General features: G+C 38.7%; 3 protein-coding genes and 1 long non-coding RNA gene across 12 annotated transcripts in view; 2 read left to right on the top strand and 2 right to left on the bottom strand.

Annotated features, from left to right (window-relative positions):
- The window catches only part of LOC124306086 (tRNA-uridine aminocarboxypropyltransferase 2), a 63,031-nt gene extending 4,071 nt beyond the window's left edge, over positions 1–58,960 (bottom strand). The window contains exons 1-4 of one of the 2 annotated variants that reach the window (XM_046766246.1): positions 58,777–58,960; positions 58,427–58,588; positions 2,820–3,000; positions 1–100 (exon numbers count right to left, since the gene is read on the bottom strand). The exon at positions 1–100 is cut by the window's left edge and continues 103 nt beyond it. In XM_046766246.1, the coding sequence (XP_046622202.1) occupies positions 1–100; positions 2,820–3,000; positions 58,427–58,588; positions 58,777–58,862 (529 nt within the window). In that variant the 5' untranslated portion in view covers positions 58,863–58,960. Of the gene's footprint in view, positions 101–2,819; positions 3,001–58,426; positions 58,589–58,767 lie in introns of both variants that reach the window. The other variant, XM_046766247.1, reaches the window with a different exon arrangement.
- A 7,003-nt stretch (positions 58,961–65,963) lies between these two features.
- Positions 65,964–77,346, top strand: LOC124306076 (protein arginine N-methyltransferase 7). 5 transcript variants are annotated; one of them, XM_046766218.1, is made up of 13 exons: positions 67,053–67,189; positions 67,365–67,430; positions 68,356–68,441; positions 69,640–69,820; positions 69,902–70,051; positions 70,865–71,086; positions 71,220–71,458; positions 71,530–71,659; positions 72,195–72,421; positions 73,640–73,850; positions 75,470–75,817; positions 75,901–76,061; positions 76,445–77,346. In XM_046766218.1, the coding sequence occupies exons 1-13, from the start codon at positions 67,148–67,150 to the stop codon at positions 76,698–76,700; spliced, it is 2,319 nt and encodes a 772-aa protein (XP_046622174.1). In that variant the 5' UTR covers positions 67,053–67,147; the 3' UTR covers positions 76,701–77,346. The 5 variants fall into 5 exon arrangements, with proteins under 5 accessions (XP_046622175.1, XP_046622177.1, XP_046622174.1 ...); XM_046766217.1 differs by having other exon boundaries at positions 75,886–76,061; XM_046766219.1 differs by lacking the exons at positions 67,053–67,189; positions 68,356–68,441 and adding an exon at positions 65,964–66,110 and having other exon boundaries at positions 75,886–76,061.
- On the bottom strand, positions 66,771–70,869 carry LOC124306091 (uncharacterized). The gene is made up of 4 exons (XR_006908524.1): positions 70,440–70,869; positions 69,975–70,125; positions 67,527–69,802; positions 66,771–67,418 (listed from the first exon to the last, which is right to left on the bottom strand). It is a non-coding gene; the product is annotated as an uncharacterized LOC124306091 (long non-coding RNA).
- Positions 77,347–101,480: 24,134 nt separating the features above from the next.
- Positions 101,481–241,459, top strand: LOC124306077 (zinc finger protein interacting with ribonucleoprotein K-like). Of its 4 annotated transcripts, XM_046766223.1 has the most exons (8): positions 101,481–102,016; positions 102,417–102,975; positions 162,597–162,864; positions 184,566–184,763; positions 208,189–208,356; positions 228,262–228,454; positions 232,671–232,904; positions 240,658–241,458. In XM_046766223.1, the coding sequence occupies exons 1-8, from the start codon at positions 101,894–101,896 to the stop codon at positions 240,904–240,906; spliced, it is 1,992 nt and encodes a 663-aa protein (XP_046622179.1). In that variant the 5' UTR covers positions 101,481–101,893; the 3' UTR covers positions 240,907–241,458. The 4 variants fall into 4 exon arrangements, with proteins under 4 accessions (XP_046622179.1, XP_046622180.1, XP_046622181.1 ...); XM_046766224.1 differs by lacking the exon at positions 208,189–208,356 and having other exon boundaries at positions 240,658–241,459; XM_046766225.1 differs by lacking the exon at positions 184,566–184,763.
- Positions 241,460–288,358: the final 46,899 nt, after the last annotated feature.

Below are 288,358 nucleotides of genomic sequence, written 5' to 3'. Positions count from 1 at the left end.
CTTCGGTTGGTTGAGTTCGTATTACATATTCGCTGGTGGGTAATCCAACGAGTTTGCAGGAGCGTATAGAGTAAAGCATTGGACTACCATGGAACATTGCCTAAAATCATTCAAAAGTATTCAAAGAAAACCGGACCCTCTGTTCAAAACTCAACACCTAGCTGTAATATTATGCGTGAGATCCTATTGCTGTAATATATTGAGTTCGATCGATGGTTACATTTTCTCCTTAAATTTTTGAGGTTGAAATTGGTAACATTACGTGACGAAACATTCATTAAAAATCACTTATTCGCTGCTTCAAATTGACTTTAGAGGTGTCAAGTTTTCAGAATGTCAGATATGATTTAGGTTGTTAACGTTCGCTCAGTTTCACAATGCTTCAGATACTCCTAAAATTGCGGAATAACGATTTTCCCTAAAAGTGCATTGTGAATGTTACGAATTTCAATCTCATATGAAAGCCAAAGGAGGACAAGTATAGTAAAAAGCCATTTGCGTATATCTTCACGATATTTTATAGATGACTAGGTATTGTTTAAAATACTCGGGTCAGGAAAGGAACAGACCTCACTCGCGATTCGTTTTCGATGAGAAAAAAAAAAAATAGAATCATATTTTCCTCAAGATTCACTTACCGCTTTGGTTAAACATATAATATATTATTGAGGGAGTCAACAGCTTTCATAGGCACAATGGACAGATTTTTAGTTCAATAAATTTATGAGAAAATTTTTTTTTCATATAGTGATTTTGTTTCTTTTTTTTACTGTAATACTTTTCGAGCAAAATTATGAAACTAGTATTTTAACATTCCTTACAGATTTCTGAAGAACTCGTACTTCTTCCCAAATTTTTGTGACTGTACGCCGTGGTTGAAAAAAAAATTATGGCCATTTTTTTTTCTAGAAAAAATAAATTATTAAACAAGATTTAGCCTTATTCTCGCTAATTGTACTTTCATTTTGATGTGAGTAATGTACTGAAATAATTCACTTACTTTAGAAGTACTGCTTACTTTTGTAGTTAGATTTATTTTCAGGATCTAACAATAAATATTCTAATAGTACCTACTTGTCCATAAAATATCATTAATATATTTGCAAAAGGCATTTTTACTCCACTTTTCTCTCTATGTCCATTGGCATTATTTGAATGAGTTTCTCGGTGTCCTCAGATCAATTGTTTGCGAAAAAAAACCCAAACATTACGTTTCGGCCCAAATTTAGGGGACCCTCCTCAGAACTATTTATTACCACTAAAAAAAATAAAATAAACAAAAATTGTACAGCTATAATTAAGATTGTAATTAATTAAGCAGTTAAACAGTGACCTTATTGTAGAATATCGGGACAGACCGAAGTACACAAAAAGAAAGGAAGCTAACAAAAGGAAAAGGAAAGAGAACTTACAATGAATTACATAGAAAACAGCAAAATAGCCGAAATTTGAGTCAATCCGTTACACAGTAGAAAAAAACCAAGGAATCGCTGAGTCGTCATCTATGATAAGGTAAAGCTATTAAGTGCTATGGTTCAGATAAAAGTGAAGAAAAACTTACCAAAAAAAGGAAGGAATTAAAAATTCATATGTTATCCGGTTCTTTCGGGACGATGATAATAAGTAAACCACGATCGCAAATGAGAAAAAACTAGTAGCAGTGACAGGAAATAGATGCTCACAGTGAGGAAAATGGCGAACAAAGAAGACCATGGAAAGATTACTAGGATGACGACACAGTAAGATGACAACTTACAAAGTAAAGCAAGACAATCAGTAACTAGGAGGAAGCATGGACTAGAGATGTCATGGCGCTGGCATCCACCTTTTGAAGTTAGGTACCTCTATCACGAAAAGAAGAGACTCACTACTTATTCATAATCAAACTGTAATAAATGTTACTAAGATTGTCAATATCAGATCTTAGATTGACGGTGTTGCAATTTCTGATAATACTACACATTTCTAAAATCAATCTTTTCCTATAATCATTTTCGCGGTGGAGGACACTAACTTCTGTAAAATTAAAATTATGATTATTATCTATTCTGTGCTTTTTCAGGGCTGTTTGTTTATCCGTATCCGAGAAAATGTTTCGTTTATGTTCATTAATCCTTGTTTTTAAATGTCTACTTGTTTGTTCTATAAAACATTTATTGCAATCAGCGCAAGGAATTCTGTAGACTAGTTTTGAACTTTTTTCAATCGGAATTTGATCTTTCGGTAGAACAAACAACCCTGACAAAGCATAGAATAGATATGTAGTCAAGGCGGCTAGGTGGTCTAGTGGAGTAAGGCTCCGGCAAAGCATCTCTAGACACCAGATTCGATTCCGGGCTCCGTCGTGAATTTGTCAAATCACCAAAAATTTCCGAATTTGCATTCTCTAGCATTTTTCTTCTCACTAAAATAGGTATCACGTATTTTCGTATCATTGCATAGATGGCCGGATCCGTCTTACGTGGCTTTTAACAAGTAGTGAAATATACTTGTAAACATGTCACATACATATAAAGATCTATACTTGTGCTTCTTGAGACGAATTTCATGATATATAGAATAGATAGTGATCATAATTTTGATTTTACAGTTCTGCGGAGGACCTCCCACACTAGGGCCGAAACGTAATGTTTGGATTTTTTTTGTCGTAAACAATTGATCTGAGAACACCGAGAAACTTTGTCATAAATCCCAACGGTCGAGAACTTTCTTCATTGTTTGAATGACTTCGAAGTGGCACCTATATGTTGACACCATAATTCTAGAATAGTTGGTAAATTCCTTTGTCGGACCAGAGTAAGCCAATGACGAAAAGTTACCTTAGCTTGCGGCCATGTTCCGTCAAGTATAACCAGATTGTAAGGTTTTTGACCATTGATTCCTACAGGATCCAGCGTGTCGAGGGCCACAGAGTCATTAGTTGGGTAGAGCATAACTGTATTTGGATCTTTCAAAATGTCTGCCAATCCTTCGTGATGAGGAAGTGGAAATTTTTTACCCCTAAATAATGAGAAATATGGCGATGATTCGTCGTCAATTTAATGATTATCTTAAACATCAATTTTGAACGCGACTGTATAATAGTTACTAACTTGAATTTAACGGAAGAATGAAACAAATAGCTATTTTGACATTTTAGGATTAGTTTAAACTAGGTGTGTTTAATAATATGAGTATAGGTGTTTTGCTTTGTTGTGGTTTACACAATTGCATACAATTCTGAAGTTTGGAAATAACGATCGCTGCTAAAATTTTATGGTTACTTTAATGGTACTAGCGCCAATTTCATTATTGAGTTGCGCTTTAGCGTAATTGAGAATTACAGACACGATTTAGTAAATCTGTATTCGAAAGGATGCATAGTCAGTCTTTATCAACTGTATTGAAGATCAACTATTTCAGCTGTTATAGGCACCTATGCATTAGACACGATAAAATAATAGCACGGAGGATTACAAAGGACTGAAATCTTTACCGGGGATCAAGTAAACCTACGATTCCAAAAAATTTGACAATTCACTGCGCTGTTGTAAGCGAAGACCCTCCATTTTCACCGACTTGGTATAGAATTCGAGCGCGAGTACAAGTAGAGCCGCAAGTAGCCAAATTTATCCCTATCAGCGGGACTTGGACTAACGTTGACGAGTGGTCTGGCGGTTATTTGTCATCATTCTTCCGACAAAACAAATATTTATACCGAAAAAATGTCTCCTTTCGGCGAATGCCTCATGTTTACGAGCTTTTAATCTTAAATACCAGAGCGCACTCAAGAAACCGCTTCTCTCAGATAAACATGTCGCAAAAAGAATCACTTGGGCGCATGAAAATTTTGATCGTGATTGGGAGGATGTAATTTTTTCCGATGAAGCCTCTTTTTGGGCACAAAGTACCATCAAAAGAGCTTGGTCTTCCCCCACAAACAGAATTCTCCAACGGACCGTAAAACACCCAATGAATCAAGCGAACTAATTATAGAAAATATACGCGATGCTACCTCTTTATTTCGATCTCCACGCATCATCAAACCCTTACTCTTTTGCGAACCTTCTAGGATTAAAATTAATGAACTTTCTCTATCTCTAAGCACGGTGTAAGAAAAGTGACGATTGATTGCTGCGCTATTAGTTGTTATAACAATCATCGCGGTATTCACGAATGTCCGTTATATGTTTAACAGGCGTAATTGTATAACGGCCCGTTATAATCTTTTGTTCATTGTATCATTGTTCATCTTATGAAACATGTAAACAGCGTAAGTTTGACGGTCAAAAACAATAAAAACAGAAAATTATAACGGGCTGTTATACAATTACGCCCGTTAAACGTGTAACGAACATTCGTGAATACCGCGGTCAAAAATACCGAGGAAACTGTTATTTACTGTCTCTACGCGACAGGCCGATTCAAAAAGATTGGTTAATTTGTCTAAAACCGTCGGTTGAGATAAATACGGTCGATTTGGAACTATTGTTTATTTTGCGCACGGTCTCTATAATGTGATATATATTCATGCATGCAAATCGAAGGATTGCGCGTCGCAACACTGTCAGTAAAACAATGGGAACCGTTTCAGTAACGGATGATTACATAAGTCGCTACTTTGTAAACCTCCATGAACCGTAGCTAGCGCCACTCTGCATGCAATTCAAATTGAAACATCCAAAGAAAGTCGTACGCAAAAATATTTCCAAGAAACGGATTCTTGTAATTTATAGACCACTAATGTTAGGAATACATTTTCTAGCATGATTCTCGCATAAAAAAGATAAGTTTTTAGGTAATTCCCTATTCGTTGCTTCTGATAATCTGAAAAATTGACTTTGTATAATTCCAATAAATCTGCACGTTTTCAGTCCGTTAGTATCCGAAAAACAGGGTTCTAGAAAAATTTCGGTTTGTCGGTATGTCAGTCTCTCCTGACAAACTTCCACGATGATCTCAAAAATGGCTGTATGAGAAACTCTAAAATTTATATGAGTTCATATGTAATGATGGGCACAAAAAATTGTTGTTCCATTTTTGAAATAAGAACTTCTTTGGCGGCGCTACCTCGAATGAGCAACAATTTTGTTGAACGTCGTACGTTCGTACGTCCGATAGCCCGCGGTGCGGTTTAGGGGAAGCGGCGTAGTGGAGGGACAGGAGAGAGGTAGTAGTTCAGCGAGAGCAGTACTGTGAGCACTGATTTTTCTAAACATCTGTACGTTCGTAGGTCCAAACAGCTCGCGGTGCGGAAGTGGCAGCGACGTGGAGAGGGGACGGGACAAAGGCAGCAGTGCAGCGAGAGCAGTACTGTAAGGCGAGAGATAGAGGCTCCCCCTCTCTCACCCGCTCTGTCTCTCTCTGCTATATCTTTCTTGTGGCCGTGAGAAAAAGAAATAAGGGATGTTAACCCCCCCATTTCAAAATTTTCGAATTTCGAGAGTTGCTCTGGTTTGCTCCGAAGTTGCTCTACATTGCTCCAGACAAGTATTTCGGCAAACCCAAAATTGAACAAATAAAAATAAAAAAACCATTTTTCACACTAGCCCCCCGTTTTTGAAAAATTGATTTTTTCGCGACTGCTCTAAGTTGCTGAAGTTGTTCCGAACATTGCTCCAGAACCACAACGCTGTCAAATGAATAGTACTCAGACAAAAACCAAAACTCGACGGGAAGCTTACCCTCCCATTTTTTAAAATAAAAATTTATAAAAATGATTTTGGACAGATGAAAACTTGCTCTGAGTTGCTCCAAAGCCGTAGGATTCTGAATCGAAAATTCGTCCCTGACGCGAGAGATCAACTTTTTATACTGGGAAATAATCGTGCGATCTGAGAATCGTTCCCGGGTCCACGAAAGCTTACCCGGGAACCAGAGTTGTGAATTACACATGACACTGCCTGATGTGAAATGGATGAGTGCTCAATTACAAATACAATAAGTAACGTGCAATGGTTGGGTATTCCATTACAAATACAAAAAGTAACGTATAGTGGATGAGTGCTACATTACAAATACAGGACGTAATGTGTAATGGATAAGTGCTCGATTACAAATAAAAAAGTAATGTTTAGTGAATGTTTTATCCATTACAAATAAATAAAGTAATGCGTAATGGACGCGTGATCCATTACAAATTTAAAAAAGTAATTTGCAATTGATAAGTGATCCGTTACAAATTACAAATAAGAAAAAAGTAATTTGTAATATAGAATATTCCGTTACAAATTGAATAATTGCTCCATCATCATTTCATTTCACTCACGAAAAGTATCTTCTGGGCAAATTCGTTTTTCTTCTGTTCAAAGATCAATACTTCACGCAGAAGAAGAACGTGCAAATTAGAAATTGAATTTGTAATGGAGCACTCATCCATTACACATTGAAAAAAGTGATGTGTAATTGACAAGAGAACCATGACATATTACAAATGAGAAAAAAAAGGTAATTTGTAAAGGAGAGTATTCAATACTTTTCTATGTAAACTTTTCCATCGCCTTGCTACCTCTTAACGGTTGAATTTTGGAAAATGCTGAAATATGTGTTTTATTAATAGTAATGCGTAGTGAGAAACTGGGTTTTCAAATGATAGCTTTCTCATATAGAAAACTGTGTCAGTTCAATAAAACAATGAAAATGCAATGCGCAAGTTTATAATTTGCACGTTATTAGTCTGCGTGAAGTATTGATCTGTGAACAGAATAAAAACGAATTTGCCCAGAAGAAACTTTTCGTGAACGAAATGAAATGATGGTGGAGCAATTATTCAATTTGTAACTGAATATTCTCCATTACAAATTACTTTTTCCTCATTTGTAATTTGCAATGGATCACTTATCAATTGCAAATAATTTTTTTCTCATTTGTAATTTATAATGGATCATTTATCAATTGCAAATAACTTTTTTCTCATTTGTAATTTGTAATGGATCACTTATCAATTACAAATTACTTTTTTAAATTGGTAATGGATCACGCTTTCATTACGCATTACTTTATTTATTTGTAATGGATAAAGCATTCATTAAACATTACTTTTTTATTTGTAATCGAGCACTTATCCATTACACATTACGTCCTGTATTTGTAATATAGCACTCATCCATTATACGTTACTTTTTGTATTTGTAATGGAGCACCCAGCCATTGCACGTTACTTGTTGTACTTGTAATTGAGCACTCATCCATTTCACATCAGGCAGTGTTATGTGTAATTCACAACTCTGGACCCCGGGTAGGCTTTCGTGGACCCCGGATTCCCGGATCACGCGATTATTTTTCTCAAAAACAAATTTCCCAGTATAAAAAGTTTTTTCGTCATTTCCATGACGAATTTTCGATTCAGAATCCTACGGCTTTGGAGCAATGCAGAGCAAGTTTTCACGAATCCAAGATCAGTTTGAGAAAGTTTTATGTAATAAAATGGGGAGCTAAGCGCCCCGTCGAGTTTTGATTTTCATTTGAGCACTGTTCATTTGACAGCATTGTGGTTCTGGAGCAATATTCGGAACAACTAGAGCAACTTAGAGCAGCGCGAAAAAATCACTTTTTCAAAAACGGCGGGCTGGTGTGAAAAATGGTTTTTTCATTTTAATTTGTTCAATTTTGGGTCTGCTGAAATACTTTTCTGGAGCAATGTAGCGCAACTTTGGAGCAAACCAGAGCAACTCTCGAAATTCGAAAATTTTGAAAATGGGGGGCTAACATCCCTTGTGAAAAGGAACGACGGCTCGCTGATTACTGTCGCGCTCTCGCTCCCTGCGGCTCTGCGTGGCTGGCTGGAGTTGCGTTGCGCGCACACGCAACGCCGAGTTATTATATATATACTAGCAGCCCATCCCGGCTTCGCACGGGCATATAATAATATTAAGTAATAATACAAATGTTATTTTTCTAGAAACTCACTGTAAACATTGTGTATTTTCTTTTATTATATTATTATATGCCCGTGCGAAGCCGGGATGGGTTGCTAGTTATGCTGTTAAAATGTAGCTTATATGACACGTTCGTAGATTTACCATAGCAGCGCCATCTATTGATTACTTACTCAACCCAGTCGAAAGGTATCGACATCTGTTAGAATCATTCGGAGTTAACAGATAATTGTGACTCTCAAATAATAACAGACAAATAATTAGCAATATATTATAATTGCGACTATAATTTGAGATTTAAACTATCCTATCTCTCAAGTTGGATCGAACTGCACATGGTGTGCGTATTTTATTATAATCGGTTAAGTGGTTTAGGAGTCCATTGAGGACAAACATCGTGACACGAGATTTATATATATTAAGATATGCTAGTGAGCGTAACGGTCACCGAAGCACACGTGAATATTTGTTTTTGATCGATATAAACAAGTTCCATGGGTATTTTTTGAATACGTCGCAAATAAGTTCTCACTTCTGCGGTACGTCCGCGATGGACCCATTTTTTTTAACGTACGCTTCTGTCGAAAGTCAATAATTTCAATTTTCGACAAACTCTCGCGATGGTCTCGTAAACATCTCAATGAAAACTCGGAAGTATACGTAACTTCATATTCAACGGATGAGCATAAAAAATTGCCATATCCTGTTTTCTTAGACCGTGTGCTTATATTGAAAAGAATTCTTAGAAGCATACTCGACGAACTTCGACACAGTCCATATGACGTTTATAGAAAATTTTATATGTGTTACTATAAACTGAATAAAATAATGCAATAAGTAAGGAAACCATTACATGAAAGAAGAGAGTTTTAACGACAAATGTAGTGGGAGAAACTTGACATTTAAGTGGGGAAAAAATACGAAATCAGTAAACTTTGACAAAAAGTATTCTTTTGTGTGTAAGGACAGGTAGTTACCTGCAAGAGTTTATTACTTATCGTTGTCTCCGACAAATGTTTAAACAATTTCGTTGGAAAATCACAGAAAAGTAGAGTTGCCAATAACTCGTTCAACTAGATTTTGATAAAAAACGTGTTGAAAGAAAAAAGAGAGCATTGGTAGTAATGTCAAATGAGAAAAGGTCCGTGAAATTTTAGATATGGTCAATACTGTAAGTGCTAGGGTTTTTTGATTTAATGATTGAAAACTCGGCTCTGAAGTAGTAGTGTAAAAATTCGTGATGCACGCGCACGCTTTTCGTCCAACTTGTTCTAACTTTTTTCCTATCTAACCGAATCGACAAAATCGACAGCAATATTGAAGATGAATATTAGAACTTGTACCAAAACCTGAAACAGACAGTAAAAGCCCGTTTTTTATATTGTTTACATATCTATATATGTACACGACATTTAAGATAATTTCCGGGGTGTAAATCCTGCTACCCTACGGCACAGATACTGATCTGAACAATAACGATAAGTAGAGATAAAGATATTGCTGTGGGGTGCCATACGCAGTAGCGTCAATTAGATAATTAGAGAAAAGAAAGGCAGAGAAATGGAAGGCAGAGAAAAGGCAAGGTCAGGTTTTACGACGGTTTTGCACAACTAACTCAGTTTAGATGAGATAATGGTAGAGGGGAAGGGTCGTACCCAGTAGATAAAACACAAGAAAATAGGTATCCAGTGCATTAATAAAAAGTGAGAAAATAGTTACACTCAAGCAATTCGAGAAATTTAGGTACAATCAGACAATTCAGGAAATTCAGTATAACCGGAAAGAATGGTAAGAGTGGAAATTAGCTAATTAACGAGAGGGATATGTGATAAGCGAGAGGTAGATGCGTGTGTTCGCGATACTATTACTCGGAGCAACAATCAGCAAAGTTTACAATATTCGGTTAAGATAAGCTAGCATGCAATCCACAATCTAAGATCCTTAAATTAAATGTTAACAATGCAAGTAAAGGCAGAATAATATAGCGAGAGAATAGTATTATGACAGTAAAGAAAGCAGTCAAGGTAATTCGAGAACTGTTAATAATGTTCGTAAATTCGCTACCCAGTTAGTAGACAATATTCTAGCAAAAGTAAATATTTCGTGTTTGAAAGTGAATTATTTAGCATTTTCATTAAATTTGCAATCAATTTTCTTAATTTTGCTTCAAGCTTAGAAAAACACAAAAGCGTATTTTGAATTTATTAAATTGTTGCGGTAAATTTGATATATTTGTAAATTTATTATTCTTTTACTGTGCGGCATTCGGAATTTAGTAAACATGCTGCTGAAATTACCAGACACATGTACAAAATAATTCGATTACCTAGAGTTGGTAAAAATTAAAAATATATTGTGGCATAAGGAATCAATGTATATTACTATTAATTTTGCTCTACAATTAGTTTGATTTCGAATTTCTTAAAACTGAATTGTAAAATATTGAACGTACTGCATTTAAAAAGTTTCGTAACAGGTTTTGGAAATTGAAATTTTTTTTTCTGAATCTACTCAACTTGTACAGGTATAAATTTTATGCGAAATCCGTAACAGTATCAGATGTAAGCAATGTCCAAAAAATTACCATGTAAACTTTGGAATTAGTAATCGAATTTTTAATTTGTGAAAATTTCACCGTAAGTTGACTGATACGTTCTGAAAATTGACTAAATTTAGCTAATAATTGGATTCGTAAATTCATTAAAAATTGTATTGTAAGGAGGAATTTGGAAAATATCTTATTCATAAGCTATCATTGACTGTATTACTTTTCATGCCCGTGTGGACCGGCGTCCATTGTATTATGAATCAAATGAAGTCATGATTTTCCATAAGGTAGTTTGGCGTAGTAGGTAGGGCGTATGACCAGTAATCGGAACATTGCGAGCGAACGGGGTTCGAACACGGGTAAGAAAAAATTATGTGCTAATGCTTCTATTCCATCTAAAATCCGTTTTCATCCAGTACAGCTACTGAGAAGTTGTTAAAATGATGTCTGTGCTCACAAAAAGTCAATGAAATCAATTATCGAACCGTTTTTTATCGACGTTTTTCACTTCACAATTTTAGTATCATTTACCATAAAGTTACTAAACTCGAACAGTAAATTTAACAAACTGTAATTCAAAATTCCTGTAGCCTGTATTGTAACAATGATATTATTATAAAATGTCAAAGTAAGCGCCTTATTTGCGTAGGTAAAATGAAGTAGGATAGAAGGTTATCTTATGCCAATGAAATAAGAAGTTCATGTTAGGTCTATTTTGCTCGAGCCAGTGTAAAAAGAAGAAAAAACGTCGCTGTCAGCCTCTGGTACTCTCGCCAAGATATATGTATTGTTATTATATTATTGTATAGATATATGTAATAGCTATAACAGTGTTTAATCAGATCGAGTAACCTTTTTTAATCCTTGCTTGTAACAACATGGCTGCTGCTGAAACGTGTGCAATAGCACTTCGGTTGTTCAACGATTCACGACACTTACATGCCACTGAAATCTATTTCACCCACAACAAAATAGCAACACGAAGAGGTCAATTACAACTCCGTTTAACATTTCACTTCCAGGATGGGGCTACGTTGAAGAACGGTTTGTTGCCGACGAATCGTGCACACTGCAATTTACTTCGTCAGAGCAAGGGGCAACCTGATAATGGTTGCTCCCATGGAGGGTGTCCCTATATACATGGATTCGTCAAATCCGGAACCAAACTACCAACATTCTACAGAATGCCAAAATCTCTAACCCAACTAGAATGCCAAGTCTTGAGAGAAATCAACAACAACTCAGGCATCATCGTACTTCCAGCGGACAAAGGCAATGGCACTGCGCTCCTCCGTAAAACCGATTACGAATCCAAGATCCGAGCACTCTTAGATGACTTGACCTACCGGAACATCCCGAAAGATCCTACGTCCAAATATGAAAGACACACTTCAGTACCGATCAAAGAAAGCAACCTTTCAAACCTTACTAAAAAAGCACTATTACCCGAAGAATCGTGCCATCCCAGACTGTATGGTCTACCCAAAATCCACAAGGCCAACGTACCCCTGAGATCCACAATCAATGCAACCCACTCACCTACTTATAAAGTAGTAGCTAGTATACCTAGCATCCGAACTCAAATGACTACTTACCAACCCCAGCTAACGCATTCTCAATTCAAAAGACTTTGTCGACAGAATCAAGCAGATTCAATTATTTCTAGAGGATATTGTAATCAGCTTTGACATAGAATCCCTATTCACCAAAGTCCCCATCCCCGACATCATGGACATCATAAAGACATCCGACAAGGTACCTCAACACCTACTTCCACTGATTGAACATTGCCTCACCAGCGCCTACTTCCTTTACCAGGAAGAATTCTATGAACAAATCCCCTCCGCCGCCATGGGATCTCCAGTCTTCCCCATCATAGCCGAGTTTCATGGACCACTTCAAAAAATAAGCCACCGCCATTAGTAAAACCAAACGAGAACTCTGACTCAGGTATGTAGATGATATATTCGTTATCTGGCGACATGGTAAAGAACACCTTCTTATCTTCCTGGCTCATATCAATTCGCGAAATCCCAACATATAGTTCACCATGGAAATGGAAAACAACAACCAACTCCTCTTGCTAGATGTATTGGTCACCAGGTAAGTAGATGGACGCCTAGGATATCAAGTATACTGGAAACCCACACACGCCAACAGATATCTTCACGCATCCTCACATCACCACCCACCACAAAAAGAATCAATCATCAGCTCACTCACCCACAGGGCTCTCACTGTCTTCGATTCAACCAGCCTAGACAAAGAACTTTTACACCTACGAAAAACCCTACAATCCAGTGGATACTTTTTCCAGACAATCAGACGGACCACTCGAAAACTCCAAAACAAAACGCTCTTGAAAACAAACTCACCCCCAGACGCACCAACAGAAAACACAAGGAGAACTGTCTTCCCTACGTCCAAGGATCAGCCGGACCATAGGAAGAATCCTATGGAAACACAACATCAGACCGATATTCAAACTACCACAACTGCACTGCAGCACCTCAGAAGTAGCGGTACATCAAATGGAAACAGGTCAAAAAATGCTCCTTAATCAAACCACCTCTCTGTCCAATACACCAAAGTACTTTCCACGAAAATACGGAGACGCTCTTGGAATCCGTAAACATCCCAACAACATCAACCGGAATAAGAGATATCAAACACATCCAATTTGTAATGCCACCTTCTCGGTTTTTAAACTGATTGGCCAATCAATTAAAAAGCACTCAATTGGTCAACTTCACCCAACTGGAACGTCACGCCCAGACGGATCCAGTCCAGGTATATATAGCGACACCCCCCAAGGGAGCAACCAGTGCCTAGGCTGCCCCTCGCCCCGCTGACGTGAATTGCAATTTTCACGAAATGTCGGCAACAAGCTCTTCTTCAACGCGGCTCCATCTCGGAAGCCAAGTCTTATTCAGATTCCGACTGCAAAAGCCTCAAAGACCTTGCAATTCCGTTGGGTAAGCACTATATATTGAGATCTTACATCGCGAAAATTCAGTGATACAAGATGGTGCCACCATGAAATTTTCGGCTCTAAGGTAATATTCACGGACTTATGGACGGAACGCAAAGTGGTAATGTAGGCGCGGGGGTTATCCCAAAAGACAGAAGGGCAATCAGAACGGGAGCCATATTAATAGGAGTCAACTGCGCGCTATGTTCGACCAGTTGAGTATTGAATAGGTGCTAAAAGATGTAGATGCAGTGCAACGTATCATTGGTTTAAGAACAACGCAAAAAGCAAAAGGAATGCCGTGATATTGACCAAGTGGTACAGTGGTGAATGTGATATATTAATATAAATTTATATACTTGGTAAGTATATGTATCTGTATATGTAATTATATGTTTTGTAGTATTATTCGTAAGCTATGAATAATACGTGCTTCACTCATATACTTATTATTTTAGTTTTTAGCTCTGGAAACAACAAAATAAGATGTTTTATCCATATTGCTGTTCATTTTGTCATATAGGTTTTTTATAACAGAATATTGTCTGTCAGAGATATGTAGTGGTTTTATATTATTATCCTTCATAACAAACAATTAAAATTGTGCACATACGTTCATTTCAATTGCTTTTCGCTGATTGCGGAGATTCCCTACAACCACGTTTATTTGCAGATACTTTGTACCGGATCGGTGTTAATTTCGCGATACCTGACTGGAAGACTTCATTAAGATCCAAAGTACTGTGGACAAGGCGTAACCAATTTGTTTATTAGTGTCATAGCATATTTTTATTTCGAATAGAGATATAAGTTTGGAGCTGTTTCTACTAAATCTAATCACAGAATGTATCTTTAATAATGTAAATTTATCTCACAGGCTGCTGACTGTTAGTAGTCCGGTTGTTCACAACCACCTTGTGAAGACCAACTTTCCTGTCGCGCGCCACAGCGGACAGCACCCACTACGTCACACGCGCCGCTGACGCCACCCACGCAGCCACGCGCATCCCGCAATCAGCTCGCGTGGTTTCCCGCTGTCAAAGTGGAGCCGCGGCTGGAATAAGAGACCACCGATCTCACCGATCGTCAGGACAACTTCGGTCTCATCCTCATTGAGCCACAATCAAGTTGCACCACCAGTACGTCACAGTCAATCGACAGCAGTCAAGCACTAGCCAGCACAACCAAAGGGACAGGCCCCTACAATCCTCCAGCTCCTTGGGTACTACCCCCTTGGACGTCTCGCCAAGGCCGCTGACTCAGCCACCAAGCATACTGCTCTCTCTCTCTGGGACGTCCGACGAGCCACTACACGCCGCCACCAAGCGCCGCACCAATCAGTCGCCCATCCTCCTCACTGCAGCCTCCACCGAGATTCCAGAGGACCACGACTACTCCTTCCATCACGTGGACTCCAAATATTAAATAACCTTGTTGTGTATATATATGTAATTTTGAATAAATCAGGAGTATTATAAACAACACAAAATCTCATTCTTGACTTCGAACGATCACACCTTCCAAGCGGCTCGGTCGAAAAAAAAGCTAGCAACAACTAGCGACCACCGGTCAATTTAGACATTTGGAAACACAAAAATTCCGACATAGCTGAATTTTAGTAGAGACATTGGGTTTACCATTATAAAGAAATCGCAATAAGTCCCCATCGATCCCATGTGTACTAAAAAATTATTCAAAGTCAAAGGTCAAAATTTTCGGTTTTTTCGATTTTTCTCGTTGAAGGTTGATTTTTCCAAAAAAAATTTTCAGACCAAAATTGTAGATCATAAAATTATCCGCAAAAACGGTCTGTATACTTTTTTTCCTAAGAATCATCATTTCTGAGATATCGCGATTCTAAAAGTCGAACGAGTTACATTCTATAAAATATGCACGCATATGATATGTCACGGATATACATAGTATATGTACAGTATATATAGTATATATACATAGTGTATACATAGTATATATTATGGTATGTATACTGATATACATAGTATACAACGATATATATAGTATATATATGTATAGTATATATTAGACTGCCTCAAAGAAGAAAATATTTTTTTTTCGATCTCCAGCTTCATGAAATCATAGTTTATAACATAATATTGAACCTCGTGACAGGAAATCGCCGTGCGACTTTTTCAAGAGGTGCCGCATCGAGATTTTGTGATTCCCATTTGTTTAACACGTAAGAAATCCAATTCTGACGGTTGGAGGGAGATAATAATTTTTCTCTGCAACGAACGGAACTCTATATGTATAGTAGCGCTTGACAGTTTATATGTTTTGAATAATAAATTTTTTCGGGAACTTGGACAGAATTGATCAGATTCAATTTATCAAAATTTGCAACGTTTCGTTGGTTTTATTTATTTTCCAACTTCATCAGGCAAGCTGTAACAGATGTACATAAACTTTAAAATTAAGTTGCATAAAACAATAGACATGATACATGTAAGTTACAAATTCAGAAATAATAAACTAAACAAAATTGCAAAATATTTACTTTTGAGGTTAAATCATCGTTAAAATCCTCTGGTCCATAACATCAAGTCAAAATTATGTTTAAATAAGACTAGACAGATATATACATTTTTGTTTTTTTAATAAAATTATAAATTCATTGTGCCAATAAATCAATTTAAATAAAATAAAATGGACAAATATAATGATGGACAAATACACATGTCAAACGTAGTGACTCTTAAATCACAGACTGTACTACTCTCACACAGTGTGATAGTACGTGTGGAGGTCGCATTATCTGTATTGTCAACATGACTCTGTTGTCCATGACTAGTACTGTTCGTATTGTGCGCGAAAGTTCAACCTCTAAGTAAAATAAAAATAATTACTATGACTTCACTAAATCCTTAACATCATTTATCAGGTCACTGTAAATTGTACTGAGATTTTGCGTGTCGGATCTAAAATTGACACAATTCATCGCCTTAATAAAAATCATTTCACTTAGGTTTCTCTTCATGTAATTTTTCTCCAGATCTAAAATCTCCACATCATCGAACTGAAAGTTATGACCATCTTCAACAAAGTGATGTTCCGCTAATGCTGTTTTGTTGTTTTTTATGGACTTCTCAGGTCTGCAGTCAAGTTTGTGTTGTCTCACTCTGGCTTTTAATTTTTGCCTGGTCTGTCCAACGTACCATTTCCCACACGAGCACGGAATCCTGTATACTAGGCCAGATCTATCTTCTTTCTCCACTTTGTCTTTTAGCCGGGAAAATAGATCCTTAACCTTGAATACATTATAGAATACCAACTTGCAGTTGGTGTGCCTGAATAAAGATCCCAGTCTTGGTGACAAGCCTTTTATGTAGGGAAATCTGCTAAACGACCAATTCCTGTTGACATTGTTGCTCCTGATGTTGTTTTTAATCCTCTCGGACACAATTTTCTCACACTTGCTGATGACCTTGTTTGGATAATTGTTAGATGACAGTAATCTTCTAACCATGCGAATACTTTCCTTGGTCTTGTTCACATGACTCAAGCGCATGGCTCTGTTCAAAAACCCTTTTGCAACCCCCAATTTTGCATCATTGCAGTAGATTATGTTGTTTCAATGGCGTTGACTCACCTTGACTTTGAAATTCCGATTATCAAGTCGTATGTTGATGATCTCTTCGCAGTGGTTCCAAAGGATAAAGTAGACAGCATCTTAGATGTGTTGAATAGTGTTGACAAGGACATCCAGTTTACCTTGGAAGTTGAGAATAACGGGAAGTTGCCTTTTTTGGACATACTAATAGAAAGATCAGAAGATGGTGATCTTATAACTTCTTGGTTCAAGAAACCGTACAGCTCAGGAAGAATTTTGAATTTTAATTCCAATTATCCATTGAGCCAGAAATTGGGGGTTGCAAAAGGGTTTTTGAACAGAGCCATGCGCTTGAGTCATGTGAACAAGACCAAGGAAAGTATTCGCATGGTTAGAAGATTACTGTCATCTAACAATTATCCAAACAAGGTCATCAGCAAGTGTGAGAAAATTGTGTCCGAGAGGATTAAAAACAACATCAGGAGCAACAATGTCAACAGGAATTGGTCGTTTAGCAGATTTCCCTACATAAAAGGCTTGTCACCAAGACTGGGATCTTTATTCAGGCACACCAACTGCAAGTTGGTATTCTATAATGTATTCAAGGTTAAGGATCTATTTTCCCGGCTAAAAGACAAAGTGGAGAAAGAAGATAGATCTGGCCTAGTATACAGGATTCCGTGCTCGTGTGGGAAATGGTACGTTGGACAGACCAGGCAAAAATTAAAAGCCAGAGTGAGACAACACAAACTTGACTGCAGACCTGAGAAGTCCATAAAAAACAACAAAACAGCATTAGCGGAACATCACTTTGTTGAAGATGGTCATAACTTTCAGTTCGATGATGTGGAGATTTTAGATCTGGAGAAAAATTACATGAAGAGAAACCTAAGTGAAATGATTTTTATTAAGGCGATGAATTGTGTCAATTTTAGATCCGACACGCAAAATCTCAGTACAATTTACAGTGACCTGATAAATGATGTTAAGGATTTAGTGAAGTCATAGTAATTATTTTTATTTTACTTAGAGGTTGAACTTTCGCGCACAATACGAACAGTACTAGTCATGGACAACAGAGTCATGTTGACAATACAGATAATGCGACCTCCACACGTACTATCACACTGTGTGAGAGTAGTACAGTCTGTGATTTAAGAGTCACTACGTTTGACATGTGTATTTGTCCATCATTATATTTGTCCATTTTATTTTATTTAAATTGATTTATTGGCACAATGAATTTATAATTTTATTAAAAAAACAAAAATGTATATATCTGTCTAGTCTTATTTAAACATAATTTTGACTTGATGTTATGGACCAGAGGATTTTAACGATGATTTAACCTCAAAAGTAAATATTTTGCAATTTTGTTTAGTTTATTATTTCTGAATTTGTAACTTACATGTATCATGTCTATTGTTTTATGCAACTTAATTTTAAAGTTTATGTACATCTGTTACAGCTTGCCTGATGAAGTTGGAAAATAAATAAAACCAACGAAACGTTGCAAATTTTGATAAATTGAATCTGATCAATTCTGTCCAAGTTCCCGAGAAAATTTATTATTCATTACATTTAACATGGATGAGAACCAAGATTTGGAGTTTATATGTTTTCTTCGAATGTATTTGACGGATATTATTCAACATTTTAATGTGACCCAGTCGAGGAAGCTGGGAGTTTATCCTAGGTACCCATTTTTCGAAAAGGCGAAAAACCACGTTTTACGCAATGTTGAATCACTCGAAGATCGTGCGATCAAAAAATTTCTCCAACACGGCGATTCGAAGAAAACATAAACTGTCAAGCGCTACTATACAGAGTTCCGTTCGTTACAGAGAAAAATTATTATCTCCCTCCAACCGTCAGAATTGGATTTCTTACGTGCTAATCAAATGGGAATTACAAAATCTCGATGCGGCACCTCTTAAAAAAATCGCACGGCGATTTCCTTTCACAAGGTTCAATATTATGTTATAAACTATGATTTCATGAAGCTGGAGATCGGATAGTCTAATATATACTATATATATACACTATGTATATCAGTATATATACTATAATATATACTATATATATACTATGTATATCAGTATATATATTATAATATATACTATATATACACTGTGTATATACTACACATATACTATGTATATCCGTGACACATATAATATGCGTGCATGTTAAATAGAATGTAACTCGTTCGACTTTTAGAATCGCGATATCTCAGAAATGATAATTCTTAGGAAAAAAAGTTTGGTGACCATTTTTGTGGATAATTTTATGATCTACAATTTTCGTCTGAAAAATTTTTTTGATAAAATCAACCGTTAATGAGAAAAATCGACAAAACCGAAAATTTTGACCTTTGACCTTGAATAACTTTTTTAGCACACATGGGATCGATGGGGACTTTTTGCGTTTTCTTTATAATGGTAAACCCAAGGTCTCTACCAAAATTCAGCTGTGTCGGAATTTTTGTGTTTCGATCACTATTTTTATAGCTAAATTGTTCGGACTATAGATCAAAATCATAAGTTCTTTGCCCCAAATAAATACTTTAGCGAGCCGTTACTTTATACAGTTAAAAGTTTTACTTGATTTAATATTCATATAATTATCAAAAAAGATGATTATTTCCAAATAAAACAACGTAAATTATCATCCGAGAAAATAAAACACTAAATTTAAGCTTATATTTATCAGTAAACTCCTTACATAGTAATCATAACATAGGGTGAACGGTTTGAACGTGGCGCGCAAATGACTCCTATCAAGATAGCTGATCGATTCGATTACCCTTCCGTCTTTTAGGATACCCCCGCAAGAGAAGGCTCCATCCATAAGTCCGTGGTAATATTTAAATATTACAGAAAGATGTCCTGCGCTGGGCGAAGGACTATGCGGCGGTCATAACTTAGAAGCAGCGACTACGGTACATCGATCTACCCGCTGCCTAGCCCGTCCATCCCTGTCGGGATCCTCACCTTCCGGTCACGATCATTCTTCAGTTTTCCGAGTGGTTAACACTCCATGACCCTAGAACCAATGCCCACGGACAGCAGGCCGACTACGAGGAAGAAAAACGCCGTCCTCGAAGCCACTAACACCATTCGAGTGGCCCCCCCCCCCCCCCCCCCCCCCACTGCCCCAAAACGTCTAGGCCGGCAAGCCAGGGCCGTCATCTTACCAAATAAACCCCTTTTGGCAGACCTCCCTTTCCCCATAGCCTGCATCACTTCTTACTATGAAGCTGAAGTTAGCGCACGTGAGAAACTTTCGACCGAACCTATACGTACAGAGCGTTTAGCGCTACAGTGGGTCTAGGGCCCGTATTCATAGTCAGTTCTTAAATTTAAGCACGGTCTTCAGACCCTGAAGTCCTATCTCAAGTCATGGTAAACGAGGACTTAAGACCGTGCTTAAATTTAAGAACTGACTATGAATACGGGCCTAGGATCAGTGTGGCCCAAGCGCGAGCCCCGTAATGATTGGCATCGCCATTTTTAGGAAATCGATCCCGCGAATTTCGAAATATTAGGCAAATTACGTACCAGCTTCAGAACGGTTCAGGCTGTGATACTTGAAACTCGCAGAAGAAAACTTAGCTTTTTTTCAGTATTTCTTTTTTAATTAATTCATTTCTGATCGACGTTTATTCAATGTCACTGTGTCGACTATTTTACAATATTTTTTATAATTGAGATTTATACAAAAACAAGTTTTTATACACGTAAATAATCGTATATTTATAGTTTACAATCTTTATCATAATTTTACACAATTTTATTTCTATACATTTTTCTACAATGTACGCAAATTTTTATTGTTTCTTGATATTTTTACTTTTATATATTACTAACGTTTGAACCACTTTTACGTATATGTCAGCGTAAGTAGCCGGCGGCCTCAGCACTTGACGCCCGTAACGCTCGTACTATTTTTGTTTTGATTTAGACCACATGAGTATCGACTTTAAGTTCCGATCTTTGTAATGTAGCAGAGGGTAAGGTACCAATGTAGCAATGGGTAAGGTACCCTACTTTAATCTTAGAGCAACAACAAAGAGTTTACCTTGCGGAAGTCGACACGAGAGAGCTCAGTGAGAGTCTGAGGCAGGGGGTCCGCACTCGAGTGTGGAGAGCTGAGATAGAATAGTTCCCAGCTGAGGGACCTTAGCCATGGTGGCGTTGTATGCGCGCTCGGCAATAAGTATAGTTTAGGCCAATCAGAATATACATGAATATACACCGGTGTACTTATATATATGTACTTATATATATACACCGGTGTATATTTATGTATATTCTGATTGGCCTAAACTATGCAGAGCCTAGGGCGATGACTGAATATGTAAGTGGATACACATTTCAAAATTATTGCTGTAAGCTTTTTATTATCACTTTAATTTCATTGTATAGAAAGAGTACAATTTCGAAAATTTCGTGACGACTTTCAAATATGTTTGATTGTATAATGTTTGTAACGGAATGCCCGTTTTCCATTACAATACAATAAATAAATTAAAATAATAAATAGTTTGGTGTATCACCTTCGCCGTATCTCCGCGTGATACGTTTAATAAAAGAACAATAAAAAAGATAGAATAGAATTGTTCACAACAACCTTGTGAAGTCAACTAGTCGGTCGCGCGCCTCATAACTCACGCACCGCAACAAGCGTTTCACGCTTTCTAGTTGCGCGACACAGAAGTATTACGTCACGCGCGCCGCTCACGCCACCCACGCAGCCGAGCGCGTCCCGCAATCAGCCAACGCGGTCTCCCGCTGTTGAAGACCAACCAAGGCTGTGATCAGAGACCACCGATCTCATCGGTCGGCAGGACACTTCGGTCTCGCCGAAACTGACCAGACGTACGAACTACACTGCTACGCTACGCTACGCTACACCACGCAACACCACGCTACGCTACGCTACGATCACAGACCAGCACGCAGACTTTTGACAACTGCATGACGGACTCTGTTCAACTGGCAACAGCCAGCCCAACCAAAAGGACAGGTTCCCACAACCCACCAGCTCCGTGGGTGCTTCACCGTGTGGACCTCCCATCAAGGCCTCTGACTAGGCCACCGGCGATTCTGCTTTCGCTGTGGGACGTCAGAAGAGCGAGAGTAACGTCTTCAAGTTACTACCGCAGCATCCCGGCAGCGGTCTCTCCGTTTGCAGAGTCTCAACCCACCTACGTGTCAACGGCCACTCAGACGACACCGTCTGACAGCGAGTGGGAGTCTCCACAACAAGCGACCGAGCCGGAGAATCGCCGCCCTCCAACACCGCCTAGCTCTCCGGAGAGCCGATACACGCCGCCACCAAGGACCGCACCAATTCATCGCTGCACTTCATCGCTGCAGCCTCCACCGCGGTGCAACAGGACTAGGATTACTCCTTCCCTCGCGTGGCAACCAATGAACTAACTGCCTTGTATCTATGTATATCAAAAAATGTAAATAAATAAGGTGTACATACAACAATAAATAAATAACTCATCTTTGAAACTACAGCGATCTACTCCTTCCACGCGGCTCGGTCGAATAGCTAACAACAAATAGCGAACAAGAATACATAACGAGTTAATAAAAATCGTCGAACTATTCCTGCTATGGTGTCGCTATAATAAAATTGTCGTTATTTGTATAAAATGTATAGAATATGGGTAAAAGGAATATAAATAAGTGTATATGGTAAACTTATCAATAGTAATCCAAGTCTGATTTTATCCTCGTGTTTATCCAGTTTCGTCCGTTAATTTATTCGACTGCGCTGTGTTGTCTTTCCGTATGTTCCTTTAATATATATGTTTTTCCTTTTTTTCTTTATAATTTAAGTGACTATTCAACTTTAAATTCAGTAACTCGTCAAATAAACAATTAGTTTTTTTTTTATAAGCTCACTCCATTTTGATAAGTATATCTATTTTTATGTTTTGACCCATGTTACTAGTTTGGTTGCCGTCAAGGGTGTGAGAGCGAGAAATGGTGAGGACGAAACTTATAGGCTACGACGGTCAACCTTTACATCCACATTAAAATTTTATTATCATTTAGGTGGGCTTATTCGACTGTTACATGTTTATTTTTCATCGAGACAGCGATGTGCTATTAGTAATGTAAGGTATGAATTCCGCATCATGTGAAACCACCAAAAGTGATATTTCTCAATTTTGAACCTCGCGCTTTATTTTTCCTGAATATGGCGTCTGCCACACTCAGGAAGTAAGAGGAAAGGAGACGTCACTCCGGCAAACAAAGTTGGGCTAGATTTCAGCGCACCGTTCCTTAGTACAACATTTCGCCGCACTGACGATCGATCTGCTATCGATGTTTGATCGTTCAACTATTATGATTATTGACCGGCTAGCAGTTGCTTGTTTACAACATTCGCATATTTCGAACGACCGTAAACACGAACGCGGCGAGTAGATGAAATCGGTACTACTAACTCTGCGCCGAAAACGTGCCTAATTTTTGCTGGCAAGCAGGCTTGAGTTAGATCTCCTTTCCCGTTTCTTCCCGGCCACACTGTTCGTAGACCACGGTGTAAGAATAATAGGTGGTCCGGCCACGGTCTTACATACAGGTCTGGGAACTCTGGTGGTGACGGTATGTCCTCTTATTGAAGCACCGGCCGTTTTGCCTAGTGACCACGAGTGTCCCTGCTATCGAGGAATTCAGGCTGTGCGAGAGAGATGGAAAAAGGTTGTTGACCGTCCGTGGTTTTGAAATCTGTTTCGTCTGTCTCACACAGCCTAAATCCCTCGATAGCAGCGACACTCGTGGTCACTACGCGCAACGTCGGTGCCTCAATAAGAGGACACCCCCGCCACTGAAATTTTGAGCGAGTTACCAGACCTGTATGTAAGACCATGAGTCTGGCTGCGGCTCGGCGGCTGTGATTATTTTCACATAATTCGGTACTTGTCCACCAGACCGCTACGGAGCTATAGAACCATTGTAAACAATAATGGCGGCATGTAGTATTCGAAAGAGAGGAGAGTAATTTTAGGTTAATCATGAGATGAGCGTGTCATATTTATAAAAATATGAGAAGTTGCAATTGAAAACATAAAATACCAAAAATAATAAAGAATTGTAAAATATATCAAACATGTAAAGTAATATAAAATAAATAGAAGTCATAATAATCCTATGAGGATGAGGTTCGTAATGTTGACGCAACAGAATAATTGAAAATAGTTTGAATTTTGAGGGGTCGAGCCTTTCAAAAACAGCAAACTACATTACGTAATTTTCGAATTTGGTTAAAAAATTGTGTCTCGCTTATTTTGCAATTCCAACAATATTTGAGTTACAAAATTGTGCTCTGACGACTATCCTATTGCGTCAACCTTATGGATATCAAGCTGCTAAAAGTTACGTACTCATCAATTTCGATAATTTTCTCTTTTCACGGCTCTGCTTTAGAACGTCACGAGTATGAATTCTCGGTCATTGTCGCATTCTTATAGTTATGTAGTAGTGCATGATATATGATACAATTTCATCCTTGTGTTGTTCGCAAGGAAATGAAAAACTGTAATTCTGTATCATATCAGACATAGTAGATTCATATACAGATTCATCCTCAGGTTCTATGTGCTTACAGAAGTATTTCTCGATCGCTGATAGAAAAAAGACCAAAAATATATTGCTATGACTTGAACCACCTTTGGTTTTCATGTGAATCAATTCTGTATCATTTTCTTTTACTGACTGAACGGCTTTCTGACATGCTTGACATTTATTTTGGTTCCTTAAATTGCGTTATAAAAAACCAGTCACATAATATATTATGCAATTGACCATAGAGGCTGACATAAAATCATGGTTAAACCTAATAACATGTTCGCATTCCCATCCCGTTGTTTGAGTAATAGAGTCCAACTTCGTTTTTAATTTTTGCAAGTGTTTTGAAATGTGTGTAGTATCCTTTCTAAAAATCATTGGGTAATCTGCCAATGAAACTAAAGCCTTATGCGTTTCTTCTTGCACTGTACAATTTCCAAATTTTGAGGGTTTGAACAGTTGATGTATTAATATTAATTTATGAAGTTGTAAAAATGAGGGAAGCGTAGGGTGGTCATTAGCAGCTCACGCTTACCGGATAATCCCAAAAAATTGCTGCATTGTAAATTAGATACTATTTCGTAGCTCAAACAGGCTTGACACAAGAAAATGTAATATCGAATACTACGATATTGACATGCTTAGTTTAAATTTCAATACAAATTGGGTTTACCCCAAGAGATAAAGTAGGAAGGCACAACAAATATAAAATGTGTAAGATTTTGAAGATACGTGTTTCGAACACTGCGTTACGCCATTATTGTTCACAATGGTCCTACAGATCCGTAGCCGTCTGCGAGCTTTGCGTTTTTGTGAAAACTGCGCAGAGCCGGTATGTGCCTTAATGATTATATCTTGGCTTCGCTATGCCGCATATGCTGAAAGTTGCCGCAAGGCATCGGACGTCGTCCGCACTGAACGCTCTGTACGTACAGGCTCTGTCGAAAGTTGCTCACGCGCGCCAGCTAGCACGCGTGCTAACTTCATCTTCATCTTCACACGCTCGCCAACCAAAATCCCCATCTACACCAACCTAACTTTCTCGCGGATAATCCTGATTGCCGTGCCAAAAAAAAACCTCATCGTCTTTGAACCGCCTTACCTTTCACTTCTATACACAGCTCTTTTTTTCTTTTTTTCTCCCCCCCCCCCCCCCCCCTCGCCCCTTCACCGTTACACCCTCTCATCCTAACACAACAGTTGGAGTTACCACATACGGTCACAACAGACACAACAGTAGCGTGCAACAATTATTCGAACAAAACACGTGAAATTATTTATATTTCTGCGGATTTGGTAGATCATCACAGTGGTCGTCACATATCATGGTACTACTTACGTGAAATACATATCAGTTTCGAATAATTTTTAAGGATAATAATATGAAATTTGCGGGTATAACCTAAAATTTGTCATTGTTTACCTCTTGTATTCTCAGGTGGGATTACGACATGAGAAATGAAAAATGTTGCACATTCATTACATACTTTCATATAATCATTTATCATGCGAAGTAAAGTAATACATATGGAAAATATTACAGCATGAACGTTTCCAAAAATGCATTAGCTTCGAATTTCAAGTACAAGCGATTTTTTTTTATTATCCTAATTATGATATGAATTGAAGTAACGCATAAAACTAAAAAAAGCTTAGATCACAGTTTATTTACATGTATTATATGTTATGAGTGAAAAATGTTATGCGCTTTGTAACAGTATACTATAGCGTGTAACATTCGTACTTCTTCGATAATGTAATGAAGATTTGTTTTTAACTTTGTAAATGAGGTAGGTACAACGCTACAACGTGAAGAAATTGCATTCTTTATCGCGAGGTTGTAACTCGCGTAATAATGAAGATAGCTTGTTGCCACTTGACAGAAGGATAGCTTTTTGAATGTTGAAAAATATATGAAATTTTTGCGATGATCCAAGATGGCATTTTTGAGAAAAGCTATTTCTCGTGGAATTGACTTCTTTTCAGTTTTCCTTCTTTACCTTGGAGACTTTCAACTGAACCACAGTTTACTAGACACGAACTGAAGGCTTATGAAATTCTATACCTAAAAAAAAAAAAAAAAAAAAAATCGTAAATAGATGATTGGGAACGAAATGGCGGCGATTTGTAAAAAACATCGATTTTTTGTTCTCAGAAAAACACAATTTTCTTGAAAATTTCAAAATTGAGAAAAAAATACTATAAGGTAGATCGTGTAGACTTCGATGAGCGGTTACCGGAGCCAACTCTACGCCCAACGAAGGTGTTATTTGGCTATTTGAGGGTTCGTACACGTCGATTATGCACTTACTTACTGCTTCCAATCCAGGAAGTCATAGAAGTGTTACGAACGGCCCTTTTTGACTTTCGCGACACGCGCTAGGCGTCAAGCTGCTTACTCGGCGTATTCCTCCGAGGGTCGCTGCCCCGCACACAACCAGATGAGTCAGGAAGTGCATCGACACCGAAAAGTGGCGCGATGGCTACTCTGCAGAATAACGCCCCGCCACCGACGAAACCGAGCTGTAATCGGTAATCCATCGACACCATCAAGTCAGTCGTAATTGAGGAGTGTGAGATCAACGAGATCTCAGCCTGGAGATAAGTTAGCGGTGCACCACATCGATCGAACCGGCCACTAGAAAGGACCTTCCATTACCCAGAAAAGGCAACGTGGAGACTCAGGATTTCCTGACGGAACGGCTCGGCAAATCGGTGGTGTGTCCTAAGAGTCACCCTCGCGCTACCCAAGGTGTCCCACTCCTTGACTCAACTATTCCTCAACTGTAACGTAGTACCTTAGTTATCCTACTTTCTTTCAATAATATTTGCAACAGTACATTTCATTTATCTTGTACAAATATAAACCATTGTGGACAAAACGAGTTTCATCTATTCGCCCTGTCCATACCACTGAGACCCTGTCACCCAGAATCCTGTACTCTCATCACAGCTGGTATGTTTAATCTATTTCTAAAGTAATCTATTTCTAACCGCTCGGGAATAGACTATATATATATATATATATTAGGGTGATTCAGAAAAAAAAAATTTTTTTTTTTTTTTTTCCAAACAGGTTCAAAAGTTTCATTTAGGTATACAAAGACACCAGTTAAAATTTTAGATTTTAATAATAATATTTAGGGGTGGCTCATCGCACTTTTCGATTTTCCATAAGAATAACATAGGAAAAATGTTGTTTGCTTCTTATAGTTTTTATAACTAGCTAAAGAAGCGTTGTAAAAAAAATCTAAAGACATATGTTTGTAGGAAATTGAATGCTCTACAAAAAAGGTCTCTTGTCAAAATTTCGTAAAACAAACTGTGTCAAAGTTACAGCCTGTCAAAAGTTGAGTTACTTATAATTTGACCTTTTTTGAATGTTATAGCGTAACTACCGGTCTTATAAAAAATTGTACATGAGTTTTTTTTGTGAAGCATACACTCGACTTTAAATAGATGATAAATGATAATTCATTTTTGCAACAATGAAAAAAAAACTATCTTTTACCATTAATAAAAAAAAAAAAATAATATAACGAGAAAAACAATTTTAGAGCAGATTTCTGCTAAAAATTTTTTTAAAGTGTACGGGTTTTTTCGTTGTTGCAAAAATTAATTATCAGTTATTTAAAATTTTTTTTTTCTGAATCACCCTGATATATATACATATATACATTATAGATAGTTTTTTTTTCATTGTTGCAAAAATGAATTATCATTTATCATCTATTTAAAGTCGAGTGTATGCTTCACAAAAAAAACTCATGTACAATTTTTTATAAGACCGGTAGTTACGCTATAACATTCAAAAAAGGTCAAATTATAAGTAACTCAACTTTTGACAGGCTGTAACTTTGACACAGTTTGTTTTACGAAATTTTGACAAGAGACCTTTTTTGTAGAGCATTCAATTTCCTACAAACATATGTCTTTAGATTTTTTTTACAACGCTTCTTTAGCTAGTTATAAAAACTATAAGAAGCAAACAACATTTTTCCTATGTTATTCTTATGGAAAATCGAAAAGTGCGATGAGCCACCCCTAAATATTATTATTAAAATCTAAAATTTTAACTGGTGTCTTTGTATACCTAAATGAAACTTTTGAACCTGTTTGGAAAAAAAAAAAAAAAAAATTTTTTTTTTCTGAATCACCCTAATATATATATATATATATATATATATATATATATATATATTTTTATTAAGTCACGTTGGACGAGATCCTTCAGATCATCGACTGCACGTAACAGAAGGAAGGAATCGGTTTTAAGAGAGGTTGACAATTTAATTGGTATAGTTGGTTTATTATAAAAGACCTAGTAATTGAGTTATAACAGTGGCCAATGTAAAAGAGTCGGCTTGGGGGAAGGCCTTGGATATGCATGGAGAGATATAATTAGAAGTGACTCGTGTGCAAGTTAGGATGCCAGTAACGAGTTTTGAGAATATAGGGGCCTCGCTAGTTGTTGTTTAGAGATGACCCTACTAACTCGGTGAAAATACGGAGAGGATGCACGGTGTAAAGTGACTATAAGACTGTGGGAAAGAAATATGAGATCTCGAGGACATAGCACAGAGATAGAAATTCGTTCTTCCTCAAAACGCAAAAATACGAGTCTCATGAAATCGCATGAAGATTAACTTTGACATGTTGTCAAAGTTATAAATCGATGCAAGCTGGTCGCCATAGAATGGTCGGTGAATCCATATAGATTTTGCCATATACATATGTATGTGGAAAGTGTCTGCAAGTTACGTGAGTAGATAAACAAGTTCTTGAGCAAAAAGAAGTGATTAAATGGACAAGAAATGAAGAAACGGGAAAAATGCTTTTATTAACGACACGTTTTTTTCGGTGTAAGTTGGAAACAAGATTGTATTTTTACAATAATCCCGGCTGACACAACAACCTTATTCATTTTATATCATTTAACAATCTGTGCGTCTTTTTTTATTGATGATGACTGCTATATCAGAAGGGGGGGGGGGGGGGGGGGGGGATAACGGGCGCCTTCGCCCTTTATAACAATATCATGAATATGTAGACCGGGAGATAGTGACAGATTTTGGCAAACCAATTGTTACAGTATGGCGACCCTTCAGGGGTCGAATTACGTAATGAAGGAAACGAAAAAATATGGTCATAGTGCTGGTCGTCGAGGCGTTATCACAAGACGATTAATCAAACTTGTCGGATTAATTAAGGGTTCTAAACAATTTGCTACACAAAAATTATTGCATTTTCCGGTAGTCCATAAAAAATAAATAAGGCGCTAGCACAATGCCAGACTTATCCGCTGGGGCTTATAGCCCGCCATACCAATGAAAACACGTTATTTATTTATTCATTTTTTAAACCATTTGTTACAGGCTATTTTTTTTTTCTTTAACTAATCATTTTCGAATAGTCATCCACGAAAATCACCATGCCATATCGCTTCTATGGTTACAAATAGCCGCCAAACTGCCGCAAAGAAGCAAATTTATTTGTTAATGCAAACGGGAAAACGGGAAGTTCAAAGACTGGCTCACAGTCAGCTCAAACCGGCTTGTTTTGTTTGAAGACTTTTAGAAGAAAGTCAAATTGAAACCGTTATGGGCCGAAAACTGTAATTTCACCACTAAATGTTTTAAACATTCGGCGGCGACAACCGTATGGTCGGAAACTTTCGCAGGTAGCTTTCTTACACACAAAAGAACAATTTTCATGAAAGTTCGCTGACTGCATTTTTTTCCGAGTTAGGCCTGTTTTTCAGCTAGATTTCCTCCACCACAGATTTTGAAAATATCTGATGGTATTTTCAATAATTGAATTGGTTTGTATAGTAATGAGAGGTATCATGGAAAATACAATTTTTAGGGATTATTTTCGTTTGGTAATGCCAGGCCCGTATTTACGTCTAGGCTAACAAGACTCTAGCCTAGGGCGGCACGTACTTAATTAAGGGCGGCGCGGCGCAGCGTTGAACAGACGTTTTTCTCCCTTTATTATTTTAATTTTATTTTTAATAACAAATTGATTCTTCGGTTTCATTCTTTTTTCCATAACTTTTCCTTCAATTATAAGAGCGAGTACCGTCTCCGATTTTTTCAAAATTTCTGCTATCCCGTTCATAAGTTCTTAAAAGTAAGAATTTGGTTATTTGCGGAATTCACGAATCTTTGATCAATGTTACCTTACAACTGGAAAGTCATATCAAAAAAATCAAGATAGTCAATCAATTCGGCTTGAATCATTGCGAAAAAAGTAAAGTTCAAATTTTACCAAATCGCCTCAGTTGCCCAAAATTGATTTGGAAGACAGAAACTACAATTCTATCGAATACTTCATTTTTTAAATGTAGACACGTTTCTTCAATTTTACACATTTTTTCACATTCAATGATATTTGATTCTAAATAGATAAATGCGACTTCCATTTATTACGCGAATAGATGTTTCTAACCGAGAGTTTGGAATACATCATTCTTTGGGGAATTGCTTATTCTTGATTGTTTGTAAAAATAACGGGCTTGACTGAAAAGTCGAAGAAAAATCATGATGTGGGCTAAAATTAGTAAAATCACGACTAATTCGGGTTTCAATTGTATGACTGTAAAGTAAATACAAACATGAAGTCAATGTTTTGAGTCGTGCGGATTATATTTGCGAATCTGTAAGCAAACCCCAAAATGATAATCCGCTTTTAATTATTTTAGCGATGTGTAATGTACGAAAATACGGCTGACAAAGTGGGTGAAGGGTCTAGCCAGATAAGAATAGTGAATCTGCCCCCACCGAATTTTTGAGGTGCCAATTTTTTCAAAAGTTTCTAGCCTGGAAAAAAATGCAGCAAAATTATGGCTTCCTACGTCGATTCTAAAGTCTTTGTGCTGAAGCAACATTTTTTTTTCTCTATTTTTGCAGCTTCACATACCAGGAGGCGATCGAAAAATCTGAAAAAATTCTGAAATCTTGGAAACATCTCGACATTCATGAGAGAAATTTCTCAAAATTTTTAATGCTAAACTCTATATTTAATTATCGAAACTGTCCTTTAAAAATTTGCTCTGCAGTGTATCCAATTTTTTGCTCTTATGAAAAAAAATGATCTGATTCTACTCATCATTTCCTGAAATTTAAAAAATAAAAGTTTCAAAATTCGACCTGCGACACATTAACCTTCATGTGCGCACCCAGCTTTGACCACATTAATGCGTACCCATGGTATCCGGGTTCCCATCATTAGTTTGTATTATTAATTGAGTACGGATGTGAACGGAACCATCCAAAATCGATTCATTTAATCAAATGAACACAAGTGAAAAGTATTTGAGCTATTTTCAAGTTTTGTAAGACAGTGCAGTTGCCGCAAAGGAAAAAAGGAGCAGGCGTTCCTAGCACTCCGCACGCAGCTCGCGGTTAGTTTTGATGTTTGGCGGCTCGCAAATTTTTGAAATCTTAGTCGTAGTGGTAGTAGCGTAGCATGGCTTTATTTATTTTTTTATCAACCTGTGTTATCTCATGAAGATATTGATCAATATTGATACTTATTTCCAGGTGACTAAACATTTTTCATCTATAAGTGGGTACCCTGGTACCTAGATACTAGATACTAGATACCATATTTTTATAGTAAAAAAACGTTATTTCAGCAGAAAGACCCATCGGAATCGACGTAGAAGGCTCTAATTTTGCACAATTATTTTTCCAGGTTAGAAACTTTTGAAAAATTCGGCCGGGGCAGATTCACCATTCTTATCCAGCTAGACCTTTTCGGGAATTCATGCTTCGACAACCAATCATTCCGTTTGTTTGAGGTTTGTTTTTTCAAAAGTATGTGAGTCGAGATACATTTCCATTACTATTTCTTTTTTTTTTTGGTTTTGTTAGAATCAATAGCAGGTAGCACTGATGTCGACAATAACGGCAACCATTTCCCTCGGTGGCATAGTATCCTGTTGAGTCCACGATATTCCGGAAACGGCTAATTATAAATATCGATCTGTTCAAAAATAAAACAAATCCGAATCGACTTGCATCATTGGCTGTCGAAATATGAATGACCGAAATTCATCTACTTTGTCAGTTGCCGACTGGTTCTTAATGCGTTAAAGATCGTAATGCTTCTTCCGAATTCGTGGTGATAATGAGTATGGCACATTTTCAGAATCGTATAGGATAAGAATCAGCTGAATGAAGTGTATTATGAGTCCATAAAAAATACAAAATTAAAATATAATTTGAAAGTATAGTTACACGTGGAGTTTCTTTATTTACCGATATTAGAACCCGAATAGAAATTTCGAATAAGAATCTGTTCACACATTCGTGAGCAAACACACACACACGCACGCATGCACGCACGCACGCACGCACGCACGTACGCGGACACACACACACATACAGTTTGGTAATGCATGTCAGATGCATAGGGAAAAAAATTAATCCGAATGAAACGTTCTATTGTTTGGAACCTGTATTTACGATTCGATTTTTCACCATTTGTTCCATTCGAATTGCAATCCAGTTCTAATTATATGAAATGCAGTTCCTTTGCTAACCATTCCTATTCGATCTTTTTGCACAGAATTAAATTCGTTTTCAACATTCCGTAGACAATAAAATTCTGCCTACAGCGAGAAAAAATTAAAGAAAACTGAAATCTAGTTTGATCCGTTTTCTGGATTCCAAAATTACAATTTATAATAACAGTACAGATGACAAGTTGAATCTGACTTTATACGAATAAGTGGCTAGCGATTACAATGAGTAAACAAGTATTGTTGAAATTTCTAGAATCAAGTCACTTTAATTAAAGTGTGATTCTGAAAGATTTTAGAATTATATTCTAAACTGCAAAAATATTTGGAATTATTCGTTACATACTGAACTTGATTGGAAGAGAAAAAAAAAGAAACGGATTTGGGCTGACTGTGAGCCAGCCTTTGAACTTCCCGTTATTTGTGCTCGAAACTAGTGTATTTCGATACAAGAGGCCAAACGAGCGTTTTGCGCACTGCGAGTCTGACGGCAGCACGAAGCCGAGGTAGAGCCTCAGTAGTATAACAAGGAGAGTTCTACACGCAGATTCCTGTTACCGACACTTACCGACACCCTCCCTAGACTCAAACCCTTTTTCCGCGATGACGTCACAGTTTGCCGTACCGACTTAAGGTCAAACACGTGCAACCTTACAGACAGTTGCATCGGTCGACGGTCAAAATATCACACTGCTTTACCAACAATTCTTATCGGTGGAATGTCAAAATCGTGCTGCTTTACCGACAATCTTACCGACCAAAAGTCAAAGTTTGTAGTGCTCGCCTGCCAACAGTAGAGGGCGTAAACTTTTTTACCGACCTGGATGTCGGTTACCGTCCCACATTCTTTTCCCACAATAGGACTGCTGATGTGTAATATCAACCACCTCACATTCCTTTCCCACGTTATCAACCACGCGACATTCCAAAATTAATGGTTCTGAGAATTGTTTTTTATCCACTCAGATGTCGATACGATATCATCGACGTGACATTCTTTCACCTCAAATTCTTTTCCCACGGTAGGATTGCTGATGTGTAACATCAACCACCCCGCATTCTTTGCCCACGTTATCGACCATGTGACATTCCAAAATTAATGGTTCTAAGAATTGTTTTTTATCCACTCGAATGTCGATACGTTATCATCGACGTGACATTCTTTTTGGCGTGTTACTGTCATGTGAACTCTACGATGATTTCGAACGGGTTCAGTCAAGGCCAGAGTGAAAGGTCGACCGACAGCTGCGGTAGTATACATTCAGAGCCAAGGATCTGCGATGTTGGGTTACTATCACTCTGGGAATGCAAAGCACAGCGCGCGCACACACAAACATACGTACAGCTGCCCTGTAAAAAGGACGCTTATCACTGCAAACGATCATTCAGTCTCAACCTGTCAAGTATAGGTGCGGAAAAAGCTCAAGATGGAATCCAAGAAGTGTTTGAGATTGATCGCTATTATGGAATCGGCGTACAAAATCTTGGACAAATCATCATCGACAGCAGAGATTCAGAAATGGATGAAATTCGGAAGTCAAAATATTCGGCTTCTGTTATCCTGGTTTGTAAATTTGAAGTTAGAAAAGATGATCACACGGTGAAAGAGATCAAATTTTTTAATATGAGAAATGAAATCATCCTCCAGACAACGGATATTAACGAATGGTTCATCGGAAACGCGACAGAGCGTTTGTTGAAAAAGGTAGAAGATTTCCAAGGAAAAGATTCAGGCTGGTCGCGGACTGAAATAATCAATTTGACTGTGAATATCAACAAGTAGGTGCCACTACGAGGCGGTGTGTTCACATACACCCCGTTACCTAAGCATATCAGTGATAAGAAGGTTGTGGTAAACATCAGAAACAACGACTCTTACTGCTTTCTCTGGTCGGTCACCGCAGCTCTGTTCCCAGTCGACAACAACCATCCCAACGCGACCAGCTTGTACCCGCATTTCAGCTCAGTGCTGCAGTATGATGGTATAAAGTTTTCTATGTCTCCAGACAAAAACACCATTTCAAAATTTGAGAAACGTAATGGACTTTCCATTAACGTTTATGGTATAGACCAAGGTGATCGGAAGAAAAGTGAAGAAGTACCGATTCACCTGGATCAGAATGAGTCTGATAAACCTGTAATTCATCTTTTAGCGATAGAAAAGTATGAGAAAAATAGAATCTTTCATTTTACTTGAATTTGAAATCTGTCTCGATTAACAAGTTCTCAAATTTCTAAACGTAATGGTCGTACTTGGTTATTTGATAGATGTTTGACTCACTTTCAATCTGAAAGGTGTTTGTTCAAGCACAATGTAGATTGCATGAATTTAAACAAAACCAAAGTTATCTTACCAGCGGGAGAGGACAAGATTCTCAAATTTAAAAATTTTCAACACAAAAAAACCGCTCTATTCTGCATTGACGCAGATCTAGAATGTTTACTGCAACCCTCTCTTAAAAGTTTTAGGGAAAATAGAACAATTTATCACAAGCATCTTCCGTATAGTATAGCTTACTATCTACATTGTGCGTTCAACGATTCAATTTCAAAATTCAAAATTAATCGTGGAAAGACTTGCATTCAATGGATTGTGAATGAGTTAGAGCAATTGGCACATTCGTTAGAAGCTTATTTCAAAACTGTTGTACCGATCGAACCGCTACAAAAATTCATTTATTTGATGTGACATGTCCGATTCATTTATCCAACTGTTGTGTCTATTGTCAAAACCTAACCATTTAACATATATTTTTCTTCCACGCTTCTTGAGCACCTTCTCCACCAGATAGATATCCGGATGTTCAACCTTGAGAAGCTCTTGTTCGTAGAAACCACCAGCGATGGGTTGATCTCAGTAGTCTTTGAGCTTGTACGTCACAGGATAAGTATTTTCCACTCGACTTATCGTGAATATCTCTGTCGTCCAATTGGAAGTGTAACCTTTCTCAAAGACGTTTTCGAATTTGCTGATTCGAACTTTGTGACCGGTTTTGAACTTTGCCAGTTTGGTAGGTTTCGCTCGCAGCCCCCCTGCGCCTGACGTAATAACAGCCTTTCGTTCTCAACGGTGACATCCGACGGTTTCATTCCTATGGTTCGGTGTTTGGCGTCGTTATAAGCCGAAACCAAATCAGATAAGATATCGAGCCACTTGCAGCTTTCTTGCATGCTGAACCGTTTCCACATTTGACTTTTGAGCGTGTGATTGAAGCGTTCGCAGATCGAAGCCTTCAAATTACTGTACGTGGAGTAAAGTTTGATCCCGTAGCGTGACATAAGAGATTCAAATTTCGAGTTGTAAAATTCCGTTCCTCTGTCGACGTAGAATTTTTTCGGTACCCGTCCTTGGACAAGCGCAGATTCCATTGCCTTCGTAACATCATCTCCAGACTTGCTCGTTATCGGTACAGCCCACGCGTACTTTGAAAAGATATCAATAACTGTGAGATCATATCAACAAGATCCGCCTGCCAGGTCTCGTCGATGCCGCGCACGTCTACACGTCAACGCGGGTAATTCTGGCGTGCAGGCTTATGCAGTTTCGTCACCAGTGCTTGCTTTTTCTCGTTCATATTCCAACGCTCTTAGTCTGGTGTTCAATTTGGAAATGATATCAGGGTTCCAAATCAACAGGTCTCTGCCTGTTTCAAAGTCTGTGTAGGAGGTATCCAAGGCTTTCTCCGTGGTGAGCTCCAAAGTTTTGATCATTTGATCGAGATTGTCGATTTGTTTTTGCAGCGCGTTGAATTTTCGTCTCAAGATTTTTAAAGTTACAGCATTGTTCGGCTCTGCGGGATCTGCGACATTGCAGAGTCTCTTGTTCTGTATATCGTAATGTCCGTCCGCTGTTATTTGAAATCCGACACCCGGAGGACCGTGAGTGCTCGCAGCCGTGTTTTTATCCAGATGCCGTCCAAATACGTCGACGCTCATCTCGGAAATAAATGCAAAACCGATGGGAGCTACTTAATAAGACATTCCTCCTTCGCGTAGTTCTTCGATAATGGAGATTATTTCGTTATTGTGATTCGGGTTTCCCGCTGCCTGAGATGCCAGGAGTAAACGAAGACGCTCCACTAACTCGTTTGGATCAGCCCAGAGAACGTATTTCGTTTCAACACCTTGTCGAGTGATCATAGCTTGCGGAAGTAGACCTTCACCCTTTCGGCGAGGTGATGGGGAATAATCCATCAATTCGGCAATGACATTTTTAAATTTGTAACTGTTTTCGTTTGGAACAGCCTCATCGGATGAGTAATACTTTTGATGCGTGTTGCTTGCGAGGATTATGTTTTAAAAATTGTCCCGATCTCCGGCGCTTACATAAGAACCGTCAGGCTTCTTTTTGAACAAAAGTTCCAGCAAAGCCTTCGTTTGTGGGTAAAACGTATCGCCAATACGGATGAAGTCACTCTCAAGAGATATCAACGAATCACCAATCATTAGTCCGTTTGCGAGGTTGCGTACACCATACACGTTGTCCAATTCCCTTTCTTCTTCGCATCTCTCATCAGTGCAAAATACTCATCCTCGATTTTCTCGACCGGTGTTTCTACGATTGTATCATCTCCTGCCGAAGCAAAGGAATCGTCCATATCCGAGACAGTTTAATTTTTCGTTTCCCTTTTCATCTGCTGTATTTCTTCTTTAATTTCTTCCACCTCTTGTTTTACAGGTTGAGTACCTTTTGTAATATTCACCCGTTCTTTTAACGGAGTCACTACTGGTTTGAAAACGTCACTCAATTTCTGAGCCGTAGATTCCTTGCCCGACTTGAGCAATCTGTGTTTTCGACGGATCGCTGCACTTGCATGAGCGATCTGATGTAGGACATCTTTTTGCTTGGAAATTTCAGAGCTCTGCATGTTGACGCAACTGAGTCTGCAACGCTACTGCGTCTCTCGCTCGAAAACGTTAGGTTTTATTTCTTTTCCATGCTAACAAAAGAATCGAATCCCTTCCTGTATCGTCCTTCGTTAAGTTCACTGTCTTTGTCGATCATCAGAAACCCGTACTTTACACCGTTCCAGCATGCGGAGCACACACTTTCAAACTCTGCGTAAGACATATCAGTGTTTGCATGGTCGCTGTATACGTGTCTCAGGTTCATGTCGTCTTGTTTGAATAACACGAGTAAGTTTACGTTGTCGCGCACGAGATGCTTGGGGATTCGAGCGTACGTCTGACAAAGATAGAAACAGTCAACGTCGTAATTTCTACCTATGCAAAAGTAGGCTCTAATATTGTCCTGCTTCTCGCACGCTACATCGTCAAATATGATCATTGAGTTGGGCCGTGCTTCTTACGGTGTATTCACTTGCTCATGCTCGGTGAACGCAGAGTACTCCATATTCTCAACATTGTCCAACAATTGCTTCAACAATTGGTATTTCGGCTGGTTGAGAGATTTTGAGTAGATATAGATATTTTCGAATCTGAGTCCGTTGGGATGGGTTATAAGTGTGAGCAACGCATTAGTTTTACCACAATTCGACGTTCCACAGAATATTGCACGTACACTATTCAGAAGTAATTCACCATGCCGTTTGTGCCTTTTGACATTTTGCTCAGAGAGTTTGTCAAAATTCATCAGGTGAAGCTTAGTAGCTTGTTTCTCAAACCGCATCTCGGACATAACATATCGGATTTGCTGTAAATATCCCGTTTTAAAGCACTTTTTTCAGTCAACGCACGAACATGATCGTGTACAGAGGTGATCGAAGCAGCAAGCGGCAACATCGTGGCTATGGTCTGATTATTAAAATCATCAACCGCCATCCAGTCAAATTGCATGTACCAGGTTATCAGTACTCTGGGCCTGGTACAAAATTAACGAAGAGACGCGCGCGGGGTGATCCAGGAATAAATCTGCTCGATGCAGCTTGCAAGGACCACGACATTGCTTACTCCCAGAATCGTGAAAATCTTGAAGTTAGAAACGAGGCTGATAGAGTGTTGGCTGAGAAAGCTTGGAAACGGGTTTTCGCGTCAGACGCCAATTTGGATAAATAAGCAGCGGCTTAGGCAATAGCTAATACAATGAAAGTAAAATCAAAACTTGGAATGCGAATTCAAAAATCAAAAAATGTGACCTTGAGAAAAAGTATGAATGCTGTGAAACGTTCTATGGTTCCCAGCAACGATACAAAAGTAGCTATCGAATCTGAGCTGAAGGAAGCTGAAAACGCCGTTAAAAAAGTGGGTGGTAAATGTAAAGTGCGAACACCTCGCGTCCTACCAGTAGCTTCAAAAGTCAGTGGTTTTCTACCGTTTCTGATTCCTATTTTCGCTGGACTTAGTGCTACAGGCGCGTCAGCCAGTGGTGCGGCAGGTATAGCGAGGGCTGTGAACGATGCAAGTGCTGCTAAACGAGAACTGGAAGAAAGCAAACGACACAACAAAACTATGGAAGCTATCGCGTTGGGCAAAGGGCTTCATATGGAACCGAACAAAACAGGTCTTGGCCTCCATTTTTCAAAACACTTGATGCGATGCTACCACGTCGAGCGTTGACTGATTGGGTCTTGTTGAAATATGGAAAAATCTTTAAGGTTCCGCTTTTCCGTGGTGTTTTCATGCGAGACGTAATGCCCAAAAACGGTCCACGAAAAAACGAGTCAGCTATAATCAACCTTAACGACAAAGACGGTCCGGGAACACACTGAGTTTCATACGAGAAACGCGACACTAATATCGATTATTTTGACGGTTTCGGCAACCTTCAACCACCCTCAGACCTCATAAAATACCTCGGCGTTGGTAACATTAAATACAATCACGAAAGGTACCAGGATTATGATACATTTGAATGCGGACACTTGTGTCTAAAATTTTTGGATGGTGAGCTATATAAACATGGTGCATGATTCATCAAAGTTGGTCTATCACTCGCAGTCATTGATGAGTCGTTAACGTTGACGATTTCGGGAACCTCTTCGATTCTCGAGGCACAATATTTCCCACCGATCGAACTTGCTCGTGATAAAAGTTATGCTTTTGGCTTGGTAGCATTGTTAACCTTTAATTCGATTCCCGACGTTGATGTTGGTCACAATAAAATTTACGTAGCTGATAGTGATCACCATATCAACCAGCAACTACAAGATCGAGCACATAGAGAAGTATCGTCAAAACGTGCTAAGAAATACAGATGTTAGGCTCAGCATTAAACCCAACAATAATACATCACGCAGCGAAATCACATGCAACCACACGATTGACTTTGAGTCGAATGATTCCATTGCTCAACGTTTGGGATTCAAGCCACGTGTATTGGAGGTTGATAAAACTCACGAATCAGACGTGCCTGTAACTACACTGAAGGTCAACGCGTTGCGAGTTGTGTGCAGTATTACAACGGGCGCCTACCTCAATGGATATAAAGTACACACTATTCACGAGGTTTTCCCCACTGTCCCACCAGGATATAAGATCGTGTAAGTACCGTCGCACCTCATTTACCTTCCGATCACCGTCAGGACCATGGATCACGTTCAGCTTCGGTTAGTGGATCAAGACGGAGACCAGGTTAATTTTCGTGGAGAAGTTATTACTGTGAGACTACATATCAAATCCCAATAAACGATGGGAATTGTATATAACAGACCGTCAAAGAGTGGGTATATCAGTAAGTCGGCATGCCCCGATCAAGTCAGTCATAGATCGATTCTCGAACCGTTAACACCTCGAAACGTGGAGTTCCTGACAGCTCTGAGTCTGAAACTGACACCTTTTGGAAGAGGAATTTCCGACAACTAAAAATCCGATTTTGCTGTTTTATCTGCTACGTACCATGGAGGAAGAAATCTTAAACATTCAAACACCAGACGTCTTTGACGAATCCGTTGCGCATTACGAGATTCACGCTCACAAACCTCACGCCTCATCAACTTTCAACAAGAGCGATGAAATTCGAATCACCCTTCAGCATCAGGATTTATGCATATCACCCAGCAAAAGTTCGGTACGTATCCATGGACGACTCCTCAAACCTGATGGTACAGCTACTGTGAACACACAGCTCGTAAACAACACGATCTGTCATTTTTTTGAAGGAATTCGCTACGAAATTAATGCAGTTGAGATTGATAGAAGCAAGAACTTTGGTTTGACAAGTCTCATGAAGGGTTACGCTTTCCTGCACCCTGGTCAGACTTGGCTGATGGAGAACGCAGGATGACTTGATGTAGAAGAGAAGAAAAAATTAACCGATGCCAAGGGTAATTTTGACGTACTGATACCGCTCAGCATGATATTGGGTTTCGCCTAAGGCTACCGCAAGATCGTTGTCAACGCTAAACACAAGTTAATTTTGATGAGATCAAAAACTGACGTCAACGCAATCATGCAGACTCAAGAGGAGGAATTCAAAATCACGATCAATGCAGTGAAATGGCTAATATCGTATTGGAAACTCGCGGATCAGAAAAAAGTTGACCTACTAAATTTCAATAAGAGAGATCCACCTGTTGCGATGAGCTTCCGCAGTTGGGAATTGTACGAATATCCCTTACTTCCCACAACATCGAAACACGTTTGAATTGTGAAAACTTTCACTCTGCTTGAAAAACCTTGGTACGTCATTTTGGGTTTCCAAACAAGTCGAAAGAACAAGACCGGCAAGAACGCAAGTCATTTCGCACGGTGAGTCTTAATATTTTTAAATGAAAAGTTCGAGGACCCCAAAGCTACGATTGGGAATTTGTTATAAATCGTCTCTATAATACATTTTTCATTAACTTGAAATAATCCCCTGGGCCGTTTTTTTTATTTCTTAAAAATTCGTTAAAATTGCTATTTAGATTTAGAGATTAAAGTTACTCCGAAAGTTCACGCCGTTTTTTTCCATATTAAAGATTTTTGCGAAAAAAACAAAAAAGTATTGGGATACTACTCAGAACAAGCTGTGGAATCAGCTCATGCAGACTTTAAAAAAATATGGATTAAGTATAAAGTGAAAAAGTCACATCCTAAGTATGCAGAAAATTTACTCAAAGCTGTTCGGGAATATAACAGCAGACATCTTTGATTTGCAAATACTTAAAGTTATAAATATTCAGATACATTTTTTTTAGTTTCTTGCTTGAATGAAATTTACTATGTTTTCTTTAAATTTTATGTAACTTTGAGTTTTTTTTAGTTCAAAACGTACTAACAACAAAATACATACACATTGTAAGTTCGTGTAACTTTTTTCAAATAAAAATTTCTTTTTCAAAAAAAAAAATTATTTTATTAATTTTATAAATATGGCTAGTTTTTAGTGATTGTTGAAAAATACTTGAATAAAATATTCATGTTACTATTACAATAATGATTTGCAAGTACTTTAACTTACTTAAATATTTATTCAAACTCGTATCATAAGAATGAACCAGCTTATTTAGCGTTTAAGTTATTATACATAGCAATTTTGACGAATTTTTAAGAAATAAAAAAACCGGCCCAGGGGATTATTTCAAGTTGATGAAAAATGTATTATAGAGACGATTTATAACAAATTCCCAATCGTAGTTTTGGGGTCCTCGAACTTTTCATTTAAAAATATTAAGACTCACCGTGTTCGATCATTGCAATATCACGGACGTCAAGCTATTTTCAAACTCTCAATCTTATCCATACGGTAACCTGAACCTGTAACAGTTGAATTTAGCCGCCAAAGCAGTGACTACGGGACTCAGTAATAGGTAGGTCCGTAGGGAGGGGGGCTTTCACCTAAGCGGTTATATGACAGATGTAGAGAATCGATCGAGAAGTGTAAGCGAGAGACGACGGGTTAGCAATCGATCGAGAAGTTTAAGCGGGAGACGACGAATGAGCGGGCGATCGTCATCAGAGTGCGCTCTAAAATAAAGAAATCATAACGAACGAATAAATAAAACCGACGAAAAATGAAGTAAAACGCATACGGATTCTATTGCGAGAACGAAGGACTCGTCGCAGCGACCCATCTTTTACGGATTCCCGATCAAGGAAAAACCACTGAGATATGACGGACGAGGGGATTCAAATTGGCCGGGCACGGAATTAGCGAGCGCAACTGAGGAAATGGAAACTGGGATTTGAAGAATATCCCCAAAGACACGCTTATGATAAGTTTTATATTCCGACCTCTACTATTTTATCTGTAATTTTACGAGTATGCCGTTTATGGAATTGTTATTGTCCTAGATGTCCGCCGTGCCCATTTTATTTATACAATTTATTTATTATTTTTTCTCATATTTATACTTTTCTTTTATTCGGTTTCCATATAGATGCATGTCATTCGGTCATACCGACATTTGAAATTCCGTTTTAAATGAAAACAATAAAAAGTAAATTGATAGCGGATGATTTTGGTTAATTGCGAGAGGCTCCGCAATTGGAGGTAATCCTGGTCGAAGCAAACCGCGAAAACGAAAAGACCGTTACAAACCTCAACATGAGTCATAATCTGTATGCACTCCTGTACGAGATGTACGTAAACTTCCAAGCTACCTCCTACGACAAGAACCCCGAGCCGTTGTTGACAAAGAGTGAATTTCTTCAAGACGTCTCCGTATTCGTTATCGACTGTTCAACACAAAACGAATCTTTGAAGTACGGACCTGTCGACATCCGTCTTGAATTTAAAGCTAGAGCCAACTTTCCCGTTGAAACATCGGCGTATTACTTGAATATTCACGATCATATTGTCGAATACAACCCAATCAGTGGTGGGATGAAAATGTTGGTATAAAAGCTGACCTGTTCCCACCATCTCGCACAATTCAAAGATGGAGCTTATCGTTGACATACAAGGCTTTCGTAGACCTTTCAACAATACCTTCACATTGAAAAAATTGGCTATAATTTCAATGTACTCGGAAGCATCTCCGTCAATGTTTTTCTTCCAGCCACCTTACGAATGGGATTGTGTGGACGTCAAATACGAAAGCCAAAATTCTCGGTTGGAACGCGATTTTCACGGTTTACCTTAGAGCTGTGCAACCATACTGTTTTAGGAATTTGAGTGGACTATTAAAGACAGGCTGTGCAAAGCTGAAACCGTGTACGTAAAAGGAGTAGAAAAACGAGATTGGTTGCTTAAAATTGTCCCCAAAGTTCAAATCATCGATTTGCTAGACTTTGGCTGTCCATCGCTTCAAACCTTGCAAAAAACTTCAGCTGTGTCTCTAAGATGTTACGTGCATACAATACCCAACGCAATCTGTGCAGCACAAAACGTTTTGTTACTCCAAAATTGGCTACAAAATCATCATACTGTTCAAACGGCAGGGTGTACGATTTGTGTTACTGCGCAGAAGCATCTGCAAGAACGGTCCCTCATTCCTGGCGAATATATTATTCTGGTTACGATACTGTTCAATACAATTATTGTACCATCATTGTGAAGTAATTGTCAACTGTAGCCTAAAAAATTGTACTCAATAAAACTGTTTCTTTAAAAATATACATGAATTAATTTTACACCTTCACCTTAGCTCTTAAGAGAGAATTGTATTTTTAATACGAAGCTTATGTGAGATTCAACCTTGCTCTCCATCCTTGACCGAGCTGTACTCAAACCGAGTAATGTTTTGTATTCCGAGAGCGATAGTAACCCAACACCGCAGATCCTTGGCTTTGAATGTATACTACCGCAGCTATCGGTCGACTTTGCACTTTGGTCTTGACTGAACCCGTTCAAAATTCATCGCAGAGTTCACATTACAGTTACAAGGCGCAAACGCAGCTTGCAACCCTGCATCGTTGCTTATTGGTGTTCGGAGTAACATTTTCTTGGATTTTAAGACTTAATTTTAGTTACAATTACAAGGTATAAAACGTATGTAGGGTTAAAGGTACACAGGATGGCTTGATGTAAAATAAAAAATACTCATAATTTCAATCTTTTTATATTGAACGTAAGACTACTACAAGATACTGGATATGTGCATGTGATACTTAGATTATACGTTAATGAATTCAAGTTGATTATACGGTCCACCAAGGTAGCGTAGACTCAACCGTGTGTCCTTACTGGCTGTCGTCAGCTTCTGGAACACATCATCATCATTTAGGAGGGCTTTGGTCAACCGGTTCGGTGGAAAAATCGTGAAAGAGTCCTCCAAGTCCACTACCACTTTATCACCGAACTACATCTTTACTCGACGAACGCCGCTGACTCGGTATTCAAAGTATAATTCGAGGTCCGACAGCTTTTCCAAGGGCAGAAGTGACTCGAGGCGAGCGACTTCGTTCAACTTTGAAAAATCCATCTTGGTCACTGTCGAGTTGTATGTGCTCAAATTTTGTTGTGAGTTGATTGTGGTCAGATCTGATTTTCAGCAGATGTTTTACTTCTCCAATGATCTTGATGAGCAGTTCTAGTCGTTTCTTTAATTCATGTTGTTGTTCCAGAGCATGTTTCATTTGCAAGAAGTACGGCTTCAGACTGATGCTGAAGTTTTCGGTTCTACATTTTATAATACCACTTTCCACTTGCATTTGAAATTTGGTGGTGGGGGGGGGGGTAAAGAATGTCACATGATTAATATCATGAAAGTGAATGAAACAATTCTCAGAACCATTAATTATCGAATGTCACGTGGATAATAACGTGGGAAAAGAATGTGTGTTGGTTGATGTTACACATCAGTATTCCCAGCGTGGAAAAAGAATTTGAGGTGAAAGAATGTCACGTCGAAGATAACGTATCGATATCCGAGTGGATAAAAAACAATTCTCAAAACCATTAATTTTGGAATGTCGCGTGGTTTATAACGTGGGAAAGGAATGTGAGGTGGTTGATGTTACACATCAGCAGTCCTACCGTGGGAAAAGAATTCGAAGTGATTAATGTTACACATCAGCAGTCCTATCGTGGGAAAAGAATGCGGGACGGTAACCGACATCCAGGTCGGTGAAAAAGTTCACGCCCTCTACCGTTGGCAGGCGAGCACTACAGACTTTGACCTTAGGTCGCTAAGATTGTCGGGAAAGCAGCACGATTTTGGCATTCGACCGATAATAACGGTCGGTAAAGCAGTGCGATTTTTTGAGCGTCGACCGGTACAACTGTCGGTAAGGTTGCACGTTTTTGACCTCAAGTCCGTACGGCAAACTGTGACGTCATCGCGGAAAAAGGGTTAGAGTCTGGGGAGGATGTCAGTAAGTGTCGGTAACAGAAATCTGCGTGTAGAACTCTCCTTGTTATACTACTAGCCCCGGCTTCATGCGGCCTTCAGACGAGTAGTGCGCAAGAAACGAGTTTGGCCTGGCGTATCAAACACTGTTTTTCTTTACGCTTGTATGAAATTCCGGTTTGTGTAGCGTTTGGGGGCAATGAAAGCCGGGCAGGTAATAATTCGTGATCAGCGACACAAAGAACATGAATTTTTCAATTTTCATCAAACTCAGAATGTTTTAATTTTTTTCGTGCATATTTACTACGTGAAATCTTTATTTTACAAATGTGACTTCAGATATGTGGTCAGCGACCCCAAATCCTTTCGGATACCAATTATCATGCAAATCCGTGTATCTGTTGCGAAGATAACACCATTTTTATTTTATTTTTGTGATTTTGGCTTTTTAAATTATTGAAAAACTACTAAACCAATCACAGCCAAAATCTAATCAGGTCTAAGTCTGAAAGAGGTGCGTCGATTAAGATGAAGTTCAACAAAATCTAAGTACCCGTTCTCGAAACGTTCACGTACATACATACATACTGTAACGCTAAATTCTGTTACCCTCACTATCAGATGCAGACTTATCGTTGACACTTTGGCGCGATTCTCCACTTATTAAGAACATTAAACTATAACAAAATCAATTATGTTGGGCGCCAGACGCGTTAGCGTCGATTTTCAAACAATAATACGAATCAACAAATATAACACGACACAGTGAGAAAAATAATTAGAGAACCCGTTGTATGGCTGGCTAGGCTCAGGTACCCACACGAACTGGTAGAGTGGCGGTATTCAAGGCAGCTAACAATAATTACAGAATTAAGGAAAATAATGAGATAAAGAATAACTCAAGTCAGGAAAAAATGAAGAGGTCAATCAGTCATATATTGTCGAGTAGGTTACAGGGTTAGGACAGGCAAATGAAATGGTATCGATAGCGGTAGTTAATAAAATAGGCAATAATTGTTTACAAAATTTTCGGTAGAATAGAATTAAACGGTAGCTTTGAAACGAGAGATGATAGTTCACAGAGAAAAATGAGCGTAGGTCGTGAGAAGCGATATAATGCAAGAATTTACTTAAAACTACACGTCACTGAGCAACGTGATCTTACCCAAGTTGCAAATGACGCTACGAAAATTATTATTCTGTTGATTAGAAACAAGAGTGAGAACTTTATTGCAATCGGTAGAAAACAAAGTAAAGATAGCTCGGTAGATAATAACGGGAGAATACGACGAATTTACCAAAGATTCCAATCAGTACGAAAGATTAACATTCATTAACAATTTATAAAATCGGTAGCGTAAACGATCAACTAGATATACGGTCAAGTACGATAGATAATTTTCGGTAGAGTTATTCATAAACGATAGAATCAATAATTTACAATAATTACGGATCTGAAGAATTAAACAATAAATTCTTAAACATAACTCTTGAGAGAATACAAAATTACCAGAGAATAAAAAATTATGAGAGAGTGAGAAATTCGGAGAGTTCACAAAATAAAGAAATACGCTAAATACGCCGCAGTACAAAAGAATCAAGAATATACGAAAATTATTAATCACTGAAATCATGCAGTCATATGGCGGCTTACCGCAACTTTAAGCCATGGACCATGATTCACACAAAATACGCAGAACTTAAAATATACAGAGAAAAGAATAACAAGAAAAAATAATATAGAATGGCCAATAGCAATAGAAAAAGGTGCAGTAGTATTTAGAGGCTGATTCTATGCTCGGTTATACTCCAAGGAACTCGATATACGATACAATAGGCAGGAAATAAATAAAAATATAATAAGCAATAACAGAAATAAAATATAAGGCACAGTATTACTACAAAAAATTAGGAAACGAAAGATAAAGCCAATAGGGCTCAAAATACGATAGAAAGTACAGAAGCAGACTAATGGAAATTCATAAATAATCAGGAAATTCGTAAATACAAAAGAATTGATTATTCGGCAGTTACGAGGTCGCTCAGACACGAAATTCATTAATTACTGAAATCATGCAGTCACACGGCGGCTTACCGCAACTCTAAGCCGTGGACCATGATTCACACAAAATCGGCATCACACGATGCAACCAAGAATCGATAGATACAATATTAACGACCGAAATCATGGAGATATCATGGAACCTCGTCTCCCATGATCTAGTATGTTAAATTACATTGGCTAAGTTTGATAGAAGTAGTAGAGCTACGCCGGTTCTGGACCACATAATGGTGGCGCTCCCCCCTCGGCCCGAGGGAGGCCGGTTCTGGACCACAAAATGGTGGTGCTCCCCCTGGTTCCCCCCTGAATCCGCAGCGCTAATCCCCTAGCTCCCCCCCCCTAAATCCGCGGCGCTACCCCCCCCCCCCCTTCCCGCCCGTTGATCATTCTCACGGTTTGTTGCAAGATGGCTATTTTCATAGGATAGGACATAGGCAATGGGGGTGGTCCCATAAAAATTCTTCGCACAAAATGCGTGTCGAGACTTGTCCAATGGAAAATTGTAGTGGGGGTGGGTGCTATCTAAAGCGTACGCCTATCGTGATCGACACTCTGTTCTCATCGTATTCTCATTGTGAATTGTTCTCGCTTGTAAAATAACCTCGAAACGCGATGGATCTAGCAAAAGTGCCAACCAAGAAGATGTCGGAACTCGAAATTGGGGGAGTGTATGATGTCATCGGGTTACGACTGGTCGAAACAAAATTCGGGGTACGTGTTCTAGCGACGATCGATGGAGAATACAACGTCTTCTCACCACCGAGAATCGTAAGAGTTCTACAAGAAAATTCCAGTCAGCTGACTGAAATGTGTAACATGGCCGGGGAAAATCGTCTACAAATGAAATACCTTGGTGGGGAATTCAACAAGTTTGAATTTTCATGCAGTTATGTGCCATAAATGAACTATGGGATCCCCCTCTACTTCGACAAAATTCATCCGCGAGGGGATAAAACCGGGTGTGCTGGAGATGGAATAGTCAGTCTTCCATATACCATCCGTCAGTATAATCGAGCGCAACATTCCCACTCCTCAACATGGCCATGATCCTAGACGTGCAATGTTCTATTGGTCATAACATGAAGTTTGTACCCAAGGAAGTTGCAGTCATCAATGTAAACGGGTCGGGTCTGGATTACATCATTTTCAAGCCACCCTATGATTTGGCAAGCTTACCACTTGAATGTAGAGCTACCAATGTATGGTTGACACAAAATCACCACGGAATATCATGGAATGCGGGCAACAAATTTCACGAGGATGTGACGAAGATTGTGAGAAAAATGCTTGGAAATGTATGTTACGTATACGTCAAAGGGGCGGAGAAGAAAGCATGGCTGACGGAGATTGTCGATGGTACAACGAGGGTTATTAATATGGAAGATTTGCATATCATACCCCCTGCACTGGAAAAATTGAGGTATATGGAAGCGGCACCGTGGCATGACTTGAACCATGGATAGGCTCCAGCGAATAACTTCCAGCAAGCAGCAGCGCCAGGCTCAATTTGGTATGATGACAACTCTGAATACATCTCGGCATACAACTGCGCCTTTGAAAATGTGCAGCGACTAAGGAGTTGGTATTCGAAGGAGTGTACCAACTCCCTCGAGAAATCCTTCCGTCTGTACAAAGAATTGGACGGTTTAAGGGCAATGATGTCCGAGGATATAGCTTTTTTACCAAAAGAATTCATCTACACGTTCGCATCAAACTCCATCAATAATGCGTGGGATAAACTACCAGAGAATATGAAAATGGACTACATCATCGCAAGTTTCCGCAGATGTAGCACACATTACACACCAGGACCCCATGGCTATATAGTGGATGGACCGAATCCTCTAATTAAAGACTGTCTAGGTTGCAATCGTGTATATAGATAATATGGACAATATTTGCCAAAATAGCAATAGAATTTATTACAATATATACAATTATATTCGGGTTTATATGTAGAATATTCAATAGAATTAATCTCAATTATATCATAGCTTATACATGAAATTAAAAAAATTTACTATTCGATAAAATTATAATCTAGAACTAGGATACATTACAAATATATATCTTTATCACTTTCGCCCATTCTTGTCATACAAAATGTAAATGTTATGAATTTTTACTTGTGAAAAACATAAAATCAATAATTGTGAATTTATCGTGGTTTATTCCTCAAAATAATCCATAATATCATTATCGTTATCCTGTTCGCTAACATTATCATCATCATCATCATCATCATCATCATCATCATCATCGGTATTTTCGACATCTATAATTATTATGATAGTTTCATTCGCCCATTTTTCAATAATTATTTCTATACATTTATCCCCGTAATTTATATAATGTTGGCCGTTTGGCCTCACTCGAGCAGCTCGCGCGTCCTCAACGAGTTCCCGAAGCTCCTCCAACGAGAACTCGCCTGTTGCTTCGGAAAAGCCTATAATTATCTCTTCCTCAGCCTCTTCATTCTCACACCAATCAACGGTTGCCCACTCATCACCATCATCATCATCACTTGAATCATACTCGTGATGGGAATGAGATGCCATTTTTTCAAAATTGATTCGTGATGAAAAATCTGTAAAAAGAGCGAACCGAAATAGAAAAGTTGATGCTGCTGCACTCACCATTTATATACATGATAAATCTCCAACCCAAAAAAGTTTCCACATATTCAAAATAAGTGATACGACGAAAGTATGGAAGATACTAAAATTTTATTTTAATGTGGTGCTACACACCAATCTTCGTCCGAATAATAGCCATCATCGTCAGCTCTATCGATGTCTCCCAGCATTTGATAGATTTGATCAATCTCGTCAAGAAGCAATCTGAATCTGACGTGTACATCTTCGCAAGAGTCAAAATCATTAGCAAACTCCACCCGCTCCTCATTGAGATCGTCGTCATTCCATACACCCTCCACCTCCGCCTCCGCCTCCCCCTCATCCTCCTCCTCCTCATCCTCCTCCTCCTCATCCTCCACATCAGTCGGTGATGGTGATGATTCTAAACGATGATGCTCGCCAACCAAATTTTGCTCAAACTCGCGATCATCATCACCAGCACTGTTGTCAATACATGGCTCGGTGTCGATAATCAACGTATCGGCATCACTATCGATCATTTCATCAGCATCCTCCTCCTCATCGTAAGCCACCTCTCTGCACACCCGCTTATAAGTCGGCGATCGTGGTGGTGAATTGGGTGGGGAGTCTGACGGTCTTCTTTTCCATCCTTTAATTTTTTTTTTTCATGAGTTTCTAAAATTTTTCCAGAATTTTTATGGATATGATGATAGGGAATACAGAAAAGTTGAAACAAATCGAAAAACTTTGTTAACATACTAATCAAATGCGATAATCATTACGGAATTCAAATCAACATTCAGAGTATCATAAGAGGATTAGCGTAGCACCATATACATATATATGTGTATTCTATAAAGTACTCACAAAAAATATAAACTCGTTGAAGTCTTAAGATTTTTCAAATGAACACCGTTTTTTTTTTTTTTCTTTCTCACAACTCACTTTATAAAAAACGCTTGTTTCCACACGAAGGATTTTCAAAATTACTAGAGAAGTTTCAAACCGCTGTTCGAATTTATACTAAAGGAGTCGCACCCGCCCTCCACCGAGCAAAAACCAGCCAGCCAATCATCCGTAGAGCATGCACCACGTGACATACAGACAAAAATGTGACGCGGGGGCAGTATAAGCTGGGAGAAAATTTTCTCAAGAGCTCACTACCTGCTTTTCGTTGACCAATTTTTTTCTCGTTGCATACCCCACGCTAATATGATTGGGGGTGTGTAGGCTCGGACTTGGTCGCTATAAAGAGTCATAAAACCCAAAAACTGTATGTACACAAACCATCCGGTCAAGAGTGGGCAAGACAAGATTCTTCTCACGCCAAACACTGCTCGCTACCTGTTTTTCGCTTATCGATTTTTCCCATCACATGTCCCCATGCTGTTTAGGGTTGGGGTGTGCAGACCTGTATACCATAAAAATTTTTGATTCTTTGATGGCGGGGGCGGTACAAAGCTTGGACCCCCCACCACCACACCCAAATTCTTGCGATCTATCGGCCTATATATAAGCTCAACGCATCCGATGCAGACTCATCAGTGTTACACGATACGTACAAGTCAAAAGTTATACAAAGTTCTGCTTATATCAACGTCAAAGTCATGGCCGTCGAAGCGTATATGGGACTTGCAGAGCAGATGGACGGGACGTACAATTTGCTTAGAGAGCAACCACCCGGAGAAGTGAATGACGCTGTCATCAATCATTGGACTGATATTGTAATTGCGAATATCCAAGTTCTACGTAATATTTCTATGCAACGAGGAACGACTGTTGGTGCGAAACTACGGATTCAACATACGATCACACTCCTACAATCTTGGATGACGAAGATCAAGCATTTGCAGGAATGCGTAGTGGTGACGGGTGGAAATATCGGTACTCCTGCGGGTATACAGTGGGACGACGTGGATAGTGCATTTGCCAGCCGAATCCGAACAGGGGTTGTCACAAATCTACGTCATAAAAATTTGGACGTCTTTCTGGACGATGTGCAGCGCGTCGTCACCGAGAAGTTGGAGCTGGTACTGCGCGAGGAGGGAAATGTAAAGGTCAACCTCATATTATCGTGCAAATTCGAAAATGCCAAGCACGAAGAGATCTCCACCGAAGTTGAAAGCTTCAACACCTCCAACGTGGCGATTCTTCTCCCATCGAGCGATATAGAGGGCTGGTTTACACGTTCACAGAATGATCTGCTATCAAAGGTGGAAGATTTCGAGCAACGCGATTCCGGCTGGAGTATGATTGAGATCCTCAACATCGCTGTAAATATCAACCGCTACCAGCCTCTCGCCGCGGGGGCTTCAACATTCATCGAGTTGCCCCAGGACATTCGACATGAGAAGGCTGTGATCAACGTGAGGAACGAGGATGAAAGATGTCTTCTCTGGTCCGGCACAGCAGCCCTCCACCCGGTCAACACCCACACCGATAGGACTCACAACTATCGTCGCTATATTTTCGAGTTGGACTGTACAGGTATCAAATTCCCTGCTACTCTACATGATGTAAGTGCGAACAATTGTCTGATCATGAACACAAAACGTTTTTATGTGACAATTGTTTGTCTCACTTTACCGTGAAACATGCACAATCATCGACAAGATTGTATTATGCTAAATAAGGTACGCATAGAATTTCCCGAGTGTAAAGATTTAGCATTTTCCAATTTTCAAAACATAGGCACCGTCCCGTTTGTCGTTTACGACGATCTCGAATGTATATTAGAGTCTGCAAGGGTTGATCAATTCCAAAATCACGTTTCAAACCGTAAAACATGTGAATTTCAAAAGCATATCCCGCACAGTGTAGCATACTATGTACATTGCGCGTACGATGAGACTTTATCGGAGTTCCACAGTAAACGCGGTGCCGATTGCATAGATTGGTTTATGCAACAGCTTAAAGATTCATCGATCCAAGTAGACTCACGCATCAAAAACGTAATTCCGATGGAGTGTCTTACCCAAGTGCATCGCGATCGTCACATGCGCGCAAAGAATTGTTATATTTGCGAAAAGCCGTTTACCCCTGAGGAGAAAGAGTGTCACGATCACTGTCACTTCACAGGTAAATATCGTGGTCCTGCTCATAATCGGTGTAATTTGAATTTCAGAGAGACGCATACCATTCCAATAGTTTTCCGCGCTAGCTGCTTCAAAACATACGATTTAGTTCCGTTGCACTACTACACTGCACCGGGACTTGCTTTCGACGCGATGCTCAAGCATACTAATGTAAATTTGCAACTTTTAGATAACCCTGAAATGGTCTTATTTATTGAAAGAGCTATTCGAGGCGGCGTAGCACAATGTTCTAATCGACACGCTCGGGCCAATAATAAATTCATGGGAAAAGATTTTGATCCTAGTAACGTGAAATCGTATCTCACGTATTTTGACGTGAATAATCTGTACGATGCAGCTATGAGCGTGCATTTACCAATCGGTTCGTTTGAGTAGGAGTATCAGCACATCGATATAACAAACCATCCGGACGATCCGCCGATCGGTTACTTTCTGGAGGTAGATTTGGACTACCGTGTAGAACTCCAAGAGGATCACAAAGACTTACCTCTTTGTCCCGAACATTTTACTCCTCCAGGTAGTAAAAATGCCAAACTCTCGACCACCCTTCACCCCAAAACAAAGTATATATTGCACTATAGAAATTTGAAACAGTGTTTGAATTTAGGATTGAAAGTAACGAAAGTGCAATCTCCATGGCTGGAGCCTTACATCACGCTCAACACAGACATGCGTAAGCGGTCTAGGAATGATTTTGAGAAAAACTTTTACAAGCTCATGAATAACGCGGTGTTCGGCAAGACTATGGAGAATGTGCGAAATCATAAAGATGTTAAATTGGTCACAAAATGGGAGGGAAGAGGTGGTGCGAGAACGCTTATTCCCGAGCAAACTTTCACAGCTGCACCGTATTTGGCACTGATATGGTTATCATTGAAATGAATCGTGTCAAAGTTCACTTCGCCAAACCTATTAACGTCGGCGCATCAATTCTAGATCTGTCAAAAATCTTTCTCTACGATTCCACTATAATCACATTAAAACCAACTTTTCGAATAAATAAGCTAAATTGATGTATACCGACACAGACAGCATTATTTATCAATTTAATGTGTCTAATATCTACGATATCATCAAACGTGATGTAGATACAATGTAAAAAATACCTCTGACTATCCACCCGACAATGTGTATGGTATTCCCCTTAAAAACAAAAAACAACACCGAAAATTTTGACCTCTGACCTTGAATAACTTTTTTAGCACACATGGTATCGATGGGGACTTTTTTCTTTTTTTTTTTAATGGTAAACCCAAGGTCTCTACCAAAATTCAGCTTTGTCGGAATTATTGTGTTTCGATCACTATTTTTATGTCTAAATTGACCGGACTATAGCGGGCGAGAGAAAAAATTGGTTTTGGCTGCGCGCTGCTCTACGCGAACAATGCGTCAACTACAAGTAATACTCGCGAGGGATTATTCCGTCGTCGTAATATCTGTAATCCGGGACGTTTAAGGTAGTTCTGGAGTTTTTTCATCGACTTACGGATTGCATGAAATTTCAATATTGTGTAGAAACAACCTTAATGAAGCGATTCCTAAATTTTTAAATCAATCCACTACGTAGTTTGTGAGATAATTGCAATTAAAAATCGGTTATTTTGTACGCGATGCCTATACCTAAGACGTGAACGGATAGACTTTGCTCAGATTTTTTATTATAGGCGCTAAACGCCACTTACCGTTTTCGAATAAAAATGCACGTGTATGCAGTACTATTGTGCGATTCTTTAAAAAAAAAATGGTAATTTTCCACTACTCAGTTTCGGAGATATTGACACTCGAAAAGTATTAATTTTATTCGTCACGGAATTCACGCCACGAAAACACAATCAGCTGTGATGAAATGGCAACAGTGTTCGCTGTGGCGATCTGGTGGGCCCGCGGTAAATTCCGGAAATTTGAAATGTGTTTTTTTCTGAGTTTCAATAATTGCGGAAACGAGTTGAAATAAATGTTTTCTCTCAACAAATGAAATTTACTTCATTCATTCATACGTGTATTATATACACGACATTTGACAACCATGTTTGGTCGACATTTGTGTGTTTTTATAAAATAAAATGCATCAATAAATCAAATATGTATTGAGTGTCTAACAAATGATGAAAAATATTTAAAACAACAAAAATATATTTTTTAAAAATAAATAAACAAGTTATATTAAAATCAAAGCTTATTTTTTAGGTGCACAACAACCTTGTCGATAATTTTTGTGGCTTGTGTAACCTTTGGTTTGTTTGAGATCGTTTTCTCGGATGATAATTTTTTTATTCCCACTTCGCCGGTTTTTAAATATATCTCTTTTAGAATTTCATAGTGGATTCCGGCTCCTGCTATTTTTTTAATCATCTCGTTGGAAATCACGCCTTTCAAATCTTTTAAAGTTGGTAGTAAAGTCTTTACCATTCATAATTGTTTATAAGGCTTACCAACTCCAACAAAATCTTCTTCAAAAACCGACCCTTGAATCTCACTCGTAATGACATTTTCACACTCTTTTGTTAACAATATTTCGTAAAACACTGATACACGGTGGAAGCTACAAATATATAAGAGAATTGCGCTGTTGCCACGATTACAGCGCCGCGCTCTATGCGTGTAGGGGACCTATCCATGCATGAGGTGTGATTGTGTAGGACACACAGAGTGTACTAGCTCTGTCAAAAGTTCTTAACCGACGGCATCATATAAGACTTGGGTTTTACTGTACGCTGCGGTCGAAACTTTTGGCTGATACGTGTACCTTCAGAACTACCGTAAATATTTTGGGTCGATGGGTCACTCAATATCAACTGTTTTTAAAGATAACCGACTGAACAAAAACAGGAAGGGGTTTCTTTTGTTAATAACAATTTCTCTCTTTCTCTCTCTCTCTTGTTCTCTCTCAAGTTTTTAACTAAATTTGAACTGGAATTTACTGTAACTGGCCTGTTGTGGCCCCACGTTGGGCGCCAATTTGTAAAGCTAAATTCTGTTACCCTCAGATGAGGACTAACCGTTGACACTTTGGCGCGATTCTCCACTTATTCTGAACATTAAACTATAACAAAATCAATTACGTTGGGCGCCAGACGCGATAGCGTCGATTTTCAAACAATACTATAAATCAAGAAAAATAACACGAAACCGTACGAAAAATAATTAGAGAACCCGTTGTACGGCTGGCTAGGCTCAAGTACTCACAAGAACTGGTAGAGTGGCGGTATCCAAGGCAGCTAACAATAATTACAGAATTAAGGAAAATAACGAAACAAAGAATGTACATACATACATACATACATACATACATACATACATACATACATACGTACATACATACATACATACACACACACACACACACACAGACGTCCATTTGAAAATGATTGGAGGTGATTCTCCGGACCTCAAAACGTGGAGATCTAGTGAGAACTAAACTTTTTATTTTCGAGGTGATTACAATAACTTCCTATTTTCTCTGAAATCAGAGAAACAGGAAGTTAAAAAGAACGTACGATAAAAGTGCTCATACCATTCATGAATTTACATAAACTCAAATCTTTGCAATACTGAAAACAAAAATATTATTTCAGAATAATTTTTGCATCATACAAAACGTTTTCTTTTAAATTTCAGATTGGCAGGCATCGGAATAAACCTCTTTTAAGGGGAGTGGGTAAAGCTAGGACGATCTAATATCATACCTAACCTAGTTTTAGGGTTTTTTTTTTTTCAAGAAAATGAAAACACTCAGAGCAATTATAGTTTGAGGGCTTCATTATTTGTATTTTTAAGAACATTTTAGAATCTTTTCATTAAAATTGATAACAAAATGGTGGCACGGCATGAATAAGTATCGAACGACCATGTGTTCAATCCAGTGGTACAGATTTATTGATCAATTTTTATCCAATCGAATTGAAATTTTAACACAATCTTATCTATCCATTCTAGCTTGTGGCTAGATTATTGAATTTCAATCCCAAATGTTTTTTACAAAAATTTTTTAAAGAATTTTTTCGGCGAAAATGTACATTTTTTGTGCCTAATCATTTATATTTTGAATGAAAATTTGTATTCATCATTTGGGCCACGAGTTTCCACTTGAAACGTGTTATTAACTCAAAGCATTCCTTCTATCTGTTACGAATTGGACAAAATTCTAAAATGTTCTTGAAATTATAAATAATAAAGCTCTCAAACTCAAATTGCTTGAAGTGTTTTCATTTTCTTTAGAAAAAAGTTCTTAAAAATAAGCATAATTTTAGATCTAACATGTACATCCCCCTTAATACGTTTCGTTCTCATTTCATTTACTTGAGATTATTTCTGACGAATGAAAATTAGGTGGCTCAATTTGTAACGTGGCTGCCTCGGAACGCAAATTGCGGCATCAAGAATAGGCAGCGAATCACTATAAAATTTGCTGTGGCCAACGGCAGTTACCAGCTTCTACCATTCTAGAAATTAGGTTCTCAAACTATGATGCTGCAAGAATCAGCCTAAGCGTATTTACCTGAATGTTAAACATTTTCCTGGTTCTAAAGCGTACGTCAACATAGGTGCGGTTCTGAGGCAACGTTTAACTTCCGCAGGATGCTGAAGTATTATCACTCTTGAGTTTGGAGATAGCCGTGTGTTTGGTAATCCCAGACACCAGCAAACTGGGATAGGTCTCCTGGATTAAAGATATATTTCATAATTTGGTGTCTTTTTGTATCAGTCAATTATTTCAAATGAATAGATAAACTAAAAACAAGCTAGGGTTCTTATGAAATGCATATGGTCTGTACAAATCCAGTTCAAGTAGATTAGATTAGAATAGGTTAGATCCGGCAGGTTTGATGTCAACTTTACATTATCTACCTGCATTGTATACACTTGTCACGCATTCTCGGAGGATCGGCATCGATCTTTGGGAGTTCTTCCCATACCATGTCGTCATTTGCCATGAAAAATTGGAGTACGTATTACAAAATATTTACACAGTCACACTTTGGTAGAATTGACATGGAGCAATTCAGCACGGCACTTAATTAAGGCATATACTACCGCAGGTAGCTGCCTTGGAACATATACAGGCCGTGTTCGTAAATTGACTGCCAGTAATAAAAATTCCCAAGGACAGAGACAGAGCTGTCCATGAACTCGGCAGCGCAAAAGAGATAAAAGATTGCTGACAGTACTGTCAGTCAATTTTCAAACACGACCACAGTACCCATGCCCCTACAAGTTGCTTATGCCATGTCGTCAACCTCGCGAAACTGTGGCCGTAGTAATGAGAGAGCGAGATATATTTCCCCGGTTTACCCTGGATACTCCATCTTTTTTATTCGGCATTTTATTGGCTGAGAAGAAACGTATCAGCCATCCAGGTTGTAGAGCGACAAGGACAGGCTGCACATGGTATTGTTCTATCTTACTTTTACGCCACACTTTCTGAAGAGAGGAATGCTCGTCTTACTATGTTCCTCTCTTTCGCACTCGGGGACACTTTTTCCGCCGCCAGGCTTCCTGCATGGTATATGCTCTAAGAGCTGAAAAGGTCATGGTTTGGGAACAAAAATCACCTGATTTTTGAAGTTATACCAGAGATGAGTAGGGAGATCTCCAACGCTCGGCTTTTCGTGATACCAGCTAAGTTGGAGCGTCGACGTGACACCTAGGCGGCCACGCACCGAAGGTGGCCCATTTCCGACCTGACACCAGGCGGCCATGCACCGAAGGTGGCCCACAATCGTGTATATATAGATACACTCGGTTGCTCGAGCAAGTGGTTGCCAATCGCATCCTTGTCCCCGCTCGCACAGATGTTTCCAGGAATGCAAGAATTGGGATTTTTTTTGTTTCAGTTATGAATGTCAGCGAATAAAAGTATCTCCAGATTTGATAAATCTTGGATTCAATTAGCGGACGCTGAACCAAATTAATTAACTACTCCCAGTCCGAATACTTTTTTTTTTTTAATATATATTATTTTTTTATTGATATGAAAATAGGTGACGCCTGGTGTTCTCGAATATTTGTACACGCAGTCTATGGAAAAATATACGAAGCCAGCTCGATAACATTTATGCAAAATGTGCAATGGGCAAGTCGTTGGGGGAAATTTTTTTTTTCTCGAACTGAATCTTCCAGAGAACCATCAGCGAATTCCAAGTAAGCTCCATAAACATACCGAGCAAACGTGCGATCACGGACGTAGCTGTGGTGTGGCTGAGTGGATACCACATGAGGATGAATTTTCAATCACAGGTTTTTGCGCGAAGTTTTCCTGTATTTAAGTTAATTACTGCTGCCTCTGCTATAATACTGCATTCAAGTCTTAAACAAAACACTAAAAAACAAGTTAACCACTTAATGTAAAACAAAATGTTAGATTGAGTTTAAAATTTAAGCCGGAGTTACATAAACTAAGATAATTACAAGCGCAACATTGTAAATATTGTACATTTATTGTTCATCTAAATAAATATGGTTTCCTCCTCAAAAAAAACAAACAACATGAGGATGGAGTGATGCGGGACACGGGTTCGATCGCAGTTCACTCTTTATTTATTTATTTTTTTTAAATTCAATCCCGGCTTTTGATTTTGTATTTTCGGAGAAAAAAAACAAATGAAAGAAAGAAAATTTCCAGAGCCGGTCGATTTTTTCCTTCTTTCCTTTTGCTTTTTTTTTACTGAACCCACCCTTTTTGTAGTGGGGGTAACCCAGAAGAGAACAAATAATTGAAACAATAAAATTCCGAGAGTGAATCGATTTGTTCCCCGTTTTTGGCGCCTCTTTTCTTAATAAGGAAAAGTTTTGACAGTAATGAAAAATAGAGATTACTAAAAACAAATGTATTGTTTTTTTTTAATAACACCGGCCCACTAAAAAAAAAAAAAATGGTCTGTACTTTTGACCGGACCTACCTATCTTTATGTATTTTGACGCACTGAATCCGAATCTGAAGTTAGTTTTGCCCGTACATCCTCAAAATTTTGAGTAAATTGCAAAAAACCATAAAAATAGCCAAAAATTAGCAGTTTTGGTAAGAAAAAAATTTGTGGAACTATAGACCAAGTATGATTTTTATGCATTTTGGTCCGCTAAACCCAAATCTGAAGTTTATTCAACCATAAGCCTTTTAAAATTTAATTGAGCCGGTGTTATTAAAAAACAATACATTTGTTTTTAGTAATCTCTATTTTCCATTACTGTCAAAACTTTTCCTTATTAAAAAAAAACGCCCATTTTATATCAGTCTTGACGAGCATTTCTTAAGAAGTTTGAGAGATGCGAGATCGGAACGACAAAATTATTTCAGTAGCAACAATGTATGGACCCCTCTCCTTTTCTGATATCGGCAGCCAGTTAAGAGGCTTCACAGTGTTCAGTTTAGTGCCAGCAGCTCTCGAGGTAGCAAGATGGTAAGTGAATTACATAATCATTTTACATGTATGGAAAAACCGGCAGGTTTGACGATCGTCTATTTACTTTATAGATTAAGAAGAGAAAAAAAGGGAAGAACCTGTAGTCGTATTTTATACTTTATTTAATTTTCCTTGAATTGTCAAACGTTTTTATTTTTGATTGTATAGGAAGAAGGTGTGTGGGGAATTCCATTCTAGTGCCCAAGAATGTAATACACATTTTCGATCGTTTTAACTTTTTTTTTTTTTTTGGGAAAACATGTTCCTCAATTTACAAATTTCCTTAATGTTTTGGTATTCAAATCGATTCTTAACAATTTTGCGCACAGGTGGGATTTCTTTAATTATTTTTTTCCTAAACCTGAGGATATTTCCTATCTGAGATCACTGTCAATAGGCGAGATTCCGGAAATCATTAAATTACCTTTTTTTCTAATTAAAAAGAAAATCACATAAGGCTGGATAATATTAAGTTAAACGGATTTTTTACGTTAATGGCTTCGAATATAAAAAACCATCTCTAATTTTTTCAGATTTTCATTTCGAGCTCTTAGTGGCCTTATGTGATGTTCTTTTTAATTAGAAAAAAAGGTAATTTTATGATTTCCGGAATCTCGCCTATTGACAGTGGTCTCAGATAGGAAATATCCTCAGGATTAAGGAAAAAATAATTAAAGAAATCCCACCTGTGCGCAAAATTGTTAAGAATCGATTTGAATACCAAAAAATTAAGGAAATTTGGAAATTGAGGAAAATGTTTTCCCAAAAAAAAAAAAAAAGAAAAAATGATCGAAAATGTGTACTATATTCTTGGGCACTAGAATGGAATTCCCCACACATTTTCTTCCTATACAATCAAAAATAAAAACGTCTGACAATTCAAGGAAAATTAAATAAAGTATAAAATACGACTACAGGTCCTTCCCTTTTTTTCTCTTCTTAATCTATAAAGTAAATAGACGATCGTCAAACCTGCCGGTTTTTCCATACATGTAAAATAATTATGTAATTCACTTACCATCTTGCTACCTCGAGAGCTGCTGGCACTAAACTGAACACTGTGAAGCCTCTTAACTGGCTGCCGATATCAGAAAAGGAGAGGGGTCCATACATTGTTGCTACTGAAATAATTTTGTCGTTCCGATCTCGCATCTCTCAAACTTCTTAAGAAATGCTCGTCAAGACTGATATAAAATGGGCGTTTTTTTTTAATAAGGAAAAGTTTTGACAGTAATGGAAAATAGAGATTACTAAAAACAAATGTATTGTTTTTTAATAACACCGGCCCAATTAAATTTTAAAAGGCTTATGGTTGAATAAACTTCAGATTTGGGTTTAGCGGACCAAAATGCATAAAAATCATACTTGGTCTATAGTTCCATAAATTTTTTTCTTACCAAAAATGCTAATTTTTGGCGATTTTTATGGTTTTTTGCAATTTACTCAAAATTTTGAGGTTGTACGGGCAGAACTGACTTCAGATTCGGATTCAGCGCGTCAAAATACATAAAGATAGGTAGGTCCGGTCAAAAGTACAGGCCACTTTTTTTTTTTTGTGGGCCGGTGTTATTAAAAAACAATACATTTGCGTTTAGTAATCTCTATTTTCCATTACTGTCAAAACTTTTCCATATGAAAAAAGAGGCGCCAAAAACGGGGAACAAATCGATTCGCTCTCGGAATTTTATTGTTTCAATTATTTGTTCTCTTCCGGGTTACCCCCACTACAAAAAAGATGGGTTCAGTAAAAAAAAAAGCAAAAGGAAAGAAGGAAAAAATCGACCGGCTCTCGAAATTTTCTTTCTTTGATTTGTTTTTTCTCTCCGAAAATACAAAAAAAAAGCCGGGATTGAATTTAAAAAAAAAAAAAAAAAAAAAGAGTGAACTGCGATCGAACCCGTGTCCCGCATCACTCCATCCTCATGTTGTTTGTTTTTTTTGAGGAGGAAACCATATTTATTTAGATGAACAATAAATGTACAATATTTACAATGTTGCGCTTGTAATTATCTTAGTTTATGTAACTCCGGCTTAAATTTTAAACTCAATCTAACATTTTGTTTTACATTAAGTGGTTAACTTGTTTTTTAGTGTTATGTTTAAGACTTGAATGCAGTATTATAGCAGAGGCAGCAGTAATTAACTTAAATACGGGAAAACTTCGCGCAAAAACCTGTGATTGAAAATTCATCCTCATGTGGTATCCACTCAGCCACACCACAGCTACGTCCGTGATCGCGCGTTTGCTCGGTATGTTTATGGAGCTTACTTGGAATTCGCTGATGGTTCTCTGGAAGATTCAGTTCGAGAAAAAAAAAATTTCCTCCAACCACTTGCCCATTGCACATTTTGCATAAATGTTATCGAGCTGGCTTCGTATATTTTTCCATAGACTACGTGTACAAATATTCGAGAACACCAGGCGTCACATATTTTCATATCAATAAAAAAATAATATTTATTAAAAAAAAAAAAAAGTATTCGGGCTGGGAATGTTTAATTATTTTGGTTCAGCGTCCGCTAATTGAATCCAAAATTTATCAAATCTGTAGATACTTTTATTCGCTGACATTCGTAATTGAAACAAAAAAATCCCAATTCTTGCATTCCTGGAAACATCTGTGCGAGCGGGGACAAGGATGCGATTGGCAACCACTTGCTCGAGCAACCGAGTGTATCTATATATACACGATTGTGGGCCACCTTCGGTGCATGACCGCCTAGGTGTCAGGTCGGAAATGGGCCACCTTCGGTGCGTGGCCGCCTAGGTGTCACGTCGACGCTCCAACCTAGCTGGTATCACGAAAAGCCGAGCGTTGGAGATCTCCCTACTCATCTCTGGTTATACTTCTTTAGGCGCGTTATGAAAAACTGATGAGAGTAAAATTTCAAGATGCGCGCGCATCACTGTAACACAAAATTAACAGGATGAAGTTGCCCACTCAACCGAATTCATTAAGTCTCGAAAAATTTGTGAATATTAGTGAAAAAATTGTGCTAAAATACTTTTTCAAGTGCTCCAATAAAATTGAGGTTAGTTATCCGTATGTATTATTTATTGATATAAATTAAAATATCATTATTTAATATAATTTATACTAAATATTATTAAATTATCAATGTTGAATATTTATTATTGGTTTTTTTAATATTTACAAAATAAAGAAATAAATTTAATAGAACATTTAATAAAAAGTTCGTGACAAAAATTTAATAGATTATTTAAATATAATAAAGGACATCCGTTATTTGCTTTATTGTTTTTTAATGATGCCAAAGAAGTATAATTTCTCACGCGCGTACATAAGTACACGCACCCATTTTTTTTTTATAATGCCTTTGTTTTTATGACAAGTGTCTTTGAAATTTGCGTGTTTAACACTTATGAATTTACATATACTTATATTCATCGCAGTGAATACCTATATAAAGGATTGACGACGATGAGTCGTACAATATTTCCTACAAAAACAAAGTTCATAAGAAGATATTTCAGGCACTCGGTATTCCTAATTGTTATATTTTTATTACTAAGGGCTTCGTCCCTGAGGTTGTTTTCGTAAACGAATCCACTCACATGTACAAAACCCCCGGTGCCATGCATCCCCAGTAGCATTTGGCAACTTATTTTGCTATAGTTATTATTTTCCCCATAGTAGAAGAAATTCATAGCTTTGCTACAAGTAGAATTTCTATGGCTTCAGACAAATTAAAAACTCGTTATGATATTCGAGCCAGGGACATAAAATTTAATCCCGGAGATTTTGTCTGGCTCTTTCAACCTCGAAGATAGAAACGACGATGTCCGAAACCACAAAGAAACTGGGAAGGCCCTTACTTAGTGGTTAACTGGATCAAGGATTTACAGGATCCAAAAAAACCTATTTCTTCTCTGATATAACTCTCCTCGAGTTCTGTTTCATTACTTCTGCTGAAATGTTTGCCAGTATGATATATTTAAAACGATACTCAGGCCGTGTTCGAAAATTGACTGACAGTACTATCAGCAATCTTTTATCTCTTTTGCGCTGCAGAGTTCATGGACAGCTCTGTCTCTGTCCTAGGGAATTTTTAGTACTGGCAGTCAATTTACGAACACGGCTTCAGTCTCACCTCTGCGTGTCGATCTTGAATGCCGTATACACGATACGCCAGCGCGCGAAAAAGACAATTCCCGTCGGGAATCATCTTGATAATTCTCGTTTGCATGTTTATTTTTTGCGTGTCAGAAACAGATACCTATAAAAATATTTGTCAAAGACTGTCATAAACAGCCGATGACAGCTGTCAAAGGAAGTTTTGTTTGCTAGATGCTTTTTGTTTTGTTTTCGGCATCTCACCCTACCGCCAACTTCATATGTATACTATTGTTATTATAATCTTTTTTATACTAATGTTATTATAATCTTTTTTACCAGTTCATTTGTTCAGAACTTTTTTATTAGGTAGAGAGACATATTTAAATGATGTGTTTTCATCAAGAGTCAAACATAGTGGTCGCCGTCTTTGTAGTAGGGACCCTTTACTTTGTTGACGACGGCAGAGTAGACTGGTGGGCAACGTAAGAACTTCCCTGATCAGAAGCGTATGTAACAGGTTTATTTCGTTAGATCAGATTACTGAAATCACGTACGACTCTTAGAGCAAATACTGTAATTGTAGTGAAAATTGATGTAAACTGAAAGCATCCTATATCTCCAGTTTTCACGATTTTGGTCTAGGACTTTGGTTGAAAACACTGGTGGAGGATTTTGCATAGACGTTTTTATTCAATTGTGACTGGTAAATTAGAGTAAAAATTTGGTTTCAGATAATAGTGAAATAAAATCTAATTTGTTAATGAAAATTTATTTCCATAAAATTTGTCAATACCAAATGTTTCTATTTCACAATTAAATTTTGCCGGGTTGATTCAGATCACAGGAGGCGTTTGTTTCTCCATCCGATGTTAGGTTGAATACACTGAGGTTAAATATTACTCCGAAACAAATGATGAATTTTGAGATTTAACTTGCAAATATCTACTTATATACAGACACAATCGCTAATTAGATTTTGATAATCTGAGGTTATAAATGTCACGTGTATCCAATCTGTACATGTTATAAGCACAAAAAACTTCATGTCCGAATTTGAAACCTTTAAGCTCTGTAATTTAAATTTTTTGTATACGAACTTAACCTATGACCAGCTGTTTTGTTTGAATTTTGTTTGATTATTTATCCAGCTATTCGTGGTAACACTTCAACGAAAAATTTGGTAAGTTGCTTGTTTGAGTCACCTTTGTAATTTTATTACTCTTATTTATTAGAAAGTTGGCATTTTTCCCAATTATGGATACCTGTATCTTGAATTGCCATACGTGCATGAATTAATAAGCGACCAAAGCCAATCACAGATTCTAATCTTATTGAGACATACCAGGCCCAAAGGTTCGAGATGCTCAGAAATTTTTTTATCTGAGCCACTTATATGTTATTTGTAAACTACTATTCATTATCACAGACAAATTACCAAGTTGAAACTTGTAACACGAATGTAACAATGTATTTCCAGAAAAACTCGTTATGTTGAAACTCGCTGAAGGTAGAGATACCATTTGTCGCTAGTAGTGAGCTTGTACGAGCCATGTCAAACATTTCAATTGTTACTAGTTCTAGGAATCTTCAATTATTTATTTAATCACAAATATTTTCTACAATAATTGTCAATGAAACTTTTGACCGCTCAATTGTTTTAAAATCAAATTCTGCAGCCATCATATCTGACCAAACAATCTTGTGCATTGTTAGCCAGGCCTGCACTTTTATGCAATAGATATGATCGTACACGAATCAATTGATAGTCACGGTACATCTAAGGTAGTGAAAATAATACATCTACCATTGTCTAAAACTTAGTAACCTGTATTTAAAATAAAACATACTTATATTTTAGGAACTCATTTCAGTTCAATGTGGAAACTGGGGTTTTTCATAGTAAATTAAAAACTTTCGAGAAATTTTTTCTGAAATACCTAATTATACAGTTTTTCAGAAATATTTTCAATGGATTGGTTCTTTTCCGGCAGTCAGCAAGTTCGCCCTCCATCTAGAATATGAGGTTAGATTTTTTAATGTCAAGTAATGATTTACAATAATCATCCATTCAATATTTTATGATTGCCTAAAATGCAGTAAATAATGAAGCAATACATACTCATACCCTGCCAGATTGACTTTCTCAAGTATTAGTAGAAAACTTAGTTTCTAATCAAACTTAATTCATCGGAACTTCTGGGATATGACTGTTCTTAATGTTTCGTTCCGTTATCGTTACTAAGTTTCAAACCTTTTCCTTTTCTCTTTCAATTCATTATTTCATTACTACGCGTGTACAATAACACAGTTCCTTTGCAACAATGTTTCATTAATAAATTTGTTTCAATTCTAAGCAGACCCACTCTCCCCCATTAGGGCCGAAACGTCAATTCACATATTATTTTCTTTTCTCGACCATTGACACTTAAAAAACTTTGTATGTCACGGTAAATGTTGCTAGCATTTCCGATGAGCTATAAGATATTTATTTGTTGATCGTTCTATAGTGTTTTTTTCTTCAATGTTTATAAATTTTATATGTATTTTAATTACGTGTATAATTTCAAACACATGTTCGTAAGTCTTGTGTTTCTTGAATATCGGTTGCAATAGAGAATATCAAAAATCTATAGGCCATGTTGAAAACTTTTTTGTGTAATTTTTCCTTCTCGCTCTGTTCATATCTCTAGTTCCATTTCTGCGGTATTCGTGACGCTACTTAGATGTATGGATGTGTGCTATGTCTTTTCCTGTAGATATTAACCTGTTAAGTCATATAACCATATTTTCTGCACTGCTATACCACTTGCAGTCCTAGTAGTTGTGTCTTTTGATGTCTTTATGAATAATGTCCCAGTTTTTGGCAATCATTTATAGGGGTATGCCATGTTATTACTCATTACTTATAGAGTCTGCATAACTTGATACTTCTACCTAGTTGATTTTAGATAGTACTAGAGCAAGGAGAGGCATTCGTCATTGCATTAAGCAGCATAGAAAAGATGCTGAAAACCGGAAAAATAAATGAAATAATGTAAGATGTCATTTTGCTCTGCCTAATTATATATTTCAAACAATGTTTCAATACATAATCAAATTATGGATTTCAAAAAGTGATAAAAAGTAACGATGCTCGATGCATGCTCGAATAGAATAGTAAGAATTTTTATAGGCGTGAATATCTATGATAACAATGTCGTATAAGACCGAATTTTGATCATCAGATTTGTTGTAATAATCGAACACGTTAATTTATTTATAAATTATGATTTAAGGTGGTATGAATGTTCATTTTGACCATATGAACTAGGTTGATTTTTTTGTCCATTTACTTTTAAACTTTTTTTGATCAATCGTGATCGATTGAAATTTCAGGTATAAGCTCTAATTCTAAATGAAACGTTCAAATTGTTTTAAAAACATAACAATGAGATAGCAATTATGGATAGGTGAACACACAGGTTATAAAAATTCAATAACATGATTAGTGTACATGAAGTATCACTACAAAATAATGTTTGTCTGTTGGGGCTTATGGTTGTGAACAAGATCACGACTATTGTATGATTTGAATGAAAACTAGGACTCTGCACGCCCATACATTGCGATCTCATTGGTATGTTGCCAGAAAAATTTTAATATTTCATTTGTGATCAATAATTTATAGAATGTAACTTGAATAAATATAACATTCCTCAGCCTCTAATGCCGAAAGTGAAGGCGGTCCAAGTTTGTAAAGTTAATGTAATGATGCATTTTTGGGAAAAGTTGCTATTTTTCTACTCTACATTTCTCTGAAATTTAGAAAACCATAATAAAACAAACCCTTCTCATAGTTTAAAAACTGAATACCTTCAGCTTCAGTCGAAGGTTGCTAAGCAGTGAATTTCATTTTAATGTTTCGTTACTTCAATGTTACCAAAATCAATGTCACGAGTTGAATAGTTGCGGAAATATAAGAAGTTGACGGAGCATGTAACTTGTTTTTTCACTATTTTTCTTTTATATTCAGCACATCCTATTCAAGAATTTGAAATTTAGTTTCTTCATGGAAATCAATGTAAAATAGCGAAATCAAATTGATCCCAGCGATTTTTTCTCTGTTTGAGACATTCTCGAGCTAAAAGCGAGGGCTTATAACGTTTGTCTTAGAAAATGGAGTTTTCAAAATAACGGCTATTTCATGGACGTTGAAAATTGAATACAATTTATATTTCATTTTTCTTTCACAGACGTTTTGTAGTAAGGCAGCTATCTCGAGGGACCGTGCGTAATAAAAACATGAGCGTCTTCACACAGAGCTTCAATCCAATGACAGGAACAATATGCTGGGAAGAGAAAGATCCGGATTATGATTATCACCAAGAAGTGGCGCGCTCAGCATTCGCAGATATGCTGCACGACAAAGAAAGGGTAATTAGTAGAACTAGCTGCATCAAAGTTGGCAAAAAATAAAGCATCACTGTTTATTTATTACTTTACTAATTTTTACAGAATGAAAAATATTTTGCTGCTTTAAAAGCAGCGATTGACAAAAAACATGCATTAGGAAAAAAAGCTAACGTACTTGATATTGGGACTGGAACAGGCCTGCTCTCAATGATGGCTGCCAAATGTGGGGCTGATACAATAACTGCGTGTGAGGTAAATACCTGCTTTTCACAGATCGGTAATGCAAACGGAAACGAGTTTAGGCCACATTTTTTATCTGATTTTACCTGTAATTTATAAGTTATTAAATAGTTGTGAAAAACTCTATAAACAATCATTCAACAAACATGGTGTCCAGTGTTTTGTAACTTTAGTTTGCTAGTGCCACTGTAAATGCTCAATCAATATGTATTACTTCCAATATTTCAGCTCTAAGTGCATGCAGTGCTAAATATTAACGAAAGTTATATTGACCTTACAAGTATATTGAGTCTCATAAAAACTCATTACTGTAAATTCTAATTTGAATATGAAACAAGTGATCTTCAATGGGTTCCCTAGTGTTGTTATTAAAAAATTAACTATAAAAAGTCTTTGTTACCATTGCCAGCTTGAAAGTCAATGACTGATGACTTGATAGTTGTTGACCATCGATGAACCCCATTTACATCAGATTTGTTTGAATAGAAGACTTAAATTAGACAAAATTGGATAATGCAATCACTATCTCATGATTCTGGAAGTCGAAAAAGTCTGTTGACATCAAATCTGATTTAAAATAAAAACACTAATAATTCACCATTTCGTATCGTTAAATTGAATTTTTAACAACTTCATTCTGGCAAAACAAAATTAGTCTTTGCTACATTAAAAGATTTACTATAAATATATATGCTTAAATATCAGCTGAAATTGCTGAAAAATATAATGCCATTTCTGCTGCGTCGACAAAATCTCCATAAAAATTTAACATCTTATTTGGTGAAAGTATAAGTGTCAATTAATTGGTACAGACAAAATTTTCAGGCATTTAAACCAATGGCAGAATGTGCAATTAAAATAATCGAAGATAACGGATATGCGGATAAGATTAAATTGATTTTCAAACGATCAACAGAGATCACTGTTGGAATAGGCGGAGATATGCCAAATCGTGCCAACATTTTAGTTACTGAGGTTTTTGATACTGAATTAATCGGGGAAGGCGCATTATCCACATTTCGACATGCTCACAAGGTTTTGCTGGATGTAAGTATTATTGAGATTAAAAGTTGAACAATCAGAGAACACATTTTCAAGTAGATCAGTTAACATTCAGAAAATGCTGCTGACATCTCTTATCATCAAGCTCTGTAGTATTAAAATATATTATTGAATTCAGAACGACAGTATAGTTATTCCACATAGCGGCACAGTCTGGGCTCAAGTTGTTGACAGCCCACTGGTATGTGCTTGGAACAGGATAGAACCAGTTTTGAATTCTACTGGTGATAAAATCCTTGTTGATACGCCAACTGTCACTAGATCATGCAGCGGTGCTGCTGCAGTCCATGATTTACAGCTTAGTCAGTTGCCACGTGACTCATTCAAACTTTTGACCAAACCTTTGGCAGTCTGCAGGTACTTGATAAATTAGAAGTTGAGAAAGTGATTATTCATTTTCATGCGTCGTGTTTCCGTCTCATTTTTAGATTCGATTGGTCTGATGTAGCAACCCTTCAACTGTCAGAAAGCTTCAGTCATAAAACTAAATCCATTGCAGCAGGCACTGCGCATGCAGTATTTATGTGGTGGGATTTGAAGATGGATACCGAGGGGCAGGTATTATTATATATGGTGTAATATTGACAAAAAACATTAGTTTGGTGTCCCCTGCTAATTCGTTGCAACTATCTATGTTGTAGAGCATAGAAAACTGAAGGATACGTATTTTTTTATTGGAGCAAAAACGATTTTATGGGTGAAAACGACCCCCAAAGATGGGCATGGGTGATTTCTTGATGCGCTTGATGTGTTTGAACGAAACCAATGTTGGAATGTTTCTATTGATGAATAAAATATTTCAGTGTTAGCTTCACCCGAATACATTCAGCGCTTCTATCTGAAACTGAGCAACTACCCTATTGGGTGCCCATTTTTGGGGGTTGCTTTTTCCCTTTGAACCGTTTTCTACTGATAAAAAAAAATACGTATCTTGTAGTTTTCAAGGCTCTACTACATTGGTGACTTGCAATAAAATTGGCAGAGAACACGAAACTGATGTTCCTTGTGAGAGTGTTTGTGGGTAAAAAAATTGTCGTGGGTTGTGGGGAACAAATTTACATTCTGTGCAGTAACATAGCAATCATCGATTTAGATACTTTTAAGCTGTGCACCAGTTTGGGAACATCCAGATGTGAAGCTAGAGTTGAATCATGGAAAGAGCACAGTTGAATTGAATGAAAAAATTCCATGGAGAGATCATTGGATGCAAGCAGTTTATTACCTATCACCGGCGTATGAAATTTGCTCTGGACAAGAATTAACGTTGGTCACTTCTCATGACGAATATTCTTTCTGGTATCACCTGAATGACGGATCAAGGTTAATAATCATATTACTTAAATATGTGAGGTATTCCACGTGATCTTGTGGTAAAACCTTGCCTCTATCAGAATCTGTTCGATCTTAGTGAAATGTTAGCGCTAGTTGGTCGGAGTTTGTACTTGTATAGTACCTGATATGATTTACTTTAAAATCAAGAGTCTGAGTTACAATTTTTGCAATAATCAAACATGGTTGATCACACTAAAGTTCACTATGGAGTAACTTTTTCACCAGAGATATGAAACGAATCACACAGGCATCAGAATGGTCTGAAAAATTAGAAATACCAGTTTTTTTTCGATATTTTGAAAGGCTATTTTTTTCTACCCAATATTTTACAGTATATTCTCCTGTTAGTGTTCGTAAATTTGATTGTGAGCTGGGATTTTGGTTAAAAACTCTGATGTGTTTGCCTTGCAGTTTTCGGAAAAATACATTGTACGTCATATGATTGTCAGCTTCCTATTAAGTACTACTGAAACTGAAACTCATATTCTGTCATAAAATTATTGATTATAATTTTTTTGTATATTGACTTCAGAGTTTTGGAATATTCATTACAAATTCTACGAAGATACGGTGTCATCCAACCAAGGATCTAACATTTTTTGTGAAGATTGGAAAACAATAATATTTTCCTATAATTTCTACACAAAATCCTGCCGATGATAAAATTCACACACTGTCCTACACTAATCAGAGAATATACATGAAATTTCGAGCCAAACAATGTCTTACGTTTTGGAAAATCGAAAACCTAATATTTCAAATATCATTCTAGCAAATCACACATGCAATGTCAAACAAAATTAGTGGTGATTCATTCACGGAAATACATTTTCTGGCTTTATTGTTGTGTAGAACATTTTTTTTTTTTTTTTATATATTTGTGTACGGCGTTGCATATAAAATTGCGCAATCTGCAGCATTCCACATCAACGATGCACAAATAATAGTCAAAATGAGTGACACTTTCCTCGGTCGGTTAAAGTTGACTAATGCAGTCTTTTGAGGCAGAATTTGTGCGTAAGAAAAAGTGTAAAAATTTCAATAAATTATCAAACACAATGTACTTAATATGCTGCATCCAAGAATTCTTGTATCAAGCTACGAACGATTTATATCTCAAGAATAGAAAGATAACATTAATCTTTGAATGCAAATCTGTTCATAAAATTAGAAAGTAGGGCTAATCTGTTATTTATTTGACTACAGTATGGATGAAGTCAACTATCAGCGACCAATATGTGACTGTTTCGTTCACTTGGCCTACTCGAGAACACGAATAGGGCAATTGAATGATAAGAAGCGCAATAAAAAGTACATACAAGCATTAGAAAAAAGGATCACGTCAGATTCTGTATGCTTGTGTTTGTCAGACAATTGCTTGCTAGGTTTAGCTGCAGCTAAACTTGGATCAAAGAAGGTGAGTGAAAACGAACATGAAGATGCTTGGAAAATATCTCTGATAAATCATTAGACTGAATCCATCTCAAACCATGCCGGCCAGCAGAATTATATTCCATAATTATACATAACTGATGTACGTGCTTCCTCGCCCAAAATAAGTGTAAACGTATTTTTTATTATTAACCAAATAAATTTTTCAAGATTTTTTAAGATTTTGAAGTAATATATTTTTTTTTTTTTTTTATATTCCATGTATAATTTCCGAAAAATAACCGCCATTTCGCAATTTTGGAGCTTTTCTAAAAATTCTTATTTTGGAATACATAGTGGAATAATAATTTGACACTTCGTTGAATCAAAGATCAAAACCCAACAAATTTGCAAAATTGCAAAAAATATAGCTAGCTGAAAAAAAAGTCTTTTTTCAGAAAAAGCCCAGTTTTGATTTTTCGGAAAACTTAGTATGTTTGGTAGGGAGTATACACTATCTACCCTATAAATGGCAATGTGGACTTATTAATAATCGAGATATTGATTTTATTCTTATTTATCTAATTATTTTCATTTGGCAGCTATATTTACATGGTCAGATACGCTCCTGAGTAGTATAAGGAATAAGAAGGCCTCCTCCATTGAATATGATTCAATTCTGCATTTCCCTGCAGATGCGAATTCCTGCGAAAACAATATAATATCAGTTTTTGAATTTCGTAGAAGCATTTTTGAATCGATTCACTACTTGTTATCGCATGTGAAATTTATTTTTCATTCCGAATATTTTTTAACAAACACGAGAAGTCTAGATTTGTTTGCTACAATTATTTTATTTTATCATTCTTTCCGATTCTACAAAATGGAACATTAGTTTTTATTCTTTTCTTTGTGTTTTGATTATCAAATTGGTAATTTTTTTTTTTTTAATTTTTATATTTTTTGCAATTCTACAAATTTCTTGGATTTTGATATTTGATTCAACAAAGTGTCAGATTTTACATATTCCAAAACAAGAATTTTTAGAAAAGCTCAAAACTTACGAAATAGCGGTTATTTTTCGGAAATTGTACGATAAATATGAGTCTTTATTTACCTTAAATTCTTCAAAAATCGTTATCAGGCGCAAAAAATTTATGTGGGTCATAATAAAATATACTTATGCTCTTATTTTGGGTGAGGAAATAATAGTTCAGTTACAAGCAATTGTGGAATATGACCTGCGCTGTCCTGTATGATTTGAGATGGAATCAGCCATGATCACACTTCAGTGAAACAAAATAAGATCGTTAACAGAAAAAAAAGAATAAATATATTTTTAAATCCAAATATTTGGTTCAATAAACAAACCTATGAGTCTTTATCAAAAAGAGAATTTTCACAACAGCAAAATATATATAATTTTCTAAAATAATTATAAATATTTATAAATAACAAATATTTGATGTCTCACTGTATCAATTCCTAAATGCAAATTAAATCATATCTCAGGTGTGGATGGTTGAAATTTTGTTTTTTCAAGTGGATTTCGTTTTATGACCAGTACTGTCATAATAAAAATTCTGGAGTAGATCTAAAATTCTGTGACGTGCCCTAAAAATTTACTTTTTGACTAACACACTAATTATACTAATCAATTCACAGGTTATCATTTTTGAGAGTAACGGTCTCTCCCACAGAGTGATGGAAATGTTTGTGAAGGCTAATGGTCTGTCTGAGAAAGTTCGCATTGTTAATTCGAAAGATGATTTGAATCCAGATGATGGAGTGAACTTAATTTTTGGCGAACCTAACTTTGTTACTTCCATTCTCGCATGGGATAACATATACTTTTGGCATCTGAGTTCGAGATATCCAAAGCACATTGCACGCATACCATCGGCAGTTACCGTCAGAGCTGTTGCAGTAGAATTCAAAGATTTACACAAGATTCGTGCACCAGTTAGAAAATGCGAAGGATTTGATATGTCTAGGTTTGATGAACTTGTTCAGGTACTGATGAAATAATTAATTCATTGACTGCATAGTTTGAGCTCTACCGTAATTTAAATTGGTAATAGGAGCAATTTTTACAGGTTTCTAGTGATATAAGCGATAATCAGATAGAAGCACATCCTCTTTGGGAATATCCGGGACAGGCTTTGACGGCTCCTTTCACCGTTGTAGAATTGCACCTTGACAGAAATATAGATCATCAGCCTGATATTCAAAATTCTGATACAGCTTTCATAGCATGGTAGGTTTTTTTAAATTCCAATATCTATTATATTTTTTATGGAATTTCCCTCAAAGTTTCCTGTGCCGCTTTACGGTTGTCTAGTAAATCCTCAAGTCTAAACCGCACGTTTCAGAAACAGAGTACTGAAATTTCTATTGTATGAAATAAGTAATATTCCCACAGATATGCTTACTTCTCCCATCATACTTTTCTACAATAAAACTGCAATTGCAAACATTGTCCAATCGATCATTTCAAAATATATGTCTGCACGATATTTGAATTGATATTTTCATTGAATGCTGTTTCAATGTGGCATTGTTTGCCATAAAAAAATATTGGCAGCTTATCTTATTAAAATGATTCGACACAATCATTATTGCTTGCCAATCTAATTGCAGTACTGGAAATTGCAATGGAGTTGCGTTATGGGTTGACTGGACTCTGGATGCGTCAACTGAGGTCAGTACAGGTCCAATAAAAGATATTGTTCCTGGTTCTAACATATCTTGGGATCCATACACGCGACAAGGTGTTTTTCTTCCGAGAAAGAATGTTGCGGTTACAAGAAATGACCTTTTGCAATGGTCTGTGCACTTTTCCCCAATCAGTGGTGCTGTACAGTTTACGTTTAAAATTACAATGGGAGATAATTAATATTAATGTACACCAAATATATTTAATTTTTTTTTTCTTCTCACCCAAAATTCAATTTACGTTTTGTTTCCCTTCATTTATATTTTTAATTTCCCCTTCCCTCATTGAAAGACGAGACAGTACTGTACTTAAATACATCTGATGCTTTCCACATGAAACCCGACAAAATTTTAAAATCGAATTTTTGATTTCTTATATTTTTTCCATCTCAATCTGTCTATTGAAAAGAGCATTCCTGATTTCTTCGAAATTTTTATCTCAATTTGTACTTGAGTTACAAATTATAAAAATTTCCTGGCTCAACTTTTTAGTTGGATATAATTTGACAACGAAAAGAGATATTGATTGAATTCTAAACCCGTTTTTCCGTCTTGAATTATAGATTCACAGAACAATTTCAAAAAATTATACCTCCTCAATTGTATTGTATTGTATGTTAGAAGGGGGTAACCAGGCGCTCAGTCCTGCTGGACCATATACCTCCTCAAGATCACAAACTAAATCACTTACAAATAAATAGTATATACCAATGTAACGAGTAATCGGCCCATAATGATACTTGGCTTAAAAGTTATGAATAAACCAATACTTTTCACGATATTTTTCTCAAGAAAATAAGAACGTGACAATCATGTTGAAAAACCAATTTGTTTTACATCAAAATTCAATCATGTTCATGATTTCAAGGGGGGGGGGAACTGCACTCCAAAATTGAGCCTACCTAATATTGGGCGTACAGAGCTGTCGATTTATTTTCTGGCCATGTTTCTCGATAGAAATAACCATCTGAAACGGGAAATTGATTCCATAAGCAGTTTTCAAAATTTTTATTTTTGAAAAAATTAGTATATCGAAAATCCAATACGATTGATTGTTCAGAACCGTCTTCTGAGCATGTAAAAAAATCGGCAATACTCAATCTTCACAATTGTGGGAGGAGATGAATTTTTGGAGGAATCATTTTATGAGATAAATGTACGTCGAGAACTGTGATAGCATACTCATTCATGGAAAATAATGAAACATGTTTATTACCTATATCATGCGCGCTTCCAGCTTTTATGAGATATATTTGACCGTCCTTGAACGTGAGTGCAGGCATACTATACCTTGTTAGTTGTTATGTATTTCTGAAGCGGCAGTTGCACGAGGAGAGGAGCCAGGTCCTCATTTGGGGCATGTTGACACACCAGTGAAAGAAATATATCTCAAAAGAATCCTATCTATACACAAGAGATTGTCCGATGTTTCGTTGTTGGAACGCTGCTCATCGTGTCGGACCCAAAATGCAAACAAAAGTTTCCACAGCGTGATCTGGCGGAAGTGTAGACTACATGTGGAAACAGCGGTAGCTGAAGCAATTTTAGAATTGAACAAGGGGTGTGTTGCCATGATGATGAAAAATGCACTATTTTGCTGCTCGCTTGGAAAAACAGCTTATTGCCTCGCACAGCAGCGGAATAGAAAGAGAATAAATCGGTTTCACAATCGACGCAACGACAGTTGAATTCTATAGGCGTACACGTCGTCTCATCAAATTGGCTCAGATAAGATGGCAAGAAAAATTCTGTCAAAATTAAGGTCCTATGTATGGGCCTTTTAATTCTTATCGACAATATTGTTGATGATATTTATTTTGTTATTAATTTACTTTTCTGAAGTTATATAATCTATTTTACGTTGATGTATAATTATAAATTACAATTATAACATTTTTTTCGACAAAAAATTCCTTAAAAATTCATCTTCTCCCACAATTGTGAAGATTAAGAATTGCAAATTTTTTTACATGTTCAGAAGACGGCTCTGAACTATCAATCGTATTGGATTTTCGATGTATTCATTTTTTGGAAAATAAAAAGTTTGAAAACTGCCTAAAATGATGAAATCAATTTCCCGTTTCAGATGGTTATTTCTATCGAGAAACATAGTCATAAAATAAATCGACAGCTCTGTACGCCTAATATTAGGTAGGGTCAGTTTTGGAGTGCAACCCCCCCCCCCTGCCCCTCCCCCTAAAGAGGTGTATTTTCTGCATACAGTCGGACCTCTAGTCCAGGGCATTTAGATCAAAATCAGCCGGAATAAAGAAATTTTTGGAGACAGCAGATATCGAGATGCGGTTTTCTGCATTGTGTTCAGGAAGGTCCCAGGAAAAAAGTCTATATCGTCTGGTGGGGCCATTTTTCGAAAAATGCATTTTGCAATTGCATAATTACTTGCAATATTGTTAATTTTTCAAATTCACCAGTTTGTCAAATTTACATATTTTCAACAAAATTCTTTCGTAGATTAATGATTTGCACACCAGCATCTCATTTATTAGACGGCATTGCCGTCTTACGGGCTTCTCATCGAAAGATCGTAATATTCCTATATTGCCAGCGCCCTCTGCTTCCCTATAAGTGGCGAGGACGGCGATGAAGTGAGACAGGGCGAGTTACTTTTGGTCATTCTGCGCACGCGCGACCCATTGGCGTAGACATAATAGATATATGTTACTTGCGCGAGAAATGTCGATGCCATTAGCGGGGAAAGGAGAGGTTCGGCGTTTTAAACACACATTCAAAAAACCTCAACAAATGCATACATTTATTATTCACATGTATTGTGCACTTTTTAAATTTTTTATATTTATTCATATTATATTTCATTTTCATAAGCACTATTATCAATAATAGACTCAAGGGTGATCTCACTGATGTTTTGTATGCTTTATTTTGGCGATACGTGTATGATATGAGCTGATAGAAAACTTTTTTCTCGTTATATTTAGAAGTACGGGTTACCATAAACTGTGAAACAACCAAACAAACTAACAATAAACCAAACTAAACCCCAAGCGCGGCTACAACTTAAATATTGGAAGATTAGCCTATAATGATGCTTCAATCAATAGCCACAATTGGCAGCGTGCTTGAGTGTCGAGGAGAAGACCTGTGTTCGATTCCTATAAGTGATGAAAAAATCCAAAGAAAATTCAATACAGATAATATTTGATTAAGTATAGCAAATAAATAATTGTAGAACGGGGGAGGTAAAACCCATGTATTCACCCTTATCCCCAGAGCACGCTACCAATTGAGCTATCCATTGCAATATTAAAGCTAAATCGCTCGATGACTGAAATAAATGTTGTAGGTTTAGAAGGAAATTTGCAATGGTTTTGGATAATAAATAAAAAACTGACAACAATAATAAGTTATGAAAATATTTGTATTTTACATGTATCTATTAAATATAAATATGTTTTCAAGTGTGAAGTTTACTGATTAGAAAATGATATGAGTTTTGTATACTTAGATCGCACATAACACTCTTTTCCGACATTTTTTTCGCTTCAGCATGCATGCGAAATCTTAAATAAAATTATATGACGTATTTTGACAATTGGTATCGATGATTGTCGAATATGTCTTGGGTCAATACATGTTCATTCATGATATTGTCGAATGGAGTTCCTAGATAGCCCATAATTTTATTTATTAATGTTGCCCTGACGTTGGTTTTCAATAACGCATGGGAATATTGGCAAATAATTCTTTCGGAAATTTTGCAAATCGCTTCTACATCCTGGGATGGCATGACAAAAGGACCTCTATTTTTTATTTTTGATGGAAGTGGCATACTATCACCTATCAACTGCTGTTCGCATGTAACACAGTCAACCATCGATTGTAATTTATAAGAAATATATCCCGATATGTAAGATATAATGCTTTCTACATAAGGAGATGACGAAAAACATGATTGTATGTAATCGTGATCGAATTGTATGGCATTTTCCGAAAACTGTGCATTACCAATGGGGCATTTATAATTTTTAGGTCTCGACGAAATATGCAATATGCCAATGCCATCAAAAAGGCAGTTGCCGTTTTTAAATTCTTTCAATCCGTTTCTAATTAAAAGTCGTTTGTAGGCACTTTTTAATTGTAGGGCGTTGGGATTATTATTAAAACCTCCGATTATCGCTATCGTTAACGCTGCCTATCGACAATTGTCGCTAGTGGTGATTCTGTACGATGCAGTTAACGATATTTGTCGCTAGTTCGAATCGTTAGTTTACGACACGATCTTACATACAGGTCCGGAAACTAGAAGGGTGGGGAATGACTCAGATAATAAGGCAGAACCGTGGTTCTCGTCTTCGCTGTCTGCAGCGCTGCTGTTACGTGCCAGCCGGTATCCACGGCGGCGCCCTCTCTGCGCTCTACCTGACCAGCGTGCAGTTACCATAAGAGAGCCCTACGTGCTCTTACCGATAGTCGTAGATTAATACCAACGCACTTAGTTACCATCACAACGTCCAAATTCTTATATCAACAGTCCTCACACGCTAGATTAACCGTTATTTCATCAGTCAAATTCATAACATACATGTTATATATATATTTTTTCCCATTCAACCGTAATAACCCAAAATAATAAACCTGCAACAGTTAAGATAACCAAAAAGACAAAACACCGGAAACGAGGGAAGATAAATCACGGATAGCTCACAGAGAAAGAAACCCCTATTCCCAGAATTCAGGATAGCGCCCTTATTTTAACGAAAACAAGACCAGTCAGCGCTTCGCCGCTTGCTTCTCTTAACCAATCACCTCGCGCCAATCCATCACCGAGATCCCACGCACGAACCAGAAACCTTACCCCCAATTTTTTTCATCATCCTCAACCAATCATTCGAGACCCGCGAGAAACCGCGACTCCTTTTGAACTCCTCCTATTTTCCCTCTAAGTCAACCTTCCCAAAAACAGAATAATGAGAAGAACTTCAGACATCATAGAGAACAGATCAGACCTCTACCGAAATCCTAGAATAAAATCATTATAAGTCATTCAGAACCTTCGAGACTTGTTAACAGTTTGTCACTGCGATAGTGATTAACACCAATCTGTACCACGATTGTAAATCTACCATCGAGAACTAGAAGGAGACCGTTAATAAATGTGTAATTAACCCAAGTGTTGTCATAAATAATTATTTCAATCACGCATAGTGATGGTTGGCACGAGCCCTACCTAACAAACTCTCAGAATTGTAGGCGAGTTGAACGAGAAGATCTGAGGAGCTGATCAGCGGATTCCCGAGATTTACATACACCAACTACGTAAGTCAGGAGAACAATTTAAATCACGCGGCGAATCAGAGTCGACTCGAAACGTTCCTCTCGGAACGTAACACTGCCCCCTCGGGTAAGCCAATCATAAATCAGATCCGAACAGCTGATTTTTCGGAATCAACAATCCTGAATAACATTCAAAAATGAAGAAACATATAAATAAAAAATGATTGAGATGTTCAATAGCGTTCCATTGCGGGCGTGATAATTGTTTTCTTTTAACGGAATCCTCAAATATTTAAGTCAATAAAATCCATAAACATCAAGCGAGGGCTCACAACTTTTGAGACAGCTTGAGATCTTGTGTAGATGATCCACCGTTTACACACTTTACACTGAGTTATGAACTGTCAAAAACTTCGAAGAGCAGGTTATCTTATTGGTATATATCTATATCTATCATGCCCCGGGCCAATGGCGCCCCTAGCGGATAGATAGGAAACAAGACCGTGTGCCTCACTAACGGTGACACCTCCTACCACTTAAAAGTGCCGGAGTTACCAGACCTGTATGTGAGACCGTGGGTTACGATAATTGTCGGTATGCTAGCGATGGATATGGAAGTCTCGCTAAGGCGTAACGATAATCAGTGACACAGTGAACGATAGTATTGGTGCAACAACGTGTCAATGTGTTCCGCGTGAATTTTTTTCTAACCTTCAAAATAGTATTTAAATTTAAAGAGGACTGAAAACTTCATCATGCAAGTGAATATGAAGATCTACTTCAACAAGTAATTATTTTTTTCAGCACAATAATGTAATCGTTTTAACGTTCTCTGTAAAACGGTGTTCATTATCCAAGTAATTTTATAAAATTCAAAAACATACTTTTAAGCTTACGTTGACTCAATCCTCAATATCTTTCCAAATATACAAGTCCATTTATAAGATATCGTAAGGGTTGATTAAATAATAGTATTTGATCAACTCTCTCGATGGCTTTTTAATATAAAAAATAACAAGTTCATTTTTTATTCACCGAAAGAATGGATTAAATAATGATATTTAATCGGTTCTTTTGATGCGAAGAAATAGACTTATGAAGAGGGCTCAGTCATGGTAACCTTAAAAAAATATTTCCGAATTTTATACAATTACTTGGATAGAGTGATTCTACTCATTATTGTGATTAATAGATGACAAACAGAGGACATAAGGCCTTTTCTCCAAATCAGTTTAGTTAAGCATGGCAACATTCAAATAGTTAATAGTACTCAATCTAAAACCATTGGAACTGTTTGGGCTCAGTATACTTACACTGTTCCATTTTTGATTATTCGGAGAAAAGTTTTTTTATACAACACAAGGAAAGATCACGGCAAAGATATAGAACAATCGACGATTTTGTTTGCGTTCACAAATAATCTGTCCGAAGTTACTAGATTTTTAGTGTTAATATCTGCGACGTTGTCAAATTTGCTGAAAATCTATCGACATTTATCGATGTACCTGTGATTAGTTTTGCATCGATGAATATCGGTACGTCTAAGTTACAGAATCACCCTACGTCGCTAGCATCATCGTATCTAGCTAGCGACAGCGATAATTGTCGGTACAGAGTTACAGAATCCCGCTACTGGTGAAAATTTCCAGATGTTAGACACTGGAATCGTTCACACAGCTACGACTAGACTTACATCAGTAGTTTGGGTCACCGATTACCGATAAAGTATTGAAATACACCGGACAACGGTTATTCTATCGCTCTAATCGAACGAACCGAGGAAGGAGTAATTGTTGGATGAAAGATTTGATTAATTGGCTTACCTTTTGAGAATGATCTGGATATGATGACTTGCAGCGTAGATTGGACAGATGATTTAACGGAATGACTGATTTTAATATATTTGGATACTTTGATTAACTTGGATTTATTTTATAGTTCAATATTTCAAGTCACAAACAATGGGGTTACTCAGTTGTAAGATCTTAAATTAATATGACAAAATAGAGCTGAAAGCTCGCTGGATTCTTGGGCAGAGTAACGTTGTAGGAAAAGTTTAAATGCAAAAGGCAAAAGGATTTTACCGCGACACTGTACCGGAACAAGATAACGAATCTGGTGGTAGAAACCAAGAGGACGAGCCGATGATCGGTCACCGTTTTTATAGGTGTCGATCGTTGCGCAGAACGATCCCCTTCTTCAGCTTTTGTCAACTTTTGCGCACCTTCCCCCTTTTTCTAGGAATTAGAATTCGGGCACGACATCTTCGCCGCATGTACGCCTGTGATCTTAGTTATTTAGCTATTACTATATTGCAAGCTTTTACATATGGTATAATGCTGCGTTGGTGCGGTGGTGTAAGTGTAGGGTCGTTGCGCTGTAATTTTCCATTCTGCGTGGGCTTTGGTGTTGGAGCAGCAAGCCCCCCTTGGCTCCTTGGCTACCGTGCTTCTTCCACCCTATGGGCGTGAGGACCCGGGCCGATTTAAGCAGCTATTTCCTAATATGGTAATCTCAGTGCGTATGCGCTAGAGGTGACCCATGTATCGTGGTGTACGTTAGTGCCGTGTGCATTTTCGGGCTCACGATGGGCTGGATTCTAGTCGTAGTTGACTTCTTAAATATTCTTACTATCCTGTTCGTTACAAAGTCTATATATTGAGATTGCCATATCGGTTACTTGTCGTTTTGTTAGTTTTATAGCGTGTAAATATGTAAAATTGCTTATATATTATAATTGATTACTGTCATTATTCACCTGGAGTACAATGGCGATTGTTTATGAGACATAGTTGCTATTTGCTCAACATTATTAGGATCACGCTGCTGCGAATATTCTTAGGTGTTTGTGTTATAACTATCTTAACAGATGTAGGGTATTTAACATTTTGATAATTCGCAGTTTTAGAGCAGGTTTACATGAGTGTTTTCGTATTATAATTCTCTTCTGTAATTATTAATTCTTATATTGATATGAATTGGCTTGGAAGCTACTAGAACGTTGTTCATATGTTTGTTGGTTACTAGGCGTTACTAGGCGTTGCCACTTATGCATCTTTCAGTTTATTGCGAGTTGATTTCACTGGTTGATTTACCTTCAATCGTTTCGTCTTTAAGTTTCCTAATGTGCTCTCTAGATGGAGCTCTGTATGGCTCCATGTGGGGTATAGATACTCTGTCCCCCCCCTAAGCGCTAGAGTGGGAGTAGCGGCGAAGTAGGGGAGAGCCAAGAAGGCGAGAGGGGAACAAGGCGACTCTCGCGAGGCATTCACGTGACGACGCTGAAGCTGTACACACCTCTGGTGCTCTCTAGACCTTTAATAAATTCTGTTGATTACCCGTAATCGAAGTGTCAATCATTTGAATGCACCTTTCCCATTGAACACGGCAGGAGTGGGCCTGCTATCAACCGAGTGGACAACTTCACTACCTTCGCTACACCACATCGGCCAACACCACACCGGTGACCCCACATTGGTGACCCGACTGTCAAAAAAGCGTGTGTCTAGCAGCGTCAGGCTGGTTCATCGATTCAAAAAAATCGACAAAAATCCAGCCAACATCGTCACACAAGGAAAGACGATTTTCATCGAGTTATCACTCGTTGCTCGCCCTTCTCAACAAAAAGAGAGCAGCTTTTGAGAAAAACTTCTCAACATCGGCGTTGGCACAGTGCTTACCTGCCAGCCTCCTGGATCTCTCCATTCAACATCGGTGTGCGAGAGAGCACGCCCGGTCTGCAAATCGACTTCATCCTCAAGGCGTAAGCGCGCCAAGTCCCGCAGCCGTTATCATCGAGGCACCAGCCGATCAACGTGCTTTTGCAGCCCGTTTCGACGTAGCCAACAGCGCAAGTCTCATCGCAGTATTGCTGTGGTGTCAACGCGATTTTTCTTGGAGGATTCCAGCGATTCAACGCCACCAACATCGTCTTCAGCGAGCCAAGGACAGCTTGCATCCTGGACATCGTGAATCAACATCGCTGATCATCTTTGTTCTAAGGTATTTACTGCGTGCGTGCGAACAAAAATAACCGAGAGCGAAACTCGAACAAACAAGTGTCAGGTTACAACTCGTCGGATTCTAGGGATTAGAGGCATCAGTTGTTTACATCCGCGAACCGCGCACTTGAACACGTCACGCATACGCAGTTAACTCGAATTCTAGGGATTAGAGGCATCAGTTGTTTACATCCGCGAGCCGCGCACTTGAACACGTCACGCATACGCAGTTAGCCCGAATCTCTTCGCGTAACCGAAAACATGTTTACGTTTAGCGAGAATCGAGTAGTTTTTTTTCAAAATTCAAACAGATAAGATATCTTTTCACTCAGAGATCGACTATTTCGATATCTTTGTCACGGATACAATTTAATTCTAAATTAAAAACTTTTTTCTTTGAAAACAAAAAACGCACAACTGAATCTTCTAGTTTTTCCTATTGAATCGAAACAAAGTGAATCGATATTTGAACAAATAAGCATATTGTTGAAATTTAGCGCGTTAAAATAAAAATTAGAAACCTAGTTTTTTATCATTTCTGTGAGACGCCTGCGCGCGTACACTAGAAAATTGTGAGACGCCTGCGGCGTACCTAGGCTTAGCTAGTTTCATTGTAATACGCTCGTAAGCGTAAGTTAGGTTTTATTTTTCCGTCACAAAAATGGGAGACGCGGCTGCACTTGCTGCGGCACAAGCGCAAATTGCTCAGCTACAAGAGCAGTTAGGTCAGCTTCTAGCGGGGCAGGTACAACAAGAAATTCCTGCACCACAACCGCAAATCGAAGCAACGCGAGTTCCGAAACTTCCGCCGTTCTTTCGAAACGATCCAGCTTACTGGTTCCTACAAATTGAAGCCTCGTTCCGTAACGCGCATATAACGGTTGATAGGACAAAAGCAGATTACGTTTTAGGTGCTCTCGATTATGAGATCGGTCAAACGTGTCGCGATATCGTCACCGATGCTAATATAGCAAATCCGTATGTGAGAATAAAAGAAAGGCTGATTTCAGCGTATTCAGCTTCTTCTGAAGCGCGTTTACGTCAACTGTTAAAAGGACAAGTCCTAACTGAGGGAAAGCCATCGTTGATACTTAACAGAATACGTAGTCTCAATGTAGATAACCGGCTTGACGAAACTGCAATCAAATCGATATTTTTAGATCATCTACAGCCAACTATTCGAGGCATATTAGTTACAAACACTTACGAAAGCAACGATGATTTAGCCAAAGCTGCTGATTTGGCTAACGAAATTATGTATAACTCGCCTCAGTTTGTTTCCGCGGCATCAACAGCGCAATCAGTTCCGCAAACGAATGATCTTACAAGTACGCTCGAACAAATTCGCAAAGACCTAGCGAACCTCGCGACGAAAGTTAAGTCCCTCGAAAAAACGTTTCGCTCAAAAAGTCGCGATCGCGCTCCTTCCAGAAATCGCAATAGCAACAAAGATTTGTGTTGGACACACCAGAAATTCGGAAAGAAGGCGAAATTCTGTCGTGGCACCAACGAAAAGCCATGCAAATGGGTAGACAACCCAGAAAATGGGCAATGACTATCCGCCTTAGAAGTCATTACTCAACAACAACAACTTTCCTCGCGACTTCACGTTTTCGATCAAACGACTGCAGAGACTTTCTTGATCGACACGGGCGCGGAAATATCGCTTTTACCCGCTGGAAACCCAGCTGATAAAAATCCGAATTCTTTTAAACTTTTTGCTGCAAACAACACGAGTATAGATACTTACGGTAACGAATTTCGTACTCTTCACCTCGGAATACGACCCATTACGTGGAACTTTTGCGTTGCAGATGTATCGCATCCAATTATAGGAGCCGACCTTCTAAAACACTATGGCTTACTTCCCGATTTAAAAAACAGTAGGCTCATAGACCCAAAAACAAATGTGTTTACCCGCGGTGTTGTTAAAAAAGTTGCAGCATTTTCATTTAACGTTGTCGAAATCGCGGACGTGTACGCTAAAGTTTTGTCTGATTTCCCCGAAATCACAGGCAAAGCAGAACCAAAACCTCTCCCGCAAACAGGCAACGATGAGGAGGACATTGTCCACCACATCGTAACCAATGGTAGGCCTGTAGCCGAACGCCTGCGTCGTTTATCGCCGGAAAAATTAAAAATCGCAAAAGCTGATTTTAAACGTCTTTTAAAACTTGGTCATTGTCGTATGTCTGAAAGCAAGTATGCAAGTCCAGTTCACATGACTGTAAAAAAAGACAAGACATGGCGTATCTGCGGCGACTATCGTAGATTAAATGCAATTACGGAGCCCGATAACTTTTCGGTACCGCATTTGCATGACTTTTCAGCAAATTTACACGGTAAACGCATATTTTCAAAAATTGATCTGTATAAAGCGTACAATCAAATACGTATAGCCGAAAAAGATATCCCAAAAACGGCAGTAATTACACCGTTCGGACTATTCGAGTTTACGCGTATGACGTTTGGTCTGAAAAATGCAAGTCAAACGTTTCAACGTCACATTTTTCGTGCTCTTGGCGATTTAGATTTCGTATTTGCTTACATTGATGATATTCTCATCGCCTCTGACAATGCTGAACAGCATGAAGAGCATTTGTGCATAGTTTGTAGTCGACTTAAAGACATAGGCGCGCTCATTAACGTCTCAAAATGCGAATTCGGTAAAGAAGAAATCGAATTTTTGGGACACCTAATCAACAGCAATGGTTGCAAGCCAACCGAAGAGAAAGTTCGTGCTATTCTCGATTTTCCCAAGCCGGAAAATAGATTAAAATTAAGACGCTTCCTCGGGATCGCGAATTTTTATAGACGCAACATCCCACACGCTGCACAGATTCAAGCACCGTTAAATGACCTTCTCAAAGACTCTAAAGAGAACGACAAGCGACCAATTGCTTGGACGCCTGAGTCAGAAAAAGCATTTGACGATGTTAAAAACAGTATTGCAAACGCTATTCTCTTATTTCATCCTTCAGACGGAGCTGAAACAAGATTAGTCTCTGATGCATCCGACGTCGGTATGGGTGCCGCGTTGGAGCAAAAGATCGACGGCGCGTGGAAACCCCTTGCTTTCTTTTCACGCAAGTTCACGCCAGCGCAACGTAATTACAGCGCGTACGATCGAGAACTAACAGCTCTCTTTGAAGCCACCAAGTACTGCAAGTATTTTCTTGATGCTCGGGACTTCACTTACGTGACGGATCACAAACCACTTACGTTTGCTTTTCAGCAACGTACTGATAAGAAATCGCCTCGTCAAACTCGACAACTTTCGTTTCTTTCGCAATTCTCGACAAAAATTTTGTATTTGCCAGGCCCAGAAAACGTCGTGGCCGACTCTTTATCGCGCGTTGACTCTCTCGCTCTCGCGACTGAATTTAGTTTGCAAGAACTTGCAAAATTGCAAGAAAACGACGAGGAGTTGAAAGAACTTTTGGAATCCACTGAATCTTCCCTTAATCTCAAGCGAATTCAGTGGGGCCCAACACACACGTCACTTCTCTGCGATTTAGCAGGCGAAACGTTAAGACCGGTAATACCAAAAGCTTTACGAAAACAAGTTTTCGATCTTTTCCACACTCAGGCGCACCCGGGTGCAAAGGTAACCGATCGCGTCATTCGCAAACGCTACGTTTGGCCGAAAATGCATAAAGATATCGCAACGTGGTGTAAAGAATGTTTGGAATGTCAGCAGTCGAAAGTTTCACGACATACGCATGTCGCACCCGCTGAATTTGTAGCGCCAGACGGGAGATTTAAACACGTGCATATAGATATTGTAGGACCCTTGCCAATTAGCGATGGCTACAGGTATCTTCTTACCATGATCGATCGTTTTTCGCGGTGGACCGAAGCCGTTCCGCTAAAAGATATAGAAGCTGAAACAGTTTGTCGTGCTTTTATAGATCATTGGATCACTCGTTTCGGAGCGCCAGAAACGGTAACAAGTGACCAGGGCGGCCAATTCGAAGGTCAACTTTTTACTGCACTTATGCAATTATCCGGTTGTAGGAAAATTCGTACGACTCCGTATCATCCTGCCGCAAATGGCCTTATCGAGCGCTGGCACAGATGCCTAAAAGCAGCCATAATGTGTCACAAGACAAGCAATTGGACACGCGTTTTGTCTACTGTAATGCTTGGTCTTCGATCAAATGTTCTTGACACTGGCGCGTCACCGGCAGAATACGTTTATGGAACAACACTGCGTATCCCTGGCGAATTCGTCCTCTCTGACGATTTCACGGCGAACCCGCAAATCTTTCTCGAAGAATTCCGCGAGCACATGCGCGCGGTTAAGCCCGTTCCGGTCGAGCATCGCCATAAGAAGCGCATTTTTGTTCACAAAGATTTGAGCACTTGCTCACATGTATGGCTTAGAGTCAATAGTACGATAAAAAAGTCGCTCGAGCACCCGTACACAGGTCCGCACAGAGTTGTTAAACGCGTGTCCGATCGAATTTTCGACATTGATGTGAACGGAACAACTCGTAGCGTAAGCATCGAAAATGTAAAACCTGCGTATTTTGTAAGAGAGGATATCGAAAATCTCTTAGCGCCGGAGCAGGTACCTGCCATTCGAACTTACGCGCGCAAACCAAAGGTTAGCTTCGCACCAAATGTAAAATAGAATAACGTAATTTTAAGTTTTCTATTATATTTTTCTATACTTAGATTTAAGAAATCTTGTATAAAACGTAAAGCGTTATATATTAAAAGATTAACATATTTTCCCCACTTGTAATAAATAACAAAGATTGTTTATTGTCGTTAACACTCGGGGGGGAGTATGTGGGGTATAGATACTCTGTCCCCCCCCTAAGCGCTAGAGTGGGAGTAGCGGCGAAGTAGGGGAGAGCCAAGAAGGCGAGAGGGGAACAAGGCGACTCTCGCGAGGCATTCACGTGACGACGCTGAAGCTGTACACACCTCTGGTGCTCTCTAGACCTTTAATAAATTCTGTTGATTACCCGTAATCGAAGTGTCAATCATTTGAGTGCACCTTTCCCATTGAACACGGCAGGAGTGGGCCTGCTATCAACCGAGTGGACAACTTCACTACCTTCGCTACACCACATCGGCCAACACCACACCGGTGACCCCACATCCACATTGGAAATGTGTATAGCCTTCAAAACGCTGCGCGTGTTGCCTACAATACGGCGTTTATGGAGGAAAGTATAATTCATGCTGGGTAATTGGTATTCGCGGTTTTGATGATTTCGCAGTCTCTGGTTTTATGGATTATTGCAGCAATGCATCTATCTTTACATTATGTCAGTTATACACGCATCTATGGTTTTACAGTCTTCTGTACTCCAGGTTATATGGAATAGCGTAAGTTGCATATAGTGTAGCTCTCAGCTCCGAATGCACAAATGGCATTGTCGAGTGTTATATGATAATTGGATATAATGGTGTTAATTAATTATAGTGGTAATATGATATTGGTATATGATAACGCATAATAATATTATAGCTCTTCGTAGTGCGAAGATCTCGTAACATGGTTTTTCAGCTTTGGTTGATGAATTTAATAGTTATTTCTATCTAGTGATATTCCAAATAGTTAGATAGTTGTTTGAATACCTTATGGTCACAAGATTCTCGTACTTCGAGTTTGGTTAGTTGATAAAAGTGACATGCAGTAATAATAGTCGATAAAACATACAGACGTTCCGGTCGGATGTTACACCAAAGTGACGAGCCATGAGTGAGAGAGCGATATTGTCTGCACCGTAATGTTCTCTTCGCGTTTCGGTGAGCGCTAGCAGTAGAGGAGTATTACATATATATGGTATAACACTATGTTGGTCCGGTAGTGTATGTGTAGAGATGTGTGCCATTAGCTACCTATCCGAGTGAGCTTTGGTGCCGGGGGCAGTAAGCCCCTCTGGTTTCCGTGCTTCCACCCCCCTTTTCACAGACGTTAGGATCTGAGAGCTTACTACGGTTCTCGATTCGAGTGAAAATGAGGAAAGTGAGTGGCTCACCCTATTACGGTGAATCTCTGGAGGTGAAAAAACGAGATTATCCGCGTGAATAAACTCGAGATGAAATTCGGTGTCAAGAATCGTTCTGCGTATGCTCGTGAGCGTAATTTGCTCGAATTTGCCTGAAAGTTCCATCGGTTTCATCTGAGAACGAATATTACTCCATATTTGTTGGTTGACGAATAAAAGTTATTGATACGTGGGAACTTATACAATGAATAATTTAGTGATCCTGATTATTCAAAATCAGGAAAATTAAATGCTCAGAATACGACGAACACTACGCGATGCCTCAGACCCATTCAATACAACTTATATATATTTATGTTATTTATTATATATTTTATATATTGTACGTCTGTCACGTTCATTCTCTTCAACAATTCTTTCTGACGTTCACAACAACTTTTATGGGTTATCTGACAAAATAGCGTCAAATTTCGTGAAAATGTGACATCCCTATACCAGAAGTGCCTAGTTACTTCACATTTTCACTCGAGAGATCCGTAATAGAGTGACTAAACTCACGTGAGATGAAAATGTGAGAAGTGAGTAAACTCGCTCGAGAACCGTAATAAGCTCCCTGTAGGGCGATTCTGTAACTCGTTATAAGAATAACAATTCGGAACGCTATCGTAACGATAACGAATTTCGCCGCATGTAACGACAATCTCATAACGACGGTGCGATTCCGTAACTACGAATAGCGACACTTCGACGTTACAGAATGGGATAACGAATCGTCGTTATGGATACCGACAGGAAGTGACGTATTGTGACAAATCCTTAGTAAGTAACTAGAATTTTATCGAAACTCGCCTTAAAATAGCTGAAATTCGTGCCACGGTGGCGCGCATGAAGGTTTAAATCGAGGCGCGCACAATCACTCAGTCACAGTCAGTGCAAATCCATCGTATAGTGAACATTGTAAATATAAATATCATCATTGTTATTACATCTTAACACCGTTTAATACTTTTAATAAATTTTAATACGAGTAAAAAAAATTATTTGCACTCATACTCTTAAAAGGAGCCCTTTGACCACGTGTCGTGAATCCCCATGCAGCGTTTACTGCTTCTACGTTTTCCTCACTATTCTTTTTGCATGGACCACCATTGGGTTCTTCGCGTAGAACCAATATTCTGAAGAGTAAAATTATATAACTACTCCCATTTTTTACTAAAAATCATAACTGTAGCTGTAATATTTTCAATACTTCAAGAAGTCTTTGAGTTTGTTAATTTCATTTAGGCAAAGCTATTTAAAAACAATACCACTTGAAAAAAAAATTGAGGTCTAGTTTAGAATAAAGATTTTTCGCGTTTTTATTTTTTGTTCGGGTTAAAAAAGGTGAATATTTTTATAAAATAAAGTTATACTTTAAAAACACAATTGAATATTTCTTTATGTACAATCAATTGTAAACATTATAGTTGAAGGAATGTAAATTCGAAAAATTGGTGATTTTGAAAAATTAACGACGGAGCCAGGAATCGAACCTGGCGTCTAGAGATGCTTGACCGGAGCCTTACTCCTAGGAGCCTATGAGATTTTGATGAAATAATATCTGTGCATTGAAGATAATAAAGAAATGAAATGACATGGAATTTTGAAAAAGGTACGCCAAGGCGGTACGTCGGAGCGTAACACCGCCCTGACTCTGTTGTCGTTAATTTCTCTCATCACCTTTAAACATTATACTTGTTGGCAATTTAACCATAAACATCATTCCATATTCTGTATTCTATTCTTCCGCATCACGGAAGTTGGGAAATCTTTTTCTTATGATTTGTTGTTGAATACGTTGAGCCAAAGCGGGTGGTCCTCGTCTGTTGTATTCTTTATCTTGATCCATCGGATCAACATCATTCTCTACGGGATGAGCTATCGGTGCTAGTTGTTCGTCATCTTCATTGTTTAATCGTAGTTGCACTCTCATGTTGTGCAGTACTGCACACGCATTAACAATTTTCGCTGCGAATGCTGGTTCGTACATCAAGACTCGCTGGTATGACAAGCATCTCCATACAGATTTAAAAACTCCAAAAAACTGCTCGACGACGCTTCTAGCCTTACATAGTTGTTGTGTATATTGATGTTGTCGCGTATCTTCAGGAAAATTGGCCAGAGGTGTTAACAGCCAAGGCTCCAACGGATATCCAGCATCACCTGATGGAAAATATATTGATTTAGAAAAAAGTAGACTAAATATAATATGCATATTATGTATTGTAACGTGGCAGTTCGGCTAGGCCTGCCCGTTACAAGAGACTCCCTGAACCCTGGGCGAGATCCCGGAATCAGGGTCTAGAAAATCGAGTCGCGGAATAATCTCAGAGAGCGCCAGAACTGGAGTCACGCACCCGAGCTTCGACAGGGACGAAATAGAGCATTGCGACCCAGATATTTCAGGCTTTTGTTTTTATTTTTTTTTCGAGTGCACCGGCTACCCTCCAGTGACCAACTCCGCCACCGAACATCTTTCGAGGCAAGGCGAAACCACGACGATCTCGCGGGAAGGACACCGAGGCTGCGGAGGGGGAGGCAACGCAGATCCCTGCAGCGAGGGAATCCAAGGCGGACGCGATTCCCGCTGGCGGCCGGCGCGCCGCAGCCTCCCCGCTCACCCCGCTTACGCCCAACCAAGGCAACCGCGAGGCACCAGCTAGCGACGAGGGAGCACCACCCCGCCCAACCCCAGGACTACGTACACCTGCGCGGGAGACGACATCGCGATCTAGCCTTAAGTTCTGCGCCGCGTAGAGACGACAGGTGCGCGGCAAGTTGCGCAATCCCCAAAATCGATGACCGATCGATTGTTGCGCATTCTTAGGGTGATGACGTCACGAAAAATTAGCGCGACGAGATCGGCGTTGCGACCATCCTAGATCACTCTAGTTCTGGCGAGGAGACGAGACAGTCGTTGTTTTCTTTTGCGTAGAAGTACTTGGTGCCCGTTTAGAGGTATTTTTTTTTGTTGTTCGTTGCGAGGAAGAATGAGCCGTCACGAGGGAGTCGGACACTTCGTACAGTGGATGTGGAGCGGTAAGCGTTGTTAACATTCTCGCGATCGAATTTCGAGGGTAATTGAGTCAAGGCTGATCCGGTAAAGGGTAGCCGTTTTCTTTTGTTAGTTTGCGTGTCGAAAAGTACTCGAAATTCGTTTGCCGATTCTTTTGCTTGGTGACCGTAGCCTGAGTTGCGCGTGAGAGAGTAACGTTAACTTCGGGGGATCCAGAAAATCGAGTCGAGCCACGGGTTGAGCCGAGACGTTATTGTCTCGAGCTTGAGTGTAACCGAAGTCCGTTACACGGGGTCATTTCACGTCATCCGGCACATCCTCGATTCTCGTATAGGTCGCGAGCAATCACGGGGAGCATTCGAATTCGCGACTGCGTCCCGCCGTCGCCGAGAAAGTGAAGCTCGGGTGCGTGCTGATAAGAGTATGCGTTTTTAGAGGAGGATCGCGGGTGTCGCGACGAGCCTCGCATCAATTTAGTTATTTAATATCAATTTTTTTTTTCTTCTTCTTTTTTTTTTGTTTGCATTATCAGTTAGTATTAAGTTGGCGATCAGCGCCATTTTGTAAAGGACGTTCGCGGGCAGCGCATCGAGTCCGATTTTGTTTTTGGTTTTTAGGAAGTAGGGTATTGTTAAGACGGCGACTAGCGCACGTAGGCCGTAGAGGTCTCCTAGATTTATTCACCTTTTTTTTGTTATTATTTTTGTTATTTTTATTTTATTTGGAGTACTTCTACCTTTCTTATTTAGTTTAGAAAAAAAAAGTAACATTGTATTTGGAATCGCGAAAGACGACTTGCGTGGTCGTATTACCATTCTTTTTTATTTCTTTTATTATTTTTATTTCTTTTTGTTTTTGTATTATCGCTGATGACAAATATACCGTTGGAATTTTATAGAAATTTAGCCACGTCACGCGTTGGCGTACTTGTGTTGCAATTCTCTCGACCCAAAAATTTACCCCTCCCCTCTCCGCGGTACTGAGCTACCGAGCATATGGTCGCGGTGTGTCGTATTACCGATTTCGAGGCGTGTTGACCACGCCAGGCGCCCAACAAACTTCGCGATATTGTTTCAGGCTCAGGATACCTCGCGGACGCCAAATTATTGTGCACGCGGTAAGTTCCCGGTTATTTGCTCCGAGTGACCGAGGTGCAGAAAAATCCACGTCACAGTATATAAAACTCAAACTGAACCTATGCTGCTTTGCTGAACAGTGAAAAATATTTTCGCTTTGACTGCGCTTAAGGTGTAAACCAAGATTCATCACAGCTTCTTGAGGCAGGCGAAAAAGGCTGAGAAACTCTTCTCATGGTAGCTGAAAAGGATTCTGAGCATCTCTCAGTCGCCTTCTTTCCACACGACGTTCGAGTCGACGTAATCTTTCCTCAAGAACGAATACGATGTATTCGTTCTTGTTAATGCGTGTGCAGTACTGCACAATATGAGAGTGCAACTACGATTAAACAATGAAGATGACGAACAACTAGCACCGATAGCTCATCCCGTAGAGAATGATGTTGATCCGATGGATCAAGATGAAGAATACAACAGACGAGGACCACGCGCTTTGGCTCAACGAATTCAACAACAAATTATAAGAGAAAGATTTCCCAACTTCCGTGATGCGGAAGAATAGAATACAGAATATGGAATGATGTTTATGGTTAAATTGCCAACAAGTATACTGTTTAAAGGTGATGAGAGAAATTAACGACAACAGAGTCAGGGCGGTGTTACGCTCCGACGTACCGCCTTGGCGTACCTTTTTCAAAATTCCATTTCATTTCATTTCTTTAATTTCTTCAATGCACAGATATTATTTCATCAAAATCTCATATTCTAATAACGGCGAGTTCCACCCCTCCTGGAAAAAGTCACGTAGAGACCAACAATGATCCCTAATATAAGGATGAACTTTCTTCTATTTAACTGGTACCAAGAACGGAGATAAGGGACTGCTGAATTAGCATCAGTAGCGCTCAGTCTGGAAATACGCCTCTTTTTAAGTTAAAATTATAATCAATAATCGCGCTAATTCGTCAAATTTGAGCATTCAGTTATTCTGTTAGCTGCAAAAGACTCACTATCTTCTACGTTTCCATCTTTTCTGTGCTTTACTAAATCTCATCATTTCGAGAATAGACATTTTTATGCCATTCCATTTTCCATAATTAAATTGAGTTCGGCCCTGATTCAACCGAATCAGGTAATTTTAAGTGCTAATAATAATAACTACATTAGCGTTTTAATAAATAATCGTTGGAATCATTTTTAAAATGTATCAGAATCAGCAAATTGACACTTTCAACTATAGCTTTCGATAATAAGATATCATTCTAAATCTACAAAGACTAAGTGACCGACGTTCAACATCGTTCGATTGATCAACTCTTCCGAACTTGAGGTGAGGCCCTGGTCCAGAATTCTACTGACGCAGACCGACACGATCCGACGCTCAGTATACTCTTACCCCCACGTAACAGCGGATAGGTGGTGTAGTGGAGTAAGGCTCCGGTCAAGCATCTCTAGACGCCAGGTTCGATTCCTGGCTCCGTCGTTAATTTTTCGAAATCACCAATTTTCCGAATTTACATTCTTTCAACTATAATGTTTACAATTGATTGTACATAAAGAAATATTCAATTGTGTTTTTAAAGTATAACTTTATTTTATAAAAAATATTCACCTTTTTTAACCCGAACAAAAAATAAAAACGCGAAAAATCTTTATTCTAAACTAGACCTCAATTTTTTTTCAAGTGGTATTGTTTTTAAATAGCTTTGCCTAAATGAAATTAACAAACTCAAAGACTTCTTGAAGTATTGAAAATATTACAGTTACAGTTATGATTTTTAATAAAAAATGGGAGTAGTTATATAATTTTACTCTTGAATATTGGTTCTACGCGAAGAACCCAATGGTGGTCCATGCAAAAAGAATAGTGAGGAAAACGTAGAAGCAGTAAACGCTGCATGGGGATTCACGACACGTGGTCAAAGGGCTCCTTTTAAGAGTATGAGTGCAAATAATTTTTTTTACTCGTATTAAAATTTATTAAAAGTATTAAACGGTGTTAAGATATAATAACAATGATGATATTTATATTTACAACGTTCACTATACGATGCATTTGCACTGATTGTGACTGAGTGATTGTGCGCGCCTCGATTTAAACCTTCATGCGCGCCACCGCGGCACGAATTTCAACTATTTTAAGGCGAGTTTCGATAAAATTCTAGTTACTTACTAAGGATTTGTCACAATACGTCACTTCCTGTCGGTATCCATAACGACGATTCGTTATCCCATTCTGTAACGTCGAAGTGTCGCTATTCGTAGTAACGGAATCGCATCGTCGTTATAAGATTGTCGTTACACGCGGCGAAATTCGTTATCGTTACGATAGCGTTCCGAATCGTCATTCTCATAACGAGTTACAGAATCGCCCTACTGGGCCGATTTTAGCGGCTATTTCCTAATATGGTAATTACAGTGCACGTGCGCTAGGGGTGATCCATGTTTTGTCGTGGTGTCATATGTCGCAGACATTAGTGCCGTGTGCACTCGAGGTCACGATGCACTGGGTTCTGGTCGTAGTTTACTTCTTAAAATTAGATGTTCTTACTATCCTGTTCATTACCAAGTCTATACGAGTTAAAATTACCATATCGGTTACTGGTTATTTGGTTAGATTTATAGCGTGTAAATATATAGAATTTCGTATATGTTATAATTAATTCCTATCATTATTCACTTGGAGACCAATAGTAATTATTTATTGGACATAGTTGCTATTTATCTAATATTAAAGCTAATACTAGAATTGCGCTGCTGCGAATATTCTTAGGTATTCGTGTTGTAACAATCTTAACAGAGTTAGGATATTTAAGGATTTGATAGTTCGTAGTTTTGGGATACGTTTATGTATGTGCTTTTCATATAATTCTCTTTCGTAATTGTTAGTTTTTATATTGATATAAATCGGTTGGAAAGGTATTGGCGCGTTGTTCTTATGTTTGTTGGTTGCCTATTACTGGGCGTTGTCACGTATATATTCTTAGGTTTATTCCTTGGCAGTCGTACAATACCTGTACAGGGCTAGGGATATATTTTCTTCCGTTTCACCTCAAAGCTGGTATAAGCTTTGTTTACCTTGAAGAGTTGATTTTTATTATCTTGATACGTCAATTGTAATTCTGTTTGGAATAATGTTTGTCAGGTTGTTTCGTCTTACAGAATCATCCCGTGAATTGATTTACCTACAATCGTTTCGTCATTAAGCTTCCTAATATGTTCTCAAGATGGGGTTCTGTATGGCTCCACATTGGAGATCTGGATGACCTCCAAATGTTTGTGCACGTTGCCTACAATACGGCATTACGGAGAGAGTATAATTCATGTTAGATAATTGGTATTTACGGTTTTGAAGGTTTTGCTGCGACTGGTTTTATAGATCATTGCAGCAGTGCATCTAACTGTACATTATATCAGTTATGTACATATCTATGGTTTTACAGTCCTTTATTCTCCAGGCTATATGGTATAGCGTAGGTTGCTTATAGTGTAGCAATGAGTGTAGCTCTTAGCTCCGAATGCGCAAATGGCATTGTTGAGTGTTATGTTATAATTGGATATAATGGTGTTGATATAATAATAATATGTAATAATGTACAATAATATTATAGCTCTTTGGAGTCCGAAGATGTCGTAACTCTGGTTAATGAATTTCAGTTATTTCCATCTAGGAATATTTCAAATAGTTAGACCGTTGTTTTGATACCTTCTGGTTACAAGATTCTCATACTTCAAGTTCGGTTAGCTGATAAAAGTGACATATAATAATGATAATCGATAAAATATACGGACGTTCCGGTCGGATGTTACAATTTGGTGATCCAAAACTTTTTTGCGATTTGATTTGGTGATAAAAAACTGATTGTGCGTCTAGCTGTACTTTCGTCAACGAATTCCAGCTGCTAACTTTTTGAATTTTCAGGGACTACTGCTCCAACGTCACAGCACCACGAGGACAGCGTCCCATCATTCGGAATCAATTCGAAGAAGATCGTCCCCAGGGGATAACGATTGGTGAATTAGCGATTGAACTATTAGAACTGGTGTAACGATTTTCTGTCAGATCCATCGACGAAACTCGAATAATATCCGAAAACGTCTTGTTACAGTTTTTGTTGCCGACAGCCGCTAGTTCACATTACCTTAGGCATTTTTACTGATAGGATTTTGTAGTTGGGGATTTTACATAAGTGCAAAAGAGAGTTTTTCAAGAAATAAAAAATATTTATAACAAACAAATTACTACAGTTTTTCTCTGTCGCTGTACGAGTTTTCTTTCGCAATCTAATTATTGTACAGATTGTCAATGTTTTATCGAATACTACAGATTTTTGAGCAAAGAGGATTAGGTATAGTGGAAGGTGCTATAAGGCGCCCATGTATAATTTCGTAGCAAGTTTCGCAGCGCCTCTGGTGAGTTGGGGGACGAGTCAGTAACCCGCCGTTCTATTTCCCTCTCTAACGATCTAGTAGTCATCACAGATAAAAGACACGTAATATTTCAAATGCCATAAAATAAATAAGGTTGCTGCGTCAACCGGTATTACTGTAAAAACAGTCTTGTTTCGGATGTTAAACTGAAAACATTCACTTGCATTAAAAGCAGTTTTTTTCAACATTTAATTTTCGCCTTTGATTGATTTGCTAACTAAGCTCACGAACCCACATGTTATTTTGAAACGCGAGTCCGTTTCAATATCTACGTTATTTACACTATCTACAGTTTTGGTATTTACAATATTTACAGAATTAATCTTTTCTTCTTATTAATCTCTATTTATTCTTATTTTTTTTTGGCTCTAAATTTTTTAATTTTTTTATCTCTGCTGAGCATGAGCCGCAGTCTATATTTTGCTTTCTTCTTTCAATTCTCGTCGCAAGAACCTAGCTTCTGAATGAGATTTGACCCATATGCAATTCATGTTTCATCAGGTTTTTCAACACCAGCAAATGATAGCCATTTTGCACGTCTGTATTGTACACAAAATAGATTACTAAAGCAGTACATACTGCTGTATTAAAAAACAAAGCGCGATCGAGTGAACTGGAGTAGGTTATGTCATTCGTCGTTGAATACTTACATTTTCGGATCTCGCGGAGTATAAAAATATGTGTGACGTGGGTACATACGGGAGTTTTTCTTGCAGCCCTGCACCCCACATTCGTGTACCATTTTTGGCAGGTATGATGAACACGTTTTCACTCAACACTTTAATATATTGTAGCGAGTGTCATTCGACAGATCCGTATGGTTTATCTGCAAGATCACCTGTTCCACAGAAACATGCATCAACCTTGCATAATTCGGCCGCAAAGTGCTGCCGACCATGGTCTTGCATGATCGGATGCTACATGAGATGCTACCTGGCTTGCTCAGCACATTGAAAACACCAACATCCACACCAACACGTATTCGCCTGTAGTATATGCTTTTATACTCACACTCACTCGCGAACCTTCCGCTCTACCTAATCCTCCTTGTTTCCGAGTTTGTAATATTTAAGAGATTTTTGAATACTGATATAGTGATGTGTTTTACTTGGCACTTGGCAACAGTGACTGTCAGCTAATTTCGGAACGCACCGCAAGTCTTTGTCGTGTAAACATAGCCCAAATCTTCATGATGTCGTTAGAAACTCGCTTCCGGATCGACGGTATTTCAAGTGCAGCTGTAATTATGAAATATACTACGTTGTCCTATGCCATTGTTTAAATAATTGTCTGTGACTGTCGTTACAACGAATATAGTTGAAAGAAAAAATTCATTCGCTAATCGTGAGTAGCAAAATGGATAGTTGGCGTGGTCCAGGAACGGTGAGAGCACCAGCAGCGTCTCCGATCGTCTTTTGTTTACAACAGGATTTTCAACGTGTTTGCCTGTTCTAACCGCAAATAATGCGGTTTCCTATGACAGTTTGACAGTTCTCTGGGTGATATAATAACGACTTAAATATCGCTTCAGTTCAACAAATTCTCTGCCATCGTCCAACGTCGAGACTAAGGACTTGATTTGAATAATAATGTCTGGTGCTGATTTGTGTCGACTCTGTGCCGAAGCTAAGGACAAGCTTATTGGTATTTACGACGCTGAAGGTCAGAAGTTGGGAATCGAGTTGAAGATATTGAAGTGTCTTCAAATTCAGGTACTTTGTAGTTAAATTCTACTTAGATAAAGCTGAAGTTAGTAACGTCAATGTAACATGTAAGAATGGGGAAAACAACACTATTTTCCAATTGAAGATACACTTTCCATTTGTCAAGTTATAAAAATTACAGTATATTTTGCTTTACTCTCGTTCGCAGAATTTCAAAGTATCCTAAAGTTGCTGTTATTGGTTTTTCCTGGCATGCGTTGTTGCAATAACATTACTAACTTCGATACTATGTATTTCGGCTATCCTCGATAATGTGAAACAAAAAAGCCAAGTGTTGAGGGAAAAAGCAAAGCAATGTTAAAAGTAAAAGTAGAATCAAATTACTTACATTTTTTTTTTCAATACCCATTCCCTGTTTGCCATGTTCCGACATGACTTATTTTCGCAGGTTGTGATCAACGACAGCCTACCGCTTGCGGTGTGCTTAGACTGTTGCGTGCAGCTTGATCAGTGCAGTGATTTTTTTGAAAAAACTAATCAGGCGCAAAGTTCACTCCGCAATTTGATTACCGAGACAAAACCAAGTGTGCAAATGGGGCGCGTCGATTTGAATTATGTCGAAAAGACTATGGGTTTTCCAAAGGAAGAGCAAAGTCAAGAAGAAGGGATGCTAGAGTGCCAATTGTCAGAGAATTACATTGACGATTCAGTCATGTACTTTAATGACGAGCAAAACATTGTTACTGATAATGATGACAATGGTGATAGTAGTAATGGGCATGCAAAATATAATTCTGAGGAGATGTTGGAATCTGTTAAACATCAGATTGGCTGCGGGGTTGAATCGAAAAAAAAATCAAACAAACAAACAAAGAAGAGAACAAAGCGCAAAGCACAGATGCAAAAACTTGAAGTACTTGAATTAGGTATTACCTCTGATTTAGAAGAGAAATGTATGGATTTGAACACCAAAGTCAAGATCAAGATACCTGATAACTACATGACAGGTATGAATGCAGAACTTTTCCTCGATGCTGAAACTTGAAGAGGTTTTAAAATTGATAACGAATAAGTATTTTTTGATAATTTTGTTGCAAGCTGGTCACATACTGAGTTTTTGTCAAATTATTACATCCATACGTGTTTACCCTAAACTTGCAAAAGAAAAAGATACTAATATCATGGAAAAGAACGTGCATTTTTTTTTTTTTTTTTTTTAACCATTCCAGAACTGAAAAATTCAGTAGCCTTGTTCAATTTCAACTCTCTGTGGGAGCTTTTTGTTAATGGAATCTGTCAGCACAGTACGACACAGTGTCTGACATGGTGCGTTCCAAAAACAGCAAGTTACACTCAGTTGACACAGCTCAAAAGCTGTTTCAACAGCACCCCTACACTGTGCCGGAGTGCATTTGGCTATAACACTCTGTCGCTTTGTGTCAGCTTGAAGGAAAGCGTCCAATCTCTTATTTAGTTTGGTAAACTATTTATTACAAATTCAGAGAAACAGATATTTTTCTCTTTCTGTGGTAAATTCAATAATACTATTTGTTGATTAAAATCATTATCAGTGTAGTTTTGGAAAATCAAATATTTAGCAATGCCAATTTGATATAGAATAAAACTGATGTAGTGAGATAGTAGAGAATGGTCTTCTGAATAAAATAACTCATCAAAGAGTGAATTCCAATCAACATACTGGACATCTCATCGTTTTACAGTGAATCAAAATGAAAAACCGTTATCTGAGCACTTATTTATAATATTTTTTTTTTATCGGTTGCATGTTCGAGGTAATCGTAGCTCACGATTGTAATACTCTAATAAACATCTGCGACCATCTCATAATAAAATTGCCGAAAGAGTATTTATTTTCAACTACCAAACTTGTTTAACAAGTCCTGCAAGTCAGTGATTTACACAGATGCAAGACCTCATTAAAATTTGTACTGAATATGTAGAAATAGTTCCTTAAAGTTAAATTTTCTGGGCATCTACTGTGTGAAACAACGTGGAAAACTTAGAAGGTTGAAGTTTGTAATGTTATATGCCCATTAATTTAACAATGCACTTTTAGCCATTTATAAATACCAATTTCAGGTTGATAATTAATTATGTTTCCTCAAGTTCTGTAACTCTTATGAGATTCTCGTAGATACATAAATCAGCATAGGGTTCTGAATCTGAAGATTGTAAAGATCAAGGAAGCGTCAGGGAATTCTGGAAATTTGAACTAGTATTGCCAGTTTAGGTATTTAACGAATAAAGCTTCGAACAAATCGTTAGCAAAAACATGTCTATGATTTGTTTGATAGTTATGGAGACCTGAACGTGGCAGAGAAATTATTCTTAGAATTTGGCTGTCGTCCACAAGGGTAACTTTATTCTGTCTCCTTCCATAACGTCACTCAATTCTCTGAATCATTTAAAATCTCACGAATCCCTGACTTCCCGGATTTTGTTGACGAGTGGCCACCTTTTATACCGAGAGGAAATGGTGAAAGTTAGCAGGTTGAGAGATTGATTGCGCATGCATAAGATAATTGAACTTTATTGGTCAGCGATAATATTCTCGCCCGTATCTACGAAGCCAACTTACTCGAGACGGTTGCTGCATAAGAGCTGCCAAAATCTTTTGCATCCAGTGGCAAATTGAGATTGTGTGGTTATGATTACTTATAGTAGTCATCAGTCAACGGTCAAACAACAATAAAAGTATTATTTTTCATTCTTCAGTCTGCTTATCAAGATCAGTCAAGCTGGTACCCGCTCCATAGGGAAACAAACTTCTATTGACAGCAAAATTTTGTGCTATTAATATGTAATTTTTTTGCCCAATACGCGATTTTTGTGCTCAAACTGTATAGTTGGAATCATCAATTTCCGGAGGGGTTTCAGTTGTACCGAACCCAGCACCCCGATGACTGAACACATTACCTAATCGAAGTGAAAGGCGCACTGTGCTTTTTATGTGCTCTCTGAAAACCCGTCAGCCAAGTTCGAAAAACCGTTCCTTGCGGCCGAAAGCACCCCCGACAGCTCACCGAACATCCCCGGAATGCGACACGTAACGGAATCAAAGTAGAGTGCGTTCCAGGAATATATGCTTCTTACGAGCTCTACGAAAACCCCACAGTCCAGTCCGAAACAGTTATATCAAGCTGGAACCGCCACATTCGAAAATCGATATATCTCCTATAGAATAATTGAGGGCTAAATAAAGGCTACTTGAATGCTCTATTTTCAAGATAAATGCTCCGCGCTTTTTGAAAAGAACCTGTGGCGGTGCCACCTCGAGATAAACCTGGAATCGCCATGCCGAAAACAACTGTATCGAAAAACAATTTTCGAACAAGTGTTCTCGCCAGAATTAAACGCTCATTAAAGGCTCTAGGAGTCCATTAATGAAACATTTTTTGAAAGCCACCGTTAGGCGAGACCCCCGCTCCCCGAATTCTAAAAGCCGCCGTAGCTGTTTGACAAAGTTAGAGTTCCAAGAAGCGTCAAAATGACTTCGGAATTTAAGGCTCTCGATGCATTGCCCGTGCGAATTGAATGCTCCACCCTCGGGGGGGGGGGCTACTGCCAAACTCGAAAAAATTATGTAATTCATTGGTGGAACAAGTTACACGGTTCCAAGAGGCGTCAAAATAACTCTGGAATGGAAGGCTCTCAATATACTGCCTATGCGAATTATAAATGCCCATCCCCAAAGGGGGAACCACCCTCGAACTCGACAGGTATCAAATTACTCTGGAATTAAGGGGTTAGGTGGGTTTCAAAATTTCAAAAAATCGAATTTTTTTTTTTTTGCTTTGCTTATAATTGAATATGTTGAGAATATTCCTTTAAAATTTCAAAACGATCCGAGTCATATTCCAAGAGATATAGCCTTTGGATGTTTCACCCATCAGGCTATAACCGAGCGTGACGCAGGTATATGAAGGCAGGTATATCGAGGCAGCTGCTTAGCTATTGTTCGTTTATTTTTGTGATGCGAATACTAGGCTTAGGACTTGCCGGATGTAAAAAATTCTGTGGTTTGATGGATATAAGTTCCTAATTCTTGAATGCATCAACGTACAATTTTTATGTTGATAAAATACATGAGTGCGTCATAACTGTTGCCGAATCAATTTTGTTGTCTGCTGCAAATCAAGAAAAAAATTAACGTGTGATGAAAATAATGTTGAAGATACGACAGATGTTACCGTGTCAGGTGATGGCACGTAGAAAAACGTGGGTTTGCATCATTATATGGTGTAAGTACGATTATTTACATGTTATTTGAATGTAAATCTTCAATCGCGTTTTTCTCGAAACTACATTTTTGAAATCGGTAGTCACGATTTCTGGAAAACATATGAACCGATCTCTTTCAAATTTTGCATACTTCTTCAAAATAACATTATCTCGTGCTTGAACCAAGGAATTTTTTTTTTCTATTCCAAGTAATTTTTCAAGGCCATGAAGGGTGCAAATTTTACTCAAAATAAGGGTTTTTTGTTTTCAACGCCGCCAAAAATGTAATTTTTTTTTTTTTTTTTTCCTTCGTCCAAGCATGAGTTTTAAGCATCTACTAACAGAAAATTTTTGGTTTTTGCATTTCAGATGAATCTGTCATGAGTTATCCTGACTACGCCGAGAGAACTTTTTTTTGAGGGGTCATAGCAGACGACGTGTCCACGCCTTAATTTTCAATATTTTTCAATGAAAATTTCACAAACTACTTATAAAATATGTATCTTTTATGTGTTAAATTGATGGAATGAAATATTCTTTTGATTAAATAAACAAAATTCATAAAAATGTACCTATTTTGAGCTTTTGAAACCCACCTAACCCCTTAAAGGCTCCCAAACACGGCTGGTGCGAATTAAATACTCCACCCGCAACGAGGTGATCCACCCTCGGATTCAAATTTTCTTAGGATAATTCGCAAATTATTCTTTATTAATTGAGCATTTTTACGAAAACTAGCAATTCCGACTTTCACATTACTAATTTTTTAAATTATTAGCAATTCATTTTTTATTAAATGTCTATTTCTATACAAATTTGCAATTTCCCATCTCGCATTACTCATTTTGTGAATAATTGGCAAAATATTCCTCATTAATCGACCAGTTTTCAGAAAAATTAGTAATAGACTTTCCAATAAGTAGAATGATTGAAAAAAATTTCATTTGTTCTTGACTGATTGATGAATTCTCTGAAAAAGGGAGATTCAACGTAAGCAATTTATTACTCACAATTTGATTCAAAATTGATTAATTTGAATCACATTTTCAAAATATTGAAAATCTTCAATGGTGTAAATATTAATAATAATTCATCGATAATTGTACGCACAACTAATATCGATTCGACGAATCACTTCAATTCTATGGAACTATATTTACAATTTGTAGACAATTGATAATATATATTCAAAATGTGCCTGAAATGACCATAATTGCCGATTTCTGATGTAGAAAAAAGCGAAACATATTGGTGCAACAAATTTGTGAGCGATAAGCAATTTTCAAAAGTATCGACACCTATTCCAATAACACTGCATACCGATGCACCAGGATACTCTTATGGACAGAACCAGGAATCAATCAATATAAATCTGTTTTGATGAGTAAGAATGCTAAATTAAATAAATGACTACCAACCTTTAACTCCTACAAAAAAAAACAACTGGAAGATTGACATTGTCTACCGTCACTAAAAAGAACACAGTTTCCGCCAATTGTTATTGTGAAATAGACTACATCTTATTACACCTACTTAACTCAAAAGGTAAATAACATCAAAAAACATCCTTATCATAATTATTCATAAGGTTCTTACTATCAACAATGTTTATTGTCTCTGGGAATGTTACTTCTGCAATATTTATGTCCGATTACTATTAGTACCATTGTTAATTTTTTAAGTCCTATTTTCCTTTTGTTTGTTTTTTTGACAGTTTTTAAATAAATCGTTCTGAGGAGGGCCCATATCCGGGTCGAAACGTTAACTAAAATTACGTTTTCTTAATTGACCGATCACCAATAACATAATATATATATATATATATATAAATCTGTTTTGTTAGATGGTGAATTGTATTTGTGTTTCGTGGTTACTAATGGCAGTCAAGTAGCTTTTCGAAACACGCTGACTTCCTCCGTCCGACAGTTACACCGTTTTTTCGAGTTCGTGGGTGGTTCCCCCCTTTACGGGCGGAGTATTTAATACACACAGGCGGTGATCGGGAGCCTTTAATTCTGGAGTAGTTTTGACACCTCTGGGAACCGTGTAACGTGTTCCATTAAAGAGTCACACCGATTTTCCGAGTTCGGGGGTGGTTTTCCCCCTTGGGGGTGGAGCATTTGATTCGCGTGGGCAGTGTATCGAGAGCCTTTAATTCGAGAACGACTTTGGCGCCTTTCGGAACCACCTCCGTAAAGCTGACCCCCCCCCCCCACTTGCTCAACAAAACTTGAAAAATTCATAAGTTAAAGAGCTATTTATGAGCTCTGCAATGCCGTAACCGTAAATTTTTGAGCTCATCTCTGTTACGAGAAGATCAATTTTAAAACGGTGAGGAGGGGGGGGGGGTTTACTGGAAAACTAGCCCACCCAGGGTAAAAAGTAAAACTTTATTAATTATTTTGACCACGTGAGTTTTAGGAGCTAATTAGGAGCTCCTGATATACGTTGTAAATAATGTCATAGAACAACCTCTATGGATATATTCACGTCCAATCGCGACGATAAAACAAAAAAAAATTATAATTAAAAATGATGAGTGCTGGCATGTTTTTAAGAGGTTCAAGAGATTTAAGAGCTTTTGAATACCGGTGGTGACAATTTTTAATTTTCAACCCTTAGTGACAAACAGAAAAAAAACTTCCCTTAAAATTCATCGCAGCTAATTCTTTTTATTTAGGTTATGCATAATTTGATTTTTGAGTCGCAATTACTTCAGCTGACATACCGATTGAAGTATTGTTAGGGTACGTCAAGTTTTATATCTTCTACACCTTACTTAATTTTTTACCGCCTGCTCATATTCGTTGCCAATGAACATGGAAACCAGATTTTCCTCTGGATTTGAATAAATCATCCACCTCATGAGTGTATGTACAAATTGATTTAATGTTCGTTCGTATTTTGTTTAAATACGAATAAAATGGCCGTTTTATTTTCAAGGATTACACATATATTCACTCATTGTCATCATACTAGCTGCTGAAGAAGTGGGTGAATTCTGGGAACTTACATCTCGGTAACCAATTATTCAATTCGTTGTTTTTTTCTTGTTTATTTAAAAGTGTATAGGTTGAGCATCATTTGTATATAATCGATTAATTGGAAGGATTGTTATTGACAGTAAATTTCGCTCGGTGACATGTCATGAATCGTAGGAACTGCAAGACATGTTACCTAGCGAAATGGTTGACGTTTTTGTCAATAGTAATGCTTCTCATCAATAGATTCTGATGAAAATTTAAAAAAATTTAAATTAAGCCCAATCTACATACTTTTCAATAAAATGAATCCCAATCGAATTGAATGATCGGTTGTCAAGATATAAATTCCTAAAATTCATCTACTTTCCCAGCGGTCAACTCGTACATATGATTTTCGATCTTTCAATAACGGCAGGACACGCTTGAATATGCCGATCCACCTCATACAGCGTTGAAAACAAAACATAAAATCGAATCATGCATATCCTGTTAGCTCAAAAAGAATTTGCTGCGATGAATTTTAAGGGTTGTTCTCTGATGATCGAAAAAAAATCGGAGCAGGGCGAGGTTGGGGGGGAGTAGCTTAAAAATCGAATCATGCACACCCTGTAAACTCTCAAATCACTCAATATTTTGCTGAAAAAATAATTCGCTGCGATAAATTACAAGGATAGTTTTCTGATGATCGAAAACAAATCTGAGCATGGCCAGGTCGGGGGGGGGGGGGATAGCTCAAAAATCAAATTATGCATATCCTATTAGCTGTTAAATCGCTGAACGTCTTGCCGTAAAACAGAATTTCCTGCGATGAATTTAAGGGTAGTTTTTTGCTGTTTGTCACCATGGGTTGAAAATAAAACTTGTCACCACCGGTATTCAAAAGCTCTTAAATGACTCAACATATCAGTACTCATCATTTTTAATTTTTTGTTTTTCTCTTTGCGATTGGGCGTGTATATATCTATAGAGTTTGGTTCTACGACATTATTTCCAACGTACATCAGGGCCTTCTAATTAGCTTCTAACTCTTACCTGGTTAAAATAATTAAAAAAGATTTTTTTTACCCTGGGCGGGCTAGTTTTCCGGTAAGCTGTCCACCGCCCCACTTTTTAAAATTGATTTTTTCGTAACAGAGACGAGCTCGAAAATCGCAGTTTATGGCACTGCAGAGCTCATAAATAGCTCTTTAATCTATGATTTTTTCAAATTGTTTTGAGCAAGTCGGGGGGGGGGGGGGGGGGAGCAGCTTTTTTTAAAGATTTCGGAACCCTCTAACTTGTTCCCTCCAACAGTTACACTGATGTTTCGAGTTCGGGGAGGTGTTCATGCCTAAGGGTAGCATTCAAAAAATGTTTTAATCGAGGATTCCTAAAAGCTTTAATGAGCCTTTAACTTTGGCCAGAATGGTTTTACGAATTATTTTTTTTTATTTCGTTGTTTTTGATATGGTGATTCCAGGTTTATCGCAAGGTGGCACCACCAAGGATTTTTGTTTCAAAAACCTCAAGCAATTAATTTGAAGATAGGATATTTAATGAGCCTTTAAGTAGGCTTTAATTCTAGTCTCAAAACTTTTTCAAAATTTCACTTTGTTCCCGTTGTTTTTGTGGTGGTGGTTCCGAATTTATCTTGAGGTGGCACCGCCGAATTTTTTTTTTTCTCAAACCTCGATTAATTAATTTGAAAATAGAGCAATTCAATTAGCCTTGAATTAGCCCTTATTTATTTCATTGGAGATATGTCGATTCCCGAATGTGGCGGTTCCAGCTCGATATAGCTGTCCGAAACATCATCTCTTGCGGCCGAAATCACCCCCGACAGCCCACTGAACATTTCCGGACCATGAAACGTAATGAAATCGAAGTGGAGTACGCTCCAAAATTGTGTTTTTCTAAAATACTTGAACAAATGATCGGAAGATATCCCTTAATTGTACGATTAACTAATATATGATTTATGTGCTGAACAATAGTATCGTCTGTTGGAGATATATACAATGCTTGTGACGTTGAAATGTGGCGCATGAAGTTCGGAATTCCGAAACAATCCGTGCTTATAAAGTGGCGATATGTGTTCCCTGGTAAGTAGTCCAGTCAGTGAGGATTTTTATCCTACAAAAGGTGGTGTAGTAACAATTTTGAAACATGTTGTTTAGGTTTGTACTCTGATGAAAAATCCAAGTTTGTGACCTCGAGGAGTGGTCGCCTGGGCCGCCATCTTGGATGAAAGGTGCAAAAATCTTTTTTTTTCAGTATAATGCATCAACGATTGATCCTACGACTAAAAACATTCAACGCGAACTTGAAGAAAACAAAATTTCACATATTTTTTGTTTTAACATTTTATTTGTAAGTCACACATGTATTGACATTTGAGTTATAGCAGCGTAACGATGAAAATTTGTTTACAAAATGGTCAATTTTACAATTTTCAATTATTTTTCATTTTTAATTATGATAACTTTAAAAACTCATTTCCATACCAATCTGAGGTAGAGTAAATGGCGCGATTTTTTTATTGTGGTATCCCCAGTAGGCCTAATCCACCAAATTCCCAGTTTCGCGATTTTTAAAACGAAATTAGCGCCTGAGCCGAAAGTTTAATCTATGTTCGCAATTATATCATTTATCATTATTATTATATCATTTTTTTCTCATTTTTGACGGCCCGGGTTGGTTGATGTTGATGTCTTCGTTATAGTTTTCGTCCTCAATGGCATCTTTTAACTCATTGTCTGTACCCAGACGAAATTGTGCTTCTATTGATATTGTTTCATCTTCGTTCTCACTCTCGATGATAACTTCTGGCGCATTCTCGCATAATTCACCATTATAAAATCCGCACACAATAGAGCACTTCAACCCAGCTTTCCTGCAGCCACATGCTCCACCGCATCCTTTCTTGCACTTGCATGAAATGAAATTCAATAAGGTCTCGGGTGCTGGTCACTTTGTCATTGTTAATGGAGTAAGCCCGTTGGTGCCAAGTTTTTTAGGTTCCATACCATTTCTAAACCTGGTGATACGTTCTAAACGCATGATGTCGTGTAGCATCCTTCGTTGGGGGTAAAGTTGCAAGATTGAATTTGCTTTTCATTTGGAATACATTGTGCCATTATTTTGGTGTGGAAAAGCGGTAAAAATAATATAATGTTAGTTGTTCTTTCGAAATTTACCAAGAAAAAACTAATTTGACGATCTTGTAAACAAATTTTCATCTTACGCTGCTATAACTCGATACATGTGAGACTTACAAAAGAACTGTTAAAACAAAAAATGTGTGAAATTTTATTCTCTTCAAGTTTGTATTGAACGTTTTTAGTCGTAGGATCAACTGTTGAAGTATTATATTGAAAAAAACAGATTTTAGCACCTTTCATCCAAGATGGCGGCCCGAGCGACCACTCCTCGAGGTCACAAACGTGAATTTTTCACCAGAGTACAAACCTAAACGACATATTTCAAAATTAGTACTGCACCACCTTTTGTAGGGCAAAGGTCTTTTTTATCCCTACTGACAGGACTAAAGTGAGTCCCGAGCTTTATATTGTAACGTTTTGGACGTTACGTTAATAAAATATGGATCAGCGAGTTTACTTATTATCAAATCAAAAGAAATCAAGAGCGTGAATAAAATATCGTGATAAATGCTTTTAATGCAAGATACGTGTTTCTTGTTTAAAGTCTGAAACAAGACTGTTTTTACAATAATGTTGGTTGGCGCAGCAACCTTATTCTTTTTAAAGACAAAAGAGGTTTATAAACGTCTTTTATCTATGCTGACTACTAGATCATTAAAGAGGGGGCAAAACGGGTGATTTCACCCTTTGTAACAATATCATAATTCAGTATTCAAACGGACAAGCCCTGATGACGAATGTTAAGGAAAATTGCAAATTTTCCCAGGGGGCTCATTCGTTTTGCAATATCAAATTAATATTTTGCATTGAACTTTTTAGGCACTGTTGGTTAGTAGGTATGTATTTCGCAACTGTTCAAAATCATCAGTTGTGGTAAAGGATATATAAAAAAAACCGGATAAGTGCGAGTAGAACTCGCGTTCTGAGGATTCTGTACAAACTTAATTATTTTTTTTTATGTGACATAACTACAAATGAACTGTTTTCGGATTTTATCCTTTGCTTATGCTGTGAGACTTTGCTTCTCTCCAAATTTCATTATTCTAGGTCAACAGGAGGTACCCAACATTTGCGCACCTAGAGAAAATTTTTGGTTTATCCAAAGCAAGTCAACAAAGCGCGCGCGCGTGTTTGTGTGTGTTGAAAATGACCATTGTAGCACCATGTATCAACAACTACCACCAACTAATTGTCAGAGTCATTACCGGCACTCATTCGGTGTCATTTGCTCCTGAAATCTGATCCGGAAAATACCATTTTTTTGCTTAGGGTGAATGAGACCCCGTGTGTATCGATTAATTATTTTGTGAAAAATTACGCAAAATATGCAAAACTAATTCACAAAATATTTTTGTGTATTTCTTTTTAGTGTTTTTTCGAAGAAATATAGTAAGTATCACTGTGAGAAGTCAAAATCTTTTTTTCACGTTTAACTGACGATATTGTGTGGTTTTTAAAAAATGTATAATATTCGAATTCGAGCACTCGAATATTTTCATTATTTCCATTAAAAACTAAAATAAAAATTATTTACCACGCTTGGAGTTTTTTTTTTTTTTTTTTCGATAGTACCGTTGATTACTCTACTTGTTACAGGCTTCATTTTTCACGTGTTTTCTTTCATATGCTGAAACGAATACCTTTTTTGAAGCTCACATGTAGAAACTATTTTTTCTGAGAGGGAAACGTATCATAATTCAAAACCTGAAAAAATTTTTAAAAAAATTATAAACTACGAGATATGATTTTTTTTCTAAAAAAACAAAACAAAACTGATTACTCGCGGTTTTTTTATCCTATAATTTTTTGTCACGGAGGTACAATGAAAAATATCGTTAGCATATCATGATTCCTCCTTAAAACGTTCAAAAAACATTGTAAATTTTCTATGGAGCAGCACACGAAAAAGTATTGATCTAGACACAGTTTTGATGTTGGGGTGTAATCCACTCTGTGTGTATTGTATTGAATCATTTTGACGTGTGTACAGTAAAGGTTAAATGACGACAACTTGTCAAAAAGCGCCTTTGTTTTCTTGTATTTGTTTTGATATGCGAAACTCAATGTATATTTTTAAGTGATAATTATTTTCTCCGTTGTATTTTTTCCTGGAAACCACAAAACAGCTAACCTAGACTCCAAAAACCCCAAATACTATGAAAAATTCGATTCAGACTTCGAAAATCCGGAAAACCTGAGCTTAGAAAACCACGGAAAAATTGTTGATGAAAATCCCGTGATTTTGTTTAAAAATGTGCATACCTTACTGACCCGCTATTCAAGTATCAAAAATATACACATCAAATGAAAGCAGTAAGAATCACCTTTCCGATTATTTTATTGCGAAATATGCCAATGCAGCCAAGAAAATGAGAAAAAAATATTTAGAAGATAGTTTTCAAATGACTGCGAGGCCGAATATGATGCGATATTCTAGTTAACAACATTAATTTGTTGCAAAGAGTACACTACAACTTTAATCTATGGCACCGCTAGTTCCGATATTTAGCGGCGGAGATATAAATCTTGTGACAACTAGTACTTTGTGACAACGAGGGCCCGTCGCCTCTACTTGTTAGTGCAAACTTCACAAAAAGATAGCACAATTACTAGTTAGATAACTGCGAAAAATTCATATCCCAGTATATTTCAAAATTCTATGGATTACTAGCGACTAGTTAGCGGAAAATTTTGGTTATTTTCACAATTCCCTACTATCAACCCATAGGTAGTAGTTTATTCTTCTCGTGGTTATGCTATCTCAGTATGAAGTAGGCATAACCCTCAAGTTTTATCAAAAATTTTAACTTCAACTGAATTAATACTACAGCTGATCATTAGGGGCTAGTTAGCGGCAAATTACAGTCCCATTAAAAATTACCAACTTTAACCCTTCATGGTTATCTCATTAGTAGTTGTGGTATCTTTCTGTAAATCTTGTAGGGCCATTGATTTTTTATCAAAATAAATTTTAACACGGCTAACTAGCGGTTCATTAACGGCTAATTATCCAAAAGACATCATTTTGATATTTGTAAGTAGATTTGCTAACTTAACGAACGTCGTTTAAGACGACGAATTTACCTGTCCACACCAAAAAGAATACTAAGTACACAAAATAAACTGCCTGCTATGAAATTCAAATTACTAACGAGGAGAATATCAGGGTTCCGGGTCATGGATTCTATTCAAAGTTGCAGACATTTTTTCGGTTCAAGATATGGAGTCCCCTAATGCGTAGTTTCATCCCATCAGCCTTCCTTCTCTCCAGTTGAAACTGATAACATTAACGTAAATTCATAGTAACTCAACTATTGCTCTCAAGTAATCCGTTCACACTTGCATCTCCGAGACTCCCATCACTAAGGTTGTATTACTCGACGATGAAAACTAATATTTATTGAGAAAATACTCCATAGATTACAAGTGTCATAGCATTGCGCTCATCAAATTGCTAATATGAGCAATTGTAACTGAAGCGAATGAAAGCCCTTAGAATGGATCTATACATCAGAGACGTTATATTTTGGTCCGACGAAACCTCCCTATAGCAGAATCCTTGATCCAAAACCTTGATATTCTTGCTAGATGTATCTAATGTTTAAAAGTTCAGTAAAACTTCTGTCATGCCAAACTTGTTGTATTGTTTTCATCGATTCAGTCTGCATGCAGAAATCAATCAGCCACCCATTCTTTTAATTTCTGCGAATCCTTTTTCTCCAAATTCCAAAACCTCGCGAAATAATTATGCGAGTCCAGGATAGTTTTATGTAAGAAACTTTAATTAAATTGTATCAGCCGCACACTATTCTTTTCCGTATTAAAAAAGGATGACATTCATGTACTAATGAGTCCCTTTATTGCTGATGGGAACGATTACATGAACACGAAACATGTGGGGTAAATATCGAGCATAGTCATGGCTTATTGTTAAGTAGGTAAAAAATAAAAACTTATACGTTGCTTCTAGAGTCGAATGAAATTTTGCGAAACCCATCGTTGTTCAAAATAACTTAACGATATTAAAACGCGTCTTCAGAAATACTTCATGATTAAATTCAAACATTTACATATACATTCAGAACGATATTCGAACATACTCGACTGGGCTTTGCTTGATTTTATTCGTTTATGATAGATTTCTTCTTAGTTGGCTCTGGTCTGTGTATATCAACAATATATCATTGCAATATCCTTCTTTGATTTCCAGTCCTATGAGCCTAACATTATACTATATTACTCTGTATTCGATTCCCATATATATTTATTATTTTGTTATTTCCATATTCAGTTCTTTTCAAGCATTTCAATTAACTTTAGTTTTAAGTAGTTTTAATATTGTTATTACACCTGTACAATTATCTATTCATCAAGAATATCCTCTACATAAATCTATGTATTATATGTTGTCCCATAGCGTGCTAGGGCATATTAAACTATCTATCTATCTCTCCCTCTCTCTCTTTCTTTCTCTCTAAGCTCTGGATCTGATTCCATCTCCCTATTTTGTTTAGAAATCACGTCAAACTCTATCGTCCTATCTTGCGGCTATTTTCAACTTTTCAATCCGTCACTCTCGTTTTCCAAGTCAGTGGAAGAGAGCGCTCTTTCGGCCGCTATCAAAAGTTAAGACGCCTCGTACTCCGTCGGACACAAGGCCCATTGCAATTCTACCTGAATTCTCTAAGTTATTCGAGCGGCTCATTCATGACCAAATCACGAGATTTTTAGTACGAAATGATATCCTTGATCCACGTCAGTCTGGCTTTCGTTCCACATTCAGTACACATACCGCACTACTCAGAGTTTCTGATGATATTAGACTCGGCATCGAAAATAAAAAACTGACTATCCTGGTGCTCTTCGATTTTAGTAAGGCCTTCAACACCGTGCCACATCTGCTACTTCTAACGAAATTGAAAGCTCTTGGTTTTTCACAGGCAACCTGCACGTGGTTTTTATCATATCTCACTGGGAGGTCACAGGCTGTCGTTGATCAGTGTGGGCGTAGATCAGCTTGGTTAGATACATCAATGGGGGTACCACAGGGATCTGTTCTTGGTCCTTTGTTATTCTCCCTGTTCATTAATCATATCGGTACTAACCTTAGATATGATCAACCTTACATACAGAATGATCTTTGCCGATGATACACAGATATATCTTCATTGCTCCCCCTCCGAAATCAATGACGGCTTAACTAAAATTGCATACGATGTTATGGTTGTTTCACAGTTTGCTGCTACAAATGGTTTAGCCTTGAACATCAGTAAATCTAAAATACTGATTCTTGGTAGCAGAGCCTACATACGAACTATTGACCTGCAAAATCTTCCTCCTATCGCTATTGGCGATTCTCGTTTACCCTTTGTCTCTGACACACGTAACCTTGGTGTCCACTTCTCGTCTGATCTCTCGTGAAATAGGCATATTGCTCATCTGCCGCAGAAGGTCCACTCTATTCTCCACAAACTGAAATACCACAAGAACTCGCTCTCAACGCAGCTTAGAATCAAACTTATTTCTACTCTCATCTTCCCGCAACTCGACTACTGTTGCTTAGTGTTCAATGACTTAATGGACGAGCTTAACACTAAACTTCAACGTCTAGTCAATTGCTGCATTCGTTTCATCTATGATATTCGTCGAAATGAACACATCACTCCGTTTAGGCTGCGTCTGGGATGGTTATCCGTGAGAAACCGTCGCTTATATTTTCTTGGCATTACGACATATAAGATACTGTCGATGCATTCCCCTCGCTACCCTGCTGAACTGGTTCAACTTGTCGACGATGGTCTCCGATGCTCCTTGCGACTTCCCCAGTCTCATTCCGTTCTTCGCATTCCTTTACACCGCACTGCTACTTTCCGCCTGTCTGCCGCTTATTTGTGGCATTCGTTACCTGTATCAGTTTCCTCATCTACTTCGTTAGATATTTTCAAAACGAGACTTTTTGATCATCTCCGACGATCTGAATTATAGTTTTAAGCTTCATAGCGTCTAATTCTACTTTAATGATTATTTGATTATCTATTTTGCAGCATTATTGTCTATAATAACTAAACTATCAGCTAGCTCTTACTGTTGTCCTCTGTTGTACTATTACTTAACTATTATTAATTATCTATTATTACTATCATAAGTCAACAACTTGTTTCTCTATATTTTATCTTTTTTCTCGATTAATTACTCTAGATTTACCTATAAGCTAACTTTACTTTAATTTATAAATGTAATATCACTATAACTATATTTCTACTTTATGTTAATCTGCCTTCGCCCCACAGCTTGTTAGGGCATAGTAATAAAATCAATCAATCAATCAATCTCTACTGTTGACGGTTGCCTTGTAATCGAAGCCTAGTGTTTTTCACGGTTATCCGCAGTATCGTGTATCGAAAATTACTTCGAAGTGCACAACTTTTTAAGTCGAAGCCGTATGTTTCCATAGCCGTGGAATGTCCGTCCATGTTGTGCAGTGTCGTCGTCTATTGCATTTTACATTTTGGATTCTAGGCAATTCCATTTTCATCGCTTTGATTTCCTCGTAGTGAGACGTTAGTCTATTGTGCCTCTCAATTGTGTACCGCCGACTCGTGTGTGTTCATTTATATATGCAATTCGTCTTCGTTGTGTTAGTCATAACTGTCATAGCAGCTGGCTCGCGAGTGTTTATATGTATATTTTTTTCGTCTCAGCTGTGTCAAGTCAGTATTATCCGTTGTTGTGATAGTGCTCATTCGTTTTGTGGGTGTAGTCACATATATACACTTACTCCACCTGCTTTCTTTTTCGAGCGTTGGACTCACAATACTATCATATTATCAAGTGTATGTGTGAACCAAACACGGTCAAGTGTTATTGGTTCTTCCTATTCCTCTCTCCAGCTCTGCAATTGTTACGGCTGCGCATGCGTGATCGATGTGCGTTGTGCAAATAAAAGCTAGCCACTGATAATTATTTTGATTTGAATTACTATGTCGAATCGGTGCACGGTGTGTACTCGACTCACTAGAGCCGGAGAAACAATCAAATGTACCGGAGATTGTGGCTTGCTGTTCCACACGGCATGTGCAGCTGACAAATTCGCGTATGATACCACCCAACCCAGTAGCACCAACGGTTTTCGCTGCGATCATTGTGCCATGCAACGCTATTTAATCACGCAGCGATCACCACCCAAGGGAAATAATTCTTTATTACATGAGCATGTGAGCTCACCAAAGGTGACTCTCGAGGACATCATGCGCCTATTACTAGAGTCAACTGCTACGACAAATGACCTCAAGCAGCAGTTAAATGCGTCGAGTGCTTCTACATACTCAAAACTCGAACAAATCCAGGGGACTTTAACCGGTGTTGAACTTAATATTGTCGAGCTCAGAAGCCATATATCAGATCTAGCCGCCACGCAAGAAATGTTGATCTCCAGGATCTCCTCTCTCGAAGAATGCTCCAAGTACGCCAAAGAAGAAACCGCCAAGATCGAGAGTGATAATCTCTTACTAAAATCGCAAATCATTGACATCTCAAGTTGCATTCCCATTGGGCTTAACGGCCATGCTTTGACAAGTCTAAGACCATTCTTTCAGTCAGCTGAGTGCTTGACTGATTTAACTATGTCAGGAGTTCCTTCAGGCTTCACTGACTCGACCCTTGAAGTCACCACCAAGGTCTTTGATGCGTTAGGTGTTAGTGATCTAGCTATCGACATCCTTAGTGCACGGAAAATGCTATATAAAAGAGCAGTGGCTGGTTCGAGCAATCAACCGAATAAGGATCCTGCAGCTAAGCAGTCGTTCGTCGTTTCTCTCAAATCGCCTCGGGTATGCGATTTTATTATGTGTAAAAAACGAGAAAAAAAGAAGGTTCTGAACGTCAAAGATGTTTTTAAAATTGACATGGAGGGAAACGTATTTATCAACGAGTTTCTACCTCCTGACACTTATCGTCTGCTACGCCGTACTAAAGCGAAGGTCAAACAGACATCTTTCCAGTATGTCTGGGTGCAATCAGGTCAGATTGCAGTCCGACGTGGAGACGGTGAACCCATCATCAATATTACCACCGATGACGACCTTCTCAAGTTGGATTGACTGGCCGACACTTATACTGCCAATGTTTCTTCCAATAAAGTATCTATAAGAACCACTAGTGACTCAGTCCTGAATCATCTGAAAGTAGCACAATTCAACGCAAATTCGCTTCTCGGCCATATAAACGTTATTCGTCTCTTCTTCGAGGCTCGCAAGTTTCACATTATATCTGTCTGTGAAACATGGCTCCATGGCCACATATTTGATGATCTTGTAAATATGGATAATTATTTCATTATTCGAAATGACCGCGAGGGCAAGGAAGGTGAGGGCGTTGCCTGTTACATCCATAAGTCGCTCAAAACAAATGTGCTCGCTGCATCCCCAAGCCAGTTCTCAAATTCTCCTGAATTTTTAATTATTGATATTCGTCTTCATCAAACGCAATCTCTTTTGTTCACTTCGATGTACAGGAGGCCGAAAGGCCTCTTATTTCACGACTTTTTATCAGCGTTTGACCGTGTCTCCCACTCTTATAGAAATATAGTCATTGCTGGAGACCTAAATTGTAACCTTATGCGCGATCATTTTGAGTCGAAATACTTACGCGATATTCTTCAATCCAGAGCGTTACATATTGTGGAGTCTGAAGCAACATATCACACAGCCACCACCGACTCATGGTTTGACGTCCTTATTATCGATGACCTTAATAAAATGTCGAAGTTCCGTAAATCTGAATACCCTTTCATTGCCGGTCACGATCTCTTAGAGTTATTTTTTAAGTTCGATGTTTCCGCAGTGCAACCGCGGCGGTTAGTTCGTTGGAACTATAGAAAATTTAGTACCGCAAGTTTGCTTGCTACACTTACAAGGAAGGTCACCTTACTGTACCCCCACAACCTGAGTCAACAAAATTATATTTTGTAGTTCACACCAAAGTAGAAACTCTCACAAAAAATTAGCGGCCCACTCGCATATTTAAGGGGTGAAATTAATTCTCAAAAATCAGTGGTTTTTTCGTTTCTCGCTGATATCTTTGAAACAAAAATAGATACGGCAAAACTTTAAATAGCAAAGTTGTTCATTTTCCAGTGCTCTGCAATATTATGTAGTCGGAAATTATATAGAATTTTTTGTTTTTTATTTTCATAAATAAACGGGTTTTCTTACACATCTTTCTCTATCGTTTTATAATAAAACGCAATTGTTCCGACTCCACATTTAATGATATCAATCTACATTTGTTTTTTACGTCTCAAGAGGTCATGGAACCGGAAAGTTATTTTTTCGAACGCAAAATTTTTTATAGCTATGGACTGATTACATGTTCTTATCGTAATCAAACTGTGAGGTCGACTGTTTGAAATACGTTTTATTTTTTCATGATATCCTGTCTGAGATGTTTAATACCGTCATATCAGTAAATAATGAGGCTCTATATAAACTGACTCTTGCCACATTTAAGTTAGTATTGACGGTTTCCGTTCATTAAAGTTCTCTGGTTACAGGAGTGCATTATTAAGAACGTATTGAATACTGTGAACTTTTTCAAAAATGTATATCAATCCCGTGATTGTCATAAATATTTTGTCGACTTATTTTATGATGATGAATTTTCCCGAAACACCAGTGAATGAGAATGAAATGAAATTAGCGGATACAATTAAAGAGTTTTTAATTGAAAGCATAAACACATACATTCAAATCGAAATTGAAGAAGACGAAAGTTTAGAATTTCAAGAACAATACAAACACCATGAGCCTGAAAGTATAGAAGACAGTGAATTAGAATAGGATTCAATTTCATCTGATGAGGCAGATGACTCTCAATGTACAAAAAATGAAGATGAGATTTCATTCGATTACAAGAAGAAAGCTGTGGAGTTTTGGAGAAGTGGAAAAACAAAAAATTTAAATATTCGTATAGTTGCACATCGTTTTAAAAAAGTAATTTCTAAAACACAATTGAAGCGTTGGGCTCATCAAATCAATAAAGGTGGGACTTTTAAAGAAAAATTTAATGAAATATCTCAATATACTTTAAATCGCTTCCTTGAAGCAACTGAATGTGGCAAGATAGAACACGATATTGATTTGCGATGATGGGCTTTGACCGCACATAAAAATTTCATGAATTCCGATGCACGATTCAAAGCGTCAAAAGAATGGGTGAATAAGTTCAAAAGAGCACATCGCATTACGTCTCGGAAAATTACAAAATTTATTACCCGGAAAACTTTAGAAGACTCAAAAAATCTTAAAAAAACGGCTGAAGAGTTTACAAATAACATTAAATCTGTTATCAACGACCTTGGTCTCGAAAACGTTTACAATTCAGATCAAAGTGGATTTCAATTTGAAATGCATTCTGGTCGCACTCTTGCAAACCAAGGATCAAAAGAAATTGAATGCGTTGTTCAATCGATGTCTTCAACAACTCATTCTTATACGATTCAACCAACGATATCCGCCGATAGAAAATTACTTTCACCGTTATATCTTGTATTAAAAGAAATCGGTGGTGATTTTGGCCCACGCGTAGAAAAAACGTTGTTCAAACCCACAAACGTTTTTGTTTCGGCATCGAAATCTGGAAAGTTAACATCAGGTAAGAACTATTTAAATTACACATTCTTGTGGCATATTAAATATTGCGAACCAAATCAAATTAAATATTTCTTTCGTTTTTTCGACAGATCATTTCAAACAGTGGCTAACCGAAATATATTTTCCGAATGTTGGCGACAACAGTGCGCTTTTAATCGACTCCTGGAGTGGACACTGTTCAGAAGTAGTTGATGTAGTAACTTCTCCTAGCAAAAAAATTGTATTAAAAATTATTCCAAAAGGGACAACAGGACAAATAAAACCATTAGACGTGTTTGGTTTTCGAATATGGAAAAATTTTGTTCGGCATTTTTCAGTTATAGTAATTCTTTCTGGTAGCGATATAAATCTGCAGTTAAGGAATAACATCATCAAACTGCAGTCACTTGTTCACAATCGACTGTCTTCCCCACGTTATATTGATATGCTTAAATATGCATGGTACAACAGTGGGTACATAGAAAAAACACCCCCTGAGTTCATCAATCCGGTGACGTTTGGTTTTGGAGATAATTCGGAACCACGATGTCACATTTGTGGTGATTTAGCTGTTATAACATGTTCGTGGTGCACGAAACCTTTGTGTCTCAAACACTTCTTTGAGGAGTATCATTATTGCAATGAATACATTCCATAGTACGAAATGAAGAAACTGATAAGTGCATTGTCTGCTTTTTTTCCTGTCATGAGTACTAGACACTTTAATAGCTATATAATATATGAATTAAAGGTTTCTAGTAAATAAAAAAACCACTTGCATGTTAAATAAAGTTTTATATAAAATGAAAAAAAATGATGTGATACTTATTCGCTTGTACTAAAATGGATGCACAAAACTAAACTAAATGTAAAAGATTTATGAGTATTTTACGGTAAGGGTGGAACAGCATATGTGGATTTACTAAACCTATATATAAATATAAACATATTCCGTTTGACGGATTTGTCAACCTTGTTTAATTTTCAGGCGAAATAAGAACTTTTTCAGTGATCAAATAACGAAAAACATATTAAAAAACATTTTTTTTAAATAAATAAAAATAAAAAAATTGTTTCCAATTTTCGACTACATATTATTGCAGAGCACTAAAAAATGAACAACTTTGCTATTTAAAGTTTTGCCGTATCTATTTTTGTTTCGAAGATATCAGCGAAAAACGAAAAAACCACCGATTTTTGAGAATTAATTTCACCCCTTAAATATGCGAGTGGGCCGCTAATTTTTTGTGAGGGTTTATACTTTGGTGTGAACTACAAAATATAATTTTGTTGACCCAGGTTGTGGGGGTACAGTAAGGTGACCTTCCTTGTTAGTGACTCTTTGATAGAGCGTAATGCAATCTCTTGCATAAGTTGTGAGTCGAATTTTGAAATTGACAATCTTGTTGAGGTTCTCTCGTCATCGCTTATCAACTCGCTCAATATTCATGCTCCGATCTCTTCGTTCATTGCTACAAAGCCTCCAGTTCCATGGCTATCCGATGATTTAAAAAGACGCATTGGAGATCGGAACGCGCTCTATAAACAAGCAAAGAGATCAAATAGTTTACTCGCCTTCGAAATTCATAAGAATACCCGTAACAAACTAGCTGTTGACATAAAAAACGCAAAGAGTACGCATGATTATAACACTTTATCTGAAATCCAAGATCCCGCCATGATGTGAAAAGCGCTTGCGCGTTTGGGCCTTATCAAATCCACATTATCTTCGCCACTACATTTTTTTACTACAGTAGTAGGGCTATGAGAGTTCTGCGTAGAAACACCTTCTTTACCGACCGAGCCGACCAGTCCGCCTATACATTCTCCCCAGACTCAAACCCTTTTCCGCTCCGCGCAGCCCAGACTCAAACCCTTTTCCGCGACGACGTCACAGTCTGCCGTACCGCAGGTCAAAACCGTGCAACCTAACCGACAGTTGTATCGATCGAGGGTCAAAATCGTGCTGTTTTACCGACAATCTTACCGACCGAAGGTCTGTAGTGCTTGCCTGCCAACGGTAGAGGGCGCAGCGGGGGGCGAGAACTTTTTTACCGTCCCGCATCTCCCACGATAGGACTGCTGATGTGTAACATGAACCACTCCGAATTCCTTTCCCACGGTAGGACTGCTGACGTGTAACGTCAACCACCTCACATTCCTTTCCCACCTTATCAACCACGTGACATTCCAAAATTAATGGTTCCGAGAATTGTTTGTCTCAACGTCGCACCGAGATCCTTTGTCCGCAGGCCGCTCGCCGTCGAAACTTGTCGAACGCATTGTTTTGTCTAACCACCTTATCAACCACGTGACATTCCAAAATTAATGGTTCCGAGAATCGTGTTTCACTTATTCGGATGTCGGTTTGATATCAACCACCTCACATTCCTTTCCCACCTTATCAACCACGTGACATTCCAAAATTAATGGTTCCGAGAATTAGTCGCGGTACAGAGCCATGGATCTGCGGTGTCGGGTTACTATCGCTCTTGGAATGCCAAAAGGTGCGCGCGCATCCGTACAGCTGCCCTATAAAAAGGACGCTCATCACTGCAAACGATCATTACGTCACAAGCTGTCAAGCATACGTGGGGAAAAAGCTCAAGATGGAATCCGCGAAGTGTTTGAGATTGATCGATGTTATGGAATCGGCGTTCAAGATTTTATCGGAAAAATCGTCGCTGGCAGAGATTGCAGAATGGATTCGACTCGGAACCCAAAATATCAGGCTTTTGAATAAAACCTTACGCAACAACGCCTCAACGATCGGGGAGAAGACAAGAATTTTGACTACAATTGGAATTCTGAAATCGTTGACAGTCAAATTTCAACAATTGCAGAAAGTGGGTGACGGATTACGAAGCCGGCGAAGAAGCGATCGAGTACGGTGGGAAGATTTGGAATCAGCTTTCGAGAGTAGAATTCGAACTGGATCCATCGTCAATTTGAAGCATAAAGATGTGGAGAGATTTCTAGAAGACGCAAAGGTACTAGCTGTGACGAGGCTGAAAAACGCTCTGAAGAAAGACAGGAGCTTGAAAGCCAACGTTATCCTGGCTTGTAAATTTGAAGTTAGAAAAGATGATCGCACGGTGGAAGAGATCAAATTTTTTAATACAAGAAATGAAATCATCCTCCAGACAACGGATATCAACGAATGGTTCATCGAAAACGCGACGGAGCGTTTGTTGAAAAAGGTGGAAGATTTCCAGGAGAGAGACTCAGGCTGGTCGCTGACCGAAATAATCAATTTGACTGTGAATATCAACAAGTACGTGCCACTACGAGGCGGTGTCTTCACATACACACCACTACCGAAAGATATTCAAGATAAGAAGGCTGTCGTCAACATCCGTAACAGAGACGCGTATTGCTTCCTCTGGTCGGTCACCGCAGCCCTCTTTCCAGCCCACAACAAAAATCCCAATGAAATTACTTCGTATCCACATTTCAGCTCAGTGCTACACTACGACGGTTTGCATTTTCCAATGTCTCTAGACAAAAACACCATTTCAAAAGTTGAGAAGCTTAACGGCCTTTCAATTAACGTTTATGGTATAGTCCAAGGTGATCGGAAAAAAAGTGAAATAGTACCGATTCACCTGAGTCAGAATGAGTCTGATAAACCTGTAATTCATCTTTTGGCGGTCGAAACTGAAATCCCTGATGATGATGATGATGATGATGATGATATGGTAAATTATGAAAAAAATAGAATCTTTCATTTTGCATGGATTCGAAATTTATCGCGGTTGACGAGTTCTCAAATTTCCAAACGCAATGGTCGTACTTGGTTGTGCGATAGATGTTTGACTTACTTTCATTCTGAAGAGTGTTTAACAAAGCACAATGTAGATTGCATGAATTTAAACAAAACCAAAGTTATTCTACCTACAGATGAGGAAAAAATTCTAAAATTTAAAAATTTCAAGCACAAAGAAACCGTTCCGTTCTGCATTTACGCGGATCTCGAATGTTTACTGCAACCCACACATGAAAGTTTTGGGGAAAATAGAATAATTTATCAGAAGCATCTTCCGTATAGTATAGCTTACTATCTACATTGCGCGTTTGACGATTCGCTTTCAAAATTCAAAATTAATCGTGGAGAAACTTGCATCCAATGGTTTGTGAACGAGTTAAAGGAATTGGCACTTTCGTTAGAGGGATATTACAAGACTGTTGTACCGATGGAACCACTAAATTTCAATCAGATCAACGAATTTGATTTGTCGGCGGTCTGTCATATTTGTGAAAAACCGTTTACGCTCACAGACGTGAAACATCGGGATCACTGTCATTTCACAGGAAAGTACCGTGGTGCTGCTCACCGCAGCTGTAATCTAAATTACCAAAATTCGCACACCATCCCAGTGATATTCCACAATCTTTCGGGTTACGATTCGCATTTTCTGATCAAAGCCCTGGGTACGTCATTCGAAGGTACTGTTAAACTATTACCTGTCAACAAAGAAAAGTACATTTCCTTCACTAAATTCGTTAAGGGAACGGATGTAACGTTCCGTTTCATAGATTCGTACCGTTTCATGCCTAGCAGCCTCGATAAATTATCATCGTATCTGGACGATTGCCGAAAAACAATAACACGTAAATTCTGCAGTAGCTTGAACAAATTTCGGTTATTGACTAGGAAAGGTGCCTTCCCGTACGAATACATAGACAGTTGGGAGAAGCTCGAGGAGAAACATTTACCAGCCAAAGAACAGTTTTATTCAAAATTGAACGACCGGAATATATCAGACGACGATTACGCACATGCGTGCGACGTATGGCAAACTTTTAACGTCCAAACTTTGGGAGAGTATTCGGACTTGTATTTACAGACGGACGTGTTTTTACTGGCTGACGTTTTTCAAAATCCAAATCTTGGTTCTCATCCATGTTAAATGTAATGAATAATAAATTTTCTCGGGAACTTGGACAGAATTGATCAGATTCAATTTATCAAAATTTGCAACGTTTCGTTGGTTTTATTTATTTTCCAACTTCATCAGGCAAGCTGTAACAGATGTACATAAACTTTAAAATTAAGTTGCATAAAACAATAGACATGATACATGTAAGTTACAAATTCAGAAATAATAAACTAAACAAAATTGCAAAATATTTACTTTTGAGGTTAAATCGTCGTTAAAATCCTCTGGTCCATAACATCCAGTCAAAATTATGTTTAAATAAGACTAGACAGATATATACATTTTTGTTTTTTTGATAAAATTATAAAGTCATTGTGCCAATAAATTAATTTGAATAAAATAAAATGGACAAATATGATGATGGACAAATACACATGTCAAACGTAGTGACTCTTAAATCACAGACTGTACTGCTCTCACACAGTGTGATAGTACGTGTGGAGGTCGCATTATCTGTATTGTCAACATGACTCTGTTGTCCATGACTAGTACTGTTTATATTGTGCGCGAAAGTTCAACCTCTAAGTAAAATAAAAATATTTACTATGACTTCACTAAATCCTTGACCTCATTTATCAGGTCACTGTAAATTGTACTAAGATTTTGCGTGTCGGATCTAAAATTGACACAATTCATCGCCTTAATAAAAATCATTTCACTTAGGTTTCTCTTTATGTAATTTTTCTCCAGATCTAAAATCTCCACATCATCGAACTGAAAGTTATGACCATCTTCAACAAAGTGATGTTCCGCTAATGCTGTTTTGTTGTTTTTTATGAACTTCTCAGGTCTGCAGTCAAGTTTGTGTTGTCTCACTCTGGTTTTTAATTTTTGCCTGGTTTGTCCAACGTACCATTTCCCACACGAGCACGGAATCCTGTATACTAGGCCAGATCTATCTTCTTTCTTCACTTTGTCTTTTAGCCGGGAAAATAGATCCTTAACCTTGAATACATTATAGAATACCAACTTGCAGTTGGTGTGCCTGAATAAAGATCCCAGTCTTGGTGACAAGCCTTTTATGTAGGGAAATCTGCTAAACGACCAATTCTTGTTGACATTGTTGCTCCTGATGTTGTTTTTAATCCTCTCGGACACAATTTTCTCACACTTGCTGATGACCTTGTTTGGATAATTGTTAGATGACAGTAATTTTCTAACCATGCGAATACTTTCCTTGGTCTTGTTCACATGACTCAAGCGCATGGCTCTGTTCAAAAACCCTTTTGCAACCCCCAATTTCTGGCTCAATGGATGATTGGAATTAAAATTCAAAATTCTTCCTGAGCTGTAAGGTTTCTTGAACCAAGAAGTTATAAGATCACCATCTTCTGATCTTTCTATTAGTATGTCCAAAAAAGGCAACTTCCCGTTATTCTCAACTTCCAAGGTAAACTGGATGTCCTTGTCAACACTATTAAACACATCTAAGATGATGTCTACTTTATCCTTTGGAACTACTGCGAAGAGATCATCAACATACGACTTAATAATTGGAATTTCAAAGTCAAGGTGAGTCAACGCCATTGAAACAACATAATCTACTGCAATAATGGCAATTGAAGGACTTGCTGGACTCCCCATCGCACATCCTTCCTTCTGAAGGTAAAAATTGCCATCAAACACGAAATATCCCGAGTCGTAACAAAAATCAATAAGCTCTAGTAGAGTAGTCTGGTCCAATTGCACAAATTTCTGGATTTCATCCCACCGCTCAATGATGATTTTCCTTATTAAACTGTTATGAACATTGGTAAAAAGAGATACTACGTCCAGTGATATTAAAACATGGTCTTCGTTTGCCTTTTTCAGTTTGATTTGGTCTAAAAAATGAAATGAGTCTGTCACATTATATTTCAGACTCATTACGAACGGTAGCAGACTCTTGTGAACAAAATTGGCGATCTCATAACCTGGTGATCCTATGCTACTGACCACTGGTCTGAGTTTACACCCAGGTTTGTGGGTTTTCCTTAAGCCATAAATTCTTGGTGCCAATGCACTGTAAGTTCGCATTAGCTTACCTTGGATGTTGTCAAGGATACCAATATCTACAAGCTTCTTTATTAAGCGGTTGCTTATGTTTTGTAGCTTTGACGTAGGATCTCTTTTGATCTTTTCATATGTTTTACGATCGCCAACCAACTTATTCATTTCTGTGAGGTATTCTTCTTTGTGCATGACCACTGTTGAATTGCCTTTATCTGAGCGCATTACTAAGAGATCTTCATGTTGTTTAAAGAAATTTCTTGTGACTTTGATATTTTTAACTAGGTTGAAGTTTTTCTTGTGATTGCTGTTACTTCTACGCTGATATTTAATGTGATTTGTCACAATGTTTACACCTCTTGCTCTCAGATTATTTTTCACTTCCGTCAAACCCTCGTTGGATAACTCGTCATCTTTCACTTTGTCGATACATCCCTCCAGATCCTTAATAATTGTAACGACCGGTTGATTGATATTCGTTGTTGGTAGCCCATAGTTAAAATCTAACTCTAAGATCTTCTGGACTTCTGATGGTAAAACTGTATCAGTGAAATTATAAATTCTGTTTCCAACTTTTTGTTCTACATTGTCAGTCATCTTGTCTTGTAGCTTCCCAAACTTTTTGATGTTTTGTTTTTTTATTTTCTTAAAATTGCTCTCGTAGTAATTATGGAGCTTGTTCAAAGTTTGCATCCATAAAACTAATGGAAAACGGGACTCTACGTTTCTTTTGAGGTTATCTATCGTACGTAGTAAATTGTCAATCTTCCATAAGGTAATCTTGATTTCTAGATTTAGTAGCTTGGTTCTAGTACTCAACAATACGTGACTAACTTCTCTTCCAAACGGGTGATCATCTAAACAGACGGTGTAAATGTAGTCCACCTTATTAAAAATATGTAGAGGAATTAAGTTGTTGGCTCGACATCTGAGTAAGAAATTCCGTCTATTCCTCATGTTGGCTAGTTTCTTATGGCAACGGGTTAAGTCTTTAACCATCTTACATGTACTTATATCGAAATCTTGTCTTATGCGTCTGAAATGATCTGGAGGGATGTATCGACAAAGTGAAAGATGACGAGTTATCCAACGAGGGTTTGACGGAAGTGAAAAATAATCTGAGAGCAAGAGGTGTAAACATTGTGACAAATCACATTAAATATCAGCGTAGAAGTAACAGCAATCACAAGAAAAACTTCAACCTAGTTAAAAATATCAAAGTCACAAGAAATTTCTTTAAACAACATGAAGATCTCTTAGTAATGCGCTCAGATAAAGGCAATTCAACAGTGGTCATGCACAAAGAAGAATACCTCACAGAAATGAATAAGTTGGTTGGCGATCGTAAAACATATGAAAAGATCAAAAGAGATCCTACGTCAAAGCTACAAAACATAAGCAACCGCTTAATAAAGAAGCTTGTAGATATTGGTATCCTTGACAACATCCAAGGTAAGCTAATGCGAACTTACAGTGCATTGGCACCAAGAATTTATGGCTTAAGGAAAACCCACAAACCTGGGTGTAAACTCAGACCAGTGGTCAGTAGCATAGGATCACCAGGTTATGAGATCGCCAATTTTGTTCACAAGAGTCTGCTACCGTTCGTAATGAGTCTGAAATATAATGTGACAGACTCATTTCATTTTTTAGACCAAATCAAACTGAAAAAGGCAAACGAAGACCATGTTTTAATATCACTGGACGTAGTATCTCTTTTTACCAATGTTCATAACAGTTTAATAAGGAAAATCATCATTGAGCGGTGGGATGAAATCCAGAAATTTGTGCAATTGGACCAGACTACTCTACTAGAGCTTATTGATTTTTGTTACGACTCGGGATATTTCGTGTTTGATGGCAATTTTTACCTTCAGAAGGAAGGATGTGCGATGGGGAGTCCAGCAAGTCCTTCAATTGCCATTATTGCAGTAGATTATGTTGTTTCAATGGCGTTGACTCACCTTGACTTTGAAATTCCAATTATTAAGTCGTATGTTGATGATCTCTTCGCAGTAGTTCCAAAGGATAAAGTAGACATCATCTTAGATGTGTTTAATAGTGTTGACAAGGACATCCAGTTTACCTTGGAAGTTGAGAATAACGGGAAGTTGCCTTTTTTGGACATACTAATAGAAAGATCAGAAGATGGTGATCTTATAACTTCTTGGTTCAAGAAACCTTACAGCTCAGGAAGAATTTTGAATTTTAATTCCAATCATCCATTGAGCCAGAAATTGGGGGTTGCAAAAGGGTTTTTGAACAGAGCCATGCGCTTGAGTCATGTGAACAAGACCAAGGAAAGTATTCGCATGGTTAGAAAATTACTGTCATCTAACAATTATCCAAACAAGGTCATCAGCAAGTGTGAGAAAATTGTGTCCGAGAGGATTAAAAACAACATCAGGAGCAACAATGTCAACAAGAATTGGTCGTTTAGCAGATTTCCCTACATAAAAGGCTTGTCACCAAGACTGGGATCTTTATTCAGGCACACCAACTGCAAGTTGGTATTCTATAATGTATTCAAGGTTAAGGATCTATTTTCCCGGCTAAAAGACAAAGTGAAGAAAGAAGATAGATCTGGCCTAGTATACAGGATTCCGTGCTCGTGTGGGAAATGGTACGTTGGACAAACCAGGCAAAAATTAAAAACCAGAGTGAGACAACACAAACTTGACTGCAGACCTGAGAAGTTCATAAAAAACAACAAAACAGCATTAGCGGAACATCACTTTGTTGAAGATGGTCATAACTTTCAGTTCGATGATGTGGAGATTTTAGATCTGGAGAAAAATTACATAAAGAGAAACCTAAGTGAAATGATTTTTATTAAGGCGATGAATTGTGTCAATTTTAGATCCGACACGCAAAATCTTAGTACAATTTACAGTGACCTGATAAATGAGGTCAAGGATTTAGTGAAGTCATAGTAAATATTTTTATTTTACTTAGAGGTTGAACTTTCGCGCACAATATAAACAGTACTAGTCATGGACAACAGAGTCATGTTGACAATACAGATAATGCGACCTCCACACGTACTATCACACTGTGTGAGAGCAGTACAGTCTGTGATTTAAGAGTCACTACGTTTGACATGTGTATTTGTCCATCATCATATTTGTCCATTTTATTTTATTCAAATTAATTTATTGGCACAATGACTTTATAATTTTATCAAAAAAACAAAAATGTATATATCTGTCTAGTCTTATTTAAACATAATTTTGACTGGATGTTATGGACCAGAGGATTTTAACGACGATTTAACCTCAAAAGTAAATATTTTGCAATTTTGTTTAGTTTATTATTTCTGAATTTGTAACTTACATGTATCATGTCTATTGTTTTATGCAACTTAATTTTAAAGTTTATGTACATCTGTTACAGCTTGCCTGATGAAGTTGGAAAATAAATAAAACCAACGAAACGTTGCAAATTTTGATAAATTGAATCTGATCAATTCTGTCCAAGTTCCCGAGAAAATTTATTATTCATTACATTTAACATGGATGAGAACCAAGATTTGGATTTTGAAAAACGTCAGCCAGTAAAAACACGTCCGTCTGTAAATACAAGTCCGAATACTCTCCCAAAGTTTGGACGTTAAAAGTTTGCCATACGTCGCACGCATGTGCGTAATCGTCGTCTGATATATTCCGGTCGTTCAATTTTGAATAAAACTGTTCTTTGGCTGGTAAATGTTTCTCCTCGAGCTTCTCCCAACTGTCTATGTATTCGTACGGGAAGGCACCTTTCCTAGTCAATAACCGAAATTTGTTCAAGCTACTGCAGAATTTACGTGTTATTGTTTTTCGGCAATCGTCCAGATACGATGATAATTTATCGAGGCTGCTAGGCATGAAACGGTACGAATCTATGAAACGGAACGTTACATCCGTTCCCTTAACGAATTTAGTGAAGGAAATGTACTTTTCTTTGTTGACAGGTAATAGTTTAACAGTACCTTCGAATGACGTACCCAGGGCTTTGATCAGAAAATGCGAATCGTAACCCGAAAGATTGTGGAATATCACTGGGATGGTGTGCGAATTTTGGTAATTTAGATTACAGCTGCGGTGAGCAGCACCACGGTACTTTCCTGTGAAATGACAGTGATCCCGATGTTTCACGTCTGTGAGCGTAAACGGTTTTTCACAAATATGACAGACCGCCGACAAATCAAATTCGTTGATCTGATTGAAATTTAGTGGTTCCATCGGTACAACAGTCTTGTAATATCCCTCTAACGAAAGTGCCAATTCCTTTAACTCGTTCACAAACCATTGGATGCAAGTTTCTCCACGATTAATTTTGAATTTTGAAAGCGAATCGTCAAACGCGCAATGTAGATAGTAAGCTATACTATACGGAAGATGCTTCTGATAAATTATTCTATTTTCCCCAAAACTTTCATGTGTGGGTTGCAGTAAACATTCGAGATCCGCGTAAATGCAGAACGGAACGGTTTCTTTGTGCTTGAAATTTTTAAATTTTAGAATTTTTTCCTCATCTGTAGGTAGAATAACTTTGGTTTTGTTTAAATTCATGCAATCTACATTGTGCTTTGTTAAACACTCTTCAGAATGAAAGTAAGTCAAACATCTATCGCACAACCAAGTACGACCATTGCGTTTGGAAATTTGAGAACTCGTCAACCGCGATAAATTTCGAATCCATGCAAAATGAAAGATTCTATTTTTTTCATAATTTACCATATCATCATCATCATCATCATCATCATCAGGGATTTCAGTTTCGACCGCCAAAAGATGAATTACAGGTTTATCAGACTCATTCTGACTCAGGTGAATCGGTACTATTTCACTTTTTTTCCGATCACCTTGGACTATACCATAAACGTTAATTGAAAGGCCGTTAAGCTTCTCAACTTTTGAAATGGTGTTTTTGTCTAGAGACATTGGAAAATGCAAACCGTCGTAGTGTAGCACTGAGCTGAAATGTGGATACGAAGTAATTTCATTGGGATTTTTGTTGTGGGCTGGAAAGAGGGCTGCGGTGACCGACCAGAGGAAGCAATACGCGTCTCTGTTACGGATGTTGACGACAGCCTTCTTATCTTGAATATCTTTCGGTAGTGGTGTGTATGTGAAGACACCGCCTCGTAGTGGCACGTACTTGTTGATATTCACAGTCAAATTGATTATTTCGGTCAGCGACCAGCCTGAGTCTCTCTCCTGGAAATCTTCCACCTTTTTCAACAAACGCTCCGTCGCGTTTTCGATGAACCATTCGTTGATATCCGTTGTCTGGAGGATGATTTCATTTCTTGTATTAAAAAATTTGATCTCTTCCACCGTGCGATCATCTTTTCTAACTTCAAATTTACAAGCCAGGATAACGTTGGCTTTCAAGCTCCTGTCTTTCTTCAGAGCGTTTTTCAGCCTCGTCACAGCTAGTACCTTTGCGTCTTCTAGAAATCTCTCCACATCTTTATGCTTCAAATTGACGATGGATCCAGTTCGAATTCTACTCTCGAAAGCTGATTCCAAATCTTCCCACCGTACTCGATCGCTTCTTCGCCGGCTTCGTAATCCGTCACCCACTTTCTGCAATTGTTGAAATTTGACTGTCAACGATTTCAGAATTCCAATTGTAGTCAAAATTCTTGTCTTCTCCCCGATCGTTGAGGCGTTGTTGCGTAAGGTTTTATTCAAAAGCCTGATATTTTGGGTTCCGAGTCGAATCCATTCTGCAATCTCTGCCAGCGACGATTTTTCCGATAAAATCTTGAACGCCGATTCCATAACATCGATCAATCTCAAACACTTCGCGGATTCCATCTTGAGCTTTTTCCCCACGTATGCTTGACAGCTTGTGACGTAATGATCGTTTGCAGTGATGAGCGTCCTTTTTATAGGGCAGCTGTACGGATGCGCGCGCACCTTTTGGCATTCCAAGAGCGATAGTAACCCGACACCGCAGATCCATGGCTCTGTACCGCGACTAATTCTCGGAACCATTAATTTTGGAATGTCACGTGGTTGATAAGGTGGGAAAGGAATGTGAGGTGGTTGATATCAAACCGACATCCGAATAAGTGAAACACGATTCTCGGAACCATTAATTTTGGAATGTCACGTGGTTGATAAGGTGGTTAGACAAAACAATGCGTTCGACAAGTTTCGACGGCGAGCGGCCTGCGGACAAAGGATCTCGGTGCGACGTTGAGACAAACAATTCTCGGAACCATTAATTTTGGAATGTCACGTGGTTGATAAGGTGGGAAAGGAATGTGAGGTGGTTGACGTTACACGTCAGCAGTCCTACCGTGGGAAAGGAATTCGGAGTGGTTCATGTTACACATCAGCAGTCCTATCGTGGGAGATGCGGGACGGTAAAAAAGTTCTCGCCCCCCGCTGCGCCCTCTACCGTTGGCAGGCAAGCACTACAGACCTTCGGTCGGTAAGATTGTCGGTAAAACAGCACGATTTTGACCCTCGATCGATACAACTGTCGGTTAGGTTGCACGGTTTTGACCTGCGGTACGGCAGACTGTGACGTCGTCGCGGAAAAGGGTTTGAGTCTGGGCTGCGCGGAGCGGAAAAGGGTTTGAGTCTGGGGAGAATGTATAGGCGGACTGGTCGGCTCGGTCGGTAAAGAAGGTGTTTCTACGCAGAACTCTCATAACCCTACTACTTACTACCGACGAGCTTAAGGGGTAACGCCACTGTAACGGTCCAGAAAAAAAGGGTTTTTTCACGAATTTTTTGCTTCCAAAATTGAAAGTAATTGAAAAAAAACTTTTAAGGGTGTAATCGGGCATACATTAAACTTTATTATCAAATTTTTTTACAGCAAAAAAAAACAAAATGGCGGTTCCACAGCTATCTTCCCGGGGCATGTTTTGCTTGCAGGGCTCCGCGGCACGCAGCACCAATGGTGCACTTTTGAATCTAGAACAAAAAAAAAAGAACCATCAATCTAGAGGCTTATAGCTAGAGAATGTCGATCGGATTTTGAAAATTATCAACTTTTGTGGATTTGGCGTGCGTTTGAAAAAAAAAAATTGATTTTTGACAAAAAAATGGCTAGTTTTTTGTTAATCAAAAATCAATAAATAAAGTTATTGAAAATCCCGATCGACATTCTCAAGATAATGTTAATGTTCACATCTGGTCAAAATTTTAAGTAAAAAAAATGAAAATTGTTCGAGTGATGCTGCGTGCCATTTTGAAAAACCGTGTTTCGAGAAAAACGCCTTTAAAGTTTTGCGAATAGTTTTTTATTGGAAAAAATAAAAAAAAGGAGGTAAAAAAAAATTTTACCGTTCGTCTGCAATCCCAGCACCATACATTTGTCCTTCGATGGCCAAATTTTCGTCTTCTTCGTCTTTCCTGGTAGATTTTTGGAGCGCACGCGCACTTTTTTCCGCGTCGCTCAGATATGTCTCCGCGTGTGTAATGCGTTTGGCGTCGGCTTCGATGCAGAAATTATATAACTGTACACCAATTTCCACCTCCAACATCTTGAATATTTCAAGATATAAATTTGAAAAACTGGTAAATTCGAAAAATTAACAACGGAGCCAGGAATCGAACCTGGTATCTAGCGATGCTTTACCGGAGCCTCACTCCACTAGACCACCTAGCCGCCCTGACTCTGATGTCGTTAATTCCTCTTATCACCAGTTAGTTCAAATTTGTTTTCTTGTGCTGTTGTATGTGAATATCTTGTATGAATATCTTGAATATTTGCAAGACGTTGGTAAGGCCGCCATTGAATGTGCAAACAGCGATATCCATCGCGATATCTAGGACAGTTTTTCCGCTTGAAGATGATTTGGGGGCCAAAAAAAAATTTTTCTCGCACGGGACCTTTTTTTCCTTATTCTAGAGGGTTTAAACTATTTTTGAAGCCAACAAAAAAAAAAATCGATTTTTCAAAAAATTTACAGCGGCCATACCCCTTAATAACTTTTATTCGTCTATTTCAAATTCTGCTTCCGCATGCACGCACGATGATTTTACTACTGCTATTTCCTCTGTTTCTGTTTCCCAGTTCCACTTTTCACTTTCTCCTATCGCTCCTGAGAAAATTCTAGAAATAATCAATGCTTCCTCACCTTTTTCCTACTCCGCGTGACCTGACGGTATCTCGCTTTTCTGCATCAATACTGCATTATCAGTAATATTCATTAGTCTTATGACCTTATTTAACGAGTCCATTCGACTGGGTTATTTCCCACTGGCTTGGCTTCGTGCTTATGTAGGGCCTTTGTCCAAGATTAGAACTTCGCTATCACCATCAGACACGCGTTCTATTGCAAATCTGTCCGAGCTCTCCAAGATCTTTGAGAAAGTTGTTCTCCAACAAATCAGGTCTTATCTCGATGAAATGAATTTCCTTGATTCAAGACAATCTGGGTATCGCCCGAACCATAGTACCCAATCGGCATTATTAAAAGTAGGAGATGATATTCGAAACGGAATTGACGAGCATATGATCACCATTCTCATATTGTTCGATTTCAGGAAGGCCTTCGATACTGTTTCTCACACGCGTCTCCTCGCTAAACTCAAATCACTAGGGTTTTCTGATGCAACGTTATCTTGGTTTTTCTATTATTTAACTGGCCGTAAGCAAGCAGTTATCGACGAGAACAATCACGTATCGGAATGGCAACAAATCACATCAGGTGTACCCCAAGGCTCCGTTTTTGGGCCACTTTTGTTTTCACTATTCATCAATGACGTAGGTCTCTCACTTAGATATACTGAACATATGGTATTCGCTGATGATACACAAATTTACGTGTCAATTCCTCCATCGAACATCGTGCTTGGACTCGAGTAAATTGCTGTGGATGCAACCGCCATTTTCAATTACGCTAACGCCAATGATTTGAAACTTAATCTCGCGAAGTCTAAGGTTATGATCCTAGGCAGCGACGCTTATGTCAGGTCTATCGATTTGCACAGTTTGGGCCCAATTGTAATCAATGGGAGCCCACTGCCTTATGTCTTTGAGGCGAAAAATCTGAGTGTTATTATAAGCACGAATCTTTCTTGAAATCGTCAAGTGGCTGCAATATCTCAAAAAGTCCACTATACCCTGCATAAACTCAAGTTTCATAAAAATTTTCTATCGCAACAGCTGAAAATCAAACTAGTTGAGACACTGATTTTTCCCCTCATTGACTACTGCTGTCTAGCGTATTTTGATCTTACGGATGAACTGAATACTAAGCTACAAAGATCTATTAACAGCGCTATCAGATTTATTTATGGTGTACGTAGAGATGAGCATATAACCCCATATCGGCGTAGGTTGAGGTGGCTGTCAGTTCGTAATCGTAGACGCTACTTTCTTGGCATATACATGTACCACATTCGCTTCCTCCGTCCAGCCTCATACATCAGAAATATCTTTGTTACCGAAGATCCTATGCCAAGACGCTCGTCACGGTATCCCAACTCTTCCTCCTACTTTCATATACCACATCATCGAACTTCAGCCTTAGCTAATTCCTTCCATTTATCAGGAGCGTATTTTTGGCATTCCCTCCCAGCACATATCACTACCGCAAGTTCTCTAGCTATTTTTAAGTCACTATTATACACACACTTATTTAATAGCGAAGTTATGCTTTAACCAAGATATTTTTTGTTGTATTTTTGATTAATTATTGTTACTGTATATTGTCGCAGTTACAATCACTGATTCACAATTTTATCCATCGACAATATTATTCTTAGTTCTTACTGAGGATGTAATCATTTAATGATATATAACTGAGCTTTCCTGTTTATTTTTCACGAGCATATAGCAATATTTTATTTTAAATTTATTTTTATTTTTACAAGTGATTTAGAAATTTTGGGAATTGAGAATCTTACCCCGATGACTTTAGTTTTATTCTCTATTTCTCTATTCTCTGTATATTAAACGTTTGGCCTCTTCACGATCATACGAAATGGCTTTAGTGCTTTTACTGCTCACCGTTGTGCTTGTTTAAGTTGAGTCGAATTTTTAGTAGTAGTTTGATTTTATTTGATCTTAATTTTAATTTATTAGTAGTTATAAGTTGACTTATTGTATTCTTTGGAAACCCTTTCATTTCCGGCTTGTCTTAATGCTTCATTTACTCTTCGTTTTTTCACAACTTTATACACGCATTTTTACCTTGCAATGTTTCTAACCGATTAATTTGTACTGTCACTTGATGTATTTTGCTTACCCCTTAGTTAAACTCGGGCATAAAAATAAATAATCAATCAATCAATCTCTTCCTCTGTCCCTCTCTCTTGGTGAGTACCTGTTAAGCTACTTTCTGTCAACCTCATCTTCCGACCTATTTCCTGCTGTTTCCTGCCCGTTTTCGGGCTCTGCTTCCAGGTTTCTTTCATCCCCCGTCGCTCTGGCAAAATTTTGAGCTAAAAATCGTTGTTGCTCTCTTCTGAGCTACGGGCTGAGGTAATAAACCGAAGACTGGTTCTTTATAACCTAAAATTCTTGGGCTGTAATGACTTGACATTTGACGGACGATTTTCACGTTGTTTACAACTCCCACGCTGCCTTCCTTCTTTCCATTGGACGACCGCTAGGGAATTGCTTGTTGGATCTTCGTTGAACAGCTGAAAAGATAACATCTACGTTGAGCACTCCAGTGTTAATTAGAGGACCACTATATCATCCAGCACCACCACAAGTTCCTCATCGATCCATCTATCTACAAACTCGGTGATCTGCATGACTGACTGCTGCTGCCATCCATAGTGTCCATATCGTAACTACCATCTCTATCAACAGCGTCGCGTAGTGACTCTATGTCTCCCCCTCTCTGCTTTAAATGTAAGAAGTCGATAGCAAATCAATCATTATCGTGCTCTCAGTGCAGCCGTCATTTCCATCCCGGCTGTAGTAAAAGTTACCTAACTTACCGATCAGTTAATAGCTGTTGTTTAATTTATCTTACTACGATGTTTGGTAGCAATTCATCTCAGCTCAATGCTGGCACAGTTTCAACTCCTCTGCCGATTTTGCAGAATGATCAGGTTACATTTCAGTCAATTATTGCCATCTTACGTAATTCTGAAGCGAATTTCGCTGCTTTTGCAAAAGAACAGAGACAAGCGATTCATAATATCAATACTTCAGTTAGTGAATTACCAAAACTTATTTAAACCCCCACCGCTCATTCTGAAAAAATTGTCCGGCTGGAAAATGCTAATGCTCATCTAAAGCAAGAAATCTTCAAATTAAGTTCGAAACTCGAAGCTCTAGATATTCGACAAAATCACACGCCAAACAAGATTGTTGTAGCTGGCCTTCCCACTGGGCTACCTGACACTCCGGTTTCTGTAGTTTTCGGTTTCTTCAAAAAAAATTTCAATGCACTCGGCATTACCGACTTGATACCTCATATTCTTGCTGTTCGAGTAATGCAAAATAAAAACTACACTACAAATAGTGAGTTGCTTCTGTCAGGCGCGCATTCGTCGACGCGTATGTCTCTCTCTCTTGTCGTCACCCTCACTTCTGCTGCAGTCACAGAAGCAGTTATTAACAGCAAGCGCGCTAAACGTGACTTAAAAATCAGTGAGGTTTTTGGCTCAAATTTTTCCGGTAACATTTTTATTAATGAGCTCTTGCCGTCAGATTTGTACAAAGTATTGCAATAGACTAAAGCCCGTGCTAAACAAACCTCTTACGACTATGTTTGGGTTAGAAATTTTACCATTTTTGTTAAGAAAGCGAATGGTCAGATACCGATCATTATTCGCATTATTAACGATCATGAGCTTCTCATTTGACTACCTCAATCGGTCAAGTCTTTTGCAAATCCTTCTCCTCATACTCAATCTGCGTCATCTCATATAAAAATTGCTCAATTTAACGCTAACTCCTTGCTTGCTCATATTCATCTAGTCAGATCATTTTTTGAATCAAATTTCTTTGACATTATTTCTGTTTCTGAGACGTGGTTTCACTCTCACATTCATGATGATCTTATTAATATTAGCAATTATTTTATTATTAGAAATGATCGGGAAGGTAAAGAAGGGGGCGGGGTTGCAGTTTATATTCATACTTCACTCAAAGCTAATATCCTCTACGCCTCCCCCAGTCAATTCTCAAACTCTCCTCAATTTCTCATTCTTGATATTTTTCAACCAAATGTTGAATCTACATTATTTAATTCTGTATATAGGAGACCTAAAGGTCATCTCTTTCAAGATTTCACCTCGAGCCTTGATCATCTTGCGCACGTGTATAAAAACATCATTATAACCGGCGATCTAAATTACAATCTTGAATCCAACAACTTCGAAGCACTTTCTTTAAGAAACTTAGTTTTTTCTCATTCTCTCTTTCTTGTTCCTTCTGAGGCCACATTTCATACTTCGCACTCCGATTCTTGGCTCGATGTGTTTATCTTGGATAGTGAAGATAAACTTTTATCATACTCCAAGTCATCTGCTCCCTTCACCGTAGGTCATGACCTTCTCGAACTTAGCTTTGCGTTTGATCTATCTGTGCCTTCACAACGGCAAATAACAAGGCGCTGCATTAACACTTTGTCAACGAGATTTTCTTAATACGCTAGATACTCTATCATCTCCAACTGAACCTGTTCTCTTTCCTCATTCGATTACTTCTGTAACTGATGTAGATGTACGAGTACAGTCGGTTACATCATCTCTTTACTCAGCATTTGATTTACATGCTCCCAATCGTTCGTTCGTCGTAAGGAGAACAGTATCACCATGGCTCACTCCTGAGTTTAGATCAAGAATGCGCAATAGGAACAAACTCTTCAAACATGCGAAGCGTACGAATAGTTTTTTAGGATATGCTATCTATCGCCGATTCCGAGACAAGCTGATCACTGACCTTAGACAAGCAAAAAATTAGTACCTTTTAAATAAACTGAGCTCTATTGATGAGCCAGCTCGAATGTGGAGGGAACTTGCAAACTTGGGCATCACAAAATCTACACTATCATCTCCACTTCATTTCTTTTCTCCTGAACAGTTAAATGCTCATTTCGTTTCTGTCTCTGGAGTAAATCCTCCGTTAACATTTTCATCATTTTCATCCATGCTCATAGAAATCCACCAGTCTCTACTATCCTTTTCATTTGTCCCGATTGCTATTGATACAGTGTCTCATTATCTTCACTCTCAACTATCTAACTCACTTGCGTCTGATGCAGATGGTATTTCTTTGTTCTGTATCTCAAAAGCTCTCCCCAAGCTAGTTTCACATCTAACATGCGTCTTCGATCTCTCTATTCACCACTCTCATTTTCCGAGCAGTTAGAAGCGAGCGCTCATCAGACCACTATCAAAAATCAAAACACCTCGCTCACCGTCTGACACCCGACCAATTGCAAATCTCCCTGAATTTTCGAAGCTCTTTGAGAGGATAATTCACAGCCAGATTGTTAACTTCCTTCAACTTCACGACATCATTGATAATCGACAATCAGCTTACCGCAGCTCATTTAGTACCCAAACAGCGCTTTTAAAAGTTTCTGACGATGTCAGGCTAGCTATTGATGAGCGAAAACTAACTATTTTATTACTATTCGATTCTAGCAAGGCCTTCGACACTGTTCCTCATCTACAACTTCTCTCAAAACTAAAGAGGCTCGGGTTCTCTGATTCAGCTCTCACTTGGTTTTTCTCGTACTTAACGGGTAGATCGCAAGCTGTTATAGATGATCAGGACGGTTCTTCTAACTGGCTCAATACTACAGCTGATGTTCCACAAGGTTCGGTGCTTGGACCACTGCTTTACACCCTTTTCTCAAATGACATTGGAAACAATTTGCGTTATTGTCAGCGAATGATCTTTGCAGATGACACGCAAATCTACTTGCACTGTTTACCATCTGAAATAAATGATGCGATTGCCAAGGTTTCTCGTGATGCCCAGGTCATTGCTGAGCTTTCTCGTTCGAACGGTCTAGCTCTAAATATATCAAAATCGAAAGCTATTATTCTTGGCAGCAATTCCTATGTTTGTAACATTGATTTGACTACTCTACCATCCATTTCTATCGGCAACAATCCCCTACCTTATGTATCGAACGTCCGCAATCTAGGTATCCTCCTTGATGATGATCTTTCATGGAACCACCACATCTCTTTGATATCGCAGAAAATACATGCGATACTAAATAAAGTGAAACATCACAAGATCTCACTTTCTGTACCGCTCCGTATTAAATTGATCAGGACTCTCCTATTCCCTCATTTAGACTACTGTTGTCTTGTATACCGTGACAATCTCTTGAAACTATACATACAATGCGCATGCGCCAAATAATTTAATCTCATTGGTCGGTGAAATCGCCCCGCGGCGATGTTTTCGTCTGCTGAGCAGGGGGCCAACGTACACAAAATGAGACAAGACTCAAGAGTTGTAAATCTCTCGCGCATAAAACCGCAGATTGAGGTTATGTTGCTGCTTATTTTTACGTAGCGTGAATTGTCTAAGAAGAATAGTATCGTTCAGCAATACCGTGTTCGATATCGGAAAATATTCAACCGACGCAAATATCAAATGATACAGAAATTGGATGTGATTTATTAAAAGAAAAAATCTGAAAATCAATGTGAAATGTCATTAACAAGTGGGAGTCTGGATAAACAGAGGTAGGTGAGTAAAAACAATGTTTATTGTGAACAGATTCTTTATTTACATAAAATTAAAAATGCGTCTCATTAACGATTTATGTTTTGTGCATTTTATTGGAAATTAGTTGTATCCAAAAATATCAAAAGATCCTGTCTGATAATAATAGCTTCTAATATTTTCAGGTACGAAATAATTTATTGTCAATGCGGGACTAAATTTGTCAGGCATGGAAGCATGTAGGTAAATTTCTAATTACGTGATCTTTAACAATTACAATATTTTAACATGGATTCAATGATAAAATTCGTTTTTTTTCAGCAGGCTCGAAGTTTAAACTTTGATTATCACGAGGAAAATTATGCCTTACCTGATGGTCAAAACGTTTAGGTGGCAAGGATCCTGGTTTCTCGAGCGGTGCGATCATTATAACCATCGAACCTGATTGTTCCGTCAGACATCAGGTATCAGAGTGAATTTCATCAGGCTATCGCCACCTTCTTAACATCAGTTGAGACAAAATTGAAGAGCGGGATATACTACAGATCATAATGGCTGAATATCCCATCATTTCACTTTGATCGAGCTAATAGTCATAAGTTTGTTACTTAACCGTTGCCGCCAATTCATTCTACCGAGGAATCATTCTGTGCACCATTGTAATTCAAGCATTATTATTGACCAGCATTGGTTTTCAAACTTTATGCCATTTAATTTGGTATCTTATTTTGAAGCTTACTTTTACTCTCTTTGGCATTAAATTCAGATGAATAGTTTTTCAAGTCCTCAATTAGATTGTAGGGTTGAATTGTGCCAGGCAAACTGTTTCAATCTAAATCTAGAATTGTTAAATAACTCCAGTTAAAAATGTCTGTAAATTTAATCTTAGTAGACGGTGTCATCTGGCTAGCTAGTTGCACGATAACTTGAAACCAAATTCAATTTTACACTCTTTATAGGGTTCTACGCTAAGACTGAAAGCTTGTGAATCTCCATTTACCGCAATTATTTCTGCGTTTCATGTTAGCATTGTCTGGAGCAAAAAAAATCTCTTTTTGAGATTGGAAATGGAACCTGAAACGCAGAAGTTATTCAGTAGCACGAATTGAAAACCAAGAATTTTATAATGGTTCCTGCAACAAAGGTACTCTTTCCAAATATCCTTGTTACAAGATGATGTTCGGAGGACTATGAACAAGATAATGTATCGGATTACATTATTTGGAAAAAAATCTTCATGAACTTCGTTAAAAATTGGATATTCATTTATTTTGATGGAACAAGGGACACAATCTTGAATCCGATAAGTCAATATCCTCGTAATAATGTTCTGACATTACTCTAAAACATGATTGTCCTTGAAGCTAATTGTGACGTTAAAGCGCATTTTCAGAAAGTTGATTTTCAACTTGTATCATAGGATGTGATCTACGTTCTTTAGTTCTACGCTTCCGATTAAATTTTCTTCGTTTCGAACCGCACTAACATGAAATACAGAAATCATTTTAGTAAATCTAATGTTACTTGAATTTTCAATTTGAGTATTAGGTCCCATTCATTTATTTAATCGAACATCATAGAAAATTCGTGAAATGAACTCTGATAATCATTGGAAAATTCTTAATAGTAGTAGTAATAATTTATTGATCGGAAAAAATACATTGTCTATCGACTATTTGTAAATTTTGTTGAACTATTTTCGAGAAAAAAAAGATTCACAGTTCTGTTACAGATAGTGTGATATTTGAATTTCTTGAACGCTTGGTTTAATGTCTCATTTTCAAAAGTGATAAAATTCAATATTACCGCCTGAAATCACAAGAGAGTGAGAAAGTTGCTTAGTAGCTTGAAAGTGGCGATGATCTTTGTACGTGTGATGAATTGAATAGGCAGATAACAGTAAATATTAGAGACGTAATTATTTTGGCCGTATCACCTGTTGATAGAAAAAAATTTCATTGTTATTTCTAATGTACGAAATAATAAAAGTGATGAAATAAAATGTTCCCACCTACCTGCTGCGTTTCTTCCAAGCATCCAACATATAAACAGATTTCTCTTTTCAGTCGAATAAAGCAAATTTTCAAAGAGCATTAGCATCAACTTTCCGAGTTACTACCTCGACTGTTTGAGATTCTAACCTCAAAAATTCGTATGGACTACGTCGCCGCCAGAAACAGAGTTTGACAGCTGAAACTGGGAGTGGCCGGCCTGCCCGAGCAGCCGATAAAACTCGCGCATGCGCATTGTATGTATAGTTTCAAGAGATTGTCCCGCTATAATGACTTAAGGGAGCTTTCCAGTGTGACAGCCCCAAAAACCGCTGTTTTTTACGATTTTTTTTTTTAAAGAAAAAATTGTCTCATCGGTCTGGTTTTTTTTTTGTATATTAATTGGGTATTGAAGAATACAAAACAATTTTTTAAAGATCGATTTATTTATTAATTAATATCTATAAAAATGATGAAACAATTGTTGCAGAAAATGCACTCGGATGTGGTGTCCACGTTGTGGGTCACAATTTTGATCTGAAACAAAAAACACAAAAAGATTATTGATCGGTATATAATTGGCTTTCGTACTATGGAGGCTTTTTTCTTTTTTTTTTTTTTTTTTTTTTGCAGAAATGGCGCCGGTTTGAAAAAAAAGTATCGATTTTAGCATTTTTTTTGGCAGTTTTTTTACAAAAAAATAGGAAGATGTCAAAAAAAAAAAAAGCTTCCATAGCACGATCAACAATGACGTTAAGAATATTGTGTAAGAAATTCAACTCGATAGCTTTAAAACTCTGCCCTCCAAGTTGGACACCGTTTTGAAAAATGCTGTTTCGAGAAAAACGCGTTCAAAGTTTCAAGTGAGGAAATTTTAGGTAAATCGTTTACTTACCGTCAATCAGCGATGCCAGGTCCATACAATATCCCTTCTGCTTCTTCGAAAAGATCGTGCTCAATGGATTGTTCAGTCCGACGAGCTGTCCTCGCCTCTTTGCTATCCAGGGACGCCCGGCGGTTTGCTTGGGTGATGCGCGCATTCTTGTACCTAGCGGCGAAATCTGCGGCGCTCGGCCCTATCGTGCATCCCATCGTCTCCAAAATTTTAAAAATTGGGTCATAACCTTCATTGAAGGTGCACACAGCACACTGCGTAGCGATTTCTACTATCTGCTTGCCGCAGAATACGTACTTTGGGTCTAGTTGCCACACACAGTGATTGATTGATTTTCAAGAATTTAGCACTCCATCCGCTTTTTTTTTGAAAATTGAGTGCGACAAAAAAATAAGTCGCGCGACTAATTTACGGCTAATTAACGCCAAATTATGCAATAGTCCGAATTTTCACATTTTCACATTTTCACATTTTCGACAATTGGCGAGCCAAGTTCATGTACGTGCAGGTAGGAACGAGACAGTAGAAATAACGATCGCACGGGCAAACGGCCGACGCGTTAGCTGTAGCGCTCCGTTGCCTTCTTCCAAGAAATGCTGTACAGTAACCGAAAAAATCTGAATTTCGGCATGAAAATTTCAGGGAATATTCGGAAGAGTGTATACTATTCGATAAAGCAAAAAAAAAAAATCGATTTTTTGAAAATTTCACACTGGAAAGCTCCCTTAACTGACGAACTAAATACTAAACTTCAGCGTTTGAGAAATTCGTGCATTCGTTTCATTTTTTTTAATTTACGTCGTGATGAACACATTACTTCTTACCGTCTACAGCTGAATTGGCTAAAAATGAGCAATCGTCGATTATATTTTCTTGGCATAATGACATACCGTATCCTCTTTATGAAATCACCTCTCTATCTAAAGCTTCTCCTTCCCAAACTCGACCCTGATCTGCGACGTTCTTTTCGACTTCCTTCTTCCTCCCTTTTTCATATCCCTATTCATAGAACAGCAACGTACCACCACTCATTTCGACTCACTGCCGCATATCTCTAGCACTCGTTACCAGTTAATATCACTTCCTCCCCTACTCTAGATACATTCAAATCACAACTTTTTGCACATTTTTTGCAGCGAGAGCAGGGTTTGTCAAGTGCTCAGACATAATAAATTCATTCATTAAATTTGGCATGAATTATTTCTGATTTCTTCTATCTCTCTCACTCCCTCTCCCTCTCCCTCTCCCTCTCGCTCTCTCTCTCTCGCACTCTAACCTCAAAGGTTTCTCTACTTTGTGATTTTATAAATTGAATGGTTGCATCACACATTGAATTTAACAAAAGTTGACGTTATGATACAACAAACAATGACCGTTATTTATTTCTGAATGTAACAAAGTGTAACTTTGGTAATTCATAATTTGTTATTTAGTATCACTAGCTCTCTAGAGACCGGGCGTGAGTGTACTAATGCAAGGCGAAGAACGCTGACCGCGATGCTAGGAAACAGCTGAGCTACCGGAGCAAGTACTACATTCCCATATTTATCACTCCAAATGATTATTACCTTATCCACTGAGATTGAGAATTAGGAATTTTACAAGACATTAATATTCATACTTAAATTTAAGAAAAATGAAAAAAAAAAAAATTCGACATTTAAAATTTTTTTTTTTTAAATACAAAGGATTGTTTTCCCACGACGGGACCAGGCTTAACATTTGTGAAATAGAGAGTAGTTTTCTTGAGAATTTTTCAAAAAAAACTCGAAGGATACAAGCAATATTGAAAATCGGATTATGAATTATGAACTGAAAAAAATCTACTAAATGATTTTTTGATATTTTTTTTCACGATAGTTTTGAAAAGTCCATTGAAAAACGCACAATTTCAAGAAAAACAAATGAAAATCGATGCATGTTTGAATAAGTTATGAGCATTCAAAAAAAAAATTCCTAAATTTAAAAAAATTTACCTATCGCAAAAGATTAGACAAAAAAATTCGAAAAGAATCATGGAGCTTTTTTTCACACAGTACAGAGAGATAAAGAAGTTGGGACCAAATTAAAAATGTGAATTTTCATGGTAGGTTGGGTTGGCTTGGAAAGCCCCATATACATTTCTATTCCTACAAAAATCTGACCCCTTACCGCCTTCCCTCCCCCATCCCAACCAAAATCGAAAATGGGGGTTGCGCAACGCGGGGCGCAGCATATATATACATATATATATATAGTTACACTGATTTTTCAAGTTCGGGGGTGGTTTCGCCCCCTTGAGGGTGGTGCATTTAATTCGGCCGGGCAATACACCAAGAGCCTTTGATTATAGAGTAATTTTAACGGCTCTAGGAACTCGGTAACTTGTTCCGTCAAAGAGTTGCGCTGATTTTTCGAGTTTGGGGGGGGGGGGTGTTTTCCTCTAGGGGTGGCTTTCAAAAAATGTTTAAAATATGGATTCCTGCAATTTTCAATGAACCTTTAATTTTGGCGTGAACAGTTTTTCGGAATTTCTCTTCGATCTCGTGGTTTTTGGCATGGGGCTCTCAGGTTTATCTCGAGCTGGCACCGTTACACTTTTTTTTTTTTTAACGAAGCGTATTTAACTCGGAAATAAAGCATTTAATTAGCTTTTGATTAGCCCTTAATTATTCCACACGAGGTATTTTACCTATGTGAAGTTGGCAACCCACTAAACGGAAAAGCATTTTTTAATATTTTAATCGATTGTACTCGGTGTGTACCTGATTCTACCACCTTAAATTTCGTTTGTACCTTAAGGGGGAAAAAAATATAGGGGGAAGAAAAACTGGTCCGCAACTCATGTTAAGCTAAATATTTTGCGTTATTGCTATTGTAAAAAGCATCGTTTGTACTCTTTTGTACCGGTGTTATTTTGAAAAATGAAAAAAATTCGATTTTTTTGATTTTTTTTCCTCAATTTCCCTAATTTATTTCAATTTTTTTTTCCTCAATTTATTTCCTTAATAAATGAATAGATAAATAAATAAATAAATAAATATAATCGATGGTACCAATGGGTACAAACGATTTCTTGGTGGTACAATGAGGTACAAACGATATAATCGTCGGTACTAATGGGTTCAAACGATTTCTCGATGGTACACACAAGTATTACAGACTTATTTGTCGGTACAAACGAGTACAAACGATTACTCATTGGTACAAACAGGTACGAACGATCACCCGTTGGTACAATGAGGTACAAACGATATAATCGTTGGTACGAACGGGTACAAACAATTTCTCGGTGGTACAAACAAATACTACCGATTTAGTTGTCGGTACGAACGAGTACAAACGATTACTCGTCGATACAGACAGGTACACACGTTTTCTCGTAAGTACAAGCAGGTATAAGCGATTTCTCGTTGGTACAAACAAGTGCAAACGATATCTTCGTTGGTACAAGAAGGAACAAACGATAGTAGTATCGGTATGAATGTTGAACAATGATTTTTCAGTGGTAAAATCAGGTACAAACGATATAAGTATTGGTTTAAACAGGCAAAAACGATTTCCCAGTGGTATAAACAGGTACAAGCGATGTAATTTGTTTTTCGCTTGTACTCATATGTACTTCAGGCACAAACGAAATTTAAGTTGGTACAATCAGGTACACACCGAGTATAAACGATTAAAATATAAAAAAATGCCTTTCCGTTTAGTGGCTTGCCAACTTCACATAGGTATCGACTTTCAAATGTGACGGATCCAGCTTGATATAGCTTCTTTGACTGAAAGTTGCTTGAAAACTGCCTGTTTTCAATTGTAGGTATAATAATTTGATGAAAATACAAAAATATACAAACATTTCAACAAAAGTCTTGGTAGAGTCTTGCGCCGAGTACATTGATAATAAACGGTATTATTAACAACATAAAATAAAAGTAGTATGGATACGAGAGTTCTAGATCCAAAAAAAAAATGGCGGCGTACCGGCAGCTTATCTCGATTCCTTACCGACAGTCGGTATGTAACCACAGTGATGGTAAGCCTTACCCACGATATTGTTACCGGCTGAAGCGTTAACATAGATGGCGCCACCAGTATTTTCGCCCGATTTTACCGACAGACAGTTTGACAATGAATTATTTGCTTAGTCAGATGAGCAGCCATTTTGATTTTTGCTTTGTCAGATGAGCAGCTATTTTGATCATTTGCTTAGTCGGATGAGTAGCCGATTTGATTTGTTTATCGTCAGACAGTTCGATAATGGGATTATTTGCTTAGCCGGATGAGCTCCCATTTTGATTTTTTCGTCGTTGGATGAGCTAACATTTCAAATTTTTTATTTTTTCTTATTGTTAGATGGTAAACATTTTACCGACGAAATTGTTATCCCTAATCTCACAGACAGTTGGTGTTACCGGGTTTTACCGCAGGTTTGTCGTATGTGGCGCCCCCTCCATCACATTATCGATCAATCGATATTCCATCGATCGACTCTGCGTGATGTTTCCAATGCTCGCCGCAAGATGGCAACTTTTTTATTCATCATGTGGTTGGGGGTGAACGGTTCAGAAAATAAGGGTTGGATGCTTTGAATAGATCGTCAAATTCTTCTCACAAAATGCGTGTCGAGACTTGTCCGATGGAAAATTGTAGTAGGGGATTGGTGGTATATAAAACGTGAGCCCATTCCGATAGTCACACTGTTCTCATCGCCTCTTCGCGTCGTGAACTGCTCTTACTTGTGAAGAAAATAAACTCTGATTGAAACGCAATGGATCTAACAAAAGTTAAACACGTCAGCCGCCTGGAGAATCTGCCAACCAAGAAGATATCGGAACTCGAAATTGGGGGTGTGTATGCCGTCACAGGGTTACGACTGGTGAAAACAAAATTCGGGTATGTGCTCTGGCGACGATCGATGGAAAATACAACGTCTTCTTACCACCGAGAATCGTAAGGGTTCTACAAGAAGATTCTAATCAGCTGACTAAAATGTGTAACATGGCCGGGGAAAATCGTCTGCAAATGAAATACCTTGGTGGGGAATTCAACAAGTTTGAATTTCCATGCAATTATGTGCCGTAAATAAACTATGCGATCCCCTCTACTTCTACAAAATTCATTCGCGAGGGGATAAAAGCGGGTGTGCTGGAGATGGAATAGTCAGTCTTCTACATACCATCTGTCAGTAAAATCGAGCGCAACATTCCCACTCCTCAGCATGGCGATGATCCTAGACGTGCAATGTTTTATAGGCCATAACATGAAGTTTGTCCCAAGGAAGTCGCAGTCATCAACGTAAACGGGCAGGGTCTGGATTACATCATTTTCAGGCCGCCCTATGATTTGGCAAGCTTACCACTAGAATGTAGAGCTACCAACGTATGGTTGACACACAATTACCACGGAATATCATGGAATGCGGGCAACAAATCTCACGTGAGTGAATGTATCGAAGATTGTGAGAAAAATGGTGGGAAATGCGTGTTACGTATATGTCAAAGGGGCGGAGAAGAAAGCATGGCTGACGGAGATCGTTGATGCTACAACGAGGGTTGTTAATACGGAAGATTTGCACATCACCCCCCCTGCACTGGAAAAATTGAGACATACGAAAGTGGCACCCTGGCATGACTTGAACCATGGATACTTCCCAGCGAATAACCTCCAGTAAGCAGCAGCGCCAGGCTCGATTTGGTATGATGACAACCCTGAATACATCCCGGCATACAACTGCGCCTTTGAAAATGTGCAGCGGCTAAGGAGTTGATATTTGAAGGAGTTTACCAGCTCCCTCGAGAAATCCTTCCGTCTGTACAAAGAATTGAAGGGTTTAAGGGCAATGATGTCCGAGGATATAGCTTTTTTACCAAAAGAATTCATATACACGTTCGCATCAAACGCCATCGATGATGTGTAGGATAAACTGTCTGAGAATATGAAAATGGATGACAAGATCGCCAGTTGCCGCAGATGTCTCCTACATTATACACCAGGGCCCGATGGCGATATAGTGGATGGGCCAAATCCTCTAGTAAAAGACTGCCTGGAATGCAACCGTCTGCCTAAAAAATGCTCGCAATATGCACAAAAATACCTGTAGAATTCATTACAATTATATTATAGTTTACACATACAATTAAAATGGAATATTCAGTAAAATTATTTAACCATCTAGGAAATAGAATTTATTACAATATATATCCTAGTTTATACATAGAATTAAACATGAATTTATTTACATAAAATTGATACAACTATGTATATATCTTTATAAGTTTTGTCTGTCCTTTTCATATAAATTTATCTGATGGAAAAATGTAAAAATATTATAAATTTTATTTGCTATGAAATACACGATGAATAATTGTAAATTTTATTCTTCGATATAATCCTCGTTGTCATGTACATTCTATAAAGCACTTACAAAAGTAAAAACTTGTTGAAGTCTTCGGGTTTTCCTATGAGAACCTTTCTTTTCACAACTTACTTTGCTAAACGCTTGCTTTCGCACGAGAGATTTTTCAAAATACTAGAGAAGTTTTGAACTGCTGTTCAAATTTGATACGAAAGGAGACACACCCGCCCTCCACTGAGCAAAAACCCGCCAGCCAATCATTCGTGGGGCGTACACCACGTGACATACAGACAAAAATGTAACGCGGGGGCAGTATAAGCTAGGAGAAAATTTTCTCAAGAGCTCACTACCTGCTTTTCGTTTATCGATTTTTCGCGTCACATGCCCCACGCTGATTAACGACTCATAAAACTGAAAAACTATACGTGCACATACCATCTAGTCACGAGTTGGCAAGATAAGATTTTTCTCACGCCAAACATTGCTCGCTACCTGCTTTTCGCTTATCGATTTTCCCATCACATGTCCCCATGCTGTTTAGGGGTGTGCAGGCTCAGAACTGTTCGCCATAAAAATTTTGGATTCTCTGATGGCGGGTGGTACTAAGCTTAGACCCCCCACCACCACACCCAAATTCTTGCGATCTATCGGCCTATATATAAGCTCAACGCATCCGATGCAGACTAATCAGTCTTACACGATACGTGCAAGTCAAAGTTACACAAAGTTCTGCTTATATCAACGTTGAAGTCATGGCCACTGAAACATACCTAAATCTCGTCAAAATGATGAAGAACGCACACGATTTGTTGAGCGAGCTGCATCCCGAGCAGGAGAATGACAACATCTTCAAGCACTGGATTGGCGCTCGAATGGAAAACTTCAATTGCTGCGTGATATTTCCAAGCGTCCGAGAACGAGCATAGGGGCGAAACTGCAAATCCAGCATACAATCACGCTCGTACAATCCTGGATAGCGAAGATTCGGTAACAACTGCGGCAGCGACAGCAGCAGCGCATAGTGGTGGCGGGTGGAAATACCGGTACTCCTCCGGGTGTACAGTGGGACGACGTGAAGAGTGCTTTTGCCAGCCAAATCCGAACAGGGGTTGTCACAAATCTCCGTCATAAAAATTTGGACGCCTTTCCGGACGATGTGCAGCGTATCGTCACCGAGAAGTTGAAGCTGGTACTGCGTGAGGAGGGAAATGTGAAGGTTTACCTCATATTATCGTGCAAATTCGAAAATGTCAAACACGAAGAGATCTCCACCGAAGTTTAGAGCTTCAACACATCCAACGTGGCTATTCTTCTCCCATCGAGCAACATAGACGGATGGTTTACTAGGGTGCTTTTTTTTTTGACTATTTTTTTTTTTCGGTCCCATCGTGAAATTTTGTTGGAAATAAAACAAAAAAAAATCCCTGAAAGATTGAGCCCTTAATATTAATATTAAGTGCTCGCCCAAGGCATGTAAAGATTTCCCGCTTAAAATACACGTAAACTTTAATTTTTTTTCTTTGAAACATCTACAGTTCAGAGGCATTCTATGGTGTAGTCTAGGACGTCAGTAGGTTTTCTTCGGAATGAAATGCACTACAAAAGTGCTCATTGCGGTGAAGTCGTAAATCACACCGGCGAAGTCGTACGGGCCACCCAAACCCAATTTTTTCATGAAATTCTTGTTTTTTTGCCCCTATCTCGTAAATGACAAGAGCTACAAAAAAAGAAATATTCAATAAATTTGTAGGAAATTTCATTTCCTACAAAAAAGTTCCAGAAAACCAAATTGCTAACATCGATTTTTATTAAGATATTGGGCTTTTAAGGTGAGGAAGTATGGAATTTTCATGAATTAATTGAGTTAAATTTTCGAATTATTGATTGTCGAATATTTTTTTTTTTTTTTTTGTAGCTCTTGTCATTTACGAGATAGGGGCAAAAAAAACAAGAATTTCATGAAAAAATTGGGTTTGGGTGGCCCGTACGACTTCGCCGGTGTGAGTTACGACTTCACCGCAATGAGCACTTTTGTAGAGCATTTCATTCTGAAGAAAACCTACTGACGTCCTAGACTACACCATAGAATGCCTCTAAACTGTAGATGTTTTAGAGAAAAAAGTTAAAGTTTATGTATATTTTGAGCGGGAAATCTTTACATGCCTTGGGCGAGCATTTAATATTAATATTAAGGGCTCAAGCTTTCAGGGAATTTTTTTTGTTGTATTTCCAACAAAATTTCACGATGGGACCGAAAAAAAAAAGTAGTCCGAAAAAAAAGCACCTTAATGGTTTACACGCATAAGGAACGATCTGCTTGTGAAGGTTGAAGATTTTGAACAACGCGATTCCGGGTGGAGCATGATCGACACCCTCAATACTGTCGTAAACATCAACTGGTACCAGCCGCTCGCCGCGGGGCTTTCAACATTCGTTGAGGTGCTCAAGGATATTCAGCGGAGGAGAGCGGTGGTGAACGTGAAAAACGGAGATGAAAAATGCCTTCTCTGGTCCGTCACAGCAGCCCTCCACCCGGTCAACACCAACACCGATAGGACTCACCACTGTCCTAGCTATATTTCCGAGTTGGACTGTACAGGTATCAAATTCCCTGCTACTCTGCACGACGTGAAAACGCTCAAAAGATCAAATAATTTGCGAATCAACGTATGTGGGATAGAATCTCAAACGTTTTCACATTATGCAAAATCGAATAAAAGCGTCATCGTGCCAATTTATTTGAGTGATCATTTAAGTACCGCGAAAATTGACCCGATTCGTCTTCTGATGGTTGAGAGTAATCCAGAAAATGATATGGCTCGCGAGTTAACATCAAGATTCCACTTTGCTTGGATTAAAGATCTTTCACGATTGATGAGCAAACAATTGTCTGATCATGATGGTCGACTGTTATTAAGTGACAGATGTTTGTGTCACTTTACCGTGAAACATGCCTACCACAATCATCGACAAGATTGTATTATTCTAAATAAAGTACGCATAAAATTTCCCGAGTGTAAAGATTTAGCATTTTCCAATTTTCAAAACAAAGGCACCGTCCCGTTTGTCGTTTACGCCGATCTCGAATGTATATTAGAGTCTGTACCGGTTGATCAATTCCAAAATCACGTTTCAAGCCGTAAGACATGTGAATTTCAAAAGCATATCCCGCACAGTGTAGCATACTATTTACATTGCGCGTACGATGAGACTTTATCGGAGTTCCACAGTAAACGCGGTGCCGATTGCATAGATTGGTTTATGCAACAGCTTAAAGATTTATCGATTCAAGTAGAGTCACGCATCAAAAACGTAATTCCGATGGAGTCTCTTACCCAAGTGCAACGCAATCGTCAAATGCGCGCAAAGAATTGTTATATTTGTGAAAAGCCGTTTACCCCTGAGGAGAAAGAGTGTCACGATCACTGTCACTTCACGGGTAAATATCGTGGTCCTGCTCATAATCGGTGTAATTTGAATTTCAGAGAGACGCATACAATTCCAATAGTTTTCCACAATTTGTCCGGTTACGATTCGTACTTTTTAATAAAATCCCTCGCGTCAACTTTTCCCGGTGAAATTTCACTACTACCCATAAATGAGGAGAAATATATATCCCTCACGAAACGCGTTGATGGGACAATGATGCACTTGAGATTCATCGATTTGTTTCGATTTATGGCTAGCAGCATCGATCAATTTTCCAAATATTTAAATGATGCCGACGAACACATAACACGTAAATTTTATAATAATCCAACTCAGTTCAGTTTGATGACTTGCAAAGGCGTTTTTCTCTATAAATACGTCGATTGTTGGAGGAAACTCGATGAAACGCGATTACCTGCAAAGAAGCATTTCTACTCGCACCTCTGCGATGCAAATATTTCAGACACCGATTACGAGCACGCTAAAAATGTTTGGGGGAATTTCATTTAGAGTTATTGGGGGGCTATTCAGATTCATATTTAAAGACCGATGTTCTTCTGCTTACCGATATTTTTGAAAATTTCCGCGCTAGCTGCTTCGAAACATACGATTTAGATCCGTTGCACTACTACACTGCACCGGGACTTGCTTCCGACGCGATGCTCAAGCATACTAATGTAAATTTGCAACTTTCAGACAACCCTGAAATGGTGTTATTGATTGAAAGAGCTATTCGAGGCGGCGTAGCACAATGTTCTAATCGACACGCTCGGGCCAATAATAAATTCATGGGGAAAGATTTTGATCCTAGTAACGTGGAATCGTATCTCACGTATTTTGACGCAAATAATCTGTACGGTGCAGCTATGAGCGTGCATTTACCAATCGGTTCGTTCGAGTGGGAGTATCAGCACATCGATATAACAAACCATCCGGACGATTCGCCGATCGGTTACTTTTTAGAGGTAGATTTGGACTACCCTGTAGAACTCCACGAGGATCAGAAAAACTTACCTCTTTGTCCCGAACATTTTACTCCTCCAGGTAGTAAAAATGCCAAACTCGCGACCACCCTTCACCCCAAAACAAAGTATATATTGCACTATAGAAATTTGAAACAGTGTTTGAGTTTAGGATTGAAATTAACGAAAGCGCACAGAGTTTTAAAGTTTGCACAATCTCCATGGCTTGAGCCTTACATCACTCTCAACACAGACATGCGTAAGCGGTCTAGGAATGAATTTGAGAAAAACTTTTACAAACTCATGAATAACGCTGTGTTCGGAAGACTATGGAGAATGTGCGAAATCATTAAGATGTCAAATTGGTCACAAAATGGGAGGGAAGAGGTGGTGCGAGGACGCTTATTGCCCGAGCAAACTTTCACAGCTGCACCGTATTTGGCACTGATATGGTCATCATTGAAATGAATCGTGTCAAAGTTCACTTCGCCAAACCTATTTACGTCGGTGCATCAATTCTAGATCTGTCAAAAATCTTTCTTTACGATTTTCACTATCATTATATTAAAACCAACTTTTGGAATAAACAAGCCAAATTGATGTATACCGACACAGACAGCCTTATTTATCAATTCAATGTGCCTAATATCTACGATATCATCAAACGTGATGTAGATACAATGTTTGACACCTCTGACTATCCGCCCGACAATGTGTATGGTATTCCCCTTAAAAACAAAAAACAACTAGGGCTAATGAAGGATGAAAATAATGGTAAAATTATGACAGAGTTTGTGGGACCGCGAGCAACGCTGTACACATTTACTACGATGGGTGAGGATGGGGAAAAATATGACAGTGGCATAAAAGTGAGCGCAAGCCTGCCAAGGGTGTAAAAAATTCATCGATAAATAGCATCACTTTTGATGATTATAAGTGCTGTCTGATGGCTCACCAAGAGTTGACTCTTCCACAGTGTTTAATACGCAGTAGAAAACACGAAGTAAGCACGATCGTACAAAAAAAATTGGCTCTGAGTTGGCAGGATGACAAGCGGCAATTGATACCTGGGCAGACCGACACCGTACCTTGGGGGTTTGTCGCAGCCCCCCAATAGCTATAGGATAGAACTGTAGACGTAAAATTCATGTTAATATTTGATGTTTGACACCTCGGACGATCCGCCATCAGGCGGAAAAGGTTTCACCATCAATACGATATTTAATGGATTTGAAAATGTGAATTCATGTACTCGGCAATTATTTATTTATCTATTCATTATTATTAACATATCGAGAAATTATTCACATTCATTTGTTCACCTTGAGAAAAGATTTCAGAAAGTGAAAAAAAGTTTTCAGAAAATGAAAAAAAGTTTCCGGAAAATGAAAAAAAAATTTCAGAAAACTTTTCCCACTTGATTAACACGTAAAAAAAGTTTTCTGAAAGTGAAAGAAAGTTTTCCAAAAAATAAAATGTGTAATAATCGTATGGAAAAATTGCAGATCATCATGATTATCATTATTATTATTATTATTATTTTCATAGTACGAGTATGGCACATGTGCATACAAAAGAGATAAAATGTGGAAATATTTGTATATTCAAACGCTTTTATTGTTATTCGGAAAATACATACAAATTTCGTTACGTGTCTGTTTTATTTATCCAACTATTGTGCGAACTATCAAAACCCAACCACTTCACATAGAACAGATGCCCCCGTTTGCGTAATACTTTCTCCACAAGGTAGCCGTCGGCATATTTCACTTTGCTGAGCTCTTTCTCGTAGAAGACCCCTTCGATGGGATGACCTTGATAATCGGTAAGTTTGCTGGTGGGTGAATTGGTATTTTTCACCTCACTCACGGTGAATATTTCAGTCGTCTAATTGGGTGTATAATCTTTTTCGAATACATTCTTGTACTCGCTGATTCGAACTCGATCGCCTACACTGAATTTCCGCGCCCGATCACTTCGTTTGATTTGCCGAGGCTTGTACACGCTACGATACAGCTGTTTTTCATTCTCCGTGCTAACATCCACCGGTTTCATTCGAATCGTGCGATGTCTGGTGTTGTTGTAGGACTTCATTAAATCATCCAGAATATTAATTCACTCGTACGATCCTTGGAGGTTACACCGCTTCCACATTTTATTTTTCAATGTTCGATTAAAACGTTCGCATATCGACGCCTTCAAGTTGCTAAATGTCGAATACATGTTGATATCGTGATGCTTCACGAGGGCTTTGAATTCACTGTTGTTAAATTCTTTGCCTTGATCAACGTGTAGATGTGTAGGTATACGGCTCGGGGTCAGTATATATTTCATGGCAGCAGTAACATCTTTCCCACTCTTGGACTTTATCGGCGAGGCCAACGTGTACTTGGAAAATATATCGATGATTGTTAGTTGGTATTTGTATCCCTTGTTGTGCGACCTGTATGCGGTCATATCGACGAGATCAGCTTGCCAGGTCTCATCCAGTCCGCGTACATCTACGAATCGGCGCGGATAGTTGCGTCGAGCCTGTCTGTGAAGTTCGGCAGCTATTTCAGTCTTCATTGTTCCCAACTCTTCACCTTTCAATTTTTCGAATTGTCGTCCAACCACTCTGGTTCCTCAATCGATACTAATTCCCTGCTGGTCTGTCCCAGCGTCGGTGTTGCTTGCTCCCCAATATGTTTGATGCGACTCAACGCGTTTTCTACGATTTTGTTATTCATGCGTAGCTATTTCAACTCCTCGTTGTGATTATGCGCGAAACTCTCAAAATTTTATTGAAAAGTATCCATAATATCCACAGCCATAGATCGTGAAGCGGTATTGAGAACTTTTAGGGAACCGGCATCGTTTTCCATCTGCGGATCAGCGATATCACACAATCGTTTGCTGTCTATATCGTACTGATTGTCGTTGGTGGTTTTGAATCCAACACCCAGAGGCCCTCGAATGAATTTTTTACCACCACCACCACGCTCCGAGTGTCGTCCGAATATGTCTATGCTCATCACTGGACGGTCACTGAACAAATGATGATTTTATGTTTACACGCCGCTAATAAACGATTCCGGCCTCGCGCAACTCTTCAATAATGGAGACTATTTCGTTGGAATGGTTGGTATTGCCTGCAGCCTGTGACTTACAAGCAGCCGGAGGCGATCTACAATTTCATTTGGATCATCCCAGTAGACGTAATCAACATCTTGCCCCTCCTTTTGCGCAATCTTATAGTCAGGTAAGCCCTTACCTGATTTTTTCGGCGAGCCGACGTGTTGTGCAATGAAATTTCTATACTTTGCACTTTTTAAATCATCTCGAAGGCTTCCATCGGCTTGGTAACGTTTTCGATGCGCATTTGTCGTCGTTACAATTTTTATGTCATTATTCTTGTTTGCATCATTTACAATCGATGCATCGGGTGATTTTTTGAACAATAATTCAAGTAATCCAGGTGTTCTCTCATAACTTTTATCCCCCACATTAACCAGATTATCATTGAAATTGATCGGTGTATCGCCAATCATCATACCGTTTGTCAACTTTCGAACACCGTATGTGGTATTCAAATCCCTCTTTTTGCTTGTGCTGAACATTTTCAAATATTGCGCCGTGGAATCCGTTGTTTTCTTCACCGGCGTACTTGTAGTAGAAACTTCACCAAACTTCAGTGTTTCATCATTCGCATCCACAAAATTCCCCTCATCCATATCCTAATCCTCCTCATCATCATCGTCATCCCCGGTACTCTCGTCATCTTTTTCTCCTTTTTTCTTCATTGTCACATCCGGTAGTTGCGTTTTAATTTCATGTTTAATATGCTGCTGTCTTGAGGTATCAACCAATTCTCGTAACGGTGTTACTAAAGGCTTGAATACCTCGCCCATAACCTGTTCGGTCGTGTCCTTGTCCAACTTGAGCATCTTATGCTTCCGCCGTATGACATCGGATGCTTTCGTTTTCGTTTTTTCGCTTTCGAACGGAGGTGTTTCATACCAGATGTACCCGTCCCATTTTTTGTAAATTATTGTACTTCCGGAAATAGTTCGTTGTGTTGCCACACACACCCCCTATCAATATTAGGTGGCACGTACACTTGGTTCACTAGCACGATTGAAGATATACCATTTGTCCGGTTAGGGTGGTTCGCTGTTAGGGCTCTTTTTGCGTATGAATTGTGATGTTTGACACATTTTTCATCCTTCAAATGTGTAGTTAAGTCTGAGAAATTCGAAAATCCCATTTTTAAAAAAACGTTCGACGAACGATCCAAACTTCAACTAGGTACATATATCACATCGAACAAATAACTTACAGCACTTTTTAGATCGCATTACATTTTATCTAATCCAAATGAAACCAACTTCGAATATGAAGTTAGGACTGGATACTTACAATTCGCATATTTTATTCTTTTACATTTTTCAATGAAGATTTATAAGTATTAAATGTCAACAGTGATGTTTCTTTTCCCCTTGAAGGTACTGAATCTGACGTGGAAATGATAGAAGCTCGAGCAGCAGAGCCATCGAAACCAGGTCGAAAGAGGGGTGAGGGCTTGGACAGGTATCCCTGGTTATGTACAGACTGCAACGATAAGTTGCCTAGTCTTGAAATGCTCGAGAGACACCATGAAATTGTTCATAATCAACAAGCGAAATTCATGTGCGTACAATGCTGCAATGTGTACGACAAGTATTACGGATTCCTTACGCACGTCAAGAGGCACAAAAACAAATCAAAATTCAGGTAAATATTTCGAAAATTCAGAATTGTAAATAAAACATCATAAATTTTCTGTTGTTTCATCATTCATTTGAATATTAAGTATAGTTTGTACACATGCGGAAATTCATTTTGCGACAGCTAATTCTGCCCTATTACCGAAGTAATTGTCTCGGGAGGAAAATTAACTGCCGCAGGGTCCATTTCTGCGTGTGAGCATTTATAGTTATAATTATTAGGATAAATACGGAACATGATTTTCATTAAAAGTGATTCTCTCGTGGACCATTATTTCGCACACATTTTGAACATTAGTTAAGTATTCTAAACGACTACGAATTTCAACACACATAGAATATTTGTCCAAAAGAATTATCGAACTCACATAGATAGTACCAGATCTCGAGATCACGGATGCTGTTGAAACTTGTAGAGGTGTTTACGTGGCCAAAAATATGAAGCTCCTGATGCATAGAATGATCCCATAGGCCTTTTGTCACTTGACTCATTCATAATATACTACTATCGAGCAATTTATCGGTCCTCTGCTACGGCTCTGAACTAGTTCAACCAACTTGTGTATACTATCGAAACTTTGTCAGCCGACTACAAGAATTAATATCCAATGCGCAAACTCACCATTTTTCAACTCTAACGCCACAGTAAGGCAAACATGTACTACTTAGGAACAAGGGGAATCGAGTTACCGAGAATTATTACACTACGCCGGCTTACGAAAGTAGATGCATTATCTATTGCCAAGCAAAGTAAATCAAAGGACGCTATCAGTCAGTATGTCAATATAATGCTTATATGCAAGTTTGCGCCTGTTCGATACGAATTCCCTCCAAATATGGCGTATTAGCCTTTACACTATCAAACGGGCTTGACCAATCCCCCCCCCCCCCCCCCCCCCCCATTCCCTGACACTGTCAATTGGTTACACAATATGCACCTCACTCTCTTTTCTGACAAATTTTATTTTTCATTGATGAATGTTGAATACCTCCAATTTGACGCAAGTCCTAATTGATGCTTGCACGACATACTCTGCAACACGGTCAATGTTTATTTTCTTACCTGAAGCATTCAAAGGTCTGAAAATAATCACAAAACACCAATTACTCTAAGAAATTATATAGACAATCATGTAAACATTCGTTTCCATAATTAATATTTCTGAAGGGTTATATACTTATCTAATGCAATGGTGTTAGGCAGGTCTGGTTAATTTATTTATGTCGGTATTTAATTTGGAAAGGTTATGTTCTTTAGATATTTCTGTGGGAGAGCTCAAGACAAAGACAGAAACTACGAACCATCACGAAATAACTACAAACCATTATCTATCTACGATTCATTTTCTCGGCTTTTATTCGGAATAGAATAGCCTGGAGTGGTCACACAATTATTTCCACAATCCAGAATCATAAAGCCAGCTCTTTGCGTATCTGCCAGACCATGACAGATCTCGATCAATACACTATACAACAGTTGCCAACCATATAGGTGACTGAGATATAATAAGCATAGAAGAGGGAAAACGGCTCTGAAAGTGTCCCCCAACTAAAAAGAAAGAGAAAATGAAAGCCGTCTACCTTTCTCTCTCTACTCGAGCATACAACATACACCCGTATTCATAGTCTCTCCTTATCTCAAGGATAAAGGACGCCTTGATCAAGGCTTCCTTGAATCTCAGAGGCGTCCTCGTTTCATAGTCACAACTTGGCTCTCCTTTCCAGAAGGAAGACATATTTAGGGATATGTGATTGCTTATGGTTGTAAAACTGCTGATCGAAGCGCCACTCGGCTATATTTAAATCTAACTTAAACCGCTTGGCTCTCATTGTCAAGTTGCGTCAGTTAATGAGAGTGAATAACCTCAAAGAAGTTAACCTGTAGACCGGCTGTGATCTCTGCGTCATACGGGTCATAAGTGCATAGACGCCAAGCGCAAGCGCAAGCGTTGGCTACATGAAACGAAACAACCAATCGCAGTGCCGAAGGTTTCCTCAAGGAAGCTCGAGACCTGCCTTGAAAGAAGGAGGCCAATAAGGCTTCTTGTTCTGTCGAGGAAGTTCTATGAAACGTGAAATGAGGAACAAGGAATCCTTGTTCCTCAAGGAAGGACTATGAATACGGGTGATAGGGTTCCGATATTAGCTCCCAGTGCTACCAATAATATTTTATCTCGTTTGCGCTGCCGAGTTCGTGGGTAGCTCTGCTTCTGTTCTAGGGAGTTTTTAGCGCTGCCAGCTCATTTCGGAACGCACCCAAACAGTTAGGCATTCTACATGGGCACCTTTTATTTTCTTTTTCTTTCTAATAAGAAGGCACTTCCACTTACACGAGAATCTAAAGGTCCCATACTTTATTTTAATACCTCTATGGGATGGAACTTTTTCTTTTCGATTGATATCTGTCAAGCTCTAGAGCAGTCCCTGTATACTTTGCGAGGTTATTTCTTAGATGGTTAATTCCACAATGAAGCATATTTCGAACCGTGTAAAAGTAGTAAGAGTTGTTTCTCAAGAATTATCATCATAGTTCATTTTGTGGCAGTTAAAATTTTCGTATTGAGCTGTGATGTAAACTTAATCGTGTAATTGAGAAACTCCGAATCTGTGAAACGTATAGCTAACAACATAGGATGTTTTCGATTTGGCAAGATCGGTCCTATTGTCTACCGACTAAGAGAAGGCCGTATTTTTTTTTCAAATATAATTAATTTCTACTTTTATCCTATACGGCAAAACAATTTACCATAATGCACAATTTTTAATACGAGCTGAAATAAGTTCTGAAAAATCGTACACTTTACAATATGAATACCTATGCTTGTTTACGTATTATTACATATCCGTTCTACACTCGATTATCCAGCAAACGAAAACGAAATGAGAATTCTTGATTCCAGAAATGGGATTGGGAAAAATAAAATATTATGTTATGTTATGTTATTCGCTCGTATTTGGTATATATCGCAGCCATTTTGACAACTTTTGAGAACGGGATTATATCGCCAGGATGGTAAAATCATGAAACATTTGAAACAATTGTAGAGCGCCCCGTTGTTATGTTATGCCTCGATACATCGCGGTTGGTAAATTTCTCTTCGAAGTTTATTTCTCCAACAGCCGGTCGTGTTCATTAGGCTATCTCACTCACTTGACTACTATGCGGTCCCACACATGCTACACGGCTATGCATGAGTGCGCAGTGGGCGGGCCTACGGTGGTAGCGGAACGTAAAGTAGGGGAACTATATACATATATATACCGCGGTTTTTCCCCCTTTACAGCCCCGAAGACTGTGATATAACGAGGCGGCAACAGTGGATTTGAATGAATATTCTGAAATATCGATCAAAACATAAATAATGGATTTTATAGACAGATCAATACATACCTGGTCCATGTATTTTTATTGGCTTATTTGCATAAATATTCATTGTATATTCATTCATTTGTTTCAATCAATTGGTTGAAAGAGAAGACTCAGCTTTACATTACATATTTATATGTATATAATGTACAACACATAATTTCCTCATAAATCGTCTTAAAATTGAGCTGATAAATCCAGTGAAGGTTCTTAGATTAATAAGTAATGGATCGCTTATGATTGTCAACATCTTACATTCAGTTAGCAAATCCTTCATCAATGACTTTTCTATAATAATTCTCCCTTGCTCAGAATTCTTATAGTCATCCAAAATGTGCCGTATATTTATCTTACATCCACACGCATAGCAGTAATTTTCTTCATTAAATTTGTATATTTGCTGTTGTCTAATAATCTTCACCACATGCTAGAATTCGTTCTCACTTTTACAATTATTCTCAATGAGCAGAGAGATGCATGTGACCCTAAGTAACCACCTATGTGAAGTTGGCAATCCACTAAACGGAAAGGCATTTTTTTATATTTTAATCGATTGTACTCGGTGTGTACCTGATTGTACAACCTTAAATTTCGTTTGTACCTTAAGGGGGAAAAAATATAAGGGGAAGAAAAACTGGTCCGCAACTCAGGTTGAGCTAAATATTTTGCGTTGATGCTATTGTGAAAAGCATCATTTGTACTCGTTTGTACCGATGTTATTTTGAAAAAAAAATTCGATTTTTTTCGATTTTTTTTTCCTCAATTTCCCTAATTCATTTCAATTTTTTCTCCCCGATTTATTTCCTTAATAAATGGATAAATAAATACAATCGTTGGTACAAATGGGTACAAACGATTCCTCGAATGTACAAACGATATGATCGTCCGTACCAATGGGTACAAACGATTTCTCGGTGGTACAATGAAGTGCAAACGATATAATCGTTGGCATAAACAAGTACAAACGATTTCTAGATGGTACAAAAAAGTATTATCGATTTAATCATCGATACAAACGAGTACAAACGATAAAATCGTTGGTACAAACGGGTACAAACGATTTCTCGGTGGTACAATGAGGTACAAACGATATAACCGTTGATACAAACGGTTACAAACGATTTCTCGATGGTACAAACAAGTATTACCGATTTAATCATCGGTAAAAACCAATACAAACGATATAACCGTTGATACAAACGGGTACAAATGATACGATCAGGTACACACCGAGTACAATCGATTGAAATATAAAAAATACCTTTCAGTTTGGTGGGTTGCCAACTTCACATAGGTTAAGTAACCCTGTGTACCCTGATGAAAACAATTTGTGGATAAAAGACCAAGGCATTCGATTCAATACATATTTGTGCATCTTGTTTATACAAGTATTGTCCATACGTTCCAATAATTTTTTCTTTGTTTTCTTACGAAGATTGCAAAGTAAGAAGTTCTATACATCCCTTTTGATACTTGCTCAGAAAAAAATTCTTCTAATCTGCGTTCCTCGTTATATTTAACGTTATTCGAGCTTCTATCTCTTAGTTCTTTTAATCGCAAGAAACAAATTTTAGGGTATCTGTAATCTGACATGGCAAGTATCTTCTCAAGCATATTCAAAGCAAGTTTTAGGATCTCCACCGATAACCGATATCTTCCAAGTCTAACCCTAATCGCATGGTTTGGTGTACTTTGGGGTAGCTCCCTTTCAAAGAAAGAGCTTTGAACTTTTTCCAGCTTGTGAAGATATCTCACTCTCCATATCTGAGTAAATTTTTCAAAGAATCGATATTTTTTTTTTGTTTGTAATTCAAAGGATATTGTGTCTAAAGCCATAGGATGATAAGCATAGTGAATCGGCCCCAGAAGGATATCTGGATCATCATTTCAGGGTATGTCGGTACTAATAAGATACGTTGATCTTGCAAGTTTGATTTTTATCTACCTTGGTTTATGAATAAATCGAAAAAAACAGAAAATCACAAAAATTTTCTTTCTCAAAAACGGCTTTACCGATTAGAATGAAATTTGGTCACATCACGGGACTATATGTATAAAGGCTATAATCAAGAAAAACAACAACTCATAATCTTCATAATAACCATTTGAAACAGGCGATTTTTCTCAAAATTATTTTGTTTCTCCATGATAACGTTTTCGTACGATTTTGAAACTAATTTTTTTTAATAACTTTTTCGATGCAGAATAACCTCTCAAATCCACAAATTGATCGAAAAGATACGCCATATTGATAATAATAAAAAACCGATTTATTTCAATGTTCTTACCCTTGAAACAACAGAAACAAAACTTATTCGATTACTTTGTAAGTGCAGATATTCAAAACAGTAATATGGAAACAATTTGTTTTTATTAAAATACTTTATTATTCAAAAATTAATTATAAACTATGCTTTTGCATACTTATAATAAAACTACACTTTAGAGGATATAAACGTTCCTTCTCAATTATTAGTTCGTTCGGCAACCATAAAATGGCACTGTTATTTAATGTTGGTAATACCACCATTTTATCTCCGACGAAAAACCATCAGACCTGTGGCTTCAAATTGTTCACTAGTTGGTAGCAAGCAGTTAGATAGCTAACCCAATAAATATTAACCGGTTCAAAAGTCATTGAAACAATATCTCTAATAAAAGGAAACTCTTCAGCATCTTCTTCGGATTGTATATGTTTTGGAGTACCCGATATTCTTTCAATGGTTCCAAATACCCTGAAAGGTTGATCCAGATGTTCTTCTGGGGCCGATTCACTATGCTTATCGTCCTATGGTCTTTAGAATCAAAACGCTCGCTTCAAAGTTAGAATTCTGTTTTCGGGTGACATTATCAAGAAAGTCCACCAACCACCAGGCAAATATAACAATTATTTTAGATATTTCGAGATGGCGTTATCGCTGACGTTTTTGATATTGACGAATTACCTAGAGCATCACATTTCCAGTCGTGAGAGCGAATTTTTCACTTATCCGTGGAAGCTGAAGTCACATGGCCTGTTCTCTTACTCTTCAGTGTGCGAGATATTGCATCCTGGCGAAGAAGAGTTCTTAAATGAATATTGAAGTTAATAACGTTGTCGTAATGATTCATACTGAGGAAAAATCGTTATTTCGTGACTTTGGAAGTCTCCGAAAAGGAAACCGTAATAAAACAAAACACACACATATGTCGAAATCTTAGCTCCTCATCTATGCGATGGCCCTTGTAATAGAGCCCTCGTGTGAACCATGCCTGATGCATTGTCCCAGAGTTCCGCAAAGCGGGCCTGCGCCTGATTCCTGGATAGGCACTTCACGTACCCTGGAGATATGCCAGTGAGGCAGTCTTCGTCGCTTGTTCAGCGAGAGGCGCTCTCTCTGGCTAGGTTGTGCGCCAGCTCGTTGCCTTGGATGCCGCTATGTCTTGGCACCCATAGAAGGCTCACGCGATTGTCCTGTGCCAGCCGTGTTAGTAAGGTAACGCAGTCTCATGCCAACACTGACCTTATGACGTATGCGTTCAAGGATTTGTCTACAGCTCGGTTGTCGCTATGAATGTAAATGTGCTTGCATTTGTAGCCCCTGCTCAGAATGTACCTGGCACAGGCTAGTAAGGCATACACTTCGGCTTGAAGCACTGAGGCCGTCGGTCTCAGGCCGAATGAAATGCTCCTTCTGGGTCCCCCGCACCGTATGCGGGCCCCAGTGTCCGTTTCTGTTTTGGACCCGTCTATGTAACACACGAATCCCTTTAGCAAGAGTATTTAATCTGGGCTGTTCACCCAGTTTTCTCTGTGGGGGTAGGTTTTCCCTGAAAGTGTGGGCAAACTAGAATCTGCTGGGGCAATGGTCGCCGCTCATGGGTGGTCTGTGGTGCCCCTACCCGGTGCAGTATTACCGTGTGCCGTACACTGGTGTGCCTGCAAAGCCTCAGACGCCACAGGCGTAACGCCGCTCTTCAGGCCGCCTCCTCCACCATGGTGTGTGGGAGTGGAAGAACCGGAAGAGCCCTCATGGCAATTCTGGGGGTGGTTCTAAGAGCCCTCGTCATACCGCGGATTGCCATCCAGTAGATGCAGTCGTATGCCTTGCGGATTATAACCTTGCCCATTGCAAGCCACCAAATAAGCGAGGCATAAGTGATCTGAGGTAGTATGATGGCTATGAATATCCATTGAACCACTCTCGGTTGCAGTAGCCAGGTTTGGCCCACCGTCCTTCTGCAGGGCTGGTAAGTGGCCGTGGCCCTCTGTGCCTGGTGGTCGCTATGGGTCTTCCACGTAAATTTATTGTCCGGGGTGAGGCCCAGGCAGAGCACCTCAGTGAGAGGGTCAGTTTCGCCCCAAAGATGTCGACATGACCCATCGTCAGATTGCGCTTTCTGATGAAGAGTGCCATCTCGGTTTTGCTGGGATTAATCATCAGCGACTAAGATGCACGCCAGTTCTGAACAAAGTCAAGTGCTTTCTGCATCTTGCTTGCCATGGGAGAGAAGTGATCACCTGTGACGATTAAAGCTACAGGGTCTGTCCGGATAGCAGTCAGACTGAATATTTCCCGCCCAGACAGAGCGACGGAGGGGGACCTTTTCCCGAGGGTCGGGTTGTGAGGAGTCTTAGCTAAGCAGCGCACCTGTCCCCAATCACCTTCGAGCCTTTCCGGAGTGTAGGTTGATTTCAAAGTGAACCCCAGTCAAAGTGCCTCGTCACGGCCTCTTGAATGGCCTGGACCGGCTGGGTACCGGGGAGCTACATCCGAGCTGCAGGGTGGCTGGGGACTTTTGATCATTTCATGGGTTTCATTTGCGGTTGTACCGAGTTCGAAACAAAATTTTATCGCGTAGTAGTTAGGCAGCTGGCTGCCAAAATTTCTAAATGATTTGTTCGTCTGGTAGACATAATTAATATCAATTTTTGTACCATAAGAAACATTAAGGACCGCGTCTGCCACCATAACAGGCCTGCGTTGTCAATTGACAACGCATAAAAAATTTTAGAAAAAGGTGTGCTAAATCATTTGTTCGTGTCTGCCTCTTGGACTGGTGGTCAGAATCATCCTGAAAACGATCAAAATCTAGAAGCAGACATCCAGACCTCTGACTTTTGTAGTAGTAAATTTAAGTTTTTTTTTTGTATGATTTAAAAACGTGTATATGAAATATTTGCTCGGCAAACCTGAATTGTTCGATTAAAAACAATGTGAAGGGCCACAGAAAAATGGTCTGCCACCATGGTAGCGCTGAGTTGTCAATTGACAGCGCTTCAAAAATGTAAAAAAAAGGTGTGCTAAATCATTTGTTCGTGTCTGCTTCTTGGACTGATGCTCAGAATCGTCCTCAAAACGTTGAAAATCCATAGGCAGACATCCAGACCCCTGATTTTCCAACGGCAGACCATTTGAATATAAATTTTTTTTAACTCTACGCTTGCGCCAAGCCACAAGTAAAAAATTCTGCGCCTACAAAATGTTAATGAAAATAATTAATGAAAATATGTAAATTTGAACAACTGGTGAATTTGAAAAATTAACGACGGAGCCAGGAATCGAACCTGGTATCTAGCGATGCTTTACCGGAGACTTACTCCACTAGACCACCTAGCCGCCCTTACTCTGTTGTCATTAATTTCTCTCGTAACCAGTGAGTTCAAATTTGTTTTCATGTGCCCGATTTGTATGAGTAAGAATTTCTTCAATTCTATCAGAAATTCTATCAGAAATTCTATCAGAAATTCTATTAGAAATTCTTACTCATACAAATCGGGCACATAAAAACAAATTTGAACTTACTGGTTATGAGAGAAATTAATGACAACAGAGTCAGGGCGGCTAGGTGGTCTAGTGGAGTAAGTCTCCGGTAAAGCATCGCTAGATACCAGGTTCGATTCCTGGCTCCGTCGTTAATTTTTCAAATTCACCAGTTGTTCAAATTTACATATTTTCAACAAAATTCTCTCGATGATTTGCACACCCGCATCTCATTTGTTAGACGGCATTGCCGTCTTACGGGCTTCTCATCGGAAGCAAAGGATTGGAGGGTAAACATAACATCTACACACTTCAGTCTCCTTACATCGTGCATGCAGAGAAAATAATTAATGTTACATACAAGCAATCGATAGGTACAATTTTAAAAACATATTTCAAGTATTCGGGTTCTAAATCTGTTACCTGCCATCCCGCACGTATAAAATGAACTGTATTGTTTGTCTTTATTTCTTCGAGAGAAGAAAGTGAGAACGTTATAACTTCGTAGAGAGTTGGGACATACCTATACATAGATATATGTGTAGGTATATGCCTATATATATATATTAAATTGTTAAATAATTATTTGTTTAAAAAATTTGTTAATAACTTTTGGGCAATATTATTATTGATGATTGTTGTTCATAGCATGCCGAATGTTGTTGATTTTTTCTAGATTTTTATTAAGTAACAAAGTACGAAAAGTCTGATCGTATACAATTTTTGGCTGGGACGATGCATGACATACATCCTTAAATTTATTTGCGTCTTCTGACGTTGTAATAAACTATTTTTTTTCTTTTTTTTTATTGGATCCAATAAAAAACACTCAACAATATAATAATACTAAAACTATTAATACCAACAAGAAATAGCCGTAATACCAACTTTCCCTTGATTCTGCGTGAACTTCAAAAAATAGTACACCTCAAAATCAGTGACCAAAATGTCTGCCAACTTTTTTTTGTATTCGGGTAGTCCTATTGAATCGAATGGACGCAATTAGAACGACGAACAAATGATTTAGTAGAGCTTTTTATTTCATTTTTACAACTACGTCCCGTGATAATGCAGGGCCCTGGATGTCTGCCTCTGGATTTTCAACGTTTTGAGGACGATTCTGACCATCAGTCCAAGAGGCAGACACAAACACATGATTTAGTACTCTTTTTTTTTTACATTTTTGTAGTGCTGTAACTCAAAAACGCAGGGACGTTGGACCTTAATTAATTGGACCAAATCGATTTGTATTGATCTGAACTTTCATCCCTATCGATATGAAAAACGAACAAATCATTTACCAAAATGTCAGCCAGCTCCCTAACTATAATGTTGCTCGAGTAAACGGAGGCACCGTTCTTTAAATGAACTCTAACATTGAAATTTTTTTAATCTTCATTGATCATACATACTTCATTTTGGGCAAGAAACATTTACGACAACTGAATCATCCGTCAATTTGGATATTTGACACTTCAAACTGTATTAGACGTATTTACAATAAAAAATTGTATATATACCGTGTGCCCATGAGGAAAGTGCGCACCTTATGCGCGCGCGTCAAGTCGTTTGAATCTTACTGGCTGACAGTTACCGCCTGATTGAGCAGCCGACGCAATGCCAATCGCGATTTTCAGGAACTCGGAAGAGGTTATGATCACAAGGGAAGCGCGAAGTTTTGGCAAAGTATTTTATTAATAATGACTTTCGGATTACAGTGATAAATAACGTGTGTCTGATTTATTTTACTTCGGATCAGTTCCGAATCGACGAACTGTTTTTTGTAACAACACCGACAGCAGTTGCCCACAGGTAACGGTGCGCTCCTAGGGACATTTTCTGACAGTCGCGATTGCTATTGCGTCGGCTGCACGTCCGTAAAGCTGACCCCCACACTTGCTCGAAAAATTTCCAAAAATCGTAGATTAAAGAGTTATTTATGACCTGTACAATGCTGCAAACTACGATTTTTGAGTTCGTTTCTGTTACGAGGAAATCAATTTTGAAAAGTGGGGGGGCCAGCTTACCGAAAAGGTAGCTCCCCCGAAGTGAAAAATTTTTTTAAAAATTATTTTGAACACATGAAAATTGAGAGCTAATTCGGAGTTCCTGATATACATACATTGAAGTGCTATGAAGAACTATGCATATACTGTTAGCTCTTAAATCGCTGAACATTTTTCCGTAAGATAGAATTCGCTGCGATGAATTTTAAGGGTAGTTCTCTGATGATCGAAAATGAGTCGGAGCGGGGGGTGGTCAGGGGGGAATAACTCAAAAATTAAATTATGCATATCCTGTCAGCTCTTAAATCGCTGAACCTTTTGCCGTAAGAAAGAATTCGCTGCGATGAATTCCAAGGGTGTTTTTTTTCCTTCGTTTTTCATCAAGGGTTGAATATCAAAATTGTCATCGTTGATATTTAAATGCTCCTAATTCACGTAACATGCCAGTACTTATGATTTGGATTTTTTTTTTTTCTTTATGCCGCTCATCGTGATCGGGTGTGGATGTATCCATAGGGGTTGTTTTTACGACATTGTTCTCAACGTATATCAGGAGCTCCTAATTACCTCTTAATTCTCATCTGGTCAAAATAATTAAAAAAAAAATTTTTTCACTTCGGGGGCGCTACCTTTTCGGTAAACTGCCCCCCCCCCCCCTTCCCACTTTTCAAAATTGATTTTCTCGTAGCAGAAATGAGCTCAAAAATCGTAGGCTGCGGCATTGTAGAACTCATAAATAGCTCTTTAATTCATGATTTTTTTAAATTTTTCCCAGCAAGTGAGGGGGGCCAGCTTTACGGACGTGTCGGCTGCTCAATCAGGCGGTAACCGTCAACCAATAAAATTCCAACGACTTGACACACGCGCATAAGGTGTGCACTTCCCTCGTGGACACACGATACACATAGTTAATATATATATATGTTAATAGACATATTTATAATTCAAAATTGTAATGAGGTTTTAAATACTGTCCTCTCAAAAAATTAATATTCAGAGTAATTGTTCACTATCATGTACAATTAATTATGATTCACATTACGATACGAGTATAAAAAAAAACCTTTTTTCTGACAAGTGTGAGATTGCAACACTCATCAGAAAAAGTTTTTCAGTCTAGTATCAGACGAAATTTTATTTTCCGTGGTGTGAAAATGAACATTACTGAGAATGTCAACTTACAATAATGTTCTCAATTCATCGTGATTTTTATAGTAGGACCTCTTTCTTCGTGAACCGCTCTAATGCAACTATCTCAACCTAACTCTTCGATAGTCTCACCAACTTCTTTTTCATATGTTTTAAAGGTGTTCCAATGCATTTCTGGTATATTTAGTATACTGAGTAATTTATTCAAGTGGATATCTTTATCGTCAAAAAATATATTTATTTATATTCAATACAAATTTCATAATCCAAATGAGCGTTAATTTTATCAGTAGCACAATTCATACATAATTTTCCCACATGCGTTGTTGTTGTTCATAAATAATATAAGATTGTCTATACATAGATTGACCCAATCATTATGAATATTCAAAACTACCGACTTATTGCAGCTTTTACATTTGTATCAGAATGCGTTCTAGATCCAGCTTACTTGGGTTCCTTGGAAGTGTGAACTTCGCAAATAATTCGCAATTTTGACAAGTAATGTAAAATATGGGTGAAAGCCCAGATCGCTTCTCTTCATTTATATCCTCCAAGGAAAGTACCGATGTACACTTTTTGCATCGCAATTGACGAGCAAGTGTTTGTGTGTGTACAACACGGCCACCGTCAATTGCATTATTATTAAAGACTTCTTTTAGACTGTGAATCGATTAGCCAACTTCACCTTGTTGCATTTGATTATCATAAACGTTTTTGAAAACTTTTTTTCCTCCAATAATACCTGTTTTCGCTCATTGTTTCGAATTAGTAATCCACATATTGCTGGTTGCTTTAGCGTCCTTCACATTTAAAGTATTACACGCTTGTACGTGAACACATACACCGAAGTAAGGAATGCGGTGTTGCCAAATTATATACTACGTTATTTAAGTAGAAGGTTGAAACTCTTTGACTTACTGCGTCCCAAGGGTACTTCGTTAAGGGCTTTGTTGAAGAGTTTCCGGGAGCTGGATCTGAGTTTGTCCAGCTCTTTGCTCTACCACGGGACCTTAGACTTTCTCACCTTGGGCTTCCCGGAGCATGTTTCCTCAAAAACCTGGATTATGGAGAATCGTAAGTGAGTGACTTGACTCTCTACCACGCTCGTGTTGTACAGACGGCTACATGGTCCTTGGAGCCTCCATCGGAGCTTCTTATTATAGGAGAGTCAGTCTGTGGCCCTGGGATTCCGGCAAATCTCTGACGATTCCACGTCAGAATCTCCTACAAGAGAGAACGTGATGTTTCTGTGATCTGAGAGTGTGTCTTCTTCCTGCACCCGACAGTCGTTGATTACATTCAACAGCCTGGGGCCGCAGAGTGTCACGTCTATCACTTCCTGCCATATAGGAGGTGACGAAGGTCGGTCGCGAGCCCTTCTTCAATATAGTGTTACAAAGGGTGAAATCACCCGTTTTGCCCCCTTTTAATGATCTAGTAGTCATCATAGATAAAAGACGTTCATAAACCTCTTATGTCTTCCAAAAGAATAAGGTTGCTGCGTCAACCAACATTATTGTAAAAACAGTCTTGTTTCAGACTTTAAACGAGAAACACATATTTCGCAATTAAAGCTTTTTCACAACATTTTATTCACGCTTTTGATTTTGACTTGATAATTAAACTCGCGGATCCATATTTGTTTCCGTAACGTCAAAGAACGTTACAATATTAAGCTCGACCGTTGATAGGTATTCTGGCAAGGCTGTTCCCCTTTCGTTGGTATCGAGCTGCCCCAGACAGCGCAGTGCGAATTTTCATTACAGCCAATCACCAGGTGTAGTCCCCTGTCAGTACAGTACCTGACAAGGTCCCTGCGCCCCCTAAATCGATAATCCCACCCTTCGCCCGTCTTAGTTTAATCAATGCTACTGTCAGGTCTCTGCTGCAGAACTGGCTGACTCTTAGTATACGATGCCTGTTGCTTATGAAGACTGCTGCCCTCGGGCCGGGTCCAGCCGCGCCTCACTCGTACACCAGCACGCGGTTCCTTCGGTCTAGTCCTGAAACATGTCCGTTGATAATCCATGGTTCTTGAATGGCTGATATGTCTGTTTGCTCTACGGCTAAGCTGCAGCTATGATTAGCTAAGGCTGCTTTGCAGTTTTGCAAGTTGATCTGCCAATACTTGATCCTCCTAGTGGTCATTGGGCCGGGACGTCAACTTCGCGGTTTCGGGGATGAGAGTGTCTTGTTACCGAGCCTCCCTCTCCCCTTCATCCACAGGGTCCTCAGCCACGTAATACCACTATGGCAACACCACCGGTGTGGGGTTGCACTTGGCAGTTTCCTGTAAAAATCTGCCAGTACGCTCTCCCGCCTGGCTCGAATGAGCTCGTCGGCCCTTGGGGGGCGATCCCTAGACCTTACGGTATAGCCTCCTCTCCCGGTGGTATTATTTGTACCTTAGACCGCGGAGCTTGCGCCGCTGGTCCTTGAGCCCGAAGGGGCCATGTCTTTCGTCGGAAAAATGGCGTAGGAGGGCCCCGTTGACGGTTTTGACAGCTCTTCCCGCGACGCTACCTTGACCTCGCTTTTAGTTGGAGGGGCCGTCGGTCCCTTCCCCGTCCTAGGGTAGCCCTCCTTAAAGGAGATATGCCCCAAGCTGAAGTGGGCCAGGAGAAGACCCTCTTCTCTGAGCACATCCCTAGATATGGCGGCCACGCCCAACACAACATGGACAGACGTGGGTCCATCTTGCCTATCCCAGACCCTCCAGAGGTCGGTCTGGAGACCAGCGTTTTGGTGCTTTAGCCTTCTTATGTTGACCTCCGATCCCACCGGCAAATTAGGGATGGTCATCATCCTCGTAAGCCTGGGCAGTTGCTCCCTTTCCAGAATTTGGAAGGAAACCCCCGCCCAAAGCGTCAGGATGAGGACAGTTTAACGTAGTCAGGTTAGCGCCCCTTCAACGGAGCACGAGACCCATAGGATGCCTTGGTTGCACCGGTACTGCTCGGAGCGAGGATTCTCCTTCCCTTCTGGGATGGAGAGCATCGCTTCTCCCAGCGCATGTACCACCAGGTCACCCTGCTTGACGTCGAGAGTGGCCTCGGAGTAGTTGGCGGGGTGGATAACCACCCTCCGGCCTCTCCTTACCCTCGTACCGTAAGTCCTGCGCCCGAGCGCCGCCCGGCCTCTTTTGGGAGCCAAGTGGACTCTTCTGGGGCATCTTATCGGAGGGGGTGGATCTTTTCAGACCTGTTCGCTACATCGGCACCCGGTTACTTGTTTGTCGCACTCTGGTGACGGCTTGTCCAGAAACTGGTGGTCCCTTTGCGGAGTGCGTGGGTGTGGAAGAAGAGTCCACTGCAGAGTTCTTCTCGGAGGAGTACTCGGAGGCCAGCTTAGCCTTCCTAGCCCTCTTTCTCGACGACCTACTACGGTGGGCTCTACTTCGCGATGCTTTCGACGGAGCGTCAGTCCCGGTTTGCACCGGGGCCGCCTCCCCCGCAGTTGCCGCGATTGCCGAAACCGTCAGACAGCGATGTGTCATGAGTAATGAGTTTAACGGCTCCTCGTCCACCCGTAGACCTTTGATCCTAATTTCATGCTTTGTTGTTGACGAGTTTGTCTACGTGGAGACCATCTCGTCGTATTCTTTTCTTAAATCTAGGTTTTTCGGTTCTAAATCTATATGAGTCCCACGATTATGCTGGAAGGGACGGTGCGCCCTCACAGAGCCTGCTATATGGGGATAAAGCAAAATACAATAGGGTGGCGCCCGATACCCGAAAGGCACTGTCCCCGACACTGTACCCCAGTACCATTACAGATCTCTGCACGATAGCTTCCACCTTGGCTTCAGAAGTTGGTCCGCAGCTGGGCCTTAGTTTCCCTGGGCCAGTTGTCGCGTCAGCCATATTCTGTATAGCCCCGCCTAACCAAGTCGTCGCCTGCTCTCGTCTCAAAGACCGGTCTCTAACCGGCATTCTAGTCCCGGATCCGTATGTGCGGAGTCATCTCTGGCCGTTCTCCTATCCGGCACCTGGAGTTGCGTTGGGTTGGTGCTCAACCTGTAACCCTCACCTCGTATAGAACTTGGGGTCCAAAGAATTCAAGTTAAACATTCATAAAATTTTTAATTAATTAATGTCCTTCAGTCTCCTAGCAACTTTTTCAAAACCCGATTTCCAATCGGCTATCTCAGCAGCGAATAAAGATTTTTAGATTTTTCAGCTTTTCAAACGCGATATAAAAGATTCATTATTCTTGTTTCAAGTGAAATAAAGTTATCGGAATTGCGACAACGCGTTCGAATTTTATTCACATTTGAAATCGGTCTCGTTTTTTTTTGGACGAAACTGTATATAAATTTGAATAGATGTACCCATCTGTGGAAATGTACAGAGAAAACTTCGGTAAATGTGGATTGGCAAGTTGTAAAAAAGATTCATTTCAATCCGATTCCGGCTATTGAATCTGAGTCTAGAGAAGAAGCAGTGACCCTGGGTCTTAAAAATTGTTAATTGTAAACTTCTAAGGAGAATATAAAACCTCCAAATATTGTAAGATTTTATTAAAATTGCTGGGGGTGTGTTTTTACGTGGAATGTAGCCGAATCAGGTGAAAAAAATGATTATCATCAGTTTTTCATCTCCCCGTGCGCTACTATAGTGAATTAGTTGTATTACGGTACGGAGCAATTACATAGGTCTGTTTTTTTGTCTGAAAGTTCTTTTACTGGAGTGTTAATATTCGTGAAAGTAGTCTGGAATGTAATATAACGACATTTATATGATATACTCTATGTCAAATTCAGCAGAATTAGCTGAAACTGTGTTTAAATGGAAAATAGATACAAACTACAGGTTGCATGAAATAAAACTACCTATATCTAAAGTTTTAGTTACACTGGTCAACAGTGGTTTTGTTACCCTTAATATTTGAATAGTCTTGGTAAGATTTGATGTCAAAGACCCTAGAACTAAGCGTAGTTTTTAGAAATTGACTCGTTATTTATTCGATCGGTGTTTTCATATATATCTTAACAAGCAATATTTAGATGGAAATGAAATTTTTTTTAATATCTCAAGTTCATCAAAAAAATACTATACAGCTCTGATATTCTAAATCAGCCGATCAAAACCTGTATTTATCATGTACACTCGGGGACAATGAATCTGAGACAGCTAATTTTTTACACTAGACAGTTATGTTGGCAACACAGAGAAACCTACAACGCTATAGTGAGCCTAGCGCGAATTGAACTCAATCTCAATAAACATAACATAACCCGTTTCAACATGACGGTTTAGTCAGTTGTTATTGTCAGTCGCGTGCCCGTTTCTCAATTATATCTATCGAGTGTGAAAAGCTGTTTTATTTCTAGAGCGTCGGTGTGGTATGTGGAGTGGAGTAGCTCTACTTCACCTAAAGAGTGTGTTGAGGCGCCGAGTGCATAGTCCTTTTTATTCACTTTGAACTGGTCTGCCTTTGTCTCACTCGGTAATACTGGTGCGCGTTTAATCCGCTCGCGGCACGTCAAATTTGCCCGCGGGTTTTCAAACTGTGACTGTCACGTTATAGCTGTTTTCGATCGATATGAACAAGCAATCTGTGGGTGGTTTGAGCAACATGCTCAATCTGAATCTAAATCAAAGTGCATTGAAGATTTGTCGTAGTTGCGGCAAAGGTCCTCTAAGGGACAAACCAACCCTTTGTTCAGTTTGTCATTCTCAGTACCATAACTCTTGTGCGCTAAAACTTTCGAAATGTGAAAATGGGGGCTACGCAAGATGTTGTGGTTCTCGCCCATCATCTCCAGCAGCCGACGCGGCCTCGGCGGCGTCGTGTCAAGATCGTTCCTGTATAACTAAGGAAGACTTAAATTATATCCTATCTAAATTCTTCGATAAGTTCCAATCAAAACAAGATGAGCTTAATGCATCTATGAAGGAACTGGCGAACGAGCAAACTCGTCCTCGAGAGTCACTCGAACTGTCATCAGCCGCAGTGACCGCTCGGCTAGAAGAATCCGATAAAAGGGTTGATTCCATAGAGGCTGGACTTATCAATCTGCAAGCTGTGGTTGCTGAATCACATCATTCAGGATTCTCCGCGGATAGTATCTTACAAGAGCTCGAAGATAGGAATAGAAGGGCTGCCAATATTAGAATGTTTGACATTCCTGAAGATCCTGACCTCCCTCTTCAAGATGCCACCCTGATCCTTGAACCGCTAGGTGTTTCCACGGCATCGCTCCGAGCAACCCGTCTTGAACCATGGGCCCCAAGAGGCGTAAATCGTAAAGCTCGGCCGCTGTTAGTTACTCTCAACTCTCGAGCTGATGTACTTCACGTGCTTAAAAATAGATCCAAGCTCTGTTTGCGAGCCATCCATGTCAAGAGTGACAAAACAGCAAAACAACGCAAGCAGCTCATAGGGGCCAGGACGCAACTAGATGAATTAAAGAAAAATGGTGAAGGAGGCGAATGGACGATTAAATTTCAAGGGGGCATATCCACCGTGGTTCCGAAATCTGCCTCGATTTCAAAAAACTAACACCCGAGAGTAGTATCCGGCTATATTATCAAAACGTTCGCGGCTTAAAAACTAAGCTGCTTAACTTGAGCTCATCTCTCGGATCATGGTCGAAAACTCATGATGTTTTTGTTTTGACGGAAACATGGTTGGACAATAACATACATAGCGCTGAACTTGGCTTCATTAGATTCAACGTATTCAGGTGTGACAGAAGTGTAAATACGAGCTCTTGTACTAGGGGTGGAGGGGTCCTCTTCGCAGTTACTGATGCATTAAGTAGTCGCATTATCCTCTCTCCCAACGAAACCATCGAACAAATCTTCGTCTGTGTAACGGTTGCGGGTCGAGCCACTGTGGTTGGAGCAATATATTTACCACCTTTATCGGCGCCTGCCACGTACCAAGCTCATTGTGACAGCATCCACTCGATCCTTACTATGATGCGTTCATCCAACCTGCTCATCCTGGGTGATTTTAATCTCCCCAACGCGTCCTGGTGATCCGATGGTACATTTAATCTTTTCAAGGTCTCTTGCCTCGGGTTTATTCCCGGATATGTGGAAAGTGAGCTCAATCACGTCTATTTTCAAATCAAGCGATAGGTCCTGTGTTTCAAATTACAGGCCTATTTCGGTTTTAAACGATATTCCAAAACTTTTTGAAGCAATTATTTGAAAAAAATCAACTCCGGAGTTTGAAAGGATTATTGTTGCTGAGCAGCACGGGTTCTGCAGAGGTAGATCCACGGTCACGAATCTCGCACTATTCTTTAACTATGTAATCGAGGCATTTGCGAGGGGCCATCAGGTGGACTCTGCGTACACTGACTTTTTCAAGGCTTTCGATCGAGTTAACCATCGTATTTTATGCGCTAAGCTGGGGGCTCTGGGTTTTTCGGGTGCACTCCTAGCGTGGCTCGAGAGCTACCTGACGGGGCGGTCGCAAGTAGTTAGAGTCAAACCAGCTGTCTCTAGAAGCATATCTGCACAGTCTGGTGTTCCGCAGGGCTCCCACCTGGGGCCTCTCTTATTCAATGTTTTTATCAACGACATTCTCGAGGTGATAGACGGTTCAGAAACACTTCTCTTCGCTGATGACATGAAAATATTTTGTATAATTATCTCAGTTGAAGATGCACTTGATTTGCAATCGGATTTGGATAGGGTGGCGGAATGGTGTGCTAACAACGAGATAATGCTCAATGTTCCAAAGTGTCACATAGTTCATTTCACCAGGAAGTGAGCTTCTATTCGCCCAGTCTACTATATTAATGGAGAGCCCCTCAGTGTGGTCACTTCGGTGCGAGATCTGGGAGTCATCATAGATGATTCATTATGTTTTACCGATCATACTAAGACAATCATAACTACATCGCTCAGGATGCTGGGATACGTCAGGAGAGTAGCTGCAAACTTTAATAACCGTAAAGCGATTCTAACTCTATACACGGCTCTTGTTCGGCCTTTCCTCGAGTATGCATATGTTATCTGGGCGCCTCACGCCCGAGTCTATTGTACACTCATTGAGCAGGTGCAACATAAATTTCTGCGGTTCGCTGCGTTTCGTCTTGGTTTTCCGATGGACTCCTGTGATCACGATTATACAGGAATAAGCGTATTTCTAGACCTTAGGTCACTTGAGAGCAGGAGACATATAGCCGACCTCGTCTTTCTGTACTGTATACTTGACAATTTGCTCAGGGTGCCTGGTTTTAGCGCACTTGTTCAACCTCGAGGGGCAACCAGGAATCCAGACCCTTTCGTGATCCCATTCTTCAGAGCTAACTATGGCTATCATAGTTGGCAACCGCGTGTGCTGAGGCTAGGAAATAGACACGCCGGAGACGTCACACTCTTCGGTGGGTCCCTTTCCCGGTTAAAATCGACGCTGAACAATTTATACAGTGCTGGCTGGGTCGAGTGATCACATATTCACTGCTCTAAACGGTGACTCCTGTTTGCCCTCTCTTTATGTTACAGATTCTTTCATTAGTTCCTAGTCCTCGATCATGTAACTTTAGCCTAATTGTCGTTGGCCGCGCGGGCTGAGGCGATGCTGACTAAGCCGTTGGTTTTTGTAAGGCTGGTGGCGTCTACCAGCCCGTAATTGGGGATACTCCCCGTTTATATCAAATAAATAAATAAATAAATAAATAACCCATGACCGTGTCAATACAAAAAGTCATTATCCCCGCTATTCTACGGTCATGGGTTATGTTATGTTTATTGAGATTGAGTTTGTTTCGCGCTCGCTGCCTACTATGGCGCTGTAGGTTTCTCTGTGTTGCCAATATAACTGTCTAATGTAAAAAATTGACCGCCTCAGATTCATTGTCCCCAAGTGTAGGTACAAGTATTCAGAAAAGTTTTTCATCACAGACCTGTTATTTGCCTCATCAACATGCTGTACATGGACAAATGGACTCGTTGACCAGAGTGTATGAAATGTCTTGTCAACTTGTACGTTATGCAAAAGTCTAAAGTGGAAAATTTGAAGAAAAAATAAATGTATGGTTTAGAAACTAATATTCATTTGGAATAATGTAAAGGCTTGCCGTTTGTCAAACTCTTACGTTACAAATTATTTAATATCGCTCAAAGTCACTATTTTAAAATTTTATTGCGAGTTACAATAAATCCAAATTTGAAATCTTAGCACTCTAAACATATCGTTATAGCACGTTTAGCTCATATAGGCAGGCAAGATTTATAAGGCTGTAGGTTTTTAGTAGAATAGAAGGCAAGATCCTAGAACTTTTATCGTTATCTCTCTCAGTTAAAAAAATCCAGGATCTTGCTTTCTATTCTACTAGGAACTTACAGCCTTATAAATTTTGCTCTACAGAACAAAAAATATATTTTGTGAAAGTTCTTCTTCGAATCACCTCTTACCAAGATCATTGATAATTTAAATTATTATGCTCAGATTTTGACTATAAATAATGTATTTCCAGCTGTGAGGATTGTGGAAAATCTTTCGTTCATAAAAAAGTATTAGAATCACACAAGGCAATTCATAGCGAGGACCGGCCCCATATTTGCCAAACATGTGGCAAGGCATTCAGGCAGCAAAGCGCTCTCTACATTCACAGTCGTTGTCACTTACCGGACACAATGAAAAATCGATATCAATGTGACCAGTGCGACAAAAGGTAAGAAATTGTTTATTTTGATTAGAGTATAGTTTATAGAATAGTTTCGTACCTTGGTTTTCATAGCTGTTAATCATGTCTACCGCAAATACGAGAAGAGATAGCAAATTTAAGAGGGGAATTTGGTGAAAATTGATTGGTTTAGTCAAAAAAAAAGATTTCGCTATTTAAAGGGTTGAATTAAAAAATCCAGCACAACAATACAGACTAGGATACTGATAAGAGAGATCGGAGCAAAGTGAGGCAGGTAAGAATAGCAATAATTCTCTTGTTTTTGGATTTTCTCGAAGTTCGGAACTTCGCTACAAAGGGCAAGAGCAAAAAAATTAAAATGATAGATTCTCATCAATAATAAGTAAAAAAAAAAAAAATAGACAAATGTCATTTGAACAATCATTATTATGTCCTTTTCCGAAGTGCCCCACCTTGCCGCGGTCTCCCCTATGTATAAAAGAAAATCAATTTTCTCTGATGAGCGATGACCGAGAGGTTATTTACTCGTTGAAACCGCAAACTACTTCTGATTACATCGCTCATAAATTGCATGCAATCACTTCAGTTTGTTTGTAATCTAGAAATCACTGAAAATCTGTCTGAAACCGTTTAGATATTCTTGAAATTAAACTTTTTCTTGAAACGTGCCAAAGGTAAACAACCAACCATCAACCATCAACCAACTTGATTGGTGCCAATGAAATTCACAAACTAGGTATATGAAATGAAAATTTATGCACTTGTATGGTAATAATACACTGCTGTGGAATTTAATATTCACGATAATGAATTCTTCAAACACACAACGTAAAAATACAGTTTTTTCAAATGTGATATTTATCTTGACCTCGTAGTTTATATATGACAGGATCTTAGAAATGCAGGTCGTCGGAAAATCATCAAATTGTTTTTAATGTCTATATTTCGGCCACAGATTGGGCCCTCCTCAGGAAAACTTCTTTATTGTATGCGCATCTACATAGACTAACTAAGGAGAAATTTTGACATCATTCGTAATACAAATTGTTATAACCAGTGCAATTAGATTATAGTTATTACTTATTAGATATATAGATATTAGTACTGACCTTCCAAATTCGGACCATGTGCTTAGAATCGTTTGCCATCAATCATCGGATAAAAATGATTTAATATTTACAAGGAACATCACAAGTAGGGGAGTATAAACTCCCGAATGAAAAACAATGTCCATAAAAAGACAGCCATTGATTGAGAAAGGAAGCTAACCTTATATACAGACGGAAACAGTAAATGAGTGGCCAAAACAAATCGCAGTCAAATCTTCATTAAGCTACTAGATCCTTCCCAAGCTCTTTCTTTCTCCTCCTCTACTAACACTCCATTCAAGTTATATTAGAGTTATGAAATCACCAACATGAAATCCGGCGAAAAAGTCCTGTAATCTCTGCAACGATCTCGTGGCAAGAGAACAAAAAAAGTTGACCTTTAAGCTACTATTTTATTATCGATATGTGGATAACATTCTCACAGTTGTACCTGCAGAATTTATTCCTCAATTATTAAACGTTTTTAACGAGATCCGCTCCAGATTACAATTCACTTGCGAGGCAGAGGTAGATAATAAAATAAACTTTTTGGACGTCACTGTCATTAACAATTCATCGATGATTCATACGAACTGGTACCAAAAATCTACATGGTCACAACGTTACTTGGATTTCACCTCCCACCGTCCGAGATCATATAAAATTCGGATTCTTACTAATCTTATGGGTAGAGGCATAAAATTGGCGAATAATTGTTACCATGAAGGAACTCTCGAAACTACGAGAGAGGTCTTGTTAAAATATGGATTCCCTCCTTATTTACTTGATAAAACTATTAAAACTAGAGTCCGTAGAATTTGTGGCATGAATGATAATCACAATGTGATTTGTCAAGAGAATAATAATCCGTCAAGTTTTATCGTCATATCGTGCGTAACCTTTAGACCATTAAGACCATTATACGGTTTAAGCTAACATACAGTACGGTTTGACCATTTGTTTGACTATGACAATGTTTAAATCTTGCACGAAAAACCTCGCTATTATAAACGCATTATTCTCGAAATGTGTAACATTGTAAGTCATACGGACTCGGTCAACCTTAGGAAAAACATACTTTGGGAAAGAAAAAAAGTTTTTGTTTTGGTATATTCTGAAAGTAGGTACTGAAAACTATTACCGTGATTTTTTCGTAGCTTGTGAGACTTGAAGATTAGTATCGATCGAGGAAGGACGGATGTTCGCAGATCGCTTGTCACGTGCGGAGCGGTATGGCACGCGACGACTTAACCCTCTAGGTTTTCGCAGAGGTTTATTCTTATTTTTATAGTGGATACGTAGGTGATCGTCCTCTACAGGGCGATCCCTGGGAAATGGATTGGAGGATTTGATGATAATAATGTAATAGAAATGTTTTCTATGAATCCCAAGTTTTAATGAAAAGATGGCAACAGAAATGGGAGACGGGGAAGCTTACAGGAATTTCTTATCTTAATGTTTCCTACTCACTCTTCGGTGACTTCTGATGTCTCACTCGTTTACACTCACTGATCACTATTCTTATTACTACACGTCTCTACAGAGTTCGTGGCTCGAGCCTTTGACACTTATTCTAACTTCGAAGGCTAATGTCGCGACGCGAGACGCTTGGATCACCGCGTGTAGATTTAAAGGAATGCTCTCTCTAATCGTCGGAGATCCAAGACTTATAACTCTATACTCGACAGCTTTGAAGGAGCCTGTTTCCGTTGACGTTGGTTTGATCCTGTCTCGAACGGGACTAACTTCGCTCGCTCGTGCGACACCCCTTGGAGCGTCGGGCAGCGAGCGAGGTTTTTGCTGAATTTACAATTTTGAAACAAAGGCTCGCCTCGCGACGTTCATTCCTGCAGCGCGTGATCTCGCGTTCGCCTGATCCTGGTGTTGATTACACCCGGGATCTGGCGGGCGCGGAGACGCTGACGTCGCTGACGGTCAACTACGCCATTGCGCTTTGGTCGTGCCACGAACTGTTTTATAAATGAATATATTATATGAATTTAAAGCTAAGCTTCCTCATCTCTTCTAAAAGCGGTATTAATAATTATTGACATTGGTATACATGCGTGCGGCGTTCGTGACACGCTTATAGTTTCTGAACTATATGGCGTAGCCGGGTCAAAATTGAACATTTTTCGGGAAGAAACTGTTCTATGCCTCGGATAAGTTTCAGGGCACTGCTTTAAACATTGACCGAATCGCTTACAATAAAGAAACCAATCGATTCTTTTGTTTCCTTGCAATGTACGATTAAAATAACAATGCTCCGTGATTTAAATACAGGACTTATTTTGTCAAGAACAGCACAGCACTCAACTTTTGTGGGAAATATTTTTCTCTAAAATCTAAAGAAAAAAATTTCTCTGTATTATCAATTTTGAATTATGAATGATTTTTAGCACCCAAACCCGCACCTAACTTTTGTGGAAAACTTCAAAATATCTTCCTAGCTATCCAATTTACCCAAACAAAAAGTTTTGGAGATGCGTTCTTTCTCGATGAAAGTCATGTACATTCTGACTGGACTAGACGTCAACAATACGACAATTTTCTGGCATTGTATGATCCTCTAAGATTTTTAAATATTTCGTAACTCCATGTTACATGTAAAAATTGGCAAAATTACTATTGGTACTTGTGGAAAACATAATTTTATAATACTGATGTACAACTCCTCTGGTCTAATTCTAGATATTTTTCAATGTTCAATACTGATTTACCTTTTGTTTTTTGGTTGTTTTTTAACATTGTATATAATGCATTTTAACGTCAGATTCTCGCTGTAACTCGGCTACCCGAAGTAGTCATCGAGAACTTATCGTGTATACATTAAATTGACGATCCGCGATGAAAGCTGGAAAAATTGATTTTTTAAAAGATATCGCGAGCTTTTGGTGAGCCCCTGGCGTGATCAACAAGCTTTTCAATCGTCAGCTGCGCTATCCGCGGCTGTACTCTTCTGCACCAGATAGCTCAATACCGTGGAGACGAGAGGGGTAATTTAATAATAATAATAATAATGGAGAGATTAATAATAACAGTGAAAGAACGTACACTCGAAACGCTACGCAATTTACTAAAACAATAAAACGAAATAACATATTCTATAATACAAACTGAGTTTAATGAATATAAAGTGTTCTTCCTCTTCGAGCACAACTGTAAGAATGTCTGTAAGTGTGTTTACATTTTGGAAACTTACGCTTCTGATGCGAAGCCCGTAAGACAGTCAATGACCGTCTGATAATTGAAATGCGGATATGCATTATCAATATTAATATTAATCACGAGGCCTTTTCATTGTTGAAGATATAAATTTGAAAAACTGGTAAATTCGAAAAATTAACGACGGAGCCAGGAATCGAACCTGGTATCTAGCGATGCTTTACCGGAGCCTTACTCCACTAGACCACCTAGCCGCCCTGACTCTGATGTCGTTAATTCCTCTCATCACCAGTAAGTTCAAATTTGTTTTCTTGTGCTGTAGTATGTGTGAATATAAAGTGTTCTTCCTCTTCGAGCACAACTGTAAGAATGTCTGTAAGTATGTTTACATTTTGGAAACTTACGCTTCTGATGCGATTTATATATTCAACAATGAAAAGGCTTCGTGATTAATATTAATATTGATAATGCATATCCGCATTTCAATTATTAGACGGTCATTGACTGTCTTACGGGCTTCGCATCAGAAGCGTAAGTTTCCAAAATGTAAACACACTTACAGACATTCTTACAGTTGTGCTCGAAGAGGAAGAACACTTTATATTCACACATACTACAGCACAAGAAAACAAATTTGAACTTACTGGTGATGAGAGGAATTAACGACATCAGAGTCAGGGCGGCTAGGTGGTCTAGTGGAGTAAGGCTCCGGTAAACCATCGCTAGATACCAGGTTCGATTCCTGGCTCCGTCGTTACTTTTTCGAATTTACCAGTTTTTCAAATTTATATCTTCAACAAACTGAGTTTAATGTTCGTGACCGTATATTGTTGACATATGATCTAATTATCGTTGGATGAACGGTCAGGGATGAAAAGATATATTATTCGCACTAGATTATGTTTTTATTCGACGTTTCGGCATGACTCCGCTTACCATCATCAGGTTTCTTGAATACAAAATAAATAACAGAGTTTACATGAGAACTATACATATATGTATATGTTCTTTTCAAAGAGCACGCGAGGATTGATCAGCCGACACATGATTGCGATAGAGATAGCTGAAATTTTTCTCTTCCGGGTTACTAAATAAACAAACAAAAAGAAAAAGAAAAATGGAAAAAAATCTACACACTCTCGGAATTGTTTTTTTTTTCATTCCTTTTTTCTCTTCTCGGTTATCAAAAATACAAAAACAAAGCGTGTTCGCTATTTGTTGATAGCTTTTCCGACCGAGCTGCTTAGAGGGAGTTGATCGCTGTGGTGTCAAAGATGAGAATTGAAGTTGTTTTATATACACCTTATTTATTCATTTACTATTTACATATATACACATTAGTCAACATTAGATTTCCATGTGATGGAAGGGGTTGTTGTGGTCCTCTGGCATCGCGGTGGAGGCTGTAGTGATGAAGAGTAGCGACGAATCGGTGTTGTGCTCGGTGGCGGCGTGTAGTGGCTCTCCGGTGAGCTAGGCGGCGTGTAGTGGCTCAATGTCGGTGAGACCGAAGTTGTCCTGTCGATCGGTGAGATCGGTGGTCTCTTATCCCAGCCGTGGCTCCACTTTGACAGCGGGAAACCACGCGAGCTGATTGCGAGACGCGCGCGGCTGCGTGGGTGGCGTCAGCGGCGCGTGTGACGTCGTGGGTGCTGTCCGCTGTGGGGCGTGACTGGAAAGTGTATGATACGTGTTGCGGCGCGTGACTTGTGCGGGGCGCGACAGGAAAGTTGGTTTTCACAAGGTTGTTGTGAACAAAGCGTGTTCACGACCACCTCGTGGAAACCAATAAACGCGCAAACTCATGCGCCCGAGCATCAACCACTTTCCAGTCGCGCGCCGCAGCGGACAGCACCCCTTACGTCATGTGCGCCGCTATCGCCACCCACGCAGCCACGCGCGTCCCGCAATCAGCTCGCCGATTTTGAATCAATTAGAAAGAATCGTTAGATTACCAGCTACGAACACAACGCCCGCTGCTACAAACTGTATACAATAATTTTGGCGGTCCGGTGCATCTTCATCTACTGAAGGCTTAACAGCCAATTAATTACTTTTCACGTAGATTCAGTTCAATTAGATATAATATGATTCTAAAAAATTTTTGATGCGTATACGTACTGGAATGAAAGAATAGTCTCTGACGCAGTCATGCACCTATTGACGAGCATACTTTTCCGCAACGGGCCCAATTGAGGAGACCGTAATATAAATATATGCTTATCACAATCAAATGTTCAGTTACAGACTCATTCATCATCAGCAAAATACAATCAAGTCTGTGAATAAACGTGAACTCTCGCATTTGTTGATTTCTCCAACTAAAGCGGAAGGCGCAGTTTCCAAACAAACAGGTTCACCCGGTAGATACGCTTGAGGCACGTGCATGCCGCCGCTTAGTCAGCTCTGCAGTCACTCTGCATTACCCAGGTAGATGATGTGCACGCAGCTGCTGCAGCGATCTTCCAAAATCTGACGTATCGGCCGAGCCAATATGCACGTGACCTACCCCCACCACGTCCAAATCCCCCCGCGACTTGGTTCACCCGCAGGGCGAACATTGGCAATCTCTCCACTAGTCTCTGACTTAACCTGAAACTTATTTCCTACTTATTTCAACTAAACAAATCCTTATACGCCACTATACTTCAGACGCAATCAAAACTCAATATTCGAACTTCTCGTCTCAACCGCTGCTCAATGCAACGACAATTTCGACTATACATCACCTCAACTCGACTAAACACTATCTTAAATAAACGGCAACTTGACCAAGCGCAAGCGCCACTAAATGTAACCTCAACTAAACACAATCTCAAGGCAACACAACTCAATTACCATCATCTTAACTAAACGCGTACGGAACTAAGCGCAAACGCAACTAAACGTAACCTCAACAATATGCTATCGCAACGCATCCGAAATCAAACCTTCTCAAAATCCTCGAAAACGTTATTTGCTAATCCGAGCACTCCAATTCGGCACTTCCCGACCTACTCGACAGGTGACACCGGAAAACCCGATAACGCGGCTCGACCCGCTACAGCGGAATTCGGCTGTACTTAATTTCAAAAACGAGAGAGACTTAACTAAAACCGTGACTCTACTCAACTTTCTCAAGGACTCAAAATTTACTCTACTCTAACACGCGTACTCGGGCTACGGTCATCAAGCAAAAGAGTCGGCAAAAGAATTTCCAGTACTCTTCTACAACGCAAATCCAAAACGGCTATCCGTTTCTCGGCAAGCCTTTTCGTAATTATGCTCGAAATTCAATCGCGGGGATAGAAGCAGCGCTTACCTTCTACATGCTTGCAACCCCCTTTCCATTCCCCTCGCGTTTTTTGGGCGACTCCATTACTTTGCAAAACTCCCCAAAACGTGACTACTTATCACGACCGTCAGAACTAGTGTGGTTCCAAAAACCTACGACCTGCTGCAATTCTGATCTCGATACGCCATTCCATACGTGACGTCATACCCACAAGAATACGGAACAATCCTCCTGTCATCGATTTCGTCGATGGCGCAGCTCGACACGCACCTTGAATAGCATCGCGGCGCAGAACTTAACGCTAAATGGCAATCTCGTTCTCCGCGCAGCTCCATGGCGCCTTGGTGGTGAGCGTGGTGCTTCCTCGTCGCAAGTTCGCTAGTCAATTGTTGGCTGGGTGAAGGGGGAGAAGCTGCGGCGCGCCGGCCGCCAGTGGGAATCGCCTCCACCTTGGGTTCCCGCGATGCGGGGATCTGCGTTGGCTCCCCCTTGGTATCCGATTTAAGTTTCGCAGCGTTTCTAAACGCGCTGAAAAGATTTATAGCTCGTCGGGGAAAGTGTGCGAATATTTACTTCGACAACTGAAGTAATTTCTTGGGCGCGAGTCGAGAATTGCGCGAGTTGTACGATTTCATCACTCAGCAATCTCATAATTAAACAATCGATCAATTTTGTAGCGATTAAGCGATCCAGTGGCATTTCATCCCACCATATTCTCCCCATATGGGACGCAGGTATAAAATCGGTAAAAACGCACTTGTGTCGAGTATTGAGCGAAGCGTTTTTGACATTTGAGGAAATGTATACCGTATTAGTTCAGACCTAGGCTGTTTTGAATTCGCAACCGTTAATGCCGATCTCAAGCGATTCTACTGACCTCGAAGCGTCGACTCCGGGTCATTTTTTAATCGGAGGCTCGCTCAACGCGATTCCAGAAAGAAACTTCAACGAAACATCGTCAAATCATTTAACGCCTTTTCAATATCTCGCGAAGTTAACACAGCAGTTCTGCACATGATGCTCCAACGAATATTTGTCAAGGCTTCAACAGCGATACAAATGGAATCGCGACAATCGAGTCTTCGATCTCAAGGTGGGAACAATGGTTCTCCTGCGTGACGACCAAACTCCCTCTATGCAGTCGGCATTAGGGTGAATACTCAAGTGTCACCTAGGAAAGGATTGTCAGACTCGAATAGTTAGTATAAGAACGGTCAAGGGCACTGTTAAGCGTACGGTAGCGAAAATATATATCCTGCCAATAGAAATTTAAATTCAAAAAAAAAAAAAAGTTTATCAATTTCAGTACCATTCTTGTTTGTGATACCGTAGCGTAAGTGCAATATACCAAAAATTTGTTATTTGTTGAAAGCCCCGTCTTTCAAGGCGGGCCATATTTTTGAGCTAAGAAGTCATTCGAATGTCGCACGCTTTTTGCAGAAAGAGAAGGGAGAAATGTAAGCACTAGCGTAAAAAAAAAAAAAATAGATGGCCGCGGCCTACGAAAACGAGTAGAAGCACGCTCGACAGAAAATTATATATCCGCGATACAAACGTAAGATGTAATAAAAGGTTTATTAAGGGCGGGGGGGGGGGGGGGGGGGTAAGGGTTTCAGCGTAAAAAAAACACTTGTTTTGAGAATTTTTTTTAAAAGTATGGATTGAGCAAATTTAGTCAAACCTTTTGTACATTATTAAGTATACTTTTAAGAATATTCTTTAATTTTTTATGCGCAAATATCTAAAAACAAGCCGGTGACAGAGCTTGCCCCAGAACGTCTCAGAAAAAAAACAATTTGCGGTGTTCACTATATCTCGGTCGGAAATTATCTGATATCAAAAACCATTAAAATTCAGTCAAAGTATCATCAAATCCTCCCCCAACGTTCTTTGATTATCTTTTTTTTTCCATTTCAAAATTTTTGGTGGCCATCTAAAATGTAAATTGCTATTTTCCCCGAAGAATTCCGCTATTTTGTGGGTGGGAAACCCCCTTAATGTAAAAAAAAAAATTTCAACGAAACGTTGGGGGGAGGTATTTTATATGTCAAAAATGTGTACTAAGTTTGAAATGAATCGGTCAAGTAGTTTTAAATGGCAGTGAACACGGACTTTGAGAAAGCAGTTTTGGGAAAAAATCACAAGCGCACGATCGAATGTACAACGACAAACGGACGTTCGTCTCTCGTTTTAAAATATTGTACAGTGTAAATTATACATACAAATATGAAATATGTCTTGATGGCTTTACTTACTTGTCTTTACTAAATAAAACATTCTCGAAACAGGATAATGGACCAGAACGATAGAAGTGAATAAGCTGTATACCTGCTGTCAGAGCTATAGTGTTAAAGGGCAGGAGACTAACTAGAAAATAACTTCAAGAGTTTGCTCAGATCGACTTAAAATTTTGGGAATATATTTTTGAAATGTTTAACAATCAGATGAGAAAAAAAAATTCGATTTTTCGAAAGTGCAAAACCTAACGTCCCCTTAAATTCAAAGTGACATAAGCAAATGTGTAATATCATTTCACGTAACCTCCGTTTACCTCATCCAAGGGTACACAAAACAGGGGATTCTTGTAAGACCCATTGCGAAATCGAAGGTTGCACAGGCTTTGCTGTTATACAATGTTCATGGTATATCCTTGTGCTTTAAACACTTTTTCGACGACTATTATTATTGTTCAAGTTTCGAAAATTAATAATGTTTTGTTTATAATTCTCGTAATGACAAGTTATACCAATGAAACGTATTGAAATTCATTCGAAACATTACATTCTCTTTGTTCCAGATGATTTATTTTTGAGCCTTTGATGATAAAGTGAGAAAATAAAAAAAAAACCAAAACAATTCAAAGCATTTTAAGGGTAGTTCGGTTAAAAATTTAGTTTCAAGAAAATCCAAAATACACGTCATATTTCCCTCATGGTTCATACGCAATTTATATTTTTTCAGATTTGTAGACTTGAATTTGACCATTTGCTCGCGTAAACGCAAGACAAACAGTGTTCAAGGGTAGTTACCCCGGCCAATATTTTTTTTCGGCAAAATCCAAAAACACATAAATTTTCTTTTGTATTCATATACAATATATATATATATATTTTCAGATTTTTGGACTTGAATTTGACAATTTTTTACATAAATGTGATTATATTTAGGGCTGGCTCACCTCTTTAATTTATTTATTTATTTATTTTTTTTTTTTTTTTGAGAGAAGGAAAAATACTTTATCCATTTCTCTTCATGAGAAAACTTTTCCAGTTGGATTGGTTGAAAAATATTATGTTCTTGTGCGTGAAACTGCCAAAACGCCCCTTGACATGCCTCACTTTGAAGAGTGGTTTCACCCCCTTAAAGTGTTTCATGGCCGATAAAAAAAAATACGTGTCGCTTAGTTTTTAGTCTACTCTAATATATTACAAAAGAAATCAAATCCGAGAGTTCGGGCTGGGATACCTTCCTTGTGAGTAAACGAAATCTCGATCATTTTATCCAATTGGGTGCCAGGTACAGTACCGCGAGATTCACTGAGGAAAAGAAAAGTGATGATAGGAAATAATTACCGGACAAGAAATACTCGGCTGTTCAGTATTTGGTAGAGCGGTTGGGCCGGAGCTATAAATTCTGACACATCCATCAATAAGTCATAAGAGAAATTTGTAAGAAGCTGTTACATCCGTGAATGGGGTTTACTTCCGAGCGGTAGGAATAAACTGATTTGGCTTCACTTTTACGTACTAGGACAACCGGAAATTAGTATGAGGGTTGAACAACGTTGGGTTTGTTTGAGATATCAATTATATATTGATTGCGAAGAAGCTGAAATACCGATGAGAACGAAGTGTGCTGTACGAAGCTATATAAGAAATCTAGATTGCCGTTGCTGAGAGTTGGAACAGGAATGTCTCCAAAGACGAAAAACATACGCGTGCAGAAAAGGTGTGAAGATGCTGAAGGAAGGGAATGGAATTAGATAAGTAAGGTCGATAGTGAGTAGCATGAGACTAGGTAGAGATAAGAGGACAGGACAGAAACCATGATATTAATATAAGAACTGTGGGAGAGTTAGCGAGCAGGAAAAATAGAGAGGAGTAGTACGCCGGACGTAACAAAAAAAAAAAAAGATTTATTGCGGAGAAGAGAAGGCAGTCATCATGTCAACTGTCTTTTACACAGTTCTGCCCAGGTGGGGGGAAAAAAAAAAAATGGAACAGAAAATCCAAAATTGAACGCAACACCAAATACAAGAATACAAACACATACGTGAGAATTCTGAACAATCCTAAGAACAGATATCATTCAAAAAAAAGTTAAACGAGAGGGTATGAGTGGTTATGAGATAATTTACAATATTACAAATATTAATAGATCTCCTAAACAATACTAGATATACGCAGTGACGCTATTGAGAGGATCACTCTCATAAGGATTCATTACAGTATTGGTCGGCAGCCTAAACTAGAAATAATGACCTACGAACTATCGGTATCAATAACGGAGTTGACAGGAGTATGAAATTCGTTAAAAAAACATAATGGAAGGTAACCTAATAAATTTACTTCTTTTCCAGCCTTTTCGAAACACAGGGTTTCACCCGGTAGTTTGTACTATGAGGGTGCGGGGGAGGGGGGGGGGCTTTTCCATTGCAATTTGATTTGGCTTACCGGGATATATGGTAGCAGGAAACAATACTTGGTATACCATACTGTAACGGACAGCTGATCGAGATCGCCATCGACATCAACAATGCCCGTAACATACAAAAAATCACAACAACAACAGACGATGACCGACGCCTCGTTGACAACACTGACTCGAAGATCCTCCGGAAAGGTCGTGAATAAGGAGGAGATGACGAGAACGTAGCGGGATGGGAAATCGAAACGAGTATAAATAGGAGAACCGCGGAGAGTATCGCCAGCAGTTGACCGGCATAGCGCCGAATTGACTCACTAGCTATAGAACTCTGTTTAACGAGCAGTTAACCGGCACAGCGCCGAACTAACTCACAGTATAGGGTAGATTTTGTAAAGGACGGGCAGTTGTCCGGCAAAGCGCCGAACTGTGGCACACAAGGTTTTTTTTGATAACGAAGTGTTTCTCGTCTGGAGGGTACTATCGAATTTAGCTTCAATAGATTATGATAAGGAATTTCAAGCAAAGCGCGTAATTCCAATTTAACGCCATATAAGTTAGATAGAATCCACGATAGCACGGGATGTCTAGAGCAAGAGGAAATATTCCATAGGAGCCATTAGATTAGAAAATTTGAGCCATGAGAATAACTAGGAGCAGAACCTATAAATTCTAGCAATATTATTTTATTTTATGTTATTTTATGATTTTCGCGGTTAATTCATAGAATTAAGATTGTTTGAGCGCTCGGCGCAGAATTGTACTGACACTTTCCTATTAAAACTTACTTTGGTTGATTATCACAAACTTATATCACGCGTCAGTTTTCTCTGTCCTTCACGGTTTGTTTATTTAGTATTTCACCTTGTATAAAAAACCGACAGGCAGCCAAGGCTGTCCCTGGTCTGCAGAATCGGTATTGTGTTTGGGTCATCAACTCAGGGCTAGAAGTAGGAAGGCGACACTGTTTATTCCAAGTTCGCAGTTAGAAGGGAGCAGCGGGAAACCCCTATCTCCAAACAGATGACATACACCTCACTCTCTTGTCTCCGATCGGTAGCAAAAGCAACACAGCTCTTGTCTAACGTAAGAGAGCATAGGAAAGAGGTGCTTGTTCATAAACCAAGGCGGCTTTGGTATCACCTAAGTCCGTTTAGCTCAATTGATTCAGGGTGTTTTTTGGGTCGGAAAGACCGACCTTCCTTTTGCCCATCAGAGGGGGTCCTTTATATTATCTATATTTACCTTAATTTCAAGGGCTAAGGCAGAAGAACTTCAAAATAATGAGGATTTCTCACAGGCAAAGAGCTAAAGAAAATCGCACACGTTACAATACACAGGAAAAGGAAAAAAAAAATAAGTTTACTCAAACATGATGTTAGAACGGTTTAATATCTCGATTAATGTCTTCGTCTCATTGTATGATAGAACACCTCTTGTATATCAAGATCAAACAAAGCAACCACATAGAAAAACTACTTCGAAAATTCAATATGTCTAAATGTAATCCCTCAAGTATACCAGCAGATCCAAATGTCCGGTTGAATAAAAATCAATGTCCTACTACAAAACAAGAGATTGATGAATGTGAAACGATTCCATACAGGGAAGCTGTTGGATCTTTGATTTTCATAGCGACTACAACACGCCCTGATATTATGTTTTCCGTAAGCCAGGCAAGTCAATACTTAACTAATTGGGGATAAGAACATTAGAAAGCTGTCAAAAGAATAATGCGTTATCTAAAACGGACGCAAGAGCTCGGTATAATATTTAGCAGAAATAATCAAGGATGTGAAGTTATTGGATACACCGACGCGGACTACGCTGGGAACATCGATACAAAAAAATCGACCAGCGGCTATATCTTCATGTTCAACGGAAGTCCAGTTACCTGGTCGAGTCAGCAACAGCAAGTCGTTGCTTTATCGACCACAGAAGCTGAATACATCGCCCTCGCGCGAGGAACGCAAGAGGCTTTATGGTTGCGCACAGTACTCGAGGATCGCGAATACGGAAAAGAAACTATAAAGATCAAAGTCGACAATCAAAACGCGATAAAAATGACCAAGAATCCTGAATATCATAAGCGGACTAAACATATAGATATTAAATATCACTTCGTACGCGATATGTGCGAGAGAGGATACGTAATTATAAATTATATTGAATCTAAACTGCAGCTTGCTGAAATTCTAATTAAGCCATTAGCTAAGCAGCAATTCGAAGATCTAACAGCAAAATTACATATCATTAATTAAACGGCATTGAATAAGAGAGAGTGTTAGCCGTATTCAAGCCATTCACCGATGAAAAGAGAGTCCTTTGTTTTATGCATTTGTTCTGCGATATCTTTTTATGTTTCTTCGTATGTTATTATTCCAAGAGTCTCCATCTTGTACACGTCTGTTTTTCTCTGAATAAATTCATCCTTTCCTTTCTAATAATTCAATAATTTTTTTCTCAAATCTATATTTAAATCTATGTATTTTTGAGGCCACGTTGTTTGTCTGAACTTGAGAACTCGATGAATTTTAAATAACTTTAAACCTAACTCTAAACATTGTTTTAAAACGCGGTCATGAATAACGTAGTTTCGCTTGGAGAGTAGCGTGGTCGTCAATTTCGGTTGCTTGCTACATGAGGTCGGAGGTATGTAGTGCTCCGGGCAAAGTGGCAAATCTTTGTGCATTTCGTACAGTTCCTCGGGATATTCCACGTATACCTCTAATATGTAGCCAAACTCGGTTTCGTCCGAGATGGTAAAAACATCAAATTGCTCGAAATTCGAGATCCATTCAAAGGAATTTTACGGTAGAGCAAAACTCATGCCAGCACCGTACAAGTTGTTGACGTCGAAGTACATAAGGTGGGACTCCTCTAACTCTGGATTGAAAGCACCTCCCATGTACCTATTACTTGCTTCTGCATACAATTCCTTTTTCTATAAACGTAGTCATATCTACGTCGGTGAAAAGCTCGAGCTCGATGTCGGTACACTGTTGCATTGCGTCAAACGACAGCCCGGACGCGGTGTAATAATGTAACGGGTCCAGGTTGTGCGTTGCCCAACAACTCTGCCGAAAGTTTTCAAAAACGTCTGCCAATAGAAAAACGTCAGTTTGCAAATATAAGTCTGAGTACTCTCCCAATGTTCTAATACCGAAAGCGTGCCAAACTTTGCATGCGTGCCCGTAATCTTCATCCGAAATATCTTGGTTGTTCAATTTTTAATAAAATTTCTCCTTGGGCGGTAACTGAACGTCCTCAAGCTTCTCCCAACCATCCATGTACTCATACTGGAGAACACCTTTCCTGGTTAATAACTTAAGTTTGTCGGAGCTAGTGCAAAATTTACGTGTGATCTTTTGGTTATCATTCAAATACGTTGCCAATTTTTCAAGGCTGCTGGGCATAAAACGATACGAATCTATAAATCTAAACTGTAGGTCCGTTCCTTTAACAAATTTTGTAAACGGATATACTTTTTTTCATTAACGGGTAGAAGCTGAATAGTACCCTTACAAGTTGTCGCCAATGCTTTAATCAGAAAATGCGAATCGTCACCTGACAGATTATGGAATATCACCGGGATAGTATGTGAGTTCTGATAACTTAGATTACAGCCTTGGTGAGCAGCACCACGGTACTTTCCAGTGAAATGACTGTGATCACGATGTTTGACGTCTTCGAGCGTGAACGGTTTTTCGCAAATGTGACACACCGTTGATAAATTTAATTTGTTAAGCTGATTGCAATTGAGCGATTCTATAAGTACAACAGTTGTGAAATATGGTTGTAACGAATGCTCCAATTTCTTCAACTCATTCACAAACCATTGGATGCAAGTCTCTTCACGGTTAATTTTGAACGTTGAAATGGAATCATCGAAGGCGCAATGGAGGTAATATGCTACGCTGTACGGAACATGGTTCTGGTAAATTGTTCTATTTTCTGACACTTGAATATGAGTAGGTTGCAGCAAACATTCAAGATCCGCGTAAATGCAGAATGGAACGGTTTCTTCGTGCTTGAAATTTTCGAATTTCAGTATCTTTTCCTCCCCTGTGGGTAATTCATCTTTGGTCTCGTTCAAACTCATGCAATAAACTTTGTGCTTTATTGAACATCTTTCAGATTAAAAGTGAGTCAAACATCTATCACATAACCAAGTACGACCATTACGGTTAGAAATTTGAGAACTTGTCATTCGAGACACATTTCGAATACAAGTAAACTGAAAGATTCTATTTTTTTCGTAATTTTCCATATCAATATCATCGTCATCGTCAGTGATTTCAGTTTTTATCGCTAAAAGATGAATTACAGGTTTATCAAACTCATTCTGATTTAGGTGAATCGGTACTATTTCACTTTTCTTCCGATCACCTTGGTCTATACCGTAAACGTTGATGGAAAGTCCATTAAGTATCTCGTATTTTGAAATGGTTTTTTTTTCTAGAGACATAAGAAATTTTATACCGTCATACCGTAGCACTGAGCTGAAATGCGGGTACGATTTGGTCGCGTTGGGATTGTTATTGTCGGCTGGGAATAGAGCTGTGGAGACCGACGAAAGAAAACAGTAAGAGTCGTTGTTTCTAATGTTTACCACAGCCTTCTTATCACTGATATGCTTAGGTAACGGGGTGTTGGTGTACAGACCAAGTCGTAGTGGTGTATACTTGTTAATATTGACGGCAAGATGTATAATTTCAAGTAACGACCAGCCTGAATCCTTTCCCTGGAAAACTTTTACCTTTTTCAACAAACGCTCTGTCGCGTTTTTAATAAACCATTCCTTAATATCCGTTGTCTGGAGGATGATTTCATTTCTCGTATTAAAAAATTTGATCTCTTTCTCCGTGTGATGATCTTTTCTAACTTCAAATTTACAAGCCAGGATAACGTTGGCTTTCAAGCTCCTGTCTTTCTTGAAAGCGTTTTTTAGTCTTGTCACAGCTTGTACCTTTGCTTCTTCTAGAATTCTCTCCACATCTTTATGCTTCGAATTGACGATGGATCCAGTTCGAATTCCTCCCTCGAAAGCTGATTCCAAATCTTCCCAGTGAACTCGATCGCTTTTTCTTTCTTTCCGCGTACCCCCACCCGTTTTCTGAAGAAATTTGAATTTTTCAGCGAGCGCTTTAAAGAGTCCGATCGTTGTGATAATTCTCGTCTTTTCTCCAATTGATGAAGCCTTCCGCAAAATTTTGTTGAGAGGCCGAATATTTTGACTTCTGAATCTTATCCATTTTTGAATTGCTGCTATTGATGATGATGATTTACCCAAGATTTTGTACGCCGATTCCATAATATCGATCAATCTCAAGCACTTCGTGGTTTCCATCTTTAGCTTTTTCCTCACGCATACTTGGCATGTTAATACTGAATGATCATTTATAGTGATGAGCGTCCTTTTTATAGGGCAGCTATACGTATGTTTGTGTGTGCGCGCGCTGTTTCTAGCATTCCTAGAGCGATAGTAACCCAACACCGCAGATCCTTGGCTCTGAATGTATACTACCGCAGCTATCGGTCGACCTTACACTCTAGCCTTCACTGAACCCGTTCAAAATTCATCGTAGAGTTCACATTACAGTTACAAGCCAAAAAGAATGTCATGTGGATTATAATCTATCGACATCCGAGTTGGTAAAAAACACTTCTTAGAACCATTAATTTCAGAATATCACGCGGATGGTAACGTGAGAAGAGAATTTTAGGTAGTTGATATTACACATCAGCGACATCCGAGTGGATAAAAAACAATTCTCAGAACCATTAATTTTGGAATGTCGCGTCCTTGATAACGTCGGAAAGGAATGTGAGGTGGTCGATGTTACATATCAGCAGTCCTATCGTGGAAAAAGAATGCGGTACAGGTAACCGACATCAAGGTCTGCAAACAAGTCCACCCCTCCCCGCCCCCACACAACATGGAGACTTTGACGTTCGGTCGGTAAGATTGTCGGTAAAGCAGCACGATTTTGACCTTCGATCGATAAGAATTGTCGGTAAAGCAGCGCGATTTTCACCGTCGACCGATACAATTGTTGGTAAGGTTGCACGTTTTTGACCTCAAGTCGGTACGGCAGACTGCGACGTCGTCGCGGAGAAGTGTTTGAGTCTTGGGAGAATGTCGGTAAGTGTCGGTAACAGGAATCTGTAAGTAGAACTCTCCTTGTATTGCTACTTCGAAAGGTGGATAAGGAATGGCATATGACAAAGGAAACAGGACATGATAAGATTTATTTTCTTCGATCAAGTGAGTGGACCGCCCTTCACTGCCAATAGTTAAATATTTCCCGAGGTGGAAGGACTTGAAGGTCGGTAACAACGACGTCAGTACGCCGTGTTACAATTTATAAGTAATGAAATCTAAAATGCAAAAAATTGATTGTTAATAATTGACTATGGGCAGAGAACAGTAGAAACATCTGATTTGATGAAGTCTCTCTGATGCTTCATAACTAACATGACATCTAAAATATTCAAGTAATTATAAATAGATAAGAACTGTATTTTTCTGAGTATAAGCTGACCATGCATATAAGACAACCCCCAATTCTGACACAGTATTCAGGATGTTTTTCGTAGTTACTCGCACATGAAACGGGTCCGCGTATTAGATGAAGACAATTTTAGCGGGTGCTGTCAACAACAAAAAACCTCGGCTCATACTCTCAATAATACGGTATGTAACATAGTGCACTCGATCTGTCCTTGTTAAAGATTGTATAATATTGATTGACATTGAATCTGTGTCATTCAAAGTAACTCAGTTGACATTGGCAGATAGCATTTCCGAATTCCGACGAATGCAGCATAAGTTTATGAAACAAAGAAGAAGGTATAAATTATTTATGCCTAGCCAGCATGGAATATGTATACTTTTTCATCTCTTCAATTTAGGTTTCAACTGTTGTGTATCATCGATGTCATCATCAATCGGTCTTTTACGTTTTATGTTAGTCGCAGCACCTGTAAAGATATTTTTAACGCGGTACGTGAAGACACTGTAGGACAAAGTCTTTGCTTCAACAGTTCACACTATTACACTATAACTAATTAGCCCAGTCGAATTAGGATTTGACATCTAGAAAATTGCCAGTAGCAATTTTCCTACGGAGATCGTTGGGGGCGGGAGGGGTGTCACTGGCAGTCTTTATGTTGGTTTTCGGGTTCCGCACGGCGTTGCATTTTCCGCCATCTTGAATTTAAGGGTGAATTTTTGTTTTTTGAATAACTTGTTTATTTTCAATTTTACACGAAAAATGATGATCACTAAAATTGTTTGGAATAAAAGTTCCTACAATTTTAGTCCTCATCAATTTTTTCGTAGGATCGATATTTTTCGACTTAGACCCGAAAAGAGGAGGTAAAACTTTATTATTTAATTACCACCTTTATTTTTCATTTTACACGAAAAATGGTTATTAACAAAGTTGTTTGGAATAAAAGTTCCTACAATTTTGGTCCTTATCCATTTTTTCGTAGGATCGATATTTTTAGATTGAGACCCGAAAAGAGGCGGGGGTGAACATAAATATTCTATTATCTTGATTAATATTGATTTTGTCGTATAAACGATAATAAACTAACTTGTTGAAAATTGAATTTGCTATAATTGTGATACCGACTTTTTTTTTTAAGTTTCATATTTTTGGGGAAGCATGCTTACGGTAAAGGGAAGGAGCGGTGTACGTAAACCGTTTCTCCGACTGTAAAACATTTACAATGAAAATGATGAAAATTTATTTTTTCTCAGTACATTTTTGGAAACTTTGAAATTCAAATTATGCCTTTTTTGAACGTTTGACCGATGGTCCGGTCACGTTTGGGTCGCCTGATTCTCCGTCATAACTATCGATGACTTCGTCTTTTTTATTCCAAACAACTTTTTTGATAACCATTTTTCGTATAAAATGGAAAATAAAGGTTATAACTGAATAACAAAATTTCACCTCCTCTTTTCGGGTCTAAATCGAAAAATATCAATCCCACGAAAAAATTGATATGGACCTATGTTGTAGGTAATTTTATTCCGAACAACTTTGGTAATAGTCATTTTTCGTGTAAAATTGAAAATAAACAAGTTATTCAAGAAACAAAAATTCACCCTTAAATTCAAGATGGCGGAAAATGCAACGTGCGCGCCGTGCGGACCCCGAAAACTAAAATGTAGACTGCCACTGACACCCCCCCCCCCCCCCAACGATTTTCGAATGAAAACCCCTAGGGGTATAAGCATAGTGAATTTGCCCTTGAAAGATATGAGCACGATACTGAGAGGATTCTTAGGTACTAATAAGATGATAAGATCCTGAAAGTTTCAGATCTCTAATCCAATTGGTTATTGAGAAAAAGCAAAATGTATGGAAATCGGAAAAAATGAATATTCTCAGGAATGCGTGAATCGATTGATTTGAATTTTTGATATGTTTTGGGGGCTGATGGTAGCTTTGAGGAAAAAAAATATAAACTATATCGGTTAATAAGAACCTCAAAAATAATGGCACTTTTGTTTTAATTTTGATTTTTCATTATGATGCGATACTGGTACAATTACGAAACCATTTTTTTCGAATTCCTCATCCATTTTTCTACGAGTATACAAACTTTTAAGATCTTAAAAAAAGGTACGCTATGGCGTACAATAAAAATCATTTTTTATGCAAATATTTACTTTATTTGTGTATTTTAAGCTTGAATCTTTATTTTCCTTGCTAACATATATTTTTGTAATTCATTTGAAATTGTCATTTCTAAATGAAGAATTAAATCATTAAATATGAATGAAAATAAACGAAAATATGATAAACATTTCACACTTATAACATAAGAAACAGATTTTAGTTCGTAAATTATAAATAAATAACAACAAATGTTTGAAAGATATATCTTTAATGTATAAAAAAAAAATGTTATGTCTTATTTTATCGGTCTTCATCACTATCATCTTCAATCACAGGTGAAACATTGCCTGTATCAAATAATTTGCTTAGTGTTTCAGCAGGCCTCAGAATCTTTGTCAAATATCTTCCGTGTGACAAATAATAAACAATAGCAGCAACGTGAGAGCAACATCCAATTGTTCTAAGACCATTTGCACACTCACAACTATGCCTCAATATACTTTTGGGACCAATAGCATTTTTTTTATACTCAATAAAACATCTATAAACCTTCTTATTGATATGACGGGATTGAACTTGAGCTTTGAGTATGTTTGACTGGTCTTTCACGTATTGAATGGTAAGATTACCTGTTTCATCAAGCATTTCTGCTAAATACTGGTAAAAAAAATTCGCAGATCTCTTTTAGTCATTTCTGGAAAATCTTCTAGAACTTCAGATGAAATCGTTTGAAACGGCAGTTTTTTACGTTGCCAGCCATTTTGTTGAACTTGGTTAGCTAACGTCGTTTCTACATTATTTTGTGATTTCATTGTCTCAACGACTTCATCCAAAAACTCTGAGTCGGAAGTAAGACGCTTACTGTACGTATTATGTAGAAATGAGGCAATTTTGAAAAAACTTCCAATTCTGGGAAGCATTTTGTTGTCAATTCTTTGATCGAGTAAATGATGTTTTTGTTTTAACATCCCATGAGTTGCTTCTACGGGCCAACGAATTTTAGTAATATATCTTGAAGCGTTGGACTCAGCTGTTGTTAACTGATTTCGTTTTCCCTTAAGTTCTGGCATTAATACTTTATAATTTTTACTTTCTAAGTATTCTTTAACATCACGGAATCCACGATCAACCACAAATGCATCGCCAGGTTTCAATAAATGACATATGCCATCAGGTTTATCTATAATATCCCGCATTATAGTAGCATCATTTTGGTTAGCATAATACGGTCCCAACATATCAACTATGTATCCATCAGTTGTGCAAATCGTAAATGGTTTACACAGTGGTACTTTTTTTTGACCAGAATATGACTTTCTCTGATACTCATTATTAGAACTTTTCTCATGACGAGCATAGGTTCCATCACAAATCAAAATGAGTTTGTCATTCAGATGATAGTGATGAAGACTGATAAAATAAGACATAACATTTTTTTTTCATATATTAAAGATATATCTTTCAAACATTTGTTGTTATTTATTTATAACTTACGAACTAAAATCTGTTTCGTATGTTATAAGTGTGAAATGTTTATCATATTTTCGTTTATTTTCATTCATATTTAATGATTTAATTCTTCATTTAGAAATGACAATTTCAAATGAATTACAAAAATATATGTTAGCGAGGAAAATAAAGATTCAAGCTTAAAATACATAAATAAAGTGAATATTTGCATAAAAAATGATTTTTATTGTACGCCATAGCGCACCTTTTTTTAAGATCTTAAAAGTTCGTATACTCGTAGAAAAATGGATGAGGAATTCGAAAAAAAATGGTTTCGTAATTGTACCAGAATCGCATCATAATGAAAAATCAAAATTAAAACAAAAGTGCCATTATTTTTGAGGTTCTTATTAACCGATATAGTTTATATTTTTTGTCCTCAAGGCCACCATCAGCCCCGAAAACATATCAAAAATTCAAATCAATCGATTCACGCATTCCTGAGAATATTCATTTTTTCCGATTTTCATACATTTTGCTTTTTCTCAATAACCAATTGGGTTAGAGATCTGAAACTTTCAGGATCTTATTATCTTATTAGTACCTAAGAATCCTCTCAGTATCGTGCTCATATCTTTCAAGGGCAAATTCATTATGCTTATACCCCTAGGGCCATTGCTACTGGCAATTTTCCAGATGTCGACCCCTTATTTGGTCTAATTCGACTGGGCTAAATAGTTTGCTAGTATTGTTTATTACAACGCTTTTGGTATTTGTAACAATTGGTTCACGAGCACCGTCGGTACTGCTAACTTTGATACTTTTAGTGTTTGAAGAATTGGGTACGGGAGCTCTCTTCGTAGGGATGTTGCCTATGTTTTCCAAAATCGAAGGAAATACTTTTGAACGTAAAAATCTTATTCTGATGGCAGTAAATTTATGATTACACAATTTTCAACAGTAGCAACACAGGTTCTGTCAAAAAATCGACATGGTTATGAAATATCTCACGATTCTTGGCAAGAAATTTCTACATATTTTGTTATAGGTTCGTCTCAATAAGTTCATAAAAGTTTCCTAAAATATTTTTTGACTTGCGTCGCATTTTCGTAAATCTGTTATCACATTTAAAAATTTTAATTACAGGTAATAGTTTTCAGTTTTTACTATCTTGACCATCATTTTTGTTTCAGATTTTCTACAAAACCAAACTTAGTTACCCACAAACGTATTCATTCCGGCGTGAGAAATTTTACCTGTGACCAATGTGGTAAAAGTTTTATACAGAAGGGCAATCTAGAAGCTCACTTTCTCACACACTCGGCTGACAAACCGTACACGTGTTCACAGTGTCCCAAAGCGTAAGTCTGATTTATAGATTTATCAAATAATTGCCGTGTATGGAGTTTTTGATGTGAAACATCTATAGCCGCACGTAAAACAGATTTCTGGCGTGGCGACGCAAGCCGAGGCGACGCGTCGCCACGCTATATGATGGTAGTACGGTGTGGCGACGCGTCGCCGTGCGCAATCGACTGTGCATTGTATACTCCCGGAGTGTATACAGTGTTTTGTTTTTGTTTACTACAGTACACATAACCTGTGTTTTACTTGAAAACAAATTATTCTGATAATAAAATGTCTGACAGTAATAATTTAGAGAGTGAAAGTGATCAGCCTCCTGCAAAAAAAGCAAAATCACCCGATGACACACTATCAAGTCATCAGTAAGTTAATTATATTTTTATAATTAAAGTGTGCATTTATCTGTGCATTAAGCACGCGTATATTTGGTGTGTTTTAACGCCAGTAAATGTAAAATTATACTGATTTTTCTTTTAGCTTCCTTTAACACTTATATATATTTTTTTAGAGTAAATAATAAAAAAAAAGAACGTCAAAAACGATACAGAGAGCAGAACAGAGACAAATTGAAGCAGCGTGAAGCTGAAAGAAGAGAACGCATACAATATTCACAAAGTATTGCCGGACCATCTACATCTTCAAACACAAATAGAATAGAACTGCATAATGAAGAAATAATTACTGCTCAAAGTTCATCTGGTTTGGAAAAAATACAACCATCATCCATTCAAAGAAATGATCAAGGGAATGAACTAAATGCACTCCAAAAAAAAAGAGAACGTCAACAGAGATACAGAGAGCGGAACAGAGATAAATTGAAACAACGTGAAGCGGAAAGAAGGCGGTGTCTACAAAGTGCAGATGTGATTATTTAATTATTCAACCTGGGTAAAAATTTAATTAAAATCTGATAAGAAATGGAACTCGTGCACTTAATACGCATATTTTTTACATCATTTGCTGACAAAAGCTTGTAAGACTTACTGTTCACCATTTGCTTTACCGAACACACAGCAATTCTATTCGCACTCATCGCGTATGCCTTGTTCAATAGGTTTAGTAAGTAGATTACCTACAATTATACGTACACTTGGGGTCAGTGATTTCGAAACGACAAATTTTTCGGAGAAGTCCGGCCGGCCGCTACGGGCTGAATCTGCATTGCTAACGTAACGGACTTGTCCACAAAATTAACCCTCAGAATCATTAACAGCATGTGTACCGAAGAGAAACAGTGAAACTTGGTAGTCTGAGTGACTAACCGAACATACGCTGCAAAGCAGGGTAGCGAACACATTAGAAACGAGGACTAACATGTCTAACTCTTCCGCGTCAAGCGGCGAATTAAAATTGCGTTGTTACAATGACTCATGACAGTAGTCAGTCTTTAGTTAGTGAACAATAAAAGTTTGCCAAAATTTCTTAGATTACTAAATACAATACTTGAGATCTACTTTAACAATAACAATAACAATAACAATAGTAATAACAATTACTTCTAAACCGCTATACCCTTTCGCATACGTCCCCATAAGCGTTAGCTTGTGCGGGTTGAGGTAGGGATGGATTAGTAATCCTGATCATACCGCTGCAGCCGTTATAAGATGTTCAATAAAATCCCCTGCATTTACACAAAGGATAAAGAAAATTGCCGTAAATCTTGCCGAAATGTAGCTCTTCAATTCGGTGCCTGAACGACGTGTCCCATCTGACAATTTTTGCGAGTGGCAACTCAGTTCATCCTTGATATGCGAAGAATTTGAACTTAGATCTTCCTGTTTCGCAGTCTCGTACGCTACGCTACTACGGTTGTTAACCTAACCTTGACCGAAAACAACTTGTGTTGTCTATAGAAATAAACTGCATTCAACGACAAAACGATATAGCGTCACGCAGCTTTGAGTGTCACGATGATCGGGTGGAGGTAGTGGAGCTCGCTGCTTGATACAGCTAGATTATCATACGTTTGGACTCGGACCTATAATCGTATGTTCTGTAAAAGGAATAATAGGTAAAATAATTTCAACATCGCGGTTTTATTGTATAATAATACAAATAATATTTTCCTTATACATACTCGAAAAAGGGCTCTTTTCATTCCTTTATATGGGGTAGTAGGTGGTCCTGTTGCGCCCGGGTTCTTTGCGCATTCACACTGCAAAAATAATTACTTTTCCGCTCTACTCGCCCTAGGGCAACAAAGATGGAGCACACGGTAAACAAGAATTTGGGAAGTGCGCGTATCATTTTCCTGTACCACATGTGTGACGAAAAATATCGTGTGTACACATGCGATGACGGTATCTGTTGCTTCCAAGATAGGCAACCGAAGTTATAGGTTCAATTCATGTTCAACTAGGGTTGGGGATAGCTTAGGTCAGTGTTTTTCAACCATTCTGAATTCGCGATTCCCTTTACGATTAAAAAAAAATCTGTCGACCCCCTAGGCCCATAATCAAACTATGTTACTGATTTCAAAAACGACGTATTTAATTTTCTTTCTATTGTGACTGTACCTATACTGACCAAGAAATCAAGTACTGTGCAAGGTGGTGGCGGGCACTTTGCAGGCAATGACATATTCTTGGCCGTGGTGGCGGCGCGGGAGGCGAGAAGGGGGATCAATGCTGGCAATACGGCCAAGTAGAACAGCGAGTATGAATGTGCTTTGCTACGAGCGAGCATAAAATGGAGAAGTTTCTCGAAAGATCTGCGCAGCCTTCCATGTTTGGTACAAGTGGCAGTGGTTGAAGCAAATCATAACCGAAAAAGATAGACTTTATGACGACAATCACCTGAAACATGGTTTTAAGGTCTTGAATAATAAAATCAGTGTGTCATTTACGGTCAAGTATTATTAATTGAAAGTTTGAAACCATCAAGGCTTATGCCTCACTTCTCAACTAAATATCCCATTGAAGCTAATAAGCCAATGAATTTATTCGAACGAAAGCTGAAAACCTTTAACCAGCAACAAACTGCTATAATTCAGGTTATAAAATTAGTGTAGGAATCTGAAATCACGGCCGAGTGACGGTTTTGCGTATGTGAGAGAGTCTCCGCGAGAGCGCGCGCGAGAGTGTCCAGCGTCGCCCGATTTTTCGGTAACGAGAGTGTGTGTGAAAAAATGGCAAAAGCGATCAGTCGAGTGTAGGAATGGCTCAAGGCGGGTCACGATTTGTTTCTTTGATTATTAAGTGTAATAAAGTCATTCTGTTTTTCCTTTTTCTATCACATGTTAGTCCTGAGTTGTCATTATCCTCGAGTCCGTTCTAACACCACTAGGAACGAATAAAATGTCCCATATTAGTACCTGTTTTTACTTGTTGATTAAAAATAATATTATGTTTTTGTTGCAAATTATCGCGAGTGGTATTTATAATTATACTAGGTACTAACCGGCTAATACTCGCGAAAAATATACGATTTCTTTCAACTTTGAGCTATCAGTAGCGGCGCCCGCGGTGTGTGTACCAGCCGATACCTATTTTACGCACCGCACGTACGCACGCAGCCACAAGCTGCGCCTCTTGTTATGTTATGATTATGTTATTGATCATTATAATCGTTTTGTAACTGTTTTTATTACAAGAGAAGCACATAACACAGTCAATTCAAACAAAGCGGTAAATAACAGTATGAAGCTTTATTACTGAGCAAGCGAGAGCCGCGGGAGAAAGCACGATTGACGCGTGCGTGCGCGATCATGCGCGATTGCGTCCGCGCTGCGATTGGCGAGTCGCAAGTGAGGTGCGGGGCGTCCGTGCGTTTGCACGTGGTGTCGAGTAAGGTAGCGTGACTCGCTCCTGTCAAACAAGCTCAAAAGCATACTACTTTCTGATAATACTGCTGATCGCAGAATAAGCGATATGGCCGATAACATTCCAGAACAATTAGTCGAAAAATTAAAGAAGTGCCCACATTTTGTTTCGCAGTTAGATGAATCTACTGATGTTTCAAATTGTACGCGATTTATGGTATTTGTGCACTCTGAAGCAGATAAAAGATATTTTATTTGCAAAATACTTTCTGCGAATACTACTGGCTAGTATTTGTAGGACATCTTTTTAGAAAACGGCCGCGACTACGAGATTGACTGTACAAAATGTATCGCCATTTGTAGCGATGGGGCTAAAGGTATAAACGGCAATAAAAGTGTGCTCGTGGTAAAATTAAAATCGATAATGCCCATTGTTTCATGGACACTGCTTTCTTCATCAATGAGCTCTAGCAGCCTTTTACCTTCTGATTAAAATGATGTGCGTAAAGAGGTGATCAAAGTTGTGAACTCTATTAAAGGTAAAGCCTTGCAAACTCGACTGTTTATAATCATTTGTGAAGACATGGGTCGTCTCCATCAAAATATCCTTTATCACATAGAGGTCAGGTGGCTTTTCAAAGTAAAGTTACTGACATGAGTTCTATGACTAAAAGCTGATTTGTTATTGTTCTCACAAAATGCTAAATCTAAATATATGAATTATTTTTATCACCCTGCTTGGCTATTGAAATTAACATTTCTCGCTGATCTTTTTGACCACCTAAATATTTTTAATAAGAGCCTTCACAGGAGAGAAGAAAACATTTTAACGACCAAGGATAAAATTAAAGAATTCCTCGTAAAATCCGCTTGTGGTCAGTGTCTTAAAAAAAAGTGGTGTACGGGTATTTCCCTTGCTTTCAGAAGATTTTCGAAGAAATTGCAACGGACCAATCTTTGGTAGTAACTTCTCACTATACTGGCATGATACAGAGCTTGTATAATTTCGAAGAGAAGTTATGAAGTTCCTTTCCTGAACTGGACTCTGAAGCTGACAATGGGTGAAGATGGATACTAAATCCTTTTTTGGATATATAAGTCAGTACAACTTGCAGATCTGAGCACGAAGATAAAAGAAAATTTTATAGATTTAGCTGCTGATAGCATGATTAAAATGGAATTGAATTCGCAAAATACTGACATCTTCTGGATGAAGAGAAAAGAAGAATGTCCATGGCAAGGGAAGCTTTAAATTATTAGTGCCATTCCCCACTTCCTACCTATGTAAACTAACGTTCTCGTTAGTGGTGAGCATAAAAACTAGTAGAAGAGATTGGCTTCAATTATAAAATGATTTAATTATTCACGTATCAAAAATTCAACCATGATCAGACAATTTATTAAAAAATAAACAGGCAGAGCCTTCTCACTAGAAATGTTGTGTTTTTATTGTAGTGTAAGACCTACAACCCTTACTTTATACTTTTACCTGCCTTGCAACCACGACCCCCCGAGTAAGACTTAGCGACCCGCGGGGGGTCCCGACCCACAGGTTAAAAAACACTGATGTATAGTACGACTGACTGTGTTCATTGAAGGAAGTGGTAAATAATATTTTGTATTTCATGGCATTATCAACCATATAACAAGTATTGAGTATGACTTCATGGGACACAAAGAAACAAATATTTAATTTCCAATAAATAATTACAATATGAATGATAAATAAAAATATTTTATACTACTATAAATATCCTATTCTCGCAGTCAATGAGTTTTTTTTTTAAGGCGATACAAATTATAGGGATGTAAGCCATATTTTTATAACATTACTTTAGTATGTAATTTTGCAAGCTCTTCATGTTTTTTTTTATTTAGGTTAATAATCGACAAGTGTAAGTTTTCCACGCGCAATTCAAGAAGTCGTTGATAATGCCATGAAATGTGAAATATTATGTGGGAAACTTGAACATTTTGGAAATTCACAGCTCGTTAACAACTTCGACTCCTAGCTGGAAATTTTTAGCGTTGTTTGGGGAAAGAATGAAGTATTTTCCCTGAAAATTTCAAGCGATTCCGAGTTGATAGAAAAAAGTTACAGCTATCTGAAAACAGCGATTTTTCTGAAATCAGTTCGTTTTGCGAGGCCGTATATAAACAGGAACGTGGTAATTAATAATAATTCGTGTAGGTAGTGATAAAGTATACCTAGACGAACAATTTGAGCCATCGATTGGCCGTCTACTTGGAAAATTCTTGACTTGGCAGCGTTTCAAAGTTATGTGAAATTTTGCTAAAATAGTAGCTCATGAAAAGGGCCCTAATCAAACTGGATTTTGCTTTGGAGTAAAAAACTATTTTTTTCTTAAAAATACACGTCAGAAAAGGGGAATGCCGTTTGATTCGAGTCTTTAAGTTATATAGAAGCTGAGATACAAATATTTGAAAATTAGTGAAAAATCGACTTTTTTAAAACTTCAAAAATTTCTATAGCCACCAGATTTTCTTAAATTAAGCTCAAATTACGAGAATTGTCTTTTTTTATATCCTAATTTCTTGAAAAAAATCAGCAGCCGAATCGCTGACCCAAGCCCGCAGGCTGCGGTCGAAAAGTATTGGACGTACCCAAATATAAATAATAATACCACAATAATAAGTATAGTAGGATATTGCTAGACGTCGAAGATAAAATTTGTATGGTAGAAATGTAATATGAAACGATCGTCTATAATAATGAGATAGTATGAGTAGACTATGCCGAATACAGTTTATTTAAGCTAAGGTGGGATGGATGAGAACCTTGAAATAATATGCAAATAATATTACAAAGCCGGGGTTTCGCTGGTAAAAAGATAGGAGTAAAGACAAGGAATTGGCTGTAGTGATGTCGTGAGGAAGAGAATGCCAAAAATAAGCACCGGACAGCTGGAAGGAATTTGCGAAAGTGGCAATGCGATGAAGGGGGATGTGAAAATAGGAGGAGGCAGAGGGATTACGAATCGAACGACGCAGTATAGGGTTCTCAGCAACTAGGAGATCACTGATATAGGATAGGGTACGGAGGAAGCGAATTTTATATATATAAATACCTAGAAAATATTTTCGGCGATTACGGACTGATAGCCAGCCTAGGCGGTGTCTGTATGGGCTGATGTATTCGTCTCATCGAACTCCGAAAATAAATCTTATTGTGCAGTTAACTAATCTTTGGAACTTAATATTTAATTCTTCGGATAGATCGATGTAGACAAGCCAGCGGTAGTCTATGTACGGGAAGGTGAGAGTCGTGACAAGCTTGCATTTCAGCTGTTGAGTTAAGGAATTCTTGTGATATTTGAGCTTGTGTAATGTGAAGTGAACTTTTCGTGAAATTGAGGTTATGTGATTATTCCATGATAGATTCGAGCTCATTACAACCCAAGATTTCTGGTTTCCGAGACATATGATGAGGAAATGCCGTTAATGATCATCGGGCCTGAACAATTCAAATCAATTGATTTCACGTAGGCATCACCACCTAGAACCATGACGTTTGATTTTGAAAGGTTAAGCTGAAGGCTATTACGGCAGGCGTAGTTAGCGATAGCAGAGGCATCCTGGGCGATAAGCTCTAATCCGCGGACAATGTTCGATGAAGGAACGGACAAATAAATTTGAGTTTAGTCAGCAAAAATCATATGATTTGAGTGTACCAATGAAAGGCTCATGTCGTTTATAAAGAGAGAAAATACTAATGGACCAAGCACAGAGCCCTGAGGAACTCTGGATGTGGTAGATTTCCATTGAGAGACATTGCGATTCTCGTCAATGACAGCTTGAGTGCGTCCGGTGAGATAGTGGAAAAACCAAGATAAAGTCGATGTAGCAAAACCGAATGATTTCAGTTTGGCAAGGAGTAAACTGTGCGAAACTGTGTCGAAAGCTTTGCTGAAATCAAATAGGATCAGAATAGTGACTTCACGATTCCTCTTCGAACATCATCGCCCACTCTGATTAGAGCAGGTTCCGTGCCGTAGTTCGACCGATAACTAGATTGTCTTGGATCTAAAAGGTTATTCGCTTCAATAAAAGATTTTACTTGTAGATAAATAATTTTTTCAAAACTCTTGGACAACTCAGAGATTTGCTATAGGTCTCGTGTCGGATGGGGAGAGAGGGGTGCGGATTTTAGATAATGGTCTAATAAAAGCACGACGCCACTTGTTCGGGAAATAGCCAAGCCGAATTGATGCATTGAATAAGATAGTGAGAGTCGAGGAAAAGGAAGGAAAAGCTGAGTTGATACAGAAGAGAGAAATCTCGTCTGGTCCTGCAGCATGGGTGTGAGGTGACTTGTCATTTATTGTTTTACGGATATCGTCGTCAGTAATAGGAGTGAATGAGAAAACACGTTTATGATGTGGTGGATGTGATGCAATGGCGATGCATTCATGATATAAACAGGGAGGGGATGAGTTTGAGGTCAATGCGTAATGATTATTTAATTCGTTGGATGTAAAGAAATGTAGAGGTGAGGACAGGGACGATTTAATGAGGTCCAAATGGTTAAGCTCTTTCCACATTTTTTTCGGATCGAGAATATTGGCTAGGAGAGTGTATTGATAATTACTTTTGGCTAATTCGATATCGGATGTCAGAATGTCTCGAGTGTGCCTATAAGCTGCGTAGCCGAGTTGGCTATTGGAACGCTTCGCTTGTTTGTAGAGCACGTTGCGATTTCGTATGCGAACCTTGAGGTCGTTGGTGAGCCACAGCGCTGGTGATTTTGTTGCAGTGAAAGATGTTATAGGAGCATGCGTGTTTAGAGAATCGAGAATAGAAGATGAAAAAATTTCAACCAAGTTGTCAATGTCATCCAGCGTCGAGCACAATTCAAAAGAAGCGATATCATGCTCTACAAACGAGTTGCTGAGAGAAAAGAGAAAATCGGCGCAACAAATTTTTTGTAATTCCTACGAACTGGTGCGCTGGACAGAAGGTAGGAATATCAAACGCGTATGTTAATTTTAAAAGGTCATGCGATAAAAGGGCCTTCGGATTTCGAAAAAGCGACAATTTTATCAGTATCGACAGTATCATCTATGACAAAAACGTCGAGCCAAGAGTCACAAGAAGCAGTATGATACGTGGCATCTGATTCATAGTCCAATCGAGATAAACATTGAAATGGAAATACCTAATTAGGGAGAGCGATTTTTTTTTTAAGCTTTGGGGGGGGGGGGGGGGGTTGGAAATCTAAATCACGATTTCTGGGAAAATTCCGCGATCGCGTTCGCCGCCATCTTGATTTATAGTTCAATTTTTTCGTTATTCTGAAATACCTCGTTAATTTACAACTTAAGAGCAAAAATGCTAGAACCCAAAGTTGTTGGAAATTTAATTTCCCACAAGCTTGGTCATTATCATTTTTACGCTAGGATCAATATTCGCAGAGTTATACTATCAAGTTTATCAAAAAAATCGTAATAGGTGGACTTTTATTTCCTTCAACTTTGGTTCTCACACTTTCTTTACTCCACGATCAATATTTTCGGATTTATATATATATGTATATATATTGTAATGTATATTGTAAAACCCTTGAACTGAGTATACATCCGAAAATATATATATGTCGGGGTGAGAAGCCTCGGAAAGGCGGAGAGATTGAAGGATTGGCTCGTTGAGGATTGCTCATTGTAAAAGCGCGATGATCTCAACACGTTCGGTCAATTTGCCCGCTTGACCGTGACTGTCGATTTTATCCAAGCGTTGTTATAAACAAACCATTTATTTGCACTATATTTATAGCATGTTGTATAACGCTTGACGCTCGATACGGCGGACTCATTCAAAGTTCAAGTTTCGAATTCACTTGATGATATATATGAGGGATTCTCCGTCAACTCGGCCACGTGTTTTTCGACCATCTCAGATGTGCTACATAATTGGTTATATCAAAGTATCACTAAAAGGTACTCTATGTGAATTTTTTCAGATTTTTTAATTCATTATTTGAGAAATTGCCGTATTTTTCAAATCAATATATCTCGGAAACTTGAAGTAACTGAAAAAAAATGACTGTATAAAAGTTGTAGTTTCTTGTTAGCTTTCGAGACGAATTTTCGAAAAAAATTTTACGTTCCGGTAACGCTGATTTTTTACCAAAAAAGGAAGAAATTATTTTTTTTATTCAAAAAGGACCCTTTTTTTCCTGAAAAAATTACAGAGTCTTCCAATATGTGTGACAATATCGCCAAATGATCGCCAGAGTGGCATGGATCGAGGTTCTAGGGTAAAAAAAATGAAGCCACGCAAATTAATTTTTTTTATACCGGAACCTCGATCGAATTTGTGTGGCCCAAATCCTTCACAGATTTGACCCTTTACCTGATATATATGCTCTCATACCCTTACAGATTTAACCCTTTACCCTACATATATACAATATACATCTATCTTAGAATCAGGGATTGAACCCTTCACTCGAAATATACCCTTAACCTACGCAGATTCGACCCTTCATTCGAAATACTGTGACATGGATTTTTCCCGCTCCTCGGTCACTCGGAGAAAATGACCGAGAACTTACCGCGTGCACAATAATTTGGCGTCTACGGTGTACCCTGGATCTAAAACAATATCGCGACGTTTTGTTGGGCGCCTGGCGTGATCAACACGCCTCGAAATCATTAATGCGCTATACCTCGGGCATATGCTCGATAGCTCAGTACCGCGGAAAGGGGAGGGGTAATTTTTGGAGAGAAAGAGACACTCGAAATACACACGCTACTTAACAAAAGAAGTAAAATAAAATCTTATATTTCACAATAGCGGTGATACAAAAACAAAAAAAAATAATCCAAAAGTCGCTCGTCGCGATTCTAAAATTAAACAGGAAATTACACGTAACCTACTCTATTTCTTTCTCTACTGAGCTCGCGGCTCCCTAACTAAAATGTCACGCAACCATCACAAAATCGCCATACGCTATTCTCAATTTGCAAATTCGCCGTTTCTTCTCCACAGCGATAATTGCTCAAAACCAAACTAAAACTACTTTCTCGACGGTGCGCCGTCGGGCTACCGAACAGACGGCGTCCTCAATCTCACCCGAGATTTCACCCGACTCAGAGCTTCGACGCTACCGCGAGCTGCCCTAAATGTAAACGTGACAACATAACTTAACCTAAAGCTTATTTCAACTAAACAAATCCGCAACGCCACTATATTTCAGACGCAACCAAAACTCAATACTCGAACTTCTCGTCTCAACCGCTGCTCAACGCAACGGCAGTTTCGACTATACATCACCTCAACTCGACTAAAAACTATCTTAAATAAACGGCAACTTAACTAAGCGCAAGCACCACTCAATGTAACTTCAACTAAACACAATCTCAAGGTAACACAACTCAATTAACATTATCTTAACTAAACGGGTACGGAACTAAGCGCAAGCGCAACTAAACGTAACCTAAACTATACGCTATCGCAACGCATCCGAAATCAAACCTTCTCAAAATCCTCCAAAACGTTATTCGCTAATCCGAGCACTCCAATTCGGCACTTCCCGACCTACTCGAGAGGTGACACTGAAAAACCCGATAACGCGGCTGGACTCGGTACAGCGGAATTCGGCTATACTGAATTTCAAAAACGAGAGAGACTCAATTAAAACCCGTGACTCTACTCAATTTTCTCAAGAACTCAAAATTTACTCTACTCTAACACGCGTACTCAAGCTACGGTCATCAAGCAAAAAAATCAGCAAAAGCATTTCGAGTACTTTTCTACAACGCAAATCCATAACGACTATCCATTACTCGGCAAGCCTTTTCGTAATTATGCTCGAAATTCAATCGCAGGGATAGAAGCAGCGCTTACCTTCTACATCCTTGCAACCCCCTTTCCATTCCCCTCGCGATTTTTGGGCGATTCCATTACTTCGCAAAACTCCCCAAAACGCGACTACTTATCACAACCGCCAGAACTAGAGTGGTCTCAAAAACCTACGACCTGCCGCAACACGGATCTCAATACACCGTCCCATACGTGACGTCATACCCACAAGAATACGCAGTAATCGATCCGTCATCGATTTCGTCGATTGCGCAACTCGACGCGCACCTTTAATAGCATCGCCGCGCAGAACTTAATGCTAAATCGCAATCTTGTCCTCCGCGCAGCTCCATGAAGTCTTGGTGGCGAGCGTGGTGCTCCCTCGTCGCTAGTCGGTCCGTCGCAAGTTCGCTAGTCAATTGTTGGCGGGGTGAAGGGGAAGAGGCTGCGGCGCGCCGGCCGCCAGCGGGAATCGCGTCCACCTTAGATTCCCGCGATGCGGGGATCTTCGTCGGCTTCCCCTCCGCAGCCTCGACATCCTTCCTTCGCAATTGTCGCTAGTCCGCCACTCCGCAATTTCCTCGAATTCAGTGCCGACTTCTGCCTGATGCCGGTGTAACTCGAAATATAAAAAAACAAAAAAAACATGAAATATCTTACGCTATTCGCTAACGTGTCCCCTCTCGTAGTTGCGGATGCGTGACTCTAGTCGGCGCTCTTTTGCAAAGACTTCGCGACTCAATTTCGGAAATCCCTAAATTTTGGTTCCGCCCAGGGTTCAAGGAGCCCCTTGTAACGAGCATCAAAAATGCCACGTTACAATACATACCCTCATACCTATAGAGTTAAATAACCCTATATATGTATATACAAGCATTTGACCCTTTACTTCCTTCCCTCCCCATTCCGACAAAACCTAAAAATGGGGGTTGGCGCGCGAATTGCGGCTTCGCCCCCCTAGTATATACGGGGCATTTTACAAAGAAACAACCAAAGCAAACCAATAGGGTCGGAAATTTAAGACATATTTTTTTTCTACAAGGTTTTGAGTTTGGAAATGTACTCCTGAAGGGATTTTTCAATTGCCGCCTTCGTTTGGACAGAATCGCTCTCGGTCAATTCGAAAAATTTCATATTCAAGGCTAAGTTTCTAATAGAAAAAATGGATATTTCAAAAAAACATCAAGAACAAAACTGTTTTGTTTTTGAATGTAGTTTCAAGAAAAAAATATGCGGTATCATAAAATCCAGCAGAAACGAAAATAATCAATATTTTCTCACCTCCTGAAAATAATTACGCCATTTTGTATTTGGAAAAATCAAATCTTAAGGTTATCTTTGTCAAATTGCGAACGTTTCAAGCCCTCTCACACCATGGAATAACGATTTTTCAATTTTTTACATAGTATTTTAGAAAAAAAAATCGGTAGCTTGAATTCACTAGACGGAATTTCTTGCCGCACTAAAAGCTAGATAGCGGAGTTAAAAATCGAGATAACCGAATTTGCAAAGCGGCATTTTAAAGGGGACAGATTTACCTTCATTTTGCTGTTTTAGAAAAATTGTTACAGTTCTTTTTGGACTTGGTATGCAATTTTGATTAAAAATCTTGAAAAATCAATGCTTTTCTTGTGGGGAAAAGTAAGGCTTTCCTAGGGGTTGGTAAATATGGATGGAAAAAAAATTCACAATTCTTTTTGAATTATCTCGAACCAATCTGGGGGGTGAGACCGTCAAAATTCGATTTCCCCTTCTTAAGGGGAAACTTCGGTGAAATTTTCGTCAACAATGACCGAAAAATCAATTTTCGGTTTTTTACGGAAAAACGTTCTTCGAACCGTCCCCCACCTGGGAAAAATTTGACATTGCTGAAATATTTTTTTTACGTGTTTTTTTTCCCGATAAAAAAAACGTTGAACTTTAGACTGTCATAATGGGTCCAATTTAAAAAATTTTCAAAATCTAACTGGATTCGTGATCAGCGATCCAAAAAACGTTTGAGTACCAATTTTCGCGGAAGTCTGTCGATTCTTTCCACTATTTTTTCGAAAATAAAGGAGCGCGAAGTTAACAGGCTGTCTGTGCGCCACATCATCGGTCGGTAACATTGCGGATAACTATCGTACCAGTTATTGTGATATATACTCTAAGCATTTTGGTATGAAAATTTCTATGGGTTAGCTGTTATTCCCCGCGAATGTGTTTGCCAAGCTATTTTTCGAACGATAGATTTGACGAACTGTGACAAATTTTTCTTGTGGTTTGAACTACTCCGACGTAAATTTTGAAGAGATCTGCTTCTCAAAATAACTCGAATCAGCACTCACTCGTCGTCAAATGCTACAGCTGCGGTTATGAAATCGGTGGAAATTACACGAATCCACGTCCCAATGACAGTTCGACAAGGCCACCCTTCAAAATAAATAGGCGAGTATTTGATGGAATGATCAGCATTGGACTAGGGCAGTCAAGTATGGAAAAATTCTGTATCGTAATGGGTATGAAAAGGCATGAGTGTCAGTAGTTTCAATAGTCATGTGGACCAGGTGATTGCAGAGACTGAAAAGTTAGAAGGGGGAGTTTTCGAGAAAGCTAGAAAAACTGTTGGAAGAGCGCATGAAGTAATAGATCCCGCATTGGAGAGTGGAGTAGTATTTGACGTCGCAGTATCTTACAACGATACATGGCACAAACGATGCCTTACATCGTTATATGGAGTAAGAATAGTCATCGACATCCTTATTGGACTGGCCATCGATTGCTAGGTACCCTCAAAATACTGCCAGATGTGCGTCGTTGTCGCAGCCCAACTGGATGCTTCGTCGCCTGATTTTGCAGTGTGGCAGGATGGTCATAAATCAGAGTGCAGTAAAAACTACAGTAGCAACCGCAGTTGCTGAGTTCAACATGAGAGCGCTCCATGCTCAAAAGGCAAAGATATCAGTGAGGTCTGAAAAGGTGGCAGATAATGCAAAAAAGATGAGTTAGCAACGAGATGCCAGATGAAAGCATAAGATTGAATGGAACGCAACAACGGAGTGCAAGAAAGCCAGCCAAACAGTGAAAATTAAGAAAACCGCTGCGGAGAAGTCTGAAACAGAAGCCGAAGGAACAACGTATGGTGCTGGAGAATTCTAACGATTTCTTCACACGACTGATTTGCAAGCAGTCAGCTCCAAAGTTAAATTCAGGTATATTATTGTATATTAGACTCAAGTGTGGGCTAGATAAATATTGGTTGATCATTTTCATTTACTCAATATGTTATTGAAGTATTTGTCTAGCCCTAATAATTATTCCACAATAAAACAATTGGATTTTTCTCTGCCTTTATGTTCCGAAGTGAGTTCATTGAAAATTGAATGATTCTGGAGGAAGAAGCGGAGTAAGAAGAGGGTTGACCTCAGAACAGACGCGCAGAAACCGATTGGGTACAAACTGGCACCGAAGAATGCAATTGAAGAGAACAATCAAAACAACGATAGGCACTGACGAGTGACACATGATTTATCAATATATTACCAACGAAGATCGAGTTACATAGAAGCGTACGGCTTATGGGCCGCTTGAAGCAAAACTTTCCGGGACTCGTAAATCCGTAAGATGGCTCTACCATCGGTCGACAGTAGAGAGTTAGAACGATCACCCCAACTCGCCGGTTGGAGCCAACACATCGGCACTGTACACATTATTATAGAGCGCTGTACGTGAGCCACACAAGCAAAGGCGCCACTAGCGACACCTAGCTGTCGGGGGGATAGCTCGTCCGAGCACCCTAACTTTTCTTGCTTCGAATAGCCTGCAGGCCGTACGCTTCTATGGGACTCAACCTTCGTTGATATTACTTACATTCTGAAATGAATTTTAAACTCGATTCAAATAAATGAAATTAAAGATAAAAAAAATTATTGAATAATCAATTTTTTTCCTTTTGACCTAATTTTATGTGGTCCATATCAATGATAAAGTCAACTAAGTCAAAGTGTCTTAGCTCTACGGTAAATATCTCATTCTTTGCATACTTCATATTTGCTTCTTAGAAGGTCATGAAACTGAATTTATTCAATTGCGTTTATCTCAGAACTATGTTTTCACGTAATCAAAAAATTCCTTGCGCATTAGATTTCATTCAATCATTTTTCCCTTTGGCAGATATATTCATAGGCATATTATCTTGAAATCGTTGCAGGGAATTTTAGCTTCGGTGAATATAACTCATGTCCTAGCCTATAATATACTAAAAATTGTAGCAAAAAAAAAATTGGTTGTCTGTAAATTCGTTTTACGGACGATAGTTTTACGTAATAACGTAATAAAGAAACATTGATGAAATATTGCATACTTTTCTTAATTGAATTGAATTATTATCACTGAATTATCATTGTTTTGTATAATACAAAGAAGGAGTCAATTGAAGATTATAATTTTTCGGTGAATTAACATTTATTTACACTCGTTAATTCAAATATTTTTTTACTTATATTATACCACTGTTTTGAAAAAAATAGTTAATTGAGGTGAGCAAAATGAAATCCGACTGAAAATTATGAAGGAAATGAATTAAATCTTATTAAATTTTAGAAATAAAAACAAAACACGTAAGTTCTCGAAGAAGCTCGCGTGGCGGTGTTCAAGTAGCAGAACTATTTGAATTGCTAGCTCTGACGTCATGCGAGAAGAGAGAAATGTGTACAAGCCGACACTTGGGCCGATCGTGTCTCTCTATCGCTTGTTCCGCGCTCTCGCTTGCACGCTCAGGCTCAGGCGGAACGTGACACTTTTTCGTGCATGCAGCCGGTGTTCATCGATTTATAAGACGTTATCACGTCAAAAAAAATTCAAATAGTTAAAGTAATAGTTTCAATGACTTAGAAATCTCTAATCAAAAATTCTCTGCTACAAATTTTAGTCCATGGTATCAAGTGTATCCACAAAAAATTTCAACCTTCTACGATGAAACCTAATGCGCAAGGGATGTTTCGAAAAAATCTTAAAAAAATACATAACTTTGGAATTACTTGATCTATTGAGCTGAATTTCGGATCAGATTCTAGTTTTAGGATTGTAAATAACTGGTCCAAATTTCAAAGAAATTGATCCAAAAATACGGGACTTTTTTTTTCACCGATGTCACCCCCTAAGGACAGGTCTAATAAACATGATACGTAATTTAATAAGGTCAGTATAACACTTGCAGTCATACATGATTCTTTTACATAAACGTATTGACAACGTCTTCGATTCTTGAGGCGCAATATTTCCCTTCGATCGAACTTACTGCTGGTAAAAATTATGCTCTTAGTTTCGTAGAATTGTTAACCTTCAATTCCGTTGATGTCAGTCAAAATAAAATATAGCAGATAAACTAGTCACCATATCTACCAGTAGCTACGAAATTGAGGATATTGAAAAGTACGTTCTAACCGTGTTAAAAATACTAACATTGTAATCTGCATCAAGCACAACAATAACACGTTGTGCAGCAAAATCAAATGTAGCCACATCGTAAATTTTGAACCGGTTAATTCCATAGATCAAATTCCAGATTCACACCACGTATATTGGCCGCTAGAAAAACTCACCAATCAGATATGCCTGTAGCTATTCTTAAGGTGTTGTGAGTCGAATGTAGCATGACAACCTATGCCTACATAATGAGCGCAAAGTGCACACTATTCACGAATTTTTCCCGATTGTTTCACCGGGATATAAGATTGTGAATTGCCAGCGCAAATCATTTACCTTCCGATCACCATCAGAACCATAGATCACATACAGCTTCGATTAATTGATAAATACGGATACCTAGTGAATGTCCGTAGTAAAGTTATAACTATGAGACTGCACATCAAATTGCAATAAAAGATGGGCATTGTATATGAGATGGCTAAAAATGGATATTGGCTAATAACGGTATTGAAGAGGCTCAACCTCGGGATTAATTTTTGTCTTGTCTTCAAAAATAACCCGTGGTCGGTTTAGTGTGTATACCAGCCCCCTGACACACGCTGCTAAAAGTGGTTCGCAAAATGTCCCTCGATTCTGCCGCCAATTTCCACCACTAGTGGCGCTAGTAGTTACCTGACGAGCTTGCGCGCGGTCAGCGAAGGCAGCGAGCGTGTCAGAAGTCTACTAGCGCCACGTAGAGGAACTAAAAAACGGGGACAAGACGCGTACAATTTTTTAGTATACGAGCATTGGTGAGTGTCAGGGGGCTGGTGTGTACTATGTGAAGCGGCTTACCACAAGAGCTGTTATAAGAAAAAGTAGGGAATACAAAAACAATAGGTGATGTTCTAATAATCTGTGACAATCATGCTGGTGAGAACATAACGTCAAATCAAAACGTAAACGGTGACAAAAGAAACTATCTTCTTGATAAAACAAAACAGAAGATTAATCAAAGAGCGCTTACATACAAACTGAAACAAAACGATATTAACCTATATAAGCATCATAAAATACTTGAGTTGTACTTATCTAACCGCAAATTCCAAGACAAATTTCTAAACAAGATAAGCGACTTAAAAATGTAACCACACGCCCTGCCACAGGGATCGCTCCTGAGACCGATCGTATTCAACTTATATGTATCCGACGTGCCAAAAAAAGTAGCCATGATCTCGCAATACGCTGACAACGTGTGTAAACAAAACAGGAATTTTTCCAAACCAAGCTAGGTCAAAAGCGATGCGCACAACATAGAACTTCACTGAATACTATCATAAATGGGCAATGAAACGCAACGAAGGAAAAACGCAAGTGGTACCTTTTGGAAGAAAATATCACATCCGAGAACAACGATACTTTAAATTTATGGACCTGGCAACGAAAAAAGATACATTCGTACCAATAAAAAACACCTTAAAATACCTTGGAATAAAACTGACTCGAACCATGAGAGTATACCCGCTGTAAAATGATAAGGGCTGATGTAGCAGAAAAAAGATAAATTAAAATGCTGGAAATTAGGGTAGCTTAATTTTAGCTGAATAGAACAACCTCTGTTTATTTATAACTACTCAAATTATTTTATCACAGTTTATGTTTAATTTAATTTGATAAGCAAGCGAGATTAAGCAAAGCATGCTGGATTGCAGGTTAAGGTTAAGGTTAAGCACATGCGGTGCGATAATCTGACCACTGAAGCACAGAGAAGTGAGATATTTCGAAACTATAAACAGAATCAAGCAATTAATTACATAATGTAAATTATTAGTAAGATATCAGCACGATATTGCGAGAGATTAGAGAGATATTAGCAGATTTTGTTAAAGCGTGATGCGATAGCAACAGGTTACAGTATGCGAGAGAGCGGAAGCGAGACGTGGCGAGGCGGGAGAGCTGGCTCCGTGGTCCCAGCTCTAGGCCCGGCGCGCGTCGAGCGCCGAGAAGATAGTTTTGGGAACGCAGTACTGGCCAGCCATGCGTGAGCGCGATCGACGGTAGGGAGCAAGAGAGGGAGATTTCAACACCCGCTATCAGCAAAGAGGCTCAACATCATCAATTACATCATCATCTGCCCTCAGAGTATCATCGAAAAACAGAACAACATCGACCTTTATATCTACTATCGCATCATTAGAGCATGCATCCTATCATTCCTCGATTATAGGATCTTAAGCTTGCTATCACTGTACTACGAAAACAGCCTCAAAAAACTAGTGGTGACATACAAAAAAGCATTGGAAAACGCTGCTGCAATTCCCAACGGAGGATCTCTAGCTAATACTGAATGATAACCATAATTGCCTGCCATTCGGCAGGCCCATACCTGAACTCGGTACCCAACGACAATATACAAGAATTTCAGCCCAATTTCGCGGAAAAACATGCCCCCCCTTCCCCGCACGCTAGCAAACCCCCTAAATTCACTGAAAATGATACTCCACCATCATCCCAACCTGGGTTAGAATAACCTCCAACGAACCTCACAGTCAGTCAATAATGGTAAACCGCAAAGAAATTCATCATGATTGAGCGAATCTCAGAAATAAAAATATTCTACGTAATGACCAGTGTATTAGAAATCTTAGAGTTTCGAACACAGCATATACCTGTAACTAGCAATACATGAATAAACATATTTGAAAATGAACAATGAGACATTTTCGTGGTACTTAACCATTCATGCAGGAATACATTTTCTGGCATTATTCTTGCATGAAACAGAAAAGCATTGAATATTTTTGCTCAGCATTGTATGTACAACAGTGCCGAGCGCGACATTTTCACATGAGTGATTCGTAAGCCTTGATAATATTCGTTGAAGACTGACTATTACCTTTTCTTAACAATGAAAAATTTTATTACCATGCAGGTTTAAGACCCCTCTACAATTGAAGAAACACGAAACTGTACACACTGGAGCAAAACCCCATCAGTGCGCAGTTTGTGGTCGAACATTTAGAGAAAAAGGAACACTAAGAGAGCATCACAGGATTCACACAGGTGCAATGCCGTTTACCTGCGAGTTTTGCGGCAAATGTTTTCGATTTAAAGGAATATTGACTGTAAGTTGTAAATTCTCAACAACAAAGGAATCAAGATTTCAGTTTTCTCATAAGTTAATATTTTATTGAACAATACACTTGGCCAAGTTCACAGTTAACTATAAATAATTTTTTTAATGTTGCAGAAACTTGACTAAAAATACATTATACTGTAATTTGAAAAGAAATTATTGGATACCGAGGGGTCATCCACTTGAACTTCATAATATTTATTTCGACTCATCTACTTTGATTTTTATCGTACGAAGTAATTTCCACCGATTTTCAGTAGAAATCACTAGAAATGATGTAAAATCAATCTTGATGAATTCAACCAATTAGGCGTTTAGCGCAAGAGTTTCAACTTAAACCACGCGATTTCTACAACCTAAACGTGTGACTTCAAGTGACTTACAATACTTTCGAACTGTTTCAAGTATCTTAATAGATTCTCCGGGATTTTAAGGAACATTGAGACCATTTAATTTCCTGATAGTATCACTGTATTTTTGAAGTATTGTGTTCACAATTTGCCCGAGTGAATAGCCCCTCGCGCAAAAGTTTTTTCCATCTTGTCACTTGCAAAATACCATCAATTAAAGAAGAATATTAAAAATTAGTGAAGTTGAAGTTAGTAACGTTACTGTAACCATGCACGTTTAGGTAACACCATTATTTCGCAACTTTAGGATTGTCTGAAATTTGATAAAGCATAAAAAACAAAACATACTCATAACTTGAAAAGCCAATTTCTCCAAAGTCATTCTAGAGTTGCACCATAAAAAAGTTATTTCTGATGTTTCGTGACGTTAAGAAATTGATTTTTTCAAAATAGGTCAGCTGGTTGTCCTTAACATTATTGCACAGAAAGTGATTCAATACAATTCAAATGCATGCTATGTGCAAAGACTGCATAATGGGGCATTTCTAGTAACATTTACATGTTCAAATACTGAGCATTGTCAAAATTTAGTCCACTCTTATCTCCATTATTCTACCTAAGAATCAGGCCACACGCTTTCTTCATTTCATGTAGTTACAAAAATGTAAAGACCTTTCAAAATATAACTTATCTGTTGCCACAAGTTCAAAACTTTTCAACCGTCTGAAGTTACTGAAAAGCTCATATCATAGAATTGACCAAAAATATTCTGTGTAGAATAATATTACAAATAGTAGGTAAAATTGAGGATGATGGGCTTAGACATATCATTTCATATGGAATGCCCTATTTTCAACATACTCGAAAAACGAAATGCAATTTTTGGGTAGGTACGTAAATTTGCCCTTTGAATATACAGTAATAGACATGTGAAGCTACGCACTTCTATCGCAAATTTAAAATAAAAACGACGCGTAATCAAATTAAGATCAGGAAAGAGGGAGTTTCTGTCATTTTCAACGTTCGATTTTTAACTTTAACCAGGTGATTGGAAATAGATCATATATACTCGCGAAAAAAAGTGCCTAAACTGTTAATGGATCATATATGGGGCGGTCTCATTAATTCATTCACATCACATTCTTGCCAATAATAGGATTAAATAGTTCATGGTAAACAGGAATTCAGATGTACCTTAGTTCACCATTCGTAGTTAAAAATTTTGTACTACTCGGTCAGAATTTCGAGTTCCACGATGCCAATTTTTCCATATGTTGCTAATACACTGCCAAATACCCTGCAAAATTTACAGCGAAATCAAAAGTGGCGCATTGAAACAAAAAAAATAATTTCCATAATCTTTCGGTGAAAATAGCCTTTATGATGCCGTCAAAAATATAACATATATTGCATTGAATAGTTCATGTGAAAACAAAACTTTTTTGTATTCAAGTTTGCTTTGTTCGACTTTAATCTTCCATAATATAAGAGTGTCAAAAAAAACATTGCCGAAACGAGTAAATTAAAAAAGCTGAAAAAATTCACAGAGAGTACCTTTAAGCAGTACTACTATATAACCAATTATGGAACAGATCCGAGAGGATAAAAAAAAAGTGGCCGAGTTGGTGGAGACCGTCCCACATGCACTTTTTGAATAACTCTAATATTTCTCCATGGCTTTGTACCAAAATTGGTACACCACTGTTTTGGGGGTCGCTGAGTTCAGATTTGAAAGCAGAATTGCAAAATTCAATGTGAGGGATTCAAAATGGCAACGGCAATATTTTAAATTTTTGTGTGAGTAAAAAATGTTTCAGTCAAAAGTTGTACGATTCAAAACGGGAAAAAAGATGAGAGATTCAGAAAATAGTCGGAGCCCAAATGTAGTGGTGGGCTCCTAGGGACATTTTCTGGCAGTTGCGATTGGAATTGCGTCGGCTGCTCAATCAGACAGTAACTGTCAGCCAATAAAATTCGAATGACTTGACTTACGCGCATAAGGTGCGCACTTTCCTCATGGACACGGTATAGGAGTCGGTCTAGGGGAAGGGCTTGGATTAGTTTTTGAGAGGTATAATTATGAGTGACTCGTGCGAAAATTAGGATCGAAGTGGCGAGTTTAAAGGAATGTAGAAGACTGCTAGTTGCGAGTTAGTGTTGTTTTATTCACTAATACAAAGCAGGATCGGTGGGTTCGAGTAAAGGTTCAAGGATGACAAAAGAGTATTTATTTTATTAACACACAGACAAAAATCTCTTAACTGAATAGCGTTGACTTGGGTGGAAGTACAAAACCCCCCCCAAAAAAAAAAAATATCTCTAGAGCGGAAACGTTTTACAAAAGTTCCCTTTGTTGGTGGCGCGCTCTATTGCCATGTCCGTCCAACCTGGGCTTTTAAGGTTAATTTTCAACAGTTAGAAATGAACCTGCTGAATCGGCGAAGATAAAGCGAGGATATAGGGCGTAAAGTGACTATAAGACTCTGGGAAAGGAAAATGAGGTCTGCAGGACGTAACAATTTTATTAAATCAAAATTTTCTTATTTCAGCTATTTTAAGAAGGGTGGTTGTTTATTTTATCGAAAACTTAAAAAAAAAACTTTATTCGTAAACTATATGTACGATAACAAATAACATGCGGTTATAAATCACTTCAATAAACTTTCGAAAACATTTCCGCGTACTTCAATGCACCGTTGAACTCCCATTTGACATTGTTTGACTGTGGATCGTATAGCACTCGGGATAGCGCGACCCGCGTTAATAATTCGGTAATTTGATATTGCAAGTACGGTTTGCGAACAACGTTTTTTTGTTAAAGTTTCTGATAAAATGAACAAACAAACTTTTAAAAATATTTAAAATAAAAAAATCTTGAAACAATAAAACTTTGAAATGCAGAACTTAAAAAATCCAAAAATCTGTCAGATGCACGCCTCTGCGAATCCTGCCTAACATGCAAAACTCATGAGTCAGGGCTCGTATGTCATCATGAGTTGACTTTAGGTGGTAAGTATGTAGTACTTTTCGATGCAGAATTTGATACCCTTTTAGATACCGACGAAAAAAATATGTTGTTTCATTTAAAAAAACCAAATTGACTTTCATCTGGCCTTGGCGAGTTCACTTACGGAAAATCTGATACTCATCTTTTTTCCCGCTTCGAACCTACAACTTTTGTCTAGAACATTTTTCACTCACGCTTTTGGTTTTCGAGATATTTGACTGGATAGATTAAAATGAGACACCCTGTATAACTAAAATCAAAACTGAATCTGGCCAACTAACCAGCTAGCCGGCTTCTCACCAATGCCAGCCTGATGCCAATATAAAACAAAAAGTGAAATAACTTAATGACTAGTCTCTTGATATGTTAGGGATCATTTTTCATCTTCAGGGGGTGGCAGATTTACATAATAACTAACGCAATGGATTCGGAGACCCCAAGAACCCCTACAGGTACACCGACTTTGAACATAAAAACAAAATTCATACTGAAACTAAAAATTTACCTCGACTCTACTTTCACCCTCAAGGAGTGGCAAATTCCAGAAATAAGTTCTGAAATGAAATCAGGGGCCCAATTAAACCCCGGGTACTAATTTTGGTGTATTAGCTCGGTTGTATGTGGCTACTAGTATTAGCGTAAAAACTGAAAAAATTCGTACCAGTTAACGGGTAAAGCTTATTAATTTGGATACAGTGTTTTAATTTGTATTAATTGAAATTATGAAAAAAATTAACTGAAAGTTGTTTTAGTAGCTAACAGCCCACCCTGTTATAAACCTTATAGCATAATTTTCTTGACTTGAAAATTGTGTGTGATTCGGTATGAGTTAATATAGGTTTTTGCAGACCCACAGGCGGCAACACACGGGTGAACGTCCGTACAGTTGCTTGGAATGTCAACATCATTTTACGAACTGGCCGAATTACAATAAACACATGAAACGAAGGCATGGTATAAATACGTCACATACGAAGCATCTTCAACAACCACAGCAGCAAATCCAGCAGCAGCAGCATCAGAATAATTCTCCGGAAGATGCCATGACCATAGTACAACATGGAACACCAACTTCTATGCAGGTAATAACATGGCTAAATTAAAAAGAGTGTTGGCAAAACAAGGCGTTCACTTTGTGAAATATTTCCATATCATATTTACAACCGAAAAATAAAATCACCTTAAATATTTATTTTCAAATGTTGAATATAGAAATAATTGACACGTATTGTTTTATTTCAATAAGACATGCAAACATTCAGAGTTATGAATTCTTGAAGTTTCACATTCAGAGCAAGCAAACTTTTTGCGAATGATTCTAATGTCTAAACAATCTCATAATAAAAAACAAAATTTTCAGAGAAACTCGAGAATCAGTCAAACTGTACATAAATGAAAAAATATACATATATATAATATAACAAATATGCAATTGTGTAAAACAAATATCATTTGCAACAATATTAACTCTCTAATACATGTATCTTTTTTTCTACCCTCTAACTCATGAGTGGGGTTGCAAAAGCAGCAATGGGACTCGAAATAACATAAATCTTTTTATTTTTTAATAAGGGAACGAATGGTAAAAAGAAAATCTAATTTCATTCAAGTTCAGTTGGTGAAACTACTGAATTAACTACCATAAAGTGCTATAAAAACGGCAAACACGTCATATTTCGAACAAAATCTCATATCTTTTTTTTTTAAATATCCGATTTCTAAATTTGAAAAGTGATTTTGGAGAGGATACATCAGATTAACAGGAAAAAATAACTATTAGCAGAATGGGAGAAATAAAGAATATGAAAATATAAAAAAAGTCATTAATAACGTAGAAAAAAGTGTTTGTAAGAGGTTTTCGTATATTTTCAAGTTCTTATGTTTGAAAAATAGTATATAATTGGTAATAATTAATTGAGAAATAAATCGTATAACTCATTCGACTGCAAAAGCGTAAAGGCAGCAATGCAACGTTCGGTGCTCCTCACAGACGCCTAAATTGTACATTTGTACCATTTTCTGCATAAGAAAATAGCATACATTTTATACAAAGCGTCCGAGATCACGGAGAAAATTACTTCAGTATATGAAATATATGGCTTTAGATAATAAATATATGTAACTATTGACGCTTAAATTACGTAATAACTTAACGTAATTGTTCTGCGCAATGGCCAGTGAGCAACTGATTATGGTACCGCCGCGACGGCATAACGCCCATGATATAACTGTGGTCCTTGCTAACAAGAACGCGGCATCGAGCTCTCTGTATACTTACTCGAACGGTAATATTTAAGAATTGGTCTGGCGGCCGGTCGAGATAGTCCAGGGCATTTAGATTAAAATCAGCCGGAATAAATAAATTTTTGGAGACAGCAGATGTCGAGATGCGGTTTTCTGAATTGTGTTCAGGAAGGTCTCAGGAAACAAGTCTATATCGTCTGGTGGGGCTATTTTTCGAAATATGCATTTTGCAATTGCATAATTACTTGCAATATTATGAGAACGACTGGAAACTAGGAAAAATCGCTCGGGAATCGTTACTCGGCGGTTTTTCGGGATGCTGAATTCAATTTTGGCGTTAGAATTATCTGGGGGCATTCGGGGTTGGCTCTGCGGGGGCACCCGGGGGGTGATTGGGGGAAAAATTGCAGCGTCCATGAAAACAAACGAAAATCGTTACTCGGGGGTTTTGGGGATGCCGAATTCAACTCTGGCATTAGAATTATCGGGGGGTATAAATTATAAACATTTTAATTTAATCTTGAATCATATTTCACATATTATAAATAAATTGCTTCCGGCTGCTCTACGGCTAAAATCACAAATTATGAAAATAACACTTTATTCAAATGATAAATCGTAGGAGTTTCTATTAATATTGAATTTAGCATCCCAAAAAACCCCCGAGTAACGATTTTCGTTTGTTTTCATGGACGCTGCAATTTTCCCCCCAATCACCCCCCGGGCGCCCCCGCAGAGCCACCCCCAAACGCCCCCGAATAATTATAACGCCAGAATTGAATTCAGCATCCCCAAAAACCCCCGAGTAACGATTTCCGAGCGATTTTTCCGAGTTTCCAGTCGTTCTCATAATATTGCAAGTAATTATGCAGTTGCAAAATGCATTTTTCGAAAAATGGCCCCACCAGACGATATAGACTTTTTTCCTAGGACCTTCCTGAACACAATGCAGAAAGCCGCATCTCGATATCTGCTGTCTCCAAAAATTTCCGATTTATTTCCTATCCTCCCTGGACTAAGAAGTCTACGGGCCGGGAAGTTGTAAATACACTCCTCGCGCGAACCTGTACGCCGCATCCACGGCATCTGGGAAAACGGGCGGTTAGCTTCTTCGAGAGAAACTGTCCCTCTGCTGTGGAGAAGGTTTGTGTGTACTCCTTGCACATCCTTATACGCTGGCAGTTGAAGTGGTACGAGAGGTTCAAGTAAACAGTAGATGTTGACCCAGCTGCTTTCCGAGGCACAGCAGGATTTGCACACCAGGTAGTCGGTAGATGAGGTGATTGGGAGAATAATTCGTAGTCATCAGGGTTGATATTGGGCTCTCGGTGGTCGGAATTGTTGCTGTCCTGGTACCTTGTTTGTTTGCGCCGAAGCGTGAAACACAGAGTTGACAAAAAAAGAATTAGTAGTAGTTTACTATCTATTTTTTACCGAGTTCGCTTGTAGTACCCTGCCAGGGATACGTTTTCCAGGAGTTTCATCAATTGTGCGCCTTTGTGACGCGTCACGGCGTTCTGAAACGCCACGTTACAGTACATAATTGTCGGCGCGTGACGATTTGAATACAGTATTCTGAGCTGTATTCACCCAAGCTAAGTTTACCGTATACAATTAGAAATCTACACCTTTTGTTAATAGGCGGCCTAGCGGGGGATGCGAGACGGTGGTACCCGATATCAGAGGCCTCGCTCGAACGTGGCCGCAGTGAAAACAGTCCAATTTTGATATTAGTTAAATTTGAGATCTGGGGCAGAGAGGTGTCTCGTCCAGGAGCTGGAACCGTTGTAGCTTGTGGGTACGTTCTCTCCCTGTACGTCGCTCGGGTCTTGTGTGAGATTACTGACACCATTGCAGTGTAATAATTTTTGGTAATCTGAATTGTTGGGTGCTAACCTGTGTCAATATAATATTTTGCTATTGAACGATGGCCTCTCCCTTGTCTTGGAACTCACCCTCTCATCCGTCCCCGACATACATGTTAGGGTGGTACAAGAAATTTTTTTTCCGTTCTAATCCCCTGCGATGTTACTGTTTGATAGAAAAAAAATCTTCCCAAAAGATGAGGCCCTAACTCAAATCTAAAAGGTCACGCATTTCATTTTTATTTCCTGTTCCTTTAACCCTATAAGATTTCAATGTTCGCCAAAAGAAATAGTCGTAAACTTTCAACAATTTTTAAATTCATGCATAGATCCTTGAAGCTGATTCTTCAAGCTTTCCAAATCTATATAACAAAGTATAGTTATGATCACTAGAACACACATTATAGTCATCTGAAAACTACCGATTCTCACCGAAAAAGAAGAAACGAAAATCGGTAGTGTTCTAATGATGATAATTATGCTTTGTTATAAAGATTTGGAAAGCTTCATGGATCAGCTTCAAGGATTTGTGAATGAATTCAAAATATACCGAATAGTTTATGAATATATTAACTTTCAGCGAAAAGTTAAATTTTCCCATGTTAAATGAATGGGAAGTAAAAAACAGATGGATGATCTTTAAAACCTGAGCTAGAGAGCTCATCTTTTGGGAGGATTTTTTTTCTATTAAACACCAGCATTTCAGGGGGTAAGAGTGAAAAAAATGTATTTTTCTTTCGTAAACCACCCGAATATATACGTACTAGATTATTTCTTATATGAAATTAAAAAGAAAAAATATACGATAGAGCCTGTTAAATCAGTTCTAAATGGTGAAAAAAAAATTCCTTAATTTTTTCAAAATTTTATTTTATTTCCCTAATCTTTCTGTTTAACCGGCAAGTTTCAAATCATTCAAAAATCTGCTCATTCACCATATTTTGTACTGAATTTTATTTCAAAGTTATTCGTGGGCAAATAAAATCCATAAGATCGAATATTGAGTGAGATTTATCTTCTTTTCAGTGAAAAAAAAATCGAAAAATTCTGCGAAGAAATTCTTTAAAAGCATTATATTTATTTGATTTATCAAAAAAAAAAATCATTCCTCAACATTTATCAGAAGTCCAATTCATGTTTTCAAAATTCATGTCAAAAAATTTGATCCTCATTTTGACAACGAAACCAACAGTTTTGGTGTAGTATACAAGATTAGATCAAAGTTTTAATAAATTGAACTTTGATCTTGAATCACTTTTGAACGAGTGGACTAATCAAAAAATGTTTTCAGACCTTTTTTGTAGAACGTTCAATTCTATACAAAGATCAGAATAGCGCTTTTTTATTCGATCGGTCGTTTAAAAGGTATAAAGATCAGAAGAAGCGAAAATAATTTTTCCCATGTTATTTTTATGGGAATTAAAAAAAATGCGATGAGGACTATTTTAATATTAATATTAAGGGCTCATTTTTACACAGTCATTTTTTTACACCAAAACGAAACTTTTGAGCCTGTTTCTGAGCCGACTTCCGAGCGGTTAGCGGCGACGCCGCGCTATGAGCTGAAATTCTCCATTGCCAACATAATTGACTAGGGAGAAAAATAAGATGCACTTAGGTTTCGGCGCAGGACATTTTGGTGCAACCATATTGACGCGGAGACGTTTCGAGACAAGGCGTTTTGGCTCAAGGACGTTTCGGCACGGAGACATTTCGACATGGGGACGTTTCAGCCCGGTGGTTTTTCGAACTTATTCTAACATTTGGGCATCGCCAGTCACCTTTCGCGTTTTTTTGCACAGGATGGTGTGTGTGTTTTCGGATATGCCCCTCTCATATGGAGGCCGACCTTATTCTAACCGTTAGGCTGCGACAGTCACCTTCCGCATTGTCGCAAGGAATGGCGTGTTGTGGTTTCGGTTACGCTCCTGTCGTACGGAGGCCGACCTTATTCAATCATCCCCGCGCCAAAACGTGACCGTGCCGAAACGTCACCGCACCGAATCATCCCTACGCCAAATGTCGTCACACCAAATCGTCCCCTCGCGGAAGTAGGCGCGCCAAAACAGCCGCGCCAAAACAGCCGCGCCAATAAGTCCTGCGTCCGAAAAAATAAGCAGTTTTAGAATCAATATCCGTGTGTGTATTAGACGTATGTATGTTGCGTATCACTGTTTATTATGTCGAAATGTTTTACTTCTGTCGCGTGCGGTTACCAGACATATGTTTTTTTGCAGCCATTACAACGGTGAAATTATTACTCTAAAAACTATTAACATTAATCATTATTTATCCTATATATTGTGTTTTATTTACATGTCACTGGTGCGAATGATTTTCAGTTTACATATAAATGTAACGATGCGATCCAAGGGTGACCTGGATCACTTGAGAAATATCGAAAGTCAGGGCGTCAGACTTCATACGATGAACTGCAAATGTTTTATGCGTGGACAAAGGTTTTAATTTGTTTGATGCAGATATCTTCAGGCTCATCACTTCTTAAATTTCGATGAGATTTCATTCCTCAGGAGAAAACAGAAGATTTGCTGAATCTGTCGGTAAAATAAGGGTCATCTTTTAAATTCTGTATCACTTGTTCCTTGGGCCCGATTTGGTTTAAACTTTCAAGACCGATTGTCTACATCAGAAAAAGTATTAAAACGCACTTAACCATTAAATAAGTAGAAATTACAATTTTGATTTCATTACTCATATAACATCACATGAACCTATCACTCACACATTTAACACATTTTTTCTCGTACGAATAGTGATTCGGTTTTGCAAAAGTCTTGAGACTAATGGAGCGAATCGAGGGCACACTCTTTAGAATCGATTTCCGTATAAAAAGAAACTACAGAAATGTTTGTTTTGAAACAAATGTAGATAACTACCTCAAAAACGGTGTTTTTAAAACATACGCCTTTTTCATGCTTTAATTAAATTTTTTGAATTCGGTAATATTTTTATTGAAAAAAGCAAGGATTTTTTACTGGAAAGTATATGTTGAAAAAAATTTGTTTCCCAAATACCAACACAAAAAAAAAAAATAGCAACCCATAATTTGAATTTTTCAAACTTTGAATTGCACGACAGAAGTGGTGGGGTCATCTGGAGGAACGCTTAAGTGCACTTTTATACTATTCCTAATGTAGACAATCTTCCTGAAAGCTTGAGACAACTTGAGAATCCCAAGGTACAAAAGTTATGTAGAATTAAAAAATGACTCATAGGCCTTTTTTATGAACATTATGGAAATGTTTCGCCAAATCTTCTCCATATTTTTACATCACCGGAAGTATGCAGGGAATATTTGATGAGATAGGCCACTCGAACCAGTCGAGATGACTCTGAGCGTGCCCAACGCTAACCGCTGTAGGATTTCCCCTCACGCCCGAGTGCGAGTGGTCCACTTCAAGAAATATTCCCTGTATGCACGTAAGTAATCAATATTATGTAACAATTACGGATGGATTTCAAATTAAGGCCATGAACATAATAGATATCCTGCTGAGTATTGTACATGATGATGAATATTACCACGAGTGTTATTTATCTAGATAAATCTGAGATTATTCTCATATGTACAATTTCATTTACTCAAGATAAAAGATGATTCCTCATGCAATTATCTTCATAAAAAATAAGGTTATCATCATTTTCACATAGATGAGCAAAAAGACAATGACAAAAACAGGGGATACTCAACAAATTGAGAAAAAAATTATTAATTCAATAAACTACTGCCATGCGGGTGACAAAAAAAGTATGTTACTGCTACAAACAATTTGTCGTTGAGGCAATGAAAAATTTAGTGGGATCAACTAAAGAGATTATGTTTTTTCAAACAGAGACAGTTTTGCTTGGATCAATTAAAATAGAATTCGTACAAAAATCAGTAGATTGTGCACCAAGAGGGCAAAGTAGGTATTTTTACGCGTAAGCGTTCGCCTACAGCTCATATTGTAAATACGCAACGCGAAGACTGCCTCCATCGTGCATACGATACTTTCTGTAACAAAAGTTTGATTTACAAGTTTTTCTTTATGGTTGGGTACAAAGCACGTAAAAACGTAAAAGTGCACTCTTACGCACTCCAATGCTCTTTCTGTGTCCTGTCGCAAAAACGATTACTTTACGTACAGAACGCAGGCAAAAAAAGACACGTGAAACAAATATATAAAATATCTTTTTCATCCCCTGCAAAAATATATGATTTAGCTCGAATATTTTTTTTTTCGATCATGTACATTGCGAAAAGGTAAGACGTAGCTATTAATTATTGGTGACCAGAAAATTGCGTCAGAGTTTTGACAACGAATGGCGTTACCTATGTTTCAGTAAACAGTTCATCTTATTTGTAAACCGCAAAAAAAGTTGAGGATGAAAATCAGATTTATCCCGATGAAAATGACAAATACACTTACATCATCTCTATAAGACAAAACATGAAATGAATTGATCTAAGATAATTATTTCAGATAAAATTATTTAGGAACGTACAACACTGATCCTATCCACGTTGAAAACAGTATAATCGTAACATTAGTACTCGCTAGCACCACAGTGATGCATACAAAAGCCCTTAAACCTGAGTTATCCCCATACTCTTCAAGTCCGATAATCGATGCCAAATACCTGCAATAAAGGAATAAAACCAGAAGCGTCTCAACAACACAGCTTTTGAAATTTCTCGATCATGTTATTTATTATTTATGTTTAGGTGAGACAAGCCGTTTCCTGTACATCGATGGCGCAACCAATTATCCTGCAAACGATTCCAACAACAGGAATACAAAACCTTCAAACACAAGTACCAGTAACTACGCAAGAAACTGTGCCCAGAGAGAGAAGTTCATCCTTCTACAACGCTGTTCCTTCCGCACTGCCAAACTTCTTACCACCAAATTTGCCATACAATTTTTACAATATATCCAATACAAGTGATAGTAACCTTACCCAAAACAGGTAAAAGTTGGTAATTAGGGCTTACTGTAATGAAAAAAAAATTGCGGGTGCAAAATAATGCGTAATAAGCTGAATTCGAAGAATACTTCAGATATGATTCAATTTGAAATATTATCACATTGGAATTTTACTAGCACATGACGCCGTACTTCCCCTTTGTAATTGACATTGGATATGAAAATTAATACATTATAACAACATTCTCGTTTGTGACATCTTGGTTTTCGTAATACTGATTGAGAGTGGCGTTCTAACTATACGCTGATCTAAAACAGCTTATGCTGATCAGACTGAGTAATTATTACAGACCTTTTTTTATACTGATGAGGAATCCGTTTGAAGAATTTGTCCATTACATTGAATTTTTATGAAATTTTATATTTTATTTAGTTTACAAACACTTTATTTCGGACATTCTACAAACAGATTCTAAAGATGATTGAAAATGATTTGGTCGTATTTGTGCTGTGGAAAGTAAGTCAATTTTTCTGACCAGTAGTTATTAATTAATATATATTAAGGCTTTAATTCCGTAAGAATGTTTGTAGAACAATATTCGGAAGAAAAAATAAAGAAAATAAACATTGAATTTTTGCTCGTCCGTTTTTATTTTATTTAGCGGATGTAATATGCAAAAAAAAGTATGTATAAATTTTCGTTTATTGTGCAATGACAAATCCTTTCCAACTCGAACGTAAATTACGGAATGTCAGTTCAAATGTCATTCTGTTTCGTAAGTAGACCGTATGTGTATTCTACATTTTATTTAACGTGTCGATATTTTTAAATGTATGATAATCAGAATCACCTCATGGTTTCGTATGTGAGTTAAAGTTGAAGTTTCATTCAACAGTTACATTTACGGCAAATGTATACGGATACAGAATTATACATTTTCGTGTGTACACATAGCTCCTTCATGTGGCAAAAACATTTTAGAAATATTACAACTGTAATGTTTCCCATTGCTGTAATTGATTTAGTCTAATTTTTTTCAACATTATCAAATCATCAGAATGTGCGCACAGAAAACTGACATTTGTAATGTTTTTGTAACATTTCTATTAAATGTTGATGTAATATTTATATTTCTATAGTTTTTCGCAAGTGGAAAAAACGAATACGTATCAAAATTCAACAGGATGAATCTGATATGGTTCCTCTGTTTGGACATCCTGTACGCTATTCACTCAGCTAAGAATTAACACTTATTAACTAAGGCCAAAAAATGAGGCTGGTAAGTCGCCGATAATAATAGGTATTGTGATACAGAATAGAAATCAAGATTTATTAAGATTTTCATATATTTTTCATAGTTTAACAATAAATACTATTAAAGGATTTTTCAAATGGTTCCTAACTAAGCGGCGTAGATCAAGGTTAGGTGGTAAAGAGAACTCGGGTGGCGGTACTTTTTACTTTTATGCGACCGGTAAAACAGCGCGGTTCTTTATTAACACCATGCTTTTTAGAGACGTATACATAAATACATATCGATACTGCAGACTATAGAAACTCTAAAGGGACGTACAATACAGTTAACGAGACGCACACATTCACGGCGGTGCGCTCGGGACAGACTAAAGCCCGCTGCACACGGGGCTTGTTTTGCTGATAGATCGCATGCGGGGTACTAGGATGGCTGCTCTGCTGGGAGCGCTGCTAGAAAGTGGCGCCTCTGATGGCTCTGAAGCGTGGTCGCGTGCTGGATTTCGGTGATAGAACGTGTGCTATTTTTCGTGATGGTTTTCTTGCGCGTAGCAAAATACTATTTTTAAAAACCTGATAAAAAAAAGACGAACGAGAAATTTTTATTTTCCACGTGTTCCTTTTCAAAATTCAAAAGTCGAAAAAAACACCCTATCGTGCCTTTATCTCCGTAGAAAAGCAAAAAAAACTTTTAAGCAGCCTGAAGGGAATGATAAATGAGAAATTTCCATTTTTCATGTGTTCCTTAAATTTTCAATTTTCAAAAATCGACAAACAAACCAGAAAAAAATGATGAACGAAGGAAATTTTTGTTTTCCACGTTTTCCTTAAATTTTCAAAATTCAAAAATCGAAAAAAAACAATCATGACAATTTCTTCGATGTAAAATCTTGTTCGATCGAGGGGGAATAAATTCTGGTTAGAAAGTGACAGAAAGAGAGTACACCAACCTGTTTTGACATCACCGACAACCAAAAAATCTGGATTTTCATTTTCTTTTATAAAAATTCCATTCCATAAGTCTCCTGTTTGTTTTTTCATTTCGTTATTTATGTTTAATATTTCACGTCATTCTTTATGTATAATTGTAAGCATTAAAAATTACTCCAATTGCTAAAATTAAGGTCAATGTGAAGCGGCAAGATCGATGAAGGAACAAAAATTAACTACAGTTCACAGTTCTCAGGAACTATGGATTTTTCTCGGTCGAACTTTTCTCTCTGACACCAGCTTCGATAATCGTTGAGAAAAAGTCGTAAAAAAATATAATCGTTCCCTTCGTCGCTTGCACTTCGAACGACACTCTGGCCATTCACACTCTCCGGAATTTCTCGAAATTTCCCAGAAGTCCTCGGCGAATATCCAAAAACTCGAGAATCTGTGTAATTTTGGAGGGATTCTTTTTTCAATTGTCGATGCTGCTTAGTCAAAGAGATATTTTCAAAAGTCTTTCGTACACAAACAAAATTCGAATAATATAAAACCAGTAATGGCATTTATTTATTTCTGTATAAACATTGTACAAATACTGTCTAATACAAATACAAGCCGCGGCCGCAGTGCTAGTAAATAAATTAATAAATGAATAAATACTATGAACTTGCTCGTAGAGCAACGACTAATAGTTACCTCGTTCAATAGCGGTATATTGAAATGGCACTATGCCTGTAGTATTAAAGTATTCACAAAATTTATCTCGTATCTCTAGAACTTCGTTACTGCTTCGGTTATTTCTCAGATATAGGGAGGCATTCTGCCCTTCGGATAATTGTACTGCATTACACTGCGGGTTGAGATTCTGTAATTATGCGGTACGTACCATTGACTGGAATCATTGTTAGATTTATTGATTAAATAATTATGTAAAAGCACACACGCGTAAGTTATTCTCTCTACTTTTTGAACGGAGAGAGATATCGTAGAAAGTAAAACGCGCCATCTGTTTGCCAGTATGCCAAAAGCGTTTTCAACAGTTCTGCGAGCACGGCTCAATCTGTAGTTGAATATTCTTTTGCCAAGCGTCAAGTTTCTATCCGGATACGGCTTTAACAAATTAGGTTTCAAGGCAAATGCGTCGTTACCGACAATCACGTACGGTAATTTGTAACAAAAGCCTGGAATTTCACATGGAGCAGGTAAGTTCAACGTTCCATCGTTGATCTTAGTCCATAATGGGCTCTCACGCAAAACAGCAGAATCGTGCATACGTCCATTTCTTCCGACGTCAACGAACAAAAATCTGTATTCAGCATCGACAAGACCCAGAAGCACAATGCTGTCTTTTCCCTTATAATTACGGTAAATCGATCAGTCACTTCGAGGGGGACGAAAATTGATGTGTTTCCCATCCAGCGCACCGATGCAATGAGGAAAATTCCATAAAGTATCGAATTTGTGAGCGATAACCTGCCATTCCTCTAGCGATGATGGGAAATTCCATACTTTTGAGTCGAGTACTTCTACTATTGCTCTTAAAGTTTCGTCAATCACTTTTGAAATTGTGTTCGCGGCTATGCGAGTGGAGTAGCTCAAATCTTGAAAGGTATTGCCCGTTGCTAAATATCGAAGAGTCACAGTGAGTCTGTCCCTCGGTGATATAGCTTGACGCATAACGGTATCCTGTTTTTTTATGGCCGGAGTCAGAAGTGTCAACAACTCATTCCAGTCATCTTCCATCATTCAAGTATAATTGGTGAAACTGGCTGGATCTTCAGGGCTAAACAAAAATTTAGTATAAATATGCATTGAAAAGTCAAGTATAAAATTCAAAATCCAAAAAAGTAATAATAAATAAAATGAAAATCATATGGTTACATACCCGAGCTCACGAAATACCATATTTAGAACATTCTGTCCTCTATCACGCCGTAACAGCCACTCGCGACTCCACAATTTACGTTTTCGTTGTTTCAGTAGATGTCTACGTTTAAAAGCAGTTGCTACAGCTGACACGATAATTGCTTTCCTACGTCGAATTATTTCAGCCGCAATAGTTTGTTGCACTCGAGCGTCCATGGTACTGTTGAGGTTAGAAATGCTGGGACTACGTATTCGCCTATACTTTCTCTCTAGGCTCCCTGCACGCCAGCACGCCTAGCGACAAGCATCGTGTGAAGCCAACCCAACGAGGGTGCCATCGTTGCACCCAGCGCCACAGCCAACTTGGAACCCAGCGGTAAAATCTAGCAAGCAATCCAGCAGCAAAACAAGCGTCGTGTGCGGGGGGCTTAACTCGGCCCCAACCTCAGTCGTGCGGCTAGGCCGCGCTTTTCGCGTCTCATTAGTGGGTGGGGGTTGTGCGGTCCGGTAATCACGCCGTATTTCTCAGATTCTTAACAATACTAAACGTATTCACCGTAGTTGAAACGCCTGCAGCTTTTACGGTCGTACATACAAGTCCTGGAAACTGGTCGACTGTGTTCGTGATGGCGAATATTAGAACTATATTTCTGTTTATGGACAATAAGCGGGACACCCCCACCACCGGAGTTTCTAGACCTGTATGTATGTACGACCAACGAAGAAAGAGTCCCATAGAAACGCGCGGCCTGCAGGCTATTTGAAGCAGAGACTAGTAGAGAGATTGCCAATGCTCGCCCTGCGGGTGAACCAAGTTGCGGGAGGATTTGGACGTGGTGGGGGTAGTTCGCGTGCACATTGGCTTGGCCAATACGTCAGATTTTAGAAGATTGCTGCTGCAGCTGCGTGCACATCCGCTACCTGGGTAATGCAGAGTGACTGCAGAGCTGACTGAGCGGCGGCGTGCACGTGCCTCGAGCGTATCTATCGGGTGAACCTATTTGTTTGGAAACCGTGCCTTCCGTGTTCGTTGGAGAAATCAACAAATGCGAGAGTTCACGTTTATTCACAGACTCGATTGTATTTTGCTGATGATGAATGAGTCTGTAACTGAACATTTAATTGTGATAAGCATGTATTTATATCACCAGAGACTAGTAGAGAGATTGCCAATGCAGGTGCTCGAAGGGGTCTCCGCTGGCCAAGGTAGTGGGGGTAGTTCGCGTGCACATTGGCTTGGCTGATACGTCAGATTCTGGAAGTCGCTTCGGCAGCTGCGTGCACATCAGCTACCTGGGTAATGCAGAGTGACTGCAGAGCTAACTGAGCGGCGGCGTGCACGTGCCTCGAGCGTATCTACCGGGTGAACTTTTTTTTTGGAAATCGTGCCTTCCGCGTTCGTTGGAGAAATCAAGAAATGCGAGAGTTCACGTTTATTCACAGACTCGATTGTATTTTGCTGATGATGAATGAGTCTGTAACTGAACATTTAATTGTGATAAGCATGTATTTATATCACCAGAGACTAGTAGAGAGATTGCTAATGCAGGTGCTCGAGGGGGTCTCCGCTGGCCAAGGTAGTGGGGGTAGTTCGCGTGCACATTGACTTGGCCGATACGTCAGATTCTGGAAGTCGCTTCGGCAGCTGCGTGCACATCAGCTACCTGGGTAATGCAGAGTGACTGCAGAGCTAACTGAGCGGCGGCGTGCACGTGCCTCGAGCGTATCTACCGGGTGAACCTTTTTTTTGGAAATCGTGCCTTCCGCGTTCGTTAGAGAAATCAAGAAATGCGAGAGTTCACGTTTATTCACAGACTCGATTGTATTTTGCTGATGATGAATGAGTCTGTAACTGAACATTTAATTGTGATAAGCATATATTTATATCGCGGTCTCCTCAATTGGGCCTGTCGCGGAAAAGTATGCTCGTCAATAGGTACATGACTGCGTCAGAGACTATTCTTTCATTCCAGCACGTATACGCATCAACAATTTTTTCGAATAATGTTATATCTTATTGGACTGAATCTACGTAAAAAACAATTAATTGACTGTTGAGCCTTCAGTGGATGAAGATGCATTGGACCGCCATAATTATTGTGTATAGTCCATAGCAGTGGGCGTTGCGCTCGTATCTGGTGATCTAACGATTCTCAGATCCGAGACCACATCTTTTTTTTTCAAAACTGATGGATTGACAAATTTTTTGAAATAGAAGAATCTGTTTATGAATTTAAAACGCGTAATAGGAATCTTTGACCGAATATTGAACACCGCACATGTCAGAATTGAAGTACGAAAATAAATATCTTGACAAAATGAGTCTAAGCGTAATATGCTCTCCTCGCACGTAGAAAAGTAATTTTTCGAGCCAATCCTGTCTTTATAAATGAAGCGAAATGAGAGAAAGTATTTTGGTTTTTTTTTCTTGTTGGCGGGTCTATTTTAATTTTCCGAGAGCTGCTGGCACTAAACTGAACACTGCGAAGCCTCTTGACTGGCCGCCAATATCAGAAAAGGAGAGGGGTCCATACATTGTTGCTACTGAAGTAATTTTGTAGTTCCGATCTTGCATCTCTCAAAATTCTTAAGAAATGCTCGTCAAGACTGATATAAAACAGGCGTATTTTTTTTTATAAGGAAGTTTTGACAGTAATAGAAGATAGAGATTACTAAAAGCAAATGTATTGTTTTTTAATAATTAAGAAAAACCTTCGATTTCGAAATTTGCGGCTCCCTCAATGTCTTCGTAAAAAAAAAAATAAAAAAAAATGAAGGATGTGGTCTCAATCCGAGAATCGTTAGATTACCAGCCACGAGCGCAACGCCCGCTGCTACGGACTATACCTATACGGTAATTATGGCGGTCCAGTGCATCTTCATCCACTGCAGGCTGAACAGCCAATTCATTATTTTTTACGTAGATTCAGTTCAATTAGATATAATATTATTCAAAAAAATTGTTGATGCGTATACGTGCTGGAATGAAAGAATAGTCTCTGACGCAGTCATGCACCTATTGACGAGCATACTTTCCCGCAATAGGCCCAATTGAGGAGACCGTGATATAAATATATGCTTATCACAATTAAATGTTCAGTTACAGACTCATTCATCATCAGCAAAATACAATCGAGTCTGTGAATAAACGTGAACTCTCGCATTTGTTGATTTCTCCAACGAACACGGAAGGCACGGTTTCCAAACAAATAGGTTCACCCGATAGATACGCTCGAGGCACGTGCACGCCGCCGCTCAGTCAGCTCTGCAGTCACTCTGCATTACCCAGGTAGCGGATGTGCACGCAGCTGCAGCAGCAATCTTCTAAAATCTGACGTATTGGCCAAGCCAATGTGGACGCGAACTACCCCCACTACCTCGGCCAGCGGAGACCCCCTCGAGCACCTGCATTGGCAATCTCTCTACTAGTCTCTGCACTCAGTACAACCAGTGGAAAACGCTATAAATCTGTTGTCGCTAGCTAGTAAGAGAGAATGAGATGAAACTCAAGCCTGCGTGCCAGCAAAAAGTGGGCCCATTTTTGGTGCAGTTATTAGTACCAATTTCCTGCAGTCGCTGCTTTCGTGTTCTTTGATCGTTCGCGACATGTATACAAACCGTCAGTCGGCCACAGTAACCCGTGAACCTCAGATCTAGAAATCAGTTAGTGCGATGAAAGGTATATTATTCATCTCCCTAGAGGTTCTAAATGAAAATATCGTGAAAATAGATATCATATATATCATCGATGGATATCATACATCGTGAATCTGTAGGAACTGGGTTCGGAAAAATGCGGAAAATTTTAGCTGATGAGACCAATATTTCATAATTATTCATTTATTCAAATCACATGTATTTATAGAAGGGCGTTAGCGTTAATCATTCATCACATTGAACATATTTTCGTTAAATTTGAAGAATATTATCAATATTTCATTGGATTGGAATTTTTTTCATGAAGTCGCAGACAAATCAGAGCATTTTAGCATTACCTCAATCTGATATCTGATTGTAAATAAAGTAGTGATTCACACAAAATTAAAATATTTCATCGAATAAATTTGAAATTTCACAATTTATACTTTATATACAGCAATACTTTTTATTAATGGACAGTAATTTGATTGTCCCATGCGCATGATTTCGATTACAAATGTGCGGAGATGATTACAAACAATGCTCTCGTTTGAATAAACAAAGGGATCCTTCGCTTAACGTTCGTCCAATTTCTCTCGTTGGTAATAATTAGGACTGGATCACCGCCCAAGAGCAAGATCTCCTAGTTAGAAATTGGAAATCCTCAGGAGTTGGACCTCAATTGGAAGAAGTGTCACCTAAGAATCAGACGTTGAAAATTTACAGTGCGACTCTTTTTTTCTTTTAGATCAATGACTTTGCAGGAAGTAAAAGTCAGCTGACTCCAGGTCGGTTGACTGGCAACTCCTTGTCCCAAAAGCTAAGATTTTGTCAAATCGTCACGATTCTCCTTTTGGCGGTCATTTCGCTTCTCATAAGACTTTAGGTAGAATTAGAGAACGGTATGTTTGGGTGTATTGTTGTACCGATATTAATAATTGGTATAGAACCTGCACGGTTTGTTTAGCCAAAAAAGGACCTCGTGAAAAAGGGAAGAGTTCTCTTCAAATCTATAACGTAGGAGCTCCGTTTGAAAGAGTCGCAATCGATATCCTAGGTCCGCTTCCTCTTTCTAGCTCAGGAAATCGCTATGCCCTGGTGATAGCTGATTATTTTACAAAGTGGTTAGAAGTATTCCCAATTCCCAATCAAGAAGCTGGTACTGTAGCACGAATTTTCGTAGGAGAGTTCGTCTGTCGTTATGGAGTTCCCTCAGAATTAAACACAGATCAGAGTCGGAATTTTGAGTCAAATGTGATGAAGGAGATCCTTCAAATTTTAGGGATTAAGAACACTCACACAACAGCACATCATCCTCAATCTAATGGAATGATAGAAACATTGAATAAAACACTTCATCGTTATCTTTCTTGTTTCGTCGATGTAAATTAGAAAGACTGGTATGAGTGGGTTCCCTTATTTCTTTTATCGTTGTGACGGGTTTTGAGTCCGCACTAATTATGTGGAAGGGAGGAACAATTAGAGACGGGGCGAGAAAGTCGAGACTGATTGAATAGGTAAAACTTGGTGTCTGTATTTGTGGGGGAGTGTACATGTGTTGCGATCGGGGGGGGGGTCGACTTAAAACTACAAAAGATTGTTACAATGGGGTTGTAGACATTAACGGTGGCTGATCACGCCTCAGCCCTTAGCGTCACTTAATTCTAACTTACAGGTACGCGCGCGGGGGGGGGGGGGGGGGGGGGTGTGTAGGGCGACGGGGAGTGTGAGGTAGGAAGGGTCGGTATTGCGGGGGGAGGAAGGGGGGGAGGTGCAGATCGGCTGTAGATTGCAGGCTAACCTGGTGTCGCCGGGGTGTCTGTGTAGCGGTGTTGAGGGGGGGGCGTCTGTGGTCTCTGGTCTCCTCGGCTTCGACGTTCTCTCTCTCTCTCTCTCTCTCTCTCTCTCTCTCTCTCTCTCTCTCTCTCTCTCGCTCTTCCTCTTTCCTTCTGGCGTGTCACGTCACTAGTCCTCGTAGGTCGGTGTCGTACTGCTGGCTGGCGCTCGGCTCAGCCGAGCGTCGGTGGGCTTCGGTTAGTTTCGGGTGTTTCCCGACGGGACGGGACTCACCCGTTCGGCTCTTCCCCGCGGGTTTGGGGTTTGTTGTGACTTGCACTCTAGGTGCAACGTCACAACTCCCCCCTCCCCACGCGGGGCGAGGCCTATAGGGTGAGCCGGCTTCGGTGACGGGTCTTGTGGTCATTTCGTCTGTGTTTTCTGTGGTCGTCTGTGGTCATTTCGTCTGTGCTTTTCCTTTGGGGTTGGTTTTCTCCTTTTGGTATTTTCCGTCGTTTCTGTGCGCTGTCGTATCTTTTTGCCGTTGTCCGGGTTGCTGTCTGCTCCGATCTGTCGGGGTTAAGGGATTTGAGTCGGGTTGTATTTGCGGAGTGTGCGTTGGGTGTGGGGTTGTTGGTTGTCTTATATCTACTTATTCTACGTGGTCTCCTGTGTATTTATCAAAATTATGCTTTTTCTCTTATACTAACTTATCCTATTTTTATACTATTTTGTACTTAAATTTTTGGTTTTGGTTTCGTTGGCTCTCGTTGGTGTGGGTCTTGGTAAGTTTCTGCGTTGTTCCTTGTTCCTTGTGGCTCGTGGTTGCTTCTCCGTGGTTCTGCGTTGGAGTTTTTGGGTTGTATTCTGTTTCTCTGGCCTCCGTCTGTCGTTGTTCGTCCGTCGGTTTGGTGTTGTCAGTTTATTTAGTGTTTTCTGTTTTGTTCTTTTTTTTTTTTTTTTTTTGTATCGTCTTGCGTCCCGTGTTGTGTGTGCGTCGTTGTTCGTCCGTCCGTTTGGTGTTGTCAGTTTATCTAGTGTTTTCTGTTTTGTTCTTTTTTCTGTTTACGTATTGTTTTTCGTTTTTTGTATCGTCTTCAGTCCCGTGTTGTGTGTGTGGTTGGTTGGGGTGTTTGTGTCTGTTCGTCTGTGTCGGTAAGTGAGGTGGTGTCGGTGTTATTGTCTGTGTCGTCGTTTGTCGTTTGTGTCTCTTGCGTGGTTGTGTGTGTTGTTTCGATATGTATAACTGTGTCTGCGGTGGAGGTGGTGGAGTCTGTGTCGGTGTCGGTGTCTGGTGTGTTTGAGGGGTGTGTTTTGTGTGGTGCTGTCTGGTGTGTGATGTGTGGTTGGTGTGTGGAGGTGCTGGCTTCTGTCTCGTCTGTGTTCGTACGTTGGTGTGCCCGTCTGATCATGCATCTGTCTCTTTCTGCCTGTAGTTCGTCGTCCAAGGTGCTTGTGGCTTGTAGATTTGCAATGATTGCGATTATTTCTGGGGGTGGTCCTACGTGTTTTCTGTCTGTCTGTCTTGTCTGCGTTGGTTCTGTGCGTGTGTCCATGTTGGCAAATGTTTCTAGGATTCTATCTTCTGTTGTCTGTGGTCTCGTGAGTCTGGTGCGTGTCCATAAAGGGGGTGATGCGGGGAGTAGTGTGTGTCGAGGTTGTGTGTGTGTGGTGTTGGTGTCGATGTGGGGTGTGTGGTTGTGTGGGGTGTTTGTTTGTTGGTGAGTGGGTGTGTCGTCGTGTGCGTGGTTGTGGTTCGTGTAGTTTGGGTGACTGTTGGTGGGTGTTGTGTGTCTGTGTTTGTTTGTGTGCAGGTCAGTATGTGTTGTGGGTATTTTGTGCCCCGGACCAGCCCGTTGCACTTTGGGCATTGCATTGGTCCGGAGAGTGTAACTGTGTGTGTGATTATTGGTGTGTGTGTTTGTGGGTGTCTCTGGGTGGTTGTGGGTGCGGTGGTTGTGGTGTGTGTTGCTGTCGTGGCGTTTTTTGTTACTTGTTTGTGTGTAGTGGGTGTCGGTAGTAGAGTTCGTCGGGTCTCTGTCTGGTGTGTGCCGTCGCGTCCGTATCTGTGTGGGTGTGGGGCCTGTCCTGGTGTTTGTAGTAGTGGAGTTCTTTCTTTGTTTGTTTGTGTGTCCGTTGTTGTTGTCGTCGGTCTCGTTAGTCGTAGTGTCATTAGGGCCGGTATTTTTGGTCGTTTGTCTTCCATGTTGTCTTTCTGTGGGGTGAATACACATGTTAGTTTATTTTCGAGATGTGTTATCGGGCGTGGTTCTTTTATTGCTTATTTGATCATGTATATAATTTTAGGTCTTCTATGTGGCATTTTCCTATATTTTTACCGCTTTCTGTTGTCAATTCGTATATTGTGGGTGAGATTTTCTTTGTTATTATGTATGGGCCTATGAATTTTTTACTTAGCTTTGCTGCCGTTCTTTCTGGTCCGGATGAGAGTGTATGGTTCTTTTTCAGTACTCTGTCTCCTTCCTTGAATTGTATGTCTCGTCTTCGTAGGTTGTAGTAGTGTGCTTGTTTTTCGTATGCTTCTATTAAGTGCCTCTGTACTTCGTCTCTAAGTGTTTGTAGTCGTCTCAGGTGATCTGTCCATCTGTCTGTGTCTTGTAATTCTATTTCGTCGTCGTTCTCTAATTGATTTCTTAGGCATTGTGTAGGATTTAATTCCCTTCCTAGGTTCAAAAAGGCTGGTGTGTGTTTAGTTGATGTGTGTGTACATGTATTGATTGCGAATTGTAAGTCTTGTAAGTGTATGTCCCATTCTGTGTGGTCGTTGTTTACGTAGGCTTGGATCATTGTTTTAGCGGTTCTGTTGACTGGTTCTACGGGGTTGGCTTGTGCGTGGTATGGGGGGATTGTTGCGTGTCTTATATTGAATTTTTGTGTCAGTTCGCGTATGAGTTTGTTTATGTATGGTGTACCGTTATCTGTTAGTAGTATGCGTGGTGTACCCCATCGTGATATTACGTGTGAGTGGAATGTCTGTTCTACTGTTTTTGCGTTTGCTTTGCGTATCGGTATAATTTCCACCCATTTGGTGTATAGGTCTTCGAAAACTATGATGTATTGGTTTTTTTGTTTTGATAGTGGGAGTGGGCCCATGATGTCTGAGGCTACTACTGTCCACGGTTCTTCTATTATTCTTGTACCCATTAGCCCTGCCGGTCGCGTTTGTATTGTTTTTATTCTTTGGCATGAGTCACATTTTTTTATGTAATTTACTGTGTCTCTGTACATACCTGGCCAATAATATTCTTTGGCTATTCTTTGATATGTCTTTTCGATCCCTAAGTGGCCTGCTTGTGTTACGTTGTGATTTTCGTGTAGTATGTGTGTTATTTTGTCTTTGGGTATTTCTAGTTTCCATGGGTTTGTGTCTGGTAGGAGGTTTGAGTGTAGGGGGTTAGGGCGGTGGAAGTATAGTTGTTTGTTTCTGATTCGCCATGATTCGTTTTTCTCTGGGCGTGTTTGTACTTGTGTTTTCTTGTATGTGTACCATTTGTCTGTCGTGTCTTCTATTGTCTCTATGTGTTCTTCGTCTTCGTGTCGTCTTGAAAGTGCGTCTGGTACGTCGTGCATTGTACCTTTTCGGTGTGTAATGTCAAAGTCGTATTCTAATAGTTCTAGTGCCCATCGTGCAAATCGGCCTGTGGGGTTTTTTAATTCTCTTAGCCACTTCAGTGCGTGGTGATCTGTAATTACTTTAAAGTGGTATCCTTCGACGTAGGGTCTGAATTTTTTTATGGACCAGAGTACCGCCAAACATTCTCTCTCAGTGGTGAAATATTTTCGTTCTGCCTCGCTTAGCGCACGGCTAGCGTATGCTACGACATGCTCTTCGTCATCGAGAGATTGTGTTAGTACGGCACCTATCCCTGTTCCGCTAGCGTCTGTTTGTAGTGTGAATGTTTGTGTGTAGTCTGGGCATGCGAGTGTGGGTGGTGATGTGAGTGCGTGTTTGATTGTGTTCATTGCGTTTTCTTGTTCTTCTCCCCAGTGCCATTTCTGGTCTTTTTTCAGTAGTCGTGTTAGTGGTTCTGTAATGTGTGCGAAGTTAGGTATGAAGCGTCTGTACCATGATGCCATGCCAATTAGTCTCCGTAATTGTTTTATTGTTTTTGGGCTTGGGTAGTTTTCTATGGGTTGTGTTTTGTCGGGGTCTATGTGTAGTCCGTGTCTGTCTACTATGTATCCGAGATATTTTACTTGTGCGCATCCGAATTCGCACTTCTCTGGGTTTATTGTTAGTCCCGCGTCTGTAATCCTTTTGAGTATTTGTTCTAGTCTTTGTAAGTGTTCGTCAAATGTTTGTGTTACTATTATTATGTCGTCTAAGTATGCGAATGCGTATGGTTCGCATTCTGGGCCTATGAGTCTGTCTAGTAGTCTTTGGAATGTCGCCGGTGCGCCTGTCAGTCCGTATGGCATTCTTTTAAATTGAAATAAGCCCATTCCCGGAACTGTAAAGGCTGTTATGTGTTTACTGTCTTCGTCGAGTGGTATTTGGAAGTATGCTTGGCTTAAGTCGATTTTTGATATGTACTGTGCTGTCCGTAGTTTGTCTAATATTGCTGTCATGTATGGTAGTGGGTATGCATCTTTTTTTGATACTGAGTTTACTTTTCTGAAGTCTAAACAGAAACGATATGTGTTATTTGGCTTTTTTATCATGACGATTGGGCTCGATTCACTTTCTGATGGTTCTATCACGTCTTCTCTTAACATTTTGTCTATTTCTGTGTGGATGGCTTCTCTAATTTTTGGTGATACCATATAATATCTTTGTTTTATGGGTGCGTGTCCTTGTGTGTCTATTTTGTGTTTGATTAGGTGTGTTAGGCCGAGTTGGCCCGGTAGTGTTGAGATTTTCAGCTGTATTGTCGTCTGTAGTTGTGTGTATTGTGATTGTGTGAGTTCTTGTATTCCTGCGCATATCTGTGGTGCGGTTTCTTCGTCCGTTTGTGTGTCGTCTGTTGTGTGTGCGTTTGTGGGTATGATTTTTTGATTTGTGATTTGTGTGTTCTGTGGGTTGTCTTTTGGGGGGGGGTGTTTTCCGGTGGTGTCTTTGTGCTGGGTAGTGTTGGGGTTAGCGGTTTTTGTTTTATGGTTGTTTTTTGTGTGTTTTCGTGTCTTTTTGTTGTTTTCGGGTGCGTTTGTTGTTTCGTTGCTTCTAATTTTTCTGCTGCTTTTGCTTGTTTTGTGTGTGTTTGTGTTGATTGATGTCGTATTTTTCTTGTTTGATGTATTTGTATGTATTCTTTGAGGGGTGTTGGTAGTTCTTGTGGTCTGGCTTGCATGTGGTAGTGTGTCTGTGGGTCGTCTATAAGTGACCATGTGTTTTCTCCATAATTTATTTGTATTCCAAATCTCATTAAGTCGCTGTTCCTAATGATACATTGCGAGCCTAAGTTTGGTATTAATCCGGAATTAATTTTTTTTGTTATGTTGCCGAGGCGTATTGGGAGTGTTACTGCTCCTTCTATCGTCACCTGTGTTCCGTTTCCCATTGTAGCTGTTCTGTCGGGCGTGTCGTCTATTGGTGTGTCTGTGTTGTGTAGTATTTGTATTACTTCTGCGCCTAGGTATGAGTGTGTTGCGCCTGTGTCTATTAATGCTAGGGGTGTGCGAATAATTCGAACTTACGAATTATTCGTTCCGAATCCAATATTAATATTCGATTCGAAACTCGAATCGAATAATTCGAAAATTCGAATTATTCGAAAGTTCCCGAATAATTCGAAAAATTTCGAATAATTCGAAAAGTTTCGAATAATTCGAAAAATTCGAGTTATTCGATTCGAATTTCGAATCGAATAGTAATATTCGATTCGATTCGATTCGAACGATATTCGCACACCCCTAATTAATGCGTTAAATTCGTGACCGTGTATTTCGATTCTGATGTGGAATCTACTTTCAGTTCTGTTGTTATCTGTTGTCGGTGCTACTGTCTCGGGTGTGTTTGTGTTGTTTGTGGGGCTGCCCTCCACCCTTGCTGGGTCAACCCTTACTCGTTTCCCTGGTTCTGTACCTGTGTGCATTGCCATCTGAGGTGTCCGGATTGGTTGCAGTTAAAGCATCTGCGTGGTGTTGTGCCTGTGTTTGAGTTCGTTTGTGTTTGTTGCTGAGTGTAGTGTGGTGAGTTATAGGTGATTGCGGGGTATCGAGTTTGTTGCGTGTTTTGGTTTGTTTGGTTTCGTCGTATGTTGTCTGTGAGTGTCGATGGTATATTTGGTGTTGGGAGTATTGCTGGGCGGGGTTGTGTTTGTGCGTACTAGTATGGGATGTATTGTGTGTGGTGTGTTTGGTGTGTGTAGGTTTGTTGTGGGTGTGTGTAGTTATTTAATATTGTTTGTCTTGTGTTTTCCCATTCGATGTTTGCTTCCCATTCTTTCGCGGCTATTTCCAGCTGGTCGAAGTTCGTGAAGTCGTATGGTTTTATGTATGCCTTGTATTCTATTTTCATGTTTTTGTATGCCAAGTCTAATTGTGTTCGTGGGTGGTGTTACGTGGGGGTGAGGGTGTAACTGAGCGGTGGTAGTTAATGATTAATTCAATAATCTAGCTCCCACGTAACGACAATGAATAATAATTAAAACTAAGAGAAAGACTTACCTTTCGATAAGCCGGTAATTTGTGGGATCGTGTTGCTATAGACCTGTACAGGTCTGTGAGGTTTGTTTAAATAGTTGAGGCTATTTTATAATAAAGAAAATGGGAAGAAGGTCGCTCAAAATAAATGTTTAAAAAGATTTAACTGGTAAAAGATGAAGTATATTCTGGTTCAATTTAGTTATTGAAATATCTGGTAACAATCGATGGTGATAATTATATATATATATATATATGCCGAAAATAACAATTTATGAAGTATTCAAGTTTATAAAAATCGTGTGTTGTTCTATTCTAATGGATATTATTATTTGGTACCAGGAACATCTATTCTGAACGATGGTTATAACTAGCTGGTCGTGAATATTGTATTGTATTGTATTGTATCTCTCTTTTTAGATTATCTTAAATCGTTTAATATAATATATATATATATATATATACATATATTTAATATATATATTCAATTGTTTAGTCTTATTTGTTAATTCTTGGAAACAATAAGTGGAATTTAATTGGGGGTAGTGAAGCTAGCCACCAATTCTATGCTTGGTTTTTGTGAATTTACTGAAGTAGTTTTGATTATCAAGGTGAACAAGAATTCGTCTAATTTTTTGAGGGTTAACACTCGGATTGACTTAGCTTTTGGGTGAATCGGTCGACGAGATTGAGAGCCGTCGGATCGTGTCGGTCTGCGTCGGTAGAATGCTGGACCAGGGGGCCTCACCTCAAATTTGGAAGAGTTGATGAATCGAATGATGTTGAACGCCGGTCACTTAGTCTTTGTAAATTTAGAATGATATCTTGTTACCGAGAGTTATAATTGAAAGTGTCTGTTTTCTGATTTTGATGATGAGTTAAAATTGATTGGAACGATTTATTTATTGAAAATGATAGTGTAATTATTATTATTATTACTTAAGATTACCTGATTCGGTTTGAATCAGGGCCGAACTTGATTTAATTAAGGAAAATGGAACTGCATAAAAATGTCTATTCGCGAAATGACGAGATTTAGTAAAGAACAGAAAAGATGGAAATGTAGAAGATAGTGAGTCTTTTGCAATTAACAGATTAACTGAAGCTCGAATTTAACGAATTAGCGCGAGACTTTAGGCCGGTCACAATTAAGATTTTCCAAACGCTACTCTTGCTCGAGAGGGCTAATCCGGGTTTACGTCCACGCACTTCGCGACTTGACAGACGAAAGACGCGGCTTCTTGGGCCCGAGGGTCCAAGGAGCTGCAGTTGTAATTAGTTACAACGGTAATTAGCCAATGAGGTGCGAGGGCGACCTCCTGGTGCCCAAATCCACATGGTCAGCGTTACTTCTCGCTCTTCGACGGTGTTCCGACGATTCTCAATCTCGTCGGTGACACATTGAAAATATGAACAAAAGATATTTGCATGCAATGTTCACACATTCATTCATACATTCCAATGAGTAATCTATTTTAATTTGATGGTTCTGAAGGTAGTGGTTTATCCTAGTTATTGATTATAGTTTTAATTTAAAAAGAGGAATATTTCCAGGCTGAGCGCTACTGATACTAACTCAGCAGTCTCTCATCTCAGTTCTTGGTACCAGATAAATAGAATAAAGTTGAACCTTAAACTAGGGATCATCGTTGGTCTCTACGTGACTCTTGCCAGGAGGGGTGGAACTCGCTGTTATTCGAATATGAGATTTGATGAAATGATATATGCGCATTGAAGTAATCAAAGAAATGAAATGAAATGGAATTTTAAAAAGGTACGCCAAGGCAGTACGTCGGGGCGTAACATCCCTCCCCACTTAGAAACCATCAACGTCCCCGTTGATGAATAATTAAAAGCTAGTAGGTATATGAAAATTGAGAGTAATTAAAAGATAATGTATGTGTACATGTGACAGTGTCACAATGATGATGAAGCATTCAGCATAACATAGCTTATAAAAACAAATTTAAGGTCGGCGGGAGAATAACTCTCTGTGATCAGTAACCTGGTCAGCCGGCCTTTACATTAAGAACACTATATATGTAAGGTTAACATAAGGGAGTAATAACAAGATTAATGGTGCTATAATCTATAATATAGTGACAAACGTTGCTACCGCAATTTAGGATGTAAGGTCGGCGGGAGAATAACTCTCTGTGATCAGTAAACTGGTCAGCCGGCCTTACATTAAGGATAACTATAACTCAGGTTAACATAAGGGAATAATAACAAGATTAATGGTGCTATAATCTATAACATAGTGACAAACGTTGCTACCGCAATTTAGGATGTAAGGTCGGCGGGAGAATAACTCTCTGTGATCAGTAAACTGGTCAGCCGGCCTTACATTAAGGATAACTATAACTCATGCTAACATAAGAGGATAACTGTATGATTAAAGGTGGTGTATTCTATAACAAGGCGACAATCGTTGCCATCGCAATTTAGGATGTAAGGTCGGCGGGAGAATAACTCTCTGTGATCAGTAATCTGGTCAGCCGGCCTTACATTAAGGATAACCGTAACTTATGCTAACATAAGGGGATAATAATATGATTAAAGGTGGTGTATTTAACAACATCGTGACAATTGGAACTTGGAATGATTGGGAGTGAATTACTACCACTCTACTCTACAAGAGGTGTAATGGAAATTGCGCCCGCACTATCGAATCAAATGCCTAAAACTCCTGCCGAGCAGACCTCCTGCCTGCAGACAGCAGACATGTTCCGAGTTTATTCACTGGAAGTTTTTTTTTTATTATGTTCGCAATCATCGCTACTGCAATCCAGGATGTAAGGTCGGCGGGAGAATAACTCTCTGTGATCAGTAAAACTGGTCAGCCGAGCCTTTACATTATTGACGGCTGTAGCATAGTTTAGCGCGAGGAGTTACGTCTGGGGTGAGTAATCGCATTCGGGACGTTCGAAGGTAACAATTGTTCCTACAGTAACCTCAGATGTGAGATCGGCGGGAGAATAACTCTGTGATCAGTAAACTGGTCAGCCGAGCCTCACATCCAAGAGGATCAATATCCAACATGAATATTCTCATGAGACACTATATCGGACTGGCGGGCGTTATCGTTATTAAAGTATTAAGATGGCGATTATTGGCGTCAGAAATTATGTGAAATCGAATTTAAATGTTACCTACATGAACTAGTTTACATTTCAATGTGTATAACATGACAGAACTGATACAGTTTCCCAAGAAGAAGAACTGATAATTATAATTATTAGATAGATTTTATGCACAACCGTCCGCTTATAACGATTACAACTGCACCAGCGCGCGAGACTTCACCTCGTGTGGCCCTGAAATATAGATGTTGTTTTGGGGCCACAGTTGGCGGGAAAATAATTCTCTGTGATCAGTAAAACTGGTCAGCCGACCGGGGTGTTTTTTGGGTCTACGGGATCTACCCCACGCGCTGGAGCAGCGGCGTCGCATGTCGTTGAAAGCTTAAACGTAAGTAGGCGTTTCTTCTGTCCCGCCGGGACGGTGTTGCTTGTGTACCCCCGGCATAAAGGTGGAGTGGCTGCCGTCGATGTCCCATTCTTACAACCTCCCGTGCAACGACGATGGTCTGTTGGGTTATGTTCCAACAACCTTCAATGTCGAGGTGTTCGACATCGTGGTTGGTCCGTAGCATCCCGCAAATATCCTCATCGTGGATCCCTGGGTTCTCTCTGGTCTCTAAGCTCTTGAGTAGTTCCAGTTCTCGTAGGCAGCTTCCTCCCACGGTCGGATGCATGTTGTTCATTCTTAGGATCCTCAGATGTTTTAGTCGTGCGAGAGGTTCTAACGAAAATTGCCCGCGTATATTCGTGCACATGCTGATATCTAGAGTACTCAGAATGGTCAATGTTTGGCCTATGTCTTGGATGAAGTCAGCATCCACCCAACCACATGCTGTCACTGATAGTTCCCTTAGTGACCGGAGTGCTGATGCCAAGTGCGGTTCTGCTACTAGAAGGTCTAGTTCGACGAAGTCCCCTCTTTCTTCTCCTTCCGCCAGCTGTGGGTCTTCTTGAGGCGCATCGCTGGGTCCATCGCCGTGGATTTTAAGTGACCTTAGCGTATGTTGAGTATGGCTGTTTCCAACCAGTGCCGTTAGTAGTTCCGCACGCCTTAGCTGTAGGCAGTTCACAATCACCAGTGTTTCCAAGTGTTCTTGTAGTTGGATGTATTTGCCGATTCCTTCCGCCTTTGCCATATCACAGTTCTTTATCTGGAGTTCCCTGATTGATGTTTTGTGTCCCAGTCCCTTTCCTGTTATTTCATTGTTTTGGAGGATCAGTTTTTGTAGGTTTAAATTTTTGACGATTATCTTCTCTATTTCCCAGTCAATTGGTCCCGCACATTGTCCGATTTCCAGCTCTCTGAGGCCGAACAGATGATCACTCACGGATCTTAATGCTCCTCCCCTGATGTTAACGGTTGTTAACTTTAAAACCTCCAATCTTTGACACTCCTTCGCCGCCATGGTGATCGCGGTGGATTTTATCTCCGCAACCCCCTCTAGGTCTAAGGATCTTATATATTCTCCGCCCCTCTTGATAATCCATACTAAGCCATCTGAATTGAATATTTGGTGCCATCCGCTCTTCCATTCCCAGCTGGTTGGGGTTATGGTTCTGGTGTAAGTATGGGAGCTTCTGCTTCCAATTCTCCATCGTTTGCACACTTGTTCCATCCGTGCACGTTCCTTGTATGGTAGATAACGTGCAATTTCACAGATACTTTCGATTGGCAGTTGTTTTGCCTCCTTCGGCACGAATCCAGGTAGAGGGTCCTCTTCTATTCTGAGTGGCCTGCGCTTTTTGCATGATGGTAGCGTTCGCAGTTCCTCCCACGCATCCGCGAACTTGATGGTGAGTTTCCTTTTCTTTAGTTTAACCGTTCCTACTCCTTTCATCGCCTCTGCCGCCTCCTCTGGTGTTCTAAAGTCTACAAACGCTGTGTTTTGATAGCCTCTCCCCTTCCGTATGACTATCGATCGTGGTTTGTATTTTCCGAATATCCTCGCCAGGTCCTGCCTTTTAGTATAGGTAGCCAGCCCGATTATGAATAACCTTCTCGATGGGGTTTGGTCTGGTTGGCTGGTGCTGGCCATGATTCCTGTCGATAATTTTGCAAATAGCAATAACATAGTTCATAACGAAAGAGGGTTGCCGTTTCCAGTGGTCGTTGTGTTTAGTTATTATATGGGATAAAGGGGGAGTATGATTTGGGTCTAGTTGACTTGTGCTTCCTGCTGAGGTAGGTCGCGATGTGTCTCAATCATAGAGGGAGAGCAAGTCTCAGTTAACATGATGTTTTTGCGAATGGGCCTCTGTGCTACGTTCCGTCGGTGGTTGGTTGTCAGCCCTGAACATGATCTAGCCAGACTCAACACCTGTTTCCTATAGTAAATTCCTATGATGGTAAGTACTATTCCCGTTTGCGCTATGTATGAGCCGTAAACTAAGTTCTCACGATGGTTTGATATTTGTTCTTGTAGTTCCATTGCTTCTAAATCCCTTTCAATTTCGAATAATGGTTTTCCTTGTTCAGGTTTGCCATTAAAAATCGGTTCTTTGTCTAAGTACTTAATTAATTTAGTGCTTGTATGTATTACAGGTGATATATTCCTTATAGACAGCGAGAGATTCGGTTGGTACAAATATTGTTGTGTAGATAAGTACGTGTCTATACCTGGCAGTGTTATACTATCTGTTTTAGCCATGCATCCCCCTCTTAACCATAGTATTCAAGTTCCTGATATAGTAATCAACTTATCTACAGCGCTTCTACAAATAATTTGGAGAATTTGGGGCCCCGCTAATGAATATAGCCAGGCTCCTATTGAATCTAATCGTACCCAGAAGGGTTCGAAATTTCAGGTCAAATATATATATTACAACTACGTAAGGATTTTTCGTCTGGATTTAGAAGTAATGCGATTTCGCATCTTTCAGATGTAGTAGCTTCTATCAATGGTAGTTGGGAAGAGCATAAATAGCAATAAGGTGTTTTACTGCATTCGCGTATGTACGTCTCTTCTGTAAGGAAGTACGTTCCGTGGTTATAGCTTAATCCAATATATTTAGCGCGTGGTGTTATTTGCGCTGACATACTTGTATTCTCAAATATCTGTGGCGCTGGCCATGGTAGCATTTGATAGAGGTGGTAAGGTTCTTTGTTTACCAGGGGTATTCTTACTACAATTATTGCCCTTCCTTGATGGTAATCAATCTCCGTAATTGCTATTCTATTCAACTCCCGAGGCGATAGTTGGTGATGTGGTACGGGAGTTCGTACTTCCCATCTACAGTAGCTATTTCTATAGATATACTTTTCAGCTGTTCTGAATTAAGCATGGACTTATGTAATTTTCCCTCTCCCGCCATTTCAATCGCGGTTATGGCTAATTCTACATTTTTGATGCAATTGGTAAGGGAAGCGTCCACCCGTAATACATATTCCCATAGTTCTAAAGTGTCTGTTGCATTGTCTACAATCTTTCCCAAATTTCTTACTGATGAAATCATTTCGTTTATTTTACCAGTATTCACATTTATCCTAGCTAGGTGTCTTTCTGAGTCGGCGTAGAGTTCATGTAATTGGCTAGCTACAATATGTGTCTGATTCTTCAAGAGTCCGGTCAGTTTGTTCTGGTTATGATGTAATTTACTGATTTCCGAATTGAAGTATTCTAGATCTTTCGTAGTTAGCGTCCCGAATAAATAACGACTGGCGGACCCAATTATTCCCAATGGCGGTGCTTCCCGACGCTTTATAGAGCGAGGTAGCTGGTTCGAATCTGTCCTTGTGATGTCCTCTGTCAGTTCACCTAAACTGTCGCGTAATGCCCATAACTCGTCATATTTTCTCCCTATTAAAGATTGGTCGACAATGTTCTTGTATTCTATCATAATTGCTGATGAATTCGTCTTAATCCCCGGATAGTCTAGCATGCCCAAGTTAGGTACTTTTCCTATCAAGTCCCTGAGATAGTCCACGTCAACGGAAAGTAGTAGTTTCCATTCTGCTTCTTTCAGTCTGATGTTATGTAGTTTTTCATAATATATCCCGGGATTGTTGGTAAGTGACGTGACCACGTAGTCCTGCGAGTTCGTTTCCCTCAATGTCCAGAATCCGATAATTAACACGACAATTTTCCACCACGTCTCCATGGTATTCTTCATGTCTATTCCCTCAAAAATCATCGTTCATTACTCCCCTTTATATTTGTAATCTTGTCGGTCAGTCCACGTCCCGTTCTGTCAGTAAGCCAATTCGAGTTTGTCTACGTGTTTAACGAATCTTTCACCGTCGTTACCTTCTTATACTACGTTATTGTTTTCCAAGACTTTAACAATTTTGTATGGACCCTGGTATCGCTTGCTAAACTTTCCCTTTCTAGCTTCTATCTGTACGCGTACCATGTCTCCCGCTTTGCCTTTGAACGGATGTACTGTTCGATCGTAATACTTTTTCGACCTTTCCTTTGCCTGCACTAAGTTGGTCGCAGCCAAGGCCTGCATTTCGTTTAATCTGATCATTAGGTCTTCAAGATACGAGTTGTACGTTAAACGGTTTTCATCAGTATCAAACGAAGTTGGACAGCGCGCTATTCTTCCGAAAACTAGCTCATACGGTGTGAAATTTGTGGCTTCATGAACTGCCGTATTGTATGAAAACATGGCAAATTGAACTAGTTCATCCCAATCGTCAAACTCATTAATATAATGTTTGATGTACTCTGTTAAAACAATATGGCTACGTTCTAATGCGCCGTTTGATTGTGGTCGATAGCTGGAAGTAGTAATATGTTTAATTTTGAAAAGTTTAGCTAATTCTTGCAATAGCTTATTTACGAAACTTGTTCCTCGATCTGTTAGAATAGTTTTGGGCGATCCAAATTGCAAAATCAGATGTTTTACCATTGCATGAGCCACTGTCTCAGCTCTTATATCGGGAATAGGCACGGCGATACAAAATTTTGTCAAATTATCCTGCATAGTTAAGATATGCTTGTTGCCACTAGGGGTCTGCGGAAGTGGACCTACTGTATCTAGTGAAATTTTCTGAAACGGCTCAGATGGAGTGTCCGTTATTAGCATTGGCTCCCTAGTCTTTACGCGAACTAGCTTTTGTTCTTGACAGCTTTCGCATCTTCGAATGAAATTACTGATATCCTCTCTCATTCGTGGCCAATAAAATCTTTCGCGGATTCTTCGATATGTTTTGGTCACGCCTTTGTGTCCTCCCATTAATCCACTATGCATTTCCGAAATTATGCCTGGTCGTATTTCCGATGGTGGTATCTCGGTTATACCTGAACAGATGGTAATGTCTATGTCTTCGTCCTCAAGAATATCTATTAATAAATTCGCGATGTCTATTGATAGTTCGTCAGTCATATCCCCTGATTTTGAAATTCTAAATGTTTTTATTTTCAAATCTAATAAAGTCGTTTTCAAATTTCCCAAAGCTACCTTGACGTTATGTAATTCAATTTTGTCAAAATGTTTTCTTTTAACTACGAGGCTGAATATGCTATATTTTCCCGTTTTTGTTATAATAACTTGGCCTAATTTTGGTTTTGCATCACGATGATCGTCTGCATTTATTAATTCCAAATCGTTTAACAGTCTGCTGACTGGTGTAGAAAATTCTGAATCAGTTGATATGAAATGTACATAATTGTCTTTTCGGTACGTCAAATTTTCACGACTGAATGAAATTCTATTCCCCGAATGGTATCCTGTTTTTGGAAATTTTAATGGCGATACTGTTTCTAAATCTGGGGGTATGCTTTCCGTAATTTCAATTTGCGTTGGTAAATCTCGGAATTCTAGTTGCGGCTGTAAACACCTTGGCGTTTTGCTGACCTTGCTTTTCACTGAAATGCCCCCCCTCTCATTCACCTCAGGTATCATATTCAAAGGATACGGGGTTGAGAGTGCTATTGGTCTGGGTGCGACTATAGGTGTTGGTAATGCCGATTTCTGCAAAGGTCGACTAACTACTGTCTCATTCAAATTATTTTGATTGGTATTAGTCTGTCCAGCCTCGCTATTATGTCCTTGATTTCTCTTAACTTTTTCTAAAAATCTCTCAATTTTGTTATTCAGTTCGTCGTCATCCGTCTCGTCTTTTTCGTCGAGTACCTCACGTATGGTTTTGTCTAATTCTTCACCCTCTGATATATGGCCTGGTAATTCTATTTTGTCTACATCCGAGTTACGGGAGTTGTCTAGAAGACTCCTCTCGTGCAAGGTCTTGTCAAAGAGTTCAAATGAATCTTGCAACTCCTTCGGATTCAGATTACTTCTTTCGCGCAAAGATTTATTAAAGAGGTCAAATGATTTCCTTAGTTCTTTAGGATCTATAGATAATTTAGCTTTACGACTCGCTTCTGTTTGCAAAAATACATCATCCGACGATCCTCAGAAACAGCTTGCCTACTTCCTGCTGTTGTCCTAGCTCTCGATCGAGTTCTTGTTGAGATCGCGTTCTCATCAGGCTCTATGGTAGTCTTTGTTTTTGGACAGAATGTTTCGTCAGCTGATTTTTTCCTTGGGACTAAGTCTGATTTAGCTAATGGTCGCTTTATTTTTGGAGCAGGTAATTTTGAAATTTTCAAATCGATGGGTAATATCTTCCATTGGTTCGGTTTACTCCTGACCTTCAAGTTTGACCTAGGGTTCATAATAGCAAATATCGTTTGGAGTTTTTGATTTTCTATTAATTTTAAATTTGTACAAGCAAAAATTTTGATTCCCGTTCCTCCAAAAATGAATCGTAACACGGTTCTTACTTTGTTCCATGCTAGTTTATCTAGACCGCATCCCATTCTAGGTATTCGAACTGTTCTAACAGAGTCATCCTCTAAAATTTTCCGAAAATTGATCAGACTGAGGTACATGTCTTCATATTCTGGTTTGTCCCAAAAGTTTAATTTTGTCATAATGTAATAAATTTTCTGATCTGGCAGTTCTAATTTAGCTACTGAATGCATATCGGCTTGACTGCGAAGGTGTTCCGGTACCCCGTACTTTTTCCTAAAATCGCTTGCTATACCGGAACTCATTTCAAGATCTACAGAAACGGTATGCGCATAATTGTCAAGTTTATCGAAAACGCTTTCATGTACTTCAATAATGTTTGGATTTTCAATATCAGCTGTTCTAATTATTTTCAAATAGTCTGAATACTTTGGAAATGAATCTACAGATTTAATTATTAGGTTGTCACTATCGTTTCCGCTATCAGATGACTCCAACGATTGGTTAATGCCGTCGGTAACAGGGACTGGATTGCGCGACAATGCATCTGCGTTACTGTTAAGTCGTCCAGCCTTGTGTTTGAATTCATACTCGTAATCTCGTAACTTGAGCCTCCATCGTATTAGTCGCTGCCCGGGATCTTTAATCGAGTCGATCCAGCGCAATGGCTCATGATCACTCACCAGTGTGAATTTTCGGCCATAAAGGTAAGGTCGAAAGTGTAGTACGGCATATAGGGCTGCTAAACACTCTTTTTCAGTTGTAAAATAATTTTGTTCCGCTTTGCTCAGAGCACGAGACAGGTAGGCGACGGGCATGTCATAACCGTCCACTTCCTGGCTCAAAACGGCTCCGATTGCATAGTCGGATGCGTCGGTAGTTAACGTGAATTGCTTTTTGAAATTTGGGTACTGCAAGATAGGATATTGGCATAGATATTTCCTTAAAATTTTGAAACTTTTCTTTTGATCTTTTCCCCAAATAAATGGTGATTCCTTCTTTAACAAGTCTGTAAGAGGCCTAGCCTTCCCAGCAAAATCTTTAATAAAACGCCTGTAGTAACCGGCTAGTCCCAGAAATTGTCTAATGTTCTTAGGATTTTTAGGTTGTGGAAAATGTCGAACCGCGGTAATTTTCTTCGGGTCCGGTCTAACTCCTGATCTGCCAATAATATGGCCTAAATAAGCCACTTCTGTTTTTAGGAATTCACATTTATCTGGTTGTAACGTTAATCTAGCGTCTTTTAATTTGTTAAATAACCGGCGGACTTTCTTGCCGTGTTCTTCTAAATTCTTTGCATAAACTACGATGTCGTCTAAATAAACGAAAACTTCGACTCCTTGTAGTCCGCGTAATGTTTGATCCATTAATCTTTGAAATGTAGCGGGCGCGTTTTTAAGCCCTTCAGGCATTCTGAGATATTCGTAATGACCGTTTGGTGTTGTGAATGCGGTTTTTGCTCTATCTTGGGGGTCCATTTCAATTTGTTGGAAACCGCTTGCAAGATCGAAAGTTGAAAAATATCGCGCTTCCCCGAGATGATCAAGAATGTCTGTAATGTTAGGTAATGGATACGTGTCCCCAATTGTCTTTTCATTCAATTTCCGAAAATCGATTACCATGCGCCATCGTTTTCTTCCCGCAGAATCGGGTTTTTTGGGTACAATCCACACGGGTGAATTATACGGTGAATTTGAAGGAACTATTATTCCATTGTCAATCTTAATTTTGATTTGGTTTTCAATCTCGGTTTTGTGGATTGGAGGGAACCGGTATTGTCGCGTATTAATCGGTATATCATCCTCGGTTGGTATACGGTGCTGAATTCCGGGTGTAGATTTTAATTTATCTCCAGGTAAATGAAATAATTCTGGATATTCCTCAATGATATCTAATTCGTGCTCGCGTTCCTCTATATTTAAATGATCCAAATGCAATTTTGATTGAATTTCTGTAAACCGATCAGTCACTACAGGTTCTAAATTTAAGTCTTCTGAACTTGAATCGTGATATTCATGCTCTTCCGGAAAGTTGTGATATTCAAAAGGTATCACTTCCTGTGGTGGAATCTCTATCTCAATATCTCTATCCAAGGTATTAATTGCAAGAACATGGCATACGCCATCTTGTACCGAGACTGCAGCCTCACCAATGTATACGCCGTCTATGGTTTTTACGCGTGGCAAATATGCTTCTTTTGTGCCACAACTGATTACGTCGATGGCAATGGCTTGCTTTGTGCGCGCACGAATTTTAAACAAACGTTTTTGCGGTTTTGTTTCGGTATCGGAATGTTCTTCGTATCCGATAAATCGTATCGGTCTAATCGGGTCAGTTTTCGTTACCAAGGTGTTATGTGTGAAAGAGATCTCAGCCTTACGCTCGCGCAAATAATCTTTACCTAATATACCGTCGCAATTTAGCAAAAAGGTTGATCGTACGACGTGAAATTTACTCGGTTCGTTTTGTAAAGTTAAATTTGTTATTCCCAAAGTTTTTACTTTATCGGTTGTTATTCCCGTAAACATAGAAATTTCGTCTACACTGATTAAAACGTCAGGATGTAAAACATTAGCTTTAATTAGACTGATATCTGCGCCGGTGTCGATTAGAAAAATAGCTGAGTGTTCTTTTAATTCAGGAGCTGTCATCCTGATCAGTGGCGATTCTCGATCTGGTCCGCGCGTATCGATGCACCGGCCGGCGGTTCCGCGAAACGGACCGTCGGTTGACGCTCGGGCGTCGCGTACCTCGCCGTTGCGTCCGGACGACGAGTCGCGCTCAAGTTTAAAGATTCAGCTGTTTCGGACGTTCTACGCAGAGATGGTGACCATGTTCTGACGTTCGAATTATCAAACCTCGCTTGATTAAAACCGGACTGCTGATTCAGGTCGTATGAACGGGTGTCCGAATTTGGCGAATTCGGTCTGCTCGTATTTAAATTTGCTCCCGGCGATCCCGATGTCTGTGGAATCGATGCAGGATTTATTGTGGGCGGGTATCCATAAGGTGGTAAATACGGATATGTCATCGGCGGATAATAATACGGGTGTTGTGGAAAATAAGGCGGATATTGATAATCACGCGGTTGCTGGTACTGAAGCTGTGAGTGAGCGGGCATCCCGTATGGGTAATAACCCCTCGGTTCGGGTGATCGTCGATCGGTGACGTTTCCGTCGGTTGTCTGTACATGGCCGCGTTCGGCGACGGGCTTCTCGCGCGCGTCTCCGCTCCGTCTAAGATGCCATAATTCGAATACAATCGCGGCGTATTATTTTGGTTATAGATCATTGGAGAGTTCGGTCGCGGAATTTGTACTCTCTGCGTTTCTCCGGAAGATATTATTCCCTGGCGCATTCGATTTTCTGTTTTTCGCGCTAACTTAAACGCTTCTTCCAATGTCTTTACACGTCCTTCAACATATCTTTCGATAGCTTCAGGTAGTCCTCGAATATAAGCATCCAACGCGTTCACTTGTAGTACTTTCATTACCGCGTCGACTTCGGTTTTTCCGTATTCGTCTTCTAAAGCTACGCGAGCTGCACTGATCAAGATTTTTAATCGATCGTAGAAATCGCTCACGTTTTCATCACGTTTCATCCGTATATTCGCAATCTCTTGTTGATAATACGGATAAGTCTTTTCAGCTGCAAATTTACTTTTCAGATGTTTTATCAATTCGTTGACCGTATTGAAAGTCTCGCCATATGTACTATCGCGAGCTGCTCCTTGCAATTTTCCTAGAACGCACTTCACATATGCGCCTTCCGAATTCGGCGGAATATACACTGAACCGTTTTGCACGTCTTGTAAGAAATCTTTCAAACGAATGTTTTTCCCGTCAAAATATGGAATATTTAATGTACTATGCTGCAGCGCGAAGCATTCCGCCATCGACGCCATCATCGCATTACTCGCGTCTAGAGCGGATACACTGGTTCGGTCCGCGCTCTGGTTTCCCGTTTCGTTAGGCATTTCAATATCGAAAAAGATTGTTTATGCACACAAAATAATTCAGGCCAATTTTTAGGCAAATATTGGGAACACAGCTAATACACAAATGACCAGTGGAAAATTCGGCAATATACGATATCAGGATATTATGACATATACATACAAATATACAAGTAATAATTCGCAGAGTTTCATGCACAATTGGTCGTTAATTATATAATTACTATCTAGAAAGAAAGATACTTTATTTTTTCATGCGTTTGACCAGTTTTTCAATTTTAATACAAAAATTTAAAAATTTTTTTTTCCTTTTTTTTTTTTTTATTTAAACAAATCTCACTTTTAGCAACAATATCCCACCGCTGCCACCAATTTTTGTGTTACGTGGGGGTGAGGGTGTAACTGAGCGGTGGTAGTTAATGATTAATTCAATAATCTAGCTCCCACGTAACGACAATGAATAATAATTAAAACTAAGAGAAAGACTTACCTTTCGATAAGCCGGTAATTTGTGGGATCGTGTTGCTATAGACCTGTACAGGTCTGTGAGGTTTGTTTAAATAGTTGAAGCTATTTTATAATAAAGAAAATGGGAAGAAGGTCGCTCAAAATAAATGTTTAAAAAGATTTAACTGGTAAAAGATGAAGTATATTCTGGTTCAATTTAGTTATTGAAATATCTGGTAACAATCGATGGTGATAATTATATATATATATATATATGCCGAAAATAACAATTTATGAAGTATTCAAGTTTATAAAAATCGTGTGTTGTTCTATTCTAATGGATATTATTATTTGGTACCAGGAACATCTATTCTGAACGATGGTTATAACTAGCTGGTCGTGAATATTGTATTGTATTGTATTGTATCTCTCTTTTTAGATTATCTTAAATCGTTTAATATAATATATATATATATATATATACATATATTTAATATATATATTCAATTGTTTAGTCTTATTTGTTAATTCTTGGAAACAATAAGTGGAATTTAATTGGGGGTAGTGAAGCTAGCCACCAATTCTATGCTTGGTTTTTGTGAATTTACTGAAGTAGTTTTGATTATCAAGGTGAACAAGAATTCGTCTAATTTTTTGAGGGTTAACACTCGGATTGACTTAGCTTTTGGGTGAATCGGTCGACGAGATTGAGAGCCGTCGGATCGTGTCGGTCTGCGTCGGTAGAATGCTGGACCAGGGGGCCTCACCTCAAATTTGGAAGAGTTGATGAATCGAATGATGTTGAACGCCGGTCACTTAGTCTTTGTAAATTTAGAATGATATCTTGTTACCGAGAGTTATAATTGAAAGTGTCTGTTTTCTGATTTTGATGATGAGTTAAAATTGATTGGAACGATTTATTTATTGAAAATGATAGTGTAATTATTATTATTATTACTTAAGATTACCTGATTCGGTTTGAATCAGGGCCGAACTTGATTTAATTAAGGAAAATGGAACTGCATAAAAATGTCTATTCGCGAAATGACGAGATTTAGTAAAGAACAGAAAAGATGGAAATGTAGAAGATAGTGAGTCTTTTGCAATTAACAGATTAACTGAAGCTCGAATTTAACGAATTAGCGCGAGACTTTAGGCCGGTCACAATTAAGATTTTCCAAACGCTACTCTTGCTCGAGAGGGCTAATCCGGGTTTACGTCCACGCACTTCGCGACTTGACAGACGAAAGACGCGGCTTCTTGGGCCCGAGGGTCCAAGGAGCTGCAGTTGTAATTAGTTACAACGGTAATTAGCCAATGAGGTGCGAGGGCGACCTCCTGGTGCCCAAATCCACATGGTCAGCGTTACTTCTCGCTCTTCGACGGTGTTCCGACGATTCTCAATCTCGTCGGTGACACATTGAAAATATGAACAAAAGATATTTGCATGCAATGTTCACACATTCATTCATACATTCCAATGAGTAATCTATTTTAATTTGATGGTTCTGAAGGTAGTGGTTTATCCTAGTTATTGATTATAGTTTTAATTTAAAAAGAGGAATATTTCCAGGCTGAGCGCTACTGATACTAACTCAGCAGTCTCTCATCTCAGTTCTTGGTACCAGATAAATAGAATAAAGTTGAACCTTAAACTAGGGATCATCGTTGGTCTCTACGTGACTCTTGCCAGGAGGGGTGGAACTCGCTGTTATTCGAATATGAGATTTGATGAAATGATATATGCGCATTGAAGTAATCAAAGAAATGAAATGAAATGGAATTTTAAAAAGGTACGCCAAGGCAGTACGTCGGGGCGTAACAGTGATATGGCGGTTTTAGTTGTGATACTAGTGTTCTAAATTGTATTAGGAATTGTGTAATTTTTTGTGTTGGTCCTTGTACGTAGTTTTTGATTTTTTGTTCCAGTCTGTCCCTGTGTTGTATGTCTTGAAATGCGTGTGTAATGTCTCTTTCGAATTCTTCCAGTGTTCGCCATTTGCCTGTATTTAATCTGTACCAGTTTTTTGCGTCACCTTCGAGTATCGGGCTGAGGTTGTTGATTAATTGTGTATCGTGTATTTCGTATCCCGTTTGGTAGTCGCGGAGATTTTGTAAAAATTCGTGTATGTTTTCGTTTGTATTTCCTGAGTATTTTATGTTCCATGTTTGTATTGTTTTCATTGCCATTGCTGGCTGATTCCGGTATGTACTGTTCGGGTTTGGTGTGTGGTTTAGGTGTGTCGTGTTTTGGTTGTTTGTGGGGTGTATTGACTGTGTGCTGTATAGGTGTGGATCTTCGTATTCGTTTCTGTCGCTTGGTAGTGCTCCGAGGTCTATTAGGTTTTGTATAAGTCGTGTGTTACGTGTGTTGGTGGCTAAAAATGTGTCTGTCCCGTGAAGTGTCGGTTCGTTTGATTGGTTATTACCGTGTTAGTTTGCGTGTGTGTAGGTGTTGGGCTTGTATTGTATGTTTGTGTGGGGTTTGTTGGTTCTGGGCTTTCTTGATGTTGGATTTGTGTACTATGTAAGTTGTGGGTATTCTCTATGATAGCTGCATCAATTATATTTATTGCGTTTGGTGAATTTATCGTGTGTCGTCTATTTATTTCCTGTGGTTGGGTCGGCGTCGGTTGGTCTCGTGTCGCGCGCGGCTCGCTCTGTGTCGAGTTGTTTTGGTTGCGTTCGGGTGTGTGTATGTCCATGTGTTCGCGCGCTAGGCCTTGCGGTTCTCTGTGTCCTTGGTCTGCTATTGTGTGTATCGTGTTTGGTAGTGTGTGTGTTCAACTGTCTTTATTCGAATTTTCGTGATTGTGTAGCTTTGTTTCGTGAGTCTATGTGTACTTTGTTAGCGTTTATTCTTGTGTTTTGTCTCTTAATTGTTCGGATTTGGGGTAAACTGTGGGTAATTTACGTTGGGCGCCAATTTGTGACGGGTTTTAAGTCCGCACTAATTATGTGGAAGGGAGGAACAATTAGAGACGGGGCGAGAAAGTCGAGACTGATTGAATAGGTAAAACTTGGTGTCTGTATTTGTGGGGGAGTGTACATGTGTTGCGATCGGGGGGGGGGTCGACTTAAAACTACAAAAGATTGTTACAATGGGGTAGTAGACATTAACGGTGGCTGATCACGCCTCAGCCCTTAGCGTCACTTAATTCTAACTTACCGGTACGCGCGCGGGGGGGGGGGGGGGGGGGGGGGGTGTAGGGCGACGGGGAGTGTGAGGTAGGAAGGGGGGGAGGTGCAGATCGGCTGTAGATTGCAGGCTAACCTGGTGTCGCCGGGGTGTCTGTGTAGCGGTGTTGAGGGGGGGGGCGTCTGTGGTCTCTGGTCTCCTCGGCTTCGACGTTCTCTCTCTCTCTCTCTCGTCTCTCTCTCTCTCTCTCTCTCTCTCTCTCTCTCTCTCTCTCTCTCTCTCTCTCTCTCTCTCTCTCTCTCTCCTCTCTCTCTCTCTCTCTCTCTCTCTCTCTCTCTCTCTCTCTCTCTCTCTCTCTCTCTCTCTCTCTCTCTCTCTCTCTCTCTCTCTCTCTCTCTCTCTCTCTCTCTCTCTCTCTCTCTCTCTCTCTCTCTCTCTCTCTCTCTCTCTCTCTCTCTCTCTCTCTCTCTCTCTCCTCTCACTCTCTCTCTCTCTCTCTCTCTCGCTCTTCCTCTTTCCTTCTGGCGTGTCACGTCACTATTCCTCGTAGGTCGGTGTCGTACTGCTGGCTGGCACTCGGCTCAGCCGAGCGTCGGTGGGCTTCGGTTAGTTTCGGGTGTTTCCCGACGGGACGGGACTCACCCGTTCGGCTCTTCCCCGCGGGTTTGGGGTTTGTTGTGACTTGCACTCTAGGTGCAACGTCACATCATATCGCTCTGCAATCCACGACACTACTGATTATTGTCCCACTATAATGTTGATAGGACGATATTTTCAACTTCTCTCGAATTTAGAAACGGCGTTAACCTTTCTGAAGATTCGTCTTAGGTGAGTTATAATTCGGTTTGCCGACAAAAACTAGACGAAGTTCATGAATTTGCTAGATAAAAAATTCGTTTGGCCGCCGATAAGACAAAAGATCGTTACAACATAAGAACGATAAATTTAAAATTCGAAAAGGGGGATACATCGATTTTTTGTCTTGAAGGGCGCTTCGGTTCTACACTCGGGTGAAGTCAAGAGCGATCGGTCTATTCTCTCATATTCTGCTAATCCAATATGTCAGTTTCTACACGCAGAGAAAAATCTGAAAAAAATTACCCTGCTCTTACTAATCGTGATGTATAAGACACTAATGCAGTTTTTATTGATGCATGTTACAAAAATTATGGGTTTTTATAAAAAAAATTACTACCCTGCTTAGAAACTATGTATTTTGGCAGCACAAAATTTAAAATGTGACGACGCATTTTTCTAATGCAGCACGGTAAAAACTGCATTAGGTGTCTTTTACATCACGATTATAGTAACAGCAGGGTAATTTTTCTCAGATTTTTCTCTTCGTGTATAGGCCTTTTTTAGATTTTTTTTTTTCGTTGTGGAATATGCGGCCCTTCTCCTCATGTCCTCGATGACACCTCTAACTGTGGTCTTCCTCCCGGTCTTAACTTGGATTCTCCAATATTAAGATAAGATCGTTCCTTTCTTATTCTAATTTTCCCATTTGTATACGAATTGTATTACTATTTAGAAACGCAATACTATCTCTCACAATTGTCCTTCAAATTTAGGGTGTGGCGTTCTTGAAGAAGTTTCTGGTTCCAGCCATTTTTTTATTTTTTACTTTAAGACTTTACTTGGTTCCATTTTGTATTGGTTATTACTTACCACTGACCTACACCGAACAACTGTATTTTTTTATCCAACAGGTAAAGGATCGACGTTCCAAACAACTGTATTTTAAGTAACAATTTGTCCAGGATTTGCAATAATATCATTCAAAACGACTTTTACATAGCAGACGCTGGCAGACGGCCATTCAGTTAGGTATCAGCTGTCAACACCTAATCAGTACTAATAATCATACTATTGGAACGAACAAAGTACTACTAATTCTGCGCTGAAATCTAATCTAACTTTGTTTTCTGGAGTTGCGTCTCGTTTTCTCTTACCTTCTGATTGTTGCGAAGCCACGAATTACCACGGAATGCAGATCCGTAATTTACGCTCGTATTTACGGGAATTGACGAAAGATAATTGTGTCGTATACTTCCTACGGTGCCATAGAATGGACCAAAGTTGGTAAGTGAACACTGGGGACCATAGAAAATTCAATAATGTAGTAAACATGTGGGTCTGATGCCCGAATGGCCATTTTTATAATTCTTATAATTTACAATAACGAACTTTTTTACACATTTCAACCCTTTTCCCCATCTATGACGATACTGTTATGTACAATACGTCAAATGCTTTTACGAGAATGCGTTCTGAGCCTCCGTCCTGGAAGGATAGGTGTATTTATCACTTTGTTGTCCGGTCGATAAAATTCTTTATCTGCTTCTTGCCGACAAACTTTAGAACCAGTGCACTGATTTACATGGAACTTGAATCAAGTTGTTCCTTAGGTCTGCCCGAATAACTAATCGTAAGTAAAATATGGTATGCAACATTGGTCTAATTAGTTGAAAAAATTATAAAAATATTATGATAACGTTGACTCTTGGCATGGAATGTATAGTATGCGCTGGGAAGTTCTGACCGTCACCAAGAAGTGGCGGGTGTTACCACGCGTACCTTACCATCCCGACCAAACAGTCAGGTAATGCTGCCTCACATATTCTACCATTCACTGAACTATAACGATACATTTTCTCGTGCAGCAAACAGCTGGATGCAACATGCTCTGATTGGTATTTCGACCGATTACAGCATGCTGCATCCAGCTGTTTGTTGTACGTGAAAATATAGCGTTATTTAACTAGATGTGTGCCTGCTATCTATAGTACAGAGACCAAGAGGAGCAGCGAGCCGAGAAAGACACCGTCATAATGTAGTTTTGTCTCTATCTTAAACTGGTATCACCACTCCTCACACCACGGTTAAAATATCTGCTCTCCAGAAATATAGTGACTCTTGATCTGTTTTTTAATATTTATGGTATTTACCTCTTTTCGCGATACAAAATTTTGGACTGGACTACACAGAGAGAGACACAATATTATGACGCGTCTTTCTTGATTCGCGTCGAAGGCATCAGAGCGCATTCCAGTTATATTCATTGCTACCATCTCAACCGCGTGGTATGCGTATATGCGGTGTGCCTAGAACTCCAACAACATGACCTTTACTTCGAGGTCAAAGACTTTAAGTGAGATGTGTGCCAATTATCTGAATAAATCCCTATGTTGTTAAGGAATTCTTTTTCTAGCGAACGGTACCCCGCTCGGTAACGCCATCGTGTAGAGTTAGTGTTAGAGTCGTTTAAAAGATCCACTTATCTTTTTCCACGCAGATTCATCGTCTCAACAATTAATCAGTCCCGATTTACCAGCGATCTAGGGTATTTTGTCGCCGTTGGTACACATCTCACTTAAGGGACAACGCCACTGCGACCCCCTTTTTTTTACAATTTTCAACAATTTTTTTTTTGTTGTAAAAATAAGAGATATTCGAAAAAAATTGTTTGCGTTTTTTTCCTTGTTTATTAATTCTTCAAAAAACATTTTTTACACATTTTTCACGCCGCATGGTGGCGCTGGGAAAGCTCCCGCATCAGGTGCTGTTGTCTCCGCAGTGGTTCGCGGCACGCAGAAAAACTCTTCAATGTCGACTTAAAAAAAAAATTCTCAGTATTTTCATTAATAGTATGATATTTTGAAGTGAAGTGCGAAGGGATTTGGAAAAAAATTGATTTTTACAAAATAGGCACGCTTTTGAAATTAAAGAATGATTTTTGAGCACAATTGCTCGTCGAAACAGACTATAACTTTTATTATTATTGAGATATCGAAAAAATCTTATGTAGTACATTAGATAATCTATTTTAATTGATACAGTAAAAATTTTAAGTCTATCGGATAAAAATTGCTCGAGTTTTGCTGCGGGCCGCACTCAAAAAAGTGGTTTCGAGAAAAACGCGTTCAAAGTTTTAGGTTTGTTAATTTGTCCCACTCCGGAGGCAAAAAAATCGTTGATATTGCAACTGATATCGCATATTAATGTTCAATGATTGCCTAAGAAGCCTCATGAAAGTTCTGCAGACGTTGGGGATAATCATCGGCCCAAATTGTTTCAACTTTAGCGTCGAAACCGACGCAGCGCGGAGCGCTGCACCGCTCCACAATATATTCAATATCTACGAAAATAATAATTTTTTCGACCTGGGTCCAACGGCATCTTAATCTTAAAAGTATTTCAGATTTTTTTAAATGGTTTTCAAAAAATCGTTTTTTTGAAACCGTCACAGTGGTGTTATCTCTTAAGACCAGTTCGGTGCAAAGGAAAAACTTTTTTCAAGAAAGAGACTGCGCTCCTAGGCACACCATCTTTCAGTCGTCTAGATGGATCAACTGAATGGCATTGTCGCCGAGGCAGTATCGTAGTGATACAATCGCTAGATGGCGTTTATCTCTCGTAAATGAATTGCTCTCTGCTGATTTTATACCCTGCGACAGAAACCATGTGCTATTATTATTTCTTGGCGAATAATGTTGCATTTAGAGATTCCGTGTAACATTTTTTTTTATCTGTTATGCCATTCTGAATACAATTCTTATTGTATTGCTTCTCCGTACTACTTATAGTGAAGCGTGGAGCGCTGAGTGTTCTCGGAGCGAGCGCAGCAAGAATAAAACCTTACAGAATTAATCTTATAAAAATCTTGATCATTTAATCATAACATTGATGTAACGATTGCAATTTCTCTATCACATTTTGTAAAATTTCGTGTTGTGTGGGTAGTTAAACTGTTGCAATTATGCAAACGGCAAATAACTGCAAAAGCGGGACTCTAAACGTAAATTGTATAAGAATACTTCCAATCGTTTTCAGGACAATACAACAATTCTATTTCGAATCATTCATTGTTGTGAAATTTCATTTTCAAAACTGAAATGTCATAGTACGATAAATTTAGTATGACTTTCAATGTCTGTCTGCTGTTTAATCTCTTCGAAGTATAACTAGAATCGCATGCATGCATCAAATTACCTCCCGTTGAGTTTTTCACTTGCATTAAAAAAATATTATAGCTGGTAATCGTTGCCAGATGCGTAAAACGTTACTTTTTGTAGCAGATGGCGCAATTCTACATATGATGCTGGACATAAAAATCCCTAAAAAAAATTTTAGTTTCGGGTGTAGAGTTTCTTTTCAGGTACGCATCACCCAAATTTTTACTAGGAATACGCCGTGCCTTACTTCCATACACCATTTACATCATTTTTGGACATTACAGCAGCAACATACTCGGTGATTCCTGCGACCGTACACTATAATAGATAATGTACTACAGGGTGTTCCAAGAACTAAGTATACAAAAACAGCACCGTTTCAGTATCGGCGGTTGCTGCTAATGGAATGACTTTATTGAATCGAGCCGTTCCGGGAACCTGTACATTGCTGCACAAGTATGTTCAAGTTGCCAAAATTTGAGTATTTATCTTATAGCACAGCAATTCCATTTTCTCCATTTTTCATCAGCTTTTTTGGCCAGTTTCCTGGTAGAGGATATGAGGTGCAGTGCTTGGAATCAGTATGGATAGTAGGTGAAAATCGTACAGAAATTTGGGACTGACTCTTCCAAGAAAACAGGTACACGAAAATGCCCCAAATAATGATTTCTGGGACTAATTAATTGGTCAACTATTGACTTGTTCTGATATTAAGTTTTTGCCAGTATTTGAAATGGAACAAAAGTCGAACCTCAACAAGAGATCAAATAATACAAATTTTCATACAGCAAAGTATGCGCTTAGCGCTAGATTACATGATATCAATTAAAGGCTGAACATCACAATTTCCAACTTTTGTGAAACTGAGAGAATATTGTGTTTATGTTAGCAATTGTATATATAAATACAGGGGACGAAACTTGACGACTAAAGCCTGATAATAAGAATTGTTTGCGGTGCCATTTCGGGCATTCTTCAACATTCCAGAATTCCAGAATTAGTCTATTATTGCTAAATAAATATCCTCTGTGTTGCCTATCAGTTGCTGATCATTATTTTACCGGAACACAGTCCCCATTTATTTTCTCCATTTGCAAAGTAAATTACAAGCAGTGAAAAACGAGCAATGAGTGATAGCTGAGCCGATGAATAATAATTGTGGAGCAATAAGGAGTAATTAAAGAGCAAGTGGTGGAATTGATCCTTTGTTTCGGATTCTTATCCTTTTAAACCGGACACGAGTTCAAATACAACGCTGCGGATCTGAACTCTGGAATAAGTCCCGTTGGTTTTTTTTGAGATTTTAAAGAATCATAAAGGCGTAAAGTGAAAAATTGGGGGATAGGTGAATGCTATCTGGATAGCTGCCAGAAGTTATGGTCTCCATAACTATAGCTCCAGACTGTTGCTTTGAGCGATCGAATTTTTTTCATTTCAGATACTAGTTTGAATTCACCGGTGGCCAGCAAAAGCTAGAAAATAATTTCAATATTTTATCGTACTTTTCTTCAAGACTATAAGAAAGCAACTGATTTGATTAGTAAATGATTGGGAATGAACCCTGAAGAGATTGGAAGCAATTGTCTCTTGAACCAAATTACGGTTTATTGTTGCGGAAGCAATTCCGAATTCGCCGCGCGTCGACATAACCTACAAATCAGATGCTTTGATCTTTTCCAGTTTACTCGATAATTAGTCAGGAGTAAATTGCTAAATCGTACGTATGCTCATCAACCACCGAGAAACAATCACGAGCATAGTCAAGTTTGGCCGAATTATCATTTTCCCACACCGATACGAGCTCAAATCAGCTGACCTCCGAACCTCCGCTGCTGAATGAATGGGCGTCGGTTTTCCCAGTTTTCTCGGAAACTGTGAAGGAGCAAATAACGAAACTGGTCGACAATTATCAAGTAATCATGGAGCAATGAGGAGCAATTCGCCGCCGTGCCAAATTATAATTTTTTTTATCGGATACATGCGTTCGAAGTGCCCGACCCTCCGTTACACAACGTATATGTGTCGTTTTTCCCAGTTTTCTTGGAAATTGTGAGGGAACAAATAAGGAAACTGCTGGATTATTGATCAAAAATCGAGTAGCAATCGGAAGCAATTGTAGCCTGAACCGAATCGACATCTTATTATTTCGATTCGGCTATGTGTAAAGTGTGCAAGTGAGTGTGTAAAAGTGTGTAAGTGAGCATCTTCGTGTGAATCCGGAGGGCGGTCGACATCAAATGGGACCTTTAGGAGGGAATCTTCCAGGGGACCACCCTACATAAAAAATCTGATACAGTTTTATGTAGGGCAGGAACCAAGGTAGGTTAGCCTAGACGGGAGTGACAGGAGGGCCGGAATTGGAGGACCAAGCATCAGCGAGGGCCAACCAAAGGAGGTTCGGAGACCCCTACATAAAAAATCCGACATTCTCTGTCGGGTCTCTGTCGGATTTTTTATGTAGGGAAGGCGTCGGACTCGCGACACAACCTTCGAGATCAGAGAGAAAGAAAAAGGCGAGCTGGTTCCGGGATTCCTCTGGGAGCAGCACACTCTAAATTGGTAGACAAATGTTAGTGATGGTCGATCATTCTAAATTCGCTTGGTGAATTTGGAGCAATAAAATATAGTTTAGATTTTAGGCGTTTGTGTCAGTAAAAGAAAAGAAACGATCTTATCTGAATCTGTCTGGAAAAAGTTCAAGCTCGTCGACAACCAAACATCCTCAGGAACAAAGAAGAGATGACAGGAAAAGGCTGTTTGTCAAGGAACCTGAACAAGAACTCATAAAAATTGACAGTTGGGGTTAGTAAAATGTGAAAATCAAGCAATCGTTCGTCGACCTTAAAAAATAATCATAACTCTATTCACATCATAAAAGAAACCAAAGCCTATCCGACACAAAACATGAATCAAAAGAAGAAAACTTTTAGAAGGAAACAAAAATTAGTCGTGCCCGATTGACATTGCGACACAGAAATCTGAGTAAACCTGGTCGGCTGTGGATACAGCATCAACAACCAAGACGGGAGCCGATAAAGAAGAATAGGTTTGTTTTATCAACCAATCTTCATGAACTTCACGAATAGCCCTGAGAAACTCTAAGGAAATCCTCGATTCTTTCTTGCGAGAACGAGATCAGATTCGGGCGAAAGAAGTTTCTGGGAAAACTCGCAGATAAACAATTAAATTTACTCTGAACTCAGACGAGCGAATGAGAAGAGAGAAATTTCTCATCAATAAATGAGATTCGATGTCGTGAAAATCCCTAACCGTCGGCGAACTTCTATCAAACAATTGCCACTATAAATCGATCTTTCCATCACTTTGACAGATAAGGAGGTTAGTAGAAGACTATCTGTCTATCTCGCATTACCAGCTGAATATAATGTTGAAATTGGTAGCAATATTGATCAAGATCTTGATACATCACATCTAAAAGGTTAATATCAGCGACATCCCGATATTCATTTAATGGTTCTAAAAACGTACAGACCCGAGGATCAGCCAAAAATCTCTCAGTGAACGTCGTCTTCCCATAACCGATATTTCCTTCAACGGTTATCATTAGCGGTCGTGGCTCATCTAATTTTCATCCATAAGGAAGCTTCTTTTCCCAATTGACAACAAACTGAAAGTTAGATAGTGTTCATTATATCCATCAAAAGTGACTGCCAGAAATTCTAACCTGGTTGGAAGTTCCGGGCATTAGTGAGTCTGTACAAGGTTGATGTTCTTCTTTAAAGAGTGCAAGGCGGTCTAAATGTACTACCTTTATCTTGGAGTGAGTGGTTTTCTGGATTCTGTAAATGACATCGTTTATCCGGTTAACAACAAAATTTGGGTCTTCCCAGTTACTTTGCAATTTCGCGCATCGCCCTTTCTGTTTTCGCGGTTGAAAAGACCAATCAGCATCTCCAGGATTGAATTTTAAATTCCTAGCTCGCATTTCATAACGCACTTTCAATTTATCTGAAGCCACAGAAATTCTATTTCTTGCAAAATTATGAATATCTTCTAAACCTTGTTGTAGATCAAAAGCAAAATCTGTTTGAAGCTGTATTTCTGCAGGAACAGTGCCTTTCTCTAAATCTGACGGAAGCCGAAGATTCTTTCCAGTAAACATGGAGGCTGGTGTTTGCTTCGTCGTCTCGTGAATCGGGGTCCTATACGACAAGAGAAAAAAAGGAATCCAAGTGTCACAGTCTCTCTGATTCTTATCGACGAAGAAAGACAAATATTGATGCAATGTCCGATTCAAACGCTCTATCATGCCGTCAGATTGATGAATGGCAATAATAAATCTTGCCACATCACTGATTTTCCTGACGAGCGATAACTTGTCGCATTCTTCTGCTCTCATCAGTAGAGTGAGAACCGAGCCAACGGTCATAAGTGAGCCCCCCGCCAGATCTTGTATATCGGCCATGTAAGCGTCCTTTTTTGCACTTTTTGGTGCAAGAGGAGCGAGAATTTCCGCGTTGAGCCTCTTCGCTCCAAACTCCGGATTCCTGTAGACATTTGTCATTTATAGCTAGGCCTATAACCTGCTATTTTATCATTACGATAAAAATGATATACTTGAGACCTTTTATATTCTTCCAACAGCTCGTCCTTTTCCTCTTTCGTTAAGCCTCTGTTGATCAGCTTCCGCCAAATCTTCACAAGATCCTCGTCGACCGCTAACTTCTCGTTCCCCTCCTTGTCTGCCTCGATTCCGAGAATATCGAGAATCTCCAGGTCTACGGGGACTTTCTTCGGACTCAACTGATTATTATCAGCATTTTCTAGAGTGATAAATTCGCGTTAGCCTTGTATTTCGATAGAATTACTCCTGTTATTGTTATAACAGAGCATACAATGTATACATACCAAGAGAATATCTTGAAAGTTAACACTCGGTCACCGCCGACTCGGCACCACTCACGTTCTTCGTCTGTTTTTCACAGGCTGGCCATCCGATATTTAATTTCAAACTGCGAAAGGTCGAAAATCGAAAAAAGCCCTTAAAGCTTATCACATTAGGTGTGATCACCCATAAAAATTCAAATTATTATTCATGGACGATTTGACAGGAAATGCCCCATGCATTAAATGAAAACATAATCGTCGTCGTCGTCGATGCAATTATTTTTCGGCCTTTCGCAGTTTAAAATTAAATATGGGATGGCCAGCCTGCGAAAAACAGACGAAGAACGTGAGTGGTGCTGAGTCGGCGGTGGCGGAGTGTTAACTTTCAAGATATTCTCTTGGTATACAGATATGTATATGTATACCCGGCTTTACCGTAAAATGGCGGCTCCGGCTTATCTGTAACAAGAAACAGACAACGAGGGGGTGGGGGGGGGGGCCAAGGAACAAGGAAAGCCACAGGCTTTTTGCCATAGCTTCTCTATATTCAATTTACCTTTGTTTTCCCCGTCCTTTGATAAGGCGCGAAACGTTCTCACTGACGACGAAGAAGATGTCGACGATTCGCCGGAATCACTCTCGGCAGAAATCTCGGATTCATTTTCGAGCAATGGCACCAGACTCGCAAATTCTTGTTGCATTTTACGCACTTTCGCCCGTAACTCGGCTATCTCGACTTTCCTCTTCGCCATCTACTGAATATTTACTTAACACTGATTTATTTCAACACGTCTCGCAAAAGATCGTAACACTTGCGCACAACAAAGCGATATGCGCATGGTCGGGCGCGGACCCGGGTAGGCGCCCGGTAGTCCCCCACCATCATTTTTTAGTTTCGCTGAAGGTTGTGACATCTAGCGGATCGGAGTGGGACTACATAGTAATATCGAGAACGAGACGAACATCTGTGTAATCACTCTCTCTTGACCTCCCTGAATCTGTGACAGAACCCCACCTATTCCTGAAAGAGAGGCGTCTGTATCCCAAATAAAAAGAAGTTCGACCTCTGGATAGGCTAAAATCGGGCAAGAAGTAAGGTTATCCTTTAGTTTCTTGAAAGCTTCTTCGCATTCCGGGGTCCAATCGAAAGGAATTCTGATTCCCATCAAGTGGTGGAGGGGCTTAGCTATGCTGGTGAAGCCTTTTACAAATCTTCTGTAATATGTGCATAGACCTAAAAGGCTTTGTACTTGCTCTTCATTTCGAGGTGTCGGCCGAGAAGAAACCTTCTCGATTTTAGCCGGGTCAGTCTTCACACCTTGAGCTGAGAGGAGGTGCCCCAGGAGGCCTACTTCTCTCTGGAATAAATGGCATATTTTCGGGCTCATTTTTAGGCCTGCCTGCTTCAACCTGGCGAAAACTTATTTAAGATTATGAACTTCTTCCTCGAAGTTTTTGCGAAAGACGATTATGTCGTCTAAATAAACGAGGCATGTTTTGCCAGTGAGCCCATGGAGAACAGCCGCCATCATTCGTTTGAAGGTAGCCGGGGCATTACTTAAGCCGAACGAAATGACCTTGAACTGCCATAACCCTCCTAAACCCGTGACGAAAGCTGTTTTCTCTCTGTCTAGAGGATCCATTTCGACCTGTCAGTACCCAGTTTGTAGGTCTATGGTGCTGAACCAAGTTTCTCCAGCTATCAGGTCGAGTGTCTCGTCTATTCTGGGTAGAGGGTAAGAATCTTTCTTTGTTATTGTTATTTTTATTACGGTGGAATACATTACTTAGTCAGTTCTTTAATGTATGAAACAATATAAAGTTTTTATTATATATGATTAAGACTATTTATACAACTGCCATGTTAATGCTCTAACTACTAGCATTCTACTACCATCGAGGCAACCGCCGTCTCGAGAAACTCAGAGAAGAAAACATAGATCCAGTTCACTTGTAATGACCAGCCCCCTAACACACGCTGCTAAAAGTGGTTCGCAAAATGTCCCTCGATTTTTCCGCCAATTTCCACCACTAGTAGCGCTAGTAGTTACCTGACGAGCTTGCGTGCGGTCAGCGAGGGCAGTGAGCGTGTCAGAAGTCTACTAGCGCCACGTAGAGGAACTAAAAAACGGGGACGTACAATTTTTTAGTATACGAGCAGTGATGTCAGGGGGCTGGTAATGACACACAGCGCGCCATCTCTTGATCTCTCATTAAAAATACAAATGTATACACACGCACTCAACACGCCTCCTTACATTTGCATTTTCATTACAATTACTTATTCCTAAACTTATGATTAATCCTGAGATTTCAAAAGACTTAACATTTATCTGAATTTTATGCATTTTTGTTTACCTAGGGATTCTGTAAAGATATCCGCTATATTTTCCTCTATATTAACTTTTATTACTTCAATCTCTCGATTCAGAACTTCATCATGAACGTAGTAATGATGAATTCCTATATTCTTTGATATCTTAGAAAAATTTCCGTTATCAGCTATTGTCTTAGCACTACTGTTATCTTCGTATATCGTTACAGGTTTTTCAAAATTTACATCAAATTTTTTCAAAATTCCTTTAAAAAATAATACTTCAGAAGTTGCTTCGGATAATGCTACATATCCTGATGTTGATTTTCTATCTATAGAGTCACCTGCCCAATCGGCATCGACAAAGCAATCTAAGACATCAGCATCGTTGTTATTTTTTTATGTTAACTTCAAATCTTTCGTTTTATATAAATACCTCAACACTCTCTACGCATACTTATAGTGTGTCTCATCGTAAGAGTTTTGAAATCTAGATAAGTAATTTATACAAAAAGTAATATCTGGCCTAGTGCCTTAGCTTATAAATAACAAAGCGCCAACCAGGTTTCTATAATTATAACTACTGTCTGATTTTTCAAAGTTTGCTAGTTTTAGATTCATTTCTATAGGCGTATCATATAGTTTTGCATTTTTAATATTATACTTTTCAGTTAGAGACTCAATCAACTTTTCTTGACTCAATTTCATTACGTTATTTTCATAATCCTGATTAATTGCTATTCCTATATAATTTTCTACTTTGTCCAAATCTTTCATGTTCAATTTATCCGACAGTTTCAACTTTAATTTCTTAATCTTAGTCATATCATTGCAGCTTATCAATATGTCATCCACAAAAAGCAATACATATATGGTACCGCCATTTTCATTCTTAGTATAAAGACAATAATCATAGTCGTTTCTTTTAAATTCCATCTCAGACATAAATTCATGAAAGCATTCATACCAGGATCTTGGGCTGTCGCGTAGCCCGTACAATGCTTTTTCCAACAAGCACACTTGATTTTTACCATTATCATAACCTTCCGTACTTATAGCTAGTAGATATAGGTACTTAAGCAACTAATTTCTTTGTTCATAGCTTTAATCCATTCTAGTCTCTCTTCACCATTTACCGCCTCCTCAAATATATCAGGCACTATAGTACTACAAAAATTTGCTTATATGTAATCACAGAACTGTTCATCTCGACTCTTACCCCAGGTCGGATTATATCTATTTAGAGGGTTTCTTGTTCTGTTTGACCTTCTTAAAGCTATCTCATTTTCGACAATGTCAGACTCACTTTGATCGTTCTTACTGATTACTGCTTCTTCTTCTAATTTTATTATATCATCTCTCTTTTCATTGTACATATTCAAATTTTCATCAGAAATTTCCTTCACCTTATCATCAAGACCAACACACATTTGATCTTCGTCAATAACTTTAACGTGTCTAGCCACAATTATTTTATTTCCTATCAAAACTTTGTAACCTACGTTGGTATAAGCTACTAAAATTCCTAATACTCCCTTTGATCAAATTTCGAATCTCTCTTTTGCTCTGGTTTCCTCACGAATACTTTGCTTCCATATAAATGTAAATTACTAGCACAAGGTTTCTTACAAAAAAATACTTCATAAGGTGTTTTTAATTCTTCAGTGTTTGTCAAAGATCTATTTTTTAAATAATCCGCAGTCTTCACTACTTTTGGCCATAGACGTAAATGTAGTTTTGCCTCATCCAGTAAGTACCTAGCTATATTCATTACCGAATAATGTTATTCTTGGATATGAAGGTCCGGAACATCAAAACAATTTTTTTGTGTTAACGTTTCAGCCCGAATGGGGGCCCTCCTCAGAACAATTTATTTAGAACATCATATTCAATATATATATATATATATATATATATATATATATATATATATATATATATATATATATATATATATTCATTACCGTTCTATTCAGTCTCTCTGATGTCCCGTT

The sequence above is a fragment of the Neodiprion virginianus genome, chromosome 5 (genome assembly GCF_021901495.1).
Source record: "Neodiprion virginianus isolate iyNeoVirg1 chromosome 5, iyNeoVirg1.1, whole genome shotgun sequence".
NCBI classification, from domain to species: domain Eukaryota; kingdom Metazoa; phylum Arthropoda; class Insecta; order Hymenoptera; family Diprionidae; genus Neodiprion; species Neodiprion virginianus.
Note: the sequence above shows the minus strand (reverse complement) of the source record. Positions and strands in the feature narration are given on the sequence as shown.

Excerpts from the sequence above, each read along its gene's own strand:
- LOC124306076 (XM_046766217.1), top strand. The coding sequence starts at position 67,148 with ATGATCGTACACGAATCAATTGATAGTCACGGTACATCTAAG. Across the intron at positions 71,087-71,219 it reads CTCACAAGGTTTTGCTGGAT|AACGACAGTATAGTTATTCC; the intron begins GTAAGTATTATT and ends TATTGAATTCAG. Across the intron at positions 75,818-75,885 it reads GGTTTGATGAACTTGTTCAG|GAGCAATTTTTACAGGTTTC; the intron begins GTACTGATGAAA and ends AATTGGTAATAG.
- LOC124306077 (XM_046766223.1), top strand. The coding sequence starts at position 101,894 with ATGTCTGGTGCTGATTTGTGTCGACTCTGTGCCGAAGCTAAGGACAAG. Across the intron at positions 184,764-208,188 it reads TGTGACCAGTGCGACAAAAG|ATTTTCTACAAAACCAAACT; the intron begins GTAAGAAATTGT and ends TTTTTGTTTCAG. Across the intron at positions 232,905-240,657 it reads GAACACCAACTTCTATGCAG|GTGAGACAAGCCGTTTCCTG; the intron begins GTAATAACATGG and ends ATTTATGTTTAG.